Source organism: Botrytis sinoallii (assembly GCF_014898435.1).
Source record: "Botrytis sinoallii strain Bc 23 chromosome Unknown BSIN_001, whole genome shotgun sequence".
Taxonomy (NCBI): domain Eukaryota; kingdom Fungi; phylum Ascomycota; class Leotiomycetes; order Helotiales; family Sclerotiniaceae; genus Botrytis; species Botrytis sinoallii.
The window spans coordinates 3739898-4002212 of record NW_024066028.1 but is presented as its reverse complement, the minus strand read 5'-3'; the positions used below and the strand labels follow the sequence as shown (position 1 = coordinate 4002212).

At 39.0% G+C, this 262315-nt stretch overlaps 55 protein-coding genes across 55 annotated transcripts; 24 read left to right on the top strand and 31 right to left on the bottom strand.

The window, feature by feature from the left end:
- Positions 1–3786: 3786 nt before the first annotated feature.
- On the top strand, positions 3787–5262 carry EAF02_000903 (uncharacterized protein; the record flags this gene model as incomplete). The annotated part of the gene is made up of 4 exons (XM_038896951.1): positions 3787–3798; positions 3846–4494; positions 4555–4961; positions 5005–5262. 4 exons carry the CDS (start codon positions 3787–3789, stop codon positions 5260–5262), a joined length of 1326 nt encoding a protein of 441 aa, XP_038763810.1.
- A 5658-nt stretch (positions 5263–10920) lies between these two features.
- Positions 10921–12259, top strand: EAF02_000902 (uncharacterized protein; the record flags this gene model as incomplete). Its single annotated transcript, XM_038896950.1, has 2 exons — positions 10921–11360; positions 11419–12259. 2 exons carry the CDS (start codon positions 10921–10923, stop codon positions 12257–12259), a joined length of 1281 nt encoding a protein of 426 aa, XP_038763809.1.
- A 781-nt stretch (positions 12260–13040) lies between these two features.
- On the top strand, positions 13041–14666 carry EAF02_000901 (uncharacterized protein; the record flags this gene model as incomplete). The annotated part of the gene is made up of 1 exon (XM_038896949.1): positions 13041–14666. The coding sequence occupies one exon, from the start codon at positions 13041–13043 to the stop codon at positions 14664–14666; it is 1626 nt and encodes a 541-aa protein (XP_038763808.1).
- A 52037-nt stretch (positions 14667–66703) lies between these two features.
- On the top strand, positions 66704–69533 carry EAF02_000900 (uncharacterized protein; the record flags this gene model as incomplete). Its single annotated transcript, XM_038896948.1, has 4 exons — positions 66704–66916; positions 66961–66987; positions 67044–67824; positions 68128–69533. 4 exons carry the CDS (start codon positions 66704–66706, stop codon positions 69531–69533), a joined length of 2427 nt encoding a protein of 808 aa, XP_038763807.1.
- An 864-nt stretch (positions 69534–70397) lies between these two features.
- EAF02_000899 (uncharacterized protein) lies at positions 70398–71685 on the bottom strand (the record flags this gene model as incomplete). The annotated part of the gene is made up of 2 exons (XM_038896947.1): positions 70398–71193; positions 71246–71685. The coding sequence occupies 2 exons, from the start codon at positions 71683–71685 to the stop codon at positions 70398–70400; spliced, it is 1236 nt and encodes a 411-aa protein (XP_038763806.1).
- A 1557-nt stretch (positions 71686–73242) lies between these two features.
- Positions 73243–73907, bottom strand: EAF02_000898 (uncharacterized protein; the record flags this gene model as incomplete). Its single annotated transcript, XM_038896946.1, has 3 exons — positions 73243–73424; positions 73562–73831; positions 73895–73907. 3 exons carry the CDS (start codon positions 73905–73907, stop codon positions 73243–73245), a joined length of 465 nt encoding a protein of 154 aa, XP_038763805.1.
- A 319-nt stretch (positions 73908–74226) lies between these two features.
- Positions 74227–77515, bottom strand: EAF02_000897 (uncharacterized protein; the record flags this gene model as incomplete). Its single annotated transcript, XM_038896945.1, has 3 exons — positions 76025–77515; positions 74383–75877; positions 74227–74330 (listed from the first exon to the last, which is right to left on the bottom strand). Exons 1-3 carry the CDS (start codon positions 76760–76762, stop codon positions 74227–74229), a joined length of 2337 nt encoding a protein of 778 aa, XP_038763804.1. The 5' UTR covers positions 76763–77515.
- Positions 77516–78585: 1070 nt separating this feature from the next.
- EAF02_000896 (uncharacterized protein) lies at positions 78586–79828 on the bottom strand (the record flags this gene model as incomplete). Its single annotated transcript, XM_038896944.1, has 4 exons — positions 78586–78766; positions 78818–79193; positions 79242–79397; positions 79450–79828. The coding sequence occupies 4 exons, from the start codon at positions 79826–79828 to the stop codon at positions 78586–78588; spliced, it is 1092 nt and encodes a 363-aa protein (XP_038763803.1).
- Positions 79829–80759: 931 nt separating this feature from the next.
- On the bottom strand, positions 80760–83996 carry EAF02_000895 (uncharacterized protein; the record flags this gene model as incomplete). Its single annotated transcript, XM_038896943.1, has 2 exons — positions 80760–83717; positions 83772–83996. The coding sequence occupies 2 exons, from the start codon at positions 83994–83996 to the stop codon at positions 80760–80762; spliced, it is 3183 nt and encodes a 1060-aa protein (XP_038763802.1).
- A 739-nt stretch (positions 83997–84735) lies between these two features.
- On the top strand, positions 84736–88290 carry EAF02_000894 (uncharacterized protein; the record flags this gene model as incomplete). The annotated part of the gene is made up of 4 exons (XM_038896942.1): positions 84736–84821; positions 84936–85563; positions 86357–87970; positions 88027–88290. The coding sequence occupies 4 exons, from the start codon at positions 84736–84738 to the stop codon at positions 88288–88290; spliced, it is 2592 nt and encodes an 863-aa protein (XP_038763801.1).
- A 1194-nt stretch (positions 88291–89484) lies between these two features.
- EAF02_000893 (uncharacterized protein) lies at positions 89485–90264 on the bottom strand (the record flags this gene model as incomplete). The annotated part of the gene is made up of 1 exon (XM_038896941.1): positions 89485–90264. The coding sequence occupies one exon, from the start codon at positions 90262–90264 to the stop codon at positions 89485–89487; it is 780 nt and encodes a 259-aa protein (XP_038763800.1).
- A 2673-nt stretch (positions 90265–92937) lies between these two features.
- On the bottom strand, positions 92938–94700 carry EAF02_000892 (uncharacterized protein; the record flags this gene model as incomplete). Its single annotated transcript, XM_038896940.1, has 5 exons — positions 92938–93167; positions 93222–93908; positions 93973–94129; positions 94181–94244; positions 94321–94700. 5 exons carry the CDS (start codon positions 94698–94700, stop codon positions 92938–92940), a joined length of 1518 nt encoding a protein of 505 aa, XP_038763799.1.
- A 3062-nt stretch (positions 94701–97762) lies between these two features.
- Positions 97763–100585, top strand: EAF02_000891 (uncharacterized protein; the record flags this gene model as incomplete). The annotated part of the gene is made up of 5 exons (XM_038896939.1): positions 97763–98131; positions 98358–98664; positions 98721–99263; positions 99351–99418; positions 99478–100585. The coding sequence occupies 5 exons, from the start codon at positions 97763–97765 to the stop codon at positions 100027–100029; spliced, it is 1839 nt and encodes a 612-aa protein (XP_038763798.1). The 3' UTR covers positions 100030–100585.
- Positions 100586–101789: 1204 nt separating this feature from the next.
- EAF02_000890 (uncharacterized protein) lies at positions 101790–103313 on the bottom strand. Its single transcript, XM_038896938.1, has 4 exons — positions 103225–103313; positions 103004–103119; positions 102321–102838; positions 101790–102242 (listed from the first exon to the last, which is right to left on the bottom strand). Exons 1-4 carry the CDS (start codon positions 103264–103266, stop codon positions 102010–102012), a joined length of 909 nt encoding a protein of 302 aa, XP_038763797.1. The 5' UTR covers positions 103267–103313; the 3' UTR covers positions 101790–102009.
- A 514-nt stretch (positions 103314–103827) lies between these two features.
- Positions 103828–105750, top strand: EAF02_000889 (uncharacterized protein; the record flags this gene model as incomplete). Its single annotated transcript, XM_038896937.1, has 5 exons — positions 103828–103941; positions 104019–104049; positions 104196–104953; positions 105174–105378; positions 105428–105750. 5 exons carry the CDS (start codon positions 103828–103830, stop codon positions 105748–105750), a joined length of 1431 nt encoding a protein of 476 aa, XP_038763796.1.
- Positions 105751–106663: 913 nt separating this feature from the next.
- On the bottom strand, positions 106664–108478 carry EAF02_000888 (uncharacterized protein; the record flags this gene model as incomplete). Its single annotated transcript, XM_038896936.1, has 4 exons — positions 106664–107378; positions 107434–107570; positions 107619–108066; positions 108138–108478. 4 exons carry the CDS (start codon positions 108476–108478, stop codon positions 106664–106666), a joined length of 1641 nt encoding a protein of 546 aa, XP_038763795.1.
- Positions 108479–111506: 3028 nt separating this feature from the next.
- On the bottom strand, positions 111507–112153 carry EAF02_000887 (uncharacterized protein; the record flags this gene model as incomplete). The annotated part of the gene is made up of 3 exons (XM_038896935.1): positions 111507–111772; positions 111820–111885; positions 112048–112153. 3 exons carry the CDS (start codon positions 112151–112153, stop codon positions 111507–111509), a joined length of 438 nt encoding a protein of 145 aa, XP_038763794.1.
- A 19417-nt stretch (positions 112154–131570) lies between these two features.
- EAF02_000886 (DNA replication licensing factor MCM7) lies at positions 131571–134799 on the bottom strand. The gene is made up of 5 exons (XM_038896934.1): positions 134399–134799; positions 134090–134346; positions 133910–134043; positions 131933–133859; positions 131571–131876 (listed from the first exon to the last, which is right to left on the bottom strand). The coding sequence occupies exons 1-5, from the start codon at positions 134445–134447 to the stop codon at positions 131784–131786; spliced, it is 2460 nt and encodes an 819-aa protein (XP_038763793.1). The 5' UTR covers positions 134448–134799; the 3' UTR covers positions 131571–131783.
- A 123-nt stretch (positions 134800–134922) lies between these two features.
- Positions 134923–138882, top strand: EAF02_000885 (uncharacterized protein; the record flags this gene model as incomplete). The annotated part of the gene is made up of 2 exons (XM_038896933.1): positions 134923–135218; positions 135271–138882. Exons 1-2 carry the CDS (start codon positions 135093–135095, stop codon positions 138880–138882), a joined length of 3738 nt encoding a protein of 1245 aa, XP_038763792.1. The 5' UTR covers positions 134923–135092.
- A 490-nt stretch (positions 138883–139372) lies between these two features.
- Positions 139373–139672, top strand: EAF02_000884 (uncharacterized protein; the record flags this gene model as incomplete). Its single annotated transcript, XM_038896932.1, has 1 exon — positions 139373–139672. The coding sequence occupies one exon, from the start codon at positions 139373–139375 to the stop codon at positions 139670–139672; it is 300 nt and encodes a 99-aa protein (XP_038763791.1).
- A 1853-nt stretch (positions 139673–141525) lies between these two features.
- Positions 141526–142200, bottom strand: EAF02_000883 (uncharacterized protein; the record flags this gene model as incomplete). Its single annotated transcript, XM_038896931.1, has 1 exon — positions 141526–142200. The coding sequence occupies one exon, from the start codon at positions 142198–142200 to the stop codon at positions 141526–141528; it is 675 nt and encodes a 224-aa protein (XP_038763790.1).
- A 528-nt stretch (positions 142201–142728) lies between these two features.
- On the bottom strand, positions 142729–143816 carry EAF02_000882 (uncharacterized protein; the record flags this gene model as incomplete). The annotated part of the gene is made up of 3 exons (XM_038896930.1): positions 142729–142920; positions 142973–143310; positions 143417–143816. 3 exons carry the CDS (start codon positions 143814–143816, stop codon positions 142729–142731), a joined length of 930 nt encoding a protein of 309 aa, XP_038763789.1.
- A 704-nt stretch (positions 143817–144520) lies between these two features.
- Positions 144521–146419, bottom strand: EAF02_000881 (uncharacterized protein; the record flags this gene model as incomplete). Its single annotated transcript, XM_038896929.1, has 1 exon — positions 144521–146419. One exon carries the CDS (start codon positions 146417–146419, stop codon positions 144521–144523), a length of 1899 nt encoding a protein of 632 aa, XP_038763788.1.
- A 963-nt stretch (positions 146420–147382) lies between these two features.
- EAF02_000880 (uncharacterized protein) lies at positions 147383–148177 on the top strand (the record flags this gene model as incomplete). Its single annotated transcript, XM_038896928.1, has 2 exons — positions 147383–148010; positions 148083–148177. 2 exons carry the CDS (start codon positions 147383–147385, stop codon positions 148175–148177), a joined length of 723 nt encoding a protein of 240 aa, XP_038763787.1.
- A 235-nt stretch (positions 148178–148412) lies between these two features.
- EAF02_000879 (uncharacterized protein) lies at positions 148413–149982 on the bottom strand (the record flags this gene model as incomplete). Its single annotated transcript, XM_038896927.1, has 3 exons — positions 148413–149409; positions 149463–149676; positions 149739–149982. 3 exons carry the CDS (start codon positions 149980–149982, stop codon positions 148413–148415), a joined length of 1455 nt encoding a protein of 484 aa, XP_038763786.1.
- Positions 149983–150218: 236 nt separating this feature from the next.
- Positions 150219–150843, top strand: EAF02_000878 (uncharacterized protein; the record flags this gene model as incomplete). Its single annotated transcript, XM_038896926.1, has 2 exons — positions 150219–150221; positions 150283–150843. The coding sequence occupies 2 exons, from the start codon at positions 150219–150221 to the stop codon at positions 150841–150843; spliced, it is 564 nt and encodes a 187-aa protein (XP_038763785.1).
- Positions 150844–151265: 422 nt separating this feature from the next.
- Positions 151266–152957, top strand: EAF02_000877 (uncharacterized protein). The gene is made up of 2 exons (XM_038896925.1): positions 151266–151893; positions 152190–152957. The coding sequence occupies exons 1-2, from the start codon at positions 151391–151393 to the stop codon at positions 152770–152772; spliced, it is 1086 nt and encodes a 361-aa protein (XP_038763784.1). The 5' UTR covers positions 151266–151390; the 3' UTR covers positions 152773–152957.
- Positions 152958–153358: 401 nt separating this feature from the next.
- Positions 153359–154617, bottom strand: EAF02_000876 (uncharacterized protein; the record flags this gene model as incomplete). Its single annotated transcript, XM_038896924.1, has 7 exons — positions 153359–153428; positions 153507–154058; positions 154132–154151; positions 154208–154257; positions 154324–154338; positions 154415–154442; positions 154555–154617. The coding sequence occupies 7 exons, from the start codon at positions 154615–154617 to the stop codon at positions 153359–153361; spliced, it is 798 nt and encodes a 265-aa protein (XP_038763783.1).
- A 726-nt stretch (positions 154618–155343) lies between these two features.
- On the bottom strand, positions 155344–160351 carry EAF02_000875 (uncharacterized protein; the record flags this gene model as incomplete). Its single annotated transcript, XM_038896923.1, has 11 exons — positions 155344–155655; positions 155718–156512; positions 156563–157095; positions 157160–157312; positions 157461–157582; positions 157653–157815; positions 157882–158030; positions 158207–159301; positions 159351–159584; positions 159638–159716; positions 160282–160351. The coding sequence occupies 11 exons, from the start codon at positions 160349–160351 to the stop codon at positions 155344–155346; spliced, it is 3705 nt and encodes a 1234-aa protein (XP_038763782.1).
- A 2043-nt stretch (positions 160352–162394) lies between these two features.
- EAF02_000874 (uncharacterized protein) lies at positions 162395–162773 on the bottom strand (the record flags this gene model as incomplete). The annotated part of the gene is made up of 2 exons (XM_038896922.1): positions 162395–162613; positions 162678–162773. The coding sequence occupies 2 exons, from the start codon at positions 162771–162773 to the stop codon at positions 162395–162397; spliced, it is 315 nt and encodes a 104-aa protein (XP_038763781.1).
- Positions 162774–163943: 1170 nt separating this feature from the next.
- On the top strand, positions 163944–164668 carry EAF02_000873 (uncharacterized protein). The gene is made up of 3 exons (XM_038896921.1): positions 163944–164231; positions 164299–164457; positions 164512–164668. Exons 1-3 carry the CDS (start codon positions 164075–164077, stop codon positions 164514–164516), a joined length of 321 nt encoding a protein of 106 aa, XP_038763780.1. The 5' UTR covers positions 163944–164074; the 3' UTR covers positions 164517–164668.
- A 2522-nt stretch (positions 164669–167190) lies between these two features.
- Positions 167191–168978, bottom strand: EAF02_000872 (uncharacterized protein). The gene is made up of 2 exons (XM_038896920.1): positions 168305–168978; positions 167191–168255 (listed from the first exon to the last, which is right to left on the bottom strand). The coding sequence occupies exons 1-2, from the start codon at positions 168975–168977 to the stop codon at positions 167477–167479; spliced, it is 1452 nt and encodes a 483-aa protein (XP_038763779.1). The 5' UTR covers position 168978; the 3' UTR covers positions 167191–167476.
- A 151-nt stretch (positions 168979–169129) lies between these two features.
- EAF02_000871 (uncharacterized protein) lies at positions 169130–170346 on the top strand. Its single transcript, XM_038896919.1, has 2 exons — positions 169130–169476; positions 169582–170346. The coding sequence occupies exons 1-2, from the start codon at positions 169201–169203 to the stop codon at positions 169912–169914; spliced, it is 609 nt and encodes a 202-aa protein (XP_038763778.1). The 5' UTR covers positions 169130–169200; the 3' UTR covers positions 169915–170346.
- An 867-nt stretch (positions 170347–171213) lies between these two features.
- EAF02_000870 (uncharacterized protein) lies at positions 171214–173660 on the bottom strand (the record flags this gene model as incomplete). Its single annotated transcript, XM_038896918.1, has 3 exons — positions 171214–172001; positions 172055–172903; positions 172955–173660. The coding sequence occupies 3 exons, from the start codon at positions 173658–173660 to the stop codon at positions 171214–171216; spliced, it is 2343 nt and encodes a 780-aa protein (XP_038763777.1).
- Positions 173661–177520: 3860 nt separating this feature from the next.
- EAF02_000869 (uncharacterized protein) lies at positions 177521–178609 on the bottom strand (the record flags this gene model as incomplete). The annotated part of the gene is made up of 2 exons (XM_038896917.1): positions 177521–178507; positions 178565–178609. The coding sequence occupies 2 exons, from the start codon at positions 178607–178609 to the stop codon at positions 177521–177523; spliced, it is 1032 nt and encodes a 343-aa protein (XP_038763776.1).
- A 4843-nt stretch (positions 178610–183452) lies between these two features.
- On the top strand, positions 183453–184242 carry EAF02_000868 (uncharacterized protein; the record flags this gene model as incomplete). The annotated part of the gene is made up of 2 exons (XM_038896916.1): positions 183453–183868; positions 183921–184242. The coding sequence occupies 2 exons, from the start codon at positions 183453–183455 to the stop codon at positions 184240–184242; spliced, it is 738 nt and encodes a 245-aa protein (XP_038763775.1).
- Positions 184243–185741: 1499 nt separating this feature from the next.
- On the top strand, positions 185742–188717 carry EAF02_000867 (uncharacterized protein; the record flags this gene model as incomplete). The annotated part of the gene is made up of 1 exon (XM_038896915.1): positions 185742–188717. One exon carries the CDS (start codon positions 185742–185744, stop codon positions 188715–188717), a length of 2976 nt encoding a protein of 991 aa, XP_038763774.1.
- Positions 188718–190221: 1504 nt separating this feature from the next.
- Positions 190222–192329, top strand: EAF02_000866 (uncharacterized protein; the record flags this gene model as incomplete). The annotated part of the gene is made up of 1 exon (XM_038896914.1): positions 190222–192329. Exon 1 carries the CDS (start codon positions 190845–190847, stop codon positions 192327–192329), a length of 1485 nt encoding a protein of 494 aa, XP_038763773.1. The 5' UTR covers positions 190222–190844.
- Positions 192330–193532: 1203 nt separating this feature from the next.
- On the bottom strand, positions 193533–195577 carry EAF02_000865 (uncharacterized protein). The gene is made up of 5 exons (XM_038896913.1): positions 194984–195577; positions 194824–194935; positions 194587–194803; positions 194177–194512; positions 193533–194100 (listed from the first exon to the last, which is right to left on the bottom strand). The coding sequence occupies exons 1-5, from the start codon at positions 195042–195044 to the stop codon at positions 193624–193626; spliced, it is 1203 nt and encodes a 400-aa protein (XP_038763772.1). The 5' UTR covers positions 195045–195577; the 3' UTR covers positions 193533–193623.
- Positions 195578–196026: 449 nt separating this feature from the next.
- EAF02_000864 (uncharacterized protein) lies at positions 196027–197316 on the top strand. Its single transcript, XM_038896912.1, has 4 exons — positions 196027–196543; positions 196602–196729; positions 196804–196888; positions 196948–197316. Exons 1-4 carry the CDS (start codon positions 196402–196404, stop codon positions 197181–197183), a joined length of 591 nt encoding a protein of 196 aa, XP_038763771.1. The 5' UTR covers positions 196027–196401; the 3' UTR covers positions 197184–197316.
- A 15171-nt stretch (positions 197317–212487) lies between these two features.
- Positions 212488–213712, top strand: EAF02_000863 (uncharacterized protein; the record flags this gene model as incomplete). Its single annotated transcript, XM_038896911.1, has 3 exons — positions 212488–212963; positions 213018–213146; positions 213196–213712. 3 exons carry the CDS (start codon positions 212488–212490, stop codon positions 213449–213451), a joined length of 861 nt encoding a protein of 286 aa, XP_038763770.1. The 3' UTR covers positions 213452–213712.
- Positions 213713–214819: 1107 nt separating this feature from the next.
- On the top strand, positions 214820–216656 carry EAF02_000862 (uncharacterized protein; the record flags this gene model as incomplete). The annotated part of the gene is made up of 6 exons (XM_038896910.1): positions 214820–214979; positions 215026–215206; positions 215262–215416; positions 215487–215595; positions 215713–215801; positions 215863–216656. 6 exons carry the CDS (start codon positions 214820–214822, stop codon positions 216654–216656), a joined length of 1488 nt encoding a protein of 495 aa, XP_038763769.1.
- A 562-nt stretch (positions 216657–217218) lies between these two features.
- Positions 217219–218271, bottom strand: EAF02_000861 (uncharacterized protein; the record flags this gene model as incomplete). Its single annotated transcript, XM_038896909.1, has 2 exons — positions 217219–218170; positions 218252–218271. The coding sequence occupies 2 exons, from the start codon at positions 218269–218271 to the stop codon at positions 217219–217221; spliced, it is 972 nt and encodes a 323-aa protein (XP_038763768.1).
- Positions 218272–220130: 1859 nt separating this feature from the next.
- Positions 220131–223849, bottom strand: EAF02_000860 (uncharacterized protein; the record flags this gene model as incomplete). The annotated part of the gene is made up of 4 exons (XM_038896908.1): positions 220131–221404; positions 221519–223382; positions 223445–223568; positions 223665–223849. The coding sequence occupies 4 exons, from the start codon at positions 223847–223849 to the stop codon at positions 220131–220133; spliced, it is 3447 nt and encodes a 1148-aa protein (XP_038763767.1).
- A 1070-nt stretch (positions 223850–224919) lies between these two features.
- On the bottom strand, positions 224920–225481 carry EAF02_000859 (uncharacterized protein; the record flags this gene model as incomplete). The annotated part of the gene is made up of 2 exons (XM_038896907.1): positions 224920–225318; positions 225377–225481. The coding sequence occupies 2 exons, from the start codon at positions 225479–225481 to the stop codon at positions 224920–224922; spliced, it is 504 nt and encodes a 167-aa protein (XP_038763766.1).
- Positions 225482–226720: 1239 nt separating this feature from the next.
- EAF02_000858 (uncharacterized protein) lies at positions 226721–230257 on the top strand (the record flags this gene model as incomplete). The annotated part of the gene is made up of 6 exons (XM_038896906.1): positions 226721–227072; positions 227128–227568; positions 227620–228023; positions 228072–228660; positions 228710–229266; positions 229328–230257. The coding sequence occupies 6 exons, from the start codon at positions 226721–226723 to the stop codon at positions 230255–230257; spliced, it is 3273 nt and encodes a 1090-aa protein (XP_038763765.1).
- A 3619-nt stretch (positions 230258–233876) lies between these two features.
- On the bottom strand, positions 233877–234557 carry EAF02_000857 (uncharacterized protein; the record flags this gene model as incomplete). Its single annotated transcript, XM_038896905.1, has 1 exon — positions 233877–234557. The coding sequence occupies one exon, from the start codon at positions 234555–234557 to the stop codon at positions 233877–233879; it is 681 nt and encodes a 226-aa protein (XP_038763764.1).
- A 2854-nt stretch (positions 234558–237411) lies between these two features.
- EAF02_000856 (uncharacterized protein) lies at positions 237412–240477 on the bottom strand (the record flags this gene model as incomplete). Its single annotated transcript, XM_038896904.1, has 3 exons — positions 237412–238690; positions 238753–240269; positions 240337–240477. 3 exons carry the CDS (start codon positions 240475–240477, stop codon positions 237412–237414), a joined length of 2937 nt encoding a protein of 978 aa, XP_038763763.1.
- A 576-nt stretch (positions 240478–241053) lies between these two features.
- EAF02_000855 (uncharacterized protein) lies at positions 241054–242323 on the bottom strand (the record flags this gene model as incomplete). Its single annotated transcript, XM_038896903.1, has 4 exons — positions 241054–241732; positions 241788–241850; positions 241979–242133; positions 242249–242323. The coding sequence occupies 4 exons, from the start codon at positions 242321–242323 to the stop codon at positions 241054–241056; spliced, it is 972 nt and encodes a 323-aa protein (XP_038763762.1).
- Positions 242324–242939: 616 nt separating this feature from the next.
- EAF02_000854 (uncharacterized protein) lies at positions 242940–244226 on the bottom strand (the record flags this gene model as incomplete). Its single annotated transcript, XM_038896902.1, has 3 exons — positions 242940–243100; positions 243159–244061; positions 244130–244226. 3 exons carry the CDS (start codon positions 244224–244226, stop codon positions 242940–242942), a joined length of 1161 nt encoding a protein of 386 aa, XP_038763761.1.
- A 363-nt stretch (positions 244227–244589) lies between these two features.
- Positions 244590–246422, bottom strand: EAF02_000853 (uncharacterized protein). The gene is made up of 3 exons (XM_038896901.1): positions 246123–246422; positions 244928–246066; positions 244590–244872 (listed from the first exon to the last, which is right to left on the bottom strand). Exons 1-3 carry the CDS (start codon positions 246278–246280, stop codon positions 244808–244810), a joined length of 1362 nt encoding a protein of 453 aa, XP_038763760.1. The 5' UTR covers positions 246281–246422; the 3' UTR covers positions 244590–244807.
- A 1862-nt stretch (positions 246423–248284) lies between these two features.
- On the top strand, positions 248285–253041 carry EAF02_000852 (uncharacterized protein; the record flags this gene model as incomplete). Its single annotated transcript, XM_038896900.1, has 3 exons — positions 248285–248499; positions 248550–252903; positions 252955–253041. 3 exons carry the CDS (start codon positions 248285–248287, stop codon positions 253039–253041), a joined length of 4656 nt encoding a protein of 1551 aa, XP_038763759.1.
- A 2008-nt stretch (positions 253042–255049) lies between these two features.
- On the bottom strand, positions 255050–256237 carry EAF02_000851 (uncharacterized protein; the record flags this gene model as incomplete). Its single annotated transcript, XM_038896899.1, has 2 exons — positions 255050–255613; positions 255678–256237. The coding sequence occupies 2 exons, from the start codon at positions 256235–256237 to the stop codon at positions 255439–255441; spliced, it is 735 nt and encodes a 244-aa protein (XP_038763758.1). The 3' UTR covers positions 255050–255438.
- Positions 256238–256523: 286 nt separating this feature from the next.
- Positions 256524–258466, top strand: EAF02_000850 (uncharacterized protein; the record flags this gene model as incomplete). Its single annotated transcript, XM_038896898.1, has 2 exons — positions 256524–258242; positions 258329–258466. The coding sequence occupies 2 exons, from the start codon at positions 256524–256526 to the stop codon at positions 258464–258466; spliced, it is 1857 nt and encodes a 618-aa protein (XP_038763757.1).
- Positions 258467–259253: 787 nt separating this feature from the next.
- On the top strand, positions 259254–261864 carry EAF02_000849 (uncharacterized protein; the record flags this gene model as incomplete). The annotated part of the gene is made up of 3 exons (XM_038896897.1): positions 259254–259315; positions 259376–260612; positions 260719–261864. The coding sequence occupies 3 exons, from the start codon at positions 259254–259256 to the stop codon at positions 261862–261864; spliced, it is 2445 nt and encodes an 814-aa protein (XP_038763756.1).
- Between the last annotated feature and the right edge of the window lie 451 nt (positions 261865–262315).

The window sequence follows — 262315 nt, the reverse complement described above, 5'->3', positions numbered from 1 at the left end:
TCGCTCATTTTCTTTCTGAGGAATTATCTATGAATTGTATGTATATACACTATACATACATGCGCAGATACCTACCAGATACCTACAGATAAACAATCCATCCAATCTAATCCAATCCATAAACAACGAGCACACATAACCTTACCAATCGATCCACCACTTCACAAGCAAAAGTACAAGTAGAATGTAAAAAGCAGAATACAGATGTAGATATAAATATACCTACCTAGTATCCAGGCGACCGCTTCAATTCACCAATCAACAATGGTGATTTCGCTGGGTGAATTGATGAATGGATGAGACTTCATTTCATTTCTTACATACCACAAGATGGTAAACTACAAGAGGACTAACCTGGTTTTCATAGCGCCGGAGTTGCATACTTTCTGGCCGCAGGAGTACCCTACCTCGCCTACTCTACTCTACGATACTCCATACAATATACTTTTTTGCTTAGAAATCGAGACTCGAGAGGGTTGACGTTTCATAGTTTGATTGTTTGATTGTTTGAGTGAGTGGGTGGTGGTAGGTAAGTCTTACTACGTACTACTAGATGCAGACTCCAGAGATATGTACCTAGTATGCAGAAGTGATTGTGAGTCATACGGTATGGTACACCCACCGTTCTTGAACAGGGGGAAAGAGGGAAAGGAGGGAAAGGGTGGAAGGTGCGGGGATAAATGGATGGATGGATGGATGATGGATGGATGGATGTATGAATATGAAGATTAGATAGGTAGTAGGTAGGTAGGTAATCAACAACTAGATATCTATTCTTTACTATCTATCTATCTATTTATCTACCTATTAGATCGTACTCTGTATTTTCCAAACATAGATTTAGAATACAGAGAATAGAATACTAAATACTAAATACTAAATACTAATACTAATACTAAATACTAAATACTAAATACTAAATACTAAATACTAAATACTAAATACTAAATACTAAATACTAATACTAAATACTAAATACTAAATACTAAATACTAAATACTAAATACTAAATACTAATACTAAATACTAAATACTAAATACTAAATACTAAATACTAAATACTAAATACTAAATACTAAATACTAAATACTAAATACTAAATACTAAATACTAAATACTAAATACTACTAAATTACTAAATACTAAATACTAATACTAAATACTAATACTAATACTAAATACTAAATACTAAATACTAAATACTAAATACAGAATATATACCAAACACTAATAAAATACTAGAAAATACACACAATCAATCAACCAATCACACACACACACACACATACAACATTATTTCCCACCACAACTACATCGCTACATCACCACATCGCACCAAATGTATACCAAAAGGAAAGAGGGGCCTTAGTTAACAAAGAGGATCCATCATATCATACTCGAGAGTCGATACTACAGATATAGTACGGTATCTTCGAGACGACACGACCTACTATTTCTTGATATGCATGGTATTGGATACCTAGGAGCCTACCTAGGTAGAGGAGAATGTGATGGTGATGACGAATGAGATTTTAAGATTTTGAGGAGAGAGTGTGAGGAGAATTTAGTTTCTGTTTGTTTTGAGAAGATGTGTGGGTGGGTAGGAGGTAGGAGGTAGTAGGTAGTAGGTAGTATTTAGAGTGTTTTTGTGTGTATTATGTATTATATATATGTATATATGTATGTAATATAAATATACCTAAGTAAACGAATAAGATGTTATAAAGAAACTGAATACTGGATATCAAATATTACGAAGTAGATATGTATGAAACAATCCAGTCCAATCCACATCCACCACCACCACCACCACCACCATCACTATCAAAATCCGCAAAAAAAGAATCAAATGCAAAGTAAAGTAAAGTAAAGTAAAGTAAAGGGCGCAGTGTGCGTGTGCGTATGCGTGTGCGCAATCCACTCATAATCCATTCACCCTTTTCCTTGAACTTACTTCTTACATAGAGTACGAATCACGATGGAAATGGAAAGTGGGGGGTGAGGTTAGGATTGATCAGATCAGAGGATTTTTTTAATTTTTGCAGAGGAGAGGGAGGCCTTCTGGTCTGGGTATGAGAGGTTAGGTTAGGTAGATAGATAGACTCCATTTATTTTATTTTATTTTTATTGTATTTTGTCTTGTTGTATTGCGGCGTTCCTCGGTCGGTCGGCGAGATGGTTTGGGTTAAGGAAGGTCGACTGCGTGTGGATGATCGACGCGGTGGGCGTGCTGTTTTAAGGTAGAGAGAGGAGTGAGGGTTGAGGAGTGAGGGCTCGGGGGTACTGTACTGTAGTTTGACATCAAAAATTACGAGGGAGAAATGCAAGACGGATTTAAAGGGTCGGATGAAGGATATAGGGAAGTACAACGTATTGGTGTTATGATTTTGTAGAAGGGAGAAAGAAAGAAAGAAAGAAAGAAAGAAAGAAAGAAGAAAGTACGGTAGTCTTCAAATAGTAGTTTCTCATTTTATATACGAGTACTCAGTTATGTGTGTGTAGGAAAGGGCATCTGACTAGAGGTAGGTATATCTGACTTGATATTGGTTGGTTCAAGTGACCTACCGTATGGATTGTTCTTTACCCTCCTTGAGAGATCTATCTGATCTTTGCTAGATCTTCCCGTCGAGTTGGGAATCATTCGTGGGGATGAATTGAATATCAGATGGTTCCTAGTTATGTCGAAGTTCTAGAGATGGAGGATTAATAATACTTCAACGTGATTACATTACAATATCTGTATATATCCACTGCTCACATCAGTTACAGAGAAAAGTTATGGTATAATTGTTATGATATATTTGATCAAAGTCTAAAAATCCAAGTCAAGAAATGTTTCGTTCTCTACCCTATCAAATCTCTTTCCATCATCCCCGATTCTACGAGGTAATGGCGGCATGAGATGTCATCTTAAAATGGAGTAAGGCGTTTTCACAGGGCGTAACCTTGGTGGGAGGTGTAGAACAAGGATTAATAGGCCACCAAGAAGGGTCAATATGAAGAGAAAATAGAACATCGAACATGTTAGGACTAGTCGAGAGGAGAGAGGAGAGGAGAGGAGAGAGGAGAGAAAAATTAGGGCTGGGAGACCTTATCTTAAGTGGATATGGAAAGTAATGATGTGTGTGTAGAGTGAAGTGAAGTGAGGGAAGGGAAGAAAGGAAGAATGAATGAATGATAGGAATATCTCTTCTCAGACTTCACTTTGTCAAACGTACCTCTACCTAGGTAGTATACAAGGGATAGAATAACAGCCACCACCACCACACCTTTCACACCTCACTCTCACTCAATTCAATCCTCGCTCCCCCATTGTGAACCTATGAACCTATGATATTGATACTCAAGACTGACGGCTGATATAATACGGATAACAATACAGACCAAAGCAACCATAACTGTGACTGTGACTCATACCTCCAAAGATTAAACTAATCTCGAAACAGACTAAGGTAAAGCATCTAAGGAAAGGATCCAATTAAATTCATCGACGGCGTATGTCATGGGATTTCCCGATGAAAAATATTAAAAATCGAATTAAATTTATTCCCAGTGAAGTAACAATAAACTTTCTCGGTAGGAACCATTTGCTGACTACTAAACTCCCACACTTTCACACAAGTCGCATAAGAATATCCTTTTCCCCAGGCATACCACATTTTTTTCTGAAATCTTTTTCTTTCATCCATTTTTTTATCTTTCAACCACACAATACAACAACAACAACACCTTCCCACCGTCACAACCAAACCACCGCCAAAATAACTGATTACAATAATACATTACATGAGAGAACAGGTTATCCAACATGTTCTAAATCATTGATCCTCCAGATCATCCCTCAGTTGACTCCATCAGTCAATATTACTTCCTCACCCAATCAAAACATTCCCACCTCACTCAACCCCCCTTCAACTCCAAATTTTCCCTCCCAGGAAAATCTGACTTCTAGCAACGCTTTCAGCAGCTTCAGTCCTTCCACCGCAACAATACTCCCACAAGAGTTCAACTCTTTCACCACGGATTCTCAATCACCATGGCTTCCCAACTCCAATTCATCGAGCCTGCCGGCATCAACACATCAATCATCCAACAATCAGTATCTGAACAATCCCGTTCAGCCAGATCAACCCCAACAGGACTTTGTTCTTTACGAGAGCAGAACACCGAACGTTCATCGTACCCCTAGTTTGTCCACCGCATCTGCCTTAACAGCTCAAAATCGTCGTCACTCATCTCATCTCGCATCTGCTTCCCCATTGCCTCAGAATCAGAGAGTTGCAGCGATCATACAATCTACTGGACATTCTTCTAACTCGGCTTTCACAAATCGGTTCAACTCTCCTGCGCAGCTTGTTCAGCATCAGCATTTTTACGCTTCTGCTCCTGTTTCTCCAGCAATTTTGCAACAACCTCAGCGATCTCGTCCTCAAGTACCCTTGTTTTCACAATCAACTGGGAGCATACCGCGAACTCCAAACATGGCATTCCAAGGTAATTCAATACATGATTATTCACATTTGCGTTTGCGCAATGACTCACATTCACATTCAGACATGGATCTTTTCGGTGATGAATTCACTCCTTTCGAGGGTGGATCCTCGACACAAAACTCATACTCTTCGGCCTTTTCTTCCCCTGCCATTCCAACAATGTATGATCCAATCAACAACTTGTCGTCTTCAAGCTCCACCACCAATATGAGTTTCGTTTCACCTCGAGACCTTTCTCTTCGCGATTCTTTCGCCACTGCCTCTGCTCCCAACTCGGCTGCGTTTACAAACCTCACTACTCCCTCAACGTACAACGAATCCCCTGCTTTCGAATACCAAGATTCGCCTTTTATCGGTCAAGATGGACTCAACGACAACACCACCGTTCAAACTGGTGATGCTTGGTTCTCTCTCTTCCCAGACGCAGAGAACTTTGAGCAAGCAAATGCCACCAACTCTCCTCTACTAGTCGAAGAAGAACTCGAAGTCGCCGAACAATTAATGCTAAAAGGATACTCGTCGCAAATCTGGTTCTGCAACATCTCCCATGTCAGCCACTTCTGGTATTCGAAAACCATCCAAGGCTTTACCACCTATCATCGTTGAGGATTCTAACGACACCGTCGCAATGAAACGTGCTCGTAACACTCTTGCTGCTCGAAAATCTCGTCAAAGAAAAATGCAAAGAATGGAAGAACTTGAAGATGAAATCACTAGGTTAACTGCCGAAGTGGCTCACTGGAAAGAAAAGGCTTTACGAAGAACTTAAATGGATAATAAAGACTGTCTTCTTTCAGTCGCCGGCACAATCATGGATTGGAGGGAGGGATTTTGGGTACCCTTTTACTTCAAGGAGATTATAGTAGCAGCTGTCGCATAGGGGCAATAGTCATGACGCTATAATTGTGGATTTCTTTGGTTCGAAAAGTATTGTTATATCCTCTTTTCTCTTTCATACTATGATATTTGGAGTGGTTTGGTAGGGAAATGTGGGATGGTTTAACTTCTTTCGTGTTGCCTTTCATAATGAAGGATTTTTAGGGATATGTATGGGGATATCATTGAATGAGTGGCTCTTTTGCCGTGGGTTTACAGATACATTTTTATCGTTTTTCTCATTCTTTTTTTCCTTGGCTGGAATTGGCTTGTTATGGGGGAAGTTGTTTTTTGGTGAGTCTCCCGTTTGAATCCTAATTGATTCAAATTGTGTGTGTGACCCAAACGTTGTTGTTGTGTTGGTTAGTTTTATTATCGATGAAGAAGAATCTATATGTTTCTGCAACAATTTTATTTGCTTGATTGATTATGATATGGTGATGTATGTGTGTGATGTGCTATGATGTGTGTATGTCTGTGATATGTGTCTGTGACATATGTGTTGTTCTATCTATCTATCCATCTAACTCTTTGCTTGAAACTTACTTTGTGATACTTACTTCATGATACCTTATTCGCTGTCCGTCTGTGTCTGTCTGTCTGTCTGGTTCTCTCTCCCTCCTCTCTCTTTTCTCTTTCTTTTCTAATATTTCTTACTTATATTTGTTATATATATTACATACTTATATTACTTATTTACCTACTTATATTATATACTTATATATATACTTATTATATACTTATATTATATACTTATATTATATACTTATATTATATACTTATATTATATACTTACTTATATTATATTATTTACAGATATATAGAGAAGAACGCGAGAGCGTCGTGTTGTATTGTATTGTGTTGTATTGTATTGTTTTATTAGAGAGAAAGATAGAGAGAAAGATAGAGAGAAAGATAGAGAGGGAGGGAGGGAGGGAGGTAGAGAGATAGAGAGAAAGATAGGGAGGTAGATGGGAAGGGAGATTAGTAGATATTCAGTATTCAGTATTCAATACTCAGGTTAGGTCAGTTCAGTTCAGTTCAGTTCAGATCAGGGCGGTTTGGTTCGGTTCGATTTGATTCGATTCGGTCTGGGTTTGGTTCGATCGGTTTTCGCCCTTCTTCGTTCAGCTTGGTTTAGATTCAGGTTCATTTATATTGGTTCATTTATATTTATATTTATTCAGGTATAGGTTCAGGTTTAGATTAAGATCCAGGTTTAGGTTCATTTAATGTTAGGTAGGTAGGTCGTCAGGGAAAGGATGTTGGGGATGGATTTGGGGATGGATTTGGGAATGGATTTAGGGATGGATTTGGGGATTGCGTGGGGTATTGTGAGGTTTGTATTGATGTGTTGATGTGAATGTATGGGTTTGTTGTAAATATATAGATAATTTTGAATATATAGCTTGAGAATTCGCCAGGTGATATAGATACTTGAGAATGTATATATCTGGAGATTGGGGATTGTGAATGTACCTAGTATTGCTTGAGAGATGGGTATTTTGAGAAGAATTGAATAGATAGATCAATGGATAGGGATTGGAATTAAAGGGATTGTTTATATTAGGGGAGGGGGGATTTACTTGCTTGGTTGTGGATTATGGAATATGGAATATGGATTATAAGATTATGTCTCTAGGGATGTATGTAGGTAGGTAGGTAGGTAATGTGTATGTATATATTTCTATTTGGGAGGAAGGATTCATGAGGGAGGATTCACAAGGGAAAATTTATGAAGGAGAGCGATGAGATATAAATGTTCGTGAGATTTTGTTATGGCTACCTAGTGTAGCTATTTAGATGGTGAGTATTTTGTTAGGTATGAGGTATGTAGGTTTGTACGTATGTACGAAATTGAATTGATGTGAATTGGAATAAATGTTTTTTTTTTGGATCGGGGAAATGGACTGAGTTGGTTAGTTAGTTGGTTGTGGGATTTGGGTATATGATGAAGCATAGGGGTTTGTGGAAGTGGGAGGTAGATGGATAGATACTTGATAGATAGATAGAAAATAAAGTGTAGAGAAGAAAGGGAAGGGAAGTTGGCAGTAAAAAAACCGAAATGAGAGAATGATTGGATAATAGGCGATGTGGGGCAGGGAGAGGGGAAAGGGAGGCGAGAGTTTAGAGATTGGGATTGGGATTGGGAGTGGGAATTGAGATTAGATTGTGAATGATTGGATTAGATTGGGATTGTAGATGTGAGTTGGGGGCGTGATTGTGGATGCCAGGCGATTGGATTGGATTTTTTTTTGGGGGGGGGGGCGGATTGAGAATTTAAGTGTGAGTGTGAGTGTGAGTGTGAGTGTGAGTGTGAGTGTGAGTGTGAGTGTGAGTGTGAGTGTGAGTGTGAGTGTGAGTGTGAGTGTGAGTGTGAGTGTGAGTGTGAGTGTGAGTTAGAGGTGTGATAGGGATTTGTAGGATTGTGATGTTGATGTTGAGTCTCTAGGTGGGGCGGGTGGTCTTGAGATGAGCGGGTGATTATGGTAGATTTGAATTTGAATTTGGATGGGATAGGGATAGGGGGGTATTGAGATAGATGTATTGAAGCTTGAGTTGAGTTGCTTGTGGTCATGTGGTGTTTTGTGTAAGGTATCTGTTTTGTGGTGAGGCATATGAATAGATAGGTTGATGTAGATAGGTATGTGAATAGATCAAATAGGATAGAGTGGAATAAAAGATTATTTTTAGATATATGCATGCATCATACCCTGGTGGTTAAGGGAGAGAGAAAGAGAGAGAGATTCATTTTTCGGGGGAGTTGGTAGTTGATAGGTGATAGGTGAGGGTTGGTTTAGGGTGTGTGTGATTGGGTAGGACGGGAAGTGAATAGACGGGTGAGTAGGAGAATAGGTGAATGGGTTGGGGAGATCTATTTTGGATTTCCTATTTTGGGTGGTGTGTGGATTCACTGGGTTGAGGAGAGGGAGGGAGAGGGGGAGAAGGTGGGTACAGAATGTCAAAAGGGAGACAATTGGAGTAAGAAGGCGGAGGAGCGGGATGATTGGGAAATGGAGAAAGAATAGGAGATGTGAAATACAGAAGGGAAAAATCAGAGAAATACGAAAGAAATTTCATGTAAGTTGAGAGGTGAAGAGGATCATGCGCTTTGAACTGAGGGATGGCATAGGTAGGTATGGAAACTGGTTATTTTTTCTCAAATTATTCTCATACCTTGTCCTTATTTGAAAATTCCTCACGTCAAAGGTATACTATCCATAGTGACTGAATAGACTTGATGGAGTTAACAGTGGGGGTATATGTAGATGAGAGATAGGTATATTTATTTAATCACTTGTTCGTGGCTGGATGATAGAGTTCAGCTGAATACTAGGTCTATCTAGGAAGAGTGAGGGGATAAGGATGAGAATGAGAAATATATGAGATTGTGAAAGAAACATCAGATACGGTGTGTGATTATGAGGGTTGAGATTCTCCTGGGATGGTGTTTGAGAAGTTCAGTAATGTCAAGAGAATTATTTAGTGGTAATGAGGAGTTGATACTAGGTATCCATGAAGTTTAGCGGGAATGGAGAAGTTTACCACAAGATTATATTGACTCTGTGATATAGTATTCATTTTTGTATATCGATTGAATTTTGAGTTTGGGAAGTAAATAAGAGTCTGCTTTTCTGGGCAGTTGATTGTTTATTTTGGATAGTTGGGAAAGTAGGTGTTTCTCGAAAGTAATTGTTCCTCTCCTTTCCTTGAGTAGGTAATAAGTAGTGGGTTTTTATTTTTCATGGTAATTGTGCCTCGTGGAAAGTTGAGTATTCAGAGACCGATAATCTCTCTTGTATTCGATAATATAGACTTCCACTTCGGCTATTCGTATCATCAAAGTTTTAATGCTCTGCCTGAGTGATAGGGACAATAAATCGATTCTGATGTTGATCATCCGGTAGATAACGGGCAGTATCAGGAATAATCCGACTCTCCTCAATTTCCTGGTTAGCATCGTTCTACAACTTCCGTTCTCGACTTGCGTCATTTTTTGAACCTCTATCGCCAGAAGATTGCTCTTGGAAATGACTTTGTTCTGAATCTTGAGGAGGAGATTTTTGGACGTGCTTCTCTATTGTAGGAGCTTTTCCTTTGTCTTTGCGAGTGGTGAATTTGAGAGAAGGGGAAGGAGGAGGTTCTGTGAAAATGAGGGAGAGGGAGAGGGAGAGGGAGAGGGAGAGAGTGCCTGGATGGGTGCGGGGTGATTGGAGAATAAAAAAGGGCGGGAGGTGTGGAAAAGGGAGGGAAAATGAGGGAAGGAGGAAAAGGGAAAGAACACTTGAATGTGTACGGTATGGAAATTTGATTAGAGGATGGGACAGGGAAGAGAAAAGGGAAGAGGAATGAGAATGGGAATGAGAAGAAAGGGAAATCTATTTAGAAATAGGAGGTAAGTGTGTCATGCAATTCATGGTGAGGGAATGGATGAGTATACAATCATTACCTCTCCCTACCTACCTAGATGCCTCAATTCAAATTTATGTAATACAACACAAGGAGTTTGAGGTATTATCATTTCTCGTTTCTCATTTCTAACATTATCCTGAAAAGATCTAGAAAGGCTTTCATAGTCAATGAGCGTATATGGTTTTAAAGTTAGTTCATCATATAATGGTAGGATATAGATGATTTTGAAGAACAATCTTATATCTAAGAGACTTTTTTAGTACAATGTCCTAACTCTTTCGGAAGATTATCGATATTGGTATTTCATGTTATGTAATATAAAATGATATTGCCATTTGAGGAGACAATTCCTAATAATACTAACTCAAAGAAACGAGAATAAACCTCTTCAGGTCAATTCATTCATGACCTTTCGTTCTTGGTTCTCTTTTCCCCCTGCTTTTAAGTAAATATCTTTTTAATTCAATCAAACCTCCGATCACTAGATTTATTTTGCTTAGAAGGTAGTGTTATTAATAACTCATCCACTACACGTGATGAACGATTGACTATGTTGCTTTGATTCTAATCATTCGTACCTTGCCTCAGAACTGGCGAGAAATGACAAAAACAACACACGGCATCATTTCTTTTCCTTCACTTTTCCCCCTCTTACTCTTTCTTTATGATTCCGATGTCTGCCGTGCTGAAGCTTGAAAATCATGGATGAAGAAATCATCAGAAGACATTGCTACTCATTCTTCAAATAAAAACTCAGGATATGGTTCGGCAAAGTACATGGATACCTGAACCTTGGAAGTGACTACATTACTGATAGAGAATCGCTCATATGATTTGTATGTAACGAAGCAATCATGTCGAAACACACCGATCAGAGTCTAAGCCACTTTGCATTATCCTCCAGGGCTTGCATTACTGGATAATGTCCCCTGTACGGTAGGTAGTATCATGAGGCTTAGCAGCACTCTGGCAGACTCACCTATCTGACGCAGCACATTCGGTGAAACCTGGCAAGGCTATCAAATGAATGTGTTGGCAATTCATATATTTTGTTCTTCACATTCAAGTTCCCAGGAAAGTTTCCTGGGAACATGAGGTCTCTTGGTTTTATATACACTCATTCAAGCAACGATTAATTATGGACCCTGTGAGCGCCATATCGCTTGCAGCGGCAATTGCTCAATTTATCGACTATTCTTGCAAGATTGTGTGCAAAAGCAAAGAAATATACAATTCCACCAGCGGTCTCACTACAGAACATAATAGAACCGAAACAGCCACCCTGCGGCTTAAAGAACTGACACAGTCAATACATTTGCCACCAAAAAGAACCAATTCTGGATCCAGCATCGTTTACTCCAGACTTCAAATAATCACTCAAGAATGCATGATTGTATCTGATACCCTTGTCAATCGGCTCAATCAATTGAAAGCACCTACCCAATCACAGCATCCAAAATGGAAAAGCTTTCGAATGGCATTGAAGAGTGTATGGTCGAAACATGAGATTGATGAATTTGCTCTAAGATTGAGAGATCTCAGAAAAGAACTCGACACTGAGTTGCTTCTGCTATTGCGGTCAGTACCTATTTTGTCCTCAAGATGTAACCGAACGATAAATTGATTGTGTCTCTAGAGATGGTTCAGATTCAATGTCATCTGCAGCAGAGAACCATTTCCAAAAATTGGACGAAAATACGAAGAGAGTTTTGATTGAGCTTCTCAAGATGCAATCGTCAGATCAAGACTTTCTTCGTCGCTTTGAACGACTGAGTCTTTCTCAGCAATTGGAGTTTCAAAAGCTTGGCCTATTGACCGCTAAGCAGAATTATAGCTTTGAATCTTTAAATAAAGACACCAAGAATATCATCGACTTGTTACTTGAATCAAGAGTCTACTGCAACGAGAACTTGGTCCTATCTCGAAAATTAGTGGAACAGAACCGCCAGGCTGGCTTTGAGCTAGTGGAGCGTGATAATAGACAGCGAGTTCGACGGGCTCAAAAGGTCCGACTCGCTATCTTAGAGTCCCTTCGATTTTCAGACATGAATCATCGACCAGATATGATAGCTAGTCCATATCAAAGCAGCTTTGAGTGGATCTTCAGAGATCCTCCTGTTCATCAAAAACCATGGAGCAATTTCGCAACTTGGCTCTCTGAAAGTTCGGGTATCTATTGGATACAGGGAAAACCAGCAAGTGGCAAGTCGACTTTAATGCGTAACATATATGAGCACCCGGAAACCGCAATCTTGTTGAAGAAATGGGCAGGATCCTCCAAAATAATAATGAGTGCATTTTATTTTTGGATAAGTGGGACAGAAAGACAACGATCTCACATCGGACTCCTACGCACACTTCTATATGTCTTCTCCGACAACACCAGGATCAATTCTAGAGATATCCACGATGATGGTGCGAATGTCGACATAGAAACACATGATCTACAATTTCCACAATTGATGAATGGTCTCTAGGCCGCTTACAGCAAGCGTTCAGACAGGCTTTGTCGCATATGTCCAGCCCTTCACTCAAAGGTCGCATCTTTGTGGATGGCTTAGACGAGTACGAAGGAGCTATGGTGATATGGCAGAGTACTTATTCGACATCGCCAACGAATCCCTCTTCGCAAAGTTTTGCTTTTCGAGCAGGCCATTACCGGACTTTCTCGTCCAGTGTTTCAAGATGCATGCACATTAAAGCTAGAAGATCTCACTCGTGATGACATTAAGAATTATGTTGTTGCTAAGTTGGAGCAAAATCAACAGATGCGAAAGTTCACAAGTAATGATTTGGATACAACAAGTTGGCTAATTGAAGAAATCATTCACCGAGCACAAGGTGTCTTTCTCTGGGTTATTCTCGTCGTCAAATCGCTCATCCATGGGTTCCGGTGTGGAGATGGTGCGATTGAACTTCGGAAACGACTTGAAAGCCTGCCAGTAGATCTTGAGAATTTATTCTCTCATATCATCCAAAAGATAGAACCGGAGTTTCGTGAAGATGCATCGAAGATTTTTCAAATATTTAGAGCAAGTGGCAATGATTTGGACGCGATCACTCTACATAATGCATTACAATTCACCTCACACCATCCCATAATAGCTATGGAGGCTGCAACAGAAAGTGAGTCCATGGACGAAAGGCTCGTGAAAACGAATAAAACAAGGCTGCGCCTGCCAGAGTAGATGCCGTGGGACTCATTGAGATAGCGGACCAGCATGACGGCGAAATGATAACACGCAATATTCAAATGATATGTTCAAAGAGTGGCGTGGGAGCAACAAACCGAAATTCGACCGCATACGATTCCCGACCGTAAATATTGTTGAGGAGTTTAGGAAACACATCCAATTTCGGCAACAAACTTTTTCCCAGCCTCCTGGCGGAACTTTGGCAAGCAAACCAAGAGCAGCGAGGCAGCTGGCGAGTGGAATGAGAGACCCAAGGATAGATGTTGCCGGTGACCTGATTTCTGGATCAACAAAGACAGACCTAACTATGCAGGTACCATGGTGGTTAGAATCGAGAAGACGGAATATAACAAGATATTCCTATGGTACAATACGCAGAAATGATATAGGTACACCATCTATTGATGAGATGCCGAAGCTGCTTGGTTCCATTAGAAGTGGCGTCTGTCGAGACTTCGTCGAGACATATACTAGGGCGAGATGCTACATGCAGAAAATTAAATATCGTGTTGATGTGGAGCATTTCGAAGAGGAATTCAAAGCTAAGACGATAACATTGGAAGATATTATACATCCCTATGCACTATGGCTGCATGCGCAATGGGGAGGAGATCTCTCAGCCTGGTACCATACTATCCGCACCGGAGAGCCCTCTTCGGTACAAGACTTACAAGATCCTGGAGCACAAGGAAGAGTAGTCTATCTCCACCGCACGGCGAGGGATTTTTTAGAACAATCCAGGAACTGGGACGAGATCACAAAACATATAATTGATACCACATTCGACCCCGAGCTAGCGTTATTGATGGCCCGTGTAATTGATATCAAGCTCAATCCTAAAGATTGTGTATACACAAGTGGGATCGAATTTTTGACTCAACTTCGTGAATTCCCTTGGCAGAATTCTAAGGTTATGGACGAAGCTCTCGAACTGATACAAGAAGCTGACAGAGTTTTGAGCATTAGAGTAGGCCAAGGAGAAGTCTCCAAACACTGGTCACATAACGATCCAAAATGGGCAGGGAAAAGCCGACCTGACTGGGGCGATGATCTTGATTCTGTTGCTGTCAAATCTGGTCTCATACCGCTTCTCAAAGCTCGACAAAGCTTGACATCCGCCGCGCGTCATGCAAGTCAATCTCAATTACCTTTACCATACATATCAGTCAAAACCCGGCCAGGGATGCCTCTTTTAGCTTACGCACTGTCTATGGATCAATGGGCAGTTGGTAATCTAGTTCCCAACATTGTCGTGCTTGAGGAGCTACTCATTAATGGCGCTGACCCGAATGAGTATTTCAATAGCTTTCATACAATCTGGGAGTATGTCATTTATCTGGTTCACGTTCTTGTGTCTAAGAGCAATTCGAAGATCTCACCACTCTCCACGAAATGGGTTGAAGTTTTTGAACTGATGCTTAAGCACGGCGCCGACCCGTATGCTTGTTGTATGAAGAGCCCTGATGAGTTCGCTAGATTTATTGGAGGGTCAAATACGATGTTGAATCTACCCGGATCGATAGCGGAGCATGATCAAAGGGGGTTTTCTTTCGGCCACGCTATGAAGAGGGGTTACGACGATGAAGTGTGGGATGAAAACGATACATACCCATATCACCATTGCGTAACGGCCGTTGTAAAAGATGCATTCGAGCTCTTTCTGTCCTGTTCTGTCCTGTTATATATGTGAGAGTAAGGTAGAACTTCTAATTCTACCTTCTAATCTTTTGGGTGTTTAGCTTAGCGATAAAGTTTTTGAATACTCCCAGAGGTGATCCTGTAACATTAGGTAGAATTATCTTTGGTTATAAGTGGAGTTGTGTGGGGGGCTCATTTATAGCTTACAAGCCTTCATTGGTTTGGGGGCTAGCATATATAGATTCTGTTTGCCTATCTAAATACCTGAGGTATTAGAATCCAGAATCCTGAAACCTTTTAGTAGGTAATATATGGAGATTATATTTTAAGGAGGGGGGGTGGTGTTATGGGGTAACACTAAGCCCTTTCTATTCTATCCTATCCTGCTATATATGTGAGAGTAAGGTAGAACTTTCAGTTCTACCTCCTAGTCTTTTGGGCGTTTAGCTCAGCGGTAAAGCTTCTGAATACTCCCAGAGGTGATCCCGTGACAAATCTATTACATTCTTTTCTAAAAAACATTCAATAATTGAATATAATTACAAGATTTACAATAAAGAATTGTTAGCTATTATCCATTACTTTGAAGAATAGCGTTTCGAATTAAAAAGCGTTATATTATCAATTCAAATTATTACTAATTATAAAAATCTGGAATACTTTATTATAACAAAGTTATTAAATTATTATCAAATCCACTAATTTGAATTTCTATTTCAATTTAATTTTCAAATCATTTATTATTCCAAAAAGCTAAATACTAAACTTAATATACTAACTAAAAGATTAAAAGATCTTTTTAAAAAAAGAAATAAACATTTTTTGTATTAAAACTATATTATTTTGAAACAAGAGAATCTGTCACGGATCGCACCCAATCGCAGCTGCGATCGCTCACGTACACGCTTGCGCACATACACGATCACATGTACATAGTTAGTATATAGAAGCGCTCTACAAGCGCTTTACTCCCGATTCTGTAATTATAGATTCTAAGGATAAATTGTATCCTGCTCTTGCAGTTCTTTTAAGGCAAAGTGTTATATTATCTACAACTCACTATATAATCGCATGGCCATCTGGTGGTCAATCAAATAATATCTTATAATTATAATACCTTCTTGGGTATATCGAGGATGTTCGATATTACTTATAGGAAGAGGGCTGATTTCGAGTAAATCTACTCGATGGAAGATAATAAACCCTTAATATATAAAGTTACAAGTATTACTATCATGTCCGATCTATTTACCTTAAAGGGATTCTATTGCTTTTTCCCTCTCGCTGGTCGAGTGCTTTTAGCTAATGATAGTCAATCTCAATGAAGCGATGGTTACAGTCCTTACAGTTCTAATATAAATACTGATAGACGTGGAAAGGGTAAACAGCCTGGAAACGACTTCTCGATTGAGGCATTAACTCTTGAGGGTAGCATGCCGATGTACACTCTCCCATTATAGGAAGAACAAATACCGACCCTTAAAGATTTTAAGGATTTGCGGAATGAAATTGCAAGATTTAAAGACGAATTGTTATAGTATAGTCTTAGTACCACTTACCTATCTCAACCTTCAAGATACTGATAGCAATATCATACAGATTCCCTTGCGAATCGCGGAGTCCGGATTCCTGATGTTCTAGTCGATTTTATTGAGAGGGTATCTCCTATTACGGGAAAAGGAAGAATAAGAAAAACCCCTGTTTGCAAATCAGTCTTCGCAACATCCTTTTCGAGTATCGATAGCAAAACCCTCTCTCAAACCCGGTCGCCCTGTTTGAGCGATCTACAAATTCATTGAATACTCTACTCTCGTTTTACCTTATCATTGTAGTAAAGCGTCTGTACATTCCGAAACCTATCAATCTTTTATCCAAAACTCAAAGATGGTTATAAAGCCGAAAACAAGCCTCTGGCAGCTATTGGTTATTGAGCAACTCGAACTTTACGAAAATTCGCTTATCTCGGAAGTGTAACGGCGATTTTATATAATAGATTAGATGGAAGGAGATGTACAAGAATATGTGTTCTTGTTATACACTCAAGTCCCCGTTTGACAGGACAGCAATTGATCGATCAGCTCGCAGCCATTTACAAGAACCCGGCTGAAGCCGATCACGCACAAACTGAGTACGAATATTGGGTTATACCTAATAACACCTAACGAGGAAACTTCCTAGTATGGTATTGCAGGTTTAGATTATTAGCTACTATAGGCGGAAATTACCGATTCGATAACTCTTCTTTGCGATCTGGAAAGAAAAATATTCGATTTCCTCCAATGAGCTATTGGCCTCCACATTAACGAATGCTATACTATTAAGGATCTGGTTACCAAGCTTATTGAGATCAACAAACTCGAAGTTACACTTCGAAAAACAACAATCATCACAGAACGACTAAAGAGACACCTCTTAGAAAGCCATCTAGTAACACCGATTCGTCGACTACCCTAGAAGCACTCTCCGCTCATCGGATAATTCGAATCCATCTACTCAGTTTCACACTAATATCCTCCTCGCACTCCTACTAACTATACAAAAACCTTCAAGCCAAATAACATTTTATCTCCAGGAAACAATTTCAATTGTAATACTACCGCCCCCACATCGAGAGTGAATCCCAGTTTATACCATACACAAATAATGTAAGCGTTATAGCCGAGATCCAAAGATTGGAGAAGACGAAGAGTTCTACAATATAGAAGAGAATGCTGAAGAGGATGTAAAACCAAGAAATGCAAGCGGAAGCTGTCGAATCCATTCGCATTGCTGAAGATCAATATTTAAATCAACACACTTAGGTAGAAGTTCCCTCCTAAACGCAATCCAGAACATGAGATTCCTCGATTTAACAAAACTAATGGAAGATAATTCCATGAATCTACCATATACACTTTTGAAGAACGGATATTCATACAATATTCAATTTCTTATAGATTCTGGAGTGAATGGCTTTGTTTTTATTGATAAAACACTCCTTTTATTATTATTCCCTATATTCAAACCCCGTTTCATATTATTCGAATTACCGATTGAAGTCAAAAGCTATAATGGTATACAAAGTGAAGCTATTACTCATTTTACATTTCTTAATTTCACAATTGATGCTCGACAATAGTCTTATTTGCCATTTCTCATCACCGATTTGGGTTCACATAGTGTAATCCTAGATCGCAAATGGTTAACAGAAACCCAAATTAAAGTCAATTATTTTAACCGACACCTCGAATAGCCTCCCAAACATCCTCCTACTGTTTCCTTATCAAAAAATATACTTTTAACCAGAAACAATCTTCAATAACCCAGAATCAGTTATTTGAAACAAAAAGATACTGATAATCGGAACACCTGATTGGAAGAGATATACCACCAACTTGACAATAAACAATCAACTATAACATCGATCATATCTGAGATACTTATTACCCCTCCTCAAGAGATTAATACAGTAATCTCAGATGCGATCGAAGCTTAGATTCCAGTCAATCTGAAGAAGAAACTTATTCTCGGTCAAATCTTTATTCAGTTTGTTTACAAATCCCTCCCGCTTCGTATCTCCAACACGTTCAACATCTATACACTCAAGCCGATTCAATTTCAACTCATCTACAAGAAAAGCAAGGATTATAAGATCTTTACAATCACATATACAAAGATTGACAATATCATCTCGATTTACAAATCTAGTTAAGATAACAACCATCAAATCTCAATTGCAATTGTTGCCTTAAACAGTTTTAACCAGAAACTATCACTACTCTCAATCGCATCATTGCAGACATCGAGATAAAACCTCCGATCCCCAAAGCTTACCAGCAATATCATCGAGCGTTTTTAAGTACAAATCCAACATCCTACCTCTCTCCCGGTTGTACAATCACAAAATCATACTTGAAGGAAAAGGTGAAAAAACTTTCAAATACAGTTTCTTGTATAAGATATTACTCGAACAGCTTGAGATTGTTAAAGAATACATCACAGAGAACCTTGCCAAAGATTTATAGAATCCAGCCAAACACCATTGCAACACCGATTCTCTTCGTAAAAAAGCCGAATAGAAACTTAAGATTCTGTATAGACTTCCAACTACTTAATTCTTTAATACACAAAAATAGATACCCTCTACCTCTCATTAACAAAACACTCGCACAACTCGCTGATACAAAGGTGTATACCAAATTAAACATTCGACAAACATTCCATCACATCCGCATGGATCCAGCTTCCGAAGAATACACTACCTTCCACACTCGATATAATTCCTACAAATACAAAGTTTTACCTTTTGAACTGACAAACAGCCCTACAACTTATCAACAATATATAAACGATATCCTATTTGACTATTTAAATAACTTCTATACTACTTACCTCGATGATATCTTATATATTCTGAAAACGAAAATAAACACAAAAAACACATCAAGCGCATCCTCGAACAACTTAAGTCCACTGGTCTCCAGGCAGACCTCAAGAAGTGTGAATTCAACATCAAATATACAAAGTATTTAGGTTTTATCATCTCTACAGACAGCATACAAGTCGATCCAGAAAAGATTGAAGTGATCGCTACTTGGACTTACCCCACTACCGTAAAAGGTGTCCAATCGTTCTTAGGTTTTTGTAACTTTTACCGCCGATTCATTAAGGATTACAGTATAATAGCAAAACCTCTTCATAAACTCATAAAAGCGAATATCAAATTCCACTTCGACGAAATCTGTCAAATTGCATTTGATATACTCAAAAATAGATTCATCTCCACTCCTCTCCTACAGCATTACAACTATACATTACCCTGTATACTGGAAACCGATATATCTGATAGTATAGTCACTAGCATGCTATCTCAAAAGCACGGCAACAAATAATTACCAATTGCCTACTTTTCGAAAACGATAATCGCCGCCAAGCTGAACTACAAAGTTCATGATAAAGAAATACTTGCGATCATCAAATCCCTAGGTTACTGGAAAGCCGAACTTGCTGGATCCCTGTACTAGATCAAAGTGTACACCAATCATAAAGCGCTCGAGTACTTTATATCTATCAAACAGCTAAACGCTTGATAAGCGTGCTAGGTAGAACTACTCGCCAATTATAACTTTATCATTATATACTGTACTGGAAAGAACAATCTACTCGTAGATGTGCTTACACACCGCACTGATGAGTTGGATCAACAGAATAGTACTAAGAAAAAGAATCATCTTCAGCAGCTTATAAAAGATGATTAAGTGGATACAAAGATTATATGCGAATCTCTACAACAAGATCCAGACATAATCGCAAATATCGATATACACACAATCACACCGCTTTTCGATATCGTAAATCGCATTATTGAAGCAAATAGATTCTATCCGAGTTTAAAAGCTCTGCACATTCAGACTACCAAATCGCATAAGTATCTTACGCTCGAGAAAGGACTCTTGTTTTACAACGATCGACTTTATATACCGGATACCGAAAATCTGCGAATCTATTTGATTCGCAAAGTTTACGATTCAGTTTCCATTACACACCCTGGTATCAAAAAGACCTACATTCTCTTGGCCAATCAATATTATTGGAAGAACATAAATGATACAATCGATTAATATATACGGAATTGCTACAAATGCAAGCGCAGCTCCGTATTAAGAGATTGCATTCCCGGTCTCCTTTATCTGCTCCCGATCTCTACATAAGCATAACAACACATCACCATAGACTACTGTAATTTCAATAAGGATAAATATGATTATAATAATGTATTCGTTATTATTGACCGATTGACCAAACAAGCTATTTCGATATCCTATTATAAATCAATCGATTTGAAAGATCAGGCCTGCTTGTATCTATACCATATATACAGATACTACAATACTCTAGAAACTATAATTTCTAATTATAATCCTCAATTTATATCCAAATTCTAGCAAGAATTCAATAATATCTTAGAAACGCAAGTCAAGTTATCTACCACTCATTATCTGCAAACTGATAATTAAACTGAGATTTATAATCAATATTTCTAATAACGCTTGTGATTCTTTATAAGCTATTATCAAGATGATTGGTCTGAATTCCTACCAATAATGGATTACACTCAACTCACACTTCCCTATGAATTACTAGATAATCAAATTCTGTATGAGACCTTATATAACTACCTACCCTGTAATCTCTGGGATTGGAAATCCGATTCCACCACACCTATCGACAATTTGAATATAATTGATACTAAAAGTATGCCAAATATAATAAACTAGTATTTGATCAAGCAAAAGAAAATATCTTGTATGCACAAGAAAAGATATCTTAATCAGCCAATTTGCATTGCTGCTCAATTGACTTCGATGTGGGAGATTATGTATAGCTCAATATGAGGGACTTTCCGATATAATGATTATCTAAAAAACTGGATTATCCTATTTAAGGTAGATTCAAAATCATTAATTGGGCTGGAGATTCCTTTCGATTGGACTTATTGCCTATTATAAAAGTCCACCCTATGTTTCTACCTAGTAAACTCCGCAAAGCGGTAGACAATCCATTTTCCGGATAAAGCCTCGAATCATTGCCTCTAATAAATATCACCAATAATACCGAATAAGAAATGGAGCGTATTCTAATTGTAAAGAAAGTATACTAACAGCTTAAATACAAAGTATCGTAACTGAATACTAATGATAATCTTATTTGGTACCCCGCCTCTAACTTAAAAACTGCTCTACACTACCTCCGTGATTTCTACCTACAAAATCCCATTTTGCCAGAAACCCTCTATGTATTTATTGGAATGGATTCGTTTCTACAAGAGTAGAAAGGATGATTACGATTTTATAGACAACAATTAATGTATAAATAAAAAGACAGAAAGAACTTCTTTAATTCATTATTGTAACAAAGAAAATCCTAATCACACAAAAAACTGAAAGCGATCGGACAAAAATGAAATGTCAACAAAGAAAGTCTTTTCCCCTACCCGGTTAGATTTAAACCAAGCTAGAAAGAAAGCCTTTATAGGCATCAACGGTTACAATCGAGCGAGGTACGACAACAAAGACTGGATAGTTTAAACCGAAATACCAGCCGAATCCCCAGCCAACAATGACAACAAGCACACACAGAACAACTACAAGTTGAAAGACAAAACGACCCTTAGTTGCAGTATGTGCAACAACAAGACCGAGCTGGTGCTCAATCGCACCCAACCACTTGCAAGCTGCCGAAAGCTCTGCTTCCATTTAAATTACGACGAGCTGGTATTATTGCTCCAATTCGTCTCTCCGCACTGCAACCTCCGCCACGCAACACTCCGCAGCTTCTCGAGCAAGGGTAAAAGGAAGCATTTCTTTCGAAATGCGACTCTTTAGCTCCTTCCGCATATCAAGCTATCTCAAGAGTTAACTTTGCTAAAAGCTGGCAAGTTGTAACTTACTTTTGCCATATTGCTGTACTCAGCAATAGCCGATCGGTATTGGAGAAACATCTTGCATATATCCCCGTCAAACAAGCACTCACACTTATGCTTGCCAGCCAAACAAAACAGATAGCGAGATTGACCAGACAATTGTCCAGGAAGTCGATAGCAAACGCTATTTCCCTTGCTGGAAACACAACTGTGTATGTAGTCAGCAACAAACCCAGCCATCCTTCCGAATGCATTGTTCCCACTATGGTATTGTCTTTTTTGATAACCTCTTGCTTGAAGATCCCTACTTGTCGATGTTAATGAAATTAATACTTCTACAATAGAGCGTATCGAATTTGCGATCAGGTTGATTTTGACACAAGGCCTCCAGAATATCTTCCTCAACTATCTCGCCATCATTTTCGAGATTACGAAAATGACGTACCGCTACAATCAACTTGTCAGCGAACTTCTTTTCGTAATCGTCAACACAATCAATCAAGAGATCGTATTCTTTCTCCGAATTCTGCCTCGAAAGATGATGGAATGGATATATCCAATGAGTATATCGAAAATCGACCCCACCCTCAAACACATTGCCTTCGGTATCTGTAATTGTATTTGTTAGACAAGCCGATTGTAAACCGAAAACACCAAAAGAAAGTCTCACTTATGTGCATCTTCGTCATCCAACCCATCTTCCTCATCATCCTCCTCCTCGCCAACAGGATCACTGCCACTCCCGCTACGGCTCGACTCCTCCTCTTCCTCAACAGGACACTTACCTCGCACAACAAAAAAGGCAGACGCTCTCTTCGCCGCAAGCTATAAAAAAGCATATCAACAAAGCAAACACAAAAGAAAAATAAACAACTCACCGCCGCACGCACGTCCTCCCACTACTTCAGCTACACTAACGACAACTTATTCTTGCTACTACGTTTTCTTAATAGTGTAGAAGGCATATTGATTATTGATCGAGGAATACAAAAAAGATAAGTGACCGGAAAAGATTTGGAAGAGAGAGGGAAATTCGGGCGATCTATATGCTTCGAAGGTTTCGCACTGTTGCTAGGCTACAGGACAGTTTCCTCCATTTCCCATACGCCTTCCCGTCGCGAAAAAGCAAAATTTGCGCACACGCCCGTTTACCACGCCATGCTACAACGTAAACAACGACGCCTCATTGGGATCGCCGATGCGTCTACAGATTAGGTAATTGTAAAGCTTGAGGGCAAGCTTTTTCGAAAGGGGGGGTAGTGTCACAGATCGCACCCAATCGCAGCTGCGATCGCTCACGTGCGCGCTTGCGCACGTGCACGATCACGTGTACATAGCTAGTATATAGGAGCGCTCTACGAGCGCTTTGCTCCCGATTCTGTAGTTGTAGATTCTAAGGATAAATTGTACCCTGCTCTCGCAGTTCTTCTAAGGCAAAGTGTCACAGAATCTAGATTCCGATTTTTTTTCTATTATTGTTACCCTAATCAAACCCAAGATTACTAAGAAAATATATTTATTTATTTATTTATAGTGATTAACATCTAATATCTGATCTCCCAAGGGGTATTCTAGATATACTAAGGAGCGGGCCTACAGGCCGCTAGTATTCCAGCTGCTCATAGTAATGTAATGTTAGTTAATCAGAAGCTTATTGTCTCTAGTATTCCCCCACTCAATATTACTCATAGTAATCCTGCAACTATTCTATCTAAGGGTTTGTAATCCTGTTTCAGAGGGCCTTGTTTCATATACTATCCGAATATCAGCGAATAATTAAGTCGATTGCTATCAATCAGGAAAACACTCGAAACACTTATAGCTGATTGGTATAGATCTTAGATTGATTAGGATAGAAAGTTTATCCTCAGGGTATTAGAATAAATTAGAATTTGCGTAGTTTCGTATAATTTGGGTATATCCTAGTATAGAATTTGGATTTAGCGAAAAGATCAATAAAGCTATATTGTATTCACAGAATACAATTGATATATACTATCGTATCCCATTCGGATCGAAATCGATTTGATATAAATGGCCAATCGTTACGCATCTGATTATTGATTAAATATTGAAAGAAATGTAATAAGCTTTTCTCAATCCTGTATATATAGATATTTGTGCTATTTTTGTGATTGAATTTGATATAATAAGCTATAAAGTTATTATATTCAATCCGTATCGCTATAAGTCTATATAGTATCCTGCAAAAAAGCTTGAAGCTTCCCAATTTTGAAGTATTATATACCGGTTTCTATGTATTATATATTTTGGATTGATTGATTGATTGATTGATTTAGTTTAACGTCCCGCTCCAGTCCATGACTATATAAGACGGCTAGGCTCTAAAAGCTTAGCAATGCTAGTGAATATCTACAGTAGATATGATCAATTTTGGGGGAGTAAAAACAAATATTGGGGTGCTCTGCCCGATCTCTATTCGGAGTGCAAATAGAGATATAATGTCTTCATCCACTGGGACCTTTCCCTCTTCCTTCTTCCCCTACCCCTAATCCTATTAAAGTATCCCGATATCCAATCCTCTTTCAAACTTGGAATCCAATTTGCTATCCCTTCCTTCTATAAGGGGCAAGAGTTATCCCCTCTCGAGTTGCCTCCAGTATAGCAAAAGGTCCTCTTGCTAGTGAGATGAAAATAGAAGGCACCACTCTTCTTTTAACTCTATCTCTTTTAAACTAACCTTTTGTATATCTTTATAAGCTTGATATCCTCCAGCCCTTATTAGATATATATAATCGAAACTGTTGAAAATGGTGGGGTAGAGTCGAACCCTAAGCTCTACAACCTATATACAAATCAATTCGAAAAATTCGAAAATTCGAAAATCGAAGGAAAAACGTCGTATCGTATCAATACCCAGAGTATAGAATTAATTAAAAGGCGATAGCATTCTTTGTATCGTAAAGTCGTATTCGAATAGCTGAAAGCCAAAAAGAGAAAAAGGATTGTAATTCGAAAAGAGCAGCAACAAGCTCTATATTGAAAAGACTCTTCCAAAAGAGAGAAGAGGCTAACTTTCCGTATCGTATCTATAGAGGTAATAATAAAAGGCAGATGTTGAATCTGACTAGGGCTTCCATAACCTTTGTATCCGCATTGCTTTGCTGGTATTCATCTTTTCGTAGGGATCGCTGTTGCAAAATCGTAATATAATCCTTCCTTCCCTATATCTTCCAAAACCCCTTTTCTTCCAATTCTTCCGATTCCATCTGCGACTCAATCTTAGCTCTGCAGACTCTTGAAGAAGAGCTGGAGGTTCGTAGGATGCACCGCGTACAGGTGTTGAGTCTTCGCATCCCTATATATTTTGGAGATCAGGCCTCTTTTTTTCCTTTTACCATTTACTTTCGGAGCATCGACATTTGGTATATAGAACAAAATAGAAGCTATTAATTATAAAAAGGCAGAATAAACTAGGGTCAAGCAGCCCAATCGTACTCTAATCAGTAAAGCGATCGGCTACCTCGTTGCCCTCAATCTCAATATACCCAGGGAACCATTTGATTACAATATCGTAATGTTATATCGCTTGATAGCACTTGTGATATGCCTATTGAGAGGAGGCAGCGGCGCTTCCTCGCATTCCCCAGATTACTGAGGTGCTATCAAGACATAACCATATTCACTAAGAAAATATACTTTACTATAATTATCTATAATCAAAGAAACCCTAATCCTACCAATATTATCAATTACTTGAATTCCGATAATACTATAACTTTACCAAAAATAATAAAGTTATAGAGCTTGCAATTCCACATACCATATCTATATTCAATTCTATAATATAATTAGAAAACTCAAAAACCTTTTTAAATCTTTCTACCGATTTGCTTATCCTATTCTATAAATATTACCAAGCTAACCCTATACCCAAATCTATCCTGAAATCCTTACAAAAGGGATTCCCAAAATACTCGAAAATCATTTTTATTAAATATACTGAAAACAATAATCTATTATACTACCAAGAGAAACTATACATTCCTAATTACAACCCCCTAAAAACCTACCTGCTTTGTTTATACTACAAATCACTCATTGTCGATTACCCACACTATACTCGAACCTTCGAATTACTATCCTGAAATTATTATTAGCCTAAATATTATGATTATATTATATAATGAATCTATAACTATCATAGTTACTATTATACTACTTCGAATCACAAAGATCAGAAGAGAGTTCTCTGCCTGCTCCTGATCCTGTAAAAAGCTTGACAAGATATCTCAATAGATTTTATTATATACCTATCTAAAAATATTGATTTCGATATTATTATAATAATAATTGATTAATTAACAAAAATAAAATATTTCTTATCCTATTATAATACTTACAACTCTAAAAAAGTTGTTTATCTATTTCAAAAGAATATCTAAAAGCTCTATAGCTTACCCCTAACTATTATATCTGATTATAAAGCTCAATTTATTTCTGAATTCTGGAAATATATCTACAAGCATTTAGGTATAATTATCAAGCTTTCAATTGCTTACCATCCTGAAACTAATAGACAAACCGAGAGGGTTAATACAATACTGGAACAATATCTTCAATCGTATATAGTCTACCTGTAAGACAATTGGATAGAATAGCTTCTACTTGCCAAATTCTTCATTAACAATATCTAATCCAAAAGTATTCAAATAACCCTGTTCTTTTCGAATTACAGGTTTCATTTCTGCCTAAACTTCGAATCTATACTATCCTAGAGTAACTGTTCGCCGCTCAAATAGTTCCTTATCTTAGCACGTCTAAATACCCTTAGGGAGGTCCAAAACAGACGTTAATTAATATAAATAAATAAATAAATAAATAAATAGAGTAACTGTTCTATTATATAAGATATCAAAAAATTCATTACTAAAATGAAAGCTATCTTCTTACATCTATAAACCAAACTAACTGTTAGTTAAGCCTAATATTCAAAGAATATCGATACTCACTATTCCTCTACCTATAGATATCTATCTGATAATCTAATCTAATTAAATGTTAGAAATATCAAGACCCTGTATTTATAGAAGAAGCTCGATTGGAAGAACCTCAGGCCCTTCAAGATTCTGAATTCGATAAGTCTATATACTTATAAATTATTAGAAGATTGGGTGGAAGAGGCCTCTATATTGACTATATAGTTACGCGTATAAGCATATTAATCTCCCCGTAGTATTATATGAGGAGATCAATATGCCTGTCTATGGTTCGTCTAATCTAGCCCGTTTAGGTAGCCGTATTACTAATCACTATATGTGCTTAGCACCGGTAACTTCTATTCCTTTTAACACTCTCCTATAGGAGTTATCATCTTTGATCTCCCTGATCTTCCGCATCTCTACTGTCTCAATCCCAGTATGTTTTTGAACCTTTCGAATACTACTCTCGCTAAGGGTTTAGTCATCTTATCTGCTATCATATCCGATATATTAATGTAACTAGTTATCACCTTTTCTTTTTCAATAAGATCCCTAATAAAGTGATAGTATATATCGATATAGGGATACGATGACTCTCACCTGTACGTGGTGTATCCTACGAACCTTCGATCGTGCGATCGGAGAGCTAAGTAGAGTCAGCTGGAGCCGGGTGGTGGTTGTACACTAATCGGAGGCCGTACTGGGAGCGAAGGTACGTGCAGCTGATCACTAGAGGGTGATTACGAAGATGCTCGGAATAGAGGACTATTAGCAAAACGGAAATGAAAATTATTTGACGGTGAAAGGGAGATGAGAGTAGAATTGATGCGGAATTATGCCTTTACGAATCTGTGTGGGGAGCAAAGCCAGAGCATATCGCGGCAGAGTGTTTGCGAAGTGGAACTAGTCTTTGAAATAGTGGATAATGAAGCTTTTATAATATAGCTGAGTTTGACTGAAGCTTATGTTGGGAGCAGGGCCGATATCCTTAACTTGACGAACAAAAATCGACAGAATACCTCTGGAACGCTAACATGCAGAGTTTTCACAATTCAATAATACATACAATCTACAGGTATACTGGATCGGATATTTATAAATAATAAAGGGAATAATAGGAAGTATACAAAGGTTAGGATAGTGTCTATTGGGGCCAACAGAAGTATATATGGAGTAGGAGGAGGGATGTTTTTAGCACCTTATTTTTGAGTGTACAGGAGCGATATGGTGACAAAGGAGCTTTGATATAAGAAGGATGCTTTAACAAGCCACACTCGATAATGCTCGATTAATATTACAGTGGCAGAGAATCTTAGGTAGAGGCCAATCCTACAATATATATATACAATACACTCCTAGCACTCTATTTTCGATTACAAACTATACATTGGGGGAATGGATTTTACAAGCAAAGCTTTGGTTAGTAGATTGAAAACATTATAGAAAGACTGCCTGGCTAGGGGTTTGAAATAGCAAGTCTGCGAGATATAGTCGGTCTTGTTGTATAGAAGAGATCTGGTAAGGTAATGCGAAACGGCTACTAGCCGCAAGGTGTAGTATATAATGATAGCGATAGCGATATTGTCTATATGGCTCGAAAGAACGGATGCGTGTATCGGTCTATAATCGGATACTATAGGGCAGAGGGCATAATGGAGGTATTAGATAGGCTTAAGGAGCAAACAGGAATGGAGGTGTGAAGGAATGATTTTGGTCCTGGCCGGAACTTCCGAAGGTAATCATGCAATAGGTGGTTTAACATAGTCAGAAGATTCTACAGAAGCCTAATACTAGTGGCTTTATCACAAGTGAGCCGGGAAAGCGTCTGTAGGTGTAGTGAACCTACTTTGTATTATAATATATTCTAGAAAGTAGTTATAATATAATTCATTTCTGCATCGCAGTGGGCTTTCCTCAAATGTCACAAACTGATGCAAACGCACTCGATCCAGATCAAATGGTCGCCAGGCCACACAGGGATCGAAGGGAATGAGCGTGCGGATGTACTCGCTGATAAAGGGACAAGAAAATCAGCCTCAGGGTATGCGAATCGACTTACAGCAAGCGGTATCCGCTCTATAGCAAAAACTGCTATGGAATTGGTAGCACAGGTGTGGTGGATCAAATAGAAACCAATGCTCTCTAAATAATACTAGAAATGGAATCCAAGGAGTACAAACAAATGCCCTAATGAATTAGAACTCTCACAAGCTATTTTTCATCGCATGCTAGCGATCCGCTTAGTATACGGCGATTTCGAAAGCTATTACCGACGATTTAAATACGAGGAAGCAACGATCTATTGCTTATATAGTGTATACAAATCCCCTGAGCATATTGTGTATTGCTGCAAAGTCCTTGCGATCTACGAAACCTGGCTTTCAGATATCAGGCTCAAATATCTACCTCGCAACTGGGCGGTTCAAGAACGACTACTGAAACAGTTAATGCATATATTAGCTAAGTTCGCTGAATTTATTGCTATAATAGATTTCTACAGGAGTATATGCCTTAGAACGTTACTAGAAGAATAGGAAGAGGAAATGGAAATGGATTGATCGATCCGGGTGAATACAAATATAGAATAGGAGGCGATCGATATAGCAAGGCTATAAAGAACAAAATCGATATATACAATACACTGCGCTGTACTAGAATACATATAAAAGCTATCCTTATAGGATAAAGTAGCTTTTAATTAAAATATTATATAAAAGATCGGAAAGCATGCACGGAGACGCTCAGAGGATTGGAGATAAAAGCGCAAGCGCGCTAGCTATCGCTTGGAAGGCTACTAAGAGTATTGAGACCCCACTTTTAGGAGAGGGGGATCATGTAAATTAGAGATCATCCCGTAGTTAGCCCAACTGTAATGCCCCCTGGGAGGTTCGCCTATACGGCCCGGTTGAAAATTACTAATAATAATAATAATAATAATAATAATAGTTACACATATAAGTATATTGATCTCCCCGTAGTATTATATAAGAAGATCAATATGCCTATCTATGGTTTGTCTAATCTAGCCCGTTTAGATAGCTGTATTACTAATCACTACACATGCTTAGCACCGGTAACTTCTATTCCTTTTAACATAAATTAGAATTCTTTGTCTCAATAAGGATTCATTCTGTTTTTTATGTCAATCTGTTATACCCTACATATAATAACCCTATTCTTGGATAATGCAACTTACTACTATTATCTATCGAAATCAACGGCTTAGAATAATTCAAAGTCACCGAAATCCTGGACTCCCACTAGAAAAGAAGAGGTTGTGGAGGATCTCATCTAAAGTATACCATCCATTAGATCGGTTACAAAACATTAATCGAAAAACCCACAAGCTATTTAGAGAATATAAAAAAACTGATTTACAATTTTTATCAAAGATACCCTAATAAATTAGGATCCACTTAATCAAATACTATTCACCTTCGAACAATCGAATTATGATATCTTTGTTTCAATAAAGCTCGGCTCTTAGGAAAGGGGTAATATTATAATATGAGATTACATAATATATTAATCCCTTTGGAGGGAACCAAATTAGGTGCTCGTGCCGAAACGCAAGTGAGCTAGAGCCCGATCGGGCTAGTTCGCTTAGCAAAATCCTGTATATCTTCAACTTGGAAGATTTTGTATCATAGCTCTTGAAATTATATCTTAATTCTCAATCTGAACTTATTATCTGAATCAATATAACTTTGTCAGATTAGGGCAAAGTGTTACGGGAGCTGCCTCTAGGGTTATATGGAAGTGGCTAGAGATCTCTCGAAGTGGTTTAGATTAAACTTCAAGTAGGAATTCAATAAGGTTGTAATTGATTGTAATTCTCATAACTATAATGATAAAACTAATGATTGTTTTTGAATACGAAGTTTTATATTGTAATAAAACCTATTCCCTATATAAACCTTCATTTTGAAATCAACCAACAAATCGATCGACAAATCGATTGATAAATCGATTGGCTTTTGATTATATGATACTTATCCCGTAATTCCTATTATCCTAACTTGTTCTTTTATTTTAGGATTTAATTCTTTAGAATATTATTAATTTTAATAAAGCCTTCTTGCTTATTGTATTCTATTTTTTCTAAAACCTACTATCCTAAGAATTATATTCTAGATTTCTAGGATATCCTATAACTAATACTATATATATACCTGAGGCTTTTCTTGGGTGCTTAGTGTCTTCTGATATATTATTATTATTATTATTATTATTATTATTAGTAATTTTCAACCTTCTGATATATTATAGCTGAATTATTGAGGTCTATAATATTATTATAGTCTATAAGTCAGTGATTCTATAGTTTATTATTAATCCGTTGTAACATTATTCCCTTTTTAGCCTAGCATTTGTTCTAAGTATTTATATTAGTATATCTTCTCTTTTGTTTACTTAAATAATTATAGTATTTTCTTCTTCAATATACCTCCTACACAAACAGTTTCTATTCACAATATTCTTAACTTGATTCGCCACATCGAGCGTTCTGGTATTAAAAGAGATTCTTGCGATTTATACATCAAATCCAATCATCGTTGTATTGTTAACAATAGTTTATCACAGCGTTATGCTGAGTGTATCCGTTATAAAAAAGGTCATTACCATCCTAGATCAGAGATACCTACAAACTATAAATCTTTAAAGTAACAACAAGAATTACTACATTTGAAAGAAAAAAAGGCCTTCATTTAATCACAAAAAATTAATACCTGGATTCTTCAATTACACAAACAATAAGAATTTCTTTGTAAGTATAAAAAGGAAATAATTCATCGGAATCTTCGTATACTAAAAAAGCTTAATCTAGCTAAGGAGAATAAAAGATTGAAAAAGGAAAAATTGGAAAAGGAGTGTGCGGAAAAAGAAATAGCAACCACTATTACTATATCTACTCCTAATAATTCTTCTTTTGATTTCTTCAACCCTTTATTGCCTTTATTGTTTGATATAAAGCTTAAGGTTTTATTGGTAAATGTAGGTACTTCAGATAAAATACCTATAATTTCTCAAAATAATTGAAATCTTTCTTGAGTTCCTATATATTTTCTAAATATAGATAGTTTAGCTATTTAATCAAATACTTAACCTTGTTTCTGATGTATTTATAGTCTAATATTATTTCGATATCATATATAACATTTGGATTGATTGATTCAATTTTTGTAAATAGCATATTTGGCGCTCCTGATGGTGTTGGTTCAAGCAAGGATATATAGAATACTAAATGGATATTTATTGTATCTAATAATTTCAATCGATAATTAATTATTTCTATTACCTTATCAATCTTGAATAATCCTAGTTTCCTATAGTCGAGTTTATTACTTAGTCTCTTGATTTCGATATTTTGTTATAGCAAATAAACTTTATCCCCCTTTTTAAACATAAATTCCATATTATATTTTGTATTATAATACACTACTATTCTAGAAGATATAAATCTTAAATCAAAAGCTAATTACTCTTAGAAATCTTTCAGCTATTCGACTTATATTATTACTGATTTGGCATTAACATCTTATAATATCGGGATTTTATATACTTATAGATTAAATTCAAAATTAGCTTATACTGGAATGATTTTTGTGGTTTTTGTTTTCGATATATTATATACAAATTATGTTATAGGTAATAGTTTTACCCAATTGTCTTGTTGATAATTTATATAGCATTTAAAATATACTTCCATTGTCTAATTGGTCCTCTCTATTTGATTATCTATTTACAAATAAAAAGATATTGATAGCTTTCTCTTAATACCCATAAATACTAATAAGATAGTTCAGAATTTCGAGATAAAGAGCTTATCTCAATCCAAGATTATCTTATCTGATACTCCGTGTACATTTATTATGCCCCTTAGGAATATATATGCTAGTTGCTCAGCATCCCATATTTCCTTGAATGATATTATATAAGTGAATTTCGTTAGTCTATCTATTACATTGAGTATCGTATTGTATTCAATTTCTGTAGTAGGATCCTTTGAGAGTGATAGTTTGATTACAAAATCCTATGTGATGGACTTTTATAGTTGAAAAGGTATATCTGGGGTCTGGAGCTGGTTATACGGAGTATATTGTAATGATTTGTTTTGTATACAGGTATTACAATTTCTAATAATTTCTTCAATTATCGTTCTTATTCGTAGAAAGTAATCGATTTCCTGTATTCTTGCAAATGTTCTTGCAATTCCTTGATATCCGTATACCGGCAACCTATATTATTCCGTTACAAATTCCTTAGTTATTTGACTCGGAATGTATACTTTTCTATGAAAGTATATAGTCTTATTTTCTATTGTGAATCCTGATTCTATTTTTTTTTATTTTATTTATTTATTTTAATTTACATCCAGGGGGCAAGCTGCAGGGGCTCGTCACGATTTCCCAGGGGGTATTAGGGATGGACTATGCTAGCAGGGGTGCCGGCATAGCCACGCATTCCGTTCTTTTATGGTTGTAATACAGATTAGGAGAAAAGCGGCCAGGAGCGTTGTGCGTATTCCTGCCACTTGTTTCCCACTTGCAATATCGGTACTGTTCAATCTATTTCATACTAAGTAGCTCAGGTTTGCAGCTGGTCAGAGAGTTTTATATTATCAGTTTTTGTTTGATATAGTTTGTATATAATGGTAAAGGGAGAAAAGCAGCTCCAGAGAGAGTGCAATCCCGATTAGCAATGTAAAGTGGGAGATTAGAGAATCTTTAGAAAAACTGAGCATGATTGCTCGAAGTGATTAGTAATCGCTAGAAAGATTGCAAAGTCTATTAGAATTTTTAAAAGAAAAAAAAATAATCGATTACACTCTTTGTGTCTTACGGGATTAAACCGGGTTTGTTTGATTAATTATCGAATTGGATGTAAGAGTGTTAGCAAAGTACTAGATACTCAAACTCTTTGCTGTATCCATAGGAGCATTCTAAAGTGGCATTGTTATACTGAAAGTATTGGTGGTAGGATACAAAGTTCCTATATCCGATTCTGAGTACTACTAGTTATTGAAGAATAAAGCGGGGGAGGGCAAATTCCTCAGGTTTCTTGATTTGATAGCTAAGGTACCAGTAACAGTATCAGCTAGCAAAGATAACCTTATTTCGCTTTCACCATTTTTGTTCTGTTCCTTGTCTAAGGGTTCTGGTTGTTGAGCTTATCCCATTAATAGTGGAGAGCAATGAGTTATCGTTTTCAATACGACCACTACAAGCACCCAGATTGGCAAGCCGATCGGCCTTCTCGTTTCCAAGGATTCCAGTATATCCAGGTGATCATCGGATTGCTATTTACCTATTCCTTATAATTTCATAACAGTATAGAAACACCCATTGGGATGAGTCAAAGGTATTATTCTTAATATACCAAATGATTGAGATGCTATTGATATATATAGTGATCTGTCTAGCTAACTCCAGTCGGACAGCACGCTCCAAACCTTTTAGAACGTCTATTACCTCGATGTTGAAGATGTGCGAGAGTGGGTTGATTACCCTATAACCGGATGCTACTGGAAATTGTCCCCGGTAGATTGTGTAGCTATAGCCGACTATCTTTTGCCCTCAATGATACTGTTCAGTATCGTCCGAGAAGATTGTAATATGGTTATTAGACAGACAGTTCTATTATTGTATAAATTCAAATGTGGTTGCTTCTTTTTTCACATCTTTTGTGAAATCATTGCGACTCCTTGCGGAGAAGTGCGGTAGGGAGAATATTAATCTCGGTGCTTTCGGGATCAATTCAGCTAGTCTGTGGAGGTTGATGTTGTTCATTTTGCATTGAGGTGCTCACGCTAAATGAATCGCTAGTGGATGGTTTTTGTCTACCTTGTAGAGTCGGAGCGCAAATCTTATTTGTACCTGTTTGAATACTAGCTCGCCAGGCAGTAATCCAGAGTCTCTCAGGATCGCAATAATCGGAGTTATACACCAAACGAATAGAACTCCTCTTGCTGTTAGAATGATCGCTCGATCGACCTTGGTAATATGACTGCCCAGCCTTGTGCTTACCATTGTGCCACGGGCAGCTCCCCCCGCCCGGTTTGGCTTCGTTCGGCCTGTGTACCATACCTCGGATCCATAGAGGGCAGTGGCAGAAATGAATTATATTATAACTACTTTCTAGAATATATTATAATACAAAGTAGGTTCGCTATACCTACAGACGCTTTCCCGGCTCACTTGTGATAAAGCTATTAGTACTAGGCTTCTGTAGAATCTTCTAACTACGTTAAACTACCTATTACATGATTACCTTCGGAAATTCCGGTTAGAACCAAAACCATTCTTTCATCCCTCCATTCCTATTTACTCTTTAAGCCTATCTAATACCTCCATCATACCCTTTACCCTATAATATCCGATTATAGATCGATACACATATCCATCCTCTCGAACCATATAAACAATATCACTATCGCTATTATTATATACTATATCTTACAACTAATAATCGTTTTACATTATCTTACCGAATCTCTCCTATACAATAAAACCAATTATATCTCGCAGGCTTGTTATTTCAAATCCCTAGCCAAATTGTTCTTTTATAATATTTCCAATTCACTAATCAAAACTCTACTTGTAAAATCCACTCCCCCAATATATAATTTGTAATCGAAAATAAAACACTAAAAACACATTGCACATATATATCATAAGATTAACCTCTACCTAAAATCCTCCACCACCATAATACCAATCGAGCATTATCAAATATGACTTACTAAAAGCGTCCTTCCTATACCGGAACTCCTCCACCGCCATACCGCTCCTATACACTCGAAGATAAGGTACTAAAAACATCCCTCCTCCTACTCCATATATACTCCCACTAGCCCCAATAAACATTATCCTAGTCTTTATATACTTTCTACTATTTCTCTCACCATTTATAAATATTCAATCCAATATACCCACAGATCATACATATTATTGGATTATAAAAACTTTACACACTAGCACCCCAAAAATATTCTATCGATTTTCATTTATCAAATTAAAAATATCGGCTTTACTCCCAACACAAACTTCAATCAGACTCAACTATATTATAAAAACTTCATTATCTGCTATTTCAAAAACTAGTTCTGCTTCGCAAACACTCTACCACAATATATTCTGGTTCTACTCCCTATATAGATTCGTAAAAGCATAGTTCCACATCAATCCCACTCTTATCTCCCTTCCACCATCGAATGATTTTCATTTTTGTTTTGCTAGTAGTCCTCTATTCCGAGTATCTTCACAATCACCCTCTGATAATCAGCTACATATATCTTCGCTCTCAATACGGCCTCCGATTAGTGTACAACCACCACCCGGCTCCAGCTGACTCTATTTAGCTTTCCGATCGCACGATCGAAGGTTCGTAGGATACACCACGTACAGGTGAGAGTCATCGTATCCCATCCTGATTCTATTGTCTTGCATATATATATAGCTATAGCATCCTTGTCATAATGTGATTGGATCTTAATCCTGAAATAGTTGTCTTCCAATATATATATAACTGTGAGCTGTAATGTATTGTAAACTAGTAATTCGCCTTCTTTTTTGAATATAGTGTATAATTCGTACAACTTATTCTCTTGATATTCTGGTTTTCGACTGAGAGTGTTGGCTTTAGCGTTTTCTGATCCTTTGATATATAAAATTTTAAAATTGTAGTTGGCCATAGTCTCCGACCATCTGACCTGTCGTCTGTTTAATTGCTTTGTTGTAGTAAAGTAAACTAAGTTCTTATAATCTATATACACCTATACTATATACTTCGATCCTTTTAAATACACTCGCCATTTTCTAAATGCATCTACTATTATTAGTAATTCTTTATCGTATATCTCATAATTTAACTCGACTGATAATAGTTTTCAGAAATAGAATGCGATTGGTTGCTATTTCTCATTCTGGCCCGGCTGACTCAGAACTGCTTCTATAACGAAATCAAAGGAATTGGTTTCTATTATGATTGATTTTTTTAAATCGAATATCAATAGTATTGGCTCCTTTGCCATTACTTGTTTGAATATATCGAATACCCCCTGCACTTCAACAATCCACTCAAAACTTTCTTGATTAAATTGATTAAGGATATTGCAATTTCTGAATAACCTTTAATAAATCTTTAATAAAAATTAATAAATCCTAAAAAGGACTATAACTCCTTAATCATATTTGGCTACTTTTATTTGAGTACTATCTTAACCTTATCTTTGCTCATTTTGAGCCTTTGGCTTGATACAATGAACCCTAAGAATTCTGTTTTCTTGATATAGAATTTGTATTTGTTTGATTTGCATAGCAAATCTGCCTTAACTAAACTTTCAAGGATATTATTGATATCCTTGATGTATTGGCTCTCGTTATTTAAATATACTAGAATATTGTTTAAGTAGTATATACAACAAATATCTAAGTATAATAACAATACATTATTCATAAGTCTCATGAAAATAGCTGGTACATTAGTTAGCTTGAACGGTATAACTTGGTACTCGTATAGCCCGTATCTTGTTTTGAAAATGGTTTTCTATTCCTTGTCTTCCTTTATTCTGATCAAATGGTACCCGTTGCGCAGATTCATTTTGGTGAATATAATAGCTCTATTTAATTGATCTTTTAATTTTGTAATTAATAGAAATAGATATTGATCCTTCTTGGTAAATGTGTTAAGTTTTCTATAATCCACAACTAATCTTTTAATACTATCTTTTTTAGATATCTATATAGTTAGACTTACCACTTGAAATATAAATTCCCTGATTTATTCTTTAGCCAAATTGTTATCGATATATTCCCTAAGTATCTTCAACTTATCAATTGATATTAAATAAATTAAAATGTACACAAACATCTTACCTTCCTCCAATATTATCTCATAATCCTACAGCTTGTATTCTAGTAAAGCTTTATAAATCCCTGATTCTTTAAACACATATTTGTATTTCTTATACTATTCTGATATTATAAGCTCTTCTACCTTGATTACAATTTTCTGCTGTATCGTTGGCTTTTGTATTTATAGAGAAGGTGTACTGGCCTTTGTTTTTAATAAAGGACCCTAGACTGGGTATCCTATGTCACCAGGATTATTCGTATTCAACTCCTTTTGACATATATTCCGTCTCGCGAATGTCTTGAACATATCTTTATGACTATTCTTGTATTGATTGAATATCACTATCTTCTATAACCAGTCTATCCTAGAATTATATACCTTCAACTATAATATCTCTAAAATAATCTGTTATTGGTTCAATAGCATAACATTAAGTTGTATAATCTTTGAGTATTGAGTTATATTTATTTGTATTGATTGTATCTCCTATAAAACATTTCTATTAGATTTTGTTAATTGTTTATTAACTAATTATAATTGATAGGATTGTTATTTCTTTTGAAATAAAACTTCTAAGTATTTTACAGCTTTTGATACAATAAAATTTCCTGTAGCCCCTGAATCTATTATGGCTTGCTGTATTTATTTGTTTATTTTGATTTTATAATATATCTATTCTATTTATCCTATAGTATTCAATTACTGGGTAACTTGTTTTTTTGTTTGTTTTGTTGGATTATTGGTTCTTTGTCTTTCTTTTTTTAAGGAATTATCCGGTTGCTTCTTTATCTGATTAATGGATTCTGTAGAATTCATTATAGTATACAGTCCAATATAGCATAACGTAATCGATTTCTATTTCTTTCTAAAAGTTCTTATTTGCTTTCCTTTAATGGATTCCTTTGGTTATAAAGGGTATTAGGGTTTTGTAAATACTCTTGTTCCTATAAATCTATTACATTTTCTCTCTCTTCGTTTTGTAGTAACTTTTGATATAATTATTGGAACTCTTCAAAAATAAAGGTATCAGAATTATCGAATATGATTACATCTTTTTGAATTATAAAGATAATATTAAGTTAGCCTTTGCTGAATTTAGATTTGAAATTTCCTTACTTATTTTTTATCTTTTTGCTTTAATAATCTATTATTCGATATCCTGCTTTTCTATATTCAAAATATAAATTATTCTTTTATTTTCATTTTTTTTTTAGATTATTATTTTCCTTTTTATAGTATATAGTATCTAATTCTATAGAGTTCTTGTAATTCTATATACTATAATATAGTTTGTTCTTATTCTTATAATAATGTTTTTGTTTATGATTTGTCTGAGGTTTATATAATTGTTAGATTTATTTATATCTATATAATGATTATTAGTATTAATAAAGCTTTTGATTAGTTTGTTAAGTTATTATCCTCCCCTTCCCTATCAAGTTTTAAATATATTCTGATTTGAGTTCTTTATAATAATAGCTTATAATAGCAACCTTATTCCATTTAGTTATCCCTATATATCTTCAGAATTCTGTAGCATACTTCAATACTAATCCCATCTACTTGAAGTTAAAAATCTTATTTTCTACTACCTCTAGCTCATTGGAATTTCTAAAGATTCTATAAATCTCTGTTTTAAAATCTTCAAAACTATTGAAGATTGTTTGAATAGATTGTATGTGATCTATATCATTATACTCGAAATAATTGTATAAATATAATTGTATCTATTTAGTGGCTTCTTCTCAGAAATATGATATAGTCTATATACTCTTGGCTTTCTTGATAATGAACTTATTCTTATTAAATCTGAAATAGATTTCAAATTGCAAAAGAAAGATATTGAGTTTCTATTGATTATCTTAATATTTATTTACGAAATAATTCCTCGATCATAACAAATCATACTAAAGGAATCTTACAATACTATAATACCATCAATATGCGGTTGTAAGCAATCTATCGTACTGCTGAGCGTGTCGGGTTGTAACTCAATCGCTTCAACAATGATAACAATAATCATATCGACAATTAAAGCAAATAGAAATAATGATATATGGTTTATCTACAAAGCAATAATTGATTAATTCTATAAGAAGGATAAAAAGCAATGAGTAATCCTAAAGATTACAAGTACAATCGATGTGTATATTAAAATCCTAAGCAAGATAGAACTAAGTTATACCGATATATTAAGATCTATATACATCGATAATATAATCAAGATTATAAAACAAGCTGGGTCTATATAGAAAACCCCTACATTAATCACAAAAACAACCCCAAAGGGAACTACTAAATCCTATACTAATACACTTAAGATTAAAAGAATACCTTAAATACTGAAGGGCATTAAGACAAGTACACTCAAAACGATGGAAACAATACAAAAGTATGAACAATAAAAGCGAAATAGTTACACAATCTTTATAAAGATAAGAAATGGGTAATAAATAATTATCAATAACCCCTTCGAATTACAATTAAAGATTATAAAAGTAATTCCTAAATTAAAACTCGAACTAATCCTTTTGCTCTATTATAATAAAATAGAATAGATTCTGAAATATAAAATACTAAAAGAATACAAAAATCTTTTACAAAACGAAAATCATATACAACTGATTATTGTACTTAATATGGATAATATTCAAGCTGTGAAGATCTAGTATAATTATATTATACCTCAGATTCCTTATAATATACTGGGTGTATTTATAATATTTCTAAATATAATTATTTGAAAAAAGATCAAGGTATAGATAGAAGAGGAACCAATACAATTCAGAATCTCTAAATACGGGGTAAACCTTTTCACAGGAAGGGTTAACTGAATTGTTAGTTTCAAGAAGATAATAAAACTATTCCGATTATTTAATATCAGTAAATACTCGAAGCCTCTTGATAGATCGCGATGCTCTTAATTACAACAATATTCTAATGGGTGTTAGCTATATTATAACCTGTATATGTATTATTACCCGGCTTGTTGTTCTAAATACAATGAACTAATTGCTAAATATATTGATAAAAAGATTTATGAGTAATGCCAAAACAATGCTTAATGTACGGGATGCCTAGGATCTTTTCAATCTGTGTACAGCAACTGCCTAGCAGTATTACAATCAATTAATGGAAAACTGATCAGGCTTATTTATCAATAAATGAAAAAAGTCAGGATTGCTAGTCGAAAGGAAACTTAAAAAGTATACAAGAGAAAGGTATTTATTCTAATGCTAGTCAAATAGTTTCAAATGGTTATCCCCAGACCCCCTATACCAGGGGCCTGTATCACTACCTACAAAAACGAATAGCAATTAGTGGATCGATCACTCAAATGGGCCTGATTAGGGGAGGGCCTCTCCAACAATCTGATTCACATTTCAAGCTGTAATTTTCTGTATTGTATTAATAAAGGGATAAATTATAATATAATAGCTATAGTTAAAAAAACCTTCTTACCTTTTGACTTTGAAATGAGCGAGGGGAGTGAGTCAAATGTTAACAAAGTCGTTATTACCTTTGTATGAATTATATAACCAATGCGAATTCAATAGGGGGAAGGAGGCTCACGATCGTATAGGCGAATATGGGGTGCGGACATTCTAATTATATTATTCTCCTATAAGTCGCTGGAGAGGCTGATATGGATATTATCTGTATCCAAGAATCCCGATTGTACGATAATTCGGCAACCCAAAATCATATTGTATATGACCGATACTAGCTGATCAATACTTGGGGGGTGGCTGATAGTTTTGAGTGTAGGCTACAAGTGATTACTTATATACGAAAAAGAGGTAACTTGAAGGTCAGATAAAGGAGGTAGACTGGAAGTAAGGATCTATTTTGGATTAATATTAATGGATATTTGATTCTCAATGTTTATTATGTTTTATTTGATTTATTGATAATAAAATATATACTTGGATTAGAGATTGTTTTAGGGATTGGTATAATTATTGGAAGTGACTTTAATGCTAAGTATGATTTATGGGAACTCAGAGTAGTAATTGTTAATCAAGATGATATATTTGTATAATAAACTATTGAATAGGGAATGGAGTATATTGGGACTTCTAGTGCTTCTATATATGCAAAGGGATATGTTCTGGATCTGATTTTTTCCAACCTGATTATTACTATAACGGTAATCGATAATAACCTATATAGTAGCTCCAATCATACCACTCAAATTATTATTATTTTGGATAAAGGAATCTCTAAATACAAACAAGTATATATCCAAATATGTAATTCAGATTTATTCTGTTTGATAGATATAATAACCAACCGTTTAGTAAACCTTTAGAACCCAAATCTTCGGTTTATCTATGATATTGACAAACTGATCGCTAAACTCACAAATGTATTGAATGTTTCTGTAGTAACTATAGAATAAAAAGGTTACAAACTCTATTGATTATTCTTGTAGTAGACCGACAAATATAAAAAGGTATATCGAATATATATATAAGCTAGGAGAATTAGAACTACTAATGAAATGACAATTACCCAGCAGAATCTATAAAGGGTTATGTAAACATCAAAACGAGTCTATTGGACTAAGCACTTAGATAATATATAGGATGATTAGGAACTATACAAAGTTATAAACTAGTATAAGCTAATTCTAGAAGTAGATCTCAAGGCTTCTCTTTTAGTAATCGAAGGCTAGGAGATTACTAATATTAAGGAAAAAGCTAAAGTACTCTTTATAATAGTATTTGATCACTTTAAAGTATTAAACAATCTATAATATAATTCTCTATAGGAATAAGGCTATTAAACGATCTTATTATAAAAAAAAACGATTATTGTGGAGAAAATGGAAAAACATATAATAAGAGTCAGGAGTATATCACTCAAAGTCAATCGAACAATCATTCGCCTTTTTAAAATATACTGGCCTAACACGAAGAGTGTAATATATAAGATTTTCGCAGCCTGCTTTAAGCTCAGCTATTATTCTAACAAATAGAAATTTGTTGAAGTAGTTATACTACTTAAGGTTAATAAAAAGAATAGAATATCCTTAAGATTGTAAAAACCGATTATATTGATATTGTATATTGGAAAAGGATTAGAAAGATATATCGCTAGTCAAATTGCATGGATGGCTATAAGATACAATATTATTAGCCCTTAGCATTGCGAAACACTATCGAAAAAAACTGGTATTGATCTTACAGCTGTCTTTACCCATAATGCCAAGCTTGCTTTAACAATTAGCAAAATGGTTATATTAATAACAATGGATATATAAGGTATTTATGATATATTTATTAAAAGATAGCTTCTATAATATATAAAGAAGTAGGGTTAGTTTATAATGCTTTTGTGATTTATTAATTCATTTCTGACTGAAAGACATATACATATAAGGCTTGAGGGAATTACAATATAGAATTTCCTGGTTGTATATGATACCCCCTAGGGATTGTTATTCTCTTTTATTCTGTATATCCTCTATCTTATTAAGTTTTTCAATCAAGATAAAGCACAATATTTCGGATATATTAACGATATAGCTATATATCACATATCTAAGGACCTATTCACAAATATATATATATTCTATCAAATCATTTAACGCATTCTATAATAAAAAGATCAGAATAAGATCTTTTTTGCTTCGGAAAAGTTTGAGTTATTTTATATATCAAGAAAACATAAAATTGCAAATCCGATTATAAGGATAAGTCGGAATCTAGTTATTACACCAATCCCTTTAGGGTTTATCAACAAAGCACAATCAACCTTATACTAGCTTGATATCTTTTTTGATTGATATTTAATGTTTTTATAATATATCAAAATGCACATTACAAAAGCTATACATATTGTATCCTATATCCGATTAATAGTTATATAATTTACAGACTATCTGCAGTCTGCTTGCGAAAAGCGATTATCACCTATATACTCCCTGTTACTCTTTTTGATTCCGAAGTATGATTCAATGGGCTATACAAACAATACCCAAATACAGGTTATATTCCGATTAATACCAGGATCAAGAAATATATCGATTTAGTTAGCAAGACAATTTACAATATAGTATAAGGAGCTTTATCTATTTACAAGACAATCCTGATGATTGCATTTTTTGTAAAAACTGGTTTTTCAGCTAGAATTGTTATACTAAAGCAAGTCAGATTAAGGTTTGCATTTCGGCTTTAGATAATGAATGTATAATACTTATTTATAAACCGATTGAAATTGTATATTAGAAAGAGAGAATAAGATATAAGTATTCTGAAAGGTTCTAATACAAAACTACAAAGAATGGGATAAGCGATTTCTGCCATCAAGTATTCTAAACTCTTACGGCTTTACTTTTCTTTTAAGTATTGTATCGATTCAATGAATGATATGGATAAAGAGAATATCACAAAAGTATTCAAGAAATAATGGGATTTAATCCTTTAAGAAAACTACTTTATATTTTCAGACAGATCTGAATAATACGATGAACATAATTATTGTATGGGGTACGGCTTTGCAATCTATTGCGGCAAGCAACAGATCGATAGTGGCTATGGCTGTATACGCAAATAGTTGCATGTTTTTGATGCTAAGACGATCGGTGCGTAGCGGGAACTAGAATGCCTTCTGAATATTATTGATTGTTTTTATCAGGGATGAATATGGTTATATATTGATAGCATCTCAGTAATCTGAGGAATGTGAGAAAGTGCTACTATCTCCTTTTAATAGATATATTATAAGTATTATTAAATAATATAATATTATAATATTGTAATTAAGTAATTCTTGGGTATACTGAGATTAAAGACAATGAGGTAGCCAATCACTTCACTAATTAAAATACAACTGGGCTATTTGACCTTAGCCTATTCTATCTCTTTATAGTTAGTAGCTTTTGTTTTATCCTACATACCAAATATCAATACTCCGAAAGCAAATAGTGAAAGAAAAAAAGAGACCTGATTTTCGAAATATATGATATATAGAAATCGGTATATAATATCTCGAAGTCGGAAAGCCTCAAGCTCCTTTGCAGGGTACTACACAGATTTATAGTAATATGAATCAGATATAATGACTTTGTAGTTTATCATATTAAATTCAATTATGAAAATAATATGAATATTTATATATATAGGATTAAGAAAAGCCTATTGCACTTTTTTCAATATTCAATCAATAATCAGATACATAACGACTAGCTGTTTACACCAAATCGATTTTGATCCGAATAGGATGTGATAGTATATATCAATCGTGTTCTGCAAATACAATATAGCTTTATTGATCTTTTCACTAGATCCAAATTCTATATTAGGACATACTCAAACTATGCGAAACTATACAAATTCCAATTTACTCTAATACTCTAAAAATAAGCTTTCCATTCCAATCAACCTAAGACCCGCATCAACCAGTTATAAGTACTCCGAGTGTTCTCCCAATCGATAACAATCAATCTGATTATCCGCCAACACTTGGATAGTATATGAAACAAGGCTCTCTGAAACAGAACTACAAATCCTTAGACAGAACAGCTGCAGAATCGCTATGAGTGGTATTGAGTGAGGGAATATTAGAGGCAACAAGCCCCTGATTAGCTAACATTACACTATTATAAGCAGCTGGAATGCTAGCGGCCTATAGGCCCGCTCCTTAGTACGTCTAGAATACCCCTTAGGAGGTCAGATATTAGACGTTAATTACTATTTATTTATTTATTTATTTATAGTGATTAACATTTTGTGGGGGATCTCCCTAGGGGTATGAAAGATATGGCTAGATCTAGAGTTACAAATACAAAAAGGTGTTGATGTGTATACTAGTAAAACCTTATAGGGTAAACCCAATTTCTTTTATATATTCTAAACAAGCTAGTGTAATGTTTGCAAATAGGGTCATTTGATCAGCCCTATATTCCTAGCACTTCCTGTTATTCATGGAGAGGAGTGTTCTGATTGTATAATTACTCTTATTATAAAACTATATGGGCAGGAGCAATGTGTATAGGTGTATTGTTTCAAAGAAGCAGGTGTTTGTGTGATAGTGCTTTATGGGAGCGGAGGATTCGGCTATTGGGTTGTTCAAGAGGAGCAGCTGGAATAATGATTCTGCTGAGTAGCAGAATAGTGTATAGGTGCAGTAATAGTGGCTGGAGGGGGGATTAGTTCTCTTTCAGTATTCGATTGATCGTTTTTGCGGCTTATAATAGAAAAGCTTTATTAGGGTTAGTAATAGATTGTTAAAGTTTAATAAAGTTATATCAAAAGGTCCACATTAAGGTGGTCTATGAGGCGGCATATAGAATGGATCCATATGAATCAGATCGCTATAGCCTTAAATCGTAGAACAGTGGGAAAGTGACCTGATCACTCTACCACTAAACCAGCCGGGCTCCTTGCGGAGGACAATGGTCTTTTTGTCACGTTAATTACTATAAATAAATAAATAAATTAATATTTATTTAATAAAGCTATTTTGAGAATTTCGCTAATAATGATTTCTTTTAAAGTATTGGTTATTTCGATATCATTAGTATTTCTAATAGATTATCCAATAATAGAATTTCTAAATATTATATTTAGTGGTTGATTTATCAAATTAATATTTGAAATAGAAAAGGTACTTAAAGTATTACAAAAACTGCCTCTAGGGTTATATGGAAATAATTAAAGATCTCTTGAGATAGTTTAGATTAAACTTCAAATAGGAATTCAATAAAATTATAACTGATTACAATTCTCATAATTATAATAATGAAACTAATGATTGTTTTTGAGCACAAAACTCTATATTATAATAAAACCTATTCCCTATATAAACCTTTATTCTGAAATCGATCAACAAATCGATTAGTAAATCGATTAATAAATCGATTAGCTTTTAATCACATAACACTTATCCCGTAATTCCTATTATCCTAACTTATTCTTTTATTCTAGAATTTAATTCTCTAGGATATTATTAATCCTAATAAAACCTTCTTGCTTATTATATTCTGTTTTTTCTAAAACCTACTATTCTGGAAACTATATTCTAGATTTCTAAAATATTCTATAACTAATATTATATATATGCCTAAGGCTTTTCTTGAATGCCTAGTATCCCCCAATATACTGCAGCTGAATCACTGAGGCCTATAATACCATTATAGCCTATAAGTCAGTGATTCTACAGCCTGTTACTAATCCGTTGTAACACAAAGTTATTAGAACCCTATCCCGCCCGCCTGCCCCGTGATATATATAATATTATTCTTTTTGCAATATATTTGAAAAACTCTTGATTTATAGTTTTTATACTTATCTAATACTAATATCCGATATTTGCTCTTTTTTCGATTCTTAATATACTTATTGAAATGCTTTAGTTATTCTAAATCTATCTCATTGTTTGTTTATCTATTAGATATAGATTTAATAGCTCAATTTATAGGGAAATCAGTTTCGGTATATCAACTGGAAAAATGAATCTATCCTTGAACTACTAGAAATAGGGGTATAGTTTTGCTTTTCTTATTATCACATATAATTACTATAATCCATTCCCTATTACCTAATTATATTGCCTTATTTTTATTATTTCGTTTAATACTAATTACTACCATTCCGGAATATATTATACTTATCATAAAACCTGTTTCATCGAAATTATAGAAATCGCAATCGAGAATACTATATTTCACTTGTATATTCGAAACCAATCGAAACCACTTCTCAATAAGCTTAGGATCTTTACAAAGAGTCCTTTGAAAATCATAAATATAACTAAAACACATCTTTAATTCAATTCAATGCTTTACAAATCAATATACCCAGAAGTTCCTAATATGCTTTGTACCCCTCGATTCGAGAATATGATTCACTATATTTTCTATTATTCTAAATTTAGATAAAAATCCTTTCTTATTTATATCAAGTATATATTGAATAAATACCTCCTTTTCCAATTCAATCAAATTATAACTTTTTGATTAGCTTTCAATTATATTAAGTTTATTGTCACGGGATCACTTCTGGGAGTATTCAGAAGCTTTACCGCTGAGCTAAACGCCCAAAAGACTAGGAGGTAGAACTGGAAGTTCTACCTTACTCTCACATATATAGCAGGATAGGACAGGACAGAAAGGGCTTAGTGTCACCCCGTGACACCACCCCCCTCCTTAAGGTATGGTCTCCATACCATCACCTACTAGGAGGTTTCAGGATTCAGGATTCTGGATTCTAATGCCTCAGGCATTCAGACAGGCAGACAGGATCTATATATGCTAGCCCCCAAACCAATGAAGGCTTGTAAGCTATAAGTGGGCCCCCGCACAGCTCCATATATAACCATGGGTAGTTCTATCTAATGTCACGGGATCACTTCTGGGAGTATTCAGAAGCTTTACCGCTAAGCTAAACACCCAAAAGACTAGGAGGTAGAACTGGAAGTTCTACCTTACTCTCACATATATAGCAGGACAGGACAGGACAGAAAGGGCTTAGTGTCACCCCGTGACATTTATCTCAAATTCTATTATCCAATATAAATCGAGATATACAATAAAACTGAACTGTCTTTCGAATTATTAATTTTTTATTTGATTCAATAACTTGAATAGCTAAAATTATACATACTTCTTTGAAATGAATCTCTATAATTAATTATAAAGAAAACATATATTGAATATAGAATAATAATTTGAGATAAAAATGGCCGACCCACTATTAAACCACGTTATTTTATCAATTAATTCTAAAATTTTAACATTTAATATTATATTAAAAAAATGGATTATAAAGTATTAATATAATTAATCTTATATATATATATAATTAGAAAATTTTAATTTAAAAGAATTTAGATGTATTTTTCGAAATTCGAAAATTGATTGATAGTTTTAGTTTAAAATAATTATTTTTAAGTAAACAGTTTATTTATATTGAATTTAATTAATAATCAATTCATAATTAATTTTTAAATATGATTATATAAATTAAAATTAAATAATATTCTTATTTAAATAATGTTTTTTTTAAATAATTTTATAATATAGTAATAAAACTTCTAATTAAGAAATAAATCGAAAATAAAATAAACTGATTTTTGTGACACTTTGCCTTAGAAGAACTGCGAAAGCAGGGTACAATTTATCCTTAGAATCTACAACTACAGAATCGGGAGCAAAGCGCTCGTAGAGCGCTCCTATATACTAGCTATGTACACGTGATCGTGCACGTGCGCAAGCGCGCACGTGAGCGATCGCAACTGCGATTGGGTGCGATCCGTGACAATTTTCTTTTTAAATTTTCAACTAATATCCTTTGTCCACTCTTTAATTCCCTCATTTGCTTTTTCTTTCTTTAATTTCTATATTTATTCCTTTTTTTTTTTTCTTTTAACTTTTTTATTTATTTCTCTCTTTTTCTAACTTCTATATTTATTTCTTTTCTATTTATCTTTTTAAAAATTATAGAGATTCTTTAATTAGAAAAGCCTTTATCTTCTTTTTTATTATTATTAAAATATTAATAATAAATGAGTTTCAATTTGAGCCAATTATATTTATTAATAATGAAGTATATAATTCATTAGGAATAAAAAAAAAGTTTTAATTCAATAATATATATATTAAACATTTATATAGAAATTTATATTGATATTTTATTTGTATATAGATATTAACTTTACTATCACAGGGATATAGTGTGAGCGAAACTTGGTACTAGTCACGTGACCTCTTTCTGTAGCTAGTATTTATAGGTCTTCTTTGTGTAGTTTAAAAAAAAAGCAGTGGTCGGCGAAGACGACGTCCTACCTGTACGCGGTGCCGGCTACGAACCTGAGGGTATTACTACTGAAGAAAGAGGAGTTGTACACCTCGATCGAATAGAGTGAGAGTACTCAGAGCCAACAGGACTCGCACGACAACGGAACGCCTCGAGGCGGACGAACGAAACAGCTCTGCGAAGCGTACGAAAACATGTACAGCGACTACAAGCGAGCGAACAAGCGATTACAATATACCTATCTTAGAACAAACCGCCGAGCTGAATATGTAGAAGAACAGCAAGTGGCCTACCTACTAAATGCCCTCTAGGAGATCTTGATACAAAGGAAATACAGACTGTGTAGGGCACTATATATTGGGTGGTATATAGTAAACAGTGAGCAAGGAAATACTTTGGATTAATCTAGTTGAGTAGGAGGCTGGGTTGACAGCGGCCAGAAGGAGGAAGGTTTTAGAAGGATACTCGCCGGCGCTCATAGCACGCTCTTCACATTTTCGGCAGATTCGCACTTTTCTGGATATCTGAATTTTCACCACGCGATCCACTTTTCTTTCGCTCAATCAGGACAGGAGATGAAGAGCTTTTCGCAAAAGTGGGGTACCTCATCCCCCCACTAAGCTCACTCCCTACTCCTATGAACGACGATCAGAGCAACCGAGCTCTATATCCCTTACAACAACAATACCATTACAACGAGAGGAAGGAAAGGAGGAAGGATATTGTGTAACGGAAGAGAGATCAGCTTGCCTGATAGGAGAAAGCTTTTAGGTCCCAAAAGGCTGACTCTATACGCCCCATCAAAGTGCATGCAAATGCCAATGCCTAGCTACTCAAATGGCATTCAACCACGCTCTCCTGATTATTAGCTGTAAAGGGGAGCATACAACCAGGCTCACTTGTTGAACCTACCATTCTTTTCTTCAGACCAATCTCTGAGGCGATCGCTTCAACTCAGCGATCGTGATCGTAAAGGAGCGAACAGCTCCTCTCATTGATGATAAACTGTCAGATTCAGGCGATATAGAAGGAACTAGGTTTTCCCTTTGAGGTTTTACTAGCGTGCGCATCAGCGCTCCTCTATATTTGTAACTCTTTATCCTGGCACGTCTAAATACCCTTCGGGAGGTCCAAAACAGACGTTAATTAATATAAATAAATAAATAAATAAATAAAAAAAGCAGTCAGTTCCCACCCACCTTCTTGTTACGGGAGCTGCCTCTAGGGTCACATGGAAGTGGCTAGAGATCTCTCGAGGTGGTTTAGACTAAACTTCAAATAGGAATTCAATAAGGTTATAACTGATTATAATTCTCATAATTATAATAATAAAACTAATAATTATTCTTGAGCACAAAGCTTTATATTATAATAAAATCTATTCCTTTATATAAATCTTTATCTTATTTGAACAACTAGAATAACTGGTTGCTTCTAGAGCGCTATTGTTTCTGAGCTATTCATTACAGAATATTAATCCTATGACTCTTGATGTCCTAGTTTATTCTTTTGTTCTAAGGCTAATCCTCTGAAACATTATTAATCCTAATAAAGCCTTCTTGCTTATTGTATTCTGTCTTTCCTAGAACCTACTATTCTGAAAACTATATTCTAGAATTCTAGGGTATTCTATAACTAATATTATATACATACCTAAGGCTTTCCTTGAGTGTTTAGTATCCCTTGGTATACTGTAGCTGAATCACTAAGGTCTATAATATTATTATAGTCTATAAGTTGGTGATTCTACAGCTTATTACTAATCCATTATAATATTATCCCCTTCTTAGCTTAACACTTATTCCAAGCGTTTATATTAATACATTTTCCTTTTTGTATACTTTAATGATTGTAATATTTTCTTTTTTTATTATACCTCCTTTGAATATTGATAAAAGAAAAGAACAAATCCGTTTTGCTTATCTTATTAAATAAAAAGATTTCGAAATATCTTTGTACTTATTATACAAGTATATTAATTGTAAATATATTGTTTCGCCTTCTGATTCTTTATGGTATAGTGAATGTATTTGTAATAACAAAAAATACAATATCCAAAATCTATCTGAAAATGACTAGAAAAGTTTGTCCCGACAGAAGGAAAGGTTGAATCAAGAAGAGGAAAAAGCTATAGCTAAAATCCTGTGGTTATGAAAACAGAAATGTTTTTTGTTAAAACATAAATCTAAAATACTTCATCATAGTTTACAAACTCTCGATGAGTTAGTAGAGTTGGAGGAAAAGGAAAGATTAGAAAAGGAAAAGATTGAAAAAAAATATATTAAAAAAGAAATAGTAAATATTAATACTGTATCTATTCCTATTAGTTCTTTTTCTTTAACTTCTTCAATTCTTTTTTGTCTGAATTATCTGAAGCGAATCTTGAGGTTTTATTAGTAGATATAAATACTTTAGATGAAATACCTGTAGCTTCTTAGAGCAGCTGAGATCTTTTTTGAGTTTCTATATGTTTTCTGAATATGGGTAATCTAACCATTTGATTAAATACTTAACCTTGTTTTTGATATATTTGCAGTCTAGTATTGTTTCGATATTGTATATAGCGTTTGGATTGACTAGTTCAATTTCTGTAAATGATGCATTTAGCACTCCTAGTGGTACTGATTCGAGCAAGGATATATAGAATACTAAATGGATATTCATTGTGTCTAGTAATTTCAATCGATAGTTAACCATTCCTATTACCTTATCAATCTTGAATAATCCTAGTTTCCTGTAATCGAGTTTATTGCTTGGTCTCTTAGTTTTGATATTTTGTTGTAGTAAATAAACTTTATTTTCCTCTTTAAATATAGACTCTATATTACATTTCGTATTATAATATATTACTATTCTGGAAGATATGAATCTTAAATCAAAAACCAATTGCTTTTGAAGATCTTTCAATTATTCGACTTGTATTATTGCTGATTCGATATTAACTTTTATAATATTGGGATTTTATATACTTATAGATTAAACCCAAAATTAGTTTGTACTGGGGTGATTTTCGTAGTTTCCGTTTCTGATGTATTATATACAAATTGTGCCATAAGTAATAGTTCTATCTAATTATCTTATCAATAATTTATATAATATTTAAAATATACTTTTATTATCTGATTAATCCTTTTTATTTAATTATCTATTTGTAAATGAAAAGATATCAATAGTTTTCTCTTAATACTTATAAGTACTAATAAGATAATCCAGAATTTCAAGGTAAAGAGCTTATCTCAATCCGAGATTATTTTATTTGATATTCCGTATATACTTATTATGATTTTAAGAAATATATATACTAATTACTCAACATCCCATATTTCCTTAAATAATATTATATAAACGAATTTCGTTAGCCTGTTTATTATATTAAGTATTACATCGTATTCAATTTCTGTAGCAAAATCCTTTGAAAATAATAATTTGACTACAAAGTCCTACATAATGAACTTCCATGGGATACGATGACTCTCACCTGTACGTGGTGTATCCTACGAACCTTCGATCGTGCGATCGGAGAGCTAAGTAGAGTCAGCTGGAACTGGGTGGTGATTGTACACTAATCGGAGGCTGTATTGGGAAGAAGGTATATATAGCTGATTATTAAAGATTGATTCAAAAATACTCGGAATAGAGAATTATTAGTAAAATGGAAATAAAAACTATTCAATAGTGAAAAGGAGATGAGAGTAGAATTAATACGAAACCATACCTTTACAAATCTATATAAAGAGCAGAGCCAAAAGCATATTACAAAAAATATTTGCAAAATAGAATTAGTTCTTGAAATAGTAGATAATAAACTTTTATAATATAGCTGAGTCTAACTGAAGCCTATATTAGGAATAGAACTGATATCCTTAATTTGATAAACGAAAATCAATAGAATATCTTTGAAACACTTGTATACAAAGTTTTCACAATTTAACAATATATACGATTTACGGGTATACTAAATTGGATATTTATAAATAATAAAAAAAGTAATAGAAAATATATAAAGGCTAAAATAATATTTATTAAGGCTGGCGGGAGTATATATAAATAGAAGAAGGGATATTTTTAATATCTTATTTTCAAATATATAGGAACGATATGGTGGCGGAGAAGCTTCGATATAGGAAGAACGCTTTTAGCAAGCTACACTTAACAATGCTCGATTGATATTACGACAATGAAGGATTTCAGACAAAGACCAATCCTACAATATATATATGTAATACGCTCCTAGCACTCTATTTTCGATTATAAACTATACATTAAGGAAATGGATTTTACAAGTAAAGCTTTAGTTAATGAATTGGAAACACTATAGAAAAGCTATCTAACTAGGAATCTGAAATAGCAAGCCTGCGAGATATAGTTGGTTTTGTTGTGTAAAAGAGATTCGGCAAGGTAATACGAAACAACTATTAGCCGTGAGGCATAGTATATAATAACAACAATAACAACACTGTCTATATGGCTCGAGAGGATGAATACGTATATCGATCTATAATCAAATACTATAAAACAAAGGGCATGATGGAGATATCAGATAGGCTTAAAAAGCAAACAGAAATAAAGGCGTGAAGAAATGGTTTTGGTTCTAGTCGGAATTTCTGAAGATAATTATGTAATAAGTGATTTAATGTAATCAGAAGATTCTACAGAAGCCTAGTACTAATGGCTTTATCACAAGTGAGCCGGGAAAGCGTCTGTAGGTGTAGCGAATCTACTTTGTATTATAATATATTCTAGAAAGTAGTTATAATATAATTCATTTCTGCGACGCATCTCATGGACCGCGATGATAGCAGGCATACTCAGCCCCAGCATGGTGGAGCGCTCCCCAAGCGAGCAGCAATGGACCTAGTCATTTCGTTTGTATACAATGTTGAAAAGACCTTTGCCCGCAAACAAGAAGTCACAATGGTTACACTGGATATATAAAGCGCGTTCGATATACTCCTATCGAACAGGCTACTGGAACGCATGCGCTAGCAAGGGTGGCCCTGTTCCTTTCTGCAATTAATCTAAGCTTTCTGAGTGACTGTTTAGTGAGAGTTCGGCTAGAAAACGTAATTACAGAATACAGTTATATTAAGTATAATACCCTGTAGGGTTCCCCATTCTCATTTATACTATATGTTCTATATCTTACTGAGCTTTTGAATCAAGATATCAAGTTGTACTTCGAGTATACTAACGATATCTATATCTATTATATATCCAAGAACATTTACAAGAACATTAATCTCCTCAAATACAATCTCCATTAGATTTTCTAATAAAATAAATAAAACTATATAATATTTATATTGAAAAAAACTAGAAATAATATATCTCTTTTGAAGAAAAGAGATATATACTTTATACCTAAAAATGAACAATGAAATAACGATTTGTTCAATCAGTGAGACGGGTAATAAAACTATTCAACCAGCTTTATACTGATTAGAAGTTTGGTTTGATTAAAAGTTTTTCTTCAAAGACATATAGCAGAACGAGAAGCAAAAGCCTGCAAAGTCGCGAGGCATATCAAAAGGCTTGCATAGATATGATATGGTTTGCTAATTATAGTATTGTATAAGACAATAATCATCTACATTTTTCTATTATTTTTATAAATTCAAAGTATGGTATACAGACTGAACAAAGTCAAACTGGGTAAAGAGAGCTGCCCATAGCATAATAGTAAATACAAGACTAGGCAGTCATATTATCAAAATCAATTGAGCGATTATTTTAGCAGCAAAAGGAATTCTATTTGCTTAATATACAACTCCAATCATTGTGATCCTGAGAGATTTTAGATTATTACTTAGCAAGCTAGCACTCGAACAAATACAAATAAGATTCACATTCTGATTTTACAAAATGGATAAAAACTATTCATTAGTGATTCATTTAATATAAGTATCTCAATGCAAAATGAATAATATCAATCTCCATAGACTAACCGGATTGATCCTGAAAGTATTAAGATTAATACTCTTCTCATTACACTTCTCTGTAAGGAGCTATACAATCTCATAGAAGGTGTAAAGAAAGAAACAGCTACATTTGAATTCACACAATAATAAAACTATCTGTCTAACAGTTATATTACAATCTTCTCGAATAGTATTGAACAATACTACTAAAAGCAAAAGATAGTTGGCTATAGCTATATAATTTACCGGGAATAATTTTCAATAATATCCGGTTATAAAGCGATCAATCCATTCTTGTACATCTTCGATACCAAAATAATAAACACTCTAAAAAGTTTGGAGTATACTATTCGATTAAAGCCGGCTAGGCAAATCACTATATATATCAATAGCACCTCAGTCATCTAGTATATCAAAAGCAATACCTCCGATTTATTCTAATAAGCATTTCTATATTGTTATAAGATTATAAGAAACAGGCAAATAATAATCCGATAATTATCTGGATATACTAGAATCCTTAAAAACGAGAAGGCTAATCGGTTTGCTGATCTGAGTACTTATAATAATTATATCGAAAATGATAACTCATTGCTCTTTATTATTAATAAAATAAGCTCAATAGTCAGAACTTTTAGATAAAGAGCAGAACAAAGATAATGGAAGTGAAATGAGATTACCCTTACCAATCGATATTATTACTGGTACCTCAACTATCAAGTTAAGGAATTTGAGGAACTTGTCCTCCCCTATTTTATTCTTTAATAACTAATAGCGTTCAGAATCAAATACAGAGACTTTACATTCTATTATTAATACTTTCAGTATGACAATACTACTTCAGAATACTTCTATGAATATAGCAAGAGCCTAAGCATTTGATACTCTGCTAACACTCTTACACTCAATTCAACAATTAACCGAACAAATTCGGCTTAATCCCGCAAAATACAAAGAATACAATCGATTATCTCTCTTTTCTTCTGAAAACCCTAACAAACTTTACAATCTTCCTAGCAATTACTAATCACTTTAAATAACCATACTCAATCTCTCCAAAGATCCTCTAATCTCCTACTTTCACATTACCAACCAGAACTGCACCCCCTCTAAAGCCACTTTCCCCTCTCCATCACCACATACAAACTGCACCAAACAAAAACTAACAATATAGAGCCCTCTGACCAACTACAAACCTGAGCTATTCAGTATAAAATAAATTGAACAGCACCGATATTATAAGCGGAAGATAAATAGCAAAAGCATATACAACACTCCTAGTCGCTTCTCCTCCAGCCTATATCACAGTCATAAAAGAACGGAACACATAGCTATACCGGCACCCCCGCTAATATAGTCCATCCCTAGTACCCCCTGGGAGGTTGTGGCGAGCCCCTGCAGCTTGCCCTCTGGATGTAAATTAAAATAAATAAATAAAATAAATAATGAACTTCCATAATTGAGAAGGTATATCTAAGATCTGGAGCTGACTATACAGAGTATGTCGTGATGACTTGTTTTGTATACAGGTGTTACAATTTCCAACAACTTCTTCAACTATCGTTTTTATTTATAGGAAATAACTGATTTCCTATATTCTTATAAATGTCCTTGTAATTCCTTAATATCCATATGCCGGTAATCCATATTGTTCCATTACAAATTCCTTAGTTATTTGATTCGGAATATATACTTTTCCATAAAAGTATATAATCTCGTTTTCTATTATGAATCCTAATTCTATTATCTTATATATATATATAGCTATAGTATCCTTATTATAATATAATTAAATCTTGATCCTAAAATAATTATCTTTCAATATATACATAGCTACAAGCTATAATGCATTGTAAATCAGTGATTCGCCTTTTTTCTTGAATATAGTGTATAATTTATATAACTTATTCTCTTGATATTCTGGTTTTCGGCTGAGAGCATCGGCCCTAGCGTTTTCTGATTCTTTGATATATGAAATTCTAAAATTGTAATTAGCTATAATCTCCGATTATCTGATCTATCATCTGTTTAATTACTTTATTATAATAAAGTAAACTAAATTCTTATAATCTATATACATCTATACTATATATTTCGATCCTTCTAAATATACTTGCCATTTTCTAAATGCATTTACTATTACCAATAATTCTTTATTGTATATCTTGTAATTTAACTCAATTGGTAATAGTTTTCGGGAATAGAATGTAATTGGTTGCTATTTCTCATTCTAATCCAACTAGCTCAAAACTACTCCTATAGCGAAATCAGAAAAGTCAGTTTCTACTATAATTAGTTTTTCCGAATTGAATATCAATAGTATTAGCTCCTTTGCCATTACTTATTTGAATATATCGAATATCCTTTATACTTCAACAATCCACTCAAAACTTCCTTGATTTTTCTTGATTAAATTAGTTAAGAATATTGTAATCCCTAAATAGTCTTTAATAAACTTTTAATAAAAATTAATAAATTCTAGAAAGAATTATAACTCCTTAATTGTATTTGGCTGTTTTCATTTAAGTATTACCTTAACCTTATTTTTACTTATCTTGAATCCTTGGCTTAATATAGTAAACCCTAAGAATTCTGTTTCTTTGATGTAGAATTCGTATTTATTTAATTTATATAGCAAATCTGTTTTAACTAAGCTTTTGAAGATACTATTAATATTTTTGATATATTAGCTCTTGTTATTTGAATATATTAGAATATTATCCAACTAGTATATACAACAAATATCTAAGTATAGTGATAATATATTGTTTATTTTTATTTATTTATTTATTTATATTAATTAACATCTGTTTTGGACCTCCCTAAGGGTATTTAGACATACTAAGATAAGGAACTATTTAAGCGGTATGATCGTCGCGATCGAATTTAGCAATTTAACTTCAATGCCAGGGGCTATTCGCTTCTCTACAGATATAATCCGCTTCTGTTTCCAGAAGGGAATATTTGATCCGGATTGTTATTGAGGCAGAGCTTGGTTCCCAAATGGATAGGCTTGTTATAAGCTTCGATTCCTATAGTAAAGGAGAAGAAGCAAGAATGGATTACTATTTGTTTAGCCGAACAGTAGAACTTTTGTATTATATATTGGGTTTGCGGTTTTTAGAAGTATAATGTATTCGAGTGATCAGTTGAGTGATGAGTTTATAAGGGATGGGCAGTAAGCTTTATTGAAAAGATTATTGCTTTCTAAGAATCCTTTAATAATTAGAACAAATCTGAATGTAGAATTCTGAATTGGTAATCAGCTGAATAAGTTTGTTAGGTGTGTGTAAGAGTTTCTTGATATATATAATTGCCTATTTGTTAGATTGCATTTCTATAGGGGCAAGGGGCCAATCTAAACGCTTTAGATTATTTATAGTATATTTAAAAAAGTAATATGATTCCTTAGTGCTGTTGTATGAGTAGTCCAGCTTATTATTTTAATAACCAAATCGTTGATGGTAAGTAGTGTAGTCATTGTGGCCTGTTTTCATAGCTATCAGTTGATGTAAGACTGCTCTTGATAGAGTTAGTTCCTTTAGTTCCTTTGTATTATATCTAGAAAACCACTCCTTATAGCCAGCAGAAAAAAAGAAGTTCATCTCTTCCTATCAGGTAGATTCTATATGTAGACGCTTTTGACAAACGATCGTTCGAACCCTACTGATTATTAGTAACTTATCGATTACCTGATCCATAGACTCAATTACGCCTGTGTTTGCTAAGCAATCTGCTTTCTCATTGCCTTCGATTTCTATATATCCAGGTGACCACTTTATTCTGATATTGAGTTATTTTATTGCTTTGTAATACTTGTGAAAGGCCTATTGTGTTATAAACAGTACGTTTCCGTATATACCCTAAATGACCAATGTACTGTCAATACACATCCAGATCCAGCTGTTCAAGGGATCTTCAAGCATAGTGATTAAATACTCCAATCTACGCTATACTCCTATCACTTCTATATCGAATATATATAAATCGCTTTGGATCTGCTTAAATCCAAAGGCTATTTAAATGCCATTACAATATATTGCATATTCATAGCCAATATAATATTTACAATTAATGATTTATTCTAATCCATCAGAAAAGATCGTATAATCTTCAGATAGAAATTATCATCATTATTCTTTAAAGGCTTAAACTGCTTCTTTTTTAGTTAATCCTTTCATTGAATCCGTTCTGCAGTCAATCAAGAAATACAAATAGAATAACTTCAAGCATTGTATCTCTGGGATGAGATGGCTAAACCGCTGGATTCTTGTAAGAGGCCTTCTTGCTGTGCCTACTCCTTGTCCGCGTTTTTGTATTACTGACTTCAAATGATTTATTAGCAAGTATTGATTATCAATTGTTTTTAATTAGAATACGAATTACAGTTTAATATATTCTAACACAACTATCCCCGATGGCAGATCTGCTTTTTTAATAAGAGCTGTAATCGGTATCGTTTTGTATACTAGAATCGCTCCTCTTACAGTAATATTGATTATTCTATTAATACAATGAAGATGATCTTTTATACCTGTACTTATACTTGAATTGCTTTGGCCTAGGCCAGGCTTATATTTACCAGCATACCATACTTCCGTACTGAATAATGCTACTAGGAGAACACAGGTAATCACTGCTTTTCTTAGAAAGGAAGCTAGCGGCCCATATATAATGCAAGCAATCAATCTGATATGCGAGGCTACTTTCATAGCTTTCGCTGTACATGTTTTGATATATTGTAAGAACAAAAGCTAGTGATCGAAGAAGACATTCAGCCACCTCAAAGTAGACTGAGCGCTTTCACTCATTGCAATCAGTATTGAAATGATTATCAGATCTGGATTCACTATCAATAATGGATTAGTAATATCATGTTATCTAGTAATATGAAGTAATTCGAACTTCTCAAAAGCGAATAGGATTCTGTTCTCCTTGCCCTATCTAATAATCTGCCATACTCATCGTTATAGAATCCTAGTATTTGTAGAGAAATGCTTGAAAGAGTAGTAGATTACAATATTATTTGTATAGCCAAAATAGAATTTTGTATTTCGATTAAGAAGCTCAGCAAGATAGAGTATATAGAGTATAGGTGATAATGGGGACCCTTAAGGGGTATTGTATACTATTAGATACTCTTTAGTTGTAATATCTTCGAATCTCATTCTGACTTTTCTGTTTGTAAGAAATAAGTTTATCAACTTGAACAACAAAATTGGCCACTCTTGTTTGATTATTCAACTTAAAAGTCAACACTTCAAAAGAGTATTAAAAGCTCCCTATATATCTATAATAACAATCAAAATCATATTGCTAATTACTAATACAAGCTCTATATTGTGAATAAAAATAGCTATTAGATCTGTCCCTGATCTTCTGGGAAGCGCTCTATAGTGTTATAAACTAATTACTTTATATCTCAAAACTATTCAAAATATTTAGCTGGCTATATACCGTTCGAGACCCTTTTCGATACAAGAAATCAGAGCTATTGGTTGCCACAATTACAATGACATTTTATCTTTCTTGCCTACCTTAGGAATTATTACTATCTCCACTAGCTTCCATCCTTCTGGATAATAGTTTAGAATTAGATATAATGTAAATATCTCCTAGATTAATAACTTGATACTCAGCCAGCACGCCTTAAGAAAACACATAGTGACTCGATCCACTCCTGATATAATATACAAAGCTTCTATAACATGCTTTTCTATCTTTTCAGCCGAAATTATTCTTTTCCAGAAAAGGGTTCTCTTATGTATTTGATTATGTAATGGATTGTTTAGAAAATCATCATCCGTCTTGAATCAATCCAGAATCACTGTAAATAAAATATCCGCTTTCTCTCTTATATCACAAATCTCCCGCTCACCAATTATTAGAGAAAGGGATTTCGCATTACTTTCAGAGATCAACTTATACCATCCCATGATTCAATAAAATTCTTTATCGTTCTTAATCCCATCTAGATACATAGTCCAATAAAATCTCTTAGCTTGTTGCATTATTTTTTATAAAAAGTATATAGTATGAGTTTTTCTTTCCAAGTTTGTTCCCCTCCATGCTTTTATATATACTCAATAAGCTTCTCTGCACTTATTCGTTCATTATGGCGAGGCTTTCCCTACCTTTTGATCGATCTTGCCAACCACTCGGATCGACTTGTCTAGCGCTTTCGCAAGCTCACTAACGTAGGTCTCGATCTATATATTGTTTATGAATTTTATAAAATAGTTAATATATTAATTAGTCCGAACAGTATAACTTGATATTTGTATAGCCTATATCTTGTTTTGAAAATGGTTTTCTATTTTTTATCTTTCTTTATTCTAATCAAATGATATCTGTTGTACAGATCTATCTTAATGAATATAATAGCTTTGTTTAATTAATCTCTTGATTTTATAATTAATAAAAATAAATATCAATTCTTTTTAATAAGCATATTGAGCTTTTTATAATCCATAACTAATCTCTTAATACTATCCTTCTTGAGTATTTATATAATTGGACTTATTATTTAGAATATAGATTCCCTAATTCATTCTTTAGCCAAATTATTATTAATATATTCCCTAAGCATCTTCAGCTTATCAATTGATATTGAATAAATTGGGGTGTATATAGGCATTTTACCTTTCTTTAATATTATCTTATAATCCCATAGCTTGTATTTTGATAAAGTTTTATAAATCCCTAATTCCTTAAACATATATTCATATTTCTTATACTATTCTAATATTATAAACTTTTCTATCTTAATTGTAATTTTCTACTATATTATTGGTTTTTATATTTATAAAGAAAATATATTAGCCTTTATTTTTAATAAAGAATCTTAAACTAGATATCCTATATTACCGGGATTATTTATATTCAACTCCTCTTGGTATATATTTTGTTTTGCGGATATCTTAAATATGTTTTTGTAATTGTTCTTGTACTAATCGAATATTACTATCTCCTGTAATTAGTTTATCCTAGGATTATATACCTTTAACCATAACATCCCTAATGTCACGGGGTGACACTAAGCCCTTTCTGTCCTGTCCTATCCTGTTATATATGTAAGAGTAAAGTAGAACTTCCAATTCTACCTCCTAGTCTTTTAAGCGTTTAGTTCAGCAGTAAAGCTTCTAAATACTCCCAGAAGTGATCCCGTAACATTAGATAGAACTACCCTTGGTTATAAGTAGAGCTGTATGGGGGGCCCACTTATAGCTTACAAGCCTTCATTGGTTTGGGGGCTAGCATATATAGATCCTGTCTGCCTGTCTGAATACCTAAGGCATTAGAATCCAGAATCCTGAAACCTCCTAGTAGATGATAATATAGAGACCATACCTTAAGGAAGGAAATAGTGTCACGGAATGACACTAAGCCCTTTCTGTCCTATCCTGTCCTACTATATATATGAGAGTAAGGTAAAACTTCCAGTTCTACCTCCTAGTCTTTTGGGCGTTTAGCTCAGCGGTAAAGCTTCTGAATACTCCCAGAGGTGATCCCGTGACACCTAAGATGATTTGTTATTAATCTAATAACATAATGTTAAACTGTATAACCTCTGAGTATTAGATTATATTCATTTGTACTAATCGTGTCTCCTATAAAACATTCCCATCAGATCCTGCCAATTAGCTATTAACTAGCTACAATTAGTAAAATCGTTGTTTCTTTTAGAATAGAATTCTTAAGTATTTTGTAATTTTTAATACAATATAGTTTTCTATAACCCCTGAATCTATCATGACTTGCTATATTTGTCCGTTTATTTTGACCTTGCAGTATATCTATCCTACTTATCCTATAGCATTTAATTACTAAATAACTTGTTTTTTGTTTGTTTTATTAGATTGTTGATTTCTTATCTTTCTTTTCTTAGAGAACTATCCAGTTACTTCTTATCTAATTAATGGATTCTACAGAATTCATTGTAATATGCAATTCAATATAATATAGCATGATTGGTTTCTATTTCTTTTTAAAAAAATTTATCTACTTTCCTTAATAGATTTCTTTGGTTACAAAGGATATCGAAGTTTATAAATATTCTTGTTTCTATAGATCTACTAAATTTTCTTCCTTTTTATTTTATAATAACTTTTAATATAATTACTAGAACTTTTCAAAGGTAAAGGTATTGAGGTTATCAAGTGTAATTATATCTTTTTAGATTATAAAGGTAGTATTGAATTAATCCTTATCGAATTTAGATTTGAAATTTTCCTGCTTGCCTTTTGTTTTTTTGTTTCGATAATCTGCTACTCAGTATTCTGCTTTTCTATATTCAAAGTATAAATTATTCTCTTATCTTCGTTTTTTTTTCTGAATTATTATTCCCTTTCTTGTAGTATATAGCATCTAGTTTTATAGAATTCTTGTAACTCTGTGTATTATGATATAATCTACTCTTATTCTTACAATAATACTTTTACCTATAATTTGTTTAAAGCTTATATAATTATTAGATTTATTTATATCTGTATAGGTGATTATTAGTATCGATAGAGTTTTTGATTAGTTTATTTAAATCATTGTCCTCCCCTTCTCTATCAAATTCCAAATATACTTGTGATTTGAGTCCTTTACAATAATAACTTATAATAACGACCTTGTTCTATTTAGTTGTTTCTATATATCTTCGGAATTCTGTAGTATACTTTAATACTGATTCTGTTTGCTTAAAATTAAAGATCTTATCTTCCACTACCTCTAGCTTATTAGAATTTCCAAAGATTCTATAAATCTCTATCTTAAAACCTTCAAAACTATTAAAGATTGTTTAGATAGATTGTATATGATTCGTATTATTATACTCGAAATAATCATATAAATATAGTTATATTCATTTAATTGCTTCTCCTTAGAAATATGATATAGTTTATACACTCTTGGATTCCTTAGTAATGAACTTATTTTTATTGAATCTAAAATAAATTTCAAATTGCAAAAGAAAGGTATTGAATTTCTATCGACTATCTTGATACTTGTCTAGTAAGGCTATTTTGAGAGTTTTGCTGATAATAATCTCTTTTGAAATATTGATTATCTCGATATTATTAGTGTCCCCGGTAGATTATCCAATAATAAAGTTTCTGAATACTATATTTAGTGATTGATTTATCAAATTGATACTTGAAACAAAAAAAATACTCAAAGTATTACAAAAACTGCCTCTAAGATTACATGAAAATGATTAGAGATTTTTCGAGATGGTTTAGACTAAACTTTAAATAGAAATTCAATAAGATTATAATTAATTGTAATTCTTATAATTATAATAATAAAACTAATAATTATTCTTGAGTATAAAGCTTTATATTATAATAAAAACCCATTCCTTTATATAAATCTTTGTCTTACTTGGACAACTAGGATAGCCGATTGCTTTTAGAGTACTATCGTTCCTGAGCTATCCATCACAAAATATTAATCCCATAACTCTTAATATCCTAGCTTATTCTTTTGTTTTGAGGCTAATCTCCTGAGATATTACTAATCCTAGTAAAGCCTTTTTGCTTACTGTATTCTGTCTTTCCTAGAACCTACTATCCTAAAAACTATATTCTAAGGTTTTAGGGTATCCTATAACTAATACTATATACATACCTAAGACTTTCCTTAAGTGTTTAGTATCCCCCAGTATATTGCAGCTAAATCACTGAGGCCTATAATACCATTATAGCCTATAAGTTGGTGATTCTACAGCCTGTTACTATCCGTTGTAACACTTCTCGTACATTTTGTGACGCGCTATGTAGAGCCTTCTCCTCCTCTCCTCCGCCGGAGGCGCTACGTCTCAGTGACTTATCTGTGGTATTTACGAAGGACTACTTTACGACCCTACCACCTTCTACTCTTTTACAATAGAGCGTTATAAGATTAAAATTTTGATCGCAAAGAGTACTCCGTCCTCTTAATCGTACGAAAAATAAACAAAAAATTACTGGATTCTCTATATACTAAATCTGCGGAGTAGGATTCATTACTAAGATTATAATATTCGCTATTATAACTTTGAAACTTCTAATAGACCATCTTTTGGCTCATACTAGGTAGACAGTGAACCAGACCCAGGACCAGGCATTTGCTGCCTAAGAGTATTATGAATTGAATAATATTAGCGTCCAGCATGAGAATGCTATTGATCATTACCTATTCCTGTCATTGCCGCTACCCCTGCCCCCTACTATCCCCGCTTTGACCGTCTGAAGCGAGGGCGTATAGAACTGAACACAGTTAGTTTAGAAACAAGTGCTGCGATGAGTATTGAAACGAACAACTGTTGGATTCTTGTTTAGTTCAATAGTATGCACGCGTGGTCAGCGTGATCTCTCATGTTCCACCACTCGCAAATTTTCTCGCAAATGGGTTATCCCTGTCTAAAAATAGTGGGGCTTTACTGCTGCATCATATCTCCAAGGTAATAGATTGATCAGGATTGTAGTGGATTTTACTTGAAATATTGGCTTGTAACGTTTTGTATTGTTGAAGAATTCCAAGTAGGAATAATAGTCGATGATGATGGCAGTTTTATTGTCGTTCAAGGATTATGGCATCTCGACTAAATACCTACCATCAAGGATTTGACTCTCTAGCAAAATATTCTCAAATATCCTAAAATCTCGCAAGTTGTCCTACTTCATTTCATTCTATTCGCAAAACTGTCAGTTGTGTTCACTTTTCTTTTTTTACTCTTGCTCCCATTTATTATTAGTCACTCATACAACCTTATGTCGGCTACATGGTGATGGATTCCCAATCGAACGGAATCCTCTTCGACATTTTTACTCCCTAGATTTTTTTGCCTTTCTTCTTTTAGCTACTTGATACTTTTTTGATGACAACAAGTTAGTGATCATGGAAGAATCTCGCTGCAGTATCAAACTTCTTGTCCGTACGACCACATACTGCGCCTCATACATACTCCCTAGCCAATCGGGAGGTCGAAACAATTGACACTTCATAGGACATCAACAGGCTCATTCTAAATGGTCAGAATGTACCCATGTTACATTCGATTACAACGCCCAATCTGCAAGGATTAGCCACAGCAGCCGTCACCAAATTATATCCGTCGGGCGCCTAGGTCTACTCGTATGTATATATGGGGTGATCACGTTGGAAATGAGGGGTAATTGTTTCTATACTAATAAAACAATGTTAAAAAAAAAAAAAATCGACAACATACTGATTGAAAGATGACTTCCCTCGCGCCGTGCAAGTTCTTTGCAAGTGGATATTGTATGAGAGGAGAGAATTGTCGTTTTTCTCACGAAAAGACTACTTTTACACCTCAAGTTGCTGTCTCTGCGAAAAAAGCCCATCTGAAGCTCCAACTTCACATTCAACACAACATTCTCGCTCTCAGATCCCATGCTACCATTATTCTAGAGGAAATTGTCGAAACGGAAGTACTTGCCCCTTCTCGCACACTGCAGAGAAACAAAATGAAAAGGCAGCAGAGCCTGACTTAGACCCTGAGGTTTGTTTTATTGATGCAAATGTCAGTCTACGTCCGTATTAGTTAACGTATGGTAGGGCAACCAGAATTATGACAACTTCACAAGAGATTTCGGAGGCGCATTGGCCAAATTTGACGTTGGCGCACAAGTGTCTAAGATCTCGCTACCAACGGACTTTTCCGCCGCTCGAATCGATGGATTGCCATTAGATGTCACTGCAGAATCCTTCGTTGCACTTTTGAAAAAGAAAGGAGTACAACTTATGCCCGAATGTGTGAGGATACGAAGGTATGATGACACGGCATCGGCAGATATCAAAGTGGATGATCCTACTTTTGCAAAGGGATTCTGCTCAAAACTCAACGAGAAGACCTTTTTAAAAACCAAATATCCAAACATGAAAGCCTTTCATGTATCTGCCGGTCTTCAATCCGGCACCAAATCTCACCAAATCGAATGCAAAAAGATTCAATGCTCTTGGTTTAAACCCTCTAGGTCGGTATGGCTGCATTTTGGAAGTGAGAATGTTGCCGAGAAAGTTTTCGCGAGGATCAATTCCAAGTCTTATAAGGTGCTGGGTCAACCAGTCAAATGTCAACCACCGACTGGGCGGGTTACGTCGCTACTCGGTCCACTTACTTGGACGGTTATGCTACCAAATCTGCCTGCCAAGACCACGCAGAAAGACATCCCCCCTTCTATCACCTTGCCACATCACGTGCCGCGAAAGATAGAGATTGGAGAGGTTAATTATGACGTGGAAGGAGAAGAAGCCAGTGCAATTGTGATGTCCTTATTACTTGGGGTTGGTCCCATTGAATGGAGCCAAATCAGTACAGAACTGGAAGGCAAAAGAGGTTAGTTTCAATCCCTGTATATCTTTCATAGGTTTCAAATATTCAGGAATTCTTCAAGCCTCTTATCAGAGTAACCAATAGTCTGGACTGCAGTCCAACAATACAAGGTTTTGAATATCCAAAAGCAGTCAGAAACTTAACAATGGGTCAATATCTCAAATGATTTGAATATTTCAATTGGCTTGGGGACTTCATAATCTTTATTGTTGGACTGCAGTCCAGACAATTGAACATCCTGCCTCTTATTTCCTTAAACCTCCTATCTCTTAAACAGACAATTACTGACCCCGCGGGCAAAAACAGCAAAAGCTGTTGCTAGATATTACGAGGAGTCCGATGCAAGAGCAGCAGTTATTTCGTTGCAAGATATGCCTCTACCATTTTGTAAAACCATGACCTTGACTGTCCAACTTATCAGTACCGCGAAGTTCAAAGTTGCAAGCTCGATCTTCAATGCCGTTCAAAGTCGAATCCGCACTGTCAGCCAAATTTGGAACGAGCAGCATCTGAAATTTAAAATCTATCCCAGCGCTGGTCTTAAACAGCAATACAGAGTTCTAAAGATTGAAGGCGAGTCGTCAAAAGATGTAGCTTCCGCGAAAGAATCGTTGAATGGGATATTAGACGGGGTCACAGTGATGAATGGCGAGAAGCCTCTGTGGACCTCTTCTTTGATCGGCAATGGAACTATTTTCCAGAAATTCAAAAAGATTCAGCGAGATCACGGAGTTATTATCCTTCGGAACAAGAGAAAACAAGAAATAAAGCTCTATGGCCCCGAAGAAAATTGTAAGGAAGTGGAATCGATCATCACGACAATTATCGGTAAGGAATCATACACTGCTCATATAATTGAATTGAAACCTGAAGACTTCCGATGGGCATGTAATGGTGGCTTCAGAATGATTGCCACTACACTCGGAGATAACATTGCCACATTCGATATTGTCTCGAGGCCAAGGAGGATCTTGATCGCAGGCACCGATAAGGAATATGAAACAGCACTGAAAATGATTGGCAAGAAAGAATCCAAACTACTATCTGAATCTGTCACCGCCAAAGAGGATTGCGTTGTATGCTGGGGAATAGCAGATAATCCAATCCTCACCAAATGCAATCATGTATACTGCATCGAGTGTTTCGAACTTTCCTGTAGCGCCGCAAGTTCCAACGGAAAGAATTTTTCAATAAACTGCCACGGAGACATGGGAAGATGTCAAGTCAGCTTCAGCCTTGAAGAACTACAAGAGATACTCTCATCTAAAGCATTCGAAGATATCCTCGAGGCCTCTTTCTTATCTCACATCCAGCGAAATCCACAGACATTCCGTTATTGTCCAAAACCAAATTGCGATACCATCTACCGAGTCACAAATACCATGCATTTCAATACCTGCGCGGAGTGCTGCACGGTAATATGTACATATTGTCACCATCAGCACGACAACAAAACGTGCGCGGAGTATGAATATGAAACTTCTGGAAAATACGAAGCTACACTCAAAATGATGGAAAAGATCGGGATCAAGAGTTGTCCCAAGTGCAAGACATCTATTGAGAAGACGGAAGGGTGTAACCACATTGAGTGTAAGTGTGGTGCACACCTTTGCTGGGTGTGTTTGGAGCCATTTGAACACTCAGAGCTGTGCTACGAGCACATGTCAGCAAAGCATGGGGGATGTTTTAGTCTACCCTTTCTTCAAGAGTAGACTATTGAGCAGCGGAGTTCGGCTTTTTAAAAGGCTTCCAATTCTGAGCTGGGAAGTGTTCGGTACAGCGTTATATACGAGCACTCTTTTCCTTCTGCAGTATCTGAGTTCATAATTCTCATCCATTCCATTTTCCCAGGATATCCAATAGTCCGGATTGCAGTCCGACAATCAAGAACTTTGGAATTGTAAATCCCTTTCGAGTATTGAATCTATCTTAAATATTGAATAAGTTTTAATTATCAAATTGATTCGGAACAATTGATTTATGAAATCGATAATAATATCTTCAGGGTCTTAAGAACTAAAATCTCAAATTAGACTGCAGTTTAGACTGTTGAAAACACTGCATTTACTATCAGCCAATTTCTCGAGTCGCGTTGGTCGTAATTCAATTGACCCATACATTCATTGAATTTCATTCTCATTCGTAATTGCACATTAAAAATTCCATCCTTTTAAAATTGTGGAGTCTCGGGCTAGTCTAGACTAAATGATTAGCGAGAACTCAGGGGTTTCAAAAAAATTCCCCACCACATCCAGAATGATCCTTCCGACGAATCCAGGCGAGAAAGAATTCCACGGACTACCACTTCAATAGCGCTCTTCGTAATAAGAGCGGTTGAGATATACATGCAAGTTGATACCTAATTGTTTACTTGAACGAAAAACGTCTACAAGTAGGACCTGGATAATGTGTTTGATAATGCGGAGTATCATTGAACCAGATTTTGAACACTTGGTCCACTGATCACGAAGACTGTAAAAACGCCGTGCTTGATTAAATCGTGCTGGAATTATACTATTTAATTCTTTGTAATGAACGTTCCTCTTCAGTTCTGACATTTAATATACTAATAACCACTAATGCCCGCTCCCCCCTTCTTCTAATTCCGGTGTCGCATCCGGCACATCGCAGATTCTTGACATCAATCCTTCAATTTCTGCATAATCTGAAAGCTTAATGTCATAGTTGTTCCAAGTCGTTAGACCAAGAGGAAGTTCACGACCAACAGCTTTACTTAGGAGTGAGATCAATGCTCCTTTCACTTGACGCGACGAATCTATTACCGACCAAGCTCGCGTGCCATAAATCAATTCCGCTTCAATTCTCTGCTGATCAGATTTCTTCCTTTTTGATATAGCCAGACAAAGAAACCAGTGGAACTGTAGGCAGTCTATTCGCGGAATAGATCTATCTTTCAACTGACGTCCATGAATGTCTTCAAACAAACAATTGAGCTCCAGATGTTTGCATTTGAACAGGTTCGAGTCCATTATCCGAAATTCCCATGTTGTGAACTCAAGGTTCGTGTTGACAAGTGGTACAATACAGATTTGACATGCCTCCCAAGCGTCTGCAATTTGTTTTTCGAAAACTAAACCATTCTTGGGATCGTATGTTCCCAACGCAGAATTAGAAGCCCATTTGACGCCAAACATCAAAGTCATTTCGGCCGTGCTTACTCGTGATGGACCAATATGAACGGCTTTCCGACAAATTTCCGATCCCCATTTTTTCGTGGCCATACACTTAACTTCTTCGAGATCAACATCGCCATATTTGAAACTTGAGCCATCGATATTGAGATGATCTTTTGATACTCTGCGAATTTGATGAAGGTCCTTCAATCTCTCTGTGAACATCGCATCTTCTGGTCTTTCGTTGTTGGCAATTATTCGAAAAGCCAGTCTATAAAACTTATGTTTACGGGTTTCTTCTCGCAATTGCATCGAGTCTCTCTTCAATGGCTTTCCAATTCTTGGACCACTCATCCAAGAGGGTATCATAAACCGCCTCCAAGCCTAGTATTTTGGCATTTCCTTCCAAAGAATCGCGTTGTTTACAAACCATCTCACATCTATCCTTGTGTCCAAGGTATGTAAGTTGCAACTTGACTGCCCAATATCTTGGAAAACTGGAATCGAGAGTTGCCAAATAGCTCTCGAGTTTCCTAATCTCTGGCTCTACCGAGGATGGTGTTCTTTTAAAAATTTTCCCGTCCTTATCAAGCATTTGATAAGACAAATTCTCATTCTCGTGCTCAGCCATCAAATCGAGAAACCCAATTGCTGTCTTGAATGCCTTTAAGTCTTCTAGTGGCAGGAGTGGCTCTGAAGCACATTTTTCTAATTTATTCCTGAATGACATATTTATGAGTTTCTCAAGATCGAGGTGAATGCTTGATTAATCGAGGATGCTGCTGAAATATGATGTTTTGATAAAGGAGGGACTTTTTTACAGGTCTTCATTTTGTTTTTGCCATAAATAAACGAAAAGGGGAAAGAACAACATTAAGATACAGAAGGAGCTTTCGAAACCGGATCAAATCTTGCGACAACACTTTCCAATATCCCATAATCAACTTGACAATGAAGCGTCTCTCGAAAGTCAAAATCTTATGTTACTTTTCAGTATCCCGTTAGGAAGCAGTGTGGACAGCGCAATAAATATATTGTTTCGCCCCTCCTTCCCTCCCAAATAATAACAGAAAAATCATCCCGACTAGAAACTCATTTCGTCCCCATTTTACCTCTATGCCCAACACCCCGCCTCCTTATCCTACAAACTCCCGACTCATAATCCCTCTCCACCTCGTACATCTCTTGCCTAACAATCTAAATATCCATTTCCCCCTCCCCCTTCCCTCTTCTCCCTTCACATTCTTAGCTCTACAATCCACTCAAAAGCCTCGGCCAATCAAGCATCCTCATCCCATCCCCATCCCCATCCCCATCCTCATCTTATTTAAATGAGACATCCATATCGATATCAATACAAAAAATCAAAAATTGAAAACTCAATTAGATCTTATACCTCACTCCACTGACAACTTCACACTCATGTTCACATATATTCACACTTACATCCATACCCCACAACTCAAACTCATCAATCCATTCATTACATCACGTTCCCTATTAACATTATAAATTGAACCTGCAATTCATGCAATTCCTGCAATTCCTATAACTACAAAAGTACAGCTCGACGCAAGTGATTGAGTATGTAATACGATAAAACACGCCGCGTAAATAAAAATCATAAGAAGTATCGTATATCATAAAGCACGCACGCTAAAGAACTTGAAGAAACCAATATTCAAACCCCTAGCCCCTTTAATAAAATTCGCTAATTTCACATTCGCTATGCTGAATTTCTATCTTACTCTTCCCACCCATCTCCCATCTCCCATCTTTTCCATATTTTCCCCTTTCAGAGACAAAAGTAATACATTACCCTTCCCCCCTTTCCCTTTCCCTTTCCCTTTCCCTTCCCTTTCCCTTTCCCTTTCCCTTTCCCTTTCCCTTTCCTTTCCCTTTCCCTTTCCCTTTCCCTTTCCCTTTCCCTTCCCTTTCCCTTTCCCTTTCCCTTTCCCTTTCCCTTTTCCCTTTCCCTTTCCCTTTCCCTTTCCCTTTCCCTTTCCCTTTCCCTTTCCCTTTCCCTTTCCCTTTCCTTTCCCTTTCCCTTTCCCTTCCCGCATCCAAGCATAATCTAATGACCACCAGCATCCTCCTCCGAACTTGCAGTTCCAAAACTAGAGTACCAATCTTCATACCCCACCGAAGATTCCGAGTGTGTCAACAGAAGATCTTCCGAAGACTGCTTATCTCCCATCTCATGTTTTTTGGGTCTCTATTCAAGGTTCGCAGATGAAGGCGCTTTCAATTCCCACCCTGCAATATCAGCACGGACCGCTTCTACCTTTTATAATTTCTCCGCATCGGCGGCCCAAATGTAGCCAGCCCATCTGATATCGAATGATTTTCTATCCATCTCAGATATCGCGTGGAGTTTCTGTGCTGGAAACTTTTGTTGTAATCGCCCATTTAAAATTGATGGTTGAGAATTAAACGCAGATCTCTTGGGGGCTTCAAGAACTTTGGCGACTGTATATAGTCAGTCGCATCCGTTGAAAGCGATCTCGCTTTCAAGAGTCAAGACTGTTTTCCAGCAATCAAGGGGCTCAGAATCTTTGAGATGCTTCAATTGTTGGAATAGATTTGTTGTAAACGGATTATCTTACTGCGCATCTTCTGGAGTTCTTCGATTAACACCTTCTCAATGGTTGCAGGTGTTCTTCGACGTTCTTTATGCCATTCAAACATGGTAGACCGAGGAGGAAGCACCGGGGAAATTGGCGCATGGACATAGGCACCAAAATGACCTGGGATAATAGTAAATTTCTCGACTCTAATGCCCGTGTTTTCCGCCTTTTGGTCCTTTCTGGTGTTAGTAGGCTCGTCTACCTTTCGATACGCATCCGGAATTGCTTTGTCAGCCCCTTCAAAAGGTCCTATAAAAAATCAGTATACATACTATTGAGCCCTTGATTCATGATGAACGAGAATCTACTGACTCTGATAGGCCATTTTGAACTGGGAATGTTCGTCGTAAGTGAATAAGGGATGTTGACAATCGTGCGAACAAGGTGGTGGATAGCGATGAATGCTTATAAATATGTATACAGCAATTTTCAGAAAATTAAGATGTTGTCTCAAGAGTGCAGGTAAATATCGGTCTATCCAATCTCCCAGATCATATGGACAATTAAAATCCAGAAGAAATTGGCAGGCGCCATGAAGTGCTTTTTAAAATTAGCCAGCATTGCGTTGAGTGCTGACATTTGAGCAGGTACGAAAATAGCGGCCCAGAAATTGTGGAGAGAAATCATTAAACGTGCTCGCGAGTTCATTCAAACCCAGTTTCTCTTGCTGCATTTATGATCGCAGCATCCATATCGGCTCGTCTGTATCCAGGGGCACGTCCCAAGCAGCATGCAACACCAATCAATTCTGAAAATTGATAATCAGCTATGATCCTAATATCAACGTGTAAACAACATACCTCTGATCAGGGTTTCGACTTTAATAGTCACAGTACGTTTCTCCGTATAGCGTTTACTATTGGTACTAACTTTGGGACTCGAAGTTTCAGAATTGGGACCGGCTGTACCATCAAATATTGGACCGGATAAATCAAGAGGATTAGCCCCTCTGGGGATACTAGCATTCCATGATGGAAATGTCAGAAACTGGGAAATACCACTAGCTTGAGCTTCTTTATTTAGGTTACCATTGATATAATCGAGATTATACGCATTTTTATTGGTTTCATCAAGGGCTTTGCCAACTAGACTCCGAGGTGTAGGTGGGAATATCGAGTCAGTACTAGCAGTCCCTGGACTGTGGGCATCGGAAGAAACCTCAAGTTCTATTTGACCTGTGATATAGTCGGCACCTGGATGAAGATCGAATCCATGACCTCTGAGATAACCTTCAACGTCATTAGGATCAAAAAACTCGCCTTCAAACCCAGGAAGGGTACATTTCATATCAGAACTGATGTTTTCTAGTAATGGTGTGAAGGCTGTGGGAAAGGGGCCCATAGAGAATCCGGTACGGAATTTGGGCATCAACTCATTATCAGTATCAGAGTCTTGATTGGGATAGTATGTACCCGATCCTCCAGGGTGAACTAATGGATAGCGCCAATTCTGAAGAGAATCCTTTGATGAAGTATTCAGAACCCTTTGAAATCGCGCGATGCATTCTTCCTTGGTTTCATATTTCAAGCAATAGCCAAATGCCTTTTCGAATTGTTGTTGTGGAGGATTTGGCATTGTGAGTAACTTGTAGCCTTGTTCCATCGTTGCGCGGTGCACTCTACGTGCAAATGAAAGTTCAAAGTAGGAATGTGTAGTTGGAAGCGGGACTTCGGCGTGAGGGTAAAAGCTTTGGAAGAAATAGTTACTGGTAGGAGAATGTATCTCGACTCGGTATTGTTGAATGCTCGTCCAGTCGTAAGGAAAACTCGCGTTATCTTCAGTTGCCCTGCTGATTATCTCATATTGTCTAGGTTCTTCTGTGTCGTTTTGATTAAATTCGATCTGCGTTTCTTCTTCTTCGGAACTATTATCCTTCGTTACAGTGTATCCGCCCCACGGGTTTATCGTCTCGGTAGTAGTCGGCTCATCTGAGAGCAGAATAAGGGGAGGCGGGTGTTGAGTGTTCTGACTTGTCAAAGAATGTTTGGCCTCACCATGAGATTCATGTGTGGTATTATCTGGCGAGTCATCTCTATGCCTTGGATTTTCATCGCCTGCACTTTGTTTTGCGAGTGCAAGGAATCTTTGCGTAGTTGATTGAAGTTGTTGACCAAACTCCGGCTCGCGTTGTAGAAGACCTCTACTGATGGCAAAGTCATAGAGGTTAATGAATATATTATTCATTTCTTCATTTGTACCTTTAAGTTCCTGGACTTGCCTCTCTAAAGAAGAAATTATTGTCTCTTTGCGATGTCGATAGGCCCTCTGGGCCATTCGAATCTGAGTTCTTCGCCTCTGGGTAATCATTAGCAATGTGATGAATTCCAACATGCATTGGAGAACATATAGAGTTGATATCCTAGATCAGATAATCTAACTTGGCAAGCTAAAAATGTTTTGCCTCTAGAACAGACATATTGCACCCAGACGGAGGAAACTTACATCAGCAGCAGTTTCATCTTTAGTATCTACTCTTGGTCTCCCTCTCGCCTTTTTTCGAGCTTCATCATCATCATCGTCATCAAGATTTGGAGACTCGTTTCTGACTCTCTTCCTTCGCTTCTTCCCTTGTCCATGCTCATTCTCTTCACTTTGTGGTTTTGTATCACTGCTATCTCCATGCTTCTCCACCACTCCAAATGGTATTTGATTTTGCATCTGACCCTTCATATTCATCATATTAGGATTATGAGATCCGATGGAACCCCTCCCATCATCGTACTTCTCCGCGTTCAAAATTCCTAGACTATTGGAATAGATTGATTGGAATGGATGGTTCATAAAGGTATCTTGTGAGGTTCGTTCTGTGGAATTGAAAGCAAGTGTCTGCATATTTTGGTGAGGTCTTGTGTGGTCCCCGAGAAGGTTGGATATTGAAGGTGGAAAACGATATTGCGATGTATTGGTAGGACGATTACTGATCTCGGATGAAGAAATCGATGTCGAGATAGGCGGTGCACGTGAATGGTAAACGGTGTCTTGGACGGTCGAGACACAATTGTTTTTAGCTAGATTACTACTCAGAAAGACATTGCCGGTGGCGTTTGACATTGTATTGAAATTATTGGATGAAGGATTGTAGTTAGCTTGAGTATCGGTTTGCATAGCGGCTTCAGTAAGAATTGTCAAAGCATATCGATCGTCCTGCTGCATGGGAAGACTGACATAAGAAGAATTCATCTTCGACCAATTTGAATGCGGGGGTGGGACCAGATCGGCTTTATAGACAAGTCAAGCACACACTTATTGGAGACGGCGATAATATGACCGGCCACGCCTTATATCGACCGGTGAGTAGTTTGTCTTGTCTTCTCTTATCGTCCTTGTCAGCCGTGGAATGATTTGTGGATGAAGTATTGGTTGAGTAACAATTCACATTAACGCCGACAGTAGCATAATCTTTCTACTCCAGTCATCAGATTGATTTTCTCTGTTTTTTTCTCTTTTCTATGTATATGCCAGGTAGGGTGGGTATGCAAGAAGGCTGAAGACAAGGTTTATCAGCTTTTCTTCTTCAGCCGATTGACTGTACCGTCTCTCTTTTCTTCCTCTGCCCGCTCAACCTTTTGAGATGGAAGGGAAGGTGATGCAAGTAGAGTTGAGTCTAGCCGGTAGGGTCCAGGTAAATCCGTACGATATCCTGGGTACACGGAATTTGATGCTTGGTAATTGGGTAGCTCTGGTGAGCAAAGTAAGAACTAAAACCATCAACAGATTTAAAGTTAGGGATTAATAATCAATATACGATGCACCACCTGCTTGACGGTGGCTGTGGTTCCTTTGTTGCAGATAGATGTACCGATCTGTGACGTTTTCATTCAAGTATCATCCATCTGTCCCCAGAATTGTTGGGTTGTGGGTGGATGTGTGGTCAAGGGGAAGGAGAATCAAAAAAATCCGAGGTTTGATTACTATTCATCCTGTTCATTCTGGGGAATCTTCGGAATGAGACACATTGATATTGTGTGATAGATCACCATGCTAGGTACGCATTGATGATGATGATGATTGATGATGATGATGATTGATGATGATTCAGCTTCGTACACTCGCTCGTCCACTGGCTCACTGGCTCAAGACTCGGCACAAGAGACTGGGCAGTGGGCACCCGGGCGAGCCAGGCTCGCCAGGTACATCTCATCCCGCATCTAGAATATTTATTGCAAGGTAGGCTGGTAGAATGGCGTGTATTGATAACTATTACTAAGTGCTGTATCCGCCATTGAACATCCCCAACAAGTCCCAATAAACGTAACCCGGTACCGGCATATTATATCAAATCCGCAAGTCCGAAAATCGATCAAGGTTTGTGCGAGACCCAGATGCAGTGTAGTGTAGTAGAGTCATAGGGTCTGTCAAATCTGTGATCTGTCAGACCGAATAATAACCCTCATCAGACTCTCAGACCGACCCTCAGACTTTCAGACCCTCGACTTCTAGATTGTAACATTGTGCCGTCCCCGCTTTACTTTCATTATTCATATTCACAATGTTGATAAGCTATCTCAATGCTCAATGCTAATATCAAGAATGTATATCTCTATTCCTGAACGCTGAAGTTTTTGCCTACTTTACAACCCATTTCCCTAGCAGCATTATATTATAGCGCAGCATGTAAGATATCCCCAACGCCCTCAAAACAACCAAATACAGTAATAAACACCAATCAATGTAAATAATGAAAGAAATAACCATCCACCTTGAGTGGAGGTGTAAGTTTGAAGCCCTCGCCAGACTGGTGCGCTTGAGGAGCAGTAACTGCCAACTCCTACCTTCTTCATTGAACCAAGCCGCGCAATACACCCTTCAGACCAACCCCATTTGACCCGCAATGCTTTTATGAAACCTGTGATGACCAGCTGCAAAGACCTACGACATTTCCGAAAAGAAAGACCGGGTATCGTGATGTCTATGCAAAACCGAAGATGAAATCCCCCATGCTCGTTTGCGTCGTATCGGTGCTTTTATAATTGTACATTGAAAGTGGAATTAGAAAGTGGATATTAGAGACCTTGGTGACCCGATGAAGATTCAACAACATTGTCGGATAAATTGATGAGGAGTTGTGCAAGGCATCGTTTGGTAGCAGCGTCATCACGAAGGACCGAGGAGAAAGTGGCATCGCGAAGAGGTTCGGGGAGACATTGGCGGAGGGCTTCGCGGGCTCGCGCATTATCACTCAATCTGACATTCATATTAGCGGAATCGAAATCAAAATCTCGGATGTATTCTCACCGAAGGAAGCAGCGGACGACATGCTTCAACAATCGCGCAGTTTGTTGTTCAACAAGTTGTGAAACCATATTGCTGAGTACTGTGCCAACAGCATAAAATCGCTCATAGGTAGCACAAATATAATTAAGACCGTGATCATCGAGAAGGATCTTCTGCACAATGAAGATTGCAACTGTCTTACTAAGTTCTGACCCGGTCTCCATGATTCGAAGACATAATGGAATTATTTCAGTAGTGAGGAGGAAATTGATGACATCGGATGAATCGTTCTTGACAAGGGCCCCGATGACTCCAAGGGAGGTAAGACGTAAATACTCGAAAGGTCGGGATTTGGAAGTCGTGTTGAGGAAAGGGTAGAGGAAAAGCGGGATGTGAGCTACTAATGTCAGTTCTGCGTCATATCAATGATGTCTGGATAACCAACCGTTCAAGAAAAGGGCGCGAGTCTCATTGTGAGAAGCTACGCATTGTAGAAGGGCCAAGGCGTTGCAGACTCGATTTGATGCGGCGGCGGTGAGTTGGGAGGGATTGAGAAGAGTATAGACTGAGATTATCTCTTGAAGAAGTGATGTCATCACACCTAGATCTGTCAGCATGTCATAAAGCTACCCCTTCCGAAGGCGTAAATTTACCAAAAGAATGCCACAGTATCAATGCAAGCTCTGGCACTTGTTCGCGCTTCTTGCTGAGTTCCAGGAGAGCAGCTTCCCTGGTGTCTTCATTAAGTAAATCTGCAATGAAGTTCAAAGTCCTTCTATTTTCTTCTGAAACATTGGAGTCGATCATGGCTGCTGCGTCTTGTCCGTGATTTGAAGAAATGGAAGGTACAGCGGCGTTGTGGTTTTGATTTTGACCCGCCATGCGATTATAATGAGCTGCTTGAACCGCCGCTGCATGCTGCTGCTGCGCCTGTTGAAGGTGGGTCTGCTGGTGCATCCATGGTTGGTCGACCTGCGGATTATATTGATGTTGATGAGAGAAGACGTGTGTCCCCGGGAGCATGGTGCTCATTATCGCGATAGCCAGCGAAGTTAACTCGAGGGCTAGAAGATACTGTAGTCTTAATAAGAAAGTGTTGGGCCTTAATAGATTGTCGCAAGCAATGGCGCCTCACAAGAGTGATCTTGGATGATTTCGAAAAAAAGATGAGATGAGGGGTAGAATAATTGTTAAGGTTACGTAGGTATCCTGCTGGTTATCCTAATTCAGGGTTGGAGGGAGCTTTTGTTGTCTTGTCTTGTCTGATGTGCTGTAGCGGGGCGGGAGTTTATTAGTGCTTCGAGCCGGTTAAGTTTCGGAAAGTTGGCATGCGTGCCTTAAATACAAGGCCAATATCGGATTTGGTCTAGATTTTCGAGTGATGGGTAAAAGTAAAACTGCTGCAATTGAGGTCTGATGTTCAAAAGAGTACCCAGGTATTTATTATGGACTCAATCGTTTATCTAAATACATACATAGGTAGTGGCCGCTCATGTATATGAAAGAAATCAATCAAATATTAAAATCTACAAAGGTTATTGTAGTCCAAAGGCTGTCTGATAGATGGCGATTGCCTTTTATACCAACTACATAGGTGACACTTGAGGGGAGACTCCATTGGTCAAAGAGAAAAGGCTCTTGTTGATAATAGCCAATTGGTTCAACAGAGAAAGCTTTATTATTCAAAATACGAATCAGTTTCCCTTGAAGAATACCATACAATACAATGCTATACTACCTAGTCATAGAAAGGCGAGACTGATACGAATCACCATTCTCGAATACTAGGATTGAGAATACTTGTCTTCGTATCTTGAACAAAGTATTGATGCTGGAAATAACATAGCCATTGAGAATCATACCAAAAAAGCAACCTATATATTCTGGGTATAGTACAACTCTACCCCCTTCCCTTTCTACTATTAAACATAATTCATCATCTACATCAAAAATATCCTCAATTTTATGAAAAGAAGGTAGACAGGTCCAGATTATCACCCCAAACGCCACTAACCTCCACGGCAAGATTAATCATTGTACTGATGGACCAGAGAATAATCAAACCCCATCCAATTTTCCTACTCATTACCCATTTGTTCATCGGTACTGCAATGAGAAGCCCGACTAATGTAATCAGCAAAGTGATGGCGCTGACCATTAGTGTGCCACTGACTTCAATCTCGTATGGCTTATATTTGATATCTTTGTTCGGATGCTTGTGATGTTTGTGGTTGGCCTCTTTAATTGTCATGTATGCGCCACTAACACCAATGCCAATGAGAATATTTAGCATCGGCCCCCCAAAGCAAGCACTCAATGCCATAACAGGATATCCCAATCTGGCAACTGTGATATCGGCGACGAGGTCTCCTAATGAATTGCCAACGGCGAAGATAGTAAGGCCAAGGATTGCATCGGAGATACCTAAAATGACACCAAATGCTTTGAGAACTCCGACAACTTCGTTGGCAATGGTGGAAATCCAAGCAATGGCAACGACGAAACCGAGGAAACAAAGCACGAATCGATGTTTAGGGGGCCTCGAATGTGTCGTCGTTAATACGAGAATGGCAAATGCCACCAGAGACCCGAGAATGGAATACAAAAGTAGACGTATGAGCGACCTCGAGTCACCATCGTCAGTGTTGGCCCAAAATATGAATACCACAAAAAGAGGAGCTGTAAACAATTGAAGCGCGACAAGCCAGCGGTTCCAGTCTCTAGAATGTTCTACCCCGGGTCCGCTATGAATCGCATCCTCGTGAGACGGACCTATATTTTTGGTGGGTGACATGGGAATTTGATGCGAATGAATGTGATGGCGCTCAGCAGAGATGGCTACCGCCGCGGTGTTGTGTTGACCAAAATCTGAAATAGGGGACCGAGGACAATCATCAGTCTGTGTGTTCCGTCGACTCCGTTGGTATTCTACCCATTCGGATCCTGCTTCTGAAATGAATGATGGACTATCTGGGATCAGTAATGGGCCGGTGTTTCTCCTCGATGTGCCTGATTCCCTCCTTTGGTCAATGAAGCTTGTCTCTTCCTGGTCTTTAGATTCTGACTCAACCACTGGCAATGTGATTGCCAAAAGAAAGATGCTAGGGGCCGAAATGACGCTGATAAACTTATCCCATCGGCTCTTATCTCTCCACGTGCATAGTGTAGGAAATAGAGCTGTAAGTACGATTTGTGGGCTGGGTAATATGCGATATGGCCACCATCTTATTGGCCTTTCCGGACAGTGCAACTCGTGCTCCAAATTAACCGACTCGGGTGTGATTTCAGAATCTGGCAGCAGGATACTGGGAGCCTTGGAACTATTCCCTGACAACAAGAGTGGAGAGTCCGTGTAAATAGGAAATGGTAATATTGGCGACTGTGTCCGGTTTCGCGAGCTATCTCTTGATGAACTTGGGATTTGAAGCTGAGGTCGTTGTACTGTTCGTGATCTAGTAGAGTTTGCCTGTGAACTTACAGGGCCTAAGTTTGGTGAACGTGGATGCCGGGGTGATGCTGCTGGAGATTCATTCCCGGGTGGTGCCAACAAATCGTCATTCCAACGCGACGTGCTGTTTGTGAATAGTCTGTCATTTTGTGATCCATCGAAGGACGGAGGAGGCGAGATAGAGACTGTGGGCGATTTGGGGCCTGGGGATGGAACTCTTAGGAGCTGAGGAAAAGTGGGGGTAGCTGCCATTATACCAATGTCCGGCACATCTGCGACTGTGAATGCTGCGGGGTCCGGTGGCTTGAGGGATGACGCAGCGTTCATAGAGACGGCTCTACTGCGTACTGTATCTAGCTTGGGGCGCTGTGTCTCATTTTCACCACCCTCAATAGGATTTATGCTCAAGGCATATTCAGAAGCCGGAGCTGATGTTGTGGCAGATGTCCTGATTTGATCAAATGATGTTGACGGGTCATCTGAATATCGTCGCAAATTTATCGGCGGTCCATGGGAGCCTCGAGACTTCTGTAAAGATGATAGAACTGACCTAAACTCTAGAGCACCGACCAAACTAGGACGGATGGGAGTCAAAGTGTTCCTCCGGCTACCGGTCGGCCGTATCACTCGCATATTGCTAGCCACCTCGGCAGCAATATATCTGCCTTCATCTCCATCCTCGTCACTCTCTTCATCTTCAGGCACTCGTGGATGAGGACTAGAGCCACGTTCCAATGCCGCGAAATCCTCATTACCACGGAAGTCTCTTTCTCCTGCTGGCGCATCCTCATCATCCCCATCTTCCTCGATAACTTCTATCTCTTCATTTGTCATTGCCAAGTACTGACCACGAGCTGCGGCCTCTCTTTCACGACGACGTCGTCGTCCTCCCAGGTACCAATGCCACATCACTACTATCACCACGTAGAAAAGGTAAAACCCAATCATCACAAAGCATTCCCACAAGTGGAGAGCACCATCTGCAAGAAATACCATACTGAAGCTTGCTGCAACTATGAAGAAGCCAATATCCCTCACGAATGTCTTTTTGCCAACCTTAAACTCTCTGACTAAAGCCATGGATCCTGCGACAACTGCAGTAATAAACCCAGCTGCGCCGATGAGCTCGCCCACCGCAAGACTGCCACTGTGCGAACCCATTGCGGCAAAAGTCGAGAATACATCCGGACTACCATTACCAAAAGCTAGGAATGTTACGCCTGCCATACTCTCACTCATACCCAATATGCTCGCAATTGTCGACAAATTGATACAGAAGAAATCGCTCGCAGCGATTCCGATTGTCGAGAATAATAGTCCAAGCCATAATGTAAGAATGGTGAAAGCTAAAGGCTGGGCCGTTGGTAGCTTGCAATAGTAAAGCGAAAGGTAATTGAGGAGTCCTGCAGTTTCATCGGGGCAATTCGCCAATATGAATTGGCATTTATCTTCGGCATGATGGACAAGGCGACACTATGGTATTGATGTGAGCACAAAGTCTGGCGTAGCTTGTTTGTATATACAAACCTCTTCATCCCGTTTCACAAGTCTTCTACTGTCCAGCGCATCCAATGCTCGTTTTTGTGCCACACCATATTGAGAACCGTAACGATATTTCGCGCTTTGATCTGCGACAAGACTTATCACAGCTAATAATGAAATAATCAATATGGTAAGATAGAAAGCTCGAAAATTATATCTGGAACGTTTTGGTGGGCGGGATAACACCTTAGTCAAAGAAGTTCGATGCATACTTGATGCATGATCTGATGTGGACCTGAAGCTTTTGTTGGAGCAATACGATTGCAGTTGCGATTGCGATGATAATTGTATTATAAGTTATTAGTACCTACATGGGAAGGAAAAGCTTCTGATAAAAGTAGAAATTCAAAGTCAAAGTCGTAATCTGGGCTAAGGAAAAGGAATCTTCGTCATAAGAGTGAATGGCAAAGAACATCGTAATCGCACGTATGTGTGGCTAATGACTGGGTCTGATGGTCCACCTCTAGAAGTGCTAGATATCAGATAGGTTATCGATAAACCTGAGACAAGGGCGATTAACGGCAAACGTGTATGGAGTAACAAGATAACCTTGAAGGTTACATCCACTGGTGTTTCTCGTCGTGTTCCTGACGAGAAGTAGGTACCGATAGGAAGGATATAATAACACTTTCTTAACACTTGAGGGGAGATATTATCTGGTGCCAAATTGAAATTGAAATGGGATGTATTATCTTATTCAAGAATCGAGCTCATCCTCTCAGCGTAATTGATGTGGCAATCACCATGTAATGTGAAAAGGTCTCATCCCGATTCTGAATCAACTTATGTAAGCAAATGTTTTGATACCTAAGGCTGCAATACTCGCGTCGGGGTTGGGTAATCGGTCCCCGCTGTCCTACCAAATGTAAATAATAGAAAATAAACAAAGTTCAAACTTAACATCATTGCAACACATTTGCCTATTGCGACAATTTTATTATTTCTTGATATGCCTAGAGTCGCACAAAACCCAAGTGCGAAGAGAGGTAGAGTTGCTTCTGGCTCTCTACCAACTCCTGCAAAATCTCCCGTGAAGTATGATTGCCCTGGTTGCTATGGTGTTTAATGCCCATATCTTTGGCAGATATGATGCTTTTCGTTTGCGTGCGCTCTGCAGAACGAGATTTTTTCAATACTGATTGATGGCAGGGTACCTTTGAATGATGCATCGCCAGTGAAACTGGCTCTCAATGACGATGCGCGAGAAAAAGCAAAACGATTAAAATCGAGAAATGCCCACCATGAAACTCAGATGAACGAAATTAAAAAGGCCGCGACTCCACGGAAATTAGTGAACTTCGAACGAGCAGGAAGCTCCTCACCGTCAGTGAACCACAGAACTCCGGGGCGAGTTGGAAAAGAGAATGATTTGGATGGCGGGGTTATGATGGTTGGAGGAAACGCAGTCACTCCCATGAAGCGTGTTCCAATTCTCGCAAACTTCGAGGAATGGATGAAGATGGCCACAGACAACAAAATCAATGCTGCGAATTCTTGGAACTTTGCGCTTATTGATTATTTTCATGACATGTCACTTTTGAAAGAGGGTGATGGAGTCAATTTTCAAAAGGCCAGTTACACTCTTGATGGGTGTGTAAAGATTTATACGAGTCGAGTCGACAGTGTAGCTACAGAGACCGGCAAGCTTTTGAGTGGATTGGCAGATAGCGGGAACAACAAGAAGAAAAGGGGCGACAATGAGGAAGGCGAAGGAGATGAGAGTGAGGAAGAGGTAGAAGATGAAGATGGAGTTGTTAGGAAGAAGGCAAAGAAAAGGGTATGTGCCACCTACATTCATTATTACTTTGTTCTTCTCCAATCGACGTACAAGTTTTTCAAAACAAGCCAAATCTCATAGTTGAGATATGGAAGATCACATTTGATGTGAAGCAGAATTGCGGTCGCACATCATTTATCTGCCCCAGAGTGGTAGGGTGTGATGGACGTCTTTGGATTTTTGTCTAGCGACATACAGATGGGGACTTTCATCTGAATATAACATCGGATGAGAATGGTTCTGGTACATACGACCACAGACTGAAGAAAATTGGGCATCCCGTCCGCTCTGCCATACACAAGCTTCAGATCGGTGGATTAGTAGTTGGGTGGGTGACCACCAGCGAATCCCCACTGTTGTATGTTCCAAAATCTTTTTGTTTCTTATTTCGCTTCATTTTATTTTCTACTGGTGGAATTGATCCTGTAGAGCGGCGAGCACAATGATGGACACAACCAACGCATATCGATCCATGATCCATTCTTCAAAAGGGTTTTAGTCTCAAAGATCCATTAGGGCTGGGCGCCATTCCATGTTTTGCATCCTCGATTCTCAATTCTTTCATCTTCATCTCTTTCGTTTCATCCTTTTTGGTTTGGGGGACTGCATAGGGAATTTCTTCTTTGAGTAGCAAGCTTTTTGGTTCTAGTGCTTTTCCCCAAAAAGTACTTGAAATAATTTGCATCCCGAGGTTCACCCGACCTTTAAGTCTGATTTTGATACCTGTTTGTCTTGGTCAAATCGTGCACTTGGTATAATTGATCAGAAAACCCATAGCTAATCATAAGTTCAGACTCAACGCTCATCAGAAGCAACTCTTGCAACTTCGTTCTCAGCATTACAATTGAAGAAGTTCGAACTTGAATTCTCCGTTGATCCTTTATTTAAAAAAGCATCTGCAGACTTCGATGAGGGGGGTGCTAAAGGTCTACTTTTAAATCATCTCTCTATTGACTCTAAAGGGCGTATTGTTTTTGATAGTAGCGATGACGCAGGTGACGCTTCGGCAGAAGGACGGGGTAGAAGACGAAAGGATGATGCCATTGAAGAGGATGAGGAAGATGTTTTAGAATCGGCAAACGTCACTCTAAAAGATGATGAGGATGACGAAGATGATGGAGAAGACGTGGAGATAGATGTGGAAGCTTTGGGAGTCAAATTTTTCCCGAACTTGGATTTCCTTGAAGAACAAGACATTTGTCCATCATTGAAGAATTTTGACCTTGGAGATCCATCTGGTTCTATGGATATTCCATTTTTAAAAGCACCAGAAGATTGGCGACAAGAGAAAGACAAGTCGGATGACAATGGTGTTGGTGATAGGTCAGGGATTTTCCTAGACGATGATAACCCTATTGGATTCGATGATGACGACGATGGACTTCTTGGAAATTTTGATATTCCAGATGATGCTGGATTTGGTGAAGGTGGTGAAGCTTGGGCTCGTGATGCCGCAATCGAGCCACGCATGCGAGTCCACGATGTGGGATACGATAATGATGGTGGCGATGGAGAGGATGGAGAAGGAGGCGCTGGTTCATTTGACCCCGAAACCGGCGAGTACATCATATCTCTTGATCGTGGATCAAAGAAGGAAGGCGGCCATGATGACATTTTGAGTTATTTCGACGAGGCGTTGCAAAAGAATTGGGCCGGTCCCGAACACTGGAGAATACGAAAGATCAAAGACGTCAACAAGCCAGCAGTTACAAAGCCGCGCAAAGAGAAAGAGCCATTCGAAATCGACTTCATTTCTCCTTTAAATGCCACTTTGGCTGAAACCATTTATACTCATGCACCAACCAATGCTACGATATCTTTACCAAAGAAAGATTGGAAGTCCAAGACAAGAAATCTTCTTCCCGATGACAAGCATTTCAACTCCAAACAACTGTTACGTCTGTTCCTTAAACCTAAAGCTAGAATGGGTAGTCGAAAATCTGGTTTCGGTGCCAAACCCGGTACTTTTGGTCAAAAGAAGGAGGATGATATCCCTGAAGGCGAGATTGGTGAAGATTATTGGGCACGAAAAGAAGAACCTGCTCACACATTAGAGGATGAAGCTCCGCCTCATGGAGATTATGACGCCAACTTCTTCCAAGACGACGGTTTGGCCATGCCAGGTATAGATGATGATGATGATATGGAATTCGCCGACGCACGTGAACAATTTTCGCCTGGAGCTGAAGGACAAGGCGCAGGCATTGGTGGTATCGCTGCCATATTAAATGCCGGAGCTCAAGGTGTAGACGGAGAAGAGGGCGCGTTTGGTACACAGCTGGTCACACAAAGTAGAAGATTGAGACCTGAATATGTGCAATATGCTAGGGTTGCCAAGAAGGTTGACGTTAGGAGGTTGAAAGAGGAGTTATGGAAGGGCATTGGATTTAGTGAGCCTGAACAACCAGTAAGTTTATCTGTTCCTCATAGTACACTCATGTTATCACTAACAAATTGAAACAGGACATGTCACTTTCTACGTCACGACTCCCAACCCCACCTGTCAAAATTCCTACGGACGAAAATGAAACCCTTCAGTTTACAACCGTCATGCAAAACCTTCAGACTGTATATCCAAAGCAAGTCATGAATGATATCTCGACTAGTTATTGTTTCATATGTCTTCTGCATTTGGCCAACGAGAAGGGTCTTGTCATTGATAAGAAAGAAGGTTTAATGGAATTGGATATTAGGAAAGACCCAACTGCTGAAATCACAGTTGAGTAATCACAGCAACTTGGGGAATGATGAACTTTGGACATAAGGATATGCAATGGGCGTTTGAAAGGGATTTATTGATCATCATCTGGTCTGTTTTGATTTCTGTTTCTGTGCAAATTTATGCACGTGGGCGTGCGTTTACATTGTGCGTCTCAGGATTCGAGGTACAATGGTACGGCTGTACTGTATGGAAGTGGAGAATCTTTGAGTGTGTATGGTGCGGTATGAATTGAAACGAATCAGTTGGGACAGATGGTATAAATTAAGATTATGATGATAATGATGATGATTTTAAGAAAACAAGAAATATTTTCGTGTGTCATGAGAACACAAATTATTATCGGGGGTCTTGCATAAGTGTGCTTTTTGACGAAAACATTGGAAGATAAAACATGATGTTCTGTGCTATATTTGCTATATGCAGACTGCAAAATATATTGTTCGTTGGTTTGATATCTCGATCCTTCAGTTCCAAGGCATTTGACTTTTTGGGGTGGGCATTTGCTTTGATGTGATGCTTCAGCCTTGGCTTTGGATTTCGAGTGCCAATTTTTGAATAATCTGGGATTTGAACATGATTCATTCCAAGTATCTAAAGTTAGCTTAAAATTAAGAATCGAGATTGGGTAAGTGGGTGGGATGAAGGTGTTAGGCGGAGAGAAGGAAAATGCTGACTGACTCTTGGAGAATATATTGAAGTGGAAGAAAAGTTTACATGTGAATAAGATTGGGATGGGGATATGGATGTGGTTTATATTGGTATTGATTGCAGACTGTTAGATTGGCTAGAAGCCAGTCTGTTGCAGAATAGTCAGTCATTTGTTTCGCTTTTGTGTGAATATATGCTAGTGATAAATGAGGTGTTTGATTTGAGATGGGACGGGAACTGTCTAATCTCCGGCTCGAGCTTCTAAGATCCTTTCGACGGCATCTAATGTTCTGCTTCTAGTGGTATGGACTTCAATATCATTCATTGGGAAGATACAATATGTGTTATGTGTTAACGCAAGACACCACGGTGATTAATGGTTTTCACTGGGGCACGATTATGGGTTTGTAAGGAAAATTGGTTTTTTTTATTTTAAATTTCAAAGTTACGATGGGTTTAGCAGAGCAGTGGAAATGAGAAGATTGCGTGGAAACTAAGACCAGCCTAGATTTGAATGAGAGCACGAGTTAAGAAATAGAGGTCAGAGTTGATCAAGCATCGGTCTTGTCAATGATAACAGGCTTTTTAGGTTTTGCAAATGCTAATCTAAGCGCCTCGTTCACATTTTTAATACGCTCTTTTCCACGTTTGCGCATGACCTCTTGGAATTTCCTTTCTTTCTCTTCTCGAAGTATAGCAGCATCCTCCCGCTGCTTCAATTCTCTCGCTAATTTCTCCGCCATTCTTGACTTCTTTTCCCGTGCTCGCCTTTCGACCGCGGCCTGTTTCGCTGCCGCCTGTTTCACTGCGGCCTCTTTCACTGCGGTGTCGGAAACAATACCAAAGTGAGCGTTCAACTCGGCCTCCAACTCAAGCGCCAAGTCATCTTCTTCCATAATCCACCGTCGCACCGCGACTTGAATCATTCCATCCGTGTACGTTCTGGGAACCCATGGATCCGACGCGTGCAACGAGCCTCCGGGGTAATGTTTGACGGACTCGGCCGTCATGTCGCGCGTCAAGCTCGCGAGGGCGCCGGCCCGGTAGTGGAAGTCGCCATTTGCCAGCCGAGAAATATCGGGGTGGGTGGTGTAGAGGTGCAGAAGGAGCACTTTTTCGCAGGGTTTCCATTTGTTGTGGTATATGGATATCTCCGAGCCGGTTTTTCTGGGGGTTCTCATCTTGGCTATTTTTCGCACGACGCCTGGCTCGACAGTGTCTTGCGTGGTGGTATCTTGCGTGGTAATATCTTGCGTGGTAATATCTTGCATGACGGTATCCTGCATATCAGCATCTTGCATGACAGTATCTTGCATGACGGTATCAGCCATAATTGTAAATAGCAGTGAAGTTTTCTAAATCTAGTTAAAAAGACAACTGATATATAGCTTATAGATGTATGAATAGTAAGGTATTATGAATGAGTTATGAGTTCTAAAGAAATAACATCTCTCAGACGTAATCCAGCCATTTATACTTCCCCATGCGAATTTGTTCAATTCCTGTTCTTCATCTTTTCACGGCGATGCATCTACATCGTCGACTTGATGACTGTTCTCAAGACAATTGTATTGTTCTTGGAGATGCTTGATAAAGAAGAAAGAAGATGACAAAGAAAGTTGGATAGGTTCATTTTGTGGGATGGGGTTGTTTCTTTGTTGTGTCAATTGACGTTATCAAAGTATGTAAGATGACATGGTCGAAAGTCTTTTTTAATATATCTGATAAATTCTTATCCTACTATTCTCTGTTCATACACGCAGATCAACTCATCTAATTCATATCAGATGATATAAGTTCAATATCTCAGTTCTATATATCCAATAAATACATATTCTAATCAAACTTTATACATTCCCTCAACTCATTTACTTACTATACACCAGACGATAACAGTTGAATGTCTCAATATAATATATTCAATAACTTCATATTCCAGATACTCTTTCTCATACAAAGCCCCCAACTAATATCAAACAATACAAATTGAATATCCGATATTATACATCTAACAAACCCATTCAAATATTTCCCCCAAGTCCTCTACTCTGATTCATATCAGATAATACAAGTTCAATATCTCAATCCTCTATATCTAAACTCATATTCCAACAACCCCTTTCACACATTCTACTCTCTCAACTTATACACCAAGCGATACTAGCTGAATATCTGAATATCTTAATATCACATATCCGGTAAACCTAGATTCCCCAAATCCTAGTCATACATCTCCAAAACCCTTTCATACATTCCCTCAAGCTCCTCTAATTCATACCAGACTATATAAATTCAACTCTCAATCTCAAGCAAAAATCTCAAAATCTCTCTCCCTCTCCCTCTCCCTCTCCCTCTCCCTCTCCCTCTCCCTCTCCCTCTCCCTCTCCCTCTCCCTCTCCCTCTCCCTCTCCCTCTCCCTCTCCCTCTCCCTCTCCCTCTCCCTTCCCTTTCCCCTTCCCTCCTCACAACCCACATCCGAATACCAACCAACCTCATACTACCTCAATAATCACATCAGATTCCTCAACCACAATCACATTTTCAATCTCTCTACACACGACGCGACTTAGATCTATCTAGATACTTACTCCCGAGGTTATATAATAAAATATATATTTCTTAGTATATTATCGGAACTCAAATTTACTTTTTCCTTTCTCTTTTTTCAGAAATAGAAATTGAAAATTAGAAATTGAAAATAAATATTTGATGATTTGATGATGGTTACTCACTTCACGTTTATTATTTATAGAATAGAGAATTAACAAAAAAAATTAAAAAAGTTATATATAGGTATCCAATAATGATCCCCTTTCTAATCCCCCTTCTAACCCCCCTTCTAACCCACTTCTAACCCACCTTCTCATTCCCCTTCTCAGTCCCCTTCCCATTCCCCTTCTTTATTCCCCTTCAATTCGTATTCCCCGTTCAATTCGTATTCCACTTCATTCTTATTCCCCTTCATTCTTATTCCCTTTCAATTCTTATTCCCCTTCAATCTTATTCCCCTTTCAATTCTTATGCCCCTTTAAATTCTTATTCCCAGTTCTCTTAAATCTATCTCATAATTAATTATCTAATAATTCTAAAAATCAAAATAAGTAATTCTATATCTCTCGCTCTCCCCTCTTCTCTCTCCTCTCTTCCTCCCCTCTCTTTCCCTTCCCTCCCCTCTCTTCCCTTCCCTCTCCTCTCTTCAAAACAAATCTAACTCAATAATCCAATCCAATAATCCAATAACCAACAATCCAACAATCCAATCCAATAATCCAATAATCCAATAATCCAACAATCAACAACCAAAAACTATACCCCCATCCACCTACCCACCATCTCGAATCTGCTCTCCTTTCAAATCTTAACATCTTAACATCTTAACATCTTAACATCTTAACATCTTAACATCTTAACATCTTAACATCTTAACATCTTAACATCTTAACATCTTAACATCCCATCCTAACATCCCAAAAAGCTACACGCTACACACAAGCAGAACATGAATAGTAAGAGAGGTTCGGAAAGGAAGGAGTTTTCAAACTACCTACGAGGTTTTAATTTGATCATTACGCCTACGAACACAAAAATAGTAAATTCCACAACTCAAGAATCAAGATTGAAAAACTCCAAGCACATGATGATAAAAATAGGAATGATGATTTTTACTCTATAAATTTCATAATTTGACAAAATTTGCGCTATCTATACTATACAACAGGGTATTAAATGTATGAACAAAAAAAGGATTCAAATTATTTTCCACTCAGTTCATAACATAACATAACGTATGCAAATTCGTCTTTCATATATGCGTCAACATATCGAGAACGATGACATTCGCAACCAATCCAGAATTCCAGATACCAAAATATCCATCCGCCGCTCAAGAGCTTTTATCCTGTCCCGATCCAACGCAACCCAATGCAATGTAATACAAATCTCATACACGCTATCCCATCTCAATCATACTGTTACATTTCATCCATCATTTTCATCCCTTCCATTTAATATTTTCTCGCAAGCGTCGATCTCGATCTAATCTTTGCACCGAAGAAATAGATAAAGTAAATCAAAGCACAAAGACCAATACTAATGAATCCAATAGTACCCATAGCCCATTTCGTAGACATGTTATCGAACATGAGGACACCGAGATGGGCGAGACCTGCTGCGAGAGCAAAAGATGGAATGAGGAAAGCTGCGATTGCTGCACCGGCGACGTTGGGATAAGAGTCTGAAGAGATGAAAATTAGCGAGATGTAAGCGGTATAATGAAGGGGTTACATACCAGTAATGTAATTAAGCATACTAAGCCACAATAATGGATCTGCAAAACCAAGAACACCACCTGCTACAACTGGTGACCAATAAGATACGCTTCCATCAGATGTGAATGCGAACCAAAGAAGTGTAATTGGGAAAAGCCAGACGGTAACCAAAGAAGTGATGAATCTAGCTTCTGGACGGTTGATACCATGCTTCTTACGATCTCTCGCGTAGAACCAAGTTTGAACCGGAACGAAGAGAAACATGACCACTACTCCGACGACGAAATTAAGGTATGTAAGATCGGCACCGATGTAAGTGAGACCATTGTTGACGACGAAAACATCAAACACACCATCAAGGTATAAGAAGAGAATACCGTAGGCGAAACCGTTGTACAACCCGAGGAATATAACGACTGGCTCTGTGAACATGATTCTGAATGTCATGGTTGTGATGAACTTCATTTCGTGGAGAACATTGAGTCTACTTGTCAAGATGGCAGCTTCTTGCTCATCGACAGCTTCACTCTTTGCAGCTGCTTTGGCGATAACCAATCTTGGTAGTGTTTCTGGGATAAAACACAACAAGATAGAGAATGCGAATCCGATAATTACGTTAATCAAGAAGATCCATTTGAGACCCATATTTGCATTGTCGGCGATCCACTCTCCAACGGGAGATCCAAGAGATGGACCAATGTTTGCAGCTGTGTGCACGTCATTGGTATTTTTTGTCTATGGCATGAAGGGTTGGATATAATTAAAACTCACACATGACGAAGAGTGCCATTGCTTGTCCGGCACCATCAATGTCACCAAACAAGTCCGCAATTGTACCAGCGACATTAGAAAGAGCAGTAGAACCTGCCGTGCCAGCAAGGAACATAAAGATAACAAGCATAGGAAGGTTAAGAGCATATGCGGTTCCCTAAGACTTGTTAGAATGAATGGAGTGAAGATTGCTCTGAAAATAACTCACAAAGTTCAAAATTGCATAGAATGCAATGCTGATAACATAAATCCATTTGCGGCCACCAAGATCACTGTAAATGTTCAGTTATAATTCTTGTACACAACCACGATGATCGCGTTGTGCGTCATATGTCGTGTTCAACCTACGATAATGGACCCAAGAAGATGGGACCGACAGCTGTTCCTAAAATGAACATACTCTGACCCAGAGTAACGACTTGAGTAGTTCCTCCAAACTTCTCTTGGATCAAGAATTCAGCAGATACATAAGTTGTACTGGTCAGAGTAACAAATGTCTGTAACATGCAATAAACCACCACGATACCCCATCGTTTGAAGGCAGGCCAATGCATCGGATGATGTTCATCTTGAGCCTTTACGAGTTCGAGAATGGCAATTGTTTGATCTTCGTGTCTCGTAGCAGCGTTTTCATTTCGCGGAATGATATCACCTTTTTCGACGTTGGATGAATCCGAGGCACGGTTATGCTCGTCGATCTTCTTCTCGGCATTGTCGATAGAAGCCATGGCGAACGAGCGAGCGAACGAACGAACGCACAATCAACGGTGAACTTTTCTTGAAAGAGAAGCTTGGCCAAAAAAGTAAAAATCTGTGAATATACCAAAGAGTGTATATCTAGAGCGAGAATGATCGATAATGTAGCAGAGGAGATTGGGGCACTATTTTAACGTCCTTGGCTGACGGTTTGAAGATAAGAGAGTCGGATGATCAATTCATTGGAGACGTATGCAAGAGATAGGAATATATATTCCACAGGATGATGATATTTGTGAAATGAGAAGTTCATGGGAAGAAAACGGAACGAAGGAATATTTCGATAAGAAATTTGCAAAATCGGCCGTGCCGCGTAGCCCTATTATCGGTAGCATTGTGATGATTTGGATAGGGTTATCCATGTTGATGAATGGAGAACATTTTCATCGGAAAAACCTGAGTTTGGTCAAGGTACGAAATAGTTGGGAATAGTAAGCAATGAAGAGGCAATGAGAGTTCATGATTGGATTATGGTTCCTCGATTCATGCTTATCTTGACCTAATCTGGGAGACTCGGGGGTTGTCGAGACGAGGTATCCATTTTCTCCCTTGAACTTTCTACTTCCAGGTTTCTTGCTAAAGGGTCGAGAGGGTCTCTTAACAATGAAGGTTGGTCAAGAAAACGAAGTCATAAGCCACAGATAAGAAATGGTGTGCCGCATAAGAGGTGGATCTTCTCGTCTCATGTCAAGTTTGTATGGGAGATGGAGAAACAGTGGAAGAAATGGATTAATTTAGAAGCTGCTTGTTTGTCCCTGGTAGGTAGGTAGTTAAAAGAAGAACTTGAAATCCATGTGGCGAATACGCAAATGTATCAAGATGAGGAATCACTTCTGGTTATGTGTGAATAGGTAATGATAGACAATGAAGTTGTTGTTGGTGTTGTATTTTGATGCAAGATGAGGTGCAGATTGCCCAGACATTTGTTGAAGCCTCCCGTCTTGGGACTGCAATTTTCCGGTATGGTATGGTATGGTTGTCTCGTTGTGTATGGTTGTGAATGGAGATAGCCCTGTTGCCCAGACGGGAGTGTGAATAAGATCGTGGAAAGGTGCATAAAGCTCATGCCCAGAGATGTTGAGCATGGCTTACATGGCTTTGCCGTGGATTTGCCCCGACGGAGAGCAGATCATGGAGAGATTTCCGAGAAAGCCATCAGCCATCAGCCACACCGAGGGAAAAAGGCGATGTCCGAACGCTGGAAAGTTGGGACAGTGAGTTGGATTCTGGTCTGGGGAAGAAGGAGGAGGTGAGTGGTTAGATACGAAGATAAAGAGAGATCAAGGTTCAAAAGGTCCAAAGAGATGTCATTCATTATCAAAAATGGGGAAGAGAAATGAGGGTGAAGTCAAGTGAGGTGAGTGAGACATCGAGGCGATTGATTGATTGATTGATCCTATAATAAGCTGGTAGACCTCGGCATTGAAAGTATCGACATTGTCTGAAATTTATTGTTGAAATTGTTAGAGGATTGAATTGGATTGGATTGGATTGGATTGGATTGGATTGGATTGGATTGGATTGGATTGGATTGGATTGAATTGAATACGACTTTTCTTTCTACTCGAGTGGCCTTGTCGTCCCAAGTCTAAGGATGAGTAGAAAGCTATCATTACTTTATTTATCTTACTTCTCTTATACATAATGTTAAGGCATCACTACAAACGAACCTCAATCCAAATCAGTTACTACCACCTGCATACATAATATTCATTGGTAGGAACAAGGCCTTAGCAAAATCTCCTTCCAAAAAGTAAACAATTGAATCTTCTTTATGATAATTAAGGTATCAAGGTATTTTCCAATTCCTCGTCTTTGATCTTGCTCTTCCTCTTTCTTCACCATCTCCATTCTTTGTGTCTCGGTGAAATGATATGAAAGGGTGAATGAAGAACTGCCAACCACATCACCAAAAGAGTCGCACCCTGATATAAGGATATCATCAATATCAAAGGCCAAATCCAGATCCAAATCCAGATCCAAATCCAAATCCAAATCCAAATCCAAATCCAAATCCAAATCCAAATCCAAATCCAAATCCAAATCCAAATCCAAATCCAAATCCAAACGCAAGATGGTATTCTAGCAACCTCCTGGCATTCCCTACTTGCGAGACCGCAAATCTCAATATTCAAGCCAAGGTCATGATGGTCGTTTGCACATTGGAATCATTACTGTTGTACAGAATTGGAAGGGAAGACCTCTTTCCGTATCAACCCAACAACTACAGTATACTACTTACTACCTACACAATACAATAATTCACCACCGCAAAAAGGTTCATCGACAGTGGGCAACAAACGTATCTTCCGAAGTTCTACTAAAATTGTTACCTCCGAATCTTGTTGTTCTTATTGTTCTTCCCGTGTTTCCTACTATCAACATCACACTTCACTTACTTCACCCTAAGCCCTTGAACCATCGAAATCCCACCTAGCATCGTTCAATGGTGAGCCTCGTCCATCACTTGTTTGTGTTTTTCATTTCGACCAATCACAACTCCCCAAACATGTGTGGCTTATGCAGGTCAGTGTGATCTTTCCATTTATAGCTCAGGCTAAGGGTATGAGGGGTAAGGCTGGCAGATTGCCTTGCTCTTTTTTTCCCAGATGCCCCTTCCCGATATATCGTACCTCGAAAAAGATCTCTTGATCTACCTAGTAATTACATTTCGGGAGAAACACAGAATTGACATGGCCAGAGATCTTTTCGACATTATCGATTTGATCTTGGCCAATCCATATTGATTCTTGCTTTTCCAACTTACGATCTTTGGACCCCGAAGATCAGCTAGCTAGCTCCAGATTCACTACTAGTTTTCTAGTCTACCCCATCCATTCTTCAAATATTAATCACCTTCAACTCCCACCCAACTATCACATCATCATTTCAACATTCAATAACTTCTCCCAATTCCATTCGTGCTATCGCAGCGTCTTAAACTTCCATCAACACATCTCAATTGAAAGATCTCGCACTTGCAATCTCTCTTCAATTACTCCAGCTTCTATTCACCACCGCCGCATATCTCAAGATGCCTACCAAGAAGAAGAAGAACGTTTCTCAACGCTCTACTCAAACACGGCTTCCCTATGCCATATCCAAGAGAAAGAAGGACGAATCGTTCGAAGTCTCTCGATCCAAGCGAGCCAGGGCCTATTTAGTAGTCTCCGATAGTGACAATTCCTCCTCAGTAGAAAATGACGATGACGACGACAACAAGTCTTCCCAGATCAGCACACTCGATAGTAGTGTCACTGCTTGGAGTGACGAGGATGATGACGACTCTGATACTGGATCGGTTATTGTCGTTGACTCAGGACCTATTGCAATGGCCGCTGCAACAGTTGCTGCTCCGAATACTAATCTTGACAAGTTGTTTAAGGAGGTTATCCCAATAGAGGTACGTTTTGTCTTTTGAGTATTTCTACTCATGTTCGTCAGTCGTGCATGTCGTCGTGCGACAGATACCTCAGATTCATTCGTCTGATTGCGATAACCTGAAGATCGCTTGATCACATCCGTTATTCCTCAGGCTGTCGACTAGACCGTTGAAGTTATTGCGGATAGTAGACCGAAATTTGCGTATGCTTCCCCCTAGACTCTATTCGCTAACCACTCAAATACAGGTACACCAAAATATCGTCAAGTTCTTGCCCCACGATCGAGACATCATACGATACTCTCAAATCTGTCGAAAAACTCGCAGTGCTATGTCGGATAGTGTCTGGCGTTATCGATTTCTGGAGAAATTTGATGCAGTACCCGATGCGCCTGTAGAACTTTTGAGGGAGAAGTATCAGGTCAGACACAAGACCACCAAGCTCTACACCAAATTCGAATTCAACAAGTACCGGTACCTTCCTAGTGCAGATATCGCACGAATCGAAAGGGCGCAAGAAAAGGTCCTTGATATGCTCCAGAACCTCATAATTGGTATGTCTCTTTTGAAACTGTCTTCGTCAAGCGTACATCCTAATGAAATGGTACAGAATCCGATGCCCACAAAAGTTATGACGACAACGGCGATGAGATGATTGTAAGTCGCAACATTGACTACATTAGGCAATATGTTGAAGGATCCTTCGTATCGGGCACAACTCATGCTGGAGATATAATTGATATCATTGATTCCATTGCGAAAACTCGTAATGAGTGGGACCTGAAAGCTATCTGTTCAGTTGATAGTAGTGCCAATACCCGGGTGTTGTTGATTCAACTATGCTTGACATCCATTTCTTGGGACCCAAGATATTGCACAAATACAATCTCTCAGTTCGACTTGTCCCAGTTGGAGGTTTACGCACCACCAGCGAGACAACCATTGTTTCTCGGGAAATGGAAGGGTGACCTCAACGTCCGTTGGTGTTTACATGTGGCGAATTTCTTCAAGTTTCACCTCAAAGCTGGAAAGGGTGAAGGACTTCTCGCTCATGCCTATGCCGAACTTGAACAAAGTCAATTGCCACAACCATGGTTGGGTCGATTGAAGTCGGGAACACAAAAGCTAGGAAGCCATTGGAAAGGAGCCTATTGTAAGTGTCGGCGATATACTGCCTCGAATTCCCGGGAACTAATTCGACCTTAGTTTATGTCAATCCTGATGAATTGGCAAGAATGAGACGAGCTGGAGAAGAAACCTGACGACGGTCCTTACTCGGATGAACTAGATGGTGGGGAGTCATTTCAGGTAAGCCAATCATGAGAATGTGTCAGTGGTGCAGGATGACTAACTTAGTGTCGCAACAGGATATATCTCTATTTTTCGACGACCAGATTTTCGGAAAGCAACATTGGCCCAAGTCGTGGGAAACAATTCTTCATAGTGATCCATTCTCCAACGCTGCTCCTGAGCCCACCTCTCAACGTCGTACTTCGAGACGCACTACTCGGTCGAAAAAGGACTTCAAGAAACCAAAAGAGAACCCGAACCCAGGCGTGGAGTACTTTTACGGTTCTTCAAATGACTCTTCCTCGACTGCCCATTTCTATGGAGCTGTACATGGGATTCCTCCACAGCATGGGATTCCTGGCTTTCAAAGAATTACCATCATGAAGTTTTTCTCGGATCGGAATGGGTTCCATGATCCAGGACAGTCTTGGGGCTATGAAGGTTGTGTTTTACCTGGTGGTCGCATCATTGTTGGTCGATGGTTCGATGCGCAATCTCATTCTTCTAGGGATGTGATGTCAGGACCGTTCATTTTCTGGAATACGGATGAGAGTGATGCAACAGAGCCCATTGATGGCAAGGAAGCTTTGAAGTTTCTCAAACTCTTGAAGCTCTACAACCATTGTTAGCTTGTGCCTTTGCGGGCTAACCACATTTTATTTAATGATTTGCCACGACTTTTCAGTGCCGGTCACATCTAACACAATAAGATGGGGATTAAGTTCCTCGACATAAGGCTATCAATTAACGATTCTTGTGATGAATCGATCCAAGATCATGAGCATATTTTCAAAGCATCAGCGCAGCAGCAGCAAGCATACCGTTCCAACATATCCGACACATTGGCCGGCGACAAATAGTGAAACATAGAATCTTAACGCAACTCAATAACTTCTTTTCGTTTTAAGAAACAGTATTATTTTGGACCAACAATATGGATATTTTTCATAGTTAACAACGAACCTCGGGCATCGTTTACTAGCAATTCTTTTCATTTCGATTTGCACATATTTAACCAACTTTCGACATTCTTTTCAGACAGATATTCTTCAACAAACTTTCGGTATTCTCTTTTCAAAAATAAGTTTGGCGCAATTTTCTTTCCTTGATTCAATTTTCATATTAATTTTTTTCTTTGGAAGGGACGGGGCAGTAGGGAGGGAAGTGGGTGGATTGATTTGCAAAAGGGAGGGAGTTTTATTCGAGGAATTGGGAATGGGATTGGGGTGTTGGATGGATATAAATGGATCTGCATCGTGGATATACCCCCTTTTTTCACAATCTGGCGTTGAGAATGGGGTGGTATCTTGCAATATATGGGTTTCTGCGTTTGTGATCCGCGTTTACATCTGCGTCTGCATTTTTTTCTTTTGTGGAGGAGGTAGCAGTGGTGGAGGGAAGCAGGATTTGGGTGAAGGTCAAATGCGAATGAAATCGAGATCTAGATCTAGATCCATCTAATTGAAAGTTTGCATGTATGCACGCGTGCGGGCATTGATCAGCGAGCGATGTACTTTTCTTTGGTTCTAATGGGATGAATGGTCATTTTCGTATGGACTCGTGCCGTTTCATTTCTAGAAGATCTCTATAGATTGTTGAAAGGAAAGAGCGTACGTAGCACGTACTTCAACTTTATGGATGTGAGAGAAGTAAGGCGGTTCGTAGATTGAGGATCTTGAACAGAATTGAAGAATTGAAGAATGAAAATTTTATTAAAATTGGTATGCAGATATCAGTAGAGATTCGTGTGATGTGCTGGATGTGCTGAATGTACTGGATGTATATGTATTGATATATTAATATATTAATATACGGAGAGATGTAATATGAACTTTTCTTTACTAATCTATATACATGCATATATAAATAAAGATATAAATAAAGATATAAATAAAGATATAAATAAAGATATAAATAAAGATATACGTATCTAGGTACATATATAAATAAAGATAAGAAAGATGTATTAACTCAGCTATCGAGTTCTTGAGTTCTTGAGTTCTTCAGCTCTTCAGCTATCGGGCTCTTGAGTTCTTGAACTCTTGAGCTAGGTATTCAAAATACTAGCTAGATTTTAGAAGGGTATGTAGATTTTAGAAGGATAGATTTTAGAAGGATAGATAGTTGATAAATGATAACTGATGAATAATTTACAAAAGTGTAATCCATGAATGAAAAGGGTTTGTCGCTAAGTACACTCACTCAGTAAGGAGGGAGATTAAGAGGTTAGGAGATTAGGAAATTAGGATTCATACCATCGTACGTCTATTTATCTATTTGTTTTTTATATTTATCCTGAGGTTATGGGGGGAGGAAGTCGAGGAGGGAACGGAGGAATGGAATTAGAGTGTTCTGCGTCCTGCATGTATTTTTTTATCCTGAATTCTCTTTTTTTTTGGGCAAACTTACAACTTAAAAACTTGTCTCGCCTCTCTACTTTGTAACTCATTTTATTTGAAGTTTATCTTTTGTCTTTATGTTTACCTGCCTACGGTATCTGTCCCAAAACGCCTCATCTACTCGTACGAAAGCTTGATCAACTTCTCAACTCCTTTCCTCTTCTTTCCGCCCCTTTCTTCCCGCCTCTGTGCGCGCCTCTTAACTTAAATCTATTCCTCAATCTCCTTGACACATTCCCACTCGCCCCTCAAATTTTCCTTCCATAAAGAAACCTTATTATCACCTCCACTGACTGCCAATACGTTTCCGCTTAAACTCCACGATACGCGCCAGACTTCGCGTTCGAATTGGAGAACTTTGGATTCCCATTGACCTGGGCTAGAAGCTGCGGATGAGGTCCAGATGCGCACGGTTTTGTCTTGGGAAGCGGATGCTATGTAACCTATTGATGTGTTAGTCGTTTTGAATCTTTCATTGCAGGGGAGAGTAAGATGAAAATGAAAGAAAGAGGAAAACATACTCTTTTGTAAAACAGTAGGACTCCACGCAACATCCCTAACCCAATCGCCATGTCCCTGTAATGGAGCCCCTTCCACCTTATAGCTCAGACTAGCTTGATCCCAACCCCAAACCCTTAAAAGATTATCACTTCCTCCGGTAACAAATCTCCTCACACCACCTTCCTTTCCTCCCGCATTCGCACTGACCAAGCTACCCGGCTGCGAAGATGGCGCCCAAGAAACACTATTCACACCAATACCATGCGCATGGAAAATCTTATGATCCATGGAATTATCCTTGAATTCTAGAACCGAAACATTTCCATCCGAGGATGCGCAAGCAAGGAGACATCCGGATTCATGAGGACACCAGGACAGAGAGTTGACGGATGCAGTGTGCAGAGCGAAATCGTAGATCTTGGTCCATACCGATGAGGTTTCGCGGTAGATGAGAACTTTGCCGTCGTAGCCTGCGGAGGCGAGGATATTGCCGTATTTGGGGTGAGCCCAGGAGATGGACCAGATGGCCCCTTCGTGGCTGGAGTGGATGTGTTAGCTAGGTGAGGGTAAAGCTGTGGCCTTTGAGAAGAATGTCATCATGAAGATGTAGTAGATGTGCAATGTGCAATGTGCAAAACCAGTGTGTTGAGCGCATGAAGCCTATGTGTTTGAAGTGTATGAGGGATTTCAGGAAGCAACATACCCCTTCAGTGTTTCTGTAAGACGATGTGTTTCCCCTTCGATTTCAAAGATCTTTACTGTACGATCCGACGAACATGTTGCCAGCCTGCGACCATAATAATCTAAAGCTGCATCGTGCTATACAACAAGCAATTAGTTTATTGACTTTCGATAACACGCTGAAAGCTAATGATGGAACAATTCCTGGTGAAACCAGAAAAAATACGACCAAGGAATACTTACAATCATATCATCATGACCCGAATTGGTTATTGTTTGCGCCATACTGACACAAGGGAATTAATTGATTGTATATGTAATTCGAAACACCTTCTGAGTTCCTGAAGCTCTCAACTGATTGATGCTGCCAGATCGTATCTAAGCGGCACTTACCGCTTTTGGTACACATCGGGGAAACATTTCCCCGGCAGAATTTAACCTGCATGTGATTTCCGTGATAAGGATGCTGTTATCCTGACCGCTTACTCATTAGAGAGGCAAAATCCCGAGTCTTAATCTAGTGTAGGTTTGCGATGACATCTTTCAATCTTCTCTCTTCTCTTCTCTTACCTTTCTTTCTTTTCCTTACTTATCTCATTGGTTTTTAAGGGTAATTAATTGAGAAGATAGATTCGTATCAATTCATTCAATACATCCATACAGTTTTTGTAATCTTCTAATAAATATCTCCATCCTTCTTACATCTTCTATAATTTCACAGATCCATTTCATAAGCCTCGGTTCAACAATTAAGCTCACATTCCCGGATCATCACATAATCGTAATTTTGGGAATCTTTCAACTACAATCAATCCAGATTAATTTTTCGCAATAGGAAACAAAAACATGGCAGACAATCTTTGTGGTCCATCTAATGCTTTGCAGAACTTCCAAAAGCATTCGAATGTTGATCGCACTCTACAACAAGATCGATTAGTTGGAAGAGCGCCGTCGTCGCAAGTATGTATTATATATTATTCTTCACTTACTCCTAAGCGCATTACATTACAGCCACAATCTTGCTCACAACACAATAGGGCTTTCGAGCTTCTCCAGGTCCAAATGCAGGTCAGCTAGATGCTGAATTCGCAGCTTTCCAAGCCGGTCATCAATCACTTGGTCCCTCTCCATCGGCGCAAAACTTCACTCCACATCATTTCCAAACTCCACCTCCTCAACTCTTTCAAAACGTCGCAACCACAAACATTCTGCAGGTCAAGGATGGGCTAATGATTTCCAAAATATGAGCATATCTGGTCCTCAAGCGCAATTTCAACAACAAGGGGTAAATCAAACCATTCAACCACAAATGGGAGCAGGATGGCATCAGGAGTTTGCGCAAAGTCATGGAGCCCCGGGAATGATTGCGCAAGGAAACCAACCTATCATGGCAATGAATCGCCCTTCTATGATGAATGCCGGATATAATCCAATGCCTAGAGTTCTTATGCAACAAAATCAGTTTGCATCTACGAGCCAGTCATTGGTAGAAAACAATGAAGTCTTTGATGAAGCGGCATTCGCCAGAGCTTTTGAACAAGCAGCTAATGCGGAAAGTGAAAGGGCGCAACAACAGGAGCTAGAGTCACAAGCTGCTAGTGTCCAACATGAAGAGACTCACACTATGGATCATCTACATGTTACAAAGGAGGCAGAATCAGAACTCGAAAGAGCGGAGAAGCAACTACTCGGCCAAAGCTTACTCGGCGCAGATACCATTCAGGATCCCGCAACCGCTACATCAGAACAAAATATACATGCACCGGATGCGCTATCACGTACAGCTGGTGAACTTTTATCTAGTGTTAGTAATAACCAAAGCGAGAAGTTTCAGAATAGCCAGTTTCTACAACTCATGCGACAATTTCGCGATAAGGAGGTTACGGTTGAGGGGGATGAAGTAGTAGATGGGCCCATGAAAGCTAAAAAAGGCGATCGTAAGGACGGAGGTGGACAAGAATCTTTTGAAATGGTTGGAGCACCCTAGCATAGTTTATTGGATTGATCCTCTCCCTGTGGACTTTTTGCTGTAAATATTTTTGCTTGCTTGCATATTGATTGGTCCTCTGCCTTGTGGATTTTTTAACTGTACATACTATACCTACTTGTTTTGCTTATGCGTAATTGAAAACATTCAAGCCTTTCGAAGGCTTCATAGACTAACTTAACTAATCTGAAATCAAATACAACAGATCATGAAAATGGCACAAAAAACTGGAGAAACAGCTATGAATGTTCAAGCTATAGCTGCCCTCTCAAACGCAGAACACAACGAGCAAAAGAAACTCGCGCGCGAGAAGTATCAAAGTGCCGAGGAAAAACAAAAGCAACATATAGCTCGGGATCGCTTAACTCAGATTATGAAAATGCTCCCGAAACAGGATAAAGAGACTGCAGGTACGGAATTGGAAATGAGGCGATTGGTTGATGAGGGGTTATTGGCCAGGCTTTGTCCGGACTATGGGGGGGATAGAGAGCAGGGTGTGGAGGGTTTGGGAGATGGTGAGGGGGGAGGGGGGTGTTGAGGAGGGAGATATTGAGGAGGAGGATGTTGAGGAGGGGGATGTTGAGGAGGAGGATGTTGGGGAGGGGGATGTTGAGGCGGAGGGAATATTGAGGAGGGGGATCTCTGGGAGGGCGGATATTGGGGAGAGGGATGTTGAGGAGTGGGGTATTGATCTTTTGACATATCTACAGAAGAAAGAGCAGCGGTACGAAGTCTTCAAGAATAGTGAGGTGGAAGGAGGATATTGGGGAGTGGGATATTGATGAGAAGGATGTTGATGAAGAGTTGTTGGCCAGGCTTCGTCCGTTTCATACGAGGGATAGAGAACGTTATGTGAGATCTTTGGGGATGGGGAGGGGGGGGTTTGCGGTGGCGAGGGAGGCAGGGGGAGGAGTGGAGGGAGGAGTGGAGGGAGGAGTAGGAGGAGGAGGAGTAGGAGGGAGAAGCGTGAGGAGCGTGAGGAGCGCGAGGAATAAAACAATAATCAGGGTTTAGGGGTTCGCATTGATACTTGACAAGGAGTGGAGTGAAGGGATGAAGAAGTTTCTATCCTCGATGTTGCTGCGCTTATAGATTGGGCCTGAATAGGAGAGGGGTGATTGAATTGAGATTGAGATTCAGATTCAGATTCAGATTCAGATTCATACAAGGACTTGAATGATCGATCAGCTGGATATAACATAACATCTCAGCTATCCAATAGAGCTAGATTATTAGATTGAGATAAAGTCAGTAATTAATAATGTTTAATATTAACTAACTCAAAATTTTCTCATCAAACCTACTACTCAAATTTTTTCAGTAACTGACTGCACTGTATCTCAGATACTGCGAATGTCAAAATAAATAAAGTAAAATTAACCATTAACAGAAAGCAACTCTTGGAGCAAATGGCCTCGGCCTGGATATATAAACATCTTCATCTCCGCCTCGAAACATGAAAGTACTCGTAAACTCCCGAACCGCCCCCTAAAAATAAAGTTGCATAGTATAACTCCCCCATAATCACAACCCTGCTTCCATTGCAGAGTTTCATATCCTCTACCCGACCCTGATACCCGACCCCTCATCAATCCCATTTTCTAAATCTTGATCTTCCCTTGATTTATGATCTAGCCAATACTTCAAACGCAATGCACGCTCGTGGCAATACTCCCCATTTCGCTCGAACAATTTCTACAACTTCTTCTCCTCTTTTAGTCTCTTTTCCTCTTCGGTGACATAATCTCTCCAGCCCTCACCCCTCATCCCACTAAGCATCTTCCTCAACATACCACTCCTTAACGCTCTTCCATCCCTCTCATAAGCCATCTCAATAGCCATTAAACTAATGACAAAAATCCACACATCACCACCCTTTATTCCCTTCCACCATCCTCTCTTCTTGCCAACCTTCCATAACGAATCCATCGATGCACGCGCACTGTATAAGAATTCTCCTCTTGCATCTTTTCTAACTACAAATCCCCAAAGACCACCCAATGCACCTCCTAGGAAGAATCTCTGGGTAGGTAGGACATGTCTGGGCATGATCGATTGGAAAGCGCAGATACTAGCCCAGCTAGTGCCGATGGCGCCAGAAATATAAAGGGTAGATTTGAGGATACGGATGGCGAGGGTGTTTAGCGAAGAGATGGGGGAATTGTAGAATTTGCGATAGGCGGGGAGAGAGAAGAGCGAGAGGATTAGAGTGAAGAATCGAGCGAGGCGGGGGAAGACTTGGATCCAGTAGGTGAGATAAGTGCGGAGACAAGAAGGGTCCGACGGGTGGAGAGTAGCGCATGTGAGGGATGTTATTAATGGATGGGCGGGAGAGGTTATGGGAGAAATGCCGCTGAGAGACTGTGGTAGAGTAGGGTTGTTGGGGAAAAGAATTGGGGACACGAAGGGTCTGGCATGAATGTTAGTGTGTTTGACATGAAATTGTGAGAGTAATGATAACATACGGGTAATTAAGACGTGCCATTTCTGCGAGATTATCAACGATGCCGTAAGTATTTGGCCATGGTAAATTGGCTGGATAATCTTCCGGTCGAGTTTGTATGTAGTGTGGAGAGTTTTTGAGAATGAAATCTCCATATTGCTGTACATCATTAGCACCGACGCCGTTCAGAGCAATTGGAAACCATACCTTTGGAAAGCAATCTCTATCAAAAATGAAAGCATGAAGCAATTGACCACAAGTCAATGGGAAAAGTAACCAACTTCCCCACCACCACGGTCTCTCCCATCTACTTCCCTCTTTACCCCAAATCCAGCCCTCTTCTTCTGCCAAGTTATATGATATTTCTGCAGCTCTACTCAACGCATAAATCGCAATTGTAACTCTCAGCTGATCACTTGGATAAACCCCCAACATAAACCCAGCCAAACTTGCTCCAACCGCCGGTGCCAAAGTCGATGTAAGCGTCTTACTTGTTTTCGGGTTTCGCTGTCTGAAAGGTTCGGCTTCGGATGTAAGGAGATGTGCGCGAAGTCGGGTGAAGAATCGGAAAAGAATCCGATGCAGAAGGAGTATCGTAGAGAGGGAAAGAGAGAGGCGGAAGTTTGGCGACTTCCATAATGAAGTCTTCTTCCCCCTATAACATCAATTAGCTGTCGTTTAACTTTAATTTCACGTCTGCAAGAAGACGAATAGAAAAAAACGTACCCAGCTTTACCAGCTCCCATGAATTTCTCCGAGATCAAACTCCATATCTTCAATCCCGCATTGGTAGCCAGGAATAACCTCAAGCTACCCCTCACAGCTGCAGCATTATAATCATCGCGACCTGGTCTCTCTACCAATTTCTCTACCTTTGTAACTGTAGGTGCATTTCTCTTCAGAACTTTCGATCGTGAGATTATGTATTTGTGTAGTGTTTCATATTCTTTCGCGGAGATGGTATAACGAATCGCATTGCGGAGAATAGGATCAGCAGTAGATTTAGCGGAGATTCGATCGCGAGGTGGCTTAGGAGCTTCTGGAGCACCGTTGGGTGCTGATTCCATAGTTTTGAAGTGGTTATGGGTGTCGCATGAGTGATGTTGTTTTGTTGATTATGGTGGATAGATGCTTTGAAGTTGGGTAATCTCCTTGATCAACATGTGAAAGTTTACCTCGGCGTGGAACAATAGGGAGAGGTTAAATTGGAGATCTGCGGTAAGGTTTCGTTTTTGGATGGGGAAAAGAGGAGTGTGATGAAGTTTGTGTGATTACTTTATATTTTGAATGTTATGAATGAGGATGTAATGGTTTATCTACTTCATGAATAGATAGTTGTCGTGTTGATGTGGCATATCACGTTGTTGTCGACATATCCTGGTTTGGTGGCCACCACAACCACAACACGATGATCCCCGACATCCAACATATGCAGAACAAATCATTGGAATTATCTAGAGGATATATATGTGTGTAGGGTAATGATGATTTCAAATGTGAAGCTGTTCTGATACATATTAGAGGGGGGTTCTATCTTAGCTTCGTTACTGTCCTTGATACTCACTCGGATCGAATATCCACAACGAACGTCGCAAAGCAACATCAATCAGTGTTTTGAGTGCAGAATATTCCTTCAATAGCTAACCATCAATCCAATAAATACAATCCTTACTTAATTAGAACTTCTAAATAATCAAGTCTTGTGGGGGTCGCCCAGTATCCACCTCATATTTCCCCTCACTTTCTGACCACGTATGAAAACAACATTCATTCAAACCAAGCAATTCTTCTTCATGTTACAGTTCAAGACCGCAATCAAAATGAAAAAAAGGTTCTATCTCGAAGGAAGCAATCAAAAATTCCCCTGATGGGGACCCCGAAGGATACCCAACGATTCTCGTCGCCCCGATGTGCAATGGAGGACTCGTATCATAGCGCTTTCAATCCTTGATCTAAAAACGCTCCAAGAAGGTAAGTATGAGGGAAAAGAAGAAGAAGGAGACAGAGAGAGAGAGGAATTCGAGGCGTTTATATAGAAAACGGGTGGTGGAGTGTGCGCGCTAGAAAGGGGACCAGTTGGTGCAAATGGGACAAACATGGCCTAAAATGGTAAAGCGCCTTTTGAACTAGGCTGTAGTGGTCAAGTGAATAGTTTTAATTCCAATTATCTAAACTCTTTGTTCCATTTTTTTGAAAGTTGCCATTCGGCTCGCTTCGGATATCTACACTACATACTGAACTTCACAGTCATTTCACTTCTGGGACTTGATATTCTTCTTCTCTTTTCCTCATCCTCACCTTCTTGGAGCGTTTTTAGATCAAGGATTGAAAGCGCTATGATACGAGTCCTCCATTGCACATCGGGGCATGTAGATTTCCTTATTGAATATTGTAATCATTTCTTCCAATATCTCGCTTCGGAAATACTCCTTTGCCGGGACCAAGAGTAATCGCATGCCATCAAGACATGAGTCGTCCACTAACTCACTCTACCTCAAGATTCTGGTCAATCTCATATCTTCAATGTGCAAATCAAATTATACAATTGCTTAGACCACTCTAGAGTACAGCTTCCAATATTCGCATAGCTGTATGTAGACCTCCAAGTATCCGTGATAGTTTGAATAAACTCAATCTATTACACAAGCTCCGCTCTTGGGGTGTTTTATTCTACTAAACCACTTCATCAAACGATCATCTTTCGTTTATTGTCTGTATCGTTGGCTAAATAGCTACTATATCTCCAATGCAATGCGTGTAATACATCGCCACAAGTCTTCTCTCGAAGCTCTACTTCAAAGTTTGATGTTGGAAGCCTTTTCACTATAATTCCTTAAGTTCAACGTGGAAATTCGCTGTGGGGTTAGTTGTGAAGTTCATGAAACGAGACTATACACTTCTGCTTCTTCCGATTTTTAAATATCAAATAGTGATATTCAATACTTCTCATAAATTACATTGTAGATTAAAATCATTCGAATTCTGAGTAGACGTAAAAACTCGGAAAGGCCTCACTAAAGATACTCATCAAGTACTGCGATGTCACCAGTTGACTTACCCAAATAGCTTACATAGTTTTGGCCAAGCTTAGAATTGGTTTTCGAGAGTATAGATGATGATATCATTATTACTTGCAGGAAATAAATTCTGTCCTCACCTCCCCCCTCTCTCTCCCACACCCGAACCTCCCACTTTCTCGGGGAAGCATCCATGGAATTGACTGTTTAATATACCTTGGCCAAAGTACACGTATACCAATGTTGTTGAGGGTAATCGATTCTTTCTCCCATCCCAGAACTCTCCAGTTTAGTACCTCGGTTGGTCTGGTGGTCTGGTGGTCTGGTGGTCTGTTTGAAAGACTTATTGCCATCTGCTTCACTGATGAATGTCTGAGCTTCGGCCATTCTTACTCAAGGGGTAGAATCAATGTGATATGTTGGCTAGTAAAGTTGATCAAAAGCACCCTCCAGCCACGTCCTCAACTCTTTATAAACCCAGCCAACCAACCCCTTGGTGAAAAGACACCGCGATCTCATAGCTTGCTTTTCTGTTCTCTCGCCGGCTAGTCCCATTGTTCGAAGTTGGCACTCGTGCCCCAGAAAATAATGAAATGCCTACAATTCGGATGAGTCGGATGGGTATGAGGTTGGAGACTTTGTTGTTCGATTACCTGGTTGCAACGAGAGGCTGCATTCACCAAGGGTTTGGAAATATTAAGAACGATGAAGAAACGGAAGTGGGCAGAACTGTAGATCAAGGGGGACGTAGAGCACAATGTGGAACTCACAATGCTTGATATATGTCATCATCTCAGTATAGTCCTAGAAAAATATCAAATTCGTGTGCAATACAAGTGGCCCCACTAGAATTCTTAGATCACCGCTGTTCATCCAGATAGTGATGCCGTTGCCAGCCTCGAAGCTCTCCTCTACTTCTTCAACATGCCAAACGAAGCTTGCCACTACATACACATGTCAGAAAAGTGCTCGATATCTTGAATTGTGCTAATTTATCTTGGTCATAGATCCACGGCTGCGAAGAAGCGATTGACAAGGAGGACAAAAAGTCGACGACCCTCATTGTCTCCTCCTAATGCTATCCCGTGTCCCACCCTCCGGACTTCGCCTTCTCTTCCCATCGTTCCCCTGCCCCAACATGCCAATAGCCGGTAAGAGGGTCCAGGTCCAGAGCATTTTCTTGCTCAACCAGAGCATCTGCAAGCTCGCGTCTTGCTTGGGCGGTTGCCGTAAGGCGAGCAAAAACTTCCTGCCCCAAACTTTCGCAGGTCGGTTGGGCGGGTAGTTGGGGGGGTCCTGATGGACCAGCCGGATTGTCACCAGCAACGCTATGGGCGGGTGTATCTAGAGAGAGTCAATATATTATATTTCACAAGAAAGGAAATCATTACCAATTGGGCGGATGGTGGGCGGGCCTTCTCGATAGTTTTGGGCGGCTTGCTCATTTCTCCATCTATCTACAATTCATTAGTATGATTGAAAATACGTCTAAGGGTATTACCTACAGGAGAGATGTTAATGGCAAGCAGTGGCGACGCTATTGACTGACGGGGTAAGTGCTCTGAACACTACTCGTTGGGGCTCATTTATTTGTCTATAGAAGCACGGCTCTGGCATACCACTCTTTGAGGATAGCTTGATCCCTAATAAAAACAAAGTTCTGGAATACCACTCTTTGAGGCTCGCTGATCTAGCAACAGAGATACAGTTCTGGGATACCACCATTTGGGGTTCGCCTCATCAGCTACTACTGGTGGCTTTGGTCGCCCAATCTCATCGCTCTCAACGGGGACGCAGCTATATTAGTGGGTAGTGCAGTAGCTGTTGTGAATTTTGCTGCTGGAGGGAGGAATGGGAGGAATGGATGGCTTGGTATTGTGGCTATAGCTGGTGAGGCCGCTGAAGCTGCTGAGGTTGGGAAGGAATCTTTTCTTCACGACTGTACATCCTCGGCCCGCTGGTTGAATATTGTCCTTCACCCTCTGTTGTGTACTTCAGTCTAAATAACTGTTTGTAAATCGTCCGGTGGCTTTCCTACTGGATAAGGCAAATCATGCATCCATCTCAATGCTTTGGCCTGTTTGGGTACAACCCATATTAGGGATGTATAGAAGCAGGTAAACATGAGTTATAGAGTACTCAATTGTAGGGTCGAATCTAGCTAAAACTGATTCTGAACCTCCTGCATCGACCACTTATCTAATTCGCTGGCAGTTTCCATATTGGTAGTTTATTCTCTGAAGCCTTATCGGTGTCTTGACAAATTTGATAGGAATGTTTTCTTGTATAACTCTCAAAATTTTATAATCTATCGTTTCAATTCTGACCTATTGTCTTGGTATAATCAAATGGTACTGGGTATGAAGCATGCGGGCGATGAAAACTGTGTCGAGCGACACATGGAGTAAGCCCTTTGAGAAAGAGCAGCAGTATGGGAAATGAAACGCTCTGGGAGCTTTGTAAACGAACCTGCTCGTATATCTCTTTCAGAAAAGCCAATGCTATATGTGGCACTACTAGTTGTTATTGATAGATCTTGGCGAACCACCTCGTTGTGAAAAATGATCAGTGCCCGATGGGATGAAGAGTAATCCAGGATGATGGAGGTTTAGACAATTGAAATCTATTGTACTTCTGACATAATCACATAATCGTCCTTATAATTATTAAATTTCCCCTGAACCTTTTTGTATGCTAATCATCTTTTCATAAAGAGTATCGTAGTTTCTTTATTAGAGTAATAGAGTACAATAGACTAGTAATACTATTCTCTAAAAATCTAAAAGAAATTAATGAATCTAAAGAATCTAAAGGGGATACGATGACTCTCACCTGTATGTGGTGTATCCTACGAACCTTCGATTGTGCGATCGGAAAGTTAAGTAGAGTTAATTAGAGTCGAGTGGTGGTTGTATACTAATTGGAGGCTGTATTAAAAGTGAAAATATGTATAACTAATTATTAGAAAGTAATTATAAAGATACTTAGAATAAAGGATTACTAGCAAAATGGAGATAAAAAACCATTTAATAGTGGAAGGGAAATGAGAATAGGATTAATATTATCACGGTGCAAGGGATAGGTACTAGATTGGATATATGATATTCTACAAAGAGGTTGAAAGTGGTACGATGTAACTTTGCTATATAATGGCAAAGATGACTAAGCATTCACTATGCTAATATATTACGCTAGTGAACCTGTAACAATACCCCCCCCTTTAAGATTTGCTTATCCCAAGCAAGCTGAAAGAAAATATACTATACAAACCACATTTTCTTTTATTGTGATGAATATTTTCGTTCCCCAAATTTTTTTATAGCTTTTTGTTTAGGGATCAAAATTGCCTTAGCCTCTGGGTTTTCTAATATCTATTTCGGTAAATCTGATTTCTTTGGGTGTAAACAATAATAATAAGCTATAATCTTTTTATTATTCTTAAGATCTAAGACTGATTGCTAAGTTGGGGTGTAATATCTCTATTTGACTAAGTAGTGATATTTATTCTCATTATGATTATCTAAAATGTTTTCGAATATTTATTTCTGGATTGATTTCTCTTTGCCATTTTCTCTTTCAAGGACTCTATTCTGTGTAGTAACAATTTCTATTTTATTAATCTGGGATTATATCGAAAATTGTTTATTATCATATACTAATAAAAATAAAAAGTAATAAAAACAGGGAAGATTTATATATTCTCTAGTAATTGAATAAGACAAGATTATGAATAAACTTTAATAACTTTATAAGATCTAATCCATTTATCATTTAATTTTTTTGTTTTTCGAGAGATCTTTATATTCTTTATATTAATAAATACCTTCTATTCTATACAATATTGGGGTGAGTTGATTTGATATCGATTTGTATACTCCTCATATGTATCTATGGCTTGCCTAGCGAGTGCTTAAAGTTGATTCAGAATCCTTTTCATCTTATCCACTGTTTTATTACTCTTAAAGAATTCATGTTTTTGAGCTAATATCATTTCTGATAAGCAGGGTTTATTTAGCTTTATATCAATACTTAGGTTAAAAACTATAATTAATAAAGAATGGAGAATATTCTATAGTTTTCCAAAATCATATTGTTAGAGACAAACTCTGCCAATAATAATTATTCTATCCAATTATCTTAATAGAAGTTGATAAAAGTATATAGATATTGCTTAAGAACTGAATTGATATACTTTGTCTGCCCATCCATCTATAGATAGAAGACTGAAGAGTGTTTTAAAGTTATTACTAGTTTTCCAACAACTGCACCCAGAATCCTGATATAAACTATATACCTCGATCCGAGATAATATTGTCTGATATATTATATAGAGTATATATCTAATTAATAAATATATTAACCAGTTCTTCTATAATTAAGGTTTTTATATTAATAAAGTAACGCATTTTTATCAATCTATATATCACTATCAGGATGTACTTATATATCGAGTTGTAATATTTATTCTCTGGAAAAAATGTGATATAATTGATTGATATATCAGATTATGCTCGAAATGGAACTGGAAAAGGCTTAAAAATCCTAGTAAAGCTGATTTTGATGATTTAATACAAGTATACAATGTATATGCTTATACATATACACTAATCTTCTAGTGTATATTTAGCTATTAATAGATTCGGGAAATAATATCGATAATCTTGATACATTCAGAATAACCAACCGGATTGGAAGAGTGTATCCTATAGATAATTTGTATTTTCAGTTTATTATTAGGCGATATTCAAAGCTTATCACGATAATATATCCTATTATTGGATATTCTATAGTTCTGTATAGCAATTCTTATAGTCTTTTGGAATTCTGCTGATTATTTTCATATATACAGATCTCTAATTGCTGCTAACAATTATTATGCTATATCGGATTTTGTATAGATATTGTTAATCAATTTGTCGATAGGCTTGTTTTTCATAGATATTGTCAAATCTATAGGTGTTAGTGTTACTTTCTTTGTAATTCTTTATATAGATTAATATCGAATCTTTGTACTGGTAAGATTATTCTTTCTCTATTCTTTAGTCGCTGTTGTTAGGATTCAAAAGATCTGGTTTGTCTTTCTATTTGTGGCTCAAGATATCCAGATGAATGACTTTAGTATCTGGTTCTATATACGATACGGAAGTTATATTGAAATAAAAACTCGAATTATTTAACTTATTGTTAATTGAGGGTTTTTATTGTAATAAAATATTTTAAGTTCTTGTGATTTATAAAAACCTCGAATTTCTGTTACAAGTTTTGAAATTCAGATTGCCATTTTTCTATTAATTTGATTATTACTAAAAGCTTTTTATTATAGATTTTGTAATTATATTTTGCTACTGAGTGCTTCAATAAGAAGTAGGCTATTGATCACAAAATATTCTTATTATCATATTGAAAAAGTACTTTCCCAGAGGCTTAATTTGAAGTATTAATCTCTAAAACCATACATTTGTTATAATCAAAATACATAAGGACAAATACAATTGTAAAAAACCTATTTTAGTATTTCGAAAGTATTCTTATATATTTGATCTTATACCCAAAAGATATTCTTACATAACAAGTTGTTTAAAGGATAACAAATCTTCAAGAAGTTTTTTATAAATTGTCAATATTTATTTATTTTTTATTATTTATAGTGATTAACGTCTTGTGGGGGACCTCCCTAGGGGTATGAAAGACGTGGCTAGATCTAGAGTTACAAATACAGAAAGGCGCTGATGCGCACGCTAGTAAAACCTCATAGGGTAAACCCAGTTCCTTCTATATATCCTAAACAAGCCAGTGTAATGTTCGCAAATAGGGCCATTTGATCGGCCCTATATTCCTAGCGCTTCCTGCTACTCGTGGAGAGGAGCGCTCTGATTGTACAATTACTCCTGCCATAAAACCATATGGGCAGGAGCAGTGTGTACAGGTGTGTTGCTTCAAAGAAGCAGGTGTGTGTGTAATGGTGCTCCATGGGAGCGGAGGATTCGGCTATTGGGCCGCTCGAGAGGAGCAGCCGGAACGATGGTTCCGCTGAGTAGCGGAGTGGCGCATAGACGCAGTGGTAGCGGTTGGAGGGGGGATCAGTTCCCCCTCAGCATTCGATTGATCGTTTTTGCAGCTCATAATAGAAAAGCTTTATTAGGGTTAGCGGTAGATTGTTGGAGCTCAATGGAGCTGTGTCAAGAGGTCCACACTAAGGTAACCTATGAGGCAGCATATAGGGTGGATCCATGTGGATCAGATCGCTATAGCCTTAAGTCGTAGAACAGTGGGAGAGTGGCCCGATCACTCTACCACTGAACCAGCCGGGCTCCTTGCGGAGGACAATGGTCTTTTTGTCTATAAATTGTCAATAGAAATTGATAAATTCTAAAAAAACACTATAGATCCTTTACCAAAAAGGGTTGCTTTCAAGATATAATTGCTTTGACTTTATCGGTATCCATTTTGATACCATCTATAATAATAATTAAGTCTAAATACCATATAGATATTGTTTCGAATTCGCATTTACTAATATCAATCTGTAGACCTGTATCAGCAAGTTTTTGAATAATTGTTTGTACATACTCTCTGTGTTTCGTTTTATTATTAGAATAAATAAAAATATTATCAAGATATACTGTACAGTATTTATTGAGTTTATTGAAAAGTATATAATTAATATAATGCTGGAAAGATGCTGGTGTATTGTATAATCTAAAAGATATAACAAAAGATTCAAATAATTCAAAATGTATAATAAAAGCTATTTTCTATTTATTTTTTTCTATAATATATAGTTTGTTAAAGATAGTAATAATATTTAGTTTAAAGTAAACCTTAATATTATATAATATATCAAGAATCTTTTATATAATAAATAGAAGATAGTAGTTCTTTATTATAATATTATTTAATTCTTAATAGTTTTGATAGATATAGATTCCGCCTTCTGATTTTATTATCAAAAGGAATAATGCTGTATTACGAGATTTTAATTCCCGAATAAATCCTTTAGAAAGATTATTATTAATCCATTTCCGAATTATTTCGAATTTCAATAATAATAATAACCGGTTTTTGAAATAAGATGGTTTTTTATCTAGTATTAGTTTGATTCTGTAGTTTCAAGTTTATTGTAATAATAGTACCCTCAGCATTTCGAGAAAGGAAAGCTAGTAATTTGTTTTGAAGCCAATTAGAGAGTATATTTTGTATTTTTTCATTATTGAGATCTGGTTTTCCTATTAAGAATTTTGATATATTAGTCTTAGAGATTCTTTGTAGATAAGTTGGTTTATAGCAATCTCGAATAAAGTTATATAAGTATAGTGGTGTTATAGAAAATACTTTTATTAGGCTATTATATTTTTAAAGTATATCTTTATAATTTTGCTTATTTTTGGTAAAATTATTTATAGAGATATAATCAAGCTTATATTTAGATGCTATAGTCTAATCTAATTTATTTTAAATAATTTGGTATTGTACGAATATTATTTTATTGACAAAAAGAAACAAAACTTGAGGTATATAACCATTGAATATTCTTTATATTTAGGCTTGTTTTGTATTCTCGAATTGTTGGTAATGGTATCGAAAAGAATAATAATAATTCCCTTACTAGATTTGATTTTCTTTATTTTTATTCTACGATCTTGTTTATTACTACTAAATGTATTTTCAGCTAGTTTTATATTATCTATACTTGTATATCTATATTCTTATTATAAGCCTTTATGTAATAATGGTTTGCATTAGAAATAAGTATTACTTTAATAAATATATCTTGTTTTGTGTTAGTATCTTCAGATTTATAACCATTATCAAGTTTGTTATTGTTCTTTATATATAATAATCAATAATCTTTTATTTTATAAGCTTTTTGAAAAACAATCTTTGATAATAATAATATATTCAAAACCCTTTTGGTTTTTGGATTAATACTTTGAAGAGTTGAAGTATTATCAGATTATTGCTGAATTGATTTGATTATAAATGCTTAAGGGTATAAGCTCCCCTTACGATAATATTACATTACATAATATTGAAAAGTAAAAGAAAATATTATATTCGCCTAATCTATAACGTGGTTTATCAGTGCGTGGCCCATATCAGTGGGTGGCCCACTTTCACCTCAATTCGACTCCCTCATTTCAATACACATTTTATCAACAACTCACAATGGATTCGAATAATAAAGAAGCTTGTATATTACTCGCTATTATAGCTATTCAGAAAGATAAAAAGCTAAATACTCAAAAGGCTATAATACTATATAATATTCCATAATCAATATTACAATATAGAATTAATGGTATGCCTCTTTATACAGAAATTCAACCTAAATCTCAAAATCTCTTGGAACTAGAAGAGAAAATCATTATTCAGTATATAATTGATATAGATTCAAGAGGTTTTTGTATTTAAACAAAAGGGAATGGAAGATATAGCGAATCATATTCTTGAATCTTGAAGTGCAAAAAGAGTTGGAAAGCTTAGGCTTATTGATTTATTAATGTTATATAAAGCTAAAAATGTGTTTTAAATGTATTTATGACTTTCAAAAAGCTTTCTGCGAAGATTCTATATTTATTGAAAACTAATTCCGATTTATATTGAATATGTGAGTGAAATATGATATTCTCGATTGCGATTTATAGAATTTTGATGAAATAGGCTTTATGATAGAAATAATAAATATTGTATAGTTATTATTAATGCTGAGAGATGTGGTAGAAGTAAAGCTATATAGTTAGGCAATCGAGAATGGGTTATAGCGATTATATGTGGCAATAGTAAAGGGGATACTATACCCTCCATTTCTGATAGTTCAAGGATAGGTGTATCTTTCCAATTGGTATACAGAACCGATCTTTCTACAGATTGGGCTATTAAACCTATAAGCAATGGGTGGACGAATAATGAGACAGGATTAGAATGATTGAAATACTTCGATAAACATATAAGAAATCGAACTAAGGGACAAATATAGAATATTAGTGCTGGATGGGTATGAAAGTTATGAATTAATATTATTTTCAGAATTATTGTAAAGAAAATAATATTAAATGTATGTGTTTATTATTGTATTTAAATCATTTAATCTCGTCTCTTGATATTGGATACTTTAGTATCTTAAACGAGAGTATGGTATACAAATTGAGGGGTTTATAAGGGTATATATCAATTATATCTTAAAGGTCAAATTCTTTATAACTTTCAAAGCTGTATATCAATGATCAATTATAAATCAGAATATGAAATCAGGATTTTGAGAAGTAGGATTAGTTCTATTCGATTCTGAAGTAGTATTTTCTAAGTTAGATATTCGAATCTATATATCTATTTTTCCTCTTCTCAATTTAGAATCTTGGATTTCTCAAATACCTTATAATCCTACAGAAATGCTTTTTTAATCAATACTAATTAAATCTCGAATAACTCGTTATCAATCAAGCTTTCCTATATCTTTATTTGAAACTGTACTAACTTTAGCTAAAGGTATAAAGAGATTAGCACATAAGAATACACTTTTGAATGTAAAGATTTGTATACTTCGAAAGGCAAATGAGATATTAAGTAAACATTGATGTGCAAAAAAAACCCAATTATATTAAGGAGGAGTATTTACTGGACAAGAAGCTATAGATATATTATTTCAATAAGAGATTGATATCCAAATTCGATACAATAGATATCAAAATAAAGGAAATTCCAATATGGAGGTATCCTCTAGTCGATGCTGTAGCAAGTGTGGAAAGACAGGTCATAATATAAGAATCTATAAAAATGATATAATAAATCCTAGATTATTAGATTTATAATAGTTTTAATCAATTGATTCAAAGATTGTTAAGAAATATAAATTTGAAAATGTAAATTGAGGTGAAAGTGGGCCATCCACTGATATGGGCTATGCACTGATAAACCACGTTATATGAGTTATAGTATTATAATTATGACAAACCAAAAATGACTGGTGTATTAGGGGAAAGTTTTGTAATAAAGAATATCTAGGTTTCTAAATATAATTCCATTGCTATAGGTATAATAAAGTATTTCATAATAATATTTGCTATATTATTATTGGCTAAGTAAAGCTGTTAGCAATGAAATAAAAGTTGAATATAAATTTTATATTGGTTAACAAATAATTGATTAGTGAATACTTTATCAAAACACTTGCTATCAATTAGATTGGTTATATTAAAGAAAAAAATATATATTAGAAACATAATAATTTAAATAAATAAAGATTTGCTATTTATAAAACTGAATTATAACGGTTCAGTACTATCTACAGTATATCTTATCCATTCCTCATTTCTTGATAATCTCCACAACCGACTTATTATAAAGATAATATATTTCCCGGAAATTTGTATATACTGTTGAATAGTAATAATAATATTGTACTGTTGTATGAAGAAATATTAAAAATACTTTCCAAAAATACTAAAAAACCATTCTCGATATAACCATAAACTATATTAAACTATTATCGCGCATAAGGCTATTATTGATGGTTATATTCTCAAAAATCATTTTGATTGTAATTACTATTACTTTGATATTATCCGCCTCAACCAAATTGTTGATTTCCTTTTCTGATATTTGTGACACTTTGCCTTAGAAGAACTGCGAGAGCAGGGTACAATTTATCCTTAGAATCTATAACTATAGAATTGGGAGCAAAGCGCTTGTAGAGTGCTTCTATATACTAGCTATATATATATGATCGTGTATGTATACAAGTGTGTACATAAACGATTGCAACTGTGATTGAGTGTGATCTGTAACACTACCCTCCCTTTTGAAAAAGCTTGTCCTCAAACTTCACAATTATCTAATCTGTAAACACATTAGCAATCCTAATAAAATATTATTGTTTATATTATAATATAGCATAATAAACAAATATATACACAAATTTTGCTTTTTTTATAATGGAAAGGCATATAGGAAACAAAGGAAACTGTTTTGTAGTCTAACAACAATATAAAGCCTTTGAAGTATATAGATTGCCTGAATTTCCCTCTCTCTTCCAAATCTTTTCCGATCACTTATTTTCTTTATATTCTTTGATCAATAATCAATATATCTTTTATACCATTAAGAAAACATAATAGCAAGAATAAATTGTTGCTAGTACAACTGAAGCAGCAGGAGAATGTATATATAATAATAAATTGATTATTTTTTTTTATATTTGTTTTACTAATATATTTCTTTATAGTTTATAGTAAAAAGAATATCTGCCTTTTTTATTATATAAGGTAAATATTCTATTGAAGAAAAGAAGAAGTTGAGCTGTAATAAAAGTAGTAATAATCCTATTGATGAGAAGGAGGATAATAAGGAAAATGAATTGAATAATGAAAATACATATAAATAAAGCTTTTTTCTGATATTTTCGGTTTATAATTGGTTTGTTTAATAAATATAATTATAGATACTGAAGGCAATATACCTAAAGATAGAATCGATTTTTAATATACTTATTGGATATATCCGTTTCATTATCTTTTAAGATAGAATTTGGAGAAAGAATATAATTTCTTGATTGATTATATTGATAATTACAAAAAGAAGTTTGCTGATAAATTAACCATAGCAATACATCATTTTCGTGATTTTGAAAATGATAATAAGATAATTGAGAAAGATATTCTAAAGGCCTTACATCAAAATCAACCTAATCACAAATTCGATATACCCCATCATAAAAGTGTTAGCTTTATTAATATCAATAAATAGAAATCTTCAAATAAGAGATCACCAAAAAAGATGATACCACAATAGGAATAATATATTCGAAAAGATAGCTGAATTTGTGCTGGCTGTGTATGTAGTTATATTTCCGATAAGGGAGATAGTATTTATTATTGATTTTCTGAATAATCATTTAGTTAATTTCGCTGTTTACTTTATCTAACTAGCAAGTATAAGTATAAACACTTACCTAACAGAAATATACACAAGATATTTCTCTAATATCGATCAACTATTACTAAGTACAGCAACATGGTAAAAGTAAATTACAACTTTACCAGTTTTTAGCAAAGTTAACTCTTAAGATAACTTGACATACAGAAGGAGCTAAAAAGTCGCGTTTCGAAAGAAATACTTCCTTTTACCCTTACTCGAAAAGCTGTGGAGTATTGTGTGGCAAAAGCCGCATTGCAAGAAGATGAATTGGAACAACAGCACCAGCTCGTTCTAACTCAAATGGAAGCAGAGCTTTCGACAGTTTGCAAGCAGTTAAATGTGATTGAGCACTAGTTCGGTTTTGTTGTCGCATATGCTACAATTAAGGGTTGTTTTGTCTTTTAACTTATAATTGTTCTATATATACTTGTTATTGTTATTAACTAGAGACTCAACTAATATTTCGATTTAAACCATTCAGTCTTTGTTATCATGCCTTGCCCAACCATAACCATTAATACCTATAGGGGTTTTCTTTCTAGTTTGATTTAAGCCTACCGGGTAGAGGAAAAGATTTTCTTTATTGACATTTCATTTTTGTCCAATCGCTTTCAGTCTTTTGTGTAATTAGGATTTTCTTTGTTATAATAATAAATTAAAAAAGTTCTTTTTATCTTTTTCATTTATATATTGATTGTTATCTATAAAATTGTAATTATTTTTTTTATTTTTGTAAAAACAAATCCATTTTGGTAAGTGTGTAAAGGGTCCTGGTAGAATGGGATTTTGTAAATAGAAGTTATAGAGGTAGTGTGAGGCAGTTTTTAAATTAGAGGCGGGGTACCAGGTGAGATTGTTATTGGTATTCAGCTATAATACTCTGTATTTAAGCTATTGGTGTATTTTCTTTACAACTAGAATACACTTCATTTCCTATTTGATATTATTAATAATATTTATTGGGGGTGGTGGTTTAAGGATTTATCTAGAAAGTAGATTATTTACCATTTTGTGAAACTTGCTAGATGGAAATATAGAGTGGATTTTCATAGTGGGTGGTAAGTCTAATCGAAAGGAATCTTTGGTTTGATTAATAATCTTGAATTTACCTTAAATAGGGTAATCTAGTTTTTTGAATGGTTGTTATATTAAAAAGTCCCTTATACTAAGCTATATATAATCTCCTATATCAAAATCGATTAAACAATAATACAAGTTAATCAATCGAGATATCTTTTCTTACACACACAAGATATTTTCTTTTACTCAATCGAATACTAGTTTATTGTATTTAGTATATTCTTTAATATCAATTATATTCAAATTGTTGATAGGTGTGGTAAAATCGAGTTTCCAATTCTAGGGATTGCAGGGTAGATAACCATACAAGATCTCGTATAGGGTTTGACCACCTAATAATTCATAGAAAAATGTGAATTGAGTATAATCCATTATTGATAGGAATTCAGATTAATCATTTTGATAATAGTTTATAAAAGATCACAAGTATTATTAGAAATATTGATTATAAATCTCAGTTTAATCATTAGTTTGCAGATGGTGAATAATAAATAACTTGATTTGTATTCCTAAAATATTATTGAATTCTTACTAGAATTTGAATATAAATTGAGGACTATAATTAGAGATTATAGTCTCCAGAATATTGTAATATCTGTATATATGATATAGATACAAGCGGGTTTGATTTTTCGAATCAATTGATTTATAATAAAATATCGAAATAGTTTATTTAATCAATTAGTTAATAATAACGAATATATTGTTATAACTATATTTATTCTTATTGAAACTACAATAATCCATGGTGATATGTTATTATATTTGTGTAAAGATCGGGAATGGATAGAGAAGATTGGGAATGCAATCTTTTGGTATAGAGTTGTACTTGTATTTATAGCAATTCTATATATATTAATCGATTATATTATTTATATTCTTTCAATAATATTAATTGATCAAGAAAGTGTAAATCTTTTTGACACCAGGATATATAGTGGAAACTGAATTGTGAACTTCGCAAATCAAATAGGTTTGCAGATTTTCGGTGTTTGATATGTAAAGTTGATTGTTATAAAGCAAAAGTCCTTTCTCGAGTGTGAAATACTTATGTGATTTGGTAATCTGAATGTATAAAGCTTTTAAACTTGAATAGAATTTATTTGTTTTAATGATACGATTTATAATATCGAAAAGCGGTGTGATTGTGTGTATGTTGATATTTGCGATTATATTTAGGTCTTGCTATAGAGATTCGTGTATAATCTTTATATCTATCTAATCATTTTTTATAAACTACTAAAAACAATTCTTTTTTTTAATACTATTCTATTAATCCAATTTGTTAATGTAGCGTGTAAGCGTATCTACAAATAGATTATTCTTTTTAGTATAATATATAATAATAAAATTATAATTGGCGAGTAATTCTATTTAGTGTGTTTATTGAGCATTTAGCTGTTTGGTAGATATAAAGTACTCGAGCGCTTTATAATCGATATACACTTTGATTTGATGCAGGGATCCGGTAAGTTTGGCTTTCTAGTAACTTAGGGATTTGATGATTACGAGTATTTCTTTATTATAAACTTTGTAGTTTAATTTAACAATAATCATCGTTTTCGAAAAATAGATAACTAATAATTATTCGTCGCCATACTTCTGAAATAGTATATTAACAACTATATTATTGGATATATCGGTTTTCAGTATATAGGGTAATATATAGTTGTAATGTTATAGAAAAAGAATAAAGATAAATCTATCTTTGAGTATATCAAATATAATTTGATAGATTTTGTTGAAATGAAATTTAATATTCGTTTTTGTAAATTCATGAAAAGATTTTACTATTATACTATAATCCTTAATAAATCGGTAGTAAAAATTACAAAAATCTAAAAACAATTAGATATCTTTTTATAATAAGACAAAAAGACCATTGTCCTCCGCAAGGAGCCTGGCTGGTTCAGTGGTAGAGTGATCGGGTCACTCTCCTACTGTTCTACGACTTATGGCTATAGCGATCTGATCCACATGGATCCACCCTATATGCCGCCTCATAGGCCACCTTAGTGTGGACCTCCTGATACAGCTCCACTGAGCTCCGACAATCTACCGCTAACCCTAATAGAGCTTTTTCTATTATGGGCCGCAAAAGCGATCGATCGAATGCTGAAGGGGAACTGATCCCCCCTCCAGCCGCCACCACTGCGCCTATGCGCCATTCCGCTACTTAGCGGAACTATCGTTCCGGCTGCTCCTTTCGAGCGGCCCAATAGCCGAATCCTCCGCTCCTCTGGAGCACCATCACACACACACCCGCTTCTTTGAAGCGGCACACCTGTACACACTGCTCCTGTCCATAAAACATGGTTCTATGACAAAAGTAATTATACAATCAGAGCGCTCCTCTCCATGAGCAGAAGGAAGCGCTAGGAATATGGGGCCAATCAAAACAGCTCTATTTACAATCATTACACTAGCTTGTTTAGAATATATAAAAGGAACTGGATTTACCCTGTAAGGTTTTATTAGTGTGTGTATCAGCGCCTTTCTGTATTTGTAACTCTAGATCTAGCCACATCTTTTATACCCCTCGGGAGGTTCTTTACAAGATGTTAATTACTATAAATAAATAAATAAATAAAATCTTTTTATAATAATAGAATAAGTCCAAGTAGCAACCACTTCAATCTTTTCTGAATCGATTTGTATACCATCTATAAAAATAATAAAATCTAAATACTTTATATATTTGATATTGAATTCATACTTCTTGAAATCTATTTAAAAACTAGCGGATTCAAATTGTTCAAAAATATATTTGATATATTCCTTATATTTATCTTTATTTTCAAAATATATAAGAATATTATCGAAATAAGTAATATAGAAATTATCTAAATAATCAAATAAAACATCGTTTATATATTGTTAATAAGTTATAAAGCTATTTGTTAATTTAAAAGATAAAACTTTATATTTATAGAAATTATATTAAATATAAAAAATAGTATATTCTTTAAAAACTGAATTTATGTGGATATAATGGAATGTTTGTTGAATATTTAATTTGGTATATATTTTCGTATCAATAAGTCATATGAATATCTTGTTAATAAAGGTAAAAGATACCTGTCTTTATATATTAAAGAATTGAATAGTTGGAAATCTATATAAAACCTTAAACTTCCATTTAGCTTTCTTACAAAAAGAATTGATACTACAAACAGTACTTAACTGAATTCTATAAATCCTTTGGTAAGATTCTCTGTAATATATTTTTTAACGATTTTAAGTTATTTAAGTAATATCTTATATAAAAAATTATATTTGAAAGCTTTTTTACTTTCTCCTTTAAGTATAATCTTGTAATTATATAATCGGGAGAGAGATAGAATATCGAACTTACGTTTAGAGAATGCTTAATGATATTGCTGATAAACTTCAAGAATTAAAGATTTTGTCTCAATGTTTGTAATAATATAATTAAGAGTAATAATAGTTTTTGATTTAAAATTATTTAAAATAATAACTGTAATTGAGATTCAATAGTTATTATTTTGATTAGATTTGTAAATCGAGATGATATTGTTAATCTCTATATATATAATTATAAAGATCTCATAATCCTTGTTTTTCTTATAAATAAATTGAAATTGAATTGGCTTGAGTGTATAAATATCGAATATATCGGAAATACAAAGCAGAAGGGATTTGTAAACAGATTGAATAAAGATTTAACCAAAAATAGATTTCTTCTTCAAATTAACTGAAACTTGAACTTCGATCACATCTGAAATTACTATAATAGTCTTTTAGGAAAGAATAATAAATATCTCAGGTATGATCGATGCTATAATCGGTTATCCATTATCAAGTCAGTGATACATTTCTTCCAATCAAATATTCCGATTGTTAGTATCTTTTTATTTCAAATGATTGATTCTAGATTATTGAAAACTGTTTCTGGTTAAAAATATATTTTTTGATAAGGAAATAGTAGGAAGATATTCAGAAAGTCATTCAAAATATCGATTAAAACAATCGACTTTAACTCAAATCTTTATTAACTATTTACAATCTAGAATTATATTATATAAACCCAAATCAGTAATAAAAAATGGCAAATAAGATTGTTGTTGAGCATTAATTGTAAAATTAAGAAATATGAAATGAGTGATAGCTTCACCTCGTATACCATTATAGCTTTTGACTTCAATTGGTGGTTCGAATAATATAAAATGAAATTTGAATATAGGGAATAATAATGAAAGGAGTATCTTGTCGATAAAAGCAAAGCTATTCGCTCTGGAATCTATAAGAGATTGAGTATTATATGAATATTCGTTTTTTAAAAGTGTATATGGTAGATTTATAAAATCATTTCCCATTAGTTTTATTAAATTGAGGAATCTTATATCCCGAATTGTATTTAAAAAGGAACTTTTATTTAAATATATTAATTTAAATGTTGGTCTTTGGCAATATAAGTAGACTCAATAGTTTCTATTTGCACTTCTTGGTTTATATTCTTCTCGACATTCTTTTTTATATTATAAAACTCTTTATCTTCTCCAATCTCTTGAATCTCAGTTATAGTATTTATATTATCTATATATAGCATGAAATTACAATTCACTTCTAATGTAGAAGTAATAGTACTATAATTGAAATTGTTTTCTAGAAATGGAGTATTATTTGGCTTGAAGGTTTCTGTATAGTCAATAGAAATACAAGGAGGATATTGAATATGAAATTGAATAAATAAATTCGAATTATTTAATAAACAAAGAGTATTTTTAGAAATAGTCAATAAATTGATATTACTAGATGGCTTTCTAAAAGATATCTTTTTAGTTATTCTGTAATGATTGCATTCTTGAAATATAATTTCGAGTTTGTTGATTTTAGTAAGTTTGGTAGTCAGATCCTCAATAGTATAGTATTTGTTAATATAGAGGCCAATAGCTCATCAAAGGAAATCAAATATTTTTCTTTTCAAATCGCAAAGGAGAGTTATCAGATTAGTGATTTCCGTTTGTATAACTAATAATCTAAATCTACAATACCATACTAGAAAGTTTTCTCATTAAATATTATTAAACATAATTCAGTATTCATACTCAATTCGTACATAATCGGCTTTGATTGGATTCTTGTAAATAACTGCAAGCTGATCGATTAATTGCTATCCTATCAAACAGGGTATTTAAGTGTACAACGAAAACACATATTCTTGTACCTCTCCTTCCATCTAATCTATTATATAAAATCACCATTACACTTTTGAAATAAACGAATTTTTGTAAAGTTCGAGTCGCTCGGTAACCAATAACTATCAAAAGCTTACTTTCGACTTTATATCATCTTTGAGTTTAAATGAAAGATTAATGAGCTTCGAAATATACGGATATTTTACTATAGTAATAGGTAAACAAGAGTGGTGTCACGGGGTGACACTAAGCCCTTTCTGTCCTGTCCTGTCCTGCTATATATGTGAGAGTAAGGTAGAACTTCCAGTTCTACCTCCTAGTCTTTTGGGCGTTTAGCTCAGCGGTAAAGCTTCTGAATACTCCCAGAAGTGATCCCGTGACAAGTGGGATATTCAATGAATTTGTAGATTACTTAATAGAGCAACCGGGTTTGAAAGGGATCTACTATTAATACTTGGAAGGGATTGTTGCAAAGACTGACTTTACAAACAAAGGTTTTTCTTATTCTTCCTTTTCCTGGTAATAAGAGATGCTCTCTTAATAGAATTGACTAAAATATTAGAAATCCGGATTCCGCAATTCACAAAGAAATCTGCATAATATTGCTATTAATATCTTGGAGATTGAAATGAATAAATGGTATTAAGATTATACTATAACAATTTGTCTTTAAATCTTACAATTTCATTCTGTAAATCCTCAAAATCTTTAAAGATTAGCACTTGTTCTTCCTGTGATAGGAGAGTATATATCAATATACTACTCTTAAAAATTAATACCTCAATTGAAAAATCGTTTCCAGACTATTTATCCTTTCCATATCTATCAGTATTTACATTAGAATCATAAGGATTATAACCATTGCTCTATTAAAATTAATTATTGTTAATTGGAAGTGCTCAATTGGCAAAAGGGGGAGAGCAATAGAATCCCTTTGAGGTAAATAGATCGGATATAATAGTAATACTTGTAATTCTATATATTAAGGGTTTATTATCTTTTATCGAATAGATTTACTTGGAATCAGCCTTTTTCCTATAAATGATATTGAACGTTCTCGATATATTTAAGAAGATATTATAGTTATAAGGTATTATTTGATTGGCTATTAGATGGCTATATGATCGTATAGTGAGTTGTAGATAATGTGATATTTTGCTTTAGAAGAACTGTAAAAGCAGGATACAATTTATCCTTAGAATCTACAACTACAGAATCGGGAGCAAAGTGCTTATAGAGCGCTTTTATATATTAGCTATATACATATGATCGTATACGTATGTAAGTGCATATGTAAGCAATCGCAGCTACAATTGAATGCAATCCATGACATTTAGCTCCTTCTGTATATCAAATTATTTCAAGAATTAACTTTACTAAAAACTAATAAAGTTATAACTTACCTTTGTTATATTACTATACTCAATAATAGCTGATTAATATTGAAGAAATATCTTACACATATCTTTATTAGATAAGTACTCATATTTATACTTACTAGCTAGATAAAGTAGACAGCGAAATTAATCAGACGATTATCTAGAAAGTCAATAACAGATATTATCTCCCTTATCGGAAATACAATTGTATATACAGTTAGTATAAACCCAATTGTTCTTTTGAATATATTATTCCTGTTATAATACTGTCTTTTTTAGTAACCTTTTATTTAGAGATTTCTATTTGTTGATATTAATAAAACCAATATCTCTACAATAAGATATATCGAATTTGTAATCAGATTGATTTTAATACAAGGCCTTCAGAATATCTTTCTCAATTATCTTATTATCATTTTCGAGATTACGAAAATGATATATTGTTACAATCAATTTGTTAGCAAACTTTTTTTTGTAATTATCAATATGATTGATTAAGGGATTATATTCTTTCTTTGAATTTTGTTTTGGAAGATGATGGAATGGATATATTTAATAAGCATATCAAAGATTGATCTCATCCTTAAGCACATTGCCTTTAATATCTATAATTATATTTGTTAAATAAGCCGATTGTAAATCGGAAATATTAAAAAAAAGTCTTATTTATATATATCTTCGTTGTTTAACCTATCTTCTTTACTATCCTCCTCCTCACTAACAAGATTACTATTACTCCTATTGCAGCTTGACTCTTTCTTTTTCTTAATAGGATATTTGCTTTATATAACAAAAGAGGTAGACACTTTTTTTACTGCAAGCTATAAAAAAGTATATTAATAAAATAAATATAAAAGAAAAATAAACAACTCATTACTACATACATATCCTTTTGTTACTTCAGCTACACTAACAACAACTTACTTTTATTGCTGTATTTTCTTAATAATATAAAAAGTATATTGATTATTGATTAAGGAATATAAAGAAAATAAATAACCAGAAAAGATTTGAAAAAAAAAGGGAAATTCAAGCAATCTATATATTTCAAAGGCTTCACACTATTACTAGACTACAGAACGGTTTCCTTTGTTTTCTATATACCTTTTTGTTACGAAAAAAGCAAAATTTGTATACATACCTGTTTATTATGCTATATTATAATATAAACAATAATGCTTTATTAGGATTGCTAATATATCTACAGATTAAATAATTATAAAGCTTGAGAACAAACTTTTTCGAAAGGAAAAGTAATGTTATAAATCGCATCCAATCACAGTTGCAATCACTTATATACACACTTGTATATATATACAATCACATATATATAACTAGTATATAAAAATACTCTACAAATACTTTGCTCCCGATTCTGTAGTTATAGATTCTAAGGATAAATTGTACCCTGCTCTCGCAATTCTTCTAAGGCAAAGTGTTACAAAATCTGAGATTCATCATATCCAAGTTCTCATTCGGGATAAACATTGCCTAGGTACCTAGGTATTGTCTGGAGGAGCTTTCTTCCGAGTACAACCTACTGTCTTCAGCTAGGTAGGTAGATTAAAGACGATGAGAGGAGGTTTGGAAAGGCTTGTGAATGCCAATTATTGAGGATAGGTATCACTAGTATTACCAGTATCAACACGGCTTAGGAGGAAGGTACTAAGAACTGAATTGACAATAGGTAGGTATTCAACTAATGCTCTTCTATTGGTATCTCACCACAGCTGATACAATAAAACGCCACATGGATATCCTTAATCCACAAACGCCTGGATTACATACACACATATGATCTTTATCTCATTGATTCGGATATATTTATTCCATTTCATACTCTTCATCCCTTGCCATATGCGCTGCCTCTGACATGACGAATAGCAATCTCGTTCCATTACCAGCCGTTTGCCAGATCTAATGACATCGTTAGCAAAAATCCCATTGAAGGGGTAAAACATATGAGAACTTACATCAAGATCGGTGTATTCCATAACAGCAGCTCGCCATTGATCCTCAGTAAATCCCTTGGCAATAACTCTCTCCTTGACCTTCTTCATACTCAATTCCATACCCAAAGTCTCATCATCTTCATCATCCGCCTCTTCAGGTCTGCATTGACCAGCTTCGGCCAAAGCTCTAACCATGTTGTAAATTCTACTGCTTGGACTAGAATCCTTTCTATATCCATCTTGATCAGCATACAAACTCTCTTTCGATGCTTCAACAAGTCTAAGAGCTTCATCAACATCATCTTGAACCACCTCTTCGCTGAAACGTAACCGAGCAAGAGCTTGTGATAGACGAAGGACACCAAGAAGGGTACGAGGAGAGGTATGAGCAAATTGTTTCTTGTTTTTCTCATCACGAGATTGTTGATCACGCATTCTGACATAGGCTTTTACCATATACTCAGAGACGCTCGTTGGAACCGTTGGACGATAGGATCTAGCTTGAGCAACATATTGACGAACTTCTTGTGGTGTGAAGACAACGCCTTCAGTATCAGGATGTTTATTATTCATGTGAACATAGGTGACGTGGCGAGCGAGGAGAGCATCGTTATCTCTTGTAGGAGTGTCAAGGATAAGGAATAGTACATCGAAACGGGAGAGTAAAGCTGCTGGAAGGTTGATATTCTCCACTGGAGATATCCTGGGATTGTAACGGCCATAAAGAGGATTGGCAGCTGCCAAAATGGAAGTTCTAGCGTTCAAAGTCGTAGAGATTCCGGCCTTGGAAATGGAAATTGTCTGTTGTTCCATAACTTCGTGAATTGCAGTTCGATCGGTATCGTCCATTTTGTCAAATTCATCGATACAGCATATACCATTGTCAGCAAGTACCAGCGCACCACCTTCGAGAATCATTTCATCGGTTACTGGATCCTTCATAACCGCTGCAGTAAGACCAACACCACTACTTCCACGACCGGTAGTGTAAACTCCTCTGGGTGCCACTTTGGTGATATATTTGAGTAATTGAGATTTTGCCACTCCCGGGTCACCCATCAGACAGATATTGATATCACCTCTGATTCTCATTCCATCACCCATACTTTTAGTAACACCACCGACCAACAGTAAAAGTAATGCTTTCTTCACATCTAAATGACCGTAAATTTCAGGCGCGATGGATTTTGCAAGGTATTCGTAGACATGGCCAGATGCTCTGTATTGCTCAATTCGCTTGAAAACTCGGCTATCAATAGTTAAATCTTCGTAAGCCTTCTTGTGTTGAGTGACGTGCTGTGCCTCAAGATATGTATCAGTGAGAAGACCAGCTCTAATGGCTTTGAAACCAGTATATGGGGTAGGTAAGAAAATTCCTGCAATATCGACAACATCTCCAGGATTGATACGTCGAACCAGAGCTCCGTGGCATAGGACAGTCAACATTCGAGGAATGTGACCAACTGGGACTTGTTCGGCCATTTCCTGGATTTTGATTTCTTGGAATGGCTGGAATTTTGAAGCTCGAGTGGAATGATGGAGTTGTCCTTTGGTTTGATTCGTAGTACAATCGGGAGAAGGACATTCAACTAATGGCCCGAATGTCTTGGATCCAACGGGCTGGAAAATTTCGCAACCACATCTATCACAAGTATATGCGTTTACTTCCACAGTCGGCTTAACATCTGAAACTCTTGTAGTAATACCCCTAACGGTAATAAGATGACCAAGATGTTCACCACGAACTTGTCGCACTGCCAAAGCTTTTTTGGAAGTATCTCCGGAAGCGGTTAATGGTTTAAAATTCAGAGTATATCTTCTTGTAAGTTCGGCAGGGAAGAGTTCGGGCTCAACCGTTATATCGCTCTGTTCGGCGGCAGCACGGCGTAAGGCGTTATTTCGAGCTGTTCGTTGCGACATGAGAACATCTAGTACATCATCCTTATAGCTGTGACTTAATTAGTAAACAAACCACAGCAAGTTTACAGCTCAGCTCACTTGATTTCTCTTGTAGGTTGTGGCATCACTGCATCGACCGCCTTGGATAAAATATCCAGATAATGCTTTGCGTTGGTTTCAATTGAGTTGACTAGATTGAGAGGAGTTCCAGCTTCATCCAGTAAGTCGTCATACTACAACTGTCAGTATATCAAACAGATGGAGGGGCGGTCGCTATACTTTGGCTAAATCGTCCAGTTCAATTGTGATTTCATCCTCGTATCTGTCCGCAACTTTTTGTAATAACTCCAGATACTTCAACTTGGGAACCTTTGCTTGAGCTCTGGTCTGCCTCCTTGAGGTCTGGTCGTCATCGTCATCCATCATATCGTTGTCATCGCTGAAATCATCCTCATCAATGTTCATGCCGCCCAAAGCATGGGTAATGTTCGCAGTCGGAGAAGTTTTGAAGGTGGAAAGAAAGTCTTCGAAAGCCTCTAGTAATTGAATCAGTATCACAGAAATTCTCAGTAATTGAAAACTCCATACCTTGATGAGCTTCATAGTTGACGGGAGCTTTGTATTGAAGCAGCGCCATCTTGCTCAGAGCCCCTTGATACACTTAGAATTTAATCAAAGATTCAAGACTTTGCGCAAGTAATGAAAGACCGTAATAGAGAGATTAGTATGGAGGGGCTGACGGCGCAAAGGCTTATGAGGTTGAATTGAGGAATCTCTCAGTCAAATCTCTAAATTGAAATTCACGCGCTGATAGTAAAGTTCAATCCCCCTGTCAACGGTTCGTGAATTTTCGTGTCTAATCAAGCTATTTGTGGCACGCAGCTCCGCCTAATCATGGTTACATCGTTCAAAATATACAAAAAATTGACATCTAAAATCAACTGAATGATTTAAAATCAGTCAAATTGGAAAGGTAAATCCTAAAATACGAAATCAAAAATTGACAGTCATTTCAACCGCAAAATAATATATTTTTGATTTTGAGTTTATTTTGGAAAGGGTTAAATGTCAAGTGGTACTGTACTGTATGCCATGAATAAGCGGAACCGCATTTGCAGCTCTCAGGTACGGGTGGGTATGCGCTCCAGAAATGATATACCGAGGTGAACTTGTGACGGTCAGTTGAAATGCTCAAGGCATTTCATCTTTTGGGAATCTCTCTCCTTTCTATCTTTTTCTCCCTCAATATGGTATATTGATTTGTATTGTAATACATTTAATTATGGCCTCAAACTTAAAAGGACGTGGTAGTCAAGCTACACCTGCAGAGATATCATTAATTCATCTAAAGAATTGCTTGGTTAACCTGCCTTCATCATTATCTTCATTACTAGTTAATATCAATGCTGTAAGTCGCAACGAATCTATCTACCTCATAATCACACACTCACACTCCATAGCTTGCACAAAATGTGATTGTAGAATTGAACTACCGACTTCCACCTCCGCAGAGCCTAAATCAAACGAATGGCGCCCCGACTCAACGATCCATCTTCGTGGGATGGACGGGTATGCAAAGCAAGCGCAAGCTTGCACCAATTGTTGGGAGGGATGGGATAAGTGGCACGAGGGGATCGGGTAGGGAGCAAGAAGTCCAGGTTGTAGAGATAGACGCAACCTTTGCGCGAACATTGGGAATATCAGATGGACAGAAAATTACAGCGACTATACACGTCGATCCTCCAGTCGCCCATACCATCAATATTGAACCTTTGACGCCAGAAGATTGGGAGATTATAGAATTGCATGCTAATTTTCTTGAGCTCAATTTCATCAATCAAATTCGCGCATTACCAAATCCAAGCTTTACTTCACCGAGTGGTTCATCACAACTGCCGCATCCTCTTACGTTACACCTTTCACCGACCTCGACTGCCAATATTATAGTCACGTCTCTCCTTCCTGCTCCGCCTTCAAATATTGCGTTCACGAAGCTAGCACCAGATGCAGAAGTTATTGTGGCCCCGAAAACAAGATCGAAACCATCACGAAGTACGGGCGAAAATATGAGTGTATCTTCAAGGAAGAGTGTTGGCGGACGAAGTGTTTCTAGTGCGGTACGTCGGAAAAGTGGACGAAGTGAAGAAACGAAGCCGGCTATGTATTATAGAGGAATTGACAGAGCACTTTGTGGGGAGTGGTTTGAAGAAGAGAAAGATGCAGATGATGGAGGATTGAAAATTTGGGTTGATGGCGACTTCATTCTCGGTGACTCCTTAAAAGGGCTCACTTGGGTCACCGTTACCGTTGTCAAGCCTGCTACTCTACAAGAGCCAATCGACCCACAACGACAACAACAAGAAGATGAGAATACCGGTGGTGCCGGGAAGCCTGCATCGAAGGTAGTAGCTAGATTGATGACATGGGATGAACCACCAGACCAATACCATGTGGCGTTATCGAGTTCACTTTGCGCCTCCATGGGGTGTAAAAATATGGTTGGAGGTGTGATAAGGGTTGCGCCTGCCCCATCCCAAGCTTCAAAGCCAACTTTTCAGCCCACTTCTAAATCCGGTACTCCACACATCAAGATATTTCCCTATACATCTAGCACGGGAAAAGCGAGTGAAGGTCTCAAATTTGGTGGGGAATCGAAAGCTGAGCGGGAAGAAGCTGCAAAATCAATCATGAAAATGTACAGCAAGAATGGTTCTAATAGTGGCATTTTTGAAGGACCATTGACTGATGGCTTGGTACTCGGCAAGCCATCAGGTTCTGACTTCCCATCAAGTTGGGAAGGCGGAATGATTCGTCTGGAGCAAGGACCACAAGAGTCCGCAAAGCAGTCTTGTAGTTGGTTTCTTGGTTCGGAAAAGAAATTCAATCTTGAGGTTCAACCCGCTATTCCAAGACCCTTAACCCTTGCAGCAAATGCGATCGATGGTCTTGGTGCAAAAGCTCCTGTTCTTGTGGGAATTGATAACCTCATAGAACAACTACACTCACACCTTTCGCACTTGTCTTCCGTATTACTCACTGGTGCTTTGGGGTCTGGCAAAACAGCAGTAGTTCAGCACTTGGCACATCGATTACGGCAAGATGGCAGGTATCATACCACATATCTTTCGTGTCGAAAATTCGTTACTGATGAGGCACGTGTCTCAACCATACGCGAAACATTTGACCGGATTTTTTTGGCTGCCTCATGGGGTGCAAGAATCGGTGGAAAGTCTATTGTGATATTGGATGATCTTGACAAATTGTGTCCCGCAGAAACAGAGCTTGAAGTAGGCAATGACAACCTCCGAAGTGATTTAATTAGCGAGAAGATAATTGCAATTGCTAGAGAATACTTGATTGGGCATCGCAGTAACGTTGTTTTACTTGCCACCGCTCAAGCGAAAGAGTCACTTCATAAAAATATCATCGGTTGTCATTGCGTGCGAGAGATTGTCGCCTTGAAAGCTCCAAACAAAGAAGGGCGAAGAAGAGTTATGGAAAAGGTTGCTATGGAAAATGCCATCTCGGAAATTACGACAAAATCAGTGGCATCTGGTAGCCGCCCAAGCACAGCAGATAATAGCGAGAGATACAACGGTGCTGATTGGGTGGGTGGTTCGAGTACGGAAGGTACCAAGAAATCGGAAGGCGATGGTTATGTTATTGATCAAGATCTTGATTTCTTAGACCTAGCTGGTCAAACTGATGGTTACATGCCTGGAGACCTCGTCCTTCTCGTAGCACGAGCTAGGAGCGAAGCAATGATTCGGACAGTCTCAAGCTCCTTGCAAAACGCCGATAGTGGTTCTATTCGACTCACAAGAGAAGATTTTGACAGTGCTTTGAAAGGATTTACTCCGGCGTCGCTTCGAAATGTCACCCTTCAGACTTCCACTACCACCTTCGACTCGATCGGAGGATTGCAGGAGACCCGGAAAATTCTACTTGAGACATTGCAGTACCCTACTACTTATGCGCCAATTTTTGCACAATGTCCACTGCGATTGCGATCAGGTCTACTCTTGTATGGATTCCCAGGTTGTGGTAAAACTCTCCTTGCAAGTGCAGTCGCAGGAGAATGTGGTTTGAATTTCATCAGTGTCAAGGGACCCGAAATTCTCAACAAATACATCGGTGCTTCTGAAAAGTCTGTTCGCGATCTCTTCGAGCGAGCTGAAGCTGCTAGACCTTGTGTACTATTCTTCGACGAGTTCGATTCTATAGCCCCTAAGCGTGGTCATGATTCTACTGGTGTGACTGATCGAGTAGTCAATCAATTGTTGACACAAATGGATGGTGCCGAAGGTTTATCCGGAGTTTATGTACTTGCAGCTACTTCGAGACCTGATCTAATTGATCCGGCATTACTCCGTCCGGGTCGCTTGGACAAGTCCCTTATATGTGATCTTCCAAATGTGGATGATCGTTTTGATATTCTTAAGGCACTAGGCAAAAAGCTGAAGTTATCCGAAGAAGTCCGAGACAGCCCTGAAGGAGGGCTGTTTGAGATTGCTCGTAGGACTGAAGGCTACTCTGGTGCAGATCTTCAGGCTTTGATATCCAATGCGCAACTTGAAGCCATTCACGATGTACTTGGTGACCATGAACCAGTTGAAGTTGGAGGAAAACGTAATGGTGCTAAGACAAATGGAGCATCCAGCGGACCTCGAAGCTTTGTGCAGTTCCGCTATGGTGAAGATGAGGATCGGACGGAAGCCGAGACTCGCGCAAAAGCTGGTAATAATCGCTCCAAACAACTTGCTGAGAAAGCTGCAATTACCGCCAAGTTGGAAGAGATCAAAAAGGCAAAGAAGAAGGAGAAACTGAGAGCCAAGGGTATTGATGTTTCGAGCGAAGACAGAGGAGAACAGAAGGAAGTTAAGAGTCAACAAGAAGTCACCATTCTCTGGAAACATCTAGTAAAGAGTTTGGAGGGTACAAGACCAAGTATTAGTGCTGACGAGCGAAGGAGGTTACAGGGAATATATAGGGAGTTTGTTGTGGGAAGAAGTGGGGATATGCCGAATGGACAAGGGGGAACAGAGGTTGGCGGGAGGTCGAGTTTAATGTAGGGTAGAATATGGTATGGTCAGGAATCTCAATAATCTGGACTGCAGTCTGAAAATTTAAGGCATATGCTTTCCGGATCTAATAAATCTATTTCTAATATTGAACTACTCTCAGAATCTCAAAATTTACATTCAGTCTTCTAGTCTAGACTATTGACCAAGCTCAAGTCCGCGCACTAGTCAAGCGGGATCACCAGGGCGAGGTAGTGTGGATGGTGATCGATCCGAATAACCTGGCTCATCGTCGTGCTGTCGCATATGCGTTTTCTCAACGCAAATACGGAGCCACACGTCCGAATTTTGATATTGAGAATACACATAGTCAGGATATGTCGTTGATGGCATTTTACAAAAGTAAACGAGCTGTGAAGTATGAATTTTATGTGTGCAAGATGAGGGCTCAGGAAAGGGAACCTCGACTCTCGAATTTCAGTATGTCACCCCGCAATGATGAGATTCCAAGTACTATCCATGAACTTGTCGAGACAATGGAATGGCAATTCGGGCCATGAACAGAGAGCAGAATTCGGATTTAGATACGAATTGCGGCAGATTTGACCTCCGCGACACAGCTGAATTGACAAACTATTCGCGATCCGAACGCAGACAAGCAAAAGCCGCAAGTAAATTGCCTAGCGAGATGGGATTTCAAGAAAGACCTGCTTTTCAGAAAGCTGGCGCCGAGGTATTAATTAAAGTAAGACCAGACATTGTGGCACCGGTTATTGATTCCGTCAATCGAAATCATCAGTTTAGACAGGAAGATAATATCGCGTTTCGTGCAGGTACTTGAGGAGATTTTTCAAGGTTGGCATTGAGAAATTTTGATTACAGAGATGGCGAAAATTGTCGTGGTGCAAGTGCGCTAGTGTTGGCTTGGCTGGCGAGACGCAGATTATATCACTGGTGTTCGTTTCAGGAAGCTGTTGCTTGGGATTAATCGGTTGAATATAGTGTGTTAGGAGATGAGGCTGTCTTTCAGACGAGAAGACCGTTTCGGAGCTACTTTCGGATGTTTGCTTGGCGAAGGGAAATGGAATGGGATGGAAAATGCGACTACTGGAGATCTAGTCTTACTATCCGAGGTGGCTTGGTGGATGGGAACGAGATTAAAGAAAGAGTTTGTTGCGTGGTCGACTGGCTGGGAAGGGGAAACGAGGTTGATGGCGGTCAGTAAGCAGCCGGTATATAGGAACATGGTTTATTAGTCGAGAGTAGTTAGGGAGGGCTGGGGATTTATATTTAACACTTGCTCTTTCTACTTACTTATCAATATATGTCATCAGCTTGTAGCTTTTTGTCCAAAACTAGACTTTAGTAATGATAAGTGAGCATGGCTAATTATTGATTATAATTCAGACTTACATGGAACGTAATTATAAACTATTAGCTCATCGTTTGACTGCGTATGTTTGTAATCTTTCTCATGCATAGATATCCAGAATGTGTGGAAAATTAATAAAAGATCCACACTTCATATCTCACCAGCAAATTGCTTCCATAGGTGGCTATGTTCTCTTGGGGAGTATCATAACAAGCAACAGCTAGAGCTAGAGATCCTTCATCCATCATGCATTAGACGCATAGACGCGGCGTTGAAGTCACAGAAGCTATAATCCAAAAATAGATTTGATACAGTTTCTCTTTTTGATGCTCAACATATTTCTCTTTATAGTACAATCGAAGTGGAGAGAACATCCAGTGCTATCAAATACCCCCACTGACTTTCTAATAAATTCATACCTTCTGAAAAAAAGAGCTTTTAATCCAAATGCCATAGCAACTTGGATGAATGTATGCCAGCATATACTGCAAAAGCTCATTTTGTGTATTACCTCTTCTGAAATCCCATCGCAATTTGTCTAGCCCCCCCCCCCCCCCCCCCCAAAAGCGAACTCTGTTCGTATTATGATAACTGAAAACTCGGGTATCACATGCTCCCTACTCAATCACCGAGGAGAGTTCGACTGCATCGTATAAGAACATGGTAAGATCCCGTCAGTGTAGAATTTGATGATTTGTATTTGGGAGATTGAATCGTTCGGTGGAAGGAGAAGGGACTTTGGAGAAAACCAAATTGAACAGTTTCTGCTCAGCTAGATAGTAGCGCCCATTGCGATGCTGAATGAATTCGAAGTTGTGACAATATTATACATTCTTCCGCTATCGATCAACATAGACTAAAACCTGCCTGTTGCCGAAACATTGAGATAAGATGAGATGATCGAGAAGAAATGACATAATGGTATTGCTCAAACTCGAAACTCATTTCTTTCCTGAAATGTAGCCTCGCCTCTTCCATAGAAATGCCCGAGCATTCGCACAAGTTTCGATATGCTTAAAGTGCTCATCTATCGTTCTAACTGGGAGATTCAACGTATGATCTACAATCTTTCTTGCTGAACCGTCTTCAAAATGTGGGCTCATCACGCGTATTTGCCAAAACCTATGCTGATCGGTGTTTTCCCATTTTGTCCAAGACATAGCACATGGTGTACAATAGTACCCTCCCATGCAACGTGGCGATTCTGAATCTTTTAGCAATGGGATCCTGACGGCTACTGCATAAGTGGGCTGAGAACGATGATCTGGTCCCCAATTTCGGCGGTGTTGGGAAGGTTCGAATTGATCCCCGGAAGCAGTATGTTACTGTCTTGTATCATATCTTCTTCTGCTGCACATATCGACGACTTTCTGGGCGCTAAAACATTCGACTACCTCTGACATTCTAGTTAGAGGAATTGGGAGACAAAACATCCTCGCGAATACAGATGGCAGGTCTTTGATGGAAGATGAACCGAAGAATTCAATTGCCTGAGTTTTGCGTATGAGAGAAAACTCTGATTCAGTAGACAAGCAGAAGAAACAGCACCGACTACCAGTCAAGGGGAAAAAATAAGAACCGTAATTTGGACAGAAATCGCAAGACGATAGGCTCAATACATGAGTTATGGTTGCTAACGAGTGGACATGCAATAATTTTAGTTCAGCGATAGCCTTCAACAAGCGAGGGGCTTTTGACGTGATTTCTGTAAATGAAAAAACAGAGTCGACGATGATCTTAGCGGCGTAGCTTGTTTTACTAAATGTTATTATGCTTTCGAAATCGAGTTTCTTGCATATTTCTTGTTGTATCTCAAGTGGAAAGGTGTCAAGTGCGCCAGCAGATGACCGTCTTGGAGTGATTGCTTGTTTGGTGATAGTCTTGACGAATGGAAGTTTTCCGACTTTTGCTGATCCCCTTCTATCGTGCGCGATTGTACTAGTGGAGAGTACTTCAAAGCGTCGATTCTGCTCCTCTTCGTTGCCTTGAGCGTCCATGATTGTGAAATTGTGAGGGACTTCTATGCTATGGAGAAGTCAGATGGTAGAATTGACGAGAAAGAATCAAATTTCAACTCACTGACGTTCTAAGGGGTATATGCGATTGTGCTAATTCCCATAACATCCAGAAGCTCGTGATTGTGGAAGAACCAAGGCTTGCTAGCAAAATCTTTATTGATTTAACTATATTCATTCAGATTGAGTGTTTCAAAATATCAATTTTGCAATATTAGCCCCTCTTATCCAACTTGTGACACTGAAGAAAGAGGATACTTTTCTTAGAACGAGTGAATGACAATACTAGACGTGATCCACGCGATACATCATGTAGAAATAACTCCATGGCAAATCTCCAAATTTTTGATAAAATTATACTTGGCGATGCACTCGCTGTCTCCAAAATTCCAATCCCTCCAAATATTTTAAACTTTCAGCCAAAACTTTAAGTTTTCTGAATGCTTTAATTGTTCAGATGGTTTGAATGAAGGAACTTATGGAGAATTTTGATTCACTATATTTGCCTTTTTAAGAGTTTGGTGCACCAGTGTACAAGATAGCACCGTTCACTTCAAACTCCTCGATGACCTTCTGTCCACCGTCCCTTGCTATCATCCAATCTGCAAATTTATGAGCCATGACTATGTTTTTTCCTCTCGTGCCTACTAATATATGTGCAGGATTCAATAATGGATCATCTGGGGCATCTGTGCTCGCTTTCTACACAATACATTAGCTCAACACACATCTTGGAGATGGAACCATAGCATACAAAAATACTCATCTTATCTCTAATTTCTTCTTCAATACTCAACCATGTACCCTTATCCGTAATTGTGTACTCGCCTAGCGCACATGCAGCTCTCAAAGCAGCAAACGGAAACTCTATGTAGCGATGATACCAACTTGAATATGGATGTGCCCACGGAGTTTGACCGATAGCTGTCCAAATAGAAGATTCTTTGATATTGGCGGCTGATTTATCATATCGGGATAAGAATCTAATGTTTGGATTCTCTACACAAGCCATAAACAACTGACCGAATAGATCAAATATTGTAGAGTCGTCTGTACTATCCAGCGGAAGCCCGGCAGGGTTTTTCTTCGGTCCTAGAAATCATCAGAACAGGATGGGTCATTTCAAATGAAGCTTGGATATGGTCATCCAGACGAGACAGCAAACATTATAGCCACACATGCTAAGCAAACAACCTACCAACAAGCAGCCAATGATCTCTCCAAGCATACTCCCTCCTCTCTGCAATTCCCTGCTTTAAAGCTATCTCCTCTGCAATCTTATGATAAGTGATGCTACAATCCGCCGCTCTACTTCCCAAATAGTTGAAACTTGCAGACGTATCTGATAATAACCATGCAATGCTGAATCGTGGACAACCTGTTTTGTCTATCTCGAACTCGATAAACTTATTGGCTAGAGCACGGATAAGCCCCGATTGACCAGCTCCTCCGGTTGCTATACGGAGAGTTATTGGTGGGGTCGATGAAGAATTATCTGGGCTGGGATTGCCGCCGATGTTGAATGAGGCACCGCTGTAGATCTCGGCGGGAGTGATGTAGGGTTCGGGAGAGGCGAGATCCACTTTTGTAGATGCCATTTTCTGAACTGGACAGGAATAAATTCGCAACGTTTTATATTAGCTTGCTTATCTAAATGAACAAATCTGGTAATCGGCCCAGTATGCCTATATAAAGCATATGAACGTAGAAATGGCGTTCAGATAACAAGATTGGAAGATAAGTTTAGAAGCAAGGAAGGGAAGTATCTAATTTCAAGCAAATGCAGATAGTACAGCTGTGATCATTTATATATCTTGAGCCCGAGTCCCCAATCCTCAACGTCGATAATGCGAGCTACGCGTGGGGGTCAGAGGCGGGTACACCCATATTAGCGATCAATTGCCTAATTGTCATAAATCCCGGTAGCACTTGCTCTTCCTGGTATTTCATGCATAGACTAGACCTCAAAAACACCCTGCACGAATACCTCTGCAAAATCTCGGGAAAACTGCTAATGTGGTATGCTATTGGGTATCTGTAATAATTATGAGAATCACCATTCTCGTTGCCTACCTAAGACTTCGAGTCATTTTGCGAATAATGGCCAAATGTGCCTCAAATCTACCAAACATAGCCTCAGACGCCTCCCATTATGATTTTCCTAATAATCCACCGATGCCAGATACAATGTTATCCACACCCCCAACTTTATCTCCAAAATTTTGTCTCGTTGCTCTATGTTTAATGTGCCATTTCTTCTCCTTCAAAACCTAGAGTTCAGACTTCTTCCCTGGAACAAAGACTACGAGTACTCGTCGTCCTCAATACTGCATTCTAGATCATCGCCTCGTGATAACGAATTACCATTTCCCCCTATATCTATCGCGTCAATTGAAACAGAGAGATTGCCAAGTCCTTGAGCTTGCCTCGAAGCGATGTAGTCATCAACGGCCCCTTCCGAGATGCCATTGGCAGGCTCCCATGTCGGGTTCCAATCTCCCTTCCAATCAACAAGATACCACAGTTCTTGCTTGTTGTCACCGTCATTCCATTCGTACTTGTGATCCAAGATTGATTTTATATCCCATGTTGGCGGTTTGCCGCCAAAAGCTTCTTGCGAGTCTTTCTGCTCGTCTTCATCTTCATCCATATCTTCAATCGCATCCTCATTCTCATCCTCGAGCTCCATCCTATTACCAGGAGAAGATTCAAGTCGTCGACTTCTACTTCTAGAGCTACGAAGATTGAGAGCATCGCTTCCACGCCGTGCACTTGATCTTGGCTCGAAGCTTGTTTCACAATTCTCAATGGTTGGTGACCCAGACCTCTTCTTCGAAGCTCCCTTGTATTCGGCATCATAATAATCGTCGGAGCCTTTTCCAAGTCTTCGAGTTTTACTTCGGGACTTTCCACTTGACTCGCCTTCTCGTCCTATAAATGGAGAAGATTTGCGCTTCAAACTAGACGAAGGCTCGTAATTTCGGTTCACATCAAGCGTCTTCGAAGCAGGGATTTTAGTACCAGAATCCTTGAAGTAATCGACAATTTTAGATTGAGGTTTCTGACTTGTGCCTTGAAATGTACGACCAGTGGACTGTTCGCCACTTGATAGAAGGGGTAACTGAAGGCTTGCTGGAGATTGGTTCTGGGTGCTTGAACCTTTGTCGAGCTTTATGCTCTTTTTATTATTGCTAGCATTGGCTTTCAAATTGTCGTATGGGTATGCGTCTACACTCATGCCAGGAAGAATTGCAGCTTTCTTGGGACGATCGTGAGGTGACATCTTGAAGGATTTGTACTTCTGTGGTGACTGAATAGGGGTCTTATTCACTTGACCTTGACTAGAACGCTCCGTTGCCGGACTTGTAACTCTCAGGATAGTAGACGAATTCATAGCGGTGTTGGATATATGGGTTGCCCCTTGGTTGTGCTGATCATCAAGCGCTAAATCGGTATCTTCATCTTCCTCTTCGCTTGCCGAGTCGGCAATTGTATGCTCCAGCATTGCTCTTGGTGCTTTAGCAAATGATTGAGATAGAGATGGCTGAGATAAGGATGGCTGAGACAAAGAAGGCCGATGAGGGTGAGAGATGGTAGGCGAAACAACTTGAACTGACACCACTTTCCGAGGTCTTCCAGGTCCACGCTTCCCACTTGGTTGATCAGATACTGGCTTGGGTGCTGGCTTGAAAACACTTGCCATAGACTTAGGCCTGCCCCTCTTCTTCGGCATTCCCAAAGCCTGATACTGTTCGGCATCCTCCTCCCTGAGATCATCACGTGATTTTCCGGCTTTTTTCAATTCTCGCAACACTCTTGCTTTTTCTGATGCTATCAAACGAGGTTGAAGTTCTTTAATAAGACGATTCTCTTCTGCGGTGCTCCGTTCATGCTCCCAATTTTCCAAAGTATACTCTGATACATAATTGCGTATATTATTTGGGTGTATAATAATGCGATTATGTGGCTCCCGTTCATAGCCTACTAGGAAGTGGCTAGGGTCGTTTGGCTTCGGGTATGGAAAACAATCAAGAATAATTCCTTTTAATTCGTGAGGAGGAATGAGTGAAATTGATTGAAGCGGTGGACCGCTATTTGGTTTATAAATCGGTCTTTCGACTACTCTGAAATCGAAGGCCAATTTTGATCTTGGTAAACACGTATCTTCCCCGGTGAAGTCTGAATTATTTTCGGAAGACATTGAGAAGTCAAATGAACAGATTGAACAAGTTATTATTAAAGGAGACTCTTCTCTCCCCGTAGGGAAATTGATTCCGTTAAATAAATCGAAATTGTGTTGAAGAAAATTGAAGTTGAGATTGTTTTAGAGATCAGATTAACTTAATCTAAGATTAATAAAGACGCGAATCTTTCACTCTACTAAATTTAGATTAATCTTTAACTTTTATTAAGAAACAAAAATGAAACTTAAAAAGTATATTTATTAGAATCTTTAGATTTTGATAAAGAAAAAATTAAGAAAGAGTTAATAATTATTTTAGAAATCCTTTAAGATGAGGAATTTTATTAATAAAGAAATTCTTATTAGTAATTTAATAAGTTAATTAGTCTTTAATATATAATATTTCTTTATAAAAGATTTCTATAGTTAAGATATTAATTCGAAATTATTAAAATATTACTTTTTTAAAAATATTATCTTTAGAAATAAATTTTCGATAATAGTTTTTACTTTATATTATTATTATTTATTATCTAATAAAACTTTAGTTACTTTCATTTAATAATAAAAATTAAGTTAATAATCAGTTGTTTAAAAGACTCTGAAATCGAAAGAGTAATACTTAATCTAAATAATTCGAGTAGTAATTTGAAAGAATCGTTCTTTATATCTAAAAACGTAATAAAAATAATTTACTTTTTATTATCGACTTTTTAATGACTTTACCTAGTCTGTTTACTTTATATTTTTTCTCTACGAACTCTAGTCACTAAAATGAATCATTGTCTTTTCGAGCTCTTGCTGCGCTAGCTCAAAACTCATAAATAGTACCGCCGCCCTAAGAAAAATAATAACCGGTTTGAACCCAACCATCGATATCAAAATACCAGGATCAACAAACAAGCTCTCAAGAAAGCTTTCAATTTTCGTCATCACCACAAAAACTCACCAGATATTGCAATTACCTCTCTCTCTATCACAATGCTGTATTCAGCGCCAACATTAAGAACAGCAGCAGCTAGCTGCCGCATACAGCCATCGTTCCTCACATCATGTACCTATCAAACAGCATCAACTACCCCTCCTCGCACTTCAGATCCTCAAACCCCAAGCTCGCGACGTCGAGTTCTGGTTCCCAACTATAAACGCAATGTCAAATTCCAATCCGGTACCTCTTCTACTCGTTCTGCATCCACAACTACATCTTCCTCAGCAACCAAAACCTCAAAGTCCAGCGCTGCGCAAACAGAAGTTCTAGATTGGAATACATTCTTCAAGCTCCGTCGAACTCGTCGCTGGTTCCAACTCGGTTCTTCCATCGGCACGGGATTTGGTGGTTTCGCAATTGGTGCGCAGATTCTTACACATACGGATATGGATGCACTGGTGGGACAAATTCCATTGGATCCATTCATTACATTGGGATTAGTAACATTCGCATGTGGAGGAGCTGGATGGTTGACCGGACCAATTTTGGGGACTGCGGCGTTCAATGTGAAGAACAGGAAATTTAGACAGCAGATGGATATTAAGGAGAAGGAGTTTTATGCGAGGGTTAAGAAGTATAGGGTGGATCCTAGTGCGAGTTCAATGGCGAATCCTGTGCCTGGTACGTTTGATTTGAGGTTCATGTGAAGGGGAAATTGAACGATAAAAGAATACTGCTAATTGATCTGTTTAGATTATTACGGCGAGAAAATCTCAAGTGTAGCCGGTTACAGGCAATGGTTGAAGGATCAAAGAGCTTTCAACAGGAAACGACAAACATACGTGTAAAACCCAACCTAACTAGGAACGCATAGGGAAAATGGTGGAAGGAATGGCGGGTTGTAATGATTATCGTTTTTTATGGCAAGCAAGAACATCAACTTAGCAAGCAGTTGTACGATTTTGGCGTTCATGGAACCACTCCTTATGGTGCTTCACATTATGCACTTTTGGCACACAATACCAACTCAAATATCAATCTCGCTCCTTTGAATATTCAACGTCTTGATTTTGACACTAGAGTCTAGTATTCGGGCCAAGAGCTATCTACCTGTTCTTTCCAAGATCGCAAACCTCCCTTGATATCACCAATATATCTGTCGCCTTTGAGATCCAATCCCATTTCTTTCATCTTTTTTGTGACTACTTGAGAATCGTTCCCAAGCCTACAAACGACATATATAGGAGTTTTTGGGCTCAGACCATCGGTGAGCGTCGATAGTGGGCGATCTTTGTTGATTCCGTTGCCTTGAAATGATGAGAAAGGTATATTGTGTGATCCTTCAATATTACAGATATCAAACTGCACCTTCTCTCGGACATCGATTAACAAATGATCTTTTTCCTTCCTTCTTATCGATTCTTCGTAATCTTTTGCCTCAACCCTCTCTTCGTCACTCAATAACTTGACAGGATGCGCCATGCCGCAAAACAAGACGTAATCCATTGAACCAGATTTCAGCTGCTCAAGAGACAACTGAGGTTCCTCTCCGCAAGCGAAACAATTTGATCTTCTACCCTTCAAACGGACATTTCTGAATGGCGACATTCCATTTGTAGAGAATAACAACATTGTAGTAGGATTCGTCTTGGGGGTAGAGCTTGTCTCGTTATTTTCCCCAACGGCGGCCAATCTTCCAGATGCAATAAGTTTAATAGCTTCCAAAGCTTGTAAAACTCCCATTACACCTACAACGGGACCGATAATTCCTCCATCGCCACAACTCGTCACCGCTTCGGGTGGAGGTGGTGTGGGAAAGACACAGCGGTAACATGGACCACCTAATGGATCACCAGGAGGTAAGGCAGGATTGTTCAAAACTATTAACTGGCCATCTGTTCGGAGAGCTGAGGCTGAAACGAGTGGCTTTTGGAGAAGAACACATATATCTGAGATGAGATAACGGGATGTGGGGTGGTCAGTACAGTCGAGAACTAAATCATAGTCTTTGACTATATTCTGTGCGTTTTGGGGCGTAAGATGTGTTTCGTAGATATTTGTCTTTACATTTGGATTCAAGCTAAAAAGCTGTTAGTATGTATGCTCGCCAGGATTTTTGGGGAGGATCCATACCCAGATATATATTTAGCAATACTGACAGCTTTATTAACACCTACTCGGTCTGTACTATGCAATATTTGTCGATGTAAATTCGACTCTTCTACAGTATCTCCATCGACAATTCCAACAGTGCCAACTCCAGCACCGGCGATATATGCAGCAGCCGGACATCCCAAACCTCCAGCTCCTACTAGGAGAACAGAAGCTGATCTAAGTCGTAATTGTCCTAAATCATGATCAGTAAAGTATTCAAAATTAATTTTTTGGTCCAGAGATCTAACAACTAACCCTGAATACCAATATCAGGCACAATCATCTGTCTTCCATATCGTTTGTATTCTTCCAAACTCATGGGCCATTTGCTTTCGTCATGAGTCACGAGACCTTCTTCTTCTTCTGTAACTCCAGGATCCTTTGAGTTGACATCTTTTCCTTCGATACTCAATAATTGTAGTTTTAGGGAAGCAAGTTGGGTCTCGGCATCAGCTATTTGGCACCGTAAAGCACTTGCCTTTTCCTCAGCAGAATTCATATTGGTTTCCTGTGGTTGTGATTTTTATAGCGTAGGTGAGTAGGTAAATTATGAAAGTCGCTTCATAAAAATAGTTCGGACAACTTTTTTTATTCGCTAAGTTAACCTAGACCTTGGAGCTTTCAATGCACCAGTGAACATTTTTACCTCCAAAGCTCTCACTGACAATTTTCGCCAATTTTCAAGCAATTTTTCTTGTGACACTTTAGATTTCAAGAGATAATCAATTCGCGATCATGGTACGTCTGGAAGAATACTTATCTTTCCTGATTAGAGTCGCAAAACTAACTATCCTCACAGGCGCCCACTGCACCCAAAAAGCGAAATTCTATGCGCGCGAAGGCTTCTCAAGCAGGCTCAGGTATTCACGTTCCACCTGTGCATCGCGAAGGTGCCGTTATATCAGATTCATTCATCGAGTCCAAGAAGGACAAGCGAACGATTAAACATTCCGCCTTTGTCAACCGTATCGAAAAAGGGAATTCAAAACCTCTGAAGCGCAGACGTCCAAACAAGAAATTGGTTACCACATTAGAAAGTCTGGCAGATGCACTACCAGATTTTGAGGGAGAAGGCTTAGAGAAGATTAGCAGAGGAGAGAGTGGAAAGATCAAGCAAAAGAGTATGAAGAGTCGACCTGGAGCAACGAAGAAGAGGGAGAAGTTGGAGGCTATGGAGAGGGAGAGATTTGGAAAGAACATGGCACAATTGGCTGGAGTTACGGAGGAGAAACCAAAAGACATCACTGCTGCAGAGGGTCAAGAAGTGCCAGCTGCTTCAGGGACTGCGAGTAGATGGGCCGCATTGAGAGGATTCATTTCACAAACCATGGAGCAGAAGGAGGAGTTCAAAAAGCCTTGATTGTTTCACTTTTTCCACCGGACATGGACATATTTTCTGTTTTGAGATACCCAATTACCACAAGTATGGTACGTGTTATTATTTTACCCTTTATCAATCTACATTCGATGGACCTAAAAGCCTGTTTTTTTCACATGAAAGAATACCCACAGATACACTTCATGCAACTTGGCGGAGTAACATGTATCATTCGAGTGGATGAGAGGATTCGGTATATCATGAATCGCGTATATGCACGTTGCAGCCGGCCGATGATACTGCCGATGTCACCCAAACATTGGCAAACATACAATCTTCTCCACCAGCACCAAGCTCCAGATCCTGCGAAACGTCTGACACAGGGGAACAACAGTGCTTTCCCGAATGATTCCGAAACTCTTTTCTATGATAAATAATCACGTGAAACAACTGCCCCACCACTTTCCTGACGTCACTTCCTATATAAAAAGCAATCAACACCTTCAGTGTTTTGACTCCCATCCATAATTTACAAGCTCAATTGGGATTCACAACTCCTCTAAACAAATAAACAAATCAATTTTTCACCATGACCATCTCTCCCGAATCTCTCAATCAAATCCCAGCGTCATTCGCCAGTGTCTCTGTTGGCACATCTTCAACCCCTCTTTCTTCTAAACTTTCTGCAATCTCTTCCGCAGGCTTCACAGCCATTGAACTTGGCTTTCCTGATCTCCTTTCCTTCGCTTCGACCTTTCATAAAAAAGAAGTCAAAGAAAATGACTACGATTCATTATGTTCAGCTGGAACCGAAGTCAAAAAACTATGCGAGAAGAACAATTTGGGAATAATGATGTTACAACCATTTTCGAACTTCGAAGGATGGCTAAAGGGATCGAATGAAAGGAAAGATGCTTTTGAGCGGGCGAAGGGTTGGATTCGTATCATGGAGGCTGTGGGTACCGATATGTTGCAAGTGGGAAGTTCGGATTCGCCAGATATCTCGTCAGACTTTCATGTTTTGGCGGATGATTTGAGGGAATTGTGTGATTTGCTCGCGGAACATAAGTTTCGTCTTGCTTATGAGAATTGGTGAGAAACCCCTCTTCCTCTCTTTCCCTTTTCCATCCACCAGTGGGTGTACGGATTGACGGGACACTATATAAATGGACTTGTGAATATATCTTGATATATCGGATCAAATATCCTGGACGTTGTTACAATCATTCATTCGATCTAAAACAATCAAATCATCAAGTGTTGATATCAAATAATTGAAGAATGGATTTATTAGTAATAAAAGGTGGGAAGTCTCCCGTCAATCCATGCACTCACTGGTGATCCTATCCCATTCTTTATCGACGCAAGCTGACACTGCTCGCCTCTAGGTGCTGGGCAACTCACGCCCCCACCTGGGCCTCCGTCTGGGAAATCGTCAAACTAGTTGACCGCCCCAACATCGGCCTCTGTCTCGACACCTTCCAAACCGCCGGCGGCGAATACGGCGACCCAAGCACCTCTTCAGGACTCATCTCGCATCTAGGAACCCAAGCAAAACTCCACATGAACTTCACCCAATCTCTGCAATCCCTCACTACCACCGTTCCTCCCGAGAAAATTTACCTCCTCCAAATCTCCGACGCATATAAACCGCCTGTACCTATCCCCACCACCCCTGCTGAAAAGGAAAAGGAAGAGCTGAGAGCGAGGGGTAAATGGAGTCATGATTTTAGACCATATCCATATAACGGGGGTTATCTACCTATAGTAGAAGTAGCGAGAGCGGTGCTCGGAACGGGATTCAGAGGATGGTTTAGTATGGAAGTTTTTGATGGGGGTGCGGATGGGAAATGGGAGGGAGCTGAGAAGATGGATTTAGAAGCGTTTTGTAAGGGGGCTATGGAGGGCCATAAAAAGTTGTTGGAAGAGTGTGGAAATCCTCCTAGTACGGTGAAGAAGCTTCTGGGTTAAAGAGGAACCAAAGTTGACGAAGATGTTGGAAATATCAAAATTGTAAAAACAAAATCTCGGTTGCTCGTGGTGTCGTTCTAGTCAACGGCACGCATGCTCAAACATATACTTAGCGTTTCAATATTGCTTTGGTAGTAGGATAACAGCACGAATACCAAAACTGACATTCACCACCCAAAGTTAAACTTATTGTTATGCTCAAATTTCATTGATTTCAGTAACGAGCCTGGGCTCTATCTCTCCTTCGATAAAAAGAAGCCACCCCTAAGCAACCATTAACCCTAGCAAAAGTCTCGCCACTTCATACAATTCGTACCATTACATGCCCCCCATGCCACCAAAATCACAATGCAAGTCTGAATTCATCGTTAGTGAAGCTCGCAACTTAACTCCCAACGCACACTTCATCCCTATTTGCCAGAACGCAAAGCTCGTCTCGTGTGATCGTATAGAAAAGAAATAGCATGCAATCATATCTCTTGTGCCTCGTATTGTATCGCTCATCTCGCTCATTGTCCTAATGCAGCCCTGTCATAAATCCGTAACGCCTGATGATTTCTTGTAGTCATTTTCATGTATGCGTAGCTCATGAATCGATTCGGGGAGGACTTCGATTACCCTTTTGGTAAGGGGATGAGCTACGACTTTCGTCTTGTCTGTAATTTTGTTAGCGGGGGGTTCATTTCGGTCGCTCAACCCACGTATTGTAAATGTTGAAGATGGTGGGAACTTACGATCTCCGCCTCTCTCCCTCCTTCCTGTACCCCTCAATAATCTTCAGCATCTCCTTTCTCGCTCCACTTGCATCTATCAATTTTCCTCCCATACTCATAGAAACCTTTTCCTTCGCGTTTGCGCACAGCAATCTCTTCAACAACAAATGGCGCATGATAATGCACACGTAAACCCCACAATCACTTCCATTCTGCTGTTGGGGAGTATCCTGCAGATTCAGAAACTTCAACTGACGACCCAATAACTGACCTAGTTTGTAAGTCGTCGTATTTGCTTCTTCGTAATTCGAGGGCGAGAGAGAATCATAATGGAATGCTACACCATCGATAACGGATACGAGGAGAAGTGTCCAGTGAGATCCACCTTCTGCTTGGGAAACATTGCGATTATCGTTTATGGGGAGGAAGATGTGAGTGGTGAGACGAAAGTCTGGAAGAGCAGACCTGAGTAGGACTGGGTTTTCGTGCATTCGTAGCATATATGCCATGGAAGGTCGAAGTAGGACGATGTGGGAGGAGGGGTATCGCTTGAGGTATTCGTTCTCGAGATATCTGTTTGAAGGAAATATTTAGTAGTGGCTCTTGTAGGCACGTATTTGCGTAAGGTGGAACAGAATTCACGTACTCCTGCCAGAAGGCGATTGTCTGTCAAACAGTCCGTCAGTAATTATTTGGGGAGAGGGAATCATGTGAAAGTATACATTATCCGTAAGCCAGTCATCCTTCAACGTATTAACGTCTTCTCTTGTCACTGTTATCGCCATAGTTTAGTCTGCCAGTTCGCGTGTGTCTTCTTCAAAAGTGTTGAAAAACCTACATCGTACATCATAATCTAAAAAGTGAGTGTTAGCAATAAGCCAGAGGAACCCCGCAGCGACGGCAAAGCGATCATGAAAAGGCAGACTCACAACTTAGATATGCAGCTTCAGGAGAAAGCTACAATGATTGTGTTTGTCAGTTCCAAGTTGCGAATTGCTTTATTGCTGCGACTGTCCTTCCGCCGGAGTCACCAATTGACAAGCAAAGTGCGCATGTGCTTGATACATACCGAATTGCCCATATGCTTGGATAATCTGCCACCAAATGGGTGGAAACCACTTCCTTGTGGCATAGCTCTTCTTTTCTTTTCGAGTATGAAAGATTTCTTTTCTTATTTTTTACCTAAAATGCAGGTGGCCGTATGGTTGCCCTTTATTGTAGGACGAAAAGACTTTTTGGGCTTCGGAACGCGGGGAAGTAGGATTCTTCGAGGATAGATAGGTGTATCGCTAGCCAAGAATTGAAAAAAAACAATGGAAAAAACAGACAGAGGTAAGAGCTGAAGCCGATAATTCTTAATGAACCTTGCGACGTGGAAAATTTCTGTATTGTCGTCGTAAGTTTTGTAAGTATTGATTGAGTAAAATGTTCTGGAATCTGGGCTGCTGCGGTTGTGGGGGTATGAACAATCGTCATCCCTTGTTAGTGTTCCTTTTCCAGATGTATCGACAGGGTCATTTTTTATTGGGTTGGCCGGATGACTACCATACATGTAAACAAAAACGTATACATGTCCTAGCACGTGAGTACTACCGATAGATCACATCAGATTATCGACGTCTTAATCATATTCATTGTTATCATAGCAATTTTAAAAATCATTCAAAGCTAGTACTGAGGTCTGTAAACAATTATGTGGTATCCATCAACCTTTCGGTCCCCACAGCTCTTAGACTACTCTCATTAGTTAGACAAACAAGATGAAAAGCTACCGAAAGCCTAATTTGAAATCTACGCACCACTCCCTAGCGTTCTCGAATATAGAATGAGAAAGCAAATCAAGCGATGGTCATGTGGATCATGAATCCGATGTGCGTCTCCCTCCCTTCAATTCTCTTTGTATGAACTCTTGTCTCTCCTGCCACGTTCCATCAACATCACCTATGGGAGAAGTTGTTATATCCTTTTCGATTTGCTTCACGGCTTTCCCAGCTTCAGAATACATTCGAATCAATTCTGTCTTCTTGTTTTCGATTTGTTGGCGTATGTTGAGCTTCTCCAGATCTCGCTTGCTACTCAAATCCTCGAGCATACTCGTAGCGTTCTCCTTGTATTGACGAACAACCAGCTCTGATGCATCTTCTTCATTAGTCAATCTAATCACCATCTCCTAAATCTCAGTGTCAGCTACCCCAATTATCAATCTCGAGCCGTACAGTCAGTCAGACTTACATCGGCAATTTTATGAACAGTATCTGCATATCCCTTGTAATGTGGTCTGACAGCCTTTGACCATTGACTATGGGGAGATAATTCTTGTCTTGGAATGTTAGAGGAACCAGTCGACCGGAAAGATGAATTACTCGACAATTCACTCGGTGAAGATGACTCTCTACTATAGCTTTGCTCTGTCATCTCCACTAGAGTTTTGTCAGGATCGCTGAAACGAACATTCAAGCCTCCATCAGCCTCACGTGCCCGTAATCGTTCTGTAAACCCACTTGATTTGTGATTGTCGACATCAACGAATGGATCCGGCAGAACTTTTACCTCTTGTATGTTCTCCATGGTTGAAATGTCTTTATAAGATCCGTTCTGAGTTTTTGTATGCGGGATGTATCGAACAGAAGACTCTCCCGGTGGAGCAGGACGTGCTTTTGGGATGCTTACTACCTTGATACGCGGACCAAAAAGCTCTGGAATATCCTTGGCGTCCAATTCAGGAGATAGAACTTTGATTTCAGGTAAATCCTGATGAGAGTCCATAGTTCGTGGCCCTGCCTTGTCAGACTCTGGTACTGCCTCTCTTTGCTCGACTCGGAGAGCATGACCAATGGAAGGTACAATGTGTTGTGCTTGTGGGCTACCAAATGCATCCACTCGAGATCCTTGTGAGCTTGATTTAAGAGCTGTGGGAATTGTAGGACTGGTTGTACCATCTACCAAGATCGGCGTATCTGTTGGCAAAGCTACGTTCGGCGGACTAACACTCTGACGCTTTCTGGGGGACTTTGAGAAACGAATAAACTTTCTTCATCTGAGTCATGATGATCATCATGTCTTCGTTTACTCTTTACCATGTCTTGCAACTTGACTTTCGCAGTGTTCGATGTTTTGATGTGTAACTTAGGGTCTCGTTTCGGAACAGGTATTGACGTACCAGAAAAGCCCTGATTTTGTGCACCTTTAGCATTAAAGTGTATGAAGTTTGGCTTGCGAATACTTCGATCATCAAGTAGAACTCTATTCTTGCTAGCCAGGCTTTCGGGAGATGCATTTCCTTGTGCGCGGGGACCAGATGATGAGATTGAAGGGCTTCCTGAGTTATTTGTCGCAATTTGTCTACGGCGTTTGGGTGGTATAGCAATCTCTGTTGCAACCTTTCGCTTCTTTTCCTCGACCAAATCGACGTCTGATAGTTGTAGAGTTAGCAGACTTTCAGTTTGATGGTCAGTGGAAGCTGAAGCCTTTGTAGCAACTGGTTCGTGAATCGCTTCCTGCTTGGAGTTAATCGAAGATATGCTTAAGGAGTGGCTTGGAATTGAAAGTACTGGGTCGATTATATCTGCGGTGAGTACATACTCGTCCATCTTCGTGATAATCTTCTCGCCTACTCTAGTATGAAGCTTAGTGTCTGTCATTTTTCGAGATCCTCTGTCTTTTGATCATTTGACTTTTCTTGACTTCCGTCTCGCGTGGAATTGCGCGCACCACTTCTTCAACACGTTGAGTTGGCTGGCTTAAATTTCCATCCTTTAAATGTAGCTCCTCTGAATCTGCATCTGGGCCATCGCGACTATTATCTTTGGCATCCTCGACCACGGTTTCTGACAAGTCTTTGTTATGATACTCGATCTACTTTCTGATGTAATATGCTGAAGGTTTCCTGAATTTTCTGGTGGTGTGTAATTGGGGACAAGTTTTTCTTGAAGAGACTCTTGTTCAAACCTTTGATGTGAGGGATCTGGTTCTCACCCTTAGTATCATCGCTCAGGAGATCATCCAGTTGGCTGGCGAAATTCACAGCTGCCCGTCTTTCGGGAAGGTTTCGTGGGGGTTTCTTGATTGTAACCTTGTTGACCCTTTGTCTCGGCGGACTAGCAGAGTACAAATCATCAACTGCGAATGAGTCTCCAGGAGGGAGACTGTTATCAACTAGACTAGTACCTGGGCATCTGCTGCTGAAGAACCAATGCTTCCTTATCTTCCTCTGCAGCCGACTCTAGCACTGAAGCAAACTTGATCTCCGAAAAAGCTGGCTCAGCTGGTTGTTCCGCCGTCTTACGCTTTCGCGAGACATTGGGCTGCGCTGGTTCATTGTCTCTCCCATCTGAAAAAATCATCTTCAATTTCCTCAAAGTCGTCGTTGATTTTGCTCATGCTAAGTTTGGCTGACTAGCAGCCGCTCTTTGGCTACTCCGCTTCGCGACTACAGGTTCCTCGACTGCCGTTGGGGCGGGCTTGGCTTTTTGGTAGGTCTTTGTGTTCTTTCCCTTGCCTTTTCCACTTGATTTGCCCTTTTGTTTTGAACTGCCAGGCCTTTTTCTTGTCCCCTGGTTAGTTTGACCGTCCGTCTTTGATTACTACTTCCGCCATCTTCGTTGATCTCAGGCAGATCATATATTTTGTCTGGAATTCGCGCGATCCTTCATCGGATCTCTTCTCGTTTGGCAAAGAAGCCGAAATTGCTGTCTCTGGTAAATTTGGCAGAGGAGTATCACATTTTAAGCTCTTTCACGCCCGCAATTGGTGTCTTGGGTTTAACAGCATATTTCTTTGATACTTTACTAGCTTTCAAAATTGGTATTTTGATTTGGGGTGCTTGAGAAGTACTTGGTTGTGCTTCTGGTATGAGTACTTCTCTTCCGATACTTAGACTTGCAGACACTTTACCTTTAGTCTTGACAGTAAGGGTGTCATTGGCTGCAATCTTTTGGGGTGGACTCTCGGTGATCGGTAGAGGCTGAGAAATTTGAGAGCGAGATTTGCTTTCCTGCCTCAAAAGAAGTATCCGACCACTTATTTCAGAACTTCTTTCGGCTATTCCTAAAGCTTCGTCGAATGATGGGATATTCTTTTGGTGTGTAGGCATCGTAGGTGAGTCGCTGAAGCTCGCAACACCACTATTCTCAGGTAAATTGACTTTATTAGCTGCATAATCTCTGCTCGATTTTTGTTGGGAGTGGTCCAAATTATCAAGTACGTTCAAAGATATATTATCGTCTGCTTGATTTCGAGAATCTTCGCCTTGAGCCTGACAGTCAAGGTTATTCAGGGTATCTAGTGCTTCGTCCTCGGACTCGGACGTCATTGGATCACCTGTTGCTGGTTGATGCTCGTCTTCCGAAGGCCGTTCGTAACTCTCGGCATCTGGCGAACTTCCCTTTCCTTGCACTAGTATATCGTCTTCAGCTTGAGACACTTGAACCCTCTCCGGTTGGAATTCTGCTTCGGGACATTCATCGTGAAGATCGATCATTAATTCGTTCCTATTTGAATCTGTGGTCAAACGTAGTTGTTGAAGAGTGGTAGGTCGGGAATTTAGATGAGAAGAACGCGCTTGGTCATTCTTGATGTCAAAAACGATATCGTAAACTTCTCTTTCGTTGATAATAATAGAGTTGTCAATGACAGAAACTCGAGAGATAGAGTTGCATGGTACTTGTAGTATTTGATCCAATTCTTGTTCCGTAGAGCTTTTCAGCAGAAGAATATAGCCGTCTTCTAGAACCAGTTCTATACTTTCACCCAATGTTCCCAATCGAAATGGTGGTATAGTCACAACACTAAGACTGTAATAAAGCATATGCGGTGGTCTGGAAAGTCATCAGCTGGCAGAAAATCGGCAATCTTTGATGTACTTACGTTTGGCTTTCATTATCGGGCCACTTCCGGTCTACCCACTGCTGGAATTGTGATTTCCACTCATTTAAATTCTGCAAATCAACTGGAAAATCCTCGTATTCCCTTTCGTCGGTTTTTACAGGGCAGAGTTCTTCGGGCAGAACATCAGCGTTTAGTAGTAGCGCAAAAACCCGACCACAAATCAATCTGAGGATTTCATTATCTTCACTGATAATCATGGGACCAATGCTGCGTCTTTCCAGAAACGTATCAGCTAGTTGTGGATAGTAATATGTGGGATTTCTCACCTGACGTCCTCGGGTGTATGTTGAAATTGCTCAGAAACTGCCTCCGGGCCTCTCAAGAGCTGCTGCATGATGATACCACCTTATTTATGTGTTAGCATATCCCCACAATATTTCAGCATATGGTAGCTTACCCATCTTCTCATTCCGTCTGGCTTCGATTTATCGACAAAGTATTCAATAAGGCGAAGCGACGTTCACTTGCTTTGCGATCTCGACCAAAACACCGTGGAGCTCTCAGTTTCCTGAGGTATTGATTGTGTGTGAAGTTCCTTCTGTAAACTCAGTCAGTGTCTAGAAATCGCTATCTTTGTGGTATGAGTACTACAGCAAGCAAAACGAGAAACACGCTCACTTTCTCGACACTCCTCGCTTCTAAGTGCAATTTTCAAGTACAACACAAAAAACTTTCACGTCGAAAGGACAGCACAACTCGCCGCGATCATTCTCCAATATTGAAAGAAGACTTCTCACAGCTGTCTCAGTTATGGCTTCCGTTGCCTTCGCCGTGTGCAGAGCATCGTAGATTGATTCCAGAGTTCATCGGCGATTCTGTAATTTTTAGCATTGCTATAGATGTATCGATACTGCAAACCTATCTCACCCTTCACTGCCTTCTGCCTCGAAAATTCTGTCGAGTTCCTGACACATCTTTTCGACCGCCTTCTCTAGTACCGAGCCTTGCGAGGCCTCTTTTATTCCGCGATTTGGGGGCATCTTGGAAACGATTAGCATTACTTTTGACTGGCAGGCACTTTAATTCGAGTTCGAGTCCTTTCACAACTGTGAGTAAAGCGTAAAGAGAAGGTCATCTGGAATATTGCGCCCGTTCCGTTGATAAGCCACGGAATTCATTCGTATATTCTGGAAAAGTGGCCGGCAGTCGCAACCCGATAGAGTAGTAACATGGATAGTTGAAGAAACACAAACCGTTGTGGATAGATGTCTGGTTTTAGTCTCCCAGTTATGCCAAATTGGCTGGCATGTAAAGATGGTTGTCAACAAAGGGGTCGTGGCAGATTCTCAAGAACCCATGGAATATCTTATAAGTCCTCAAGAGGTTCACTTTCAATAAAGAGTCAGTATACTGAACCAGAGAATTTGTACATATGAAACTTGCGACCTGATTGTTGTAAGAACCAAAGAAGCTTTTGAAAGATTTAATTAAGGCGGCATCGAGGGGGACTTTCGCTTCGAACAGTGAAGTGAATTTGGAGGAGTTTAAGGGCTTCCTTCTCAAAGGAAGGTTATTAGGAGCGTATCTAAAGAACTTACCTCAAGAGTTGAAGGGAAGTGAAAGAATGTCGATATAATCGCAGTTTGTAGTATTGATAGAAGAAAACAAGAGGAAGAGATAGGTAAAGAGAGGGCACGAATTGTGAAATAAACTTCCCTGATGCTCTTTCGGTGAATGATTGCAGAAATCGGACAAGTTAGAGAAGGAAAGTCATTGGAGCGAATCAAAGATGGGGAATCCCGCACCGCTAAGCTTCCCATCTGAATTTCAAAATGAGGAAGGAACTCAGGGCCTTAGCACGTCGTCTCATCACGTGTATATAATCCGGATTTTGGTACCGATTACTTTCGTTCATGTTTGGGTATGCGGAACAATGAGTATGGCTTGGCTGTCCGCGTCTTTTCTACGCAAATCAAACTAATAAGTCGAGTTGAATTTTCGTGATTCCAATGCATGGTTAGGCAAGATGTCTTCAATCACTTTGGAATATTATGAGAGTTTCCGGCCATTCTAGACTGAGATGTCTTTACGTCAGATGGTATCTGATATTACTTGACCCAATTTCACACATTACACAGTGGAAGTTCCGTCGAGTCCAGACACGATTACATAGTGAGCAATGCAATTCTAGACATTGAAGATCAAGATTGCTATAATGTTAATCTAGTACCGGATGATACTTTGAAGTCTGTGATCTTTACCAACAATATACTACCGACGTAAAATACGAAAGAAGACGACGGTATTTGATGGGGCCCAGGACATGCATACTAGGTAAGCATGGCTTCTGATTTCTTATCATCGAGCGAGATGATTTTTGGTAAAGATCTAGAGATTTATAATCACTATCCTTATCAAGTCCGTGAAAAAACGGCAGGTAATTTGTGAAGGCAAATCACAAATTCGTAACTTGACGATATGTTCTCTGATCTTCCCAGTGGCTTCACTTGATCCTCTGAACATCTGCAGTTGACCTATAGTCCAAACGAGCATTTATATCTTAATCTCCGAATTGATTTTTCTAACTGTATAGATCCTGTGAAATCATTCACAATCTCACCGTCCATCTGGAGAATCGTGTTATTTAGCTTCGTTGTCATTACTTTATGTGTTTCCATACAATCAGCACATCGTTTTAGAGGAAATAACGATTGGGTAAGATCCAAGCATTTGGGATGGGAGTCTTCCAAAACAGCGCAGGCGCAGAGGAATTCTCTCCGGGCGAATGCCCTCGCCGATGTCGAGCTTTGACGTAGCATACGCTACGCGGTGTGCCCAGTAACTTGGACTGATGTTCGGATTCGTTGTCTTAAGCTTGAATCTTTGATATTTTTCAATCATTCTGATATTCTTATGGTTCTAAGAAGAACCAGTGACCAGAGAAATTCAACATACAAGAGGGCTTCTCTCTTCACAATTCTCTCGCTGTGGACTGCAGCCTGGTGGTTTGATACACCGGTGCCACAACCGGGGGCATATATTGCCTGATTATGATAGCTCGATAGCAGAGCAACCTGTCTAATCTACCTACGTTCAAGTAGAGGCTCTTGACATTTCCGTTGCCGCTCTCGTCCGCCATCGTTAATGAGGAATTCAGAAGCTGTTTGTGAATAGTTTTGAGGCTCATCATGACCACCATGGTTTCCGCTTGAACGTAATGATGAAATAGATCTTCTCGCAATGTGCTGCAAATTTAGGGTGATACACTGGATTCCTGATTGACCGCCGGTCCCATCAATGCGCTGTGAGTGATATAATAAGTGATGTTTGAGGGAAATGAAAGTGCTGCTCGCTTAGTCAGCAAACTGACTTCGTGAAACTTTCGTCCACAGCCCTATTCGAAGAAAACGCCAAAGACTTGGACTTAACATCTGCCGTTCTGTGCAGACCGTTCTCGTACATTTTATCGATCAACAATGCACGTATTCGGCCACTAGATATCCAAAGGTCATGCTGCGTTCAACCGTGGTACTAATACCTGTCTACTCGATTCGATGCTCGATTCGATGATAGAGCGATTCTACAATGCATCGAAATGAGTCGACGGCTACAGATTCGACCCCTTTTCCTCACCGACTTCATCGAATCATTCAGCGTCGCCAAAGTACATGTCCGTACATTGTATACCTCATGTGCCCCTCTCCGACATGATTAATATACACTGGTGGGGTGAAGTGGGGTAATGAACACAGTCGTGGTATCCTACCAGCGATGAGCACATATCTATGTTAAGGTGCAAGTTTTGTTGAAACATGAGTAGGTAACTCAGTAACGATGCGCTGTTGCTGTGAACTTTAAACTGCGGGTTGTTATTGTGTACTCTGGAGCAATCATACTGAGATGGTTTGAGATTGCTACTGACCCAGAGTGACAGCTCAAGTGAGCATTCTGTACGGAGTGTGAAGCATGTTACACGAGACCATCCATCAAGGAATTACGTGGCTTGACTGTGCCACTTCCTTGAGCAATGTGAGACGTTTGAAGGATCGATGGCATAAGCTATCTTTGCGCTCTTTCTGCTACAGGTGCAGACACACAAGCGGTAAAATTACCCCTGAGTGATGCAACACTACTTGATTCTTGAGGAGATACCCTCGTTCAGTCAGTCATTAACGCCAATGGTTTCTGAGAGCTTCCATGGTCTCACGAAGTCCTTCTTAATCTTCTTCGAAACTGGTTGGCTATCCAGGTACAACCACTTTGTGACCAGGGTAGCTACAAGCTAGTGTGGGTCTGTCCATCGTATTCCATCATTATGACTTAGAATTCTGTAATGCATATCACTCATAGCCACCGAATCCGCCGCAGTGGTGACATTTCGAAACCCTACCCCACATCAAGTGGGTCATAGCGGGTCATGCCACATACGGTGAAGCTTCTGATCCAATGTTTGTGGAAAACGTGTGAGCCAAGGAGGTGCCAAGCCATTGAAATGCCACCATATGTGTGAAATTCACTTAGCATATCAGCGGGGGTTTCCATAAATGCGTCGATGAGTGGCTGATGATGGTTTTGCATTGCCGCAAGCATGCACGGAGGGGTAGACCCTGAGGCGTTACCATAGTCGAAGATCGGACTACAAAAGACACATATATATCTGCTCCTCTCCTCCCGTTCACTTCTCATTCCATATCTCTCAACTCTCAACCACTTTCCAAACACTCTTCACAAAACAAAAACAAACCTCTTCTATATAACTCAAAATGTCTTTCCACCTCTCCGCCGAAGATATCCGCATCGATGACAACCACATCCTCAGAGCCCGTCTCAGAAACGAGAACGGTGACTGGGAAGATGCTGAGATTGATCTCAACCAATACATCGGAAACCAAGATGGCATGATTCACTGGGATGGCGAGAGTACGTATAATCTTTGAAAAGAAATCATCTTTATCCTTCAGTTGTCATTCTCTAATGCTTCATATAGACTTCTCTCACAGCGCTGAGAACGTCACATTCTCCATTGAGGGTGGTGGACAAGTCCCAGTTCTCCGCACTTTCCTCCGCAGCATCGATGGCGAAGAGTTCAGCCGTGATGTCAACCTTGCTGAGCGTATTGAGAACCACAACGGACGATTTGTTTATGGTATGTATCTAAGTCATTGGAGCCCTTCAAAGACTTTTGCTAATATATGATTAGTTTAAATGTTATATGCTTTAGCTAGTGCAGTCTAAAGAATGAGAATATCCTTTCAAGCGTTACAAATATTCGTTTTGGTGCATTACAACATTGACTGCTTGATTGAAAATCCTTTCTTATGTCTTCGTGTACCAATTAACCTTGGCTCGTTCTATGTGATTCTACGCGCCTTGATTATCCAGTCTTACGTTCCATGTTACCAAGTTTTATCTGCTTCCATTACTAGTTATTGTTCCGGCAGGCTGGGTGGTACGTTGGCGTCACATCCTTTTTTCCCCACACATTGCAAGCGCTTCACAGTATCAAACTGATTCGTCATTAAAATCTCGGCCATGAGCTATCAAATACCAAACATGACGCGATATTACACGTTATAGTTTTTGAGCAGTTTCTACATCATATGTTTTTGCTGTCGTTGACATTAGCTTGGCGATTTGATTAACCCCGCTCGAACCGAATTCACGACAATTACATTTCCCTCTCACCAGTACTTTCTCACCCTTCACCTCCCCCGAGGATAGCCGATGTACGCAACCACAGTACATCAAATCTCCATCACCTTCGCAACGGGGGTTCGGATATCATCTTCTTAGCCCCTCCTGTGAACCAAACAGTCGCGCATAAGACGGATAATCCGGCACATTTTTCAGCCTGAATTCACATGCAGGGTAATGCCAAGACGCATGGCATAGCTTGGGTTGCATACCATGATGTTATGTAATTATCTTACTCTTGGAGTTCCAGTTGAATCAAAGTTGGGCAAATGGTAGGGTTGGAGAGCTAAAGCGGTTATATTTAGGAATTTGATGAGTGGTGTGCGGGATGCTGATGCTTGGGGGGTGTAGCACGTATGTTTTGCCCAGCCATAACGCAAGAGTTATCAGTCACTTGATGGTTGAGTACTACATTGGATATTTGGCCACACATCGAATTCCTTCTCTGGGAGTTCTGATCTCTACCAAGATGTTCTTCACGAGACTTTTCGTGTCTCGCTGATTATGCCAAGAATTGCCGAGCCTAGTAGCTCTCGGGCTTCCTGTATGAGGATTGAGGGAATAGCTTTCTCACCCCTCATTTCTTATTTCAGATCTCCTTATTGAAATGTCACATTAACTGTCTTTTAAAGACGTTGGATTCTGCACACGAGAGTTGAAGAGCCATCCATACTCGTCTCTCTAATTTCCTTGGCAGCTGCGCAAACGAGCCACATCTGTGCATGTGGCCTCCATCATACTCCCAAGAAAGAGCTGAGATAGAAACACACCACTGATCTGCGGATAAAAGGCTTTGTTTCTATACAGAGACTTTACAGTCTTGTATCCATCTTACGTTTGTACTCTGGTTCCGACGAGAACGATGTATAAACAGAGAGACGATAATATTCCAATAAATTCAATAAATCAAGTCGCGGGAGGGACTTTTTATATCGCTTACAGCTCAACCCATTCAGCAGGTGTAATGATTGTCTAGACCTGAGACACAAAATCTATCCTAAATGCGCTTGTACTTTTGCAAACCGCTAGCGTCTTCATCGATTCCGCGAATATACTCGTGCTAGGATGTTCACCCAGTGGGAAAAGGGCCTTGATCCAAAACTTTCACACGTATTACATTTATGATACCCAACCCAAAAATCTAGTTCTGGGGAGACGGCAGTTGAAAATTTTCACATAATATAGGAGTAATGCGCACCCAAGCAGTCTTTGTAATTCCCGGTAGAAATAAAGTTTGGCACTCCACTTAATCTATGAATTCGCAGATTCCCATCCTTCTCATTATTGATCACTGGCTAGACCATATCTCTTCTTCGCGTGCTTTGTTAGCGACCGAGAATACGAATATCAGACAATTGGGCTCACTATCCTCGGATAGTGCTACGGCGGCGGCGAAATATACATACACCGAGCCTGTGAAAATGCACATGAATCGGATTCTGGAAATCGAGACGGGCAAGATGGAGAGTTTGCGTACTACCTACTAGAATGGAAATTATGGAGACCAGTTTGGCAGATGTCGGTGGGTTTCTTGGGAGAAATATATGTGATTTTGAGATCGGGGGGAGTGAGATGATCACGCAAATTGAGTCCTTTGACCAGACCAGTATATTGGCATAAAATAGACGCTTTATTGAACTTTGGTCTCCTGTGATCAACAGAGTAGTGCATAGGAGAAACCCAATGAGAGATAACAAAAAGCTACGGTGAGCCTAAAGTCTGTGGGAAATGTTGTGCAGACGAACGGATTTATCTTTATACTCACTCCTACATATTAGTAAACATAACAGACATTTTCAACAACTACAAACCCCAGAGATCCATTACAAACCCCAAAGATCCATTCTCACCCCCCAAATAATCCATTATCAAACTAGATAACGCGAATCCAATAACCCCCCCAGAAACTATTCAACCCCCAAGAATCCATTTCGCGACCTTCAGCAATAGGATAACTAACTAGCATAAGGAGAACTCCCGTCTATCACTTAACAACTGACAGCCAAAGAACGAACCACTATCAGATGCCTACTAATGGCTTCGGGAAAACTAATTTTGCAATATAGGTTCGTAAAGGAGAAAGTGTGTTAATAACACGTGAATGCTGCCAAATCAGGGGTTATGATATGAAGATGATGTTTGTGAGAGTGCGAGGATTTAGATTAGGTATATATATACATATCTTTGAAATTTGCATACGTAAAGGTCCCATGGTTTTCTCCTGAATCAGTTCTACTTGTATGAGTGTCGGAGCTAGCCTTACCTACACGCAGAAAATCAACATCAAAGGACTACTAAAACAAGTAACGACGTAAACACTGCGTCTGGAGCAACAACCATACTGTTCCACTGTACAAGTACACCACTGATCCATATCGTATCTATCCACATAAGCCATATGACCAAGCCTCATAATTGTACACATAATACATATTTAAAACTTTATTCATTCATGCCCAATAAATAAACATCTAAATTCTCATCCTCAGCGCGCCCCTCTCCAACTCACCGACCATTCCATTTCCAGCCAGCGCCCATTTCTCCGCCACAGTCTTCTCATCCACTCTCTGTCTCAAAACTCCACTCTGCGCCCAGTATTCCATCAAACTTCTCGCTTCTCGCTTACTCAATCCATTTAACCACATGACCTGTACCTTCTGCAATGCTTTATCGGCTCTCTCATCGTACTTCTTCTCATAGGGATCACGTTCTGTGATTTCTTCTTCCGATTGTCGATTGAGTTGTTGCACGATAGCTAGATTCGTGGATCTCGATACAGGCGCGTGACTACGTGATGTAGCTGCAATTACTGCACCTCCATTTGGTAGGGACTTCTCTCCAGAGAGATATTGCACAAAATGGTTTACAACAGCCAAATCGTGGGCATGAATCAATTCGAATGCAGCATTTCGGTAAAGACTGTTTTGCATGATCCATTGAAGACCGTCTAATGTCATGAGAACTGGAGGTCGTTCTGCAGCTGTAATTTCTTTCCAGAATGCTTGGAATATTGGCCAAGAGTGCTCTGGTTCCTGAGCTCCAAGTTCGCAAAGTCTGAGGAGAGATAAGTTTTCTTGGAGAGGAATTGGAAGACTATGTTTTTGTGACAATTGGAGCTTGTCAAGAACTGCTTCGTTGGCTTTGCCAATACGTCCCAGCCACGCGGCGGTGTATGTGTTTTGGGAAAAGAGAGTGGGCGTGGTATCGGGCACAGGTGAATATTCAGTGCAAGCGTTGACAAGTTCTTGGGCTATAAATCTTATTAGCATAATGCAATCCTTGAAAATAAAATAACATACTATCCGCGATATTCAGGACGATCCAGCCCTTAACAAAAGCCGAAGCCATAGCATGTAAAAGCATCAAACTCTTCCCTGATACCCTCCCTCCATCAACCACCAATCGCTCCGTCTTCTTCTCTGCTCCCGCCTCTTCTAAAGCCTTCGCACAAATAACACTTTCCTCCCGAACCAAGACCGCTGGCCTCCTAAATAAATTCCATCCCTGCGTAATCTTGAACGCTTCACTCGCTCTTAAGCTATCCACCGTGCTCCCACTCAATCCCACCACCTTTCCTACCAATCCCTCACTGGTAACATTGCTCATTCCTAAATCTTCCAGTTCGACTTCCAACGCATTCGTATTACTGAGTACGATTCTCTTCCTCAACGCCTTTCTCTCTCCTTCCGCGGGAGGTTTTCCAGTCCGTACAGGCGGCGGCTTCTTCTTGATCTTCAGAGTCTTTCCACCCCTCGCCATATTTTGTCCAAACGCGCCCTTTGGTTTAGCAGCCAGCGGATTCTTGGACATAACCGCACTTGTTGAAAATCCCGCCGTGGCTGCAATTGTTGGAAGTCGCAATGCCGCATGATTACCCTGGATTAATTGCGAAGTATTCGGCCTCGAGAGGCATTTCCAACATCCCGAGGATGCCATATCTGCGATTGCTGCAGTAAGTTTCAAAGGGTCCAATTCCTCTCGACGTGTCGTCCCTCTCTCTCGCTCCAGAAATCTTTCTCGACTAGGATCAAACACATCCCGCGCTAAATTGCGGCCGCACAAGGATCCTCCCGCAAAAGCAGCAGCCCAAAATTTATTTTATTTCCTCTGGTATCTCAATCTCAATTTCTCCTCCTCTATGAAAAATAAACCCAATCTTCACCCATTCAATTAATTTATCAACCTCACATCCAACATGTCCGAAGACGCCCCCCAGAAACCATCCAAACTCCCCATCATAGTGAACAAACCCACTCCCTACACATTCGATCTCGGTCTCCTCCTCGCCGAAGACCCCAATCCGCTTCTCCTCACCACCTCCGCAAATCTCGAAGATGATCTAGCTGCGACCGCTAGAGATGGCGCGCAAGCACTATTGAACCAATTGTTGAGCACCTGTCCCATCGCATCGACGCCCAATGGTGTATTACTGAGCTTACCTGGGATTGCTACCAAGCTGCCTCGTGAAAAGGTAATTATGCGATTTCGATTTTTTCTTCCTTTTTGCATTCTCGCGATTTGGAGATTCCAATTTGGAGTCCCAATTAACAGTGAATACATACTAACACATCTCCAGCCTCTCCCTCCTCCAGTCGCCCAAACCACCTGGCAAAAGTTCGCAGCTAAAAAGGGTATCAAACCCAAGACTGCTGAGGCCAAGAAGAAGCTTGTATATGATGAATCTACCGGCGAATGGGTGCCCAAATGGGGATATAAGGGAATCAACAAGAAGGGAGAAGATGATTGGATTGTGGAGGTTAATGAGAATAAGGAGCGCGAGAGAAAGGAGGGAACTGAAAGACAAAATGATGGAAGACGGGAAAGAAAAGAAAAGGTTAGGAGGAATGAGAGAATGCAAAGGAAGAACGAGAGGAACGATAGAAAGAATCACGGAGGAAAGAGGGATTAAACTGCTAGGATTTGAATGTCAGCTCACATGCGATGAGAAGTGCGGGAAAAGTTGGATGATTTCATGGTGGGTGGACTTCATTGTATGGCGTTGGAATGGATTATCATTGGCGTTATTAGGGCAGTCATTGCTTGTGAAAAGGAAAAAGTGTTATACCTTACGTCGGAAGACATCAGATCACAAGAACACCCAATTGAGAAATTCAAGAGTTATTATAGCATATAGCAATGGTATTGAACGATTCTAATTCATGCGAGAAGACATAAATGGCAAGACCCGCAATGAATAGCAAAAGAAAAATACGAATGCAGAATTGGTTCCTCCTCTCCCACATCTACCCCCGGTCCACTACCGGTCTCAAAGCATTCTTGAGTGTTGAACCTTGATTATATCAGTTCACATCACATCGGCAATATCAAAGTAAGAAGACTGAAAGTCAAAATGGTACACGGCATTACTTTCAAATCCATGCCCATGATCTCTGATGCTCTTCAGACTGTCCCCCAATGCACTCGTTGACCCTAGCTAGGTAATCTATGGTCTCTGGACTTCTTTGCTCCAAACATAACATATTCTCCTATCGTACAAACAAGTCCTGCTTCCCTCTCCCTCATCCTCATCTCCCATGTGCCTGATAGCCAGCCGGTCTCGAGGACCTGAATCAATTCGCGCCTCCTGATTTATCTCGAAACTTGTTAACAATTCATTCCAGCCTCCATCCATCCGTCCATCTCCATCACGCCCCACGCTTATAATCCCTCAAAAAATCAAAATAACAATCCACTCCATATACCACCAATCCATTTCCAAATCCCGTACCCCATCCATCCATCCATTATTAAACCCGCCTTCTGTGCTAATATGCTTTGTGCCGTCAAGATTCAAACATGCTGCGCTGGGGGTATTCAACAAAACAAGCACGCATGAAGATTTTGTGAAAAAACCATTCCATTCAATTGAAATGGGAAAAAAGGAAATACTTGTGTTGCATGAACGAACAAAACGAACGTCAAGAAATGTGTGTAGAATAGATCTCATCGGTATTTTGTGCGTGATACTGAAGGAAATTCGTTGAATGCATTCAGTCCATTTTATTTACCAAAGTTCGTAAGCAATGAAAAATCGACCGAGGAAAATGTAATTTTGTCGCTGTATGTTTTTAGTTCGTACGAGTTTGTGAGAAACTTGCATCGCCCTAATATGTAGAGGTAGAATTATGATGATTTGCGACCTTTTGATGTGACTTTTCAAAAGCCCGTTTGTTAAATTCTTTAGATTTGTAATTTTGAGCAAAAGAACTCAAAAGCCAATAGGAGAGAGTGGTTTGATAGGACTTAATGGTCTCATATCCCCATTTCGAGGCGGCCTCGCCTGTATAACAGTCAAAGTTGTACTGACAGTATCGATACTGTTCATGCTATTGCTCTGACTCATGGCACCCTCCCTGTAATTCTCCACTTGAATCTGTCTTTGACTTCTCTCGCTATCCGGGCTTCTGCGTTGATTTTTTTCGCCGCTGGCTTTTCGTCCCTTCTCATGGCTATGTTTTCGGCCCTGATTCTCGAGGCTGACACTCGATGGTTTGCTGCTGTCTGAACTGCTAACATTCCTTTCGTCATGACTCTCAACAGCAGTGCTACTTCGTCCACCAGCACTTCCAGGTGGCATCTGATCAAAAAGCATATACTCCTGTTCAATATATACTGCTTCAGTCTTACAGCCCTTCCAACAATCTCTCCAGTCGCAAACAAGGAATTTGAAACAGAATGCATCCATCTTCATGCAAGGTTGAAAGCATATACATAAATTCCTAAAGTCCATCTTATTTTTTTCGGAGTGGGCGAGTAGTAGAGATAGATGGCAAGTGATGGCGAAGAGGAGGTAGTAATTGAAGGGAGAAAGGTTAGATAATTCTTCGACAAGTTGTTGTGGAACCTCCTCAGAGCCCGCACATTCTCTAGCAATTCGATCTTGTGCAGCTCTGGGAAGCAGTTCGTCGGGGAGTTCGCGAAGCCATGCTTTAAGCATCGAGCCAATGATGTTTATATCGTAGAGGTCATCACATTCGAAGAGATCGATATCAAGCTCTAGCGGTATGTTAGTATATTCTCAGGAATCAACAAAGAAAGAATCTGCAAACCTTCGTCAAATCTCCTCTGCCACTTTTTAACCTGCGGTCCGCTTCCAGGTACTCTGTAAAGTCCCTCCACATCACTTCCCTTGTAGTTCAAATAGTCAATCGCTCTCCAAGGGAAAGATGGCATCCAGAACTCCGTCTTATCCCTTGAATCCTCCAACCTCTTTGATATTCTGGTGAGTCGAGTTTGCTCGACAAGTGGCTTATTGATGACTTTTAAAACATAATGCTCATCATCGACCGAGGGTTCCTTATGTGTAGAACTACCACTCCGTCCTCCCTTTCCGAATAGATTCTTGTGTATTGCTCCAGCTCCCTTTGTGGCTTGTGATTTGATGTTGTTGAAGAATGCATGTCCGCCGGCCTCTTTGAATGTTGTAGAGAAGGATGATTGATTTCTGCCATTATCCTTCGTGTGCTCCTTTGTATTTTCTCTCACGGAATCCTTTCCACGATTTTCTCTCGAGCGGCTATGTTGACGGTCTTCCGATCGTTGTCGATGATTAGTTGGAGTCGACATCTCCCTACAATTTCTATCGTCGTCGCTTCGAGCCGGTGTTGTAGTCTTCACAGAACTTGAAGAACTTGTGTGTGTGTATTGATGGGTAGATAAATCAGGATCCAAATAATTATTTTTTGGCGGAGAGGGCTCAGCGGGGCTGTTATCATCTCGTAATGATCTAGTTCTACCGAGGAGACTGAATTGCTTCGGTTTATTCTTTCGATTATTGATTGAATTGGAATCGGAATTTTGTTGTGGGGAGTCGTTCGTTGATGATGCCAGCGAGGCGTCAGATCTTGACTGAACCCCGACCGGTTTTCTAACTAATGAAGATCCAGTAGGACCTGATTCTATTTTGAAAAGGATTAGTTTATGTGAATCACTTAGCATGGATTAATTACCCAACAACATTATTGTCTGAAGAGGAAGGGACGAAACAGAATGGGTCGTACCACTTCTTTTAGTGTCCTGTGATGAAACCTTTCCGCTCTTCGCAGGGCGGTCTGTGTCTCTGGACATATTATTGTCCTCGACAACATTCACTTGGCGCGATATATTTGATGAAGAGGATGATTGAAGTTTACTTGCACTTTTTGATGCTTTATAATTTGAAAAGAATCCGGTTCGCGAAGGTTTTTCCTTGATACCGACGCCCTTATCTGGAGTCCGTGGAGAGGGAGAAGAGTGATATGAAGAAAGAGAAGGAAGAGTTTGCGATGTTGGTATTCCACTTCCACTGCCGATGGTAATGGATGAGTCTTTTTCGGATGTCTGCGGATAGACTTCTTGCATAGAAGAAGCTTCGTCTCTTTGATACTGTCCCTGTTCTTGGAGTTGGAGGTGGAGTTGTTCCTGTTCCTGTTGTTGGAGTTGAAGTTGTTGTTCTTGTACTTGTTCTTGTTCTTGAGCTTGACTTCGAGCCTGTTGTTGTGCTTGTGATTTCTTTGTGTTAAATTTGAAGGGAGATCTCGGTGATCTTGGGGATTTGGCACTCAAAGGAGATCTTAGACTTTGTTGAATGTTAATAAATTCCGTACCATTAACATTAACTCTTCCTCCTGTACCGGGTTCCAGCGTCAGCGGCTGTAGGCCATTTTTTCTTGCCATTTCCCCCCTGTTATCCGCCGATGACCTCTTTTCAGGGCCCAATAAACCCAGGGTTCTGATAGATTCTCTCGTGTGCACCCTACACACTGCACAGCCTTCAGGTACCCGTCAATATCTCTATCACAAATCCTAAATAAATATATAAATATACTTCGTACTTCGAACACTTTCCGTTCTATCGCGCGGGTGGTTCGTGCGGATGAAATTGGCACCAAATGCTCTTCTGGGTCTGCTCAGTGCTTCACAATAACTCTTTTCGGACGCATGTAGATGAACAGGTGAAGATAGATCCTAGAATTGTCCGTCTTTCCGCACTCTTTTCGCAGCCAATTCGTGTGAGAGAAGGTTTGAAACCCCCTGGTTTTTCGGTCGCAGGACAATGAAAATGCTTGCTTGCTTGCTTGATCTATAATCCTTGTTCTGATCCACTGTCAAGAGACATTGATATTCGAAAAGCGGTAGGTAGAGAAAGTATCCTGTGATGGAGATGGAGAAGACGAGATCATTGGAAGTTCTGGGAAGAAGCGCGGAGTGATGAAACAGCCATGAGAGTTGTCGCGTACGAGGATTTCAAGGTTTGATCTATGGAATGTAGGGACTATGAGACTATAAGACTATAAGACTGTCTATCTACAAACTTTGGCTTTTCCTCTTAGGCTAAACTATTCCGTCTTCTTCCAAAGCTTCTACGACTCAAAAGGTTGGATGATTTTAGACGCGGGATCAGACAAACACCCACTTGTCCTTGGATTGTAACTAGTTTTACGATTAGATAGCTCAATGCGGTTATGGATTTACCTGATAATGAACACGGGGGGTAGGGATGGGGATGGGAGCAAGATATTATCTGCAATAAGGTTATTAAACGATATGAGTGAAAGACTTTTATACCATCTGTACCTACGCAGCAAGTGGATTGTATTCGTAAGGATATCCGTCGAGAAGTCGTAATGCTTTCAAGATTATCTCTTAGCGAGTAGTCGAGTACTACAGTACCTACCTCTGTCTGTCGGTCGGTCGGTCGGTCTGCCTAGTATCTATACATTAGATCGAATCTAATCAGCTGGAATCCTGCATATTTGCAATCACAATCAGAGGCGTTCTCACGAGTCACAACTCTCATTCTTCCAGTCAGTCACACATCGTATATCAAATCATCTTCCTAAGAACTAGCTGCACGGCCACGATGTGAGGCGCAAGTGCCATCATAGATTCATAGATTCATTAACACCGATTTCTGTTCAGATACCTCAGATACCTCCGAGATCAAAGCAACGCCGCCAGAGCGATAGGATTGCCATCTCAGGCTATGTCTAGTGCCTGTGAGCATTTTTGCGTAGACATTTCCTTTCATAGTCAGAGTGCGGATACAATGAACAATGCTAGGTAATCGATCTAATCTACCTGCATATATGAGAGGAGCACCGGATGAGCCATTCATTGAAGCTAACACGAGTGCAGGATAATCGTACATTCACAATACTTTCTCTCACCGCCGCATGCTCTTCTAATCCAAAGTGGGTTCATGAATGAGCGAACGTTTAACTCATCCATGCCCATGTCCATGCCGGTACTTTCATCAAGCCAGGAACCACCATGGAGTTTGGAAAAAGAAAGATCAAATTCTAAACTCTTTCTCTCCAATGCTCGGCATCAATTCCTTTTGTCGTTATATTGCTTTTCAAAGCGCTATTATGCATCGTATTCGACGGACATCCCCATCTTCTTTATCCTTGCCGGCACCGTATCTTTTTAGACGTAGTGGGTGTCACAAGATTAGATTGTCTCGATTGGACAATCCATATGCATGAAAAAAGAAAACGGCAGATTCAAAAGCAGGTTCCATTTCCTTAGCCAGGAACAACGAACACCTCTCTGTTGCCGTCTGTAATTCGTCCATCAACCGAATAGTAAAACATGTATCAAAGGGGTCGTCATTCTTTCTGTCAATAATTATTTTGCAAGAATAGCTGCGCGTACACAAGTAATGGATTGTGTTGACGGTGTACGGTGTACGGTGTACGGATTACGGATTACGGATTACGGATTTTCGGATTACGTACAGAATTCCATGGTACAGTGCGGAGAGGCACTTTCCTTCCCGAGCACCGAGTACCTTTTTCTGCAGATAACGATCATACATGCCTTAGGTTGGCCATGGTGAGTATTTAGTTGGTGATAGCCCACGCGCGCGGTACTTCTCTGTACCATGGTAACGGATTGTATGGATTAAAAACGTGGCTATGCAGCAAATTTAGGAGACTTGGTATTATCACGTGATGCTCTTTAGTTTTTCTATTTTTATCTTTGATTGTTCTCTAGCCGTTGTACTCCGTTTGTAGCTAGGTAGGCACCTAGTACACAAAAGCATTTTCATCTGATATCAAACGGTAGTCCCCCCCTTAGAAAACCTTCATTCATTTCATCCAATGCATCCACGTGCTGTTAGTACAGAACACGACTCAGTATTAATTGTATATAGAAAGAGTTTTCATTTTGCGAATGCTTGAGATGTACTTTTTGCGCTTGCTGTTTTCTATTTATGTGCTTGTATTTGGTAATCTCAGTCTCAATCATGCTCTCTTCTGAACATCTAGGAGTGTCCTAGTATACATGCAACATATAAACATTGCATTTATCTTAAAGCTACTGTTCACCTTGAGTGGGTGAGGAGGAAGAAACTTCTGTATTTGCATAGCATTCATTACATTTGTCCTAATTATACCCTTTATATACCCTAAACTTTGAAAATGTGAAGAGGGGTCTGGAACACGGCGATGGATAACGATAAAGACAAACTGCTGGTGTGTATGTGGCATTCGATTGAGTACTTGACCCGCATTATTTTGGAGAACTTGATCTTCTACTCCATAAGGTTCTGGCCAGATGAACTCCAGCTGGAGTTTGTGATTGAAGCTCCCCACCAGATATCTGCACCAGGAATGATCCACAGTATGCGGCCACAGCTCCTTACTTTGCATTCTGGGAACAACTCTCTCGGTACCAATTTCGTTTGTTCTTGAACCAGATCTGGGCTCTGAATCTATAATTACACATACCTATTCATCACTCTTCATTACTATTCTCCCCTCCACTCACAAGCGTTGATAAGGAAGCCTACCATCTTCTAATAGATGTGTACATCAAAATAACGAAGCATGAATGTCTGAGATGATGTGAAATGTTGAAGCATCATTTTTTGGGTTGCTTAGGAGTGATAATTCTTCGCTCTGTATTGTCAATGAGATAGTGGAGCGTCGATACCCAATTCAACAAAAATGCTCTAGAACATTCAAGAATGTTGGAAAATTTGAAAGCAACTCCACATGGCAAAAGTAGATTACGATATGAATACAAAGGAAGTTCATCCTTCCAGGCTAGTGGGGATTGTGGGAGGATGGGGTAGACAGAAAGAACTCCTTCTGTGCTCGCATAATATACACTACAACTTCTGTCGCAACAGTTGGGAAATTTGGTCGATCAATGATTCTTTCTATATAAAGCTTAATCTCGAATTTGTTGTTTTGAAAGTTTCCTAGTATAGGGATCTATCATCATAATCCATTCTTAGGTTTCGTTATCCGCACTGTGGTGTTAGTAATAAATGCCCACTAGCAAGAATTCCGTCTATTTTCACGTGTCCTTCGGTAAAATTCATGACGAAGTCTCTACTGACAGGATTTCTTGTAGACTGGAAATATTGCGGATTCTAGAAAGTTCTATAAGGACGAGAAGAGGATTGAGAATGGAAAATTGCATCACGGCCGATGACTTAGCTTTGATTTACATGACTCGAAAACACTTTCTTGTTCACATAAGAACACTTGAAAACATGTCAAAATTACACCCACACCCAAAAATCATTTCTTCGCACTCCTAGCCACACCAAATTTTCTCCCCCAGGCTCTAGCCTTCCGATCCATATCCGCCCTGACAGATACCATCACGATGCCCATCAAACCAGCTAAAATCCAACTCAAAATAACTCTTCCAAATCCACCTCTCACACTACCTCCAAGCACACCCCCCTTGACCAACCACGTAAGCATATCCGTCGTGATGAGTTCCTCTCCTCCCTCTAACCCCTTAATACTCCTCTCCGCAATAACATGTGGTGTTCGACCCTCATCACCTTCCTCAAGTTGCAAAGTAAGACCATGCTTAGTGAGATTCTCCGTCTCGTACGATTCCGTCAAAATCGTAGCCGGAAAAATAGTATGTACCCTCACCCGCGGCGCATCCGGAAAAGCCGCAGCATATAAATTCATCTCCTGCGAAAGCGAATCGGAAAGCGAGCGCAGCGCCGCTTTGGAAGGACTATACGGTGCATACCCCGCAAAACTGTACAGCGCCACAAACGACGCTGTGAAAATCAGATGGCGCGCAGGGGGTGGGGCATTGCTCTTGCGCTCCGCTTTACTAGATGCGGGATCACCCGCTTGCGCATCTTCCAATGGCTTGAGCCAGCTTCTCAACGTCGCATGCGCCATATACGCACTCGTCATATAGTTACTCGCCATCTGTTTCTCGATCTGCTCAACCGGCGTATCGACAAACAGCGCCGGATACGCGCTCCCTGCACAACACCACACGGTATCCGGGGGCGCCCCGTTCCAGGCCACCACCTCGTCGATCACACGTGCGCATTCGGTCGCGGAGCAGAGATCCGCGCTGATGTGGTGGAAGCGCTGGGTGGAGGGGTGGGCGGCCCCCAGCTGGATGTAGGAGATTGCTTGTTGCAGTTTTTGGGCGTCGCGCGCGACGATGACGATGTGCGCGCCTTTTTGGGAGAGTTGATGACCGACTTCTTGGCCCATGCCGCGGGAGCCGCCGGTGATTAGTATGGTCTTTTGGTGGGTTAGTTTTGAGTTTGGGGAGGAATGGATGGATGGAGAAGTGCGTACCTTGCCTTTGACTGGGAATGCGTTTTGGGAAGATGCATTCCCCATGTTTTTTCCTGTGTGTAATCGAAAGCTGTGTTGAAATTGCTCAGGAGCATTCAATATCGAATTGTTAACGTAACTCAAGAAGTACTCGAGAGATAATTATCCCCAAACCCCTTGCATCAAGCAGTAAACTATACTAAAACAAAAATTCTCCAAAATCCGCAATAACAAAATACTTTATTATAGGTACAAGGAGACTTGCAGTGTACTAACTATCGTATCAAGACTATGGAATCAAGAGAAGATCATCACCACATCATATCACTTGATGACTAATGCGAAGCTAATATATAAGAACAGTGAATCCATTCAACATAATTCCCTTCACTCACTCACTCCTACCTATATATCGTTCCCTCCCTTCTTATCATATACCTAGTTGAACCTATAGATCAATAGATAGATAACATCTCACATACGTATATCTGACATACATTACACGCCGCCCGCCAGCCTATTTATATGGGTCACTTTCAGGGGTTCTGACATAAAAACACCACGCGCTTTCCCCACATCTACTCGTAGGTTAGCCCAACCCCGCGTTTGTTAAGTGAATTGAGTGTGGGTGTGGGCGAGTTGTATTTATTTTATGATTTTATAGCGGGTTTGTAGATTGGGAATTGGTGTATCTATATATATATATATATGTATACCTATATGCATATATGATAGATAGGTAGAAAAATAATAATCTAAATACCCAGTCCTAGCCCAGTATCGGCACTCGCGAATCTCTCTACCTACCCTACCTAGTATCTCATACCCTAATAACTATACATACTAGGTAGTATAGTCTCCCCATCGCAAACCCCTTATAATCTCTAGCTCAAATCTCGACATCTTCTATAACTACCTAGGTACCTACTATTTCATTATCATCCATTAAACTCTCATAATCATTTTATATAGGTACTAATCAATCAATCGATTAACAAATCGATGAATAAATACTAAACACTAACCCCTTGTTTCTCTTTGATTTCATATCAGCTATTTTTGTATGTATATACTTCTTTTTATAAACTTATTTTATCTTAGATACCAAACTAAATGATAGAGATACAGAGATAGAGATAGAGAAATCGAAAATAAAAATAGAATCCTCATTCTTAGCGATGATACGAATCATCCTGTACAATCGTGAGTTGAACTTCGAGGTCTGGGGTTAGCGATACGTACCTATGAATACTAAGTACCTGCAAATCGATGTGTTGTCGACTCGCGTAGGGGGTGAAAATGGTAATTTGTACTATTAGAGAGTTTGCTATTTGTTCTTTGCGATTTGTGTGTGTATGTATGTATGTGTGTATATGTGTGTATATGTGTGTATATGTGTGTATATGTGTGTATATGTGTGTATATGTGTGTATATGTGTGTATATGTGTGTATATGTGTGTATATGTGTGTATATGTGTGTATATGTGTGTATATGTGTGTATATGTGTGTATATGTGTGTGACTCTCGATATGCGGAACATTTTCTGCGCAAGAAAAAAAGAAAGAACCGGTTTAGCAGAAGGAGAGATATTATGTGGAACTTGGGATGTTTATGTTAATTGGTATCTAGTATACTATTGGAGAAGATACACGTTTATTATTTACATTTACATTTTCGTTATTTCGAACAAATGTTATATTGACTCGTTTGTAAAATGATCGAGGTTGAAATCTTTTTAGTTCTTCGTTTATATTTCTCGATAGTAGATACACACCCCCTTTCGTTCTCGATGTCAAGTGCTCGCTCTCACCTTTACCCTCACTTTGGCCCAGCCGTCTTCACAATCGAGCTATCTGTCTCCTTTCAAAAGCGCTTTCCCATGTACTGGTGTTCAGCCTAGGTATTTGTTCGCCGAACCACTTCCAATATACGCACTCTCAGACAGTAAGTAAATCAGAAGAAGGTCGATCAATTGGTAACTCTGGTTCCTTGGATAGAAAGAATGTAGAAGAGATCTCTATTCAGAATACTATTAGTGCTTATGTACAGAACATCGTATATCTCAACTCGAAGCCAAAAAGCCTCTGCTTTCCTTATATTCTCGTTGAACAACTCACCGGCTACTTCGTGCATGTCAAATTGTGTACTCGTGATGTCTTGAGCGGGGAACGTCTATATCCTATTCCTGTGATTCTTTTGGCGATGGAGTGGAAAAATCGTATTCCGTGGTCTACGAGATAATGTCCATGTTTATGGTGTGAAATTTCGTGGTTGGTGGGAAGACCAACTTGATTTTTCTCCCTGATTGAGAAGGGATGGTAAATAGAGTTGACGAGTGGATAGAATGGATTTTCCGAATCAATGTTGTGGATACAAAACCATGTTTTGCAGTCAAAATTTTGCAAGAAAGGAAGCGGGGTTCGTGATAGGAGAGGTGATGGCTAGAATGGATAAAGTTATCATATCTCCAGTGCTTGTTGGTGACAATGGAATGGATGTGAACATGGCTCCGAGACTAGGAATGATATAGGATTTATAGGGACTCTTCAGGCACCATAGCCTGAAGCAGATATGCAACAAAACTTTTGAAGTTTCTGCCAGGGCGGTGGGATTGATTGATCTGATAATGAGGGTGGGAATCTGATAACTCATAAATGAGGGGGATTGGAACAGTATAAGTTTTATTCCTTTTCCCTGCCAAATTCAACGACAGATTATTTACCTTCCCGACAGGACTTGTTTCTCTGAAAAATCTTTCAAAGTTGAATATGTATTATCAGCAATATCTGAAGTGATCAAAGCATCGGCTCGTCGTCCTGAAACAGGTCGTCCGCCTGGCATTGATGTTCCTGGAATATGTATCATTGTTCATATCAATGATGTGCAACATCAACGAGCCAATAGAAACAGAAACATCATCATCTGTACATGGATATAATGGACGTCTTGTCCGGTCTGAATTTTGGGCATATTTATTTCCCAAACACAAGCTTTAGCGCAACCTTCGTGGCGAGCGGATGCTGTCGCAATCACAACTATGTGATATATGAATAACCATGATTCCTCTTTCCCTTTGAGAGATACTTGCTCAGGAATCCTGTGACTATCACCAATGTCACTGAATTTCTCAACGTTTTCACATCTGCGAACTAACACCGTAATCTCGTATCTATCATTGTTCAATTGTCGACTTCCAAAGGAATTCGTCCAAAAATGCAACCGCCAGTATAGTTGTACTAGTCCAACATCCAAGAGCGTCTAAATTAAACGCTGGACGAAAAACAGGTGTAACCTGTAACGCGTATGATCAAAACTCGAATTTTCTTGGTCATAATTTGAATTGTGAAACTTTGTGAAATGTTAGACAAATGGAAATATCTGAGCTGAGAAGAGATCAGGATGACCGTGTGTTTGTGGAAAAAGCAAGTGCGCAGAGTAGGTACTCGGTAGGAGAATCAATACTGAGGGGTAACGCAATGATGATGACTGGCGTCGCTCTTATACTTGATTGAGCAGATTTATGCATATCACATCGTGTTGTATCTGTCTCACTACCTAGATATCGACCAATCTTCATCCTGAAATGCACACCATGCAAAAGTTATTTCGAGATCACTTGATCATATTCTCTTAAAGCGATAAAGATGTGTTTAGTGAAAATGTTCGGTTAAGGATCATATACGAGCAGTATAAGAAAGTGCCTAGGTCTTTATACAGAATGAGAGAATCTCGATATTTGATTGACCCCTGATGAATTAACCTTATTAAGCTTCACTTAAGAAAACATAAGGTTAATAAAATCTTTTAGTTTGAAACTTAATCGTTGAGAGTCCACTATAATTCCATAATTCTGTAATTTATCAAAACGTTCCTGCAGAGCTTACCTTACCTGACCACTTTTACAACTTAACACGGTATAGTTGTGGGGGGAGAAGAAACAGAACGGAAACATCAAATTTTCCGATGAAAAGATGATAACTAGATGGGTGGGTAGGTAGGCAGATATTGGTATGACATATATGAAGAAAAGATGAGGAGTTCATAAGTGGTAGAATGTAGGGGCTTATATATATACATATACATATACATATACATATCTGTATATATGAAAAATATATAAACAACGTCGTTACTACATACTCGTAATCTCACAACATATGTGAATAACATAAAGATATACTCATTCAAGTGAATCAATAGTAAAGCAACATCTCGTATTCTTTTACTTCCATCTGCCCCCGCAAAAGGCCTGCATTTAGCTTATTATTACAGTACGCTGTAGATCTCCACATTCAATTAACCTTGCCCTTCCCTTCACTTCCCTTCCCCTTCCATCTTTTCTACCAAAGCAAAGTACCCTTTTGCAACAAACAACCAACTCCTTCCACTCGGGAATCCTTCGGACTGCGATCCTAGTACCAACTGTTTCTTACATTCATTCATGAACAATCTTTCATCAACATTATTTAATGTGTCAATCGTTTTACTACTCAAGTATATTGACAATCCGAACCGAAACAGTCCCAAACCTTGGCACCTTCTTCCAATATTAGCCACTACCGAAATTACTTGGATGGAGAGAAGAAAATAAGTCGCAACACAAGTATCCCTGGACTATGATCATATCATCACGAGCGATCAATTGTTACAGCGTCGAATCCATCATCCATTCTGCCATCCGTTCATCCATCCCTCAAGCAACACGACTGGAAGGCGACATTCCAACCTTAGATTGAACTCCCCTCAAAAATATCTCCTATCCGCATTCCACGGGAGATATCCGCACGCCATATATACCAAACAAGTATAGAAACCTGCGAGCGACGAGTAATTAGTGGAAGAGTGGGAAGATAATAGTAGATTATTGTCGCAGTCGCAAAGACCATCGTCTACCAACATCGCACACAATGTATCGATCCATCCTCTTATTTGCGACGGCAATTCTACCCGCTATTGTCGGAGCCCAACAATTACAAGATGGCTCAATTGTTCCATTCTCATCCGACCTTCCATCGTGTGCCTCGCAATGTGGACCTCTTTCCGATGTTCAAGGGGCTTGTATTCCTCCAGTTACGGCCGATGTCTCTAGCTCTTGTTTTTGCGCAGATTCTAGATTGACGCCTTTCCTTACTGGAACCTCTGGGGTATCTTCTGTGTGTGGTGCTGCAAGCTGTACGTCGGAAAAGGATCTACAAAGTATCGAGACTTGGTACCAACAATATTGCAATACGCGATCGGCATCGACTACTACATCGAGCAGTGGAAGTTCTGCTACTTCGTCAAGTTCATCGGGGTCAAGTTCAGGTAGCAGAAATCAATCCTGGTATGTAATTTTTACGTGGAAACGGTCATATAAATAGCTAATTCTCTTCCAGGTTCTCTAGTCATGCGAAATGGGTTGCAATGCTTATTGTACTTGTTGTTGGAATAACACTTGCCTGGCTTATCGCATTCTATTTCCGAAGACGATATCTTCGAAAGAGGGAAAAGGAAATTGAAATGAGACCACCAGTTGCTTTGGGGCCACATCAACTTCAAAATACAACAGATGGATACAGATATGGAGAGGGCGCCATTAATGCTGCTGAAGGAGGACATCATAAGGAAGCTACCAGGTCAACCGTGACATCTACACCAGCAGAGGCAACGAGAGGCAAACGGGAAAGTAAGAGTCTCCAGAAAAAGCAAAGAACTTAAAATATTGGATCTTTAACATATGATGGAATTCATGACTGCGGCGTTCAACTCGGCGATCGGGTACGGTGTTTGGGGAAAAGTTAAAAGGCATATGGTCTTTGTTGAATATATTTATTAATGGATGGAGCTTTGTTGATACCACAGGTGAATGGCGATAGTGTCACATAATGGAATGTCTTATTCAGTCTGAATGAGTGCATTATTGAGGAGGTATCAAATAGTTGGTACTGTTAATATTATGAAGTTTCCATATTCATCTATTGTCTAGTGCAAGGGAATTAATGGTCGTTTGTGTCGTTTGTTACATTCGGTTTCTGGATGAAAAACTGGACAACAGTTCCCATCTAATTTGCTTGTGCACAGTGTCCAATAGTCTAGACTGACAGACTATCAAATGCAAATTTCAGGAATCTGATAGCCTGTGGCTGTGGGCTGTATTCCACATGATTAAAGAGCTAGTGAGTGAATCATTCCATTGTGGACTTCTCTTCTCTTCAAAGTATGAAAGCCAAAGATCCCTTTACAAGTACCATCTCACAAAATAGCTACACGATGTCTGTCCAGGCAACAATTCCCAAAGAAGTCATCATACTCGGCTCTTGCATTTTGTTCACTTGTTACATTCTCGACTGTTTAGTTCATGAAACATTCTGGTTCTGCATTGGACTTGAGACTGTCTTCTTCTGCTCTGGGTTGGGGATCTATCTTTTGGCTGTCAAGAACATCTACAGCTTCAGATTGAACTGGGTTGGCAAGAGAGGTAGAAGCATGGTTTAGGAGTGTTGAGATTGATGCTTACCTACTTGAAAGAATACAAGATCTAGATATCCAAGATTCTTCAGGTTCCCCGATTCACTTTTAGGAAAGTCCCCTTGCCCCCTGACTCGAAGTTGATCCGAGCATACACAGCAAGATATTCACTTGGATCCACAATCTCCTCTTCTCCTCTTTTTCTGCCTAGAATCTCGAGCTGGCGCCTCGACCGACCATTCTTGTTGTCCTTTTAGGAAAGACCTCTGACCTCTTCCCTCCATTCTGGTTTCTCTTTCTTTTACAATCAACAACCTTAGATACCTCTCTCTACTACTCGCAATACTTGTTTTTTCAAGTCATATCCCATAATTTCTCTTCCTATTACAACTTTCAACTTTAGATACCTCTACAATCTTGTAGATACTTATTTATTCAAACTATCACCTTGCTTTCTACTTGCAATATTCGATCACATACTTGCTTCGAGTCTCGCAGACTTCCTCAAGTACACTACTTCACCTTCTTGATTTGCCATCACAAATCTACTTTACATTATTTATCTTCTGCGCCGCCAGTTTCACCATTTTGCTCTTCAGATTGCGGCACTTCACAGTTTGTCTTCACACAACAAAATTCGACATCTTTATCCTCAATCAAAGCCTCTGAGTTGCTACCCAGCAAAAACCACACTCAAACTCGAAATAGCATTACTCATGATATACTAAATCTATCAATACTACGAAATCATGGACATACCTTTGTCTTCCCGAAATGGGGGCGAGTCTTCGAGACTCGATCATATTGGCCAACACTCTTCTTATGCCACCCCTCCATCATTTGGTCTCACCTCCCACTCACAACGCATAGCAAAGCATGCTAAACATCAACAAGCAAATGCAGAATATGCAGGTTATGCAGAATCTCCCGAATATGCAGACCTCGTCACAAAGTTACAAATTCGTATCGCTGTTCTCGAGAACGACCTCGCCCATGCTACAAAGGATAAAGATGAAGCTATCAAGAGTTCCGTCATCATTGCTAGAGCACTGGGTAACGTTGCCAACAATTCGGAGTCACTTACGAGAAAGCAACAAAATCCTGATGCCGAAGAATTGGAGGAGTTGAGAGTTGTAGTGCCAAGATTGAGAAGGGAGAATGCTATTCTTTGGGAACGCATCGAGTCTCGGCAGACTGATCACATGGCCATCAATGATAGTCTCACTGATGCTTCCTTTAAAGGCAAGAACCCCGACCCATTTTCCGTGGATGAAACCAACCACCACATCCCATTCAGGCCACGAACAACACATCCCATCATCGATGCGGCCATAAAGAAAATCAGCACTCAGGAAGAATCCAGGCACTCTCATCACCCAGTGAACTTCAGCGAAGCAACCCATCTTCCCAACACAGTCAATCTTCAGCGAGGTGACGACGGTAGTTTATCGGTTCCACCCAGCTTTCCCATTCTCCCCACCACCCAAAAGAGAAGAACCATTCACGACTACAACACCTCCACGCTCGATGACGTTCTTGCCTCTGATGATGAAGATGAGGATCCGGTAATCAAAATAGAAGATCAACTTCTCTTTCAACAACAGGCACATGTAAATTTCATTAATGTTCCTGCTCCTGCTGTCCTCAAAGCCGGTTTTGAGTTATCTCCAGAAAAAGCTGTGAGGGGTCACGATTATGCTAATCAAAGTCAGCCTAATCGCAATTTCTACTATGATAGGTTCAATACACGCAATCCAAATGCATCAACTCGTTCCCGATCCGCCGAACTTGCCGATTTGAGACCAGGAACCACTATCTGGACAACACCTCAACAGAGAGATGGTGAGATCATGACTCACATGGGTGATTGTGATCCAAAAAATCGTAACATTCCGGACTATTTTAGATACGGAATTCTTTATGTTCCTGGGCCAGGAGATGGTGATTTTTTGAGAGGTGTCCATATTGGGGGTATTCCAGAGTATATGGACCTGAGGGATGTTCTTACGAGGGTTAGAGGTGGTAGGATCTACTCAGCAGTTCTATTGGACACAATGAAGTTGGCGGGTAGTAAGTCGGTGTTGGTTACGTTCATCGATCAGGAGGATGCCAAGGCTTATGTTGAATATGCGAACGCTCATCCCATTACGCTCAGGGCAACAGATTCGGGTGGTGAGAATGTGGGCAAGGCGATTGTCACACATATTCATACTCCCACATACCCTTTCTCTCCAGCAAAATTTAGGACGATCTTTGAGCTGAATCGTACTCGCGTCCTTACGATCCCCAATTTCCCTCCGACTATTTCCCTTCGAACTCTCGTGTATGATTTGAAAAACAGAAATGAGTTTAAAGCTAACAGCTTGCTCGAATGGTACATCGATGAAGAAGGAACTCTCCGAATGGAGTTTTCCAGTATGGATGAAGCTGGGAGTGCTTTTGGTCTTTTAACCAGGTCGGGTGCTTATAGAGATTTTGGATTGATCTTGCAATTCGAGAGAGATAATTGTGAAGGGGACTTGCAGGAATTGGAGAAAGAACCTGAAAAGAGAAGACCCATGTTTCCTCCAACAGAACTGGGAGTTAGGACCAAAAGACGCGGAAGTCGAGTTGAGGGAATGGGCGATGGTTCGAAAGTGGATGCAGTTGTTGATTCGGTTTTAGTGGTGCAGAGAAAGAGACTGGCAGCGTTGCAGAGACAACATGATGTCATTCCCAGTTTGAGAGGCTCAGCTTTAAAGGCAGGTTCGTGGGCTGATGAGGTCGAGGAGAAATTGGGAGATAATACATCGATCCAGGATTTTGGTCGTCAAGATGAAGACACTGGTACTATCAGACATCAACCATATCAAGCAGATTCCAGTGCCGGATCTACATCAACCCTCATCGGAGCATCATCTGATGCCCCACAAAAAGATGAAGATCCCTCTTTCGTCACCCCAAAACGCGCACCTCGCATTATTACTGGAAAACAATGGCTCCTTGAAGTTGCTGCCGCTGAATCTTCTTCTCAGAATCCATCTGCATCATCAGCTACACCAAATTCTGATGCGCCAGCTCCAATGCCAGACACACCTACCTCCAACAACTCCACACCTCGACCCCGTCTTGTTGTTTCAACCACATCTCTTCCTCAAAATGACACCACCAAATCTTCCTCTCCAAGCTCCGCAGAATACAGCATTCATTCCTTCGCTTCCTCCGCAGTTTCTGCCGCCGACAATGACAATCCTTCCCTCCCATTTTCCCATCCCAGAAAACAAACCCAAGCTCCTCTTGCACACAAGGCTAAACCATCAGTCCAGTTCATCGGTCCACGCATCTCCGCCTTCCAACCTGCCCAACCCGGAGAGGCTCCCCCCAATCTTCCGATCGAGCCAACTGCATCAACATCAACCCCACCAAGCGCAAATATTCAAGCCCCCCAAACCTTCAAATCCACAGTCGAAAATGCAGATACAAAGGTTTATTTCGATCTTGATCCGGAAGCTGATACCGAGAAGGCAATTTTGGAGAGTGAGGTTGAGAGTGATCATGAAGTACATGGAAGTGTGGATAAAGGAGAGGTTTTGAGTGAGGAAAGGGGAAAGGGAACGGGAACGGAAAATGCAGTGAAGATTAATCCGGATGAAATTGATCTTGATGGGGAATCTGATGGGGAGAATGATGAGAATGAGGGTCTTTTTCAAAAGGAGCTAGTTCTTGATGATAGAGCTCAGGATTAACGTCGAGATGGAGACGGGGATGGAGATGGAGATGGGGAAGCATGCAACGCAGATGTCTCTACTCATTCAACCAACATCGATGGAGAGATCATGGGTTTACTTCTACTTCTGCTTCTGGATCAGAAAATCATATTGGGAATGGAGTTTTGGGTGAAAATTCTAATGCTGGTGCTACTATTATTAAATGTTTACGTAGCGTGATGGAGGGTGTTTTTTTCTTTTCTGCGATGAGACATTTTTTTCTCTCACACATATTTGCTGAGATGAGCAGGGTGCATACGCTGGCATCAGATAATTCTGCAATGAAAGCGAGATGTTCTTTTGAATTCTGAATTTTTTGCTTATTTCCATCATCTTTTTTTGCGCTTCGATTTGTTGGGGGAGTTTCGTGCGTGCGGATTTACGAATTCATCTATCTATTCATTTATCTTTCTCGAATAGACAAATAGATAGATTGGATATGGATAATTCATTCATCTCCATCTCGATTCTCCAAGTAGTAGATAGTTAGACAGTAGAGAAAACATATCAAATCAAAATGAAAGCAAAACACATATTCGCAACTCTGTCTATAAATTTGCGTGACAGTGAGAATCGAAGGTGGTGGATGTTTGGGAAGTGCGGGGTGGGTTATAGATAGAGTTCGGTTGTATGGATTGGATGCTATTATATGAGAGAGTTTGTCTGTTGAGTCTTTGGTGCAGCAGCTCATACCTAGGTATGTAAGGAATTGGATTGAGCTTGGGGTGTGTTGGATATCAGAGGTTTGTGTGGCACGTGACTATTCAATACATGTATCGGGAAGCTAAGGAGTTTAGCTACAACTTATAAGAGAGCAAGGGTTTCTAATAATTCTGTTTCTCTCGACTTTCTTAAATTGGTTTATTAGTCGCTCTCCGATATATTCTGACTTGCAATCGTGACGTTAGATTGAATAGACGGATGCTGAAGTTCTAGTCTTGGACATGTGATCATGACAGTCTTACACTGGAGTCTAACGGACATCGATCCCAAATTGGTGGGTCTCCGTGTTTGTTGCACATCTCAAAAAACAAGATTATCGATATCAATCCAAGACCAGGGATATCCTTAAAAGCTTGATATAAATGCCCTTTTAACAATGTCTTTCTAACACTTTTGGAACTGGGCAATAGGGCATGCATATTTCGAGACATGCAACAATTCCTCGTTTCGATACGACATGACCAATCTTAGAATTTGATTCCATTGAAAAGACTTGGTATACGAGATAAACATCCTCAAGTACGAAGTCACGCCGTACGATTACCATGATTTCGGTTGTCCTCTCCCGTCATTTACGAAAAGAGATGTAAAGAGGATGATAACACGACATAGCCTTAGGATGACACCCAATCAATCGGAAACACAGCCAAGTATCTAAATAATGCCCTCTTCTTACGACATGCAACAAAATCATCACTTCCTGACATAAATCACCTGTCCGGAAACACATCGCAAGCGCTCAATGGTCATGTTTCTCACGTGTGCTGACATTCGTTGGTTGGTGGGGTGGCTCAAGAGTGGAGGTGCAACATTCACTCAATACTTAGATTTATTTATACTGGATCTCATAGAGTCGCAGTCGATCTCAGCCACCATATCGCCAACAATCTCTCTGTTGAACACGAACACTCACTTACTTTTCTCGTTGTTCAATTCATTAGCATATGGTTTGGATGGCTATGTTTGAATCGCTTTGTTGTACTTGATCTGTTGGTGTTTCTTCTAATCTTTTGTTTTTGATTCTCGATCTGTATTTATATGACATCGCCGTGCTTACTTGACAGTTGGTCTTTGCAGTGCAATGAGCTAGTTGGGCTGAACTTTTTACCTAAATTTAGTATCCAGTGCGAGAGTTCTTGGCTACAATAAGAAGCCTTCTAAGTTTACTCATCCTCAGCTTGAGAGGAAACGGAATTTTTGTTCATCTTATCTAAGTTCTATTTCGAACTTGTCCAGTACCTTTACTAATAGTAATTTCGATTTCTATCTTTCGATCCTTCATTCTTTCTTCCTTCTTTTCTGCTTCTGCAATATTCTCATTGCAACCATTCTTGTCTCACGTTCTCTCGAATTCATTCATAATTCCAGATTCAGGATTGATACATGTCGAAAGTGATCAAAATGGCAGACTTTAATTTCCCCGGAGTCGATCTTAGTGATCCTTTTCTTCCGTCTCCCGGTTCAATATCCGTTTATAGCCCGTTCGAATATAGTACTCCTGAAGCTGCCGTCAAACCACCTCATGACTACGGTACATTTATCTATCCGCTCACACCTGTGGATGAAAGACTCAGTCCCATATCATTACCTTTACGATCTCGAAATTGCTCTTCAAATGCACCTCCCTCTCTTTCTTTCTCTCGTTCTTCTAGTACCTCGTCAAAGGTTTCCTTTTCCTCTTCTGCATCAAATATTAATTGCAATCGGCTGTCGAATACCAAGTGGGCACCCCCTACTTCTTTTCCTCACTTTGTATCATTGCCATTGGACATCCAGAGAACCATTTGGAGGCATACGTTACCCAAACCGCAAGTTATCGAAATACACCAATACACGAAATCTACACCACGATCATCATCTTCCTTTTCAACTTCAACGCAACAAGATGAAGAACCCCTCCCATCTTTGACAACTCACAGTCTCTTTCCAATCGCCTTACACATAAATCGCCTCTCTCGTCGCCTCGCTCTCTCCATTCTAACTCCACTTTCTTTCGCTCAACCTTACTACCTCCCTTCAAATCCATACGATTACATAAACTATGTTCAAGATACCATATTCATCTCTTCTCATACTATCTACCCCGATCTCGGGAATCATATCTTGTATTCGAGGAACTTACATATGATTCGATATTTGGCCCTGGAATTTGAAGTATGGTGTGAGCTACTTGGCGATAATCATTTTGTTAATGCACTTTTGGAAATGGAGGGATTGGTGAGAATTGAGATTATTTTTGAGAGACAACCTGGATCGCTTTCTTTCTGTTCAGATTTTTCATCCAATAACGAATCATCAATATTATCGAGAGAACTCGAAGAATCGATAATGAATTGGGGAATCACACATCAAGCTCAAGATACTCTTAGGTTTGCAGAACCGACAAGAAATGAGGAAAGAAACTTGAAAGCTATATTCGAAAGGGAATGCGAAAAGAAATGGTTGTGGGGAAGAGTAAGTGGATGGGAGGATGTAAGTGGAAAATTGAGGTTCAGATGGAAAGAAGAGGAGAGCAAAAGCATTATGCGGGGTCACGCTCACAGATATTCAAATGATGAAAACGAATCTTATACACCTCTACCATCCAGATCAAGCGCAAGGGGTAATTCCCCAATCGGATTTTCCGGAATCAGCTCTGAGACAGCATACACGGGAGATGAACATGAGGTATTAGACCAGGGATTGGAAAGTCTAATGAATAGCGTGGATGATGTTATAATGGATTATGGATATGTAGCGCAAGGACGAGGGAGGTGGGTTAATGGCAGGGATACATATGCGGATCGAGATGATGCATATAGCGAGAGTAACTATTCGCGATGTTCGGCGAGTTTTGAAGATGATTCTGATACGGAGGGGTGGATTTAATGATTCTTTATTTTTCTATTTGGGGGGGGGGGGGGGGGGGGGGTTGTGTAGTACGAGGCGAGGGGAGGAGATTCAAATGCGGAGTTTCGGAGAGGGGAGGGTGAAGGCGGAGTTGGTTACCTTTGTTGCTCAACATAGGGTAAAGGCGTTGGGTTTTGGATATGATACCATGTTTTGAGATAATTTGATTGGTGGCTCTTAAGGGAATAAGATTCACGTGGATCATATTCTATTAATCCAATATTGAGCCTCGGACTTCTTTTACATTGTCATTTGTACCACTATTAAAAACTACTATTTTCCAATCGCGATGTTAATCTACATTACAATTAAGATTTTCCATTTCCATACTTTTTATATTTTGTAAAAGGACCTAGGGTATTGAAATTGCTGCATAGATAGTGATTGTGATTTGTCTTGAATACCTAGGTAGCTATCGAACTGGAGTGATCATGCAGTGTTTCCTTGAATCGATTGGATATTTGATAGAGCGAAAGATGCGTGACTAGGCATTGTATCTAGTAGAAATAAATATCTGTGTTTTTATAAGTCGAGAGATTGATAAGTTTCGATTGACCTCGGGAGGCATGCGCTACGTGACCGGAAAAAGAGGCGGGTATGAAGCACCCTTTTAGAGAACTTCTTTAATGAATTATAAATTCATTTCAAATCAAATATTAGAATTTGAAAAGATTAAATGGAAATTTTCTATTGAGTTTTCTTTATGTTGATGATTAGGACTATATTATATGTATTTAGTATGATGTCGAAAAGAGATTCAAATTATTGAAGTTCTTTTAGGGAGTACTCTAACCTTATTCCCGCGTCTTTTTTCGGTTATGTAGAAGCGTGTTTGGGAAGATGGATGGATGAATGAGAGGAAATATTTCATAAGTGATGTACGAGTATAATTTGAGAAATCATCTGGCTTTATGATGTGATGTGATGTATGCTTTTAGGAATTTTTATGAGTAGTATGTATTTTAACATGAGATGGTTTTCGGGTGATGGAGGGGAGAAGGAAGGGAGATGAACTAGTTGGGTATTCGTCCTGATGCTTCGATGACCTCCAGGGCAATCAGGGAATATGAAACATAAGGGATCACTGATAGGGCTATCCATCATCTCAATATTTTGAGGATAGATATATAGTTTTTTGGACTAATCAAAAACAATCAAGATCAGTTGGGACCAAATCTCGGATAAAAATCCAAAAATGCCGTTTGCGCCCTACCGCAGTCTACGACCCACCACCCAAAAACTCAGTCTTTGCAACACGTGCATTTCAATCTATCTACAGCTTAATCTCTATCAATGGTCCTTGATATGACTTTCGTCCATCAACAAGATACCAGAAAACTGCAAATAAAACCGTTGCACCAAATGTGAGAATACTAAAGTTCATGGTTGCTGGAACAACTGGTGTCTGTGGGGGCCAGAAAGCCCAAAACCACAGCACGAAAATATACACACAGGCGAACGCATTGTTGAGGACACCCAATCTTCCCGGGACGCGCCATGGGCCCCAATGTAAGTTATCTGGACCGACTCTTAGAATACGCGGGTTGTACGCCTTGATTCCAGGAGACTGTAGCCACCGCCAAAGAAGCAGGCCGCAGCAGATGAGATACGAGGAATAGAGACCGGCAATACTGAGATTGACGATATTTTTAAATGCAACACCCGAGCCGAGGATAACAAGCGAAAGGAGCACGGAAACAACAGTGGTAAATGCAATGGTGTATATGGGGATTGAGGTTCGTCGGTCAAGCTAGCGATTAGAAGTTAGCCATGTAATACATCTCGGGAGGTATTATGTTGGCGAAATTGAGAAATTGACGGTTCACCTTTACCCAAATCCTCCATAGTGGAACACCTCTGTCTCTAGCAAAAGACCATAAAATCCTAGAGGAGGAGGCGAGAGCACCAACTGTGCTACAGACACCGAGAGCCACGACGAGTAAGCCCATCACTGCAGCTCCCGCGGTTGAACCGGTTCCTGTTTGGAAGACATGGAGAAATGAGTATCCTAACGTTTCTTGTGCGTTCAACACATCATCGAGATTCCCTAAGCAGAAGAGATATGCGATCATCATCGCAAAGCCTAGAATACCGTTGAGAATGAGACCACTGAGCATTGCACGGGCTACAACAATTGATGCTTTTTTAATCTCTTTCGACATCTGTGTTGAATACAAGTGATCCGCTGGTTAGCCAAAGAACTTTCATTGAACTGACAAGCTGGAAATCATCTCACATGAACGGCCGAATCAGCACCAATAAGCGAGAAAACAGAAGCTGGCAAGCCAATCATGAATGATAGTCCTTGCGAGGACCACCCGCCTTCATTCACAAATGTAGTAAAGAGGGAAGTATCGCCGTGCGGTGAGAGATACACGAGTGGAATCAAAACGGCGAAGAACCCTAGGATGTGTAGCACCAGAATTACACCTTCAAAGTGCGCGAGAGTCTTGCTTGCTACCGTGTTGATCACAACTTGAGAGGTGGGACGGGGCTGGCGCGCTTCTCGACGAAATTAGAATCGATACCCGCATCCATAAGAGGTGGGACGGGGCTGGTACGTTTTCCGGTGGAGTCCTTGTTGACTACAGTAAATCAGATTGTGGTATAATATGGAAGCATTCAAAACAAACCTAGAGGTGCAGCGATTGCGCTTAAAGAAAGAGTAGCCACGAGGATTGTGTGGAGTTTCATGCTTGCAATTGTGTTGGTTGTAATTGCTATAGAAGAATTCGGATCAAATTCAGCTCTTGGAAACTTGGACGACAATGATGTGTAGGAAGGAAGAGAAATCAAAAGTATTTATAACTTGGAAGTCGTTGTGTGAAAGCTCTTATCCTAGTGGATGTACTAAATGCATTTCTAAAGTGAGAGCACAGCATCTCTCAACGTTAAGGACCAAGAACATTCCCAATGGAGTAAAGATTGCATGCAAAATCATGATAGTTTGCATAAAGCATGGTGAGTCTGTGGTATTGTAGATGTTCCCCCGAGTGTGTCACGTCTGCATTGGTAAATATGATGGACAATCCGCCAGTGTACCTAGAAGACCGATTGCTAATTCTAATCTGACCTTCGTAGAGGCATGAATGTATTTCGCCTAGGTAAATGTAATTGAGTCGGACACTTGAGGTCATACATGTGTAGTTCCAAATCACGAACTCGTATTAGCTGATTGCTTTGTGCTTCCGGATCTGCCTCAAGAAGATAGTTGTCTGCCAAATGTGCAGTGTTGTGGTATGTTTCGTCGCTATCTATAAGTGGTACGCGGTGAGCATAATAACACCACGATAGGATACTCGGTGGCGAGGGGGTTACAGTTGCCTTGAGATACAGACTCAATTTAAATGAAGATGCCACACTCCTACACGTCTGTGAATGCGAACCAGAGGCAAACGGTTCTTCAACACATTGCAGATATGCACTGTGCCTTGTTTCAATCTGCTGCGGAACCATTCAAAAACGGTATGCTTATTTTTACCTGCAGAACAGAGGCGCAAAATGCAGCAGCTGTTTAAAGATCAGCGCTTGCTTCTTTCGTCTTAGGGTTATATTAACAAATCATGGCCATACTGATCAGCTGCATATTTCTTGAACAGCGCAGAGGCTGGACCTTTCGACGCCTGGCGAAACCCAGTGCAGATATTTCTTCCAGTACAATAGTAAGGGATCTGAACCATTGCGGAGGAGTGATATTACAGAATATAGAAATCGCAAAGGAGCCAGATTTCTCCTCATCAATCTTACCTTACAAAGTTTTTAAGAACCCTCCTGCTAATTAAGATGAATTTTTTTGAATCAAAGCACTCTCCAGAATTCACAGATTTGGACGATCATGAAAGACTACTTGGCGTTGACAATTCATCGTATGGGAACTTTGATGTAGCCTCTACAAAGGTTATAGAACCCTTCAGCCTCTTAAAATCATGGCGCTTGATTTTGACTTTCATCTGTGCCATGTACATAATCGTGTCTGCTCCTCTGCTCATACTCTTGAGCCAGAGAATTACTCCACTACTACCATACTGTTCGTTTAGCATGGTTCCCGAGCATGTATTCTCAAATTGACAACTTTACAGCGCCGATCAATGAAGTCCTTTCATATGAACGGCATTCTTTGCACTTTGGTGAAGACCCCAAATTCACTGGAGCTCCCCAAGACGTGGATGAAGCATGGGAATATCTTCTAGAGCGTATGTGAAAGGGATTTCTCGTGTAAACAAGCTTTGAATATTGCTAAAGGGTTGGTAGCTATCAATATTCATACTTCGAGGGAGGAATTAGAGATGGCTCACACAACTTTTGGCCAAGATATCGTGCGATTAACAAACGGAGAATATGTTTCGGTTCTATCGGTACACCACGAACTTCATTGTCTAGTGAGTGTACCTATAATCAAAGCTCACATGTTTTTTTACTGTTGCAAGAATTCACGTCACTGACGTCCTCATAGAACGCGCTTCGCATGAACATATTCCATGACTATTACTTCCCAAATGCTACAGTCGAGGAGGAAGAGTATAACATCTCACACATGAGTGAGTTCTTTTCTCTCGAATGTTCAAATCTTTAGAGCACCGGCTAATAGTTAAAACAGCTCATTGTGTCGATACCATCCGTCGTAGCCTAATGTGCAAAGCTGATGTGAGCATTTATACGGCACACTGGATCGGAGATCATAACGCTTTGCCCAACAAAGAACTTCGGTCAGAATCAGAGACAGTGTGTGTGAACTGGGAAGCGATTAGTGCATGGTCAAGAGAGAGATCGCTCCCGAGAAACAAGTATAAAACTAGACCGGGAACATTCGAGACGGATCCCTTAGGAGCGTAATGTTTTGTAAGCAAGTTACATTAAAAAGGGACCCTGCCTCTACGTAAGCGAAAAAACAGGCGGAAATTGAATACTCTTTCAAAGGTCTTTTTTAATAGATTATAAATTCATTTCAAATTATATATTGAAATTTGAAAAAAGCAAACGAAAATTTGAGTCTTCTTTGTATTGAAATCAAGTGTTTTTATTATTTGATGTTATATCAAAAAGAGATCTTATTTATTAAAGACTTTTCGAATGGTGATCAATTCCCGCCTGTTTTTTTGCTTACATAGAGCCTGCGAGCCTGCAATTCTCGAGAGAATGGTAACCAATAGGAGAAAACTGATTTGCGAGGGCACGCACAAGGAAACGAAATTGTCATTTTTTCATCCAAATTAGAATGTGTCGTACCATTTTCTTTGATGATTACTCGGAACCAAGCCGTTTGTTCCAACTCCTATATGGCCCTTGTAAGTAGATGTTGAAGCATAGCATAATGCCACGACGTACTTAGCCTTGCAAGTGAGTTGCTACCACGCTATTCACTCTCTGCTGTATACTATGCTATGATCGCTCGGACATTTACCCCAGCTTCCAAGAGATCTGATGAACACAAGCTCACCGGAAGTGCGACTGGGCTGCATTAGGGTTGTGTGATGTAGCATGATAGGAATTTATCAGGCTGCATACCTAGGTATTTTATGGAGTAATCTGTTCCGCTAATCGACCATTGGCACGGCTTTCTACGCGGTCAAAGCACTTACGATGATGGAATATGCACACTCGAGGCAAAGTGGCCAGTTTTCTTGCTCCTCATGCTGTGTAACTGTGATGCTTCACAGACTGTTCAAACATTGATTTTTTTTCTCAAGAAAAACGTCCACCATACTTTCAGATCACAACTGCATATATATTTCGGCTTATTGGTTGCAATGACCCCTGCAATCGTATCTCCTTATGCTCAAATCTACGGACTAGGACTTGAATAAAACATGGATCTGTCGGTCAAATTCTAGTGTTTCTTACTAGGTATCTAGACAACGATTGGATTTTCCCTAGCAATCCTCCGACGATGATAGAATAGCTGGCGTTTTAAGACGAATAGTAATTAAATTCGACGTCTCAGGATAGATCGTATAAGAAATCAATATTTTGAGAAGAGTAAAGACGATATGGTACCTACGATGATAGATTCTAATGATTAATGTTATATTGTATCTAAAGAGATAGCTATAACGTGTTTTATCACCGAGTGGATCATATCATCGAATGGATCATTTGAAAATACACCAAAATCAACTATTTTTAAATATTCTTATTTTAATAACCAATCATTATTTCTGAAAATTGAAAGATTTAAAATAATGATAATAATTTAGCTTTTTAGAAATTTAGTTTTAATATAAATATCTTTATTAAATTCAACAAAAATTCGAAAATGTTACGATTTTCGTTACAAAAAAACTATTTCTATAATAATTCTTATAGTGTTTTGAATATCCAAAAAAAAAATTAGATTTTCATAGTACACTTTTAATTAGATTTCATATATTAAATTTTTAAAAAATTCTATCAATAAATAAAGAAAGTGCATAGTTACGTACAGACGAATTTTGTATGTAAATTGAGTGATCCATTCGGTGATATGATCCACTCGATGATAAAACACGTTATATAGAATAAAGTAATTCTTAAATATTAAGACTAGCCCTCTCGCTTAGTAGGCTATAACGTGTTTTATCATCGAGTGGATCATATCACCGAATGGATCACTCAATTTACATACAAAATTCGTCTGTGCGTAACCGTGCACTTTCTTTATTTATCAATAGAATTTTTTAAAAATTTAATATATGAAATCTAATTAAAAGTGTACTATGAAAATCTAATTTTTTTTTTGAATATTCAAAACACTATAAGAATTGTTATAGAAATAGTTTTTTTGTAACGAAAATCGTGACATTTTCGAATTTTTGTTGAATTTAATAAAGATGTTGATATAAAAACTAAATTTCTAAAAAGCTAAATTATTATTATTATTTTAAATCTTTCAATTTTCAGAAATAATGATTGGTTATTAAAATAAGAATATTTAAAAATAGTTGATTTTGGTGTATTTTCAAATGATCCATTCGATGATATGATCCACTCGGTGATAAAACACGTTAGTAGTTTACTAATTGATTAAGATTATCTACGTTTAGACATTTTAAATATTGTGCATTTGAGGAATTTAAAAATTGTTATAATGATCAAAAAAAATAGAAATTCTGTAAATCTTTAGTTCGAAAATTCCTTCTCGTTAACGACTGGCTATGATTATTTCCAAGGTTATTTGAATAAATTGGTGAATTAATCAAATGAATAACGTGGTTTATCAGCATGTGCACTATATCAGTATGTGCATCACTTTTACCTCAATTATCCATATTATATTAATATAAAATAACAATAATGCTATAAAATAGAATCAAATTATATACAATCTAAAGATCAATTAATACTAAATCCAATTGACAAGTTTGTGCATTATATAAAACACTATTATATTTACTATATTATTGTATAGCAGATTGCCTTCTTATTAAAGAATTATCATTTGTATATTTATTGTGTTATATTTGATTATTTACATTCTCTTGTTTCAATATATCATATCCATTTCCTATTAAAAGGACTCCTCCTTTTCGTGTAAAAGCCTTTTGAGCTCTACAACGTTTACTAAATACTTCATTCGCTTTACAAAGATTATAAATCTCAACAATTAAAAGTATATTCTATCACGGAGGTAATAGCTATGTCTAATGGTCACTTTGATCAGGAGATAGGTATATAGAGTGATAATAAACTAGATTGACTTGAGGTGTGATCATAAGGATCATACCTGCTTTATATACCCTGATCAGGCGATGGAATCGCCTAATTATGTATATAGGGTACACAAATGAACTGAGTGAAATAGTTTTAGTAATCATGGGAATGAGTACTCCGGAGGAGTACTAGGATTAATACCGTAGGGTTATACTATACGGTGAATTCCGTGACATATTCGTATAAGCTAAAAGTTCTATACCCTTAGCCAAAACTGCAACTGTTTCAAATATAAGTGTAGAGGAATTGTTTAGATATTGTACAATACGACTTTTAACTAAAGTAGATTGAAAAAAAGCTTCGGTAGGATTATGAGGTGTTTGAGATTGCTATATTCCAGGATCGGTTGAGGTTGATTTATTTGATAAAATCCTTATTCAAATATCTAGCTTTGAAAATACAGCTTCCGAATCAAATAGGATGAGCCCAGTTTCACGGAATCTAGCTTTCCCATTTGATATTGATATTGCTTCAGTATATATAGTTTTGAAAATTTGAAAGAATTTGATTTTGATAATATAAATGATATGTACTTTGATAAAATTCTCGATCTATCGACTATATAAATACTTTAAAAACTAAAACAATTGATATTGGGTGATTGAATTAAATGCGAAGAATGAGGCAATAAACCAAGTAATATAATATTGTTTTCCTTGTAGTATTTCTGAAAAGCTATAGATTGATAACTTTTATATCTATCAAATATTAGTATATGATATCCACTTACTTTTTTACCTATAATATGCTTATCAAAATGCTTAATCCATTCAAGATCAATTTCATTATCTGTTTATCTATTGGGAGTAGGTTTTATAATTCAATCATATAGTAAACTACTTTCAGTATATTAGTTTGAGAAGTGATATTTGTCTTTAACTAGCAGAAATGGAGATATATTGTGACTCTCTCTATTTATACAAATAATCGCTATAGCTCATTTTCGATTGCTAGATTGTATAACTTTACTTCTATTATATCGATTGGCTCTAGTAACTACTATATACAATGATATTTATCCCATCATAAAGCCGGTTTCATTAAAATTATAGAAATCGCAATCGAGAATGTTATATTTGATTTATATATTCATTACCAACCAAAACCACTTTCCAATAAACTCTAAATCTTTATAGAGAACTCTTTGAAAATCATAAACACAAGTAAAACACATCTTTAAATCCAAATATTGTTATACAAATCGATTCGCCCAAGCTTTCCAATTTTCTTATTACCCTTCGATTTCAGAATATTATTTGCTATATTTTCCATATTATTTATTCTAAAACTAAATCCTCTATCATCCATATTAAATATATATTGAATAATAACCTCCTCTTTTAAAATAATCAAATTATAACTTTTTGATCGAAATTCTATACAAGAGGTCAAATCATTTATTCTGCAAATGAGTATTGTATATAATATATTATATAGCTTAGCAGCTTTCCGAATACTCAGTTTTTTGTCTTTTGAATAACTCTAATAACTAAAAGTATTTATATTTTTTTATTATTCAATTATATAATGAATTGTTAATAAATCGTGTATTGAAGTGGAAAGATAATAATTAAGGTAAAAGTGGTGCACATACTGATATGGTACACATGCTGATAAACCACGTTAGTTTGAGAGTGATTATATAATCATGCGATTATATAACGTGGTTTATCATCATGTGGGCCATATCATCATGTGGGCCACTTTCACCTCAATTATCATCTCTTTGCTTTAATATGCGATTTATCAACAATCTATTATGGAAACGACTAATAAAGAAGCACAAATCATTCTAGCTATTGAAGCTATTCAAAAAGACAAAAAATTAAGTATTCGGAGAGCTGCTAAGCTGTATAATGTCCTGTGTATAACGATTCAGCACAAAATGAACAATCTTATTCCTTGTACAGAATATCGATATAAAATCTATAAGATTACAGAATTGGAAGAGGAAGTGATTATTCAATATATAATTGATATGGATAATAGAGGGTTTCTGCTTAAACTTAAAGGTGTGGAAGATATAGCGAATTATATTCTCGAATCAAGAGGTGCAAAGAAAGTTGGAAAGCTTTGGGCTTATCGATTTGTAAAGCATTATATGAGATTAAAGACGTGTTTTAATTGTGTTTATGACTTTCAAAGAGTTCTTTGTGAAGATTCTAAGTTTATTGAAGATTGGTTTTGTCTAGTTTCGAGTATGTGGGCAAAATATGGTATTCTCGATTGCGATTTCTACAACTTCAATGAAACCGGCTTTATGATGGGTATAATATGCCTTGGAATGATTGTAATCAATGTTGAACGAAATGGCAGAAGTAAGATAATATAATCAGGCAATAAAGAGTGGGCTATAGTGATTATATATGGTAATAGAGAGGGTGAAACTATACTTTTATTTCTAATGATTTAAGGACAAGTTTATTTTTCTAATTAATATATTGAAATTGATTTCCCTGTGGATTGGGTTATTAAATCTATTTTCAATAAATGGATAAATAATGAGACAGGTTTAGAATGGTTGAAATATTTCAATAAGTATATTCTGAATCAAAGAAAAAGTAAATATCGAATATTGATACTAAATGGATATAAAAGTTATGAATTAATATATTTTTAGTTATATTATAAAGCAAATAATATTATATATTTAAAGTTATTATCATATTTAAGTTATTTAATTTAATTACTTAATATTAACTGTTTTGATAATCTGAAATGTTTATATAGCATTCAAGTTGATGGATTTATTAAGGTATATATCAATTATATTTCGAAGGTTGAATTCTTAATAGTTTTTAAAGCTGTATACCAAGAATCAATTATAATTTAGAATATAAAAGTATCGTACAGGACAATAGCATATCACGATGGAGGGGAATGATTGGACAATAATGGTATAAGTATAAGAATGTGTATATCTCCTCATCTACAGTTAGAACTGATCTCTTCTCATAGAGAAGAGATCGGATTATATATTGGGTGATCTTCGGGTACCGATCACGGGAGCGGTGATCGGTTCTGCGGCCGATCTGGTTATCGTTGTTCCGCTCCGGAGTATTCTATATAATGAATACCTGACCATTATATGATCTGATCCACGTGGTCTACAATACCGTTTCTGTCACACACCTCCCAGATCGCGATGATCTGTATAAACAAACAAAGGAAATTAGTGTAGTTACGCCTTGTTAAAGCTTCAATGTGGTCTAGATCATATAATGAAACCATCTTATCCCTATCATGGCAGGGCTTTGATGTCCATTCCCTATATGATCGGTATGAGAGTGTGATACAAAGGAAATTTTGATGCGCCTCTAGTTGTCGGTAAGTTGTTTGATTCAGGCATTATGGGGTGATATCTCTCATTTTTCATTATATTGCCTGAAAATTTTCAAAGGATTGCGGGTAGATGCTTTCTTGAAGCCTCACTTTGCTATGTATACTTGCTGATCTGCTGTTACAAATAGAGAATACAGGTTCTAATCCTCGTATCCGCGGATGTATGCTGCAATGTCAGTATTGTTATCCGGATAGGGTAATTGAATTGATAATCATAACAATAGTGGCGTTAGGTTGCCAGAGATATTCAGGAGGTCCAGGCGATCTCTGATCAAGTGATCTTGCCTACATGCAGGGCAGATATGATCTATAATACACACCCTTTCCTTTAAACTCTTTTTTCTCTAGATATCAATACTATTATGTTTTGTTTCCTTTCGAATGGATTACCTGTTTCCTGACAAATGTGATCCTGATCAGCCCAAAAACCCTGAAAAGACAGGACACCATGGTCAGCCAAGAAAGCATCCTTTTGCTGTTCCTTCTTCTTTTTCTATTTATAATGAGTTCTCTTCTGAACCTACATTTGAGCGTGGTTCACTTCTACCTTCAAGATCCCCTACTCCGGCAGCGACTGATTTTCCGGCAATACTATTGATTGCTCGTCCGAGTGGTCTTGCTATCATTGATCCTGTCCCTGCTTCTATAAACCCTACTGCTGATCGATTGTTGACTTAGTAACCACTTCTTCCCGAAAACCTTTCTGGAAATCCCTCGATTGGTTTTCCTCAACTGCTTCTTTTTGCTTTGTTATCAAATAATGGCCTTGCCGATTCTAATTATGCTGCCTTCCTTGCTTGGATGTATCAAGCCTGCTAATACTCTTTACTAGGAAGTATTATTAACCCTGTATTTCCTTTTACCCCTATTATTATTACTCCCCCTATTCCTGTTCCTATTACTACACAATAAGGATCTCTACCTGTAGTCCTATTAGAAGTAGATATTGTCATTGCCTCTGGGTTGATTACATACTGATTCGAAACTAGACATGATCCGCTCGAAAGTATACCTTGTATGATACTGCCCCAGGAGTTTGTTGTGATAATCCTGAATTATATTCCTTTTATAGCTTGAAAGAAGTAATTATTCCTGGTTCTCAAGAGGTTATTGCGATTCTTGCAGGATCAAGGGAAGGTTGCCAACTGGTCAAGATCAAGTATAAGGATCTGGATGACTTCGGAATCCCCAATCCTCTCAATAACCGATCTGGATTGATTATTGCTGCACCTGCTAAACACCATCCTTCTCGTGATCCGGACAGCTACTTTCGCACTCCCTCTCCCTCGCACAACAGTCCCGATAAGCATAGGTTCTACAATCTCTGTATTTTCGATAGTAATCCTGATGATGATTTGCCTCTTACAGATCTTTAGTATATAAAGACTGAAAATGATTTGTTAAGGATGTTTGCCAAAGCTTAATTCTTATAATCTGATGAATTTATTAAAGGGTTAGTAAACGATTATTTGTATCTTGACTGCATAAAATCCTTGGTCTCTGGGCAAACGAAGATTTCAGGTGATTACCACAAGGATTTCGGTTGTATCAAAAGCACTCGTTGCTGGAGTTGCAAAACACATATATATAAGGTTGCTTTGGATGCTATAATCTCTGTGAGAAAACTTTATACTGATGTTTACAAGGCACAGGATAAAAAGGTATATACTTACTTCCACCCCCAATCGATTATAATATTGATAACCAAGCTAGAAACTGGAAAAGCTTTATGGAATCTTTTGAGAGCTTCTAGCAGAGTCTGAAACTTGTAAGTCTGCTAATCGTAAAGCCACCACGATCGATCTCACGAAAAAGGACTCTTCCACCAAGAAGTATATTCCTAAGGATTCGGTTCTGAAGGTTTTTGTGAACAAAAATAAATCGCTAGCCCTCGTTCGACATCTTGAGAACAAGGCTTATGAAGCAAAGAGGCTTACTGAGGACAAGTAGTGCGAATTCGATCTACTCTTGGAAAAGGAAAAGGTTAGGAAGCATGCCGGGTCAACTAGAAAAGTTCAATCTCCAGCCAAAAGAAAAAGATAAATATATTTTTAACTAGTCTTTTAATTTAATTCTTTAATCCGCATATTAATATTTTATAGATTGAGTATTAATTGAAAGCACTCGAACTTCTATCGAGACAGATTCTTGGTTAATTTGTTTGCTGTTATATCGGCAATAGATAAGTAAATGACATTGAAACTTCTTTTAGCATATTCTTGATGTAACCATATATTCTGTATATCAATATGCCTAAGTTTAATAGTAATCCGTTCGTTCTCCCTGATTACTAAGTGTATTGATTGTGTGTTATCATAGAAAATGGTTATTGATTCTTGAATCATAAGATCGATCTTTTTTAAAAAATATAAAATAGCTATTATTTCTTTTGCTATTCGTTTCATACCTAATAATTCTACTTTGGTTGTAGAAATGATTATAGTAGATTGATATAATACTTTTCAAGAAACTAATCCCCTAAAGAGTGATATGATATACCCTTGAGATAATTTTCTAGTTTTCTTGTTGTCTGCAAACAATACATTTGAGAATATTAGAAGTTGAGGGATTAGCTGGAAACTGTATTCTATGGATAAAAAGCAAGTATTCCATAAATATATAATACAATGATTAATAGTTTTTATATAATCAAGAGATGGATTGATAAGGAAATGACTTAACTGAAAGACTGCAAATACAATATCAAAGCGGATTGTAATTGCTGTGTACAATACTGATCCTATCTTTTCTTGATATTCCTTAATTACTGATATGACAACTGTTCCATCAAACTTGACAAATTCAATAATTAACAGCAATATACATGCACTATCTCTATTGAACTTAAATTTCTTAGCAATCTTCTCAATATAAATATTGTATACTAGCCAAAGTTTCTTTACAGATCTGTTTCTTAGAACTTTGATTCTTAGAAATCATTTAGTATCACCTAAATCCTTAAGCTTGTAAACTGATTTGATCTAATTAGTGATCTTCGCAGTACTAGATTCGTTATTCTTATAATATATAACCTAGAAATCATCGACGAAGAAGAGAATTAGTACAATATACTCCTTATTGAAATAAATACACAATTCTTCTATACATCCAATCATTCCAATTAATCTCAGGGTTGATGTGAAATCCTTAAATCAGATGAATGATAAATCACGAAGCCCATACAAAACTCTATCAATAATCATATCCTTTTCTGGTTTCTTAAATCCATTAGGTAGTAAGCATACTACAGGATTGTTAGTTGGATCGCGCCGTGCGTTCACAAAAGTATTAACTACATTGTATTGCTTGGTCTCAAAATCATACTTTGCAACTAAAGATATTACGATATGAAATAATTAACTCGCAAGTATTGCTGTATATATGCTCTCGATTGTAGTTTTCTTTTATAGATCTTCCCTTATTACAAAATATAATCGGTATCGAATAATAAAGCTCTAATTATTACTTTTGTAATTGAATACCCAAACCAATAGAATAGATTTTTTTCATACAATAGTGGGCGCTATACCCCAGTATTTGTTTTCACCTCCCCCATTATTTCATTCCCATTGTGTATTTCAAAAGTTATCCGCTAGCGCCCTTATGGCCTAGCCGTCTTATATAGTCATGGACTGAAGCGGGACGTTAAATTAAATCAATCAATCAATCAATAGAATAGATTTGATAGACTCTAATCCAGAATCTATCTCACACCACATTTCTCTTAAACACAGATTATCGATCTCCTTTTGACAATCAACCTTGAACCACAATCCTAGAATATGCTTGTTAAGCTATTGATATCGATTTAGGTATTTGGGCATTTGAGAAAGATAAATACGTGGATTATCTTCTGAGTTTGGAATTATTGGATTGAATAGCTGAATGTTTTTTGTTGTAATTGTTGTGGCGATTATATTATATATTGTTATGAAGAAGTATTTCTTCTCTTGATCCTTGATCTTCTCGAGATTAGGCCAAAAGGTAGAATGGAAATCATATAGGGATTTATATATCCTATTATGATTTCCAGGATTAATTCTTGAGTGGGCGAACTCAGAAATGTTGGTATAGAATATATTATTCCGTTTGTATCTCTTTCGAGGAGGACTCAATCGTGCTTGGTCTAGCTGATCATTTGTGAATAACTGATATTGAGATGGGTTTAGGTTAACTTTAGGAATTTCTATTATTATATTGCGAACTCTTTTTCGAAGATGATTGTTCTGAAAGATTGAAACTTCTTTTGATTACTTGATTACTTTCTGACTAGATGATCGCTTTGGTGACTCAAACTCCTTTATAGTGTATTTCGGGTTTGGATTCCAATCTATTGCCTTTCAAAAAGGCTCTATACAATATCAGATATAAAGTGAATAATCAGTCAATGGAGAGCTAGGGTTACTTTCATACTTCGCTCTAAATACTATAGTCAGAACCCCTATATCCTCTGCATCTATTGTCTCCAAATTATTATTATCTTCTTTGACGAAACTCCTAGGATCAGGTATTATTACCTTCTATTCCTAAACAGCTAAATTCACAGGCTCGCTATATCCTATCCGCATTTGGGCATTGTAATCTGTAGGAGTAGCAAAAGCCGGTTTTCTATTCATATCTTCTAGCATTGGAGTAATATATAGCGATGGGTCCCCACCATTTTCTGGCGCTGGAGAGCTGTTTGATGGTTCGGGGGACAGTTGGATAAACTTTCCTTTGCTTAATATCTTGCCCATTCTTTACTTTCCATCCTCTAGATAATTACCTTCTTCAGAATTCTCAGAGTGTGAAAAAGATGATTGATTATCTAAAATGCGTGCGGTAAATAAGTTTAGGGATGATAACTGGTCTACCAATACGATAAAGATATCTGTATTGTTATTATTGTTTTTGATGAGGGTTCTATTTATATCTATATGATTAGTAATATCCAATAGTCTAGCTGACTATCTCAGCTGATTCGCGGGCATAGCGTTAACCTGTTAGCTAAAGTAATCCTGTTTATAAGTAAATATTTCATCAAAAACGATATTCCGAGAGACAATAACCCAATCGAGCGTTGGTATCCAGATGCGGTAGATCCGTATGCCAGGGATATATTCAACTAAATATCCAATGTGTGCTTGAGGATTCGTTTTATATTATTTTATTAGTGCTCTAGCCTCGTGTTCCTTATTTAAGGGGTACGCTTGGCATCCATATTTGTAAGTTGAACTCCAGTCAGGCCGAAGATTATCAGTAATCTTGGTAGTGAGTGACGGATTACTTTCTTTCAGGTATGATTGGAATCACTTATCTAACATTTGATTCGGTGACTTGAATGATCTCGCCTTCAGGGGACTAATGTTATAGAGGTAGGTAGCGGCCATTATAGCCTCTGCCCAGAGCTTGATTAGCAATCCTGCGGACAACCGCATTTTGATTTGCTTGGTTACCAACTCTTGCCCTGCTTGCTCAGTTCCTTTATTAGTCTTGTGAGTATAGCTAGGGGAGAGCTTAAGCTCGATTCCCTCAATCTCAATCCATTTTTCAAATGCTGTGTAACCTATAATTCCGATAACAGAGATATCGTTGTCCTGCTTGATCACTATAATCGAAAATCCATACTTCCTGTAAACCTAGATAAAGTAATTCTGAATAATCAGGAACATCTCATTATAGGTCCTTCTTATCAAGAAATAGTTAAACAGCTTTCCGCTATACATTTCTTTAATAACCAACAATCATGTTGCTCCGTTGAGTATATGAGAGAAGTCAAACAAGTCCCATTATATTTTATAGAAAGATCTGGGTGATTGACAATTACTAAATGCTTTGAAGATCATCTATTTTGTATATGTATATGCACAATCAAAGTATTCTTATCTTAGAGGGCCTTTGATCCTTATTCCTTTTACAACAAATATCAAATGTTCAAGCACTTCCTTTTCAAGATGTTCCGCTCTTTCATGCTATAATTCTGCTTAATCCTTCTTTGGGATTAGAGTGTCCCTTGATTGTCTAAAGGATTTGTTAATCTTACAAGAAGCAGTAGGATATATAAGATTACAATTTGAAATTGGAATAAAAGAATAAAAGGAACAAGGCTTTATTTCTAAGAATACAAGGTTGCTGTGTCTAATACACTGAGTATATACCTCATTCTCTATTATATCCTCAAAGTGTAGAGTAGTATCAAAACCACTAAACCATAAATCTAATTTAAACAATCATGCCTCAGAAACAATATTGATATGGAAACCAGAAATCAAAGCGATGTCTGTAAGGATCAGATCCTTACCATTAAGAATGCCTCTTATTGTTCTCTAGTCTTTTCCGATAATTTGGTAGGATACTAATCCTAAATCTATCTGATCATTCTTGGAGGATTAATAATATAATTGATTATCCAAAAGAGATATATTGTTAACAATATGTAATGCTCCACAACTATCAAGGAGGGTAGAGTTATAGAATTCAAACTCTGGTCTTGAAATCAAGTTGGTTGCGAATACTTTCAGTATGGTAACATCTATGAATTTGTTTGGCATTTTGGTAATAGGTGGAGTGGTATTATAAAATGATTCTTTTATTTATCCCTTGCTCCTAAAAATGTTGTAAAGGTACTTCCACTCGTTCATGATTTTTTGTCTAATCTCCTTAATCTGATCTGCGGAGAGAGTTGTACTTGGGTAATCAATATATTTCCTGGTTAAAGCAATTTCCACCTTGCTATAATTCTTAGGATTTTATTTGTAAAAGTTGCATCTTTGTTTATCTTTCTTAGATATGCAAGGACATTTTGCTTTCCCAATGTTTTTGTTAGAATGGAAACCTTTGGATTGATCTTGTGAAATTCCTTTGGATGGAATAGGTGGTTTGGGTTGCTCGATAGTATAGATTCCTTTTGCCTTAGATAATGTAGTATCGCAGCTTATAATACCCTCAAATATCATAGTTATCTGTTGAAGCGTTTGATATTCTTAATTTAAGTAAATCTTTTTATCGATCTTATCGATTTTGTATTGAGCTTATGAAAATGCCATCCTGATTCTAATAGTGTTAAGGAAAGTGCGGATGGCTAATAGTCTATGAGTATCTGGAAATCTGTATGTAGATACTTTTGAGTAGACAATATCCCAATCCCGAAACTATTTGATTGGATCAGTTTGTCCACTGGATATCTAAACAATCAGTGCATGGTATTCGGACTAAACAATCATTTCAATGATTTGGTGGGATGGTGCCAGTTTGTTACAAAGCGAGAGGACTACTTTATGAAGTGGCTGAGCCTTTAATCCCTTATTTGAGAAAGATAATTCCATAAGATGAGCTAAATCAACAGTTGATTGGATCTATTCATAGACTTGTCGATAGGATTTATACTTATCATCATATATCATTTTCTCATTATGATATAACCTATCAAGAGTAATAAATAAAGGAATTATATCGATGACAAATATAGGTATAGGCTTAAATGGTAGCGAAAAAGCAATTGGGTGATCAATTGATTCCTTCATTTTTGTATCCCCATCTTCGCTTTTCCGTTTAGGGTACTTGATATAATATTCAACAAGCTCTGCCTTATAGGCGTATTGCTTAGCCCTGTCCTGTTCCTATCAAGTATTTTCGAGAGTTGGAGGAATAGGTGGAGTTGCGGTCAGTTAATCGATTACTTCAAATAATAATTCTAAGGAAAAAGAGACTAAAGGATTTGTCTTTGATAGAAGTTCAGAATCAATCTTATCCCAAATATCTTCTAGCTGATATTTAACCCTAAGAGCATTGTACCAGGCTAGCCAATCCGATTAGGTGGTAAGATATACCGATGGATGTGTATGTTGTGTTGATATGATTGATCCGGGTATTTGGATAATGAAAATTTGGATTTTCAGATATGGATCGTGATATACCCACTTTTGATTATAAGAGTAGTCTATAACAAGATAGCTGTATTTAAACGCAAACCGGGCTTATAACTATCGTATAGGACAATAGTATATTATGATGGAGGGGAATGATTGAACAATAATAATATAAGTATAAGAATATGTATATCTCCTCATTTATAGTTAGAACTGATCTCTTTTTGTAGAAAAAAGATCGGATTATATACTGGGTGATCTTCGGATACCGATCACGGGAGCGGTGATCGGTCCTGCGGCCGATCCGGTTATCGTTGTTCCGCTCCGGAGTATTCTATATAATGAATACCTGACCATCACATGATCTGATCCACGTGGTCTACAACACCGTTTCCGTCACAAAAAGTAAGCTTTTAAGAAACAGATTTAATACTATTTGATTTTGAAACTGTATTTTCAAAACTGGATATTAGAATTCGTATATCTACTCCCCCTTTTTTCAATCTAGATTTGTGAATCTCTCAAACCCCTTACAATCTAACTAAAGCTTTTTTGCAATCAACTTTAGTAAAATCTCGAATAGTTTGTTATCAATCAAGTTCTCCTATATCTATATTTGAAACTATATTGACTCTAGCTAAAGGCACAAAGAGATTAGCTTATAAGAATATACTTTTAAATACAGAGAATTGTATATTTCAAAAGGCAAATAAAGTATTAAGCAAATATCGATGCACTAAAAAGATTCAATTACACAATGAAGAAGTACTTATTAGATAAAAAGCTGAAGATATATTATCTTAGTAAAAGATTGATATTCAGATTCAATGCGACAAGCATCAAAAAGAGGGGAATTCTAATAGGGAAGTATCTTTTAGTTGATGTTGTAATAAGTGTGGAAGATCAGATTATAATTCAAGAACTTGTCAAATCAATGTAATAGATCCTAGATTATTAGATTCTTAATAGTTTTAATCAATTGATTTGATAGTTGTGGAATAATATGGATTTAAATATGATAATTGAGGTGAAAGTGGCCCATATGATGATATGGCCCACATGATGATAAACCATGTTAATTGTGCGACAACTTTACTATCTTTCATTCTAATTCAATCTTCTTCTCTTTTTTGCACCGAGGTATCGAAAGTCAAATATTCTCAACACTGGAAATTTCAGAGACCCCAATGCTTCAGAAGTTCTTTCCAAAAAATAATCCAGTTCAGTACCACAGACTACTATTACTTCTTGTCTAAATAATCATGACGGAGGGTCTTGCAGAGTTCATTGTCCCAGGCATCTCAAAGCCTTGCCAGACTTGGTACAAAGTAGTCGGCGACCTCACGACGTCTCAAGTACCTCTGATCGTATTGCATGGAGGGCCCGGAGCTTGTCACGATTATCTGCTTCCATTGGAAGATCTTACGCCATCTATTCCTCTCATTTTCTACGACCAGATTGGCAATGGACTATCAACTCATTTGCCAGAAAAAGCTGGCGATGAAGCTTTCTGGAGTGTCAAACTATTTGAGGACGAGCTCGATAATCTTATCAGTCATTTAGGATTAAGAGATCGATTCATTGATGTCTTCGGCCATTCATGGGGTGGAATGCTCGCAGCTGTATGGGCATCTGATCCAGCAAGATCGAAGAACCTCCGTCGCTTAGTCATCGCAAGTAGTCTGGCTAGTATGGAAGTATGGAAGATTGGCCTTGATTCACTCAGAAAGCAACTTCCGTTGGAGATTCAGAAGGTCTTGGATCGTTGAAATGATAGTAAGGATTATGAAAGCCCGGAGTATGAAGCTGCTTTAGAAGTCTTCTACAAGCGGCATCTGAGCCTCACGAGACCATGGCCAGCTCCTGAAGTTCAGGCTGCCTTCAACTGGTTTGCAAAAGATGCGACGACGTATGGTACTATGTAAGGCTACGAATATTCCCCTCAGTACAATCTACTGACACAATATAAGGTATGGTCCTTGCGAGCTAGTCCCCGCTGGAAATCTTCGTAACTGGACGTCGATTCCAAATTTGAGCAAGATCAAGGCACCGACACTTCTCATGAATGGAGCAGAAGACGAGGCACAGGACGTCGCAATGCAACCATTTTTTGATCACATCAAAAAGGCTAAATGGATTGTCTTGGATAATGCGGCACACTTTTGTCACGTTGATCAACGAGAAAAGTTCATGAAACATTTGAGAAACTTTCTCGTAGACGAATAGAAGCAGATCTGGTTGTAGATCTGTTTGATTAGTGGAGGTCTAGATGAGAGGATTGTTTGGTCTTCTCCGCAATTCATCGTTGTCTCCTACAAACACAGTGCACAACCCTTCCACATAGCCTTTTTGCGTAGGTCAAATCAATTTTTTACCGGTACATGATGTTTTTGTGCAAATTTCTCCGGTCAAAATTAGGCTTGAAGCAACCAATTGCCGTCGAGAAGATCGTTCATACAACCCATTCGGTCATTCATTGATGGAGAACCTAGGTACACAATCAGTCACACATAGCTAGATGGTATCTTCCAATTGTCGCTCACCTACGCTTGTTGCTAATTAATAATTCATGCTCAACTATTTTTCAAAAAATAATGTGAAAGAGAATTACGTTAATCTAACCGAGGAATCCCATTATTATTCTAGATTTCTGGGTTTTATTTTCAACTGCATACAAACACAGACATATGTAAGTACAGGCATTCGTACTAACGGATTTCTACTCCGTTGTCACATTCCGTTGACTTGTTTTGTCGACTTGCATGTCTACAATAATAGAGACATATAGCCATGATTAATACTCTACTAAATGGATAATTAATAATAGCAATCTAATCTACTTTCGAAGATTATTTTAGAATAGGAAACTATGAATACCAAAAACTCATCATGATTTATGGAAAACTATTCTGTAGTATAGCTTTACATTTCAATCGAACTAGTCACCGAGGGAAAAGAACTTTCAAGCTACGAACTTCTACTAGCGTAATTCATACTTAATTGTTATTTATACGATAATTTTACTATAAAGCGAGTTACGAATATCGATCCGAGTATCGAGGTGGAAATTCACCTCGGAGCTTGAGACTAGGTAATATTATATATACATACGCCCTCTTTTTCTATTAGATGAGGAGCAGTTCTCTATTTAATTATACATATAATCCTAATATTCATTTATTATCTAATTACCACTTCTACTAGTAACATACTAATAGTTCTATATGATGATGATATTCTTATTTTTGTTCTTCTAAATCAAATTTTAATTTCTCAAGCAGATTGAAAATTGAGAAACGTCTAAAGTTAGATACATAAGCTTGACTAGGTGTCTCTAATGGCCTTTCTCTCTATTGGTTTCTCTTATCGGTCATTCCGTATATTACTCGTCGGCTGATCGCAAGGTGTACTATTATACCATTTGTATGTGTTACACAGTAGCAGCGACATGGGAAAAGCATGACTATTATTTGCCTCGGCGGCACAGCATTCAAAGACAAACTACCTGGATTTCGTAGGCCCCCTCAAAGAACCTCTTCCAAGATACCGTCCCAATATTTTGTTTGTTTCATCATTGAAGCGTGGCAATGAGTCATGGAGGAACAAGGTCAAGAATCTCTCCCAAGAGATGCCACCAAAGAAGAAATCGAAACTCTCAGTCATGAGTCTGATAAAATACCTTTCACTGCTTGGCTCTTAGCACTCACAGGTGCCGCAGCACAGCTTGCACGCTTTGGAATTATGGTGGCGTGGCGTAAGTAATCAATATTCATAACGATTAGTCTACTAACAAACAGCAGAAAATTACCTTCAAAATCCACCCGGTGATAAAAAACTCCCTGGAGCCTTAGGCTTAGGAGAGTCCAACGCAACGATAATCCAAAACGCCTTCTTGTGCTTCCAGTATTTAACTCCAATGCCATTTGCATTGCTATCAGATTCATGGCTCGGTCGATACAAGACTATGCTTTTCAGTCTTGGGTAGGTTTTGGAAAACTTCTATCTTTTTGACAACAGCTAAATTTTTGATGAATAGGCTTATGGTTATCGGATACATAGTGCTGTTTGTGACTGCTCTTCCAAGTTCGCTAGAGCATAAGGCGGGTCTGGGAGGCCTTATTGCTACTATGATTTTGACAGGCCTGGGGCAAGGGGGATTGTCCGCAGTAATATATCCTTTTATTGGCAAGGGTATTTGCTATCAATGCTTCTGTGGATAAGTTTTTTTTTTATCAGACTTTCAATGCTAATAATGTAACAGGTGACCAAATCCCCGAAAGGAACCCAACTATCGAGCGAAACTCAAAAGGCAAGTTAGTAGTAACCGATCGGAAATTGGCTATACAATATATCTTCAGTGGTTATTACTGGTATGTTACACAATCTCAGCTTGTTATCTAGTCTTACTCTCTTTCCAACTAATATCTCGATCGAGGATGGTTAACATTGCCGCGCTTTCTTCCATTCCGACCACTTTTATGGATAAGTATATCGGGGTTCTGGGCTGCGTATCTCCTGCCAACATGTATCTTGATAGTGACGGTCATTCCTGTCATCGTCTTTAATAAGCGACTAGGTGAGTCTCAATACGGTGCAAAACTTAGCTTGAAAGAACAACGTAGCTCAAAGGTCTCTAGTCAAACTACCACCTCAAGGCAACATTCTTTCCCAAGCCGGACAAATGCAATCGCAAGGGGTTTCAAACGATACCATCCAGTCAATCAACGCAATCGCATGTATAATCATGAGTCCTCTTATTCAACACACCCTCTCCTATTTTCAACGACGCAAAATCCCACTCGGGCCCATCCTACGAATGACGATAGGATTCTTCTTCATAGCAGCGGGAATAGGCTATGCTGCTGGTTTCCAACAGCTCATCTATTCGCGTGGACCATGCTACCACTATCCCCTCGAATGCGCAGCTGCACGAAACCCACAAGACAGTGCTCAGAACATCAACGTCCAAGCAAATAAAGTAAGCGTATGGCTGCAAACACCTCTACAATTCCTTCTCTCTATCGGAGAGATACTCTGTCTAGTCTCGCTAAGTGAATACACATACAATGAAGCACCCACGAATCTCAAAGCATTAGTTCAAGCTTTCCAGGCGGTGGCGGCAGCGCTGGGAGCGGCGATTGGGATTGGTTTGGGTCCGGTGTCGAAGAATCCTTGGTTGGTTAATAAGTTTGCTTGTTTGGCGGGAACGATGGCTATTACTGCTGTGGTTTTTTGGGTGGTTTTTAGAAGTCATGATGTTGATTATACAAAAACGGATGTAGTTGATGCTGTTGACAGTAATGAGAATGGTGGTCAGAGGGGTGATCTTGAGGCTGTGGTTTGTAGGAAGGAAACGGCTGATGCCGATCCTCATCATGTAGAGAAGCTTATCTCAACTAATTCTGTCAAGGCTGTGAAGACTTCTTTGTAAATCATTATCGGTTAGTCTAAGTCTGCGATCACTGATTAGTGGAAACAGATGCTCTATATTGATTGGTTTCATCTATATCTGAAAATATTCTGTCACTTGGACAATTCTGGAAGGATTTCAAGTAGTCCATGCTGCTAAATTCTCTTACAGCTTCACAGAATAAAACATGAAGCTAGATATCCTGAAAATTTCGACACTAGTCAACAATAAAGAACATATCAAGTTTGAGGCCCATTAAGCATTATCAAAACCATCATTTGCAAGGTTGAGTCTGTAGAATGGATATCTACTTGTTATCCGCAGTGTCTGCGGCGTCAGCTGAATTTTGCTAGTAGCTAGGCTCCATCTGATAAATATTGGTGCTTCACGGTGAGGGCGGAGTGCGGGTATCCTTGGGGGACGTTGCGGAATACATTTTTTTTGCGCAGTGTATCTAGATTGCTAAGCTTCTCGTGCCCAGATCTAGCGCAGAGTTGTTTGCAGCTCCTCATTATTACGTGACGATTTATCTTTTCTTGCTTACATCCCAAAAAACTCAAGTATAAAACCCCAGCCTACTAACTTATCTCTGCACCTGAAACCTAAAGAAATCCTTCACAAACTGTCCGCCCTCCCCCAAAAGCTCCATAAACCCATCATCAAGTGACAGTGCCAACGCATTCACAGCCATATAGAGACACACCAACCCTCTCAATGCTCCAATTTCACCACCCGACCCCTCTTCTCCGCCTTCTTCTGCGTATACATATCTTGCAAGATCGATCACATCCCCGATATTTTCGTTTTTGAGCTGGAAAATGCACAGTGTTTTGTGGAGTTTGTGTAGAGCTAGCGCTTTTAGCGAATTTACGAGTCGGAAATCTCCCAGAATATATAGTGCGGCATGGCTGATGAATACATTGGAATAGCTTTGGTACGGGTAAAACCATTCCCTAGGCTCACAGGTGTAGTCGTAAGTATTGCGCAAGGCGAGTAGTGGCAAAGTAAGCTGCTTGAAGTCGGCTGCGCATTTGACCGGGTAACGTTCTGGATTTGTAATTCGTCGAAAAAGCCAATTTAGTCCCACCTCTGATGTTGTACTTGAGAATACATGTGCCAGTGGCCGTTCTGCTGGCTCCGGTGGTGCTTTTGGTAATGGTGTTTCGCAAAGGGGTTCTATCCCTCTCTGCCCACCCAAATTCTCCTCCTTCAGTTTCTCCTTCATATTTTCTATAGAAAGTCGCAGGTAAAGCTCTTCTGAACTATCAGATCTGTCTTTTCTCATCACCTTGTACTCAGGGATAGGCACTGTGTAATCGCCCGTATACGCAAACTGCACGAACCGCTCAAACGTCTCCTTACTCACATCATCCCATACCGTACATTCAGCTTGAGATTCAGACATCCCTCCTCTCATCAGCGCCTCCAACGGTCTTGAAAGTTGAACAATAGCCTCTTCATGCACGAAGAATTCCGTTGCATGGCCATCGACTTTTTCGCCCACGATGAATTTGAAGAGTCGAGAATTGAGGATACTGTTAAGAGTTTCTTAGTAAAGATTTCGATACGTAATCTTGAATATCCACGTCAAACAGAATTTAGAAGATTGAGTGTACTCTTGAAATGAGGCTGGCATCTTAAATAATCAAAGTAGCTTATTTTCCGACCCTCTACAAACTCTTTCAAAAATGCCCGCGATAACTTTCTCCCATATATTCAGAATACAAGAAGAGTGCAGACCAAGAAGATGGAGATCAAGAGCGCAAAGAGACAAACAAGTGGGATGCTACAAGATATGAGGGGTTTGCACATTCATTCGATGTAACCCTACACCATTCGAGATCTTAGCCTATTGGCTGCTACATACATCGAGGAAGATCGAAGCCAATCAAAAACCGCCGACGGGTAAATCGTGAATAAATAAAATAAGTCAAAACACAAAGTTCAGATTGGCTGGGTCTAGTTTTCGGCTTAAAACGCAATGGCTGTCTACTTCGCGCTTAATTAACAAATGTGATTAGTTGTTAACATGTGGCTATGAAACCATTTATACTTTTAACGCTTATTTACGATTCTCATGAAATCAATCGGATATTTTATATAGCATAGGTACCCAAAGAACACAGCAGATCAAAGTGATATATCCGAAAATCCAAACAAATACCTATTTATTTGAAAATCACGTGAAAGTTTACCTCCTTCGTTAACTTCAACCGCAATCACTTCCAACATTCATTCCCAACTATCTCCACTTCCCTCCCCATCAACTCTGCCCTCCGAATCACAGCAATACAGAAAATAAAAGAAGATAAAAATAAATATCCCCGAGAAACCAACCCCCACTTCTCCACTTCTCCACCCACAACCTCGAAATCAAAAACAAAATCAAAAAAACAATTTACAAATCCAACCAACACAAATTTACTCCCCCCTACTCCCCCCTACTCCCGGATTTTCAAATTCGCCTACCTAGTATCTAGTATCTAGTATCTCTCAACACTATACTCTATGCTCCAAATCCCGAAACCTTTTATTTTCTTTTCGGTTGATGATGGTGATGGATATCGAGGAAGGAGATGCAGATGTGATGCAAGAATATCCCTTACAATTATTTTGGATATCCCATCTCGACAAATTTCACCAAACCCATCATTGTAATCTCTTAACCTCTAACTCCCAGATCTAATCCAATCCAATCCAATCCCATCTAATCCAATTGAATTTTCCTCTCCTCTCCTCTATCACAACCATATCCATCCCATATATCTATAAATCTCAGAAACCCCATCCCAAGACTCATTCTCAGAAGATATCCAACACAATTAAAACAATTATATTATATCACATCATATAAACATAAAATTCCACACCCAGTCATTCATCTGATCATAATATCTATTCGGAATACCTACATATTACATATTTTATCCATCCTATCTACCTATCGACCCACTTCTATGTAATCCACCGCCAGCACCACTACCGCCAACCAGTCATAACCTTTTCTCTCCAGATCATTAAAAATCATCGTATGAATATCCTCTCTTCACTGTTTCTCCAACCTCCCATATACACACCCCTCCTCCCTTTGCTTTTTTTTTCTGCCACCCTCCTCCCCTTCCACAATCCCTCTATAAACAAAAGACACATACCCAAACAGACCACCCATATATCCATCCATCCTCATCATCGCGATAAACACACATATGCGAAAAATTAAACCAATGAAGAAAAATTTCCCTTTTTTCTTTCTTGAGATGAATCCAAACTCCTACACACCATACCATCATGCAAATACCTCCTGAATGAAGAAACAAATCAACTGGATATCATCTCTGCAAACGTGATCTTTCTGATCGCGAACAAAAAGTATGCGCTCCCCCTTTATCTCAGCTCACCCCATCATTATGCACAAATAACGCTGAATTTTGTATGTCCCCTTGAAGCGCTCACACCCTCACATCCCCACATGTAATCGACCTCCGTCACCAACATTCAATTGAAAGATCCGTAACTCTTAAAATCATACCCATTCGTAATCCTGTCCTTCCCCTTCTTAGCGAATTCCTTCCCCGCACTTCTCGAATTCTTTGCATTTCCATTCGTCTTGCCAAGAACTGCACCCCCTTTTCCGTTTTCCTTTTGTGCCCCACCATTAACCGAGATTTGCGATCCCTGCGGTAAAGTATTTTGACTAGCACTCATTCCATATTGGTTAACCTGCGCCATCAAAGATTTTCTCGCTTGTTCCATTGCGTCATCCGAACTATTGTCGGAATCTGAATCTGAATCGCTACCAGCATCTTTAATTCTCTTAGCTGCGGCGGCGGCAATGGCTGCTGAGGCAACCAAACCATTACTTTGAGTTAAAGAAGGGATTTTTGAGCTTGCTGGAACTGGAACATCATCATCGTCAGAGCTATCATCACTGCTACTCTCATCATCTTCCGATTCCGAGAATTCCTTGTTCAATAATTGAGATGAAAGTTGTAATTTTGATTTGGCAAGTTGACCATTTGACGAAGGTCTAGGTTTGAACATGGTTCCTTTCTGGCTATTCAGAGATGATAAACTTGCGCCGAAACCAATCGTTGGTCTAATAATCGGTCGCTTGAGGGGTGAAGAAAATGATGGACCTTGAGCTTCGATGATATCAGATGTTAGTTGTTGATCAACTTCGTCTTGGGTATTATCCTCATCGCTGCTGGAGTTCTTACGTTGATTTGTGGCCTTGATAGGAGAGACCATATTTCTCCGGGCATGGCTTGGCAATTCCGGGCTTAACCGTTGAGCTGGAGCATCTGGCATTTTCATATCCTCATCATCACTACCACCTTCACCTTCATCTTCTGAACTGTCTTGAGTCTCTTTGATTTCTGTTTTAACCTTAATGTCATTGTCCCTGTCGGAGGTATCGTCTCCCGATTCTCCTTCATCAGAAGATTCGTCCTCTGATGAAGAAGAAGCTGAATCCTGAGTGTACTTGTTGAAGGATTTACGCTCATCACCAGATGGTGCATTAGAATGAAAAACAACCGGAGATCGACTATCCCGTGGTGATGACTGATTTTCACCCATCTCGACATCTTCATCAGATTGGTCGTTGGGGTCGTTCGATTCTTCGATTTGCCGATTTGGAGGACTAATAGATCTTTTTGGCTCTTGTTTGACTGTGACCTCTTCTTCAGAATCGGAATCTTCGGAACTGGAACTATCTGAACTTGGAGGGAGTGGAATTTCAGCAGGCTTGGGTGGCGACTTTGGTTTCTCTAAGATGATATTAGTGTGTAATCATTAATTAACGATTCATTTGCATCCGTGTATGACAGAGAGATAAAATTCATAAAATTGATTTGATGACTTTCGGCATTATATTTACATACCTTTGACCGGGACTGGACGGCCGGGTGTAGATGTTGTTGCCTTTTTTGGTTCTGGTGTAATAGTCTTTCTCTCCAAGGGTATCTTCTCGGTGGAAATAATCTTAGGTGCCGGTTGAGGGATAGGCTTAGGTGTTGCAGATCGTGCCACCGAACTCGCCCGACCCGCTATCAATGGTGGTTGACTCATAGCAGATGGTTTTAGTGAGAGCTGTCTGACCGGAGTCGCACTACGATCAGGTCCAGGGCGCTTGAATGTTTTAGGTAGAGGAATAGGCGTTTGATTTGGAGCTGGGGTCTGACTAGAAGTAAGCGTAGGTGTTGTTTTCTCTTTTGGTGTATCAACGGAAGCTGTCTTCTGGAGTTGTGGCTTTATAGGAGTATTCGTCTTATCAAGGTCAAAGGAGACTCGTCTAAGACCCTTGGATGGTAATGGCATCTGAGCTTCTAGACTGGTATCCTTAGGAGCTGGGGCTCCAGGGGAAGAGCTTAATACACTTTCCGAAGAACGTGATGTTTTCAAAGATGACTTCTTTCCTCTTGGATAATGAGGCGTGGAAGACTGGCGAGGAAGTATCGCGCTGGGAGTACTGCGTTTGTTGACCGGGGTACCCTTCCTACTTTCTTGTGGAGTTTCGGATGTTCTCTTGGAGCCTTCTGGAGCTTCCGACTTCCTAGACTCCTCTTCAGCCTTTTTGGCTGCCTCCTCTTTGGCCTTCTGCATCTCTATTCTGTCATCTTCTTCGATCTGTTTGCGCAATTTCTCTTTCTCATCCTTCAGTTTTTGAGCTAGAAGAGCAGCGTCTTCTTTTTGTTTTCTTGTAGCTTGCTTCTGCCTTTCCTCTGCCTTACGTTCCTCCGATTTCTCTTTACGCATTCGTTCGGCTTTTGCAGCCACGGCTTCTCTTTCGGATTCACGTCGACGTTCCTCGGCAGCTTTTGCAGCCGCAGTCCGCGCCTCCTTTGCTGCCTCCTCACTTTCTTTCTTCTTGCGCAATTCTTCCTCGCGTATCCTACTCTTTGGCGTCAAGGGTAGCTCATAAGGAGTTGAAACAGATTCAGAGGTCTTGGAAAGATGGCGATTTTGGTTTGAGGGTGAGTTAGCTAGCCTCTCAAGGCCAGGTAATCCTGCTGATGAAGACTTTTTGAGTTTAAGTTTTGATTGTGGAACCTTTATTTCCTCGGAATCCGAACCAAAGTCGTCATAAATGTCTCCCTCGTTCCTAGGTGATCGATTCTTCGAGTTGCCTGATTTTGCGGCTCGCGCAATTGTTTCCGAGGTCTTTGGCTTCTTAATAGAACTTGAGTTGGGATGAGGAGGGAGTTGTGGCTCGTTTGCCATTGGACTTGTCGCAGTCGTCGAAACGGATCGACCTCTATCGGTAGCTCTCTGAATGTGATAGCTTGCACTTTTTGCTCCTGTGATGTCCTTTGGTGTGCCCTGCTTCCGTGGCGGGGGCTCTTTAAACGGGCTTACAAGTTCTTTTGGGTCGCTGTGGGGTTGCGCATTTGTATTCTTGGTAGACAACTTTGTGATATAATTAGTTATGGTATGACTTTGGCGGACAAAACGTCTCTCCACTGGCGGTGGAGATGATGGGGTTCGGGTGTCGGAGATTATGGGAGAATCCTCTCTTACATTTGGCACAACATCATTGTCCTCATCCTCATGACCTAATATAGCACTCTGTTGCGAATCGGGAATTGTGGCTTCTGGGTTCTCTGGGATACCTTCCAACCTTCCACCGGTATATGACTCTAGTTCTCGAGAAGGAATTGGTTTATCTGGATCTATGGCCGTTCTCTGACGCTTTTGTGGATTCCAGAATGATTCGGCAGTTCCATTGATCGGTGACCTATCTCTTTTCTGACCAAGAACACTCATGGGTTGAATCGAAGAGCTGATGTTGGAGGAAGTGAGTCTCGAACATTTGGTTTGTTAGGAGCTTTTATGATTCGAATAGTAGACATATTGTTAAATAGAGGTCCTATCAGATCGTTCTGAGTGACGTCAAATAATTCATCGTCCATGCACTTCTTAATCGCAAGTGGTCTAGATGAAGAAGCAGTCAGTCAGTATGTATAAACTTCAACTTTTCCACCCAGACATTCCCATCATCATGTTCGCAGAAGCGCAAACACTACTTACTGGCCATAATTGATTTCGTGAACTCTCGAAGCTTCTGTGCAAAACTCTCTGATGGTAATATTTGGTGATGTGATAACACGAAAGCAACGAATTGGACGATCATTTTCCTCGGCAGCATCTGGTGTAAATACTTTCACTCTGAGTGAAAAGCCCGGCGAGGCGGGGGGGTCAATTAAGGAATTCATCATGAATATTCTGATCACTTCAAGAAGTTAAGCTTATGCGAAACAGCAGAAGTGTGCTGATGTGCAAACAAGAGAGACAAGGCCGAAAATCAACGGCATTGAGAAGATTGAAGAAGTGCAATTGGTTCGGCGCACTATGAAAGCTAATTGCTTTGCTTTTTCAATAGTGGAGCACTTTAAAGTCCAAAAAAGAAATCGCGCCAAAACGCGTGGAAAGTTGGAAGGTTGAAGCTCTTGGGGAAAAAAATCTCGTGGGCGGTGGGCGATAAGGTTATCGTGAATAGGAAATCGTGTTTTGGTGGAGCTTTTCCGATAAGAGATGAAGAGATGAAGAACTTCAAGAACTCCCAAGGTTCGTTCTTAGGAAGAGAAAAAGAAGCTTGATATTGATTGTCTTTTGAAGAAAGGAAGAAAGGAAGAAGTGAAGAAGTGAAGAAGTGAAGAAGTTTGTGTTTGGAGATTGGAATTCAGCTTCAAAGATTCACTACTAGTTTGTTCTTCCACTCACTTATAGCTCGTACTTATTATTATACTCTTCTTTTCTTTTCATCCTTCTCTCTATTTGCTTTTTATTTCCAAACTTCACTTCACACACCAGGGTAGGAGGGTAGGAGGGTAGGTTACTCTTATCTTATATACTCAGACTCCGTACTTCTGAGCTCGTCCTTGAGAGCAGAATTTTTGTTTGGTCTCATCCGATAATCCATGGCTTACAGTCAAGTGTCTCGAGAGTGCATAGCTCGAGTATTGCGTTATGTCATGATTGAATGATTAGATGCAAGATTATCGTAGACCATGACCTGGGTACTTGGATAATTGATTGAGTATATCTAACATCTATGCTATTGAATTGTTTTGGTGATGATAACGACGAGATGCTTCATATGCCAGGTTACCAGGTGCCCCTCAATATCATCATGTCGTGCTCCTCTTTGACACATGGTATCCAGAGATGCCTAGATATTAATTTCGTTTTGGTATTCAAACTCGTTCCAGCGCAACATATCTTCTCAGTCCTAGATCGAATCTGTCCTCCTTTTTCAATATGTCGAACAGCTATCCAAAATATCTCAATACCAAATCTGCCATATCCAATTCGCAAGATACAAAACCAGCAACCCAATTCCTGTTGCGACAACCGCCATTCCAATCAAAACCCATTGTCTAAACTTAAAAGCATCCGAAACCTCCATCTTCATCATTTTCTTTTGTTTAGTATTCCAATGCCATGGCTCCTCTTCCTTTCTCTTGATCCCTTCTGCATTTTGTCCCCGAGATGGTGATTTGATATATGCATATGGTTGTGGCTTAAATATTAATCTGTGAAGAAATTCTTGAATGCGCCCGATAAAAGTATTGGGATACGTCCGCGGTTCCGAGTGTTGTTGAATGCGAAGATAACTATTACGGCTATCGATGATCAAGAGAGATATGAGAAATGAAATGAAGGTAATAGGGGCGATTATAAGCTGTTTATTTGATTAGAATTTTCATGGCAGATATTGGAATCAGGTGAAGATAGCTTACCCTCACGACAGCACTTTCCTTGGGAGCTTCGGGAAGTATTGGAGAGTGGAGAATTGGTGAAGGAGATTGTGATAATGCTGGCGATCGACGTGTTGGAGATGACATTCTGACGAGTGAATTATATTATTGATTTTGAGGTCTTTGGGTAGACCACGGAAGAATAGTTTTTACATTGCTTTATATATATTGTTATGAAGAGTGAAAACTTTTTGATTGTCTTCTTCGTTGTTAATCGAATCCCCGCCAAGATATGTCGGCACTGCGGAAACACAAAGCTCAGCCTTGCGAGTGACGTTTATCTGTGGATTTTTATTCATCGTTTCGTATTGGCGCATCGTACTCGGTGCGAGACGGCAAATACAAAACACGTGATGATACCCTGCGCACTTCCATTCATCAGGTGACAGATGTAAGGATGGTCAAGAAAAAGAGAGATTTATATATTTAGAAACTTATAACATCAACAAGGTTCGTATCTACCTAGGTACTTGATGCTATTCTAATATTGGCAATCTTGACGTTCAACTGTAACCTTCTTATTTAGCTTAGGTAGTTCAAGGATAAGCACCAGGGTCCACGTAGCTTCCAACCATGCAACTGGTATGTGGCTGAATGCAGTTGCCTGTCTTCGTCTCGACTCTCGAGTCCCAACATCAACATCAGATCAGCCAATATATCTACTTTTGGTAATCACATCGTTGACGATCATGATATTTCCAGACACATTTGTGAGGCTGATTCAGAATTTGGTTTCCCTGATGCCACACGTCCATCTGTTGTCCATCGCCAGGGCTCTTAAAGGGTGGGCTGCACAGCCAATGTCCCCTCATATAACCTGGAATGCATCAGCATATTCTTCGTTAAACAAGTCGAACCCAAGCAAGTTTTCTTTCTTCAGATGAATTCTACAACTTCAGGATATCAATACAACAATACCTACTGGCAATGATTTGTCGCGGACTTACAGTGCGAAGAATGCACATCGAGTATATGAGCTCAGCCACACCCACAATTCGGGATCACAAAAGGCCAATCACTGTTCAAATATTTCAGAAGATTGTTCCACTCGCACTGGATGCCCAAAGAGGCAATTCCCACGTCAATTGACATTCATGGCGATGACCTATCCGCGAACGGTTGTTTGTGATGATTTTTTCCGTAAGACTTGAATAATTCGCCGTTTGGGGAAGAGTTGCGAGCAGAATGCCTAGTGGGCTTACTTACAGCTGAAGAATGCTGATTCCTCTTTGATATAAAACTATATAAGTATGAATCCTGAGAAATGGCAAGTGTGAATTTCTTGGTACTTTTTTTTTTACAATCGTTTCTTGTCGACAGTGAAAGATGACAGCAGCAATTCCTGGGCCAAAAGCCAAACCCCTCGTGGGAAATTTGTTGGATCTTAAGGATGAAGAAGCTTCACTTAGAGCACTCGAACATATGGCCGTCGAATATGGCCCTATATACAAATTGACCAGAGGAAGTACTAGAGTAATCGTCGTTAGTTCCGTGGAAATGATGGAAGAACTTTGCGATGAGAGTCGATTTGAAAAGGCACCGCCAATGGCACTCTCAAAGAAAGACGGTCGACCATCTGGTATGTTTACAGCAACGAATGATGATCCGGATTGGGGTCAAGCACATAGAATTCTTGTGCCTGCTTTTGGACCATTAGCTATTGAGCAGATGTACGATCGTAAGTTATCCATGGTTCTATCATCCAAGGGGTGCATATGTACTGACACAAAAAGAAATGCAAGATATCGGAAATCAATTACTCTTGAAATGGGCTAGATTAGGTCCTTCAGAGCCCATAACAATTACGGATGATTTTACTAGACTAACTCTAGATACGATTGCGCTTTGTACAATGGATTTTAGGTTCAATTCTTTCTATACAGATAAGATGCATCCATTTGTTGATGCAATGGTGGGATTTCTCTCCGAATCCGGGGATAGAGTTAGACGACCAGCAATTGTTACAAGTTTGATGAGAAAGAAGAACGCTAAATTCCAAAGAGATCTGGATTATATGTTTGAGGTTTCTCAAGGCTTAGTACAACATCGAAAACAAAACCCTACAGATAAAAAGGATCTTCTTAATGCGATGCTTAGTGGGAAAGATCCTAAAAGTAAGGATGAAATGAGAGATGATTTGATCATAGCTAACATGATCACATTTTTGATCGCTGGTATGCTACAAGTTGAAAAGCCCATTGCTCGTGGCTAACATAGATATCAAGGTCATGAAACTACGTCTGGATTGCTCTCATTTGCTTTCCTTAATTTAATGAAAAATCCAGATGCATATAATGCAGCTCAGCGCGAAGTGGACCAAGTGGTCGGTAGAGGACCTGTTCGTGTGGAGCATCTCAATAAGTTCGAGTACTTGAATGGTGTACTCAGAGAATCGTTACGACTCACGCCGACTGCCCCAATTGTGTCAAAACGGCTTGTTAAGGGTGTTAGTGGAGAAAACGCGACTCTTTCCCGTGGAAAATATAAAATCGAACCAACTGACAAGATTATTGTGCTACTTGGAGCTGTGCAACAGGATCCTAATGTTTATGGATCTGATGCAAATGAATTTAAACCAGAACGTATGATGGGAGATAGTTTCAAGAACCTACCAAGTGCGGCTTGGAAAGTAAGTGTCTAGATTAACCTCATGTGACCAAGCTAACATAACCAATAGCCATTTGGAAATGGAGTTAGAGCATGTATTGGACGTGCATTTGCATGGCAAGAAGCATTGATGATTACAGCTATGCTTTTACAAAACTTTGATTTTCGTCTCCTGGATCCGGGATATAAATTACGCATCAAGCAAACACTCACTATCAAACCACAAGATCTTATAATGCGAGCTACACTGCGTCATAGTATGACAGCTATGGATCTTGAGCATCTCCTAAGGGGTTCAACATCGTCAAGCATTAAGTCGCCTGAAAAGTCCACGGCAACTTCTTCCGAACTACCAAATATGTCGCGCCTAAAGTTGGATTCCAAACCCATGACAATACTTTATGGGTCGAATACAGGAACTTGTCTTGCTTTCGCACAAAGAATGGCTTCGACAGCTGCTGGACATGGTTTTGAAGCCAAAGTCGTGGAAATGGATAGTGTAGTTGGAGCATTACCTAAATCTCAACCTATTGTTATCATTACAGCTTCATATGAGGGCCATCCACCAGACAATGCAGCTAGATTCGTCAGTTGGTTAGAGAAACTCGAGCCAACTGTACTTTCAGGAACACAATTTGCCGTTTTTGGTTGTGGTCATAGTAAGTCAAATTATCTCATTGCTATGTTATTGAACCTAACGAGTATCAGGTGATTGGAGAGCTACATTTCAGAAAATACCAACGATAGTAGATAATCGCATGGCCGAATTCGGAAGTTTAAGACTTGTACCTAGAGGTCTTTCAGATGCAGCGAAAGGAGATTTATCGGGCGATTTCGATGACTGGTTGAATAAAACCTTTTGGCCAAAAATCAGCCGGGGTTCGAAATCTCAAGGGGCAATTGTAGAAACAGGAATGCATCTTGAGATTTCTACTCAACCAGAGGTTACGAGTCTCCGACAAGATGTCCAAGATGGTGTTGTAGTTGAAACTAAAGTATTGACAGCACCAGGAACACCTGAGAAACGTCATCTGGAAGTTGAACTTCCTCCCGATATGACATATGAAAGTGGAGATTATCTTGCTGTACTTCCGGTGAATTCGAATCAAAATGTTAGAAGGGTTATGAAAGTCTTTGGACTAGTTTGGGATTCGACCATTGTTTTCAAAGGTCAGAGTTTGGGCACTTTACCACTTGATACTCCTCTTTCAGTTAGGGATATTTTGGCAGGATATGTGGAGCTTTTCGAACCTGTTAGTAGAAAGGTATGTACTCCATATGATCAAGTTCACCTTACCATAAACTGGGGCACTAAATGGAGAATAGATGCTTCAAACAATGGCCAATTCCACCACTGACCAAAACTCGAAACAACACCTCGCAACCATGTCTACAGATTCAGAAATCTATGAACAACAAGTCCTCACCAAACGTCTAAGTATTATTGACCTCTTAGAAGCACACCCATCAGTTAAGCTCAATTTTCGCGATTTTCTTTCTTCTCTCTCTCCTCTACGAGTCCGCTACTACTCCATCTCCTCCTCTCCTCTCCATTCCCCAAACACATGCACAATAACCTACAACGTTCTCTCCATTCCCTCTTTCTCCGGTCCTGGCCACTACGCCGGTATCTGTGGAACCTATCTCTCCTCTCTCCTCCCCGGAGATCCTACCAAAGTCTCCGTCCGACCTAGTAGTAAAAAGCTCTTTCATCTTCCCTTAGACATCAAACGAACTCCTCTCCTCATGTTTTGCGCCGGCACCGGGATTGCCCCTTTCAGAGGCTTCATCCAACAACGTGCCATGCAAGCCGCTGCATCGCCAGACCGCAAACTGGCTCCTGCGATTCTATTCGTCGGATGTAGATCTTCGACATCCGATCGTCTATATGCGCGGGAATTTGATAGATGGGAAGACCTCGGTGTAGTCGATATCCGATATTCTTTTTCACGCGATTCGAATTCTCCGCCGAGCGAAAAAGAGACGGTGAGGATGGGACAGGAATATAAGTATGTGCAAGAGAGGATGTTGGCGGATAAGGATAAGAAGGATATTTTGAGATTGTGGGATGAGGGTGCGAGAGTCTATGTTTGTGGTGGAGGAGCTTTTGTTAAGGAGGTGGGGAAAGCAGCGAGGGAAATTGTGAGGGAGAGGTTGAGGGAGAAGGGGGTGATGATTGAGGGAGGGGAAGAGGAGTTGGAGGAGAGGTTTAGAAATGGGTTGGTAGATAGATGTGCGACGGATATTTTTGGGTAGGGGTTGGGTTGTGGATTAGTGTGGTGGTGGGGTGGGCTTAAATATTTATGTGTGTATGTGTGATTTAGAGTTTTTATGAGCTTGAACGTGTGTGTGTATTTGACTTGATATGATGATGCTAAGTAAGTCTTGTTGAAAAGCCGATGAGGATAATAATGTGAAAGATTCTTTTGCGGTTTATTCCACTATCTTACTTAACCTTTGGATGGATGAATAGATGGATGAACCATTGATTAGAGGTTTTCAGAATTCATGAGATCGATCAATGATCGTTGTGATAATTCATGATCAACGATTTTTTGTAAGGGGGGTGAGATGCTTGGTGTCTGTCTATACATTTCTTGATACGTATCTGAGGAGATGTGCTATAATTGTAAGATACTTGGGATTTGAACAAGAAAGAGAGAGGTAGGGAGAGAGAAATGTTTCATCCTGAGTCAAGTCAGTTTGAGGATGTCGTGTGAGAAAACGATCTATTTGTAATCTTACAAAGACTACTCGTAGCTTGATAATAAATCTCGAAATTGTGGATGGGGAGAATGGGGATTCGATGTGATGTTATGTGATGTGATATTTTACGTGTATTGAGTTTTGTGTAGTGGGTGGGAAATAAAGGGTGATGTCGTGAAGGAGTGAGCAGTAGGAGTTTGGAAGGGTATCAAGAGGCAGAATGTGTATGTGTACTTTTGATCTGCAGAACAGAGTCTCGCATCTATGATATCTATGATCCAAAAATTCGATAGTTAATAGAAATGTCAATGACCATTTGTTCTCTCACCTAGGTTAGTGAGATTATTATCCCTACTCCTCTCTGACTCCCCTATCAAACCCCCTCCACCCAACTCCATCCAGTAAGTAAATCAACCCTCCAGATTCAAGAAAATCAGAATCATTCCCTCCCCAAAAATATCAGAAAAAGCTATGCACCACACCACACACACCAAACCCGCAAAAAGATTAATTCCGGTACGGGGAATTGAACCCCGGTCTCCCGCGACCTGAACGAAGCTGTGAAGCTTCGAATGAGAGGCGGAAATGCTAGCCACTACACCATGCCGGATTGATTGGTTTTTGATTTGATGAAGAGGGTATTTGAGAATTCAAATATAAAGTAAATGTGTTAAGCGAGAAAAGTTTTCCGGAAGAGTTTTAAGCGAGGAGGGCGGGGCGGGTGTCCACTTCTTGGAGATTTAATTTGATTTGGTCTAAGGGGGGATGGGTGTTAGAAGTTTGTATTGGGGTTGGTTTGATCTTTGATTTATTTTATTTTATTTTATTATGGTGTGGTGTGGTGTCACTGATGTGGTGATTATGGCAAAACCGATGTTGGAAATTGGGGTGCGGTGCGAAGCTAGTATGCAGTTAGCTTATACGTCTGCGTTTTGATGATCGATCTTGGGGATTGTAATCTTAGCTACCTACTAGGTACTTGATATTGCTTATGTCTTATGCAGTGAGGATGTTGATCGGATCAGGAATGATATCTATAAGTTTAATTTGATGTTCTGGTGGATGTGAACTATCTATGATTTGGTCTGCAACAGAGAAGTTTCTCGCATACATCAGCGGGAATGAAACAACGGGTTTCTACGAAAATAAATGGTGTGAGAGTGGACTGTTTCATGTTTGTATGATTATCATCGTGAGGTACCTCTTAGTTGCGGATGAAAGCATTCACTGGATAATTTTTACAGCAGGATTAAATCGTATTTTTCAGGCTTTAATGCCACTAATAATATATTTTAAGCGTATTCTACATTTTCTTCTCTTAGTCTGAATATCCGTTTTTACTACCATTGGCATCATAAAACACGATAACTTCTCTTTCCTCACTATAGCAGTTATCATCCAGCATGTTTGCCCCAGATTGAAAGATCTCCATCCAAGGAATAGTATCCAGTGGAGACACGATCGAAAATATTGATGCTAGAGACCGAAGCAAAGATATACAAGTCGCCACGTTGAACCATCTTCCACAACTCACAGCCCATCTCATCGCAAAATCTATGTGAATCGGCGAGACTTATCATTCCTGACTATCGGAGTAACCCATCCCGGATCAAGATAATTACTGGAGTAAGGATTACTTCGAGGCCGACCAGTGGTGTTATTCGGACTTATGAATCCTGCAGTCCAAGAGTCACCTGTGGAAGGGTGGGTGAACCATGATGATTGGTAGTTGGAATAGTTGGCGGTTTGAGATGTGGGGGCATCGTTGTTTTCGGGACGGGTAGTTGAGAAATAGGATCCCATGGTTTATTGTTGCGTGTTGCTTTGGGACGAAACCTTTGAGGGAATGTGATGTTATGATGTGGAGAATTTGGGTATCGTTATAGAAAGAATGGCAGCACGGGGTAAACTGCTTTTATACTTCAAAGATGTATAGACTAGAAAGCAAAAAAAGCTCCAGTGAATTTCTTGGTTTGATCTGAATGATTCCAGAAGTTCGATTGCTAGAATGATCTGCGGAAATTTGCACTTCGATGATCTTCTCGCGTCTCATCGTTTCCCCTGACAAAATAATCAAACTGAGCCTATCTCATAAGAATAAAGGCAATTATTTGATATTCACAATAGAAAAGCGCTAATGGAAGCACATATAAATACATCAAAAGTCAGAATTCAATACCAAAAGATGTTTCGCAAACCCTATTCTTCATAATGGCTCCAAGCGAAGTCGTATAATCTGTCCTATTTTCATCATGCACATCTCACAAGCGCTTATTGCGAGATTGGTTCCAAAATACTCACTCCCCCATGATTCAATCCAAGTACTTTTTCTTGTCTTCATTTCCTCCCTTCTACTTCCAATTTATTCAAAAAATTTGGATGAAGAAATATCACTTCGGCGTGAGTTTAACATTTACTTCTACCAATCATACCAACCCGGTGAAAATCAGCAGTTTCAGCTCTATCAAACTTGGATTTTGAGGACCATTTCGAGGAGAAGGAAGATCAGGCTGAGCTTGAGTAGTAGGAAGAGTTTTCACTCGTGATATGAGTACTCTCGGGTTGAAAATAGCTCGATCTGGCTACGAATGAAAATATCGAACTCATGGTTTAGGTGGCTGAGTGCACCTGATTTACTGAGATGTAGACTACCTAGTTGAAAATGAACTTTGTGCTTTCATTAGAAGATTAAACTGCTAGGTGTGAGTGCAATTGAGAACTTTCTTCACAATGAGGACTCTATATAATAGGAGTGTATGTGTACAGCATCCACGGATCCTAGAAGTTTGATGGACATTCATGAATTCTAGGCTATTGTGCTTCCATATCGAGACATGCATGCTTATAGAACTAGCTGGCATGGTCCACCATATACACTTTTAGATTCCAAAAAAGAAAGGAAATGCACCAAAGAACAAGTAAGATCTATCAAACTAGTTCTGTTGATTTGTGTAGCTAATCATAATTCGACTTCCAATAAGTACCACAGCTATAAGTGTGTTATCCCAAACTGACCCCGCAATATCTCTGGCATTCAAATTCGTATCAAGGCTCATATCAATCCTCATCCGATGCTCGCAATGAGCGGATTTCGCACTTATTTTTGCAAGACCCAACCCAAACCTACAGTCAAAAAATGCCACCGTGTTATCCGTACCCAACCGCATCACTAGACGTACAAATTGAGAAAACTCTCTTCATCCCAAATCTCATGCCAAACTTTCCAAGAAACAAATGCATAGACCATCAGAATAGCCAAACCAACCCCAGTAGAGACTCCAAACACGTAAGAGGAGAGATGCCCCCAGAACATGCCCAAGACAAATTTATAAATGCCAGACTTGACTTCTCGGTTCCGCAAATTTTGCAACCCTGCGACCATTTCCAACGCAATCCTATTTCGCATACAGGTAGTCGAAGTCAGACCGTCGAGATGCGGTTTCCAGAGAGTCAGGAAATTGGTATCGCGGTTGTTGACTTCGAAGATACGGCGGATGAGGGAGAGAATCTTGTCGTCTTGGTTACGCGGGGGAGTTGGAGGGGAGAGATAGTGAGATGTAGATTTTGTGGATCGAACTTTGTCGATGGGTGAGGGGGTTGTAAGATTCGAAGATCCGGGCAGCGCACTTTCGGCACTAGTGGGCTCTTGCTGTGGAGTGGATGATAGAGGTAGGCGACATCTTTGGCCGGGCGAGTAATGACCATAATATGTCATTCCTAGGGGCGCAACATTGAAAGTAGGATTTCGGCTGTGTGGTCGGACTTCGTTTTTAAGAGAAGATTGCATGTTTGTAGATTTTATTTCGGAATCAGAAACCATGATTTTAGGGTTTGCATTGCGAGGCTGCATACTTGCGGTATTAGTTGTAAAGTTGCGTGTAGATCTGGTGTCTTGATTTGATTCGTATGAGGAGAAAGCCGTTATAGAAGATTTTATCATATGAAAGTTCAAACTATTTGTATGCATATATGGTTTCAGATGAAACACGCGGAAATGTTTCGAAGAGTTCTCAAAGGTCTTATGTGAAGTGGAAGAGTTTGAGAAAACGCAGGAGTTGATAAGTGATTTGTTTTGAAATATGTCCACGTAGAGTTTTGATACAATCTACAGCCATTTAATTGAAAGAACATGATATCACAACGCAGCAGATTCGAAGTGTTACATCATCATGTACTCAAACAATTGTATAAAGATCAAAATTTATATTCCAAGTCCACCTAATACCACCTCAACCCCTCCGAAAGTTGCATAACCATCCAACACAAGCTGCTTTGTTTTCTGTCGATGGCCATGAGAATACCAAGCCTATGCATAACACAAGAGACACAGCCAGTGCTGGGAATACACCGATATATATTCCGGAAGGTTGGTGTTGAACGGTCAATTTCGTGCATGTACACCGGTGTTCAGGTTCGTTAATCGTCACTTCTGCTGAAGGAGATGCTTGGCTTGGGAGCCATGTGGCTCGAAATCCTCTCATAGTCTGCTGAGATTGGATGTGGTGATGGTTTGAGGATATGAAAGGTTGATTTGATTGAAGTTTGTGAAGAATGAGAGGGGAAATGAATGAATGGTATTGCGATATATACCCGTGGGAAATGTCGCGGGAAAGTAATAGACTGATATGGTGAGAATAAGAAAGATGTGATATCTGGAGGAACAGTCTAATGTGGTTGATCCATGATTTACTTACACGAACCCTCTCGTGTTTTCAATATACTCCCAGAACTGTAGCTCGGTCTGGTACACAACCAAAAACTTGACAATTCTCGTGTCTCCTAGACATGAATCATGTCTAAAAAACTAATTCTATTGAGAAATCCGACACATGGAGACCAATTCGGCTTCGCCCTGTGAGCAAAAATCCTTCAAGCAAGCTCTTGATCAAATTCTAATCGCCTCCAAAAGGCCCCCCGGAATCGCACATCCTGAAACTCGTAAATGCTAACAACACCAATACCTATTCAGTCGAAACAAAGAGACCACAGGAGTGTAGAGGAGCCCACAAGAGACCTTCAATTCCAGCTGTAAGATAGCATAGCTTGCCTCATTCTTTTAATGACGTAGCATAGATATTGACAGTAGTGTAAGCAAATTCATCACTACCAATCTCAACGTATAGTCTAAACAAGGAAGGCATCTCAGATCTTACTGATTCCAAAACACATAACCTCAAACACAAAAATCATCGCCAGGATCGCGAATCATCCGATAAAAAAAGTCTCCCTAGAAGAATAGAAAAGCGCGCTTTTCCGAGTTCTAGCAAACCTCCAAAGAATCAAATCGTCGAAGAAGTAAAGAACCAAGCTTTTCGTCCGACGAGTTTTCCAAGTGCTAGACAAATGCTCTAAATTTCCCTCCCCCTTCTCTTGCACTACCAACAGCATAAACCAGCAACCGAAGCGAAACCAACACCAACGCCAACCAAACCACCAAAATCAAGAAGACCGTTACAAATAAGACGAATTCGACAGCGATACTTCCCCTCGGAGCTTGCGAATACAATATCAACCTCATGAGGGAAGTTTGGAAATATTCCCCATGGTTAATAACTCCATTCATCGCGTATAGAAATCAACATTGCGTGTAAAAATTAAATCTTCGAGAGAAGTAGTGATATCATCTTTATGACCATTAACAAGTTCAGAAACTTCTCTATCTTGATATCCATGAAACACTCAGTATCTCATATATGTACGTCTGTAAGGAACTCTCAGCGAAGTGAATCAACACATATTTCTTTCCGATAACTTAGCTACCTAGGTACCTATATTGAGTGTACTCGAATATGAAAATCATATACTGTTAACTATCCATCCCATCCTATCCCACAAAAACAAAATAAGAAGTAAAATAAAAAAATACACATGCATGTATATATCATAACCATATACATATCCACAAGTCACAAGTCCGAGTCTACACAGTAGCAGTAGCATCACAATTTTCTATTAACTACTCACTCACACATCAAAGAATCATCCTCATTCACTCTATCCAAACAAAGCTAAACCAACTAACTAAACTCTAATCCCCTTAATCCAGACTCTTCTCTTCTCTTCTCTTCAATATAACAAACATATAACAGTAGCAGTTGAAATATCAAAAGAGAAAAAAAGAAAAGAAAAGAAAGAAAAGCTCTGACAACCTTGCGTACTGGATTTTTTCGAGGGCCTTCTTTTTTTTCTTCTTCTTTTTTCACTTTCTGATCTAATTTCTGGCTGTCAGTCCTGTATAACTACCTACCTACCTAGTATACTTATAGACCAGTCTGTGGGTTTGTGACTTATAACACCTAGGTACACACACACACACGTGAACAACTACCTAGTAATTACGAAGAATGCTTGAACTTGAACACTCGCTAGAGCATTCAAAATACGTTCTTACATTCATTCCTCTTACCTGACTAGCGAACTGTAAGAGAAACAAAAGAAAAAGAGAAATCGTTCAATCCCCAATTTAAAACCCCCAGGTATAGAATAAAGATACAAGCAAGAGGACAGAAGAGAGAGAGAGAGACAGATATTAAATTTACAATTTCCTTGTGATTTTAAGTTTCAATTTTGTTTTGTTTTGATATTTCGGAACTCCACACACGATATTTCTAAAATACACAGAGAGAGTATACAACATCATCTAAGCTCTATAGCAAACAACCATTATATCAGAAAAGAAGCTCATCCATCTAAAATTTCGATCTTCATCCATCCGTCTTACCAACATTGTCAAAATCTACTCCTTCCCCCTCTGCATCTACGTCCCCCACCCTATCCAGAATCCTCATTCCACCTCCCTCATCCCACGCAATCCTCCCCTCCAACGCCGCCCTCATGACGTCCGTCCCCGCAACCTCCTTCTCCCCGGTCACCGGATCCCACTCAAACCCCTCCTTCAACCACATCCACCTCAAAAACGCTCTCAACTCCTTATCCTCGGGAAGCACCCTCATCCACTCAGGTTGAAATCCTTCTTCCTCACTGCCCTCCCCATTCCATCCCTTCGCTTTCTCCAACAACATATCCCTACAGAAAATTCGCCAACTATCAATCGCATAGGGTCCCTGGGTCATGTGTCCGATTTCCCAGCCCGTACGCGGGTCTGCGGATTCTTCGGGAAGGACCTCGCTTTTTTTGACGTCGCGACCGAGTCCTTTGGTGGGGTAATCATGGACCGCATACCGTTTATTTTTTACTGGTGGATTTTCGCAAAAGGTTTTGGCGTAAGTTTGATAAGTAGCTGCGCGTTGATTTTGTAAGCCTAGGTGTCGGATTACCGAGACAATGTCTTCTTTGGGAGCATCGACTATTGATTGTGGGGTAGGGTATTGGTCCATTAGGGTGTAGAAAACTGGGATGGCTTGTTTACCATGAGTGCGATTGAGAAATGTGACGGCTATGAGAAGTCGAAATGGATCATGGGCAAATTTTTCTTGGATAAGTCCAAAATGAGGTGCGGATAAAGGTGGAAAAGGGATACATGAAATTATGCCAGGGGGCCGTTTTTTAGGAGATTCCTTTTTGGGAGATGAATTTTTGATTGTAGATTCTCCTCTTAAAGCTATGGATTTCCTGGATTTAGATGGAGTGGCAGATGGTGGTAGAGCAAAGTAAGGTGAATGCATAGGCGGCCTTTGTTTCTTTCCTGATCTCAGAAGACTAGGAACGTCAACTTCAATCGTATCAAAACCGCTACTATCTGATGCTAGAAAGGGATTCTCGGTTATGCTTAGATCAGATAGCTCAGAGGAGTCACTCTCATATGCATTAAGATCGAGTGATTCCGTCTTCCTCAGGATAGGTAGTTCCATATCGTTAAATGATTGTAGCGTTTTCGACGGTGTTTGAGATTCGTGATTGAAATGTTCCGGGGACTCGCAGGTGATTGACTCGTAAACATCATCATCATCATTATCATTATTGGTTCCCGTGTTTATATCTGTTCCTCCCAATTCATCAATGGTGCCTTCATCAATTTCGCAGCTATGGTGACTCAAACTAATATCCAGAAGTTGACTACCACTCGTAGACTCTGGGTCTTCTACGAGTGGTTGGCTTTTGCTGATCTCCTGGTATTCCTAGCTGGAGAATCAAGTCCTGATGCTGAGGCAAGAACGGCAACTCTAGCTTTTGGTACTCTTCCGCGCTTGGCTTTTGGCGATTTGGATTCTCCTGAAACATTAGGAGATTTGGGGGCAGTCTGAGCCTTGTTTGCTGCCTTCACTGGAGGCCTGCCCTTCTTTGCAACTGTTGCCTTTGTTTGTGCGGGTGATTTTGTAGGTGTTTTAGCATTTTTGTTCTTTGATGAGAGAGGTGTAGCTGTGGGTGTCTTGACTTTTTGGTTCTTAGACGAAGCAGGTGTTGTAGGCTTTGTTGGTGTATCTTCAGCCTCCAAGCGATTATTGTTTCTAACTCTCTTCCTCGAACGCTTCTTTGCACTTGCGTTGGCCTCGACACCCTCCTTGGGCTCGTCAATTTCCATATCTGAATCGGCTACAGGTGCGGCATTCTCCTTGGAAAAATCATCTTCGGCTTTGTTTTCTTGAGCGGATGGCGAGGTTTCCTTGCTGTCTTCTTCGGTGATCTCCTCATCTGCTTGCTCCTCATCTGCCTTATCATCGGAAGTTTCTTCTGGAATCTTCGCATCAACTTCTGTTTGCGCTGGGGCATCGGACTCGGCGACAGACTCGGGACTATCTTCGGCGTTGTCTTCAATCAAATGGTCAAGAGAAGGATATGCGACAACATCGGAGTTACCGACAGCTGGTTCAGAGGTTCCGTCTTCGGCCTCATTCTCTTGCTTGCCATTGACTTCGGGAGCATCCTCCATAGTAACATCTCCATCTAACGCATCCTCAGCCTGGGCTACTGAAGCTCTCGCAGCAGCAATCTTTGCTTCCAGACCAGTAGGTGCGAGATTTCCCTTCTTGAGGTCCTTCCAACTGCGCTTCGATTTGATCTTCTTAATTTCCTCTTTTGCTTCTTCAGCAACCTCCCCATTTACCTCCTTCTCGACCTCTTCATCATCACTATCACCAATAACCTGCGCCTTCAACCCAGCTCCAAAGAATTCCGAAGTTTTCGGTCCCTTTGTTTTCTTCTCCCAACTCCTCTTCGCTCCCTTCCCCTTCCCATTTCCATGTCCTCTCTTCAAATCCCTAACCTGTTTCTCCAACGCTTGAATCCTCTCTCTATCCTTCCTCTTCTCCTCCGCCATCCTCTTCTTCGCCTCCGCCTCCTTCTTCTTTTCCTCTACCCTTCTCTTTTTATCTTCCTCCTGCTGTCTCAAATTCTCCTCATGTTTCTTCGCCTTTTCCTCTTTCTTCTGCTCCCTCAACCTAGCCACTTCTTCCTCTCTGATCCTCTTCGCCTCTGCCTTTTCCGCAAACTTCTTTTCTCTCGCAATCGCCTCCTCAGCCTCTCGTACTAGGGCCGCAGCTTTCTTGGGTGCACTTTTCTCTTCCTTCCTCTGTCTCTTGGCCTCGCGCTCGGCTTTGAAATCGCGTTTGCGTTTATTGCTACCGGTAGCTTGTTCACCGTCGACCGGCGCAGTGGTCTCATTCTGATTAAAAAGTTTAGTTATTTTCCAAATGCTCATCATGGTAAGTGCAAAGATTTGTGAAGCATACCTCATCTTGAGATGTTTTTGCAGACGGAGCGACCTCTCCCTTGGCTTCACCCGCATTTTCATTGGTCACTGTAACATTATCGACTTTCTTTTCCGTTGCGGCTGGCGACCCCGCCGCCGCAGTACTCTTTCGCTTTGCCATGTCTCAAAGGTTTGATGTAATTGTTCTTTGCAGATCAATTGATACAGAAATTAACAACTAAAAACCAAAGAATACAAATTTCGAGGCTAAAACCAAGAAAAATAAATTTGCGAACAATTTTGTACTAATGTAATAAAGTTTACTAATAGAAAAAAAAGTTTCCTGACAGGACTCGAAAATCTGGGGTATCAACTTTTTTTTATTTAGCGAGGGACTTTTTTCAGTTACTGCAGCAATATTCACCCCAAAGGGTCCACTGAAATTAATAACTACTAGTACAATTTATATTTATATTTGAGAGAATGATTATTTGGTATTGGGAGGTTTTGTAGTTTACAGGAGTGGTGATCTTGAAATTCATCATGTAGGGGGTTCGTGAGAATCTTTAAAAGTCGAATGGATATTGGGACACATCTATTTTGCTACCACTCTTGAGCATTAGCTCCCAAAGTGAAGCTTTTATCTACCACCCTCATTTAGAACTTCTCCCTTGTACAATTCGCGCAGTAAGATAAAACTAGTAGCACATTTATTTCCTGCCCTTCGCTCCCCGGTTAAACAAATGAAATTGAGAATCTAGTGATGTGCAGGACCGTTGCCAGTCTTAGGTGGGTTATACACGATCTTTCTTGTCTTGATAGGGGACCACTTGTAACGCTTAACCCAAATGCTCAATGCGAAAAGCATAGATCCAATAACCAAAACCTTCATACCCATCTTCTTACGTTGATCCATCTCAGGCTCGGCTGACCAGTTGAGGAACTCGACAACATCCTTGGCCATTTGTGATGCTGATGCTGGGGTACCATCTTCATACTCAACAAGTTCGTTGTAGAGAACACGAGCCATAGCAATACCGGTACCTGGGAAATATGGGTTGAAGTTGAGTCCTTCTGGAACCTTGGCTCCTGCTGGGGGCTCATCTGGGTAACCAGTCAACAAACTGAAAATATAGTTGGCACCGCCGTGTCTGGCCTTGACCATCAAACTGAGATCAGGTGGCAAAGCTCCGTTGTTGGCAGCACGAGCGGCTTCATCGTTCTTGTATGGGGATGGGAGGTAATCAGAGAGTTTTCCAGGTCGCTTTTCGATTTCACCCTCGTCGTTTGGCTCGCTGTCGTATTCGTTCGCTTCGGCCATAGCCTTTGCCTCATCGACTGTGTGTGTAACACCGACCAAAGCTCTGTATGGAATACGGCTCAAAGAATGGCATGATGCGCAAACTTCTTGGTAAACTTGGAAACCTCTTCGTAATCTATCCTTTATTGTTAAAACAGGCCAATTTGCTTGATAGAAAATGGGATTCTTACGCTTGGTGATCGAATGTCTTTGCGTATTGTTGGTGAACCCATGGGTATTGTGTTGGATGAAGACTGGTGTCGTATCAGTATTGTGTTCCAACTTAAATGCTGCTTGTCTTGTAGTCTTCATTTGGTATTGCCGGAGTTCCCATCACCCCGCAAATGTTCGACCTGACTTGGAAAGATATGTGACTACTCACCCTTCTTCAACTGGTGTCATAGCGTTTAATGGCTGGCCATAAAGATGATAGTACCAGGCGAGAGATCCTGCCGCCACTGCGGTAGCAGCACCTGCAGCCATGTTGATACCGAAGGGAGAAGCGGCTTCCGCGGAAGTGGAAGTGGATGCAGCACGCTGTAAGATATAACATTAGTCTTCAGTTCAACACATTGGACTGCCCCCATGCCATCACTGCCGCCCACATCGAAGTGTTGTATATCTTGACCTCGGGGATGGGGAATAATTATACCTTTGTAGCGTTAATTGCATTATTCCGTACTCCCCCGAACGAGCGCGTCGAGCGCAGGCATGATCTGGCCAACATATTGTGCAAAATATGCCTCGAGCTGGGAATCAGTTCAAGGTGGGTTTGACTGATCAATTGAATAATAGGATTCGAGATTGAAGTTGTGAGGGTGCGGCGACAAATAGTTCGAAAATGATCCGAAAAAGAAGCTAAATTATGCCTTAGGCACAGGCTTACCACTGAATGGATTTTGATTGGCTGAAACTCATTACACGATTATTTCTCGGACAATCATGGCTACAGAATCTCAATTATGAAAATCATCCCCGGTAATATGGAAGTTCAGAATGTTATTTCTACATTGTAATGAAGATATACTAAATGTTGAGATTTTTGACTATTTTACAAGCTGTCATGTATTTTATCATTTTGGCAGATATGATTCTTGCATTTTAATGCTGACAAATTGTATTAAGCACGACATGATTGGTCTTCTCACCCACGAACAAATTATACCAAAAATTGACTGCAAAATTATCTATATCCATTGCATTGCAAAATGTAACTATTCAGAAACCCTTTTTTTTTCTCAAACCAATAACTCCTTACTGACAAAGGAAACATGGCAATCCTCATTATATGCGCCCCAATTCCAACCTAACAACCATCTACTTCATCCGGGGTTTCTTGTCCTTCAATTGCCATTTGAACCATTCTTGAGCTCTCTTCTTTGCTTAACAGCGTTCGCTAGTTCTTCAAGAACCGACTCGGTGTCATCCCATCCAATACAAGCATCAGTAATACTGACGCCATGTTTGAGACCGGACTTTCCTTCTTTTGGAACCTTTTGAGCGCCTAACGACAGACAGAGTAAGCAAGTATTTCATTACGTAAAACAGTTAGGTGATCTTACCTTCATTAATGTTGCTCTCAATCATGACACCCATAATGGCATCCTCTCCTGCGGCAATTTGTTCAGCCAAAACAGCTGCAACCTTTGGTTGATTCTTGTGATTCTTCAATGAGTTTCCATGACTGCAATCAACCATCAATCTTTGTCTGACACCATTCTTCTCAAGCGCAGCTTTCGCCTCTCCAATACTCTTTGCATCATAATTAGTACCCTTAGTACCACCTCTGAGAATGACGAAACAGTCTTCATTTCCAACTGTACCAACAATGGCAGCGACACCAGGCTTGGTAACTGACAGGAAATGATGAGGATGTCGCACGGCACCAATTGCATCGATAGCTACACCAAGACTACCATCGGTACCATTCTTGAATCCAACTGGGAAACTCAAACCACTGGCCAATTCTCTATGCAATTGACTCTCAGTAGTTCTAGCCCCAACAGCTCCAACGCTCAATAAATCTGCCAAGAATTGTGGTGAAATAGTATCCAACATTTCACTAGCAATTGGCATTCCCTTCGCCGTCAAATCTACGAACAATTGTCTGCTGATCCTCAACCCCTTATTGATCTTGAAGCTATTATCGATATCAGGATCATTAATGAGTCCTTTCCAGCCAACAGTTGTTCTTGGCTTCTCAAGGTAAGAGCGCATGACAATCAAAAGATCATCTTCGTATTTGTTCTTGAGAGCTACAAGCTTGTCGCAGTATTCGAGCGCGGCCGCAGGATCGTGAATTGAACATGGACCAATGACTACCAGTAATCTGCCATTCTTATCTGCACCAGTCACAACATCGACGGACTCATTGCGACCCTTTAAGACGGTTGCTTTGGATTCTGGGGTTTGAGGAATTTCATGTTGAAGCAAATCGGGAGGCGTCAATGGGTTGTATCCTCGAACTGTAGGGAAACTTTGTCAGTCGCACTCTTTAATACAAGCGGTAGCGACGGGAATATCCAGTACTCACTGCGCCAATCTTCAGTACTGTCCTTATGTCCAACGTTCTGATTTTCTATGTAGAAGGCCTTCAATGAGTCAGAGTGGTTTCTTGTGAAATGAGGCATCTTGAATGAATAAGAAGAGTGTTTGTTTGGTAACTTACCGACATCTTTAGATAAATGTGCTTCTTTTATATTTTTTAAAGATACTTTCCTTCAACGGATAGATTTTTATATTCAATGAGTATGCTGAGGTGAGATTATTTTTCTTTGAGAGGTAGAATTAATGGTTCTGGAAATCTGTACGGAGTACGCGGGGCAATCATTGAGAAGCTCGAGACGTATGATTCATCGCGCAACAAAAGTTTTAGCGATGTCATTGGTGGGGTCAGCCCCTGCAATTATTAACGTGGATCGTTGATTGGTCTAGAACCCACGAAACGGTGAACCAAAATCTTCAGAGGAATCAGAACCTCGTCGTACAGTGAGCATGGCTATTACAGATCTCCGAGGGAATATCTCCGAGAAATAAGTTTAAATTGTCGGTCCGGAGACAATCTTACGGACCTTAAAGATTGATCTCCGAGGAAGAATAGGAAAAGAGAATTGATGTAAGCCATAATATTGCTCTGACCTTCTAATCAAAGACTTGCGTCTTCTATCTAGTCTTTACCGTAAGCCCATCCCATGTATTGCTATTGTAATTCTCACTCATCCGACTTGGCCAACAAATCCGGGATATCATCAACGGTGTTTCTGCCCTCTAAAATATCTGGTCTTGTTAGTATGCGAAATCTTTGCAAGTAGAGGTAGACTCAATGACTTACTAATGACAGCAGTAAATAATGGGTATTCGCCCTCCTTTCCTCTAGACTTCAAAAACTCATTGACTTCTTTTGCAGTACTGGTTCCTTGCAACTTTTGTCCATTCAATTCCGTCTTCTCAACTTCATCGACTGTAACTCCTCTTTCAATTGCCATCTTCGCACATCTAAAGTTTCGCCCTCCACTGCAACTTGTAATTAAATCGGCAACGCCAGCACTTTGTTCGGTGAAAGTACCACCATGAACAGTCTCTCCAAAGAATTCCTTGCCAAATTTGACCATCTCAAGGAGGCCCACTCGCATAACAGCCGCCTTTGCATTATCTCCCCAACCACGTCCTTCAACGAAACCCGCAGCTAGTGCAACGATGTTCTTGAGGGCTCCCCCAAGAGAGACACCTGCTACATCGGAAACCATCTGAACATGGAAATATGGACGATGGAATAATGTCTTGAATAAGGCATGATCCATTGGCGGATATTCCGATGGTACGGCCTTCAACTTTGTCTTGCTGACTCTTCCCTTGACATCTTTATGTTCTTCATCTGCAGGCGTAATGGTGAGGTTGACTTGAGAGCTTGAAGGGGAGGGTCCCGTTGGAGTCGTGGCACGCGAGTCCATTGAGGGAGGATCATAGGCAATCGTAGTCTCACACCATTTCTCCATTGCAATCTCATTGGCAATGTTAGCACCTGAGAGTGCTCCACAGTATATTCCTAATCCTTCACCGATCCATTCACTGAAAAGACTGATCTCTGAGGCTGTTACATTCACACCTTTTATACAAGAAATCCCACGCGCGAATGGTAGGATGTGTCCTTGGAGTTGCTTTGTGATACGACCGATAAATTGATGAGGGAGATTGAAAATCAAAACCGAGGAGTTCGCAACTGCATCTTCTACAGATGGGTTGGCGATGAGATTGGCTGGAAGCTGGATGTTTGGCAGATATTTCACATTCTCGTGGTATTTGTTGATGATCGAAGTAAGCTTTTGAGGAGAATCATTGGAGGCATCGTAGTGTTTCGAGTCTTTTGGTATGGTAACTTCCTCCTCATAAACCCACATCTGAACCTCCTCCTCGAATAAATCGGAATGTTGTTTTGTATTCTCTGCTACAATCTTTGCAATGGTACAGCCCCTAGCAGATATCAACAAAATGATCGATCTCTTGGGTTTGATTTAATAGTGACTTACCAGTTACCGGATCCAACCACCGTCACCTTGTGCTTTTTACTCCATGCTCCCAAGGTCGCCATTTTATTCACTTGAGGGGTATTGAGATGTCGAGCTGTCTGTGCTATTCTTCGAAGAGTTTGATTTGATGCTGCTGTAAATCTTATAAGCATGCACATATGCTATGACGTGAAAGGAGGAATTAATAGAAAGGATAATCAGCACACGCAAAGGGAGGCAAAATACCAAGTACTTTGAGACTTTGAGATACCAGACAGAATGTTGAGACAAAAAAGCCTCGCTTGCTCTTCTGTCACTTGTGATAGCTTGTGAATTGCTCGTGATTGAAGCAGGGGGCAGCTGACCGCTTTCGAAATTGGTTTAGTGTATTCTTATCACCATTGTGGCTTTTTCCAAATCCCATGGGAAGCTGTTTTGACGCTGTACGAGTACCCAAACGACAGCGGGATCCAATAAGCGCCATGGAAGTTATGGGTGCAGATGCTGTGGAAGTCCAGAAAGTGACAAATGACTTGCTGGTAATATTCAGTTGAGTGAACATTGGATGAATGTATGAACACAACATGAGTAGCCCAACTTGAGCATGAGAATTGCATTCGTGATTGTATGGCCTCTCTATCTTTTCATGTCGAGGTTTATGTGCTGAATTGGTGCTGGAGATGGATTTGGAGTGGGAGTTGTAGGTGGAGAAGACAATATGAAACTTTTATTGTGATGTAGGCACTTACACATATTGTTCGTATGAGGATTGTTATTATTCATGACTCTGGTAGTTGATAACTTTCTATTTTTTTACTTCGAGATGAAAACTAAATGAAGTTTATTATGATTTTAGCAGCCCTGAACCCCTGGCCTAGCCGTCCGTATATCTACCTAGGTTAAGGGAGGGAGATACCCGACAACCGAATGATGGTGTGAATGAAGTTAATTATTTGACTATTTTCGAGTCTAACAGCTAGGTGGGTGGAGGATAGAGTAGTACTTGAAAGCAGATATAGTATACAGAGTAGCATTTGGAAGCAGATATATTATATAAAGTAGTATACGGAAGCAAATATAATATATAGAGTAATACTTGGAGGTATCCGGTAGCTATAATATTCAAGGTAGTACTTGAGAATAGATATAGTATATAAAGTGGTACTTGATAGTACCTACTAAATATAGTATAACACACAAAGTAATACTTGAAGGTAGGTAAATATTTAGAGTAGTACTTGGAAGCAGATATGGTACCATAGAGTAATACTTGAAAATCGATATAGTTTACAAAGTAGGTAGTATTTGGAAGTAAGTATAATATTCGAGGTAGTACTTGAGAATAGATGTACAGTAGGACTTGAAAGTACCTAGTAAGTACCTAGTATACCACACAAAGTATCCTTCCAACCAAAACTCCTCCTCGTATATCTTTTCTTCATCAATATCATTTCCAAAGCTTATATCAAAATCCATTCAAAGCTTAAAGCTTACGGAAAGAAACTCGACGCTCCCTCCCTCGTAGATACTCGGAGCAAAGAACAATCAATGGTCTAGACCACCATACCGGTCTATCAGTCCCAATACAACCTTGCCGCCGCGTACCAGTTTTTGTTTGAGCAAATGTAAGAAATCCATCATTGTACCTGATTGTCACTTGCTAGGTATTATTTTTATCATGACGTATCACATTCAGTTTTTCCATCCTAAAGCATTGCAAACGCCGCACAACCAATCGATTCCCTAGTATTTTTGCTAACAAGCCGGGTCTTTCCTCTGGTTCGACCAGCATCTTACCCGCGCCCACTCTCCCACCATTGTCCCATATGTTCGTCTGCCCACCCAGCCCACCAACCCACCAACTCCAAAGGGGCCCGCTTCCAACCTACCTCTATCAAACCATCAGCAAACACTTGGAAGCTACCTATACCACTTAATTAAAACTAATGCACTTTCCTATGAGTTTTTCTTAAAAGTACACCTCAACTCCATCCCCCATCATTTGCTCCGTCTCTGTCGTTTATTTTTTGTGCTTCATATTCTTCTCTCCATCCTCACCTTTTCAAAGCCTGTGTCGTCTTTTTGATTTGTGCCGATCCCTTCTGGAACCCAGTTCTCTCACAATAATCGCTTTCAATAATATTTAACGTTGTTGGTTCGCCAAATCTGCAGCGCCAAAGACGATGGTTTCCAACGAAATCTATCTACTCCCTCTCAAGGATGATGGGAGTCCCGATGTATCTGGAGGATATATCTATCTGACACCTAAAGGCACAGAGCCAATAACTGTCCGTTTTGCTATTGAGGGAACATCTTCGATATGTCGAGAAGGCAGTCTTTGGGTGAACATTCCCGAGGAAGGTGTGGAGTTTCAACGAGACCAGTTCCGTGAATTCAAGTGAGTTTTTGCCTGCGAATCTCCATGGATTGCAAGAACTGACTGTATAGGTTGGAACCAGACTTTAATCGTACCATTGAAATCTCGATACCCATTCATTCAGCTGGCGCATTCGCATTTTATACCACATACAAAGCTCTGCCGGACTTGGATGACACAAATACCGCTCCCATCGAAACCACCAAATCCCCAGTATACTACATTGATGTTGCTCCAACTTTGAAGCTGGAAGGCAGGCAACTGCCTTTGCCTGCATTGTCAGTCTTCTCTGTCATTTCAAAATTCATGGGAAAGTACCCCAAGGATTGGGAAAAGCATCTCCGGGGGATCAGTGAGAGAGGTTACAACATGGTTCATTTTACCCCCTTGCAAAAGCGTGGTGAATCAAATTCTCCATACAGTATATATGATCAATGCTCATGGGACCCTGAGTGCTTCCCTAATGGCGAAAAAGACATCAAAAAACTGGTCAAGAGCATGGAAGACAATCATGGTCTTTTGGGATTGACCGATGTGGTCTGGAACCACACTGCGAACAATAGCGCATGGCTTGAGGAGCATCCAGAAGTTGGCTACAACGTGTCAACAGCACCATGGTTGCGTTCGGCTTTAGAGTTGGATACTAAATTGCTAGAATTTAGTAAAGATCTTGCCAAGCTTGATCTCCCAACTACACTCAACTCTGTTGATGATCTGGTCAAAGTCATGGCAGGCGTTAAAACCGAAGTCATTGCCAAACTCCGTCTATGGGAATACTATGTTATCGAGATTGAGAGAGATGCCGATGCAGTAGTAGAGGCTTGGGCAGCTAACAAGATTTCATTCCCCGAGGGCGGATTCGGTGGATCTGGTTTTGGTGGTTTAGAAGCTATCAAGAATGCCTCGGTTGCGGAACAGGCAACATTCTTGAGAGAAAAAGGAATGCTCAACACAGACAGACTTGGGGAAAGATACAGAAGAAAGATCAACCCAGAAGTTGGTGCAGCACTGCTCACAGCCTTGTTTGGAAGATTCGAAGGCGATAAGTCGAATGGTGCCGATCGTGCTGAAGCTCGAAGCCGTTTGACTAGCATCTTGGACGAAGTCAACCTTCCATACTACAAAGAATACGATGTTGATGTTGCTGAGATTCTCGACCAGCTGTTCAACCGCACCAAATATGTCCGTCTTGACGATAATGGCCCAAAACTCGGTCCAATTGACGACAAAAATCCTCTCATTGAAACCTACTTCACCAGATTACCTAAGAATTCTACTACCTCCAAGCACAACCAAGAAGACCTTGCTTTGGCAAACAATGGTTGGATTTGGGCTGCAAATGCACTTATTGACAATGCCGGTCCCAAATCTCGTGCGTATTTGCGCCGTGAAGTTATTGTCTGGGGTGACTGTGTAAAGTTGCGTTATGGAGAATCTCGCGAAGACAGTCCCTTCTTGTGGGACTTTATGGCGAAATACACACGTCTCATGGCAAACTATTTCACCGGTTTCCGTATCGATAATGCACACTCTACACCTATTCATGTAGCTGAATTTCTTTTAGACGAGGCAAGAAGAATTCGACCAAATCTTTATGTAGTTGCTGAACTCTTCACCGGGTCAGAAGAAATGGACTACGTTTTCGTCAAACGTCTTGGTCTAAGTTCACTCATCAGAGAAGCAATGCAGGCTTGGAGTACTGGCGAAGTCAGTCGTCTTGTTCATCGACATGGCGGTAGACCCATTGGTAGCTTTGAGGTCGACGAAGTATCAGGTGCAGAACAGAAGACACCACATGGTAGATCCAATGGATCGACACCCGGCAAAGAAATCATTCGCACCATCAGATATACTCCAGTTCATGCTCTCTTTATGGATTGTACCCATGACAACGAAGTTCCAGCTCAAAAGCGTGATGCTCGGGACACTTTACCAAATGCTGCATTGGTTGCCATGTGTTCAAGTGCCATTGGTAGCGTCATGGGCTACGATGAAATTTATCCCAAGCTAGTCGAAATTGTTCATGAAACGAGATTGTACACCTCTGCTTCTTCCGAAAAGGAAGTCAAGATTGGAGCTGGCGAAGGTGGCATCGGTGGTGTCAAGAAACTTCTCAATCAAATCCATAGTATTATGGGTAAGGATGGGTACGCAGAAACATACATCCACCACGAAGATCAGTATATTACTGTTCATCGAGTGCATCCCGAATCTAGAAAGGGGTACTTCCTTATCGCACATACTGCTTTCCCTGGCTACGGCAACGGAAATGGAGGTTTCAACCCAGTTCATCTTGGGGGCACTAAGGCGAGCCATCTTGGCAGCTGGATGCTGGAAGTCGACACTTCTGAAGAGGCAAAGAAGGAGGCATTAGGGGACAAGAAGTATCTAAGAGGATTACCTAGCAAAGTTTCTAATCTTCCTGGAGTCCGTATGGAATACAAAGATGGGGAAACAACAATTTCCGTACGAGACAAATTTCCTCCCGGAAGTATTGCATTATTTGAGACTTGGATACCTGCTGCTGAGCATGCGACTGGTCTCGATACATTTGTTACCTCGGGAGCAAAGGCGGCATTTTCCGAATTGGACTTGGTTGATTTGAACGTCGTCCTTTATAAATGTGAGGCGGAAGAGCTCGATGCTAGTGAGGGTAAAGATGGAGTATACGACATTCCTGGCCACGGTAAACTCGTATATGCTGGTTTACAAGGTTGGTGGAGTGTACTCAAGAATATCATCAAAGACAATAACTTGGGACATCCCATGTGCAACCACTTGAGAGAAGGACAATGGGCACTTGACTATATCATCGGTAGATTGGAGAAAATGTCAAACAGGTCCGGCTATGAACGACTACAAAAGCCAACGGCTTGGTTGAAGGAACGTTTCGATGCGATTCGAAAAATGCCAAGCTTTTTACTTCCCCGTTACTTTGGTCTAGTTATCCGAACTGCTTACCGAGCTGCCTGGGAGCGAAGTTTGGCATTGATGAATGAGAATGTCCGTGAGGGACAGTGGTTCTTACAAGATTTAGCTATGGTTAGCGTTCAACAGACTGGATATGTCAATTCTGCATCTTTGTACCCCAAGAAGGCAGTACCTTCTTTAGCAGCTGGCTTGCCGCATTTTGCAGTCGAGTGGGCTAGATGTTGGGGTAGGGATGTATTCATCTCTGCAAGAGGTCTCTTCCTTGGTACAGGTCGCTATGCTGAAGCAAGAGAACATATTCTCGCATTCTCAAGTGTCTTGAAGCATGGTATGATACCTAACTTGTTGAGCAGTGGTAACTTGCCACGTTACAACTCTCGAGATTCAATTTGGTTCATGTTACAAACCATTCAAGACTATACCAACATTGTACCAAATGGATTGGATCTTCTGAAAGAGAAGGTCCCTCGACGATTTTTACCTTACGATGATACCTACTTTGATTCTGATGATCCAAGAGCATACTCAAAGACATCAGTCTTGGAGGATATTATTCAGGAATCTTTGCAACGTCATGCATCCGGAATGTCATTCAGAGAAGCAAATGCCGGTCCAAACCTCGACATGCAAATGAGCTCCGAGGGATTCAACATTGACATCAAAGTTGATTGGTCAACTGGTCTGATATTTGGTGGTAACCAACACAACTGTGGTACTTGGATGGACAAGATGGGAGAGAGTGAAAAAGCCAAGAGCAAGGGAGTTCCTGGTACACCTCGTGATGGAGCTGCTATTGAAATCACTGGTCTCTTATACAGTACTCTTCGCTGGGTAGCCGAACTTCACGAGAAAGGCAAGTACAAGTATGCTGGCGTCAGCACTTCAGATCCAAACATGCAAGTCATCACTTTCTCAGACTGGGCCGATAAGATCAAAGAGAACTTTGAACGTTGTTACTATGTTCCACTGGACGCTAAAGATGACTCCAAGTATGATGTGAATACTCCTATTGTCAACCGAAGAGGTATTTACAAGGATCTATACAAATCTGGCAAAGAGTACGAAGATTATCAACTACGATCAAATTTCCCAATTGCCATGACGGTTGCCCCAGACCTCTTTGACGATGCTCATGCCCTTAATGCCTTATTTCTGGCGGATAAAGTACTTCGTGGACCTACTGGTATGGCAACTCTTGATCCAGCTGATCTTAATTATCGACCATACTACATCAACTCCGAGGATAGTGAAGATTTCTCAACTTCAAAAGGAAGAAACTATCACCAAGGTCCAGAATGGTTATGGCCAACTGGTTTCTTCTTAAGAGCTTTGTTGAAATTCGACCTCAAGAGAAGAAAGACTCCAGCGGCTAAGACGGAAGCTTTCCAACAAATCACGAGAAGATTGGCGGGCTGTAAAGAAGCTATTGTTAATAGTGATTGGGCTGGTTTGACGGAATTGACACAAAAAGATGGAGCTTATTGTCCTGATTCAGTATGTTGTTTCCTATATTTGTTTAGATGATCTGTGCTAATTTTATGGTAGTCTCCAACACAAGCTTGGAGTGCAGGTTGTTTGATCGATTTGTATCATGATGCTGCACAATATGACGTTTCTCAATTATCGAAATAGATGATTGAAATGTCAAAACTGAAAGAAGAATACGGAAGTGGAAAATGTTAATGAGGCATGGGACTGGAGGTTACGTATGACGATACGGCAAGCGATAAATCACTGGTTGATTGTTTATATGGAAAAGCGAGCATGGGAATTGTGGAAAATGGGAAAGTTGGAAAGGATTAATGAGCAAAGGATTGGTAGATAGACATGATAATTTCGAGCGTTGATTGATCTTGTTGATCTGATTTGATTTGCAATACCTCTGTTATGTTGGTGCTACGGATGTGTGCATATTCATCTGTCTATTGTTGGGCCTTAACGCTGTCTCCTCAAAATACGGCCTCCCGCTATATTCCCCATTTACAGATTCATAACGTGCCCACGGGTAACAATAGATGATTGTTGATAGTGAGGGTTGACGCGAGATAGTCGAGGTGAAAAGTTGGTGGGATTTTTGTTTCTGAAAAGATTTTCTATTGTTATTTTGGTGAGAGCGGCGGAGGTATGGGAAACAGGGAAAGGAGGGGAGGAAATTGAGGAGTCAGTATATGTGGTAAAAAGCGGATGTGGATATGGATATGGATATGGACTGTTATTTAGTGTTAATATTTATTTTTAAAGTTGTGTTTCAACTTTTGAGTCGTGTTGTATGGTACAGGTGCAGGGTAAGAAAGAGGGGGAGGGGGAGGGAGGTGAGTTTCTGGGGAAATTATGGGGTTGGGGTTGGGGTTGTGTTTCAGTGAGGGAGGGATTTGTTGATTATTTGGGATGGGATGAGAGAGAGGGTGAGGCTTGATGTTGATTTTGCGGAATATAGACGAGTGGAATTGGTGGGTAGTTGGTGGGTAGGGTTGTGGATCGGGATGTGGAAATTCAGGGGGGATTGGGAAGAAATATATGGGGGGTGGAGATAGAGATGGAGACAGATAAATGAATGGATAGTGTTTGTATAGATAGGATATTCGTTTTTGTTTTGAGATATTGGATAAAATGGGATGGGATGGGATGGGATGGGATGGGAAAGACTAGGTGTTATGGATTACGAAAGAAGATAGATAATCTGTAATCCCAACTCAACTTTATAATTTCACACAATTTTGGATTCTCGTTTTCAGATATCCATGGATCAAGACTCAAGACTCAAGAGGGAGATTAACTAGGTAGGTATACACAGCGAGATCTGGAGAGGCCCGAGAGGAAGGGAATTAGTGATGGATGGAGAATTGGATGTTGATGGAGAGTGTGATGGAGAGTATGATATTATTGTGTATTTCCTCTTTTTCATATATATATTCATTCCCATCTTCAAGTAAACGATCTGTATATTTCTCGATATACAATTTGATGTGGGAAACTCAGGATGTGATTGATGGGTTTGATTTGATGGAGATACCTAGGTAGTGACTAATGGGGAGATAAGATGAGAAGAGAAGAGAAGGTATTGTTATACTTTTGGTTTGGAACTTTTGTGAATTCAGAATTTAGATATAGCTAATGCATTTTTACATCTATAATTATATACTTCTATACTTCTCTCCATCTTTTTCATTCTCATTCTCATTCTCACTCTCATCACATACCCACCCTATCGACCTCCCCATAAGTTTTATTCATGCGTCCCGGGTTTGATAAAGATAATCTGCCTTGATCTTCTCTAGAATCAGACATGGAGTTATCTTGATGAGCCGAGTTATCGATGATATAATATAGCTTTGGCTCCTTTTCATATTTAGTAGATGTAAGGATGATTGCAAGTTCGAGTTCAAGTTCAAGTTTAAGTTCATGAGTTGCGCTGCGCCTATGAATACGAAAACGAGATCTAGAGGAAATCATTGGAGGGTTTGATTGATTGGAGGGGCTTATCTAGTCGAGGGTGACGATTTTGATGTTTTGGATGTTGAGAATGAATGAATTGAGAAATAGAACTTTCTTCATAGTGAAATAACATCTTATTGTAAAGAATATACTTGTTCGGAAAGAAGTTGCTGCGGAGCATATTTGTCATATGTTCCAAACTTCCAAAAGCCTGCCGCAATGTTGCATGATTATCTACTAGGTAGTGGTACGTAGATGATTGAGGATATATCTGGATGATACTTCCATTCCCCCATTTCGAGGAATGAGGGGGTTTGCACAGCCGTGCAACGTGTTTTGGTGATGGTACTGCCTATGAATGAAGTAGAAATTGAAACTTCAGCTAGCTTAGCAAGCCACACGAGTGCCGCATCGCTGACTGTACCTCATATCAGATGTATAACGAAACCTTCTCAATCAACATGGTCAAATTGTAGAAACCTTCTAAACTTGAAGGACTAGGTAGATATATGAAAGGTACAAAAAATTGCAGCCACCCAAATCCATAAATCAGTGTCTATCTTTCTATCAAAAATCATATCTATAAAGATAAGTTTATTTCCCCTTAATGTTGTTGGGACTGCTTCTATATTGAGCACCCTGCAAACCATTGACTCTTCCATATAGCCATTTAAGCACTGCTGTACTACCAGTCATCGTCAAGGCAGCTCCGGTGAACAAAATTGCTCTCTGCGTTGTATCAAGATGTCCAAATAATGGGTATGGGTAACTAAACATCGATATTAGCATTCGATTTTTCGTCAGATAAAAATGCTCAGCTATAGACTACTCACAATCCGTTATACTTATAGCATTGTTCCACCCAAGCCCAATATGCAACGGCCAAGGTTGATGAAAGTCCCATAGCAGGCAATGCATTGATGGTCCAAGGCGGACTCAAGAATAGTAGATCAATAGTCAACAAGATCGCTGGCATAGCGTGGAACCCGATATCAGCATATGGACTAATATAGATCTCGGGAGGCACCAAAAGCTTCTTATCAATAGCCGAGATTCCCCAATACAACACGGAGATCAAAACTTCCAGAGGGGCAGAACATAATGAAAGAGAATTCTTGATCATGAAAAGTCTTGGGGAAAGAGTGATGTCTGCGAGGAAGCCGAAGACAAATGTCAAAAAAGCTAGAGTAAGACCAATGATGGTGAGGTATTGGAAGTGCCAGCCATATGAGGAGTTGATGAATGTTGGGAAGTCAAAAAGATATTTATAAGAAAGAGAGAAGGAAGCAAGGCCAATGAGATGAACGAGGGCGGAGATTGTTGGAGAGGGAGAGGGAAGACGTTGAAGGGGATGACGGGAGGTGAGTTTATTGGCTGCTGAAGTAGAACCCATGATTGTTGAGTTCTTGAGAGTCTTGTAGTTGTGATAAGAAAATATGTACCGGTAGCTGTTACCATGAATATATAGATCCGAAGCAATGACGTCTATTATGTGGAGTAGCTGCAAGAATTTTAGATAAGGCTATCCAGCCTTGCACGACCAAAACACGCTAGTGTATCCTGGGCTCAGCCTTGTGATATTATTTCGTTCACGTCAACTTAATTTCTTGAACCATTATTGGCCTTCAAACAACACTTATTCTTCACTTAAAAAGTCTACAATATTCAGTTTTATCAATATGGCTGATACAGCTTCCAGTTCTAATAAACGCAAGCTCGATGTCGAAGATGAAGACTCCTCGTCCGACGATGATATGGGACCTCAACTGCCATCTGCGGAAGCTCCCAAAAAGAAGCGTCGCAAGCTTCCCTACGAAAAGCTCTATATCTCAGCTCTGCCAACCTCTGCACGGTATTCAAAGTCTCTGATGCACAAAGAGCAAATCTCGTTTGTTACTATGACCCCATTGACAGACTTCTTAATCACAAGCTCCGTCGATGGAGTGGTTAAATTTTGGAAGAAAGGAGGCGACGGTATCGAATTTGTGAAGGAGTTTAGAACACACATTGGAGAGATCAAAAGTGTTTCGATCAGTGCAGATGGACGAAGCTTTGCGACAGCTGGCGCGGATAAAACAATCAAGATATTCGATGTGATGACCTTTGATCTCTTATCGATGCTAACCTTAGAATTCACACCGAAATGTGTCTGCTGGGTACATGGTCGTGGCGCATCCCTTCCCATGTTAGCTGTATCTGACGAAGTTAATCATACAATTCGGATATACGATGGTCGTGGAGAGAATCAGGAACCAATCCATACAATTTCCGGCTTACATCGAAGTGTTGTCTCGTTGATGGCCTACAATGATGCTTACAATTGTGTTATATCAGCAGACGAGAATGGCATGATTGAATACTGGCGACCAGGAGGGAATTACGAGAAGCCCGATAATGTTTTCGAATACAAGTCTTCCACTAGTTTGTTCGAATTTAAGAAGGCGAAATCAACACCCACTTCTCTTACAATTTCTCCAACTGGCTCGCAGTTCGCGACTGTCTCATTCCCCGATCGCAAAGTTCGAGTGTTTGATTTTCCAACTGGAAAATTATATCGTACCTACGATGAATCGCTGCAGGTTATCGAAGAAATGCAACAGGCAGGAACATCATTGAAGAAGTTAGAAGATCTAGAATTTGGCCGCCGACTTGCTACAGAACGAGAAATTGAAACGCCAACTCTACGAAATAAAGCTAATGTTATATTTGACGAGACGGGACACTTCATAATATATGGATCAATACTCGGCGCAAAGGTTTTGAACACTTATACGAACCGAGTCGTGAAGGTCTATGGAGGAGATGAGAACTTTAGACCTCTTAATATTGCAATGTACCAAGGTCAACCACAGAAAAAAGGTGTCACAACGATTGCCATGGCAGCGTCCAACAATCCTCTTCTGCAGGAATCCGAACTTCGGGATCCGATATTATTTGCGACGGGAGTTGGGAAAGTGCGATTTTACATGTTCACGAATGACGAAGAAGTCTCCAAATCTGAACGCGATGTTCAAAATGAAAAACCTACCAACACAAATGGGAAGAAATTGGCAGAGGCAAAAGCCGCCGAGACTGGAACTGCAGCTGTTATTCACACCACATACGGAGATATCCATATACGCTTATTCCCCGATGCAGCCCCCAAAGCCGTTGAGAATTTTGTGACACATTCGAAACAAGGTTATTACAATAATACCATCTTCCACCGTGTCATTCGAAAGTTCATGATCCAATGCGGAGATCCATTAGGAGATGGCACCGGTGGTGAAAGTATTTGGGGCAAAGAGTTTGCCGATGAATTCAGTTCTCTCCGACATGACAAACCTTATACCGTTAGTATGGCGAATGCGGGACCAAACTCCAATGGTAGTCAATTTTTCATTACCACGGAAAAGACTGTAAGTTCACAACATGTCCTCAAGATCTTCAATTGATCGTAAGACGTAATAAGTACTAATTAATATTCTTCTTCTTCTCCATATAGCCATGGTTAGACAACAAACATACCATTTTCGGAAGGGCAATTCAAGGTTTAGATGTCATTCACAAGATTGAAAATACGCGAGTGTATAAAGAGAAACCGGAGGAGGACATCAAAATTCTCAATATAGATATCATTTAGATGTCATATGAAGGAGAACATGACACAGTTATTGTACCGATATACTCGAGTAGGATTTGGACCATTCGAGACCTTGAGTCAGGTATTCATCTAGGAGCACTGATTAGCTTGAGAGAGAAATACCAAGATTACAAGTGAAGTTACTAGGAGATTTATTACCAACGGCGACAAGCTAGGACGTAAGCAAGGACACCCACTTTGTTCGATTATCCTTGATGTTAATCCGTCATTAGTCAAACATTTGAACTATCATTGGTCAATTGTTGATCAATGGTTAGATGTTTGGTCTTATCAGCATTAGGGCGTATTGGCAAAAGTATATCATATCTATTATCTAATCAGAAATATGTCGAGCTTCTCATTTTCTCCCCACCTTTCTACATCTTCTCCACAGATATCTATTCATCTTACCCATTCATCGTATCCATCCCTCACTTGTCCAAGGCTTTATTACCAATTTTCAATTGCAAAGTGCACTTAGACACTTGACTACCTAGATAAACTTCAACTTAAACGTTTATGAATCCTGTTCTTCCTTGGAAATCCAGAATCCTCCTCAAATTCCATCCGTCCATATTGATCGTCTTTCCTTGGGACGACTTCTTTCCCTTATTTTGATCGTTAGTATGTTGATACAGACAAATTCAATAGTGCTATCTACCAAATCGAAATCCAAATCCAATTCTACTTATGGCAAAAATCCGCGACAAATCAGACACTACCAACTTAAGTCAATGTCGGAAACCGGTATTGTCATTCGTTTACAAACTATTCGTTCATTCTCATCATGCCACGCCCAAAGAAAGTGGGAGCACCAGAACCTAAGAGAAGGAGTAGAAATGGATGTTGGTATGCTAATGGTAACGATGATTCATAGATTTTGGAACTGAATATAAATACCACTCATAGGCCCTGCAAAGCTCGCAAAGTCAAATGCGACGAAAGTCGTCCAGCTTGTGTGAATTGTTCGAAACTGAACGAAGTCTGCGATTACAGTATACGATTGAATTGGGAGGGCCGAGGCAAGAAAAGGGCTCAAAGTGATGTCATTACTACTGGGCAGAGTACCTTCTTGACCTCGAACCAAACAAATCCAAATGCAAGTAACAACCCTTCGGCTTCGGGGTCATATACAAGCTTCCGCTCTTCCCCCGCAGTATCTGCGCATCGTGATGAGCATTCAAGTCGCGACGATGGGGCATCTGTGGAACGTATGGCCGATACATCGATGATTGATCCCGCCTTGACCCGACCTGCATATCCACCCATTGTAACTTTCCAAGATACATTGCCCAAAGATTATGGTCGCCAAAACCAACACTATCCTCAAAGCTTCGAACGGTATCAATCCAGTGCCCCCATCACTCCACTCTCAGCTCAGTCACCTAGCCTATTGATATTTGGCCACCTTCAAGTTGCAGATGAATCTGGAAGTCCAATTTCAAACAGAAGCGCACTCCCGGGTACCGAAAGTCCATTGTCAACTCCTCCATATCTCGGAAGTGGTCGTGGAACGCCAGCGACTGAAAGCTCTATCGCAGATCGACCTGCTAAACGCACGCGATACGACAGTTCACTCCATAGTGCACGAATGCTTCCTCCTTTAGTATCCAATTCGGATCCCAACTACGACTCTCGAAATACAAGCATTCATACATCCGAGGTAGAACCTGAATCAATACGCGGGGTGGATATTGATAAGAACAAAGCTAGGCCAAGTCGTGAATTCTCACGCAGACTCTCGGTAAATTCACTGTTGTCGGGACCGCTTGATGGGACACCCTCTGAACAACCCAGCAATGGGAGAGGGTGGGATTACCAAAGTCAGGACTGGACACCGTACATGCATGATGTATACCAGGATACAGAAACATGGGGAATTGATCGAGGATTGGTAGACTTGGACATTGGTAAGAATGATGACATTAATGCAATATCAGAATCGTCTCCCAAGCTATCGGAAATTCACCAGGACTTTGATTCAGATAATGGAGGGGAGTTATCGCCAATGGAATTTGGCTTCGGTATGGAAATCAATGAGACAGCCCTTGAAGTTGGATATTATGACAAACCGGTTTCGATATGTATACCTCGTGTACTTCAACCACTGCCTGCGAAACTACTGGAAAATCCTATGAATCTACTTGTGAGTATTCTCATTATCAATCTTAATTCACCGCTGACTGAATAACAGTATTTGTAAGCCTTCTTTTCGCGAACTGGCTTTGAGCTGTACAACTAACCTGTCCTAGCATCATTTTCTAGACCATACAGCAGGCTGTCTGATACCACACAATTGTTCTTCTAATCCATTCCGAAGTATTCTGCCGCAGATGGCGGTTCGAGATGATGATTTGTTACATCTTCTACTTGCGTACTCTGCCACACATCGAGCCAGACTCCTAAGACATCCGGAACCTGCGACTCGTATAGCTTTATGGGTCAAAGACATCTTTCCTAACCTTAGGCACGCACTCGATGATCCGAATAAGATTACATCAAATGTTAACCTTGCCACGGTAATCATGCTCGCATCTTTGGAGATAATATCTCCAAAGGTCTTTGGAGTTGCCGTTCCATGGCAGAAACACCTCGAGTTCGCAAGACAAATGCTCGTTGCCAGAGGTGGAGCCCATCGTATGCAAACTATGTCCCGGAAAGATAAAGTCTCGTCTTTTCTATGGAGTTGGTTTGCATATTTGGATGTCCTTGGCAGTATGAGTGGAGGACAAAACCTTTCGTCCGCCTGGATGCTGGATTATGAAGCAGAAGATGAAGAGGATGGTTACCAGATTGATTGTATTCTAGGCTTCACTAGTCATTGCATCCGAATACTTGCCAAAGTTGCTAATCTTGCGCGTCAATGTGACGAGCGTCGCATTAATCCTGATTCAACGATTAAACAAGATTGGCAACCATCCGATGAAGTTGTGACCCGCGCGCACAAACTAGAAGCAGATCTTATCGAGTCGCGGCGTCACCCGGCGAAACCTTGCACCCACATGCAATCTAAGTCCGAAGCAGAATATGGTTGGGATAGTCTTGAGGTCGCTGCAACCAATGAGGCTTTTCATTCTGCTGGACTAGTTCATTTACATCGCAGGATACTGGGAAAACCCTCAGCACATGAGGATGTTCAGCATGCCGTTGGTGAGATACTTGGCTCCTTCAACAAGATTAGGAAAGGAAGTAGTGCCGAAGCATGCTTGTTATTTCCCATGTTCACAGCTGGATGTGATATATGGGATGACAAACAAAGATCGGATATCCTCGAACGAATGAACAGGGTTGAGAGGTACGGAATGACACAAGCACATAAAGCACGGAGATTGATGGAGCAGGTCTGGGAGTCTGGGAAACCATGGGAGACGTTGGTAGGCGGAGAATTCTTTGGCTGAACTTTGAAAATCTTACCGATTGAGCACGAATTCTCGGATTATTCCAAAAGGCCACGTCAAATGAGTAATACCAACACCTTCACAAAACCTCGCTGCATTTAGACGATGGAAAATCGCGCACGCAATCTTTCAGCCTACGACTTCATTTATGAGAGTGAGAGCCTAATCTTTCCACACTCTACTCTTTTTGAAAGTCGCGGAGTGTGCCATTTGATTTCGTCCTTGGTATGACGTTAAAAGGCCTAAGTCATTCGGTGTTGTACAATGCATGAGAATAGCAGTGAACAGGGCATTCAGAGTCTGTCTGAATAGCCTGACGGGCGCTAGGCGGACGATAGAGTCTCGGACCCCGGCGGACGTAAGCGCCTGTAACCTTACGTAGTGGAATCTTTTCTGAAGGAGGTAAGCGTGATAGTAAGCGACTCACCAGGATGGTGAGTCAACTTTGCTC

Coding starts and splice junctions, on each gene's coding strand:
- EAF02_000865 (XM_038896913.1), bottom strand. CDS start 195,044: ATGAAACTCCACACAATCCTCGTGGCTACTCTTTCTTTAAGCGCAATC. Junction 194,936..194,983: donor CGCAATCGCTGCACCTCTAG/GTTTGTTTTGAA, acceptor GATTTACTGTAG/TCAACAAGGACTCCACCGGA. Junction 194,101..194,176: donor TATGGAGGATTTGGGTAAAG/GTGAACCGTCAA, acceptor TCTAATCGCTAG/CTTGACCGACGAACCTCAAT.
- EAF02_000873 (XM_038896921.1), top strand. CDS start 164,075: ATGTCTTTCCACCTCTCCGCCGAAGATATCCGCATCGATGACAACCAC. Junction 164,232..164,298: donor GATTCACTGGGATGGCGAGA/GTACGTATAATC, acceptor TGCTTCATATAG/ACTTCTCTCACAGCGCTGAG.
- EAF02_000853 (XM_038896901.1), bottom strand. CDS start 246,280: ATGTGCATGCTTATAAGATTTACAGCAGCATCAAATCAAACTCTTCGA. Junction 246,067..246,122: donor GTGGTTGGATCCGGTAACTG/GTAAGTCACTAT, acceptor GATATCTGCTAG/GGGCTGTACCATTGCAAAGA. Junction 244,873..244,927: donor ATTATTTACTGCTGTCATTA/GTAAGTCATTGA, acceptor TAACAAGACCAG/ATATTTTAGAGGGCAGAAAC.
- EAF02_000864 (XM_038896912.1), top strand. CDS start 196,402: ATGTATTCTCAAATTGACAACTTTACAGCGCCGATCAATGAAGTCCTT. Junction 196,544..196,601: donor ATGGGAATATCTTCTAGAGC/GTATGTGAAAGG, acceptor AAGGGTTGGTAG/CTATCAATATTCATACTTCG. Junction 196,889..196,947: donor GTATAACATCTCACACATGA/GTGAGTTCTTTT, acceptor TAGTTAAAACAG/CTCATTGTGTCGATACCATC.
- EAF02_000871 (XM_038896919.1), top strand. CDS start 169,201: ATGTCCGAAGACGCCCCCCAGAAACCATCCAAACTCCCCATCATAGTG. Junction 169,477..169,581: donor CCAAGCTGCCTCGTGAAAAG/GTAATTATGCGA, acceptor ACACATCTCCAG/CCTCTCCCTCCTCCAGTCGC.
- EAF02_000877 (XM_038896925.1), top strand. CDS start 151,391: ATGACCATCTCTCCCGAATCTCTCAATCAAATCCCAGCGTCATTCGCC. Junction 151,894..152,189: donor CGTCTTGCTTATGAGAATTG/GTGAGAAACCCC, acceptor GCTCGCCTCTAG/GTGCTGGGCAACTCACGCCC.
- EAF02_000890 (XM_038896938.1), bottom strand. CDS start 103,266: ATGGCGCAAACAATAACCAATTCGGGTCATGATGATATGATT. Junction 103,120..103,224: donor CGGGTCATGATGATATGATT/GTAAGTATTCCT, acceptor CTTGTTGTATAG/CACGATGCAGCTTTAGATTA. Junction 102,243..102,320: donor TCCTACTGTTTTACAAAAGA/GTATGTTTTCCT, acceptor ACACATCAATAG/GTTACATAGCATCCGCTTCC.
- EAF02_000886 (XM_038896934.1), bottom strand. CDS start 134,447: ATGGCGCTGCTTCAATACAAAGCTCCCGTCAACTATGAAGCTCATCAA. Junction 134,347..134,398: donor CAACTATGAAGCTCATCAAG/GTATGGAGTTTT, acceptor TTCAATTACTAG/AGGCTTTCGAAGACTTTCTT. Junction 133,860..133,909: donor CAACCTACAAGAGAAATCAA/GTGAGCTGAGCT, acceptor ATTAAGTCACAG/CTATAAGGATGATGTACTAG.